The sequence below is a fragment of the Tiliqua scincoides genome, chromosome 3, assembly GCF_035046505.1.
Source record: "Tiliqua scincoides isolate rTilSci1 chromosome 3, rTilSci1.hap2, whole genome shotgun sequence".
Classification (NCBI taxonomy): Eukaryota; Metazoa; Chordata; class Lepidosauria; order Squamata; family Scincidae; genus Tiliqua; species Tiliqua scincoides.
This window is the reverse complement of record NC_089823.1, coordinates 241,126,101-241,410,428: the sequence shown is the minus strand read 5'-3', so window position 1 is coordinate 241,410,428 and position 284,328 is coordinate 241,126,101. Positions and strand designations below refer to the sequence as shown.

General features: G+C 50.4%; 3 protein-coding genes across 9 annotated transcripts; 2 read left to right on the top strand and 1 right to left on the bottom strand.

Moving 5' to 3' along the window:
- Positions 1-76,836: 76,836 nt before the first annotated feature.
- OPA1 (OPA1 mitochondrial dynamin like GTPase) lies at positions 76,837-157,641 on the bottom strand. 7 transcript variants are annotated; one of them, XR_010794074.1, is made up of 32 exons: positions 157,511-157,641; positions 155,358-155,673; positions 146,407-146,503; positions 140,500-140,607; positions 138,810-138,863; positions 137,260-137,327; positions 127,361-127,471; positions 120,334-120,387; positions 118,290-118,394; positions 117,712-117,798; positions 116,557-116,670; positions 116,349-116,429; positions 115,682-115,756; positions 115,437-115,508; positions 113,798-113,897; positions 113,262-113,392; positions 110,838-110,910; positions 110,675-110,747; positions 106,605-106,720; positions 106,312-106,376; positions 102,486-102,562; positions 99,549-99,714; positions 98,530-98,682; positions 97,889-97,997; positions 96,540-96,619; positions 95,243-95,383; positions 94,619-94,735; positions 92,958-93,051; positions 92,234-92,344; positions 79,926-80,006; positions 79,699-79,821; positions 76,837-78,854 (listed from the first exon to the last, which is right to left on the bottom strand). XR_010794074.1 is itself a non-coding variant. In XM_066619581.1 (31 exons), exons 1-30 carry the CDS (start codon positions 157,537-157,539, stop codon positions 79,939-79,941), a joined length of 3,045 nt encoding a protein of 1,014 aa, XP_066475678.1. In that variant the 5' UTR covers positions 157,540-157,641; the 3' UTR covers positions 76,837-78,854; positions 79,926-79,938. The 7 variants fall into 7 exon arrangements, 5 of the variants coding, with proteins under 5 accessions (XP_066475678.1, XP_066475679.1, XP_066475681.1 ...); XR_010794075.1 differs by having other exon boundaries at positions 76,837-78,851; XM_066619581.1 differs by lacking the exon at positions 79,699-79,821.
- A 3,195-nt stretch (positions 157,642-160,836) lies between these two features.
- ATP13A4 (ATPase 13A4) lies at positions 160,837-220,383 on the top strand. The gene is made up of 30 exons (XM_066621589.1): positions 160,837-160,941; positions 173,668-173,841; positions 174,469-174,591; positions 176,443-176,513; positions 176,611-176,691; positions 177,168-177,237; positions 185,313-185,447; positions 191,244-191,316; positions 192,663-192,794; positions 193,319-193,492; positions 196,720-196,877; positions 197,770-197,958; positions 200,502-200,563; positions 202,768-202,918; positions 203,186-203,263; positions 205,579-205,732; positions 205,969-206,080; positions 206,512-206,636; positions 207,236-207,378; positions 208,082-208,204; positions 208,453-208,532; positions 208,815-208,857; positions 209,965-210,074; positions 212,773-212,869; positions 213,508-213,580; positions 214,312-214,486; positions 215,747-215,973; positions 216,713-216,801; positions 218,925-219,005; positions 219,933-220,383. Exons 1-30 carry the CDS (start codon positions 160,837-160,839, stop codon positions 220,167-220,169), a joined length of 3,645 nt encoding a protein of 1,214 aa, XP_066477686.1. The 3' UTR covers positions 220,170-220,383.
- Positions 220,384-243,632: 23,249 nt separating this feature from the next.
- On the top strand, positions 243,633-284,075 carry LOC136645361 (probable cation-transporting ATPase 13A5). The gene is made up of 30 exons (XM_066621587.1): positions 243,633-243,920; positions 248,293-248,466; positions 249,348-249,485; positions 250,237-250,307; positions 250,467-250,547; positions 252,099-252,168; positions 252,377-252,511; positions 253,335-253,407; positions 253,767-253,898; positions 254,568-254,738; positions 255,970-256,127; positions 256,638-256,826; positions 257,694-257,755; positions 258,311-258,461; positions 264,734-264,820; positions 266,007-266,163; positions 267,119-267,236; positions 269,976-270,100; positions 271,333-271,496; positions 272,419-272,541; positions 272,699-272,778; positions 273,580-273,622; positions 276,661-276,770; positions 277,654-277,750; positions 278,960-279,032; positions 280,534-280,708; positions 281,095-281,279; positions 282,540-282,628; positions 282,880-282,960; positions 283,884-284,075. The coding sequence occupies exons 1-30, from the start codon at positions 243,633-243,635 to the stop codon at positions 284,073-284,075; spliced, it is 3,792 nt and encodes a 1,263-aa protein (XP_066477684.1).
- Positions 284,076-284,328: the final 253 nt, after the last annotated feature.

Below are 284,328 nucleotides of genomic sequence, written 5' to 3'. Positions count from 1 at the left end.
CAGATCAGCCCCTTCCAATGTGCGTGTGGCAGAACCAAGGGCTGGAACCAAGAGGAAGAGGAGACAAGTCATGTGCACATCCTCCCTTGAAGTTTGGGCAAGGGCTAAACAAGGATCGGGCTGTTCGGTTTCATTCTTTGAGGTTTTCTGCACACAAGTTAATGTGTGAAAATACCAGCAGAGTCGTTAGTCTATGGAATTTTTAAGAAAGTGAAGGCAACTTTTGCCCAGCAAAGCCTTGAAGCCCTTAAGACTCAACCGTGGCCCTGGGGTGGTTGTCCCAGTTCTGTGCTTCGCTGTGCGATGGTTCAGACCCTGAGGCTGGGAGGAGGGTCCAAGTTTCCAGTCCTGTACCTACCAGTACCTGTCATTTCACTGGGAGGCCTATTCCCACATCTCCCCATCAAAAGCGCAACCAGTCAGTGGGTTGAGTTTACCTCGCCTTTCTCCCCAAGTTGCGCCTCTCACTCTGTCTGCTGCCAGCTGAGCCATGGGGGAGGTGGGTGTGAGGAGAAGGAACCTGTTTTGATATTCATTAAGGTGGGGAGAGACAGAGGGGTGGGGGACAGGCCTGCCTGACGAGCCCTGCCAGGACGAGCCCTGCCAGGAAGCAAAGGCTCCGCAGAGGCCTGGTGGAGCACTGGTCAGTAGCCCACACCCGTCCAGGGCAGAGCCGGCTGAATGCTGGTGGTGTTAGGAGAAAGTGCCCACTGTGCCAGCGAGGGGAGGTGGCTTGGGCTTGGCGCTCCTGCAGTGTTGGTGTCGCTGCTGGCCCTCGTAGCAAACGGCCAAAGTTGCAAACCCTCCCACAGAATAAGCAGAGGCCAGCAGACCACATGGCTGCAGCAGGAGCTACTCCTGGAGATTCCTCTCCTCCTGGCATCCTGTCATCAGGCCTCAGATCCTGTCCAGGACTGCTTTGCCTTCAGGAATCCCTGGGAAGCTGAATCTCATTCCAGGAGCCTCCAGGCCAGTCTTGGGGGGGGGCAGGGAGCAGTTAGCAACTGAGGAGCTCCTTTCCAGGTCGAGGGTGTCCAGGGCAGCTGCATGAGTTACTTCCTGGCAGCTTGTTTGTTCGCTTCTACTTTGGGGAGGAACATGGGGTGGTGTTGCAAGCATGACAAGCTCATTGTGCACAGAAGGGTCGAGAAGGACGATCCCATTTTGAGTTCTTTGGTTTGGTGTCTCCTGTGAGCCTCTCTGGGGCCTTGGAGACAACGCGGGATTAAAGCATTTCAAGTGCATATGAGATTCAACCCCCCTTCTGGGCCCTCCCCTCCAAGCCTCCTTCTGGACCTCAGGAGCGATGAGTTCTGGCAGAGCCTCTCAGGGGCTGCTGCCCAAAGGGGCACACAGAGGGCTGCTCTGGTGTGCAGAGGAATCTGCCTGTGTCTCATTTCGGGGTCTGTTTCGCTCTGCTGGCAGGAAAGGCCAAGCAGGAGCTTGAACGGGCTCTTTGGCACTGCTGCCCGAGTGACCTGAAGCAGGCGGCTTCTCTGGCCTCCTGAGGACTGGCCCTGGAGAGTGGCTCACTCTGGCGCGAAGCCGCCTGCTCAAGGCCGCCTGCGAGGAAGCCTGTCCGGCACGTCCCCTGCCCTCCTTGCATCCCCAGTCTGACAATTCCCTGGCCAAGGCGGGGAGGAGACAGCAGCTGCCCTAGGAGAGGACACCTGGGCCTTCTCGCTGGAGAGACGGTGGATCTGAATGGCTCCCCTCAGAAGGAGGTGGCTGCACTTTTCTGCAAAGGGCTTGATGAAGACCAGGGGAGTGGGAAGGGGTGCAGGGAACAGAACGAGGGCCACTTTGTTCAGCAGCTGTGGAAAGTCTGAGGCGGCAAATGCACCAGACAGAAAATTAAAAAACTAATAAGGTCCTCAGTGTGGGGGCCTTGGCATCAGGTCAGCTTCCCTCCCCAGCACACCTAATAAAGAGACATTCCAGGACAGCCACTCATAAGGGAAGCCAGCAGGGGTCAGGGAGGAACAGCCCGGCCTTAACCATGGCAACCTGTCAGGCGCTCATTGGCAGAGGCTGGAAGCCAGAGGAGAAAAACATCCAGCTGGGCTGGGGGGCTGGGGGGCTCTTTCTTCTCCATCAGTCTTCAGAAGAAAGGACATGAGTGTCGCGAACTTAGGGGCGTTGGGGTGCTCAGAGTTCTTGGTTCTCGAACCCTAAAGCCCTCAAGGCCCCCCCCCGTCCAGTAGTACTGCCACCACCCTGTATGTGCCAGTGCCTCAGTCCAGGGACACTGAGACCCTCTAGGCTTAACTCTATCCCTTGCAGGCACTGAGCTCTTTCTCCAATTAAAGCCTCAGTCCTCAAGTTACTAGACCTCAATGAGCACTTGGTAGCTTGCTGAATGGCCAGGCAGGATTCTGAAACTTTGTCCCCAACAGACAATGCAACAACTTGGTAAAAGAGATTTTAGTTTATTAAGTACATAAGGTTACATAAGGCAGCAAATGCTAGAGGCATAAACATCTAGGAAACATATCAGCAATAAAATAATAAAGCTAGCTGGTTATCTCTATTAATCTCTATCTCTCGCCTGGGTCAGTTACTCTTGCAGATCTCTTAGCTCCAGGCTACCTGTGAGGCCAGGTGCCCATGGCGGACAATGGAGCTCACACGCATGCAGGATGTTGCACCCAAAAACTCTGCTCAAGAAGAACTGGACACACTCCTTGGGGCACTCATTATTCTTATGCTAATAGTACTGAGGTGACTTCATCCTTATTTAGGCTGTCCAGTCAGAAACTTTTGAGGACAGAACCTTCTCGGAGTGGGTCTGGTTGCCAGCCCTCCTCGTTCTTACCCCTCCCAACTGGAGATCCACAGCTGCATTCCATTCCACTTGATCAGGCACCCTCAGTCTACTGAGGTGTTAAACATTCCAATGGGTTGTAATTCTTGTTGTCTGTCCTTTCTGGCCAGCAAAGGAGAGACAACAATCTTTGTGTTTGTTTACTCACATTCTTGCAGCTAGGAACTGCGAGCCACTTCTCCGTTACTGACTTAGTTTGGTTCAGGCTTCACATGCTACCCTAGGCCTAAACTGTACATATTCATGACAATGAGCCCCACATGTAGGATGTCCCTGAAGTAGTATCTGCCAAAAGAACAAGGTTGGCTTTCAAGTGGCTGGCCTGAGCCCTCCTGGTGCCTGAGGCGACATGCCACCTGATTAAGTGTCAGCCCTAAAGGACGAGAGGGATGGAGAAGGAGATGCAGAGGAGGCAGGAGAGGGGGGCTGGAGCTGCTGGGAGTGTATAGGAGGAACCCTGGATGTGAGTGGGTTGACAGAAATACTGCTTTACCCAGCACATGATTAATCTGTGGAACTCCTTGCCACATGTTGCAAGATGATGGCATCTTGCCTAGATGCCTTTAAAAGAGGATTAGACAGATTTCTGGAGGAAAAGTCCATCACAGGTTACTAGCCTCAATGATTATGTGCAAACCCCTGGTTTTTCTTATGCTAAGTGGGTGCCCCCCCCCCGTAATCTGCTGCCAGGTGCAGCAGTTGGTACATCAGTTGGCCTCATGGATGGGCGAGCCCTGAATGGCACTGTCCAGTGTGGGCCAAGGGAAGGAGTTCTGGGTGGGCCTGTTGGAGGAATCTTAAAAAGTGGTTTCCTCTTTGGGGGGGGGGGAAGCAGAGTAGCTTCAGCAGCAGACCCTCCCCCCCTCTTATTGGGTACCAACCCAGGGAAGCTCCCACACCTGGCTGACTGCTAATCAAGAAAGACAAACAACAATGGCTGGTTGAAGTTGCAAAGAAGTCATTTACACATTGTTCCATAGAAGCATGTTTACAGCATCTGATTATGATCAGAGGTTTCACTAACTTGGGATAGCAAGGCCCTAGAGCTGCCTCGCCCTGTGTGCCATGTGGTCAAGATGGCGGTGCCAGCAGAGTCCTGCTGTGTCCCATCTTGTCAGGTAAGTGGTCAGTGAGGAAGAGAGGAAGAGAGAGGGCGTGCTCGGAGCAGAAGGGAAGGTGTGTCTGGGCCACACCCCCACATAGGTCACAAAGGGGACAGGTAAAGTGTAGGGTCACTGAGCCATGGCTTAACCCTTTCAGGACAGTATCCTGCCACCTCTGGACAGCAGACGGAGTTACTCCAAACTCCAACAGGGCCATCGTGGAGTTACTGGGGGCCCTTCGGCAACCCAGTCTCTTCAGCTCAGTTCCTAGTCTGAAAGTAGGAAGAAGAGCAGCCTCCTCATGGCATTGTTATCCAGCCCAGCTGCACACCTCTTGGTTTGCTTGCTCTGCTATTTCCTTGCCTGAGAATATTGGCTGCTGGCCTCCCCACCCAAAGGGCTGCCTAGACTGCTTGTGGAGTGCATGTGGCCCTACACTCAGAACCAGTGAAGAGCCTTCCTCAAGATAACTGTGAGCCTCTTGCCCAGTGGCCTCCTGGACCTCACAGTAGCCTGAGGGGGGGCTTCAAGAAACCCATGCCAATCCAGGCAATGCCCCTTCCCCCTTGCAGTTGTCCTGAATCTGGTCCTCAAAAGCCCTGTGACTCTGGACAGGTAGGCGATAGTGAGCTGTCATATCTGCCAGTCATTGATCACTTCATGAATTTGTCCAATCCTTCTTTAAAGCCATCTAACCATCACTAAATCATGTGGCTCAAAACACATAGACGAACAGGCCTTGCTGAGGGAGAATCAGCCTGGCTTCTGTAAGGGTAAGTCTTGCCTCATGAACCTTATAGAATTCTTTGAAAAGGTCAACAGGCATGTGGATGCGGGAGAACCCGTGGACATTATATATCTGGACTTTCAGAAGGCGTTTGACACGGTCCCTCACCAAAGGCTACTGAAAAAACTCCACAGTCAGGGAATTAGAGGACAGGTCCTCTTGTGGTTTGAGAACTGGTTGGAGGCCAGGAAGCAGAGAGTGGGTGTCAATGGGCAATTTTCACAATGGAGAGATGTGAAAAGCGTTGTGCCCCAAGGATCTGTCCTGGGACTGGTGCTCTTCAACCTCTTCATAAATGACCTGGAGACAGGGGTGAGCAGTGAGGTGGCAAAGTTTGCAGACGACACCAAACTTTTCCGAGTGGTGAAGACCAGAAGTGATTGTGAGGAGCTCCAGAAGGATCTCTCCAGACTGGCAGAATGGGCAGCAAAATGGCAGATGCGCTTCAATGTCAGTTAGTGTAAGGTCATGCACATTGGGGCAAAAAATCAAAACTTCATATATAGGCTGATGGGTTCAGAGCTGTCTGTGACAGATCAGGAGAGAGATCTTGGGGTGGTGGTGGACAGGTCGATGAAAGTGTCGACCCAATGTGCAGCGGCAGTGAAGAAGGCCAATTCTATGCTTGGGATCATTAGAAAAGGTATTGAGAACAAAACGGCTAATATTATAATGCCGTTGTACAAATCGATGGTAAGGCCACACCTCGAGTATTGTGTCCAGTTCTGGTCGCCGCATCTCAAAAAGGATATAGTGGAAATGGAAAAGGTGCAAAAGAGAGCGACTAAGATGATTACGGGGCTGGGGCATCTTCCTTATGAGGAAAGGCTACGGCGTTTGGGCCTCTTCAGCCTAGAAAAGAGGCGCCTGAGGGGGGACATGATTGAAACATACAAAATTATGCAGGGGATGGACAGAGTGGATAGGGAGATGCTCTTTACACTCTCACATAACACCAGAACCGGGGGACATCCACTAAAATTGAGGGTTGGGAGAGTTAGGACAGATAAAAGAAAATATTTCTTTACTCAGCATGTGGTTTGTCTGTGGAACTCCTTGCCACAGGATGTGGTGCTGGCGTCTAGCCTAGATGCCTTTAAAAGGGGATTGGACAAGTTTCTGGAGGAAAAATCCATTCCGGGTTACAAGCCATGATGTGTATGTGCAACCTCCTGATTTTAGTAATGGGCTATGTCAGATGCAAGGGAGGGCACCAGGATGAGGTCTCTTGCTGTCTTGTGTGCTCCCTGGGGCATTTGGTGGGCTGCTGTGAGATACAGGAAGCTGGACTAGATGGGCCTATGGCCTGATCCAGTGGGGCTGTTCTTATGTCCTTATGTTCTTGTGGCCGTGTATTCCACAGATGCCTGACATGTGTGGCCTGTGATGAAAGCCTTCCTTTCTCTTTGGACTGACCCCACAGTGGCACAGGAAGTGTGAGTTGGAGGAGAAAGCCTCTGCTTGCGCCACGTATACACTGGCTTACTGGATAAGAGGCACTTTTTCAAGTGGGTGCTCCTCTTTTTAGCAGGGGGAGAGTAACTGGCCTGCCTCACCCCAGCAGTGTCTTTCTAGTGGCTGCCTGCTGGTGTTCTTTTGCATCTTTTAGAATGTGAGCCCTTTTGGGTCAGGGAGCCAGTAGTTGTTTGATTTTTCTCTGTAAACCGCTTTGTGAACCTTCTGTTGAAAAGCGGTATCATCATCATCATCATCATCTCGCAACCCTGTGTATCACTCTCCATCACAAGCCAAACTCTGGAAGGACCGACTCAGCTTGCACTCACAGGTGTGTGGACCGACCCCGTGTGGGATCTGCTGGGGGCACTGCTGCTTCCACAACTGCAGGGACAGGCGTGCTGCTGCTGTCTCCCTGCTGAAGCTGTCTGGTTGGGCTGAGTTTCTGCTAGGCCACAGGACAGTAAAGAATGGTGGGTCACTCCCTCCACTGAGCACTGCCCGGGGAGCTCCTCCTGCATGGAAGAGAAGATGGTGCCACTTGCCTCATTAGGAGAGTGAGGAGGCAGCACTTGTGACAGGGGTCTGGAAATGTTAATGCTCTGGTGAGGTTACTGAGACTTCTTGAAGTCTGGAGAGGAACAGTCCCAAGAACACCACCAAGGGGTGGCGGTGGCAGGGGAGGGGGCCCGGGTGAAGGCGGGCTTGCTGCCAGGCCGACACAAGCAGGACAAGCTGGTGTCCTACGCTGAGCCAGAAGGAAGGGGCAGGGGTGCCAGGGAAGGGTTTCTCAGGCCCCAGGAGGACAGGGGCTCTTTCCACCCCCTCCAGTCTGAACCTGGGCATTGATCTGAAGGCTGGACCGCGCCACTGCTTTGTGCAGTCAGGGTCAGAGCCTGGTGTAAGTGTTCAGCAGCAGGTCGCCTCTCACCCCTGCTGGCCTGTACAAGAGGCAGCCGTGACTTAGAGCAGGGGTCTCCAAACCCCGGCCAGGGGCCAGATGGGGCCTGCGGCGAGCCTCTATCCGGCTCGCGGCCAGCCTCTGATTCCCTGAGAGCCTCTGACCCAGTTGACCACAACCAGAGTTCTGCTTGTGGGGTGGGGGAAGGGGGTCCATTTAAGTGTGTGCTTTATTTCTTGGGCTGTGTTCGTTCTTGGAGAAGTCCTGGACATTTGAGCCCATTCATTCATTCATTCATTCATTCATTCATTCATTCATTCATTCATTCATTCATTTAAGTTCCATCTCTAATGTGTTTATTTAAATTTTATATTTAATTTTTCCCCCCAGCCCTTGACACTGTCCCAGGTACTTGATGCGGCCCTTTGGCCAAAAAGTTTAGAGACCCCTGCCTTAGGGAGTGGCTCCAGCTTCCAGGCGCCTCCTGAGGGAGTCCTGGGAGAGCAGGGCAGGTACAGGGAAAGGTGCTGCACAGCCCACCCTCACTGCACAAACTGTGGCCGGAGTGCCTGCAGCCTACTGCAGACCAAGACCTCCCTGCCAAAGCCCCCCTTCCTGGTCTGCACCAGCCTCTGCTTCTCCACCTTCCTGGACTGGAAAAGGGGGAGAAGTGGAGGGAGAAGCACCTTTACTTTGGATGTGGGGGGAGGGAAGGGGGCATGTTGGGGAGGAGGGGCATATCCTGGCACTGTGCTGGATCCGTTATCCTCTGGCGCCTCCCAACACTCTCCTTCTGGCTCCTTAGATTTGCATCAGCTGGTGCAGATCCAAGGAGCCCCCTTGGCAATCCTTGCTCTTACGGAGAGTAAGGGAAAAGGCTTTCCCCAGACCTCTCCCAAGCCTGCCTATCAGCCTCCCCCACAGCATGCAGTGCATCCTGTGGCAGCAAAAGGATAGGACTGGGCTGTGACTCACCTAATTCCGTGACTTTACATCCCCCCCCCCCAAGTTCCCACATCCAGCAGTACCCAGAAGTGGGAATGTTGTGGGGTTTTTTTTTATTTAGTTTTGAAAGCCAATTTGGTTTATGAGAATTTGAGCTGGCCTCCCCTGCCCCTGAAGAAAGACCAGAGGAGGCTGGTCTTCATTTGCATGTTGTGATGAGAGCAGGAAGGGAGACCCTTTCCTGGAGTCCAGCTGTGAGTCCTGGAGTCCAGTTTCCTGGAAAGAAAAATTCTCTCTATCTCTCTCTGTCTCTCTCTCTCTCTCTCTCTCTCTCTCACACACACACACACACACAGAGAGAGGGGGGGCTTAATTAGATAGTTCAAGGGAATAAAAATGAATACAAGAAAAACAGTTCCATTGGGGAACCCATGTTTAGCCTGGAGCACATTTTTAATGAAGTAAGTTACAAACCCAGGGAAATAGAAGTATATAATGGAAAAACTGAAATAACTGGTAATTGGGGCGGGGGGGGGGGCAGAACATTGAATGAGCAGCCCTCAGGGCCATTTGGTTGTGACCCCAAAGTGTCGGCCTGTCTTTCAGAAAAAAGGTTTCTGTGTGGCCACTGTGGCTTTCCCAGGTCAGTGGCGGGATACCAGGGACAGGAAAGGAACTGGTGGAAGTGGGGCTGCTCATCTCTGGCCCCTTGTCAGGCTGAGAAGCATGCAGGGGCCTGGTGGCCGCAAGCAAATGGAGCCGCACCAGAAGGAATCTGGCTGCAAATCTGCCCCTCACCAGAAGCCGCACTGCTCCAGCGGTTGCCAGTTGTCAGCAGAAGGAAAAGGGGCCGAGTGGCGGAGCCAGCTGTAAAAGTCAATGAGTTCAGATACAGACTTGCCCTATTCCAGTTCAGCTGTGTAACCAGGGCGATGATATGGTCTGGCACTCTAGACAGTGACATCAGCTCCATGCCGCTGTACTACAAAGTGCCTCTGTGTTTGATCTCCAACATCAGATATGGCTCTGCAGGTTTGCACACTCTGCTTCACACCTCCAGCTGCAAAGGCATTTTCCTGATGAGCAGGAGAAGTCCCTGGATGGCATGACCCTTGCCGGGCAGCCCCCAGCGCAGGTGACAACAATGGCAGCCAGCTCTGTGCTTGAGTGCCAGAAAGAGGCCTTAGTCTTGCCTGCAAGCAGCCCAGCAGGAACCTAAGAACACAAGAACAGCCCCGCTGGATCAGGCCATAGGCCCATCTAGTCCAGCTTCCTGTATCTCACAGCGGCCCACCAAATGCCCCAGGGAGCACACCAGGTAACAAGAGACCTCATCCTGGTGCCCTCCCTTGCATCAGATGTAGCCCATTTCTAAAATCAGGAGGTTGCACATACACATCATGGCTTGTACCCCGTAATGGATTTTTCCTCCAGAAACTTGTCCAATCCCCTTTTAAAGGTGTCCAGGCCAGATGCTGTCACCACATCCTGTGGCAAGGAGTTCCACAGACCAACCACACGCTGAGTAAAGAAATATTTTCTTTTGTCTGTTCTAACTCGCCCAACACTCAATTTTAGTGGATGTCCCCTGGTGCTGGTGTTATGCAAGAGGAAAAAGAGCATCTCCCTGTCCACTCTGTCCATCCCCTGCATAATTTTGTACGTCTCAATCATGTCCCCCCTCAGGTGCCTCTTTTCTAGGCTGAAGAGGCCCAAACACAGTAGCCTTTCCTCATAAGGAAGGTGCCCCAGCCCCGTAATCAGCTTAGTCGCTCTCTTTTGCACCTTTTCCATTTCCACTATATCCTTTTTGAGATGTGGCGACCAGAACTGGACACAATACTCCAGGTGTGGCCTTACCATAGATTTGTACAACGGCATTATAATACTAGCCGTTTTGTTCTCAATACCTTTTCTAATGATCCCAAGCATAGAATTGTCCTTCTTTACTGCCGCTGCACATTGAGTCGACACTTTCATCGACCTGTCCACCACCACCCCAAGATCTCTCTCCTGATCTGTCACAGACAGCTCAGAACCCATCAGTCTGTATGTGAAGTTTTGATTTTTTGCCCCAATGTGCATGACTTTACACTTACTTACATTGAAATGCCTCTGCCATTTTGCTACTCAGTCTCTCAGTTTGGACAGATTCTTCTGGAGCTCCTCACAATCACTTCTGGTCTTCACCGCTCTGAAAAGTTTGGTGTTGTCTGCAAACGTAGCCACCTCACCTCGCTGCTCAACTCTGTCTCCAGGTCATTTATGAAGAGGTTGAAAAGCACGGGTCCCAGGACAGATCCTTGGGGCACTCTGCTTTTCACCTCTCTCCATTGTGAAAATTGTCCATTGACACCAACTCTCTGCTTCCTAGACCTCAACCAGTTCCTAATCCATGAGAGGACCTGCCCTCTAATTGCCTGACTGTGGAGTTTCCAAAGTCCTCTTTGTTTCCAAAATCCATGAGAGGACCTGCCCTCTAATTGCCTGACTGTGGAGTTTCCAAAGTCCTCCAAAGTTTCTCTTCCATCTAAGAGAAGGAAAACTCTGATTCCAAACCTCCACTGCCTTGTGGCTACATCCAGTTGTGGAAAAGGCTTCAGAAGTCAACCTCGAGGCAAAATCAGGAGCCAGAGTCCCTCAGGCAGTTCGTGGCTGCACACAGTCATGTTCTGGCAACTCCTGCGACGCTGCTGGAACCAACCGTATTGGTTTCTGCCTTTCCATTGGATCATTCCAGCGACGTGGAGAGGGGGGATTTGCTGCATGGGTAACAGCCTATCCTCCATACCTTCTTTACCCAGGCTTCGCGCACTGGAGAGGACACTCCAACTTCGCCATACGGCGTCAGCACAACACGGGAAGCAGCAGTTACCGGTTATAAGTCTTTGCTCGATTGGCATAGGGCATGATGCCAGGGGCTGTTTCCGACGGTGGGAGAGATCATTGCATCTCATTGGGCAGCTACCGCCCGCCTTAAGCTGGGCAGTCCCCAGCCAGTAAGGTGTTGCCTCGCCACGGTCCGTTAACCTCACGGGGTGCATGGGGTTTAGGGAGGCTAAGAGGCAAAGAAGGAAGGCCCATAGCCAGGGAGACAGGCCAGGGACAGACTGCACTTGCTCCCAGTGTGGAAGGGATTGTCACTCCTGAATCGGCCTTTTCAGCCACACTAGACGCTGTTCCAGAACCACCTTTCAGAGCGCGATACCATAGTCTTTCGAGACTGAAGGTTGCCAACTGGAGTTTCCAAAACAGCCTTTGGTGAGAGACAGTGTGGAATGCCTTCTGAAAAACCAGATATACAATATTCACAGGTTTTCACATGCCTGTTGACCTTTTCAAAGAATTCTAAAAAGTTTGTGAGGCAAGACTTACCCTTACAGAAGCCAGGCTGATTCTCCCTCAGCAAGGCCATCCCTCAGCAAGATGTGTTTTGAGATTCTATCTTTGATGAGGCGTTCCACCATCTTACCCGGAGTAGATGTTAGGCTGACTGGCCTATAGTTTCCCAGGTCCCCCCTCCTTCCCTTTTTAAAGATCGGTGTGACATTTGCTATCTTCTGGCACTGTGGCTGTTTCAAGGGACAAGTAGCATATTTTAGTCAAGAGATCAGCAACTTCATTCTTCAATTCCTTCACAGCAAGACAAAGGAAAAATGTAGTCAGGATATGATTTGCTTGTGAGGTTTATTATGTGGATGAATCTTAAGAGCAGTTCAGGGTTGGAACCTGGGCTGTTGGGGCATCTACTTTTTAGCTAGGCAAGCACCACTCGGAATGTTAAAGGTGTGTATCTGGCAGGGATGAGAAAACTCGGCACAGCACGACTCATTGAGTCAAGAGTCACCACCCCCTGTGACTCGATTCAAAAATGAGTCATAATGGGGGCACTTTCCAAGTTGCTGAGTCACCCTTTCGTGACTCGACAGGACTTGAGTCGAGTCGCCCCGCCCCCTTTAAAAAGCTCGTTGCGGCTCTTTGGAGAAAAATGGGACTGTTGCTGGGCTGTGTGCGTGCCTCAGGGTTCCCTTTCAACTCTTCCCTGCTGTCCCTGCCCACCCCAATGTCCAGCAGTAGCACAGAATGCACTGGCCCCAAGTGATCCCACCCTGGCCATGACAAAGGAAACCCCCACTTTCACTTCACAGGCATGGCAGGGAGTGAGGGTGATGGAGGGAGCGAGAAAAAGCCTGCCGCTGCTCTGTGGACGGAAACGGGGCTGCGCCGGGCAGTATGCCTGTCTCGGCATTCCCTGTAAACATTCCCCACTGCCCCCCCTCCATCTAATCTGTCAGGCAGCAGTGTGGAGCGTGCCCGCCCCTTCTGCAACAGAAAATGCAGCTGAAAAACCAGCAGGAGGATGACCAGGAAACTCTGCCGAGAGAGACTTGGACAAGAGTGTAGGTGGTAGAAGTCGTTTACCCGCTGTGCCCACCTCTGTGCCACCTGTCAGGCACAGGTGGGTAATGCCCCCCCTTCCCTTCCCCTGTGCTGCAACCCCAGCCCAGCCGCAACAAAACCCACCCCTGGGCATGGCAGGGAGGGAGGGTGCGAGGAGGCATCCCAGCTCATCAATTTCTAACATTGTAAGAACATAAGAACAGCCCCACTGGATCAGGCCATAGGCCCATCTAGTCCAGCTTCCAGTATCTCACAGCGGCCCACCAAATGCCCCAGGGAGCGCGCCAGATAGCAAGAGACCTCATCCTGGTGCCCTCCCTTGCATCTGACATAGCCCATTTCTAAAATCAGGAGGTTGCGCATACACATCATGGCTTGTACCCCATAATGGATTTTTCCTCCAGGAACTTGTCCAATCCCCTTTTAAAGGCGTCTAGGCTAGACGCCAGCACCACATCCTGTGGCAAGGAGTTCCACAGACCGACCACACGCTGAGTAAAGAAATATTTTCTTTTGTCTGTCCTAACCCGCCCAACACTCAATTTGAGTGGATGTCCCCTGGTTCTGGTATTATGTGAGAGTGTAAAGAGCATCTCCCTATCCACTCTGTCCATCCCCTGCATAATTTTGTATATCTCAATCATGTCCCCCCTCAGGCGTCTCTTTTCTAGGCTGAAGAGGCCCAAACACCGCAGCCTTTCCTCATAAGGAAGGTGCCCCAGCCCCGTAATCATCTTAGTCGCTCTCTTTTGCACCTTTTCCATTTCCACTATGTCTTTTTTGAGATGCGGCGACCAGAACTGGACACAATACTCCAGGTGTGGCCTTACCATAGATTTGTACAACGGCATTATAATACTAGCCGTTTTGTTCTCAATACCCTTCCTAATGATCCCAAGCATAGAATTGGCCTTCTTCACTGCCGCCGCACATTGGGTCGACACTTTCATCGACCTGTCCACCACCACCCCAGGATCTCTCTCCTGATCTGTCACCGACAGCTCAGAACCCATCAGCCTATATCTAAAGTTTTGATTTTTTGCCCCAATGTGCATGACCTTACACTTACTGACATTGAAGCGCATCTGCCATTTTGCTGCCCATTCTGCCAGTCTGGAGAGATCCTTCTGGAGCTCCTCACAATCACTTCGGGTCTTCACCACTCGGAAAAGTTTGGTGTCATCTGCAAACTTAGCCACTTCACTGCTCAACCCTGTCTCCAGGTCATTTATGAAGAGGTTGAAAAGCACCGGTCCCAGGACAGATCCTTGGGGCACACCACTTTTCACCTCTCTCCATTGTGAAAATTGCCCATTGACACCCACTCTCTGCTTCCTGGCCTCCAACCAGTTCTCAATCCACGAGAGGACCTGTCCTCTAATTCCCTGACTGTGGAGTTTTTTCAGTAGCCTTTGGTGAGGGACCGTGTCAAACGCCTTCTGAAAGTCCAGATATATAATGTCGACGGGTTCTCCCGCATCCACATGCCTGTTGACCTTTTCAAAGAATTCTATAAGGTTAGTGAGGCAAGACTTACCCTTACAGAAGCCATGCTGACTCTCCCTCAGCAAGGCCTGTTCGTCTATGTGTTTTGAGATCCTATCTTTGATGAGGCATTCCACCATCTTACCCAGTATGAATGTTAGGCTGACCGGCCTAGTTTCCCGGGTCACCCCTCTTTCCCTTTTTAAAAATAGGCGTGACATTTGCTATCCTCCAATCTTCTGGCACCATGGCCGTTTTGAGGGACAAGTTGCATACCTTAGTCAAGAGATCTGCAACTTCATTCTTCAATTCCTTAATAACCCTTGGGTGGATGCCATCAGGGCCCGGTGACTTACTGATCTTTAATTTATCAATGAGGTCTGAAACATCTTCTCTTTTAACCTCTGACTTAACTCCTCAGTTAGGAGGGGCCGTTCAGGCAGCAGTATCTGCCCGAGGTCTTCTGCCGTGAAGACAGATGCAAAGAACTCATTTAATTTCTCTGCCATCTCTAAGTCTCCTTTTATCTCCCCTTTCCCTCCCTCACCATCCAGAGGGCCAACCGCTTCTCTGGCGGGTTTCCTGCTTCTAACATATTTGAAGAAGCTTTTATTATTCCCCTTAATGTTGCCAGCCATGCGTTCCTCATAGTCTCGCTTGGCCTCCAGTATCACCTTCTTACATTTCTTTTGCCACAGTTTATGTTCCTTTTTATTCTCCTCATTAGGACAAGACTTCCTTCCAGGCCCGGCCGACGCAAACGCATCCAACAGATGGGAACATTTCAAGAATACCGTTTACAACACCGCCTTGTCCATATTCGGCAAGAAGACCAACAAGGCGGCAGACTGGTTTGAAGCCCACTCTGAGGAGTTGACGCCAGTCATTGAGGAAAAGAGGAGAGCTCAAGCAGCATACAAGGCCTGTCCCAGTGAGCGCAACCTGCAGGTCCTCCGAACTGCTCGCAGCAAAGTCCAACAGACTGCCAGGAGATGTGCTAACGACTACTGGCTCCAGCTCTGTTCCGAGATACAGATAGCAGCTGACACGGGCAACATCAAGGGGATGTATGATGGTATCAAGCAGGCCCTAGGTCCAACACAGAAGAAAATTGCCCCTCTGAAGTCTGCCACAGGCGAGGTCATCCAGGATCGGGCGCAGCAGATGGAACGCTGGGTGCAGCACTACTCTGAGCTATATTCCAGAGAAAATGTAGTCACCGAAGAAGCACTGAACAACATTGAGTGCCTGCCTGTGCTGGAAGAGCTTGACAGTGAACCAACCCTAGAAGAACTTCACGTGGCCCTGGACTCCCTTGCCTTTGGCAAGGCACCTGGAAAAGACAGCATCCCTGCTGAAGTCCTAAAATGCTGCAAAGAGATCATCGTCACTGAGCTGCATGAAATCCTCTGTCTCTGCTGGAGAGAAGGTGGAGTACCTCAAGACATGAGGGATGCAAACATCATCACGCTGTACAAGAACAAAGGTGACAGGGGTGACTGCAACAATTACCGCGGCATCTCTCTCCTTAGCGTTGTAGGAAAGCTGTTTGCCCGAGTTGTACTAAAGAGGCTCCAGGTACTTGCAGAGAGCGTCTATCCAGAATCGCAGTGTGGATTCCGAGCCAACAGGTCCACCACTGATATGGTATTCTCCCTTAGACAACTGCAGGAGAAATGCAGGGAACAACGACAGCCACTCTTTATAGCCTTCATAGATCTCACAAAGGCTTTCGACCTGGTCAGCAGAGACGGCCTCTTCAAGATTCTCCCCAAGATTGGATGTCCACCCAGGCTCCTCAGCATCATCAGATCTTTCCACAAGGACATGAAGGGCACTGTTGTCTTCGATGGCTCCACATCAGACCCTTTTGACATCCGAAGCGGAGTGAAGCAGGGCTGTGTTCTTGCACCAACCTTGTTTGGGATTTTCTTCGCTGTCCTGCTGAAGCAGGCCTTTGGAACTGCAACAGAAGGCATCTATCTCCGGACCAGATCAGAAGGAAAGCTCTTCAACCTCTCCAGACTGAGAGCAAAATCCAAAGTCCAGCTGAAATGTCTGCGTGACTTCCTCTTTGCCGACGATGCAGCTGTCACTACCCACTCTGCCAAAGATCTCCAGCAGCTCATGGATCGTTTTAGCAAGGCCTGCCAAGATTTTGGACTGACAATCAGCCTGAAGAAAACACAGGTCATGGTTCAGGATGTGGACTCACCTCCCTGCATTACAATCTCTGAGCATGAACTGGAGGTTGTCCATGACTTTGTGTACCTTGGCTCAACGATCTCCGACACTCATTCTCTCGATACCGAGCTAAACAAGCGCATCGGTAAAGCAGCTACCACGTTTTCCAGACTCACAAAGAGAGTCTGGTCCAACAAGAAGCTGACGGAACATACCAAGATCCAGGTCTACAGAGCTTGCGTCCTGAGTACACTTCTGTACTGCAGCGAGTCATGGACTCTTTGCTCACAACAGGAGAGGAAACTGAGCGCTTTCCACATGCGCTGCCTCCGACGCATCCTCGGCATCACCTGGCAGGACAAAGTTCCAAACAACACAGTCCTGGAACGTGCTGGAATCCCTAGCATGTATTCACTGCTGAAACAGAGACGCCTGCGTTGGCTTGGTCATGTCGTGAGAATGGATGATGGCCGGATCCCAAAGGATCTCCTCTATGGAGAACTTGTGCAAGGAAAGCGTCCTACAGGTAGACCACAGCTGCGATACAAGGACATCTGCAAGAGGGATCTGAAGGCCTTAGGGATGGACCTCAACAAGTGGGAAACCCTGGCCTCTGAGCGGCCCGCTTGGAGGCAGGCTGTGCAGCATGGCCTTTCCCAGTTTGAAGAGACACTTTGCCAACAGTCTGAGGCAAAGAGGCAAAGAAGGAAGGCCCATAGCCAGGGAGACAGACCAGGGACAGACTGCACTTGCTCCCAGTGTGGAAGGGATTGTCACTCCCGGATTGGCCTTTTCAGCCACACTAGACGCTGTGCCAGAACCACCTTTCAGAGCGCGATACCAGAGTCTTTCGAGACTGAAGGTTGCCAATACAAAAGGACAAGACTTCCATTTATGGAAGGAAGCTTCCTTGCCCTTCACAGCCTCTCTAACTTGGCTGGTTAGCCATGCGGGCACCCTCCTGGATTTAGTGGAACCCTTCTTTCTTTGCGGTATACACCTCTGCTGGGCCTCTATTACTGTTGTTTTAAGCAGCCTCCATGCACTCTGGAGAGATTGGACTCTTTTTACCCTCCCTTTCAACCTCCTTCCAACCAGCCTCCTCATTTGAGGGAAATCCACTCGCCGGAAGTCAAGGGATTTTGTGAGAGATTTGCCTGGTATCCTTCCCCTGACGTGCATGTCGAAACGGATCGCAGCATGATCACTGTTCCCCAACAGCTTAGTAACACTGACATCTCTAACCAGGTCCTGTGTACTGCACAATATTAAATCCAGAGTCACCTGTCCTCTGGTGGGCTCCGTGACTAGCTGCTCTAAGCACAGTCATTTAGCATGTCAAGGAATCCGGTCTCCTTTTCGTGACCAGAACACAAATTGACCCAGTCAATATGAGGATAATTGAAGTCCCCCATGATTACAACCCTGTCCCTCCTTGTCACCTCCCTGATCTGTTTCCTCATTTCAAGGTCCCCATCCGATTTCTGGTCTGGAGGACGATAGTACGCCCCCTGTATTACATCGCTCCACAGGCCTGGTAATTTAACCCACAGAGATTCTACGGTGGAGTCGGACCCACCTTCAATCTCTACTTTGCTGGATTCTGCCCCTTCCTTAACATAAACGGCCACCCCACCTCCAACATGCCCCTGCCTGTCCCTCCTGTAGAGTTTATAGCCCGGGATTGTGGTATCCCACTGATTCTCCGTATTCCACCAGATTTCCATTATGCACACTATGTCGATGTTTTCCTTTGTCACCAGACATTACGGTTCTCCCAACTTTGCTCGGAGACTTCGGGCATTCACATAAAAGCATTTGTACACGGAATGCCCCAGGATGGGCTGCTTATTCGCTCCTTTGTCCCCGCATCCTCTCAGTGTGCCAAACCGTCTATCACATCCCATCACGCTACCATTCCCAATTTCTTCTCCTGCTCTGCCTTTGTCTTGTTGTTCTCTAACCTCCCCATCCTCATCCCATAGGGATGAGGAGTCCCGAACCGGATGCCCCTCGGCTCCTGTCGGCCTTCCCCCAGGGATCAGTTTAAAAGCTGCTCTGCCACCTTTTTAATGTTATGCGCCAGCAGTCTGGTTCCATTCTGGTTCAAGTGGAGCCCGTCCCTCTTGTACAGGCCCCGCTTGTCCCAAAAAGTTCCCCAGTGCCTAACGAATCTAAACCCCTCCTCCCTACACCACCGTCTCATCCACGCATTGAGACCCCTGATCTCCGCCTGCCTAGCTGGCCCTGCGCGTGGAACAGGTAGCACTTCAGAGAATGCTACCTTTGAGGTCCTGGCTTTCAGCTTCCTGCCTAAAAGCCTAAATTTGGCCTCCAGGACCTCCCAGCTACACTTGCCCACGTCGTTGGTGCCGACATGCACCACAGCTGCTACCTCTCCCCAGCACTGTCTACTAGCCTGTCTAGATGAGAAGTGATGTCCGCAACCTTCGCACCAGGCAGGCAAGTCACCATGCAGTCCTCACATCCGTCGCAAACCCCCCTCTCTATGTTTCTAATAATCGAATCCCCCACTACAAGAAGCCCCCGACCCCCCTCCCACCATGGAGCATCCCGAGTGCATTCGGATATGGGCCCATCCCCTGGAGAAGGGGTCCCCCCAGGGGATTGTTTCCCTCCTCTCCTGGACGACGTCCTCTAGTCCCGAGACTTCCATTGTACATTATATTTACGTGAGTGTAGGGATTGGGAAAGTTGGTCTGGAAAACTAAGGCTGTTGCCTGTCTGGATGGACATGATGCTGGGAGAGAGTGCAGGAGAGAACTTCTTCGAGCAGACGCAAAACATGGAATGAGGATGTGAGCTGGCATGTGCATCTTGCAAGACTTCACAGGAAGAGGGTTAGCCAGGGTGGCCGTCTTTCTGTGCTCCGAGAACAGCCTGCCCCCCGCTTGTCCCCGCCTCTCCTTCTCCTTGCAAAACCTGCTTATTCCTATGGGGAAAAATGGCTGCTCTTGTCCCCTTACCTCCTCCTTCTTCCAGAGACGCATCCTTCGGCCAATGGATGCAGCGGAGGACCAGCGGACCAACAATAAAGTTAATCCTTCCACTCCACCCCACAGCCCATCTCTGAGCATATCCTGCTAGCTGCTGGTGCTGGAGCTCACGCACACAAAAAATGGCTTCCTAGATGAACGCAAGAGGTTTTCGTGCGAGAGGGGGGTGGTGTGTTGGCACGTGGCTTGAGTCATCAGAGTGGAATGCGAGTCATGAGTCAGGAGGCCCCTGACTTGAGTGTTTTTCTGAGTCTTTCAAGTGCATGACTCATGAGCACGAGTCAGCAAAAAATGCACATTGTCACAACTCAAGTCCAAGTCACCTGACCCACGTGCCCAGCCCTGGTATCTGGTCCCAGAGAAGGGGACTGGACCTAGTTGTCTGTGGGTTGTGGGTTCTGGCACATGGGTTTCATGCCGATCGGCAGCCATCCCAGGAGGTCCATGCAGCAAGATCTGAGGCAAGAGGACAGGTCTTAGGAGTCAGCCTCCGCCACCCCTGCCCTTGAGATCTAGAGATCTGTCCTCAAGTCCTTGAGATCTAGAGAGATAGTGAGCTGTGCTTCCCTAGACCAAGCAACAGCCTCCAAGGCCTTAGGGCAGTGGTATTCAAACTGGGGTGTCACGACGCCCCAGCCTGTGGGTCCTGGCCTCTGCCCCCTTAAGGGGCGGGGGCAGCCAGGAGACAGGGGGAAGGCAAGCCTTGCCCAAGCCTCCTGCAGCCTCCCGGAGGTGCGGGGAGCCCTGCACAACCTTCGGCAGGGCTCCCCAGGTCAGAAAAGTGAAAGCAGAGCGATCGCGCCCTGCTCTGCAAAACCGGAAGTGGCGCACGATCGCTCCGCTTTCCCTTCTGACGGGGTGCAGGGACTGGGGTGCACCCTCCAGTCCCTGCGGCAGCTGTCCCTGTGCTTCTGCGGAGGCAGAGCAGATCGCTCCACTCTCCCTTTCCCTGACCTGGGGCGCCCTGCGGGCACTTGTGCAGGGCTCCCCACACACAGGGAAGGCTGCTGCAGGGACTGGAGGGTGCGATCCTGGGGATCATGTCGCTGCCTCCCCCCTGCTGCCTCCCCCCCCCCCGCCCCTGCAAAGACTTACTGCGGGTTTCAAACTCCTGGAGAGTTTGAAAACCACAGCCTTAGGGGATGGCATGCTTCACTGGAAGGAAGTGCGTGCTTTTGGGGGGGTGGCCTGAACACCCCGTCACATTTTCCAGGCCAAAGTCATGATAAATTTCAAAGAGCTGAGGATGGCACAACCAGCTTGCTTGCTGCAGTGGAAAACACTTTTTGTCCCAGAAACAATGCAGGGATTATTCCAGGCTGCTTTGCTGTGCCAAGAAGTGACCCTCCCCTCCAGCCACTATGCACTCCCCCCAGTGACAGGAATAACTCTTTGAACAAGAGCCAGTCCTACCAGGTAGGAGCAGACTTCGGGGGGGGGGGCATAGCAGGAAATCCCTCCAAGGTGCCCCTCCTCTCTTTAGCTCTGCTTGAGGGTGGACCACTGCCCACTTCCAGGGGCGAAGAGGCCTTCATGCATGTACTGATGTGTGTCTCTTTAGAATGTTAAATTCTGTCCTCCTTCCTAACATCATAAGAGATGCCACCCACTCAATGATACCTAAGAAAAACAGCAGGGCACAGTCCAGGGACTGCTGGTGGCTGGAGGCTGTTGAATCTTCTGCTCCATAGAATGATGAGCCAGTTGGCCAGGCAGGTCCAGTTCAGGGCTTAGCCCCAGCAGTTCCTATTATGAATACAGTGCCCTCTACATACAGGTCAATTATTTAAGAAAATTTGTGTCCTGCCTTTCCAGCTGCACACCAGCTTTGATTTTAAAAGATTCAACGAATTAAATACAGAATGACTAATAAAGGTCTACTGGGGAAAACCAGCCCTTCAATCAAAGGCAGAAGATCAGTGGATGGGTGCCAAAGAAGTCCCATGGTGCAAGGAGTTCCACACCTCTGGGACCATGACAGAGAAGTCTCATTTGTGTTCCCTGTAACTCCCTCTAGGATTGCGGAGATCTACACTGGCTGTATGGGGGCAGATCTGGAGCGCCTGGCACCAACGCATAGCTCCAGAGTACCGAGGAAAGCTGTGCTGGACCTCAGTTGTAGCTGCCTGGCCATGTGGCAGTACAGCTTACAGGGAACAGTGGTCCTTAGGAAACCTGGGCCCACATCCTGTTGGGCTTTAAAAGTTGATATCCGTGTCTTGAATTGGGCCTGCAATGAACTGGTAAACAATGAAAGCTTTGCAGGATTGCTGTTCAGCTCTCATGCTGCCCAGCATATCTGAGTGGCAGTGTTTGGAGCCTGTTGAACTTTAAGACCATCTGGGTCTGACTCTCCAAGTAGGACAACAGCCACTGCCAAACAGTGGCCCAGAAGCCTGTGAGATGTCCAGGACGATCAAGCGGCTGTGAATGTCTCCATGGGAATAACCCCAAAGGCAGAAGTGGTGTCCAAGAGGGAAAGTGAGCCTGGTAGATTTGCATTCACTCCTAAAGGCTGACCTGCTGTTCCTCTCTCAAGAGCTCTTTGGGATTTATAGAAAGTTATTCCACCCTTGGGCCTTCCGGTGAGTGTTTCTGAGGCTGGCCACAACGCACATTCATACACAGCAGGTCAGGAATGCAGGAGGTGTGATGTCACACACACATCTGCCAGCCATTGATATGAGGCCTCCCAGATGTGCCATAGCAGCAAGCAAACTTCATGGTGAGTTAACCATTCCTGGCCACTGAGGAGTTCAAGGCCTCTGCAAAGACTGTAACCCAATCCGGATGGCTTCCCAGTCATTTCCTCAGCTTGACAACTGGAAATGGCAAGATGTTTGGAGCAGTGTGTTAGAAGGAGGGGGAGAGGGAGACAGTCTGCGGGAGCCCCCAACGCAGATCTGAGAGCAGCAGCCAAAGAGACTGTTCTCTGCAGACAGGTGGAATCCATGGGAGGCTAGAGGAGCTCCTCCCACTCCAGCACTGGGGTCCTTTGCACCCCCATTCCCTAACACCATCGTCCGTGTTAGTCCAGATCCAGTTGTGCACCAGAACCACTCTTCCACTGTCTGGCCACACGAGAGCCGGACACGGGAAGCCGTCTTCCTGAGGCGGACCTTTGACTGCTCTGCTCCTCTACAGGCAGTGGGCCTCCAGGGTCTCAGGAAGCCAGAGGGGTTGTTTTCCCACCAGGTGTTTCTTCAGAGGCTTTCAGCTGACAGTCCACCTGGGCAAACAGGTCTTGCAGCCTTGGCAGCCCACTGCTAGTGAACATCCGGTAAGTAAGTTCTGGCTGTCTGCGTCCTTCCTGTGGACCAGCCTTGCTAGAAAATTGCATCCCAAAACACTCCTCAGCCCAATCACCCTGGGGGGGACGACTTCATAGTTTTTCCTTCCCCCCCTTTTAGAAGAGAGAGTGCTAGGCCAGCAGATTCCCATGGGAGGGGGGCTGAGCTTGTGACTCCTCTGCTCCCCGCCTACCTTAAATGCACTCCTGTTTAAAGTGCCATAAAGCCATTTGGAGGGGGAAAGGCCCCTGTGCCCACCCTTGCCCCAGGCTCATTAGCGAAGGGAGAGACCCTTTTCATCCCAGGGCTGACAATGTCCTTTTGTCTCCTCTTAGGCAGCCTCTCCTCCCAGCCAGAAGCTGGCCTGCTCAGGGGCTTCTACACATTTAGGGCTGTGTTGGGCCACAGAGGGACTCCTGGTGTTTTATGCAGGCCATTTCATTTAAGCCTCTATAAAATCATTAACAAGTTGTTCACTCTTAATTGCCCCCAGCATTTATCTGGTCCTCGGGCCTGGGGAGTTTGGGGGAGCAGATGGTGCTCTGGAGCCAGATGCCGAAGGGGGAGAAGGTCTGTGGGCACCAGAAGGACCGCCTTGTTCTCAGGGGCAAGGCTTAGCAGGGCTGCGAGAGTGTGGCCCAGTGGCCCGGTTCTTCAGGACAGGAAACAACCAAGCGGAGACAACCAAGAGACTCGTGGATAATGATGGGTGCCCCATCCTGCCCCCTGCCATGTTACAGCACGCAGCGGAGGCTGCGCCACACACTAGGGCGGTGGGGTGACCAGACAGCCTGCAGGAGGTGAGGAGAAATACCGCCCAACAGGCAGCCCAATCACCTGTGGGTCTGCTCACCCCTATACCAGTTATTTTGCTGACATACGTCCAAGGAGAACCAAGGGAGTGTTCTGGGGTGCAGCAACTTGCACCCAGCGGGAGATCCCCAGTTGCTGCACTCCAACATCCTCCAGTTCCTCCGCCAAAATGCCCCATTACTCCCCCTCCCCAGTCGTGACGCACCCTTGCCATTGACTTACCGACGCCTCTGACCCCTTCTGGGGCCACTGCGGTGCATGCCGCACCTCTCACCATGAACAGCAGTTGCCTGGCTCTCACCCCATCATGGTGAAGGCCCTTGCTCTGCCAGAAGGCTGCTGCCAACAGGACTGGGGCTTCTCTGTAGCAGTGGCTTTCATGGGCCACTGTCCTTGCCAGCACATGCATGGAGGAGAGCTGGCTGGCTAGATTCCGAGAGAAGACAAGCAGGATGACAGTTCACAGTTGGTGACAGCAGCAGCACCTGTTGCCTCACAACAGCCAAACAAACAAGCAGAACACACCCGAAACAGCCTTGCCCTGTGGGTGTTTCCCACCAGCCAGCATTCAGAGGTAGGCTGACTCTGAATGTGGAGGTTCAACATAGTGATCCTGACTAACAGGTGACAGATCTGCCTGCCTGCCTGCCTGCCTGCCTGCGCTCCCTGAATTGGTCTCACCCACTATCACAGCGATCAAAGCCATGAGAGGCCATGGCCTCCTCTTGTGGCAGAAAATCCCCAACATCCATCAACTGCCAGCAAAGGAGTTTTGACTCTCTTTTGACTGCCAATCGGTTTCCTGGAGTTCTTGCATTTTCGCCCGTCTCTCCGCTCTTTCTGGCCAGCAGGCAGCAGCTCTGTCGTGCTTCCCCCTCAGTCGCCTTTCCTGTACATTAAACTGCCCCACCAAGCGCTTGAGGCTCCTGGGGGGGGGGGCAAACTGACCAGTTGGCTTCTTCTGCACCTTCCCCAGCTCAGTGAGGATTATCTGTTTCGAGAGGGGGAACCAGAAAGGCGATGACACTTGTCACCCCCTGACTTGTCCCTCCCTCCTGCCCTAGATCCAAACAAGCCCAGTCCACATTTGCCTCCCGCAGCAAGGAACAGGGGACTGGAGGGAGGGGCAGCAGCATCCCTGGCAGCTCTAGGAGGGAGAGGTGACCAGGCGGGACCGGACGTGGCAACCCCACGCTGGGGGGAGGTGCAAACAGGGCCGGTCTGTCCATGGGACCAGTTGAGAAGGTGGCCTCCGGCAGCAGATGAACGGGGGTGCTCTCCTCATCAGTGCTGCTGCTCCTTGCCCCACCTGACCCATCTTGGAACAGGAGAAGGGGGTGGAGCAGGAGAGGAGAGGTGTCTTTCCGCACCTGGGCTTGCCCTCCTGCTGCTGCTGCTCCTCCCTCATCTCTCTTTCCTAGTCCAAGGATCAGAGCCTGGCACCCCGCTGGAGAGAGGGGCACACAGTTCCAGGTGCCGCCAGCCAGGAGGGCACAGTCAGCTCTGATTGGGGTGGTGCCTGCTGCCCCTCATTAGCAGCATAGCAGGGAATCCTGGGACCCCTCCTCAGCCCCCTTCAGACTACTTCTTAGGGCAGGTCACAGTCAGTGCCCAAACCAATGTGAGAAAAGGAAAGAGACCTTCTCCCCGAATGGGGCTTGGCCAGCCAAGCTGGGGCCCTCGGTGTGTGTGGGGAGTGACCCTTTGCAGGCCTCTTGGCAGGCCCCAGCACTCTCTCCACTCTGGGTTGAGGGGTCAGAGCCTGGCTCTGCGCAGCCCAGCTGGGCCGAGAGATTCCTCTGCCTTCTTGTCACCAGGGGAGTCTCTACCAGTAAAGTCTCCAGTTAGTAACTGCTTAATATTTTAGACCAGTGGGTTTGACAGGTGCTGCTTGTTGCTGGTTGGTTTTTAAATATTGTGTTATATTTGTATTTTATATCTTTATGTGATTTATAGTTTATGTCTGTATTTTAATGTTTTTGTGAACTGCCCTGGTGCCCTTTGGGGAGAAAGGCGGGATATCAACCAAATGAATGAATGAATCCCATCCTCGGGTATCACAGTAAGAGCAGCATTATTTACCATGTAATTAGCTGAGATTTTGACTTGATTTTCTGGAGGCCAAGGGGAGGTGGGCGTTCAGGGAGTGCTGAGATGGTCTCTGCTGCTCTTTCATTGTCCCTGAGAGCCTTTAACAGTCTCGGTTCCAGTGCCTGCACCACTGCAAAAGCACCCTTGGGATCAGTGGTACTCAAAACACATAGACGAACAGGCCTTGCTGAGGGAGAATCAGCCTGGCTTCTGTAAGGGTAAGTCTTGCCTCACGAACCTTATAGAATTCTTTGAAAAGGTCAACAGGCATGTGGATGCAGGAGAACCCATGGACATTATATATCTGGACTTTCAGAAGGCGTTTGACACGGTCCCTCACCAAAGGCTACTGAAGAAACTCCACAGTCAGGGAATTAGAGGACAGGTCCTCTCGTGGATTGAGAACTGGTTGGAGGCCAGGAAGCAGAGAGTGGGTGTCAATGGGCAATTTTCACAATGGAGAGAGGTGAAAAGCGGTGTGCCCCAAGGATCTGTCCTGGGACCGGTGCTTTTCAACCTCTTCATAAATGACCTGGAGACAGGGTTGAGCAGTGAAGTGGCTAAGTTTGCAGATGACACCAAACTTTTCCGAGTGGTGAAGACCCGAAGTGATTGTGAGGAGCTCCAGAAGGATCTCTCCAGACTGGCAGAATGGGCAGCAAAATGGCAGATGCGCTTCAATGTCAGTAAGTGTAAGGTCATGCACATTGGGGCAAAAAATCAAAACTTTAGATATAGGCTGATGGGTTCTGAGCTGTCGGTGACAGATCAGGAGAGAGATCTTGGGGTGGTGGTGGACAGGTCGATGAAAGTGTCGACCCAATGTGCGGCGGCAGTGAAGAAGGCCAATTCTATGCTTGGGATCATTAGGAAGGGTATTGAGAACAAAACGGCTAGTATTATAATGCCGTTGTACAAATCTATGGTAAGGCCACACCTGGAGTATTGTGTCCAGTTCTGGTCGCCGCATCTCAAAAAAGACATAGTGGAAATGGAAAAGGTGCAAAAGAGAGCGACTAAGATGATTACGGGGCTGGGGCACCTTCCTTATGAGGAAAGGCTGCGGTGTTTGGGCCTCTTCAGCCTAGAAAAGAGACGCCTGAGGGGGGACATGATTGAGATATACAAAATTATGCAGGGGATGGACAGAGTGGATAGGGAGATGCTCTTTACACTCTCACATAATACCAGAACCAGGGGACATCCACTCAAATTGAGTGTTGGGCGGGTTAGGACAGACAAAAGAAAATATTTCTTTACTCAGCGTGTGGTCGGTCTGTGGAACTCCTTGCCACAGGATGTGGTGATGGCGTCTAGCCTAGACGCCTTTAAAAGGGGATTGGACAAGTTTCTGGAGGAAAAATCCATTATGGGGTACAAGCCATGATGTGTATGCGCAACCTCCTGATTTTAGAAATGGGTTATATCAGAATGCCAGATGCAAGGGAGGGCACCAGGATGAGGTCTCTTGTTATTTGGTGTGCTCCCTGGGGCATTTGGTGGGCCGCTGTGAGATACAGGAAGCTGGACTAGATGGGCCTATGGCCTGATCCAGTGGGGCTGTTCTTATGTTCTTAACTACAATTCCCAGGAGGCCTTGCAGGTCTCTTGTTGTCTTGCGTGCTCCCTGGGGCATTTGGTGGGCCGCTGTGAGATACAGGAAGCTGGACTAGATGGGCTTATGGCCTGATCCAGTGGGGCTGTTCTTATGTTCTTAACTACAATTCCCAGGAGGCCTTGCAGGTCTCTTGTTATCTGGTGTGCTCCCTGGGGCATTTGGTGGGCCGCTGTGAGATACAGGAAGCTGGACTAGATGGGCCTATGGCCTGATCCAGTGGGGCTGTTCTTATGTTCTTATGTTCTTAGTGTTTGTGCACTCATGTGCATATGTCGTGTCTCCCATTCCTGGTCCCAGAGGTGCGGTTTCTCACACACCATCCAGGAAGTCCCAGTGCAGACCACACTGGTGCAGTCTTGCCATTCACCCCTTCCCTCCACTCCAGGGGCAGGCCTTCCCAGTGGAGCTCGGCCCTGCGCCTCTCCCAGGTGCCCCTGATTGTCTGCAGAGATTTGCAGGCAGTGAATGGGATCAGAGCTTGTAATCTGTGGGGGAATCCCCCATTATCCACTGCACTAATTAACTGCAGGCTTCTTCAGGGCAGAAGCATTGTGTGGCTTCAGGAATGCCACCCCTACAGGGAAGCAAACAGCTTCCCCAGCCTGGCCTGGTCTGGCTGCTGCATTCTCTGGATGGGAGGCCTGCAAACAAGCCCCCTCCATCCCCCTCCCACGGCCAGCTCCAGGCTTAGCAATATTGGAGCCAATTCTTCCCTGTGCTAATCTGAAAGATCAATGCGGACAAAAGGCCCCACAGTGGGCTCTGTTTGCCAAGCATGCAGCTGTGTCAATTTGCAAAGACAAAGGAGCGCCCACTCTGTCAACAGGCCACACAGCTCAGGTAGCCATGGACTGACCAGAAGGGGCCAAGAAGCCAAAGGCCACCTTCCAGTGCCCTACTGGCCAACAGACAGGGGAGTGCTGAGGCTGGGCCAGAGAGAACAGGCTGCCTAGCCAAGCCTGGGAGATCAGCAATCCAAGCAAGCGGAGCAGGCAACGAGGTCACCCTCGTGACCACCAAGGCCAGGAGCACTTTGAGGGACTTGTGCAAGGCAGATGTCGCGCTCTGAGATCCTGCATAGCCCCCCCCGAGGGCTACTGATGCTGATGAAGTGGGGGGCAATTACTCTCCAGCCCCCCAGATTTCATGCCACCTGCACACACGACATGCCACCACGGATTCACTTCACCCCTGGGCATGCCATCACACGTTTTCACAAAGCAGGTTGAGTGATCCCAGCCATCAACTGAGCCTCCCTGACCAGAGACGGAACTACCGTAGAGCAGGGGGAGGTGGCAGAGTATGGCCAACAGTCCTGCCGCAGGCAGCAGCAACTCTGCATGTCGGCAGGGCTTGGCCAAAGGCCCTCTCAGGGGGTTCGGTGGTTGAGGGCCAACGTCAGGGTCCCCCTGCAGCATCTGTGCTTCAGAGAGCCGGAAGAGACCAGCCTCTGCCTGGGCCAGAGAGGCCGACTGTTGCTCACCTGTCCATCCTGGTCCTGCCTGTAGGAAGACGGTCTGGCCACTTCCTCTGGCCCAGCAGCAACCTTATGAGGCAGTGTTTCTCAAACTGTGGGTCAGGACCCACTAGCTGGGTTGTGAGCCAAGTTCAGGTGGGTCCTCATTCAGTTCAATGTTTTATTTTTAGTATATTAGACTTGATGCTACCATAGTATGTCACTGCATTTTGGGAAATGTTACAGACCTGTAGTTTTAGCAAGCTAATAAGTATATTCTTTTAACAATGCTAGGCAATGGAACTTACTCCTGGGTAAGTGTGGGTAGGATTGCAGCCCAGGATCGATAAAAAAAAATTTCCTCCTTGATGATGTCACTTCCTGTCATGACATCACTTCCGGTGGCTCCTGACAGATTCTCATCCTAAAAAGTGGGTCCCAGTGCTAAATGTGTGAGAATCACTGCTCTGAGGAATGGAGGCTCCATCTGCCAGGATGCCCAAGGCTGAACCTGAGCACTGAAAGCCCAGCAAGGTGAGCAACTGCACCTTTTAAGGTAAGAATTTGATCCATGATATATGGCCTGATTGAGAGACAGTAAATCACATGCCTAAAGCTTAGTAATGACTTCAGCAGGCCTTGTAAAGATGCCGCAGGGAAGACTTTCCGGCTCAAGCCCTATTAAAGACACAGTGACGTCGTGTCTCTTGAGTGGGTGTTGCACAAGGACGGGTGCCAAAGGTCCTCCTGGCCCTGCCTTCTCCCATGAAGCTGGGTAACAGGTTTGAGAGCAGAGAAGGTCTGCCCACAACGGCTGCCCCTGCCACTCTCCCTGGTCTGGAGCAACCAGAAAAGTCCATCGCAGGTTAAAAGCTATGATGGGTATGTGCAGCCACCTGGTTTTAGAAATAGGGTACCTCAGAATGCAAGGGAGTGGCCGCAGGATGCAGGTACCTTGTTATCTTGTGTGCACCCCGAGGCATCTGGTGAGCTGCTGTGAGATGCAGGAAGCTGCACCCGATGGGCCTTTGGCCTGATCCACGGGGCTCTTCTGATGTTCTTATGTTTTGGGCCCTTCCCACAGCCTGCCCTGCCCAGAGCACACAAGCACAGCACCAGCAGTGCAGCCCTGGGGTGACTTTGCTACCACCTCCAGCACGATGACTTACAAGGAAGCATTTCTGGAGAGGTGCCCACACCATACCCCAAAGGCTTGATGCAGTGGAATGACAAACAAGGAAGAGGAGGCGAGGATGAAGGGGTCACAATACAGAACGCTTCTTGTAGAGTTGAGAGCACAACAGTGGGGAGCAGGAATCAACATGAACATGCAGCACAGTGTATTCTGCACTCAGCGGCATCACTAGGGGGTTGTGGCAGGTGTGGACCCTGCTGGGTGTTTTCCCCTTACCCTGACCTCTGCATAGGCCCTCTGATGGTCTCCATGGACTTGCGTGTAGGGGCAGGGAAGAGGCTACAGAGAACCCGTCTCCAGCTGCAGCCAGCCTTCTGTTGTGGCCTGAACCCCAGAAACCCCTCCTTCCCCTCTTCCTTCCTTCTCTGGCCACCCTCCTTTTTCTTTCCTGCACCCTAAACCCCCCCCCCCCCGCCTAGCTCACTTGGGATATGACACACATTGACTCCCCCTCATTCCCACTGTCTGCCAGTAGAAATTGTATCAGTGCCCAGGGCTTGCCTCCTGGCAGGCTGGCTGGCTGGCTGGTGCGTGAAAGGGGCTATTGTTCTGGCACCAACAGAATTGCGCCCTGGCACATGCCACTCAGACGGGCATGCGGTCAGTTCAGAATTGTGAGTCCTCCTCTCCTGGCACTCTCTCCTCATCCATTGATAATGCCACCACTGGCTGCAATTCTTTGCATGCTTTCCTGGGAGTAAGCCCCATTGAATGCAATGGGCCTTACTTCTGAGTAGTCACACCTAGGGGCACACCTAGAGTAATATAAACAGCAGGAAGAGGATCGAAGTGCTGTTGGCTTCCCTACCCCCCAACTTCAAGCAGACAGATCAAAAGACCAAGCAATAGCTGCATTTGCTGCTGTCTCTGCTCCTCACCACAAGCCCAGGGGTGAGGCAGAGACAGCTGCTCTTTAAGGCCAGGAACCAGAGAAGCAGGCGCTGTGGTGAAGGAGAGCTCCCCAGGAGGACATCTAGGCTGTCACCAAATCCCTGGATGTTTGGAACTACAGGGGCTTTGCAATCACACGTTCAAAAACCAATGTAGAAGGCTGCGATTTCATGATTCGAGAGGGGACAAGTAGGAGGGGGTTCCTTGATAGTCCCACAGCCGTCTTGCGTCCTGTTGCAGGCTTATTCCAGGGGAACTGCCACTGTCACGTGGGTTTCCACATATGTGGTTTGGGCCTCAGAGAACCCACTGCCCTCTATTTCCATGCTTGTTGGTTAGGCCCCCCCCCCCATGCGATGCTCAGCTTGTTTGTGCAGATGCTGTTCCAAGCTGCCTTAAAGACTTGAAGGGAAGGAGCCCCCCCCCCCCCAGCTTCCCTGGGAACCTGCTTCATTTCTCAGCTTTGTCTTCCTGGGTGTTTTTCTACATGAGGCTTAAATGAACTTTTTCCTCAGAGCAGAGCCTGTCAAGAATGTTGCATCTGCAGGAGAGAGAAGGTGCCTTCAGTGGATCTTCTGCTGTCTGCCCGACACCATCAATGCCGATGGGTGGCCCATTCAGCCAAAGAGAGAAGCAGAGGAGGGGGACGGGCTGAATGCCCACAATGTGGTTGCAACAGTCCTGATACCCCCAACGTGGCAATTCACAGGATGGACAGACATGCTTGCAAATCCAGCACTGGACTGGAGCTGGCTTGTCATGCTGAAGAAGAGGGTCAACCTCTGTCTCTTCAAACCTGTCTTTTTAAAGCTGCCCTGTCTTTTAAAAAAAATGTTTTAAAGCACAGATTAGTTTTGCTCTTTATGCATATTGGGAAAACGCGCAAGTGTTTTAAAAGCAGTTGTTAAACTAACCTGGGGATTGGGGCAAGAAGAGTTGCGTTTGTTATTTCATGGACCGGTGGTTCTCACACATTTAGCACCGGGACCCACTTTTTAGAATGAGAATTTGTCAAGACCCACCAGAAGTGATGTCATGACCAGAAGTGACATCATCAAGCAGGAAAATTTTTAACAAGCCTAGGCTGCAATCCTACCACACTTACCCAGAAGTAAGTCCCATTGACTATCATTGTTGAAAGAATATTTATAGTACGTAGTTTGTTAAAAGTACAGGTCTGTCACATTTCCCCAAATGCAGTCAAGTACCATGGTAGCATCAACTCTAAGATATTAAAAATATTGAAATGAATGGGGACCCACCTGAAATTGGCTTGCGACCCACAGTTTGAGAACATTGGGCTAGACAATAGATGGCCAAACCACTATAATAATTTTTCACAGTTCAAACTAAGCCATGCTGTAAACTTGCAAAACCATTTTTTTCAGAGCTTATCCCAGGCCAGAGGAAAGGTCTGAGTTGGGTGAGAGTGGCCAAGCTCTCAGTGCACCTCCAGCAGCACTCTTCGGATACGTCTCTCCACACAAAGGCACTTTTCAGAGTCTTGTGTGAAAATCCTTTCAGTGACATCACCTTTCCAGTAATGTCAAGCATCACTTCTTGTATTCTCCACGGACAGGCTGTTCACAGCTCTTTCTCCCATTGTTCCCTCTTCCAAGATCCTCCTAAATGCCTGAAAACCGACAACATGTCCCCAGCTGGCCAAGTGTCCCAGCTCTGTCTGACAGCCAAAGTTGCATGACAGTAATTGTCCAGGGGAGTATACATCACGGCAGAGCCCTGTGCGCTACCAAAACACAATTAGCACACCTTGTGAAGAAGTGGCAGGCTTGGAGCACAGCTCAGCAGGGTCCTGTCACCACAGACCTCGGCCGTAATCAAGTTATCCCCTCAGACAGGGCCTGGAACGCCAGGCCTGGCTGCTCTTGTCAGGAGGAAAAATGGGCTGACAAATTCCTAGCAGCAGGAAGTGGGCACTCTCCTGCAGGGCGGGGTGAAAAGTACCTGCAACCTCTGCCTGGCCTTGATGCTCACTCACGCTGGGAGTTCCCCGCCGGTTTTCGAGAAAGGGAAGCGGCCGAGCCAGCTGTGAGGAGGCTGGTGGCTGAGCGTGAACCGAGAGCCTCTTTGCCCTGATTGCAGAGGCACTGCCAGGACACTGTGAGAGCCCTTCTGCCTCCACTGCTGCAGTCCCTTCAGGTGTGCAGCTCCCTCCTGAATTATTTGGAGCCGGCCAAATGGCCACTGACCAGAGCACAAGTGCTGGGTTCAGTGAGCCACAGGCCACGGCAGCCTTGGGCCGTTCATGTCCCAGAAAACTGCTGCCCTGTTCCAACAGCCCAAGTTTGGTCATATGAACTAGACCGTATTCCCTCAATGCCCCCCTAAACAACTAGCTAATGGGGGCGCGCGCTCATAGCTACACATTCAGCCTGCAATTGCACTAAAGTGCATGTTATGTATGTGCATGTAATGTATGTGCATGTGTTGCACCATGAATGTGCTTGGCACTTTACATCATGTCAGCGGGAAGACTGTTCCGGGGAGTTTGCCATTTAAAGTCCAAGGCAGGGCCGGCCTCGGAAAAAAGAGGAGGTGAATGTTGGTGTAAGAGATGGAGGGCACATTAGGGGGTCTGCACTTAGACTCCATCACCACATGACATTGGAACTATCAGCTGCCCAGGCAAAGAAGGGCATTTGTTCAAGACCCACGTCTTTTGCCCTGAGGTGTGAGAAGACGCAAGATCTCCGGGATGGAACAGCAGTGGTGCTGTTGGGTTACTTCTGCTGCTGAGAGAAGGGCCTGTGCCTGGTGTGCAGTGTGCCAGCTGAAGGCTATCACGGAGCTTGGGCAGCCAGGCCCTGGATACAGTAGCAGGGCATGCTTTGGCTTCAGGTGTGTGTGTGGGGGGGGGGGGGGTGAAGGGTGTGCAGGTTTCTTTCCAGAACTGAAGTGTCAGGAGTCCACCCTTCCAGGACAGAGGGCCGACTTCCAGGCTGGGGCTTCCTGCAATTGCACAGAGAAACACCTTCTGATGGGGGGGGGCATGTTGGTGATGGCATCCAAGCCCACAGGGCCATCTCCTTGCCTTTAAAAAGTTCCATAGCAACAACAGGATTTGGTCAAAGAAAATGGTGTGGTTTTTTTAGAGGGGGGGAGAGGTTTGGGGGAAAGGCTCCTGGTCCTGAGCCATTTAATGCCATAAATCTGGTTCATTTTCCTGGTGACAAGCAGCAGAAGAGAAGGGCTGAAGGGTCACCCTTTCGCCTGGAAAGTGAAAAGGGTCTTGTGCTGGCCGATGAGGCAGCCCCCTTCCTTTCATGCTACCTGCTGCTCAGGACAATGTGATTGGACACACTTTTCAACATGATGGAGCACACTTGCAGACCAGAGGGGCCTTTATTTGGGGGACCTCAGCAAGCAAGGGGAAAAAGAGTTCTCTGGCGAGGGAGGGAGGGTGGCTGTGCACCCTGCTCTGAACCAAAATGATTTTTCTTTGGCATCTTCCCACAGTGCTTGGGGGGGGGGAATCGGGGGAGGCCAACCTCCCATGCTACACATGAGTGGTGTGCCGCAGTCTGCACTGGTTCTTGCAAAAGGTGTTCAATTGGGGTTCCTGCAGAAAATGTTCATAGCCTTTTTTTGGAGCAGGCCATCCCAGGAGTGAGTTCACGTCACTCTGCTGGTGTACTTGGGCTGAGAGGGCCACTGGCCTGGCCACATGGCCTAAGGAAATGGATCTTGCTCCCTGGTAATGAGCATCTCAGGTGAGGCTGGGAGTGGGAGTATGTCCCAAAGGCCAGAACAAGCCGCCAAGCACAGATTACAGGGCAATTGGGAGAGTCCCAGGAAGTGGGGGGGGGGGGAAAGGGTTCAAACTGAGCCCAGTCTGTCTCCTTGGAATGACAGGCAGTGAAGCAGGCAGCTTCAGGATCTGCTAGTCCCAATTGGAGCATTGTGTGTGTCATGCCAGGTGCATGATCCTGCTGCCGCCGCTCACTTGAGGCTTGTTGGCACTCTGTGGAAAACTTGCAAGATTCTTTGCTTCCAGCTTTCATGCTTTGACCATCAGCTGCAAGGTTTTATTTTTTTTTGGGGGGGGGGGGGGTTCACTTGGTGGGCCACTGTGAGAAACAGGAAGCTGGACTAGATGGGCCTTTGGCCTGATCTAGCAGGGCTGTTCTTATGTTCTTATTTGCATGGCAGGACTGCCACTAATTGGTGTTAAGCAGAGTCCCTTCTTGACCCCAGTGGGTAATCACTGAGGGCCAAATTAGTTAGAAGTTTAAACTTGTCTTTGAATTGGAATTCTCATGGCATCTGATACAACAAAAAGCTGATCAACAAAAAGGAGCTGATCTGAATGGGGACCACTGTGTGGAAGTGCATGCACACATGTGCATGGGGGGTGTATTGCCCCTTTCACTTTCATGCTTCTTGCAGAGGGTTTCTTCCTAAAGACCAGACCATGAAAGATCCATCTGAAATGTTGAAAGATGGAACCTTTCTGTTATTGTAAAAATCCCCTGGGTGGGTCTCAAGATAGCCTGCCTATGTGAACCGCCTTGGATAAAGTCAGAGGAGTAATCAAAATATATAAATACCAGTATTATTATTATTATTATTATTATTATTATTATTATTATTATTATTATTATTATTATTATTATTATTATTAAAGCCAATTGCCCTCAAATATGCTACACACACCCAAATAAGAGTGTCAGGATATGCAGCTTGAAGTGCTCTACCTTCCTCTGTTTTCTCATGGCATTATTTGCACCTAAAACGTATTCTAGAATGGGGAGATTCCTGGAAACAAGGGGCTTTTCCTGCAGCCTGTCTAGAGACCTGGCATAGCCAGACAGTCCCAGCGCATGTCCATAGAGAAGGCAGGACGAGGACGAAGCAGGAATCCAGCCATCCTCCTCTCTACCACTGAGCAGTGAGTGTGCTGCAGCGGCATCCTCCAAAGACAAGTCATTTCCAACCCTCACAAAGAAAAGAAATAAGCAGCAACTGTGGTGCGGACTGATGGCGCCTGGCTAGGCTTGTTCCGAGGAAGGGCCGGGGGCCTTGTGCTCTGCCTCGTGTGTGAGTATCCATCCCTTGGTGTTCCTTGCCCCCTCTCTCCTGTGAGGTGTTTCAAGAGCCTTTTCTTTTCACAGAGCAGGTGCAAGTTGTTTGCAAGAGATATAAATCATTTATAATGAGAGTTCAGGAACCTCATAACTTATCTGGTTTTTATCAACTTAAAAGGACCCCTCAAAGAAACAGGCTGGAGACCAAACAGAATCATTTTCTAGTTAAGGAGTAACTTACGTATTTTTCTCCCCAGCTTTGCAGGCTTCCCAAATGGGTTGCTAACTGTTTCAATAACTGCTCTGTTCCGACCTTTGGATGTTGCAGGGAAGAAGCCTCTGGGGGACAGAGATGGAGCAGGTCACCAGGACATGTGGAGCAAAACCCCACTCCCTATCCCTGAGGCACAGCGTCCAGTGGGCTTTCCCTGGGAGAAAGGAGACGTTTTCAGGCATTGCCCCAGCAAGGGAGAGAAAACGTTAAAAAGCGTTATTATTATGTTTTTTTTACATTCCTTTTTTTTACTTCTCTACCTCCCTCCTCCCAAACCAAATAATTTTAAAAGCCCAGCAGACATTCAGCCTGTTTGATCTCCAGCCTGAATAGAAACAAAGGAGTTTGAAGTCCCTGATTATGGAAAATCAGTTGAAGAGAGAAAGAGAAAAAAGAAGAAAGAAAAATATTCGGGCAGGAAAGTCATGAAGGAGCACTTCCGACTTTGATCTCCCCATTGAGCACACTGAATGTGGGGCTGTTCCCCCTCCCCCTTGCTTTGTAGGGTCTTGGGAGCAGCAGGCTACATTGTCTGCTCCAAAAAAAAGTCACTTGAGCTGAGAGCTTCGTCCTTTTAGCGGAAGAAAATATGATCTCGGTTTGCCTTTGATGAGGCCCATGTCAAGCCAAGGAGGCCCTTCCTGATTCTGGTCGGCTCCAGCTGCTGTGCAGGGTCTTGAGCCTCGATGGGGAAGTTGGCTTGCTCAGGCCGCATCCTGCCTAGCACACTTCCGACCTGCACCAGCCCTGCGCAGGTGGCAGCCAGTCTTTCCAGCACTCCCCACCACCTGCTCCTTGCATCCCTCACTGCTTCTGCATGAATCCTATGAGAAGAGCCTCAAAGTTGTCACTGGGGTTTGCATCTCATTGCGTCACCCCATGACTGACCTCCTCCTGTACCAGACCATACAGAATAAATGACAGTAGCACATGATCAGCCTCAATGCAGTGCCTTCACTAGGGTTGGTGGCGCTCTGTTTATTTTAACATCTAACAGTCCAGGTCACCCAATAAATCAGAAGCTGACAAAAACCAGTGGCCAATTTGATGATACACACAACTGAATAAGAGCTCTAGTTATTAGCTCTGATCCAAGGGAATGAGAGCTGACTCATACTCACGCCTGATTGGTTACTGCTTTGTCACAATAACACTTGATTGGCTCTTGCAACAATCAGTCTCATTGGTCAGTTTTAAGTTATGAAATCCACTTTTTGTTGCATGAGGCAGTTGTGTTTTGCTTTTCTGGATACTTGAACATAATGTTTGATAGACTATAGCTACTTCAATGCAGTTTGTTTCATTGTATTCTGAATGAAATTACACAACAAAGATATATAACATGATGGTATTATTCCAAAATATCAAGATTTTCACAATTTTGACCAGCAGTAGTGTCACCCTCCCCCTAGTGTGCCACCCGGGTCTGGCTGCTGGGGGTGGGGGGTGGGGAGAGAGTGTCACCTGGTTAATATTGTGGCACCCCCCCCCCCAACGTGATGATGTTTGCATCCCTCATGTCTTGAGGTACTCCACCTTCTCTCCAGCAGAGACAGAGGATTTCATGCAGCTCAGTAGTGATGATCTCTTTGCAGCACTTTAGGACTTCAGCAGGGATGCTGTCTTTTCCAGGTGCCTTGCCAAAGGCAAGGGAGTCCAGGGCCACGTGAAGTTCTTCTAGGGTTGGTTCACTGTCAAGCTCCTCCAGCACAGGCAGGCACTCAATGTTGTTCAGCGCTTCTTCGGTGACTACATTTTCTCTGGAATATAGCTCAGAGTAGTGCTGCACCCAGCGTTCCATCTGCTGCGCCCGATCCTGGATGACCTCGCCTGTGGCAGACTTCAGAGGGGCAATTTTCTTCTGTGTTGGACCTAGGGCCTGCTTGATACATCCCCTTGATGTTGCCTGTGTCAGCTGCTACCTGTATCTGGGAGCAGAGCTGAAGCCAGTAGTCGTTAGCACATCTCCTGGTAGTCTGCTGGACTTTGCTGCGAGCAGCTTGGAGGAACTGCAGGTTGCGCTCACTGGGACAGGCCTTGTGTGCTGCTTGAGCTCTCCTCTTTTCCTCAATGACTCACGCTGTACAAGAACAAAGGTGACAGGGGTGACTGCAACAACTACCGTGGCATCTCTCTCCTTAGCGTTGTAGGAAAGTTGTTTGCCCGAGTTGCGCTAAAGAGGCTCCAGGTACTTGCAGAGAGCGTTTATCCAGAATCACAGTGCGGATTCCGAGCCAACAGGTCCACCACTGATATGGTATTCTCCCTTAGACAACTGCAGGAGAAATGCAGGGAACAACGACAGCCACTCTTTATAGCCTTCATAGATCTCACGAAGGCTTTCGACCTGGTCAGCAGGGACGGCCTCTTCAAGATTCTCCCCAAGATTGGATGTCCACTCAGGCTCCTCAGCATCATCAGATCCTTCCACAAGGACATTAAGGGCACTGTTGTCTTCGATGACTCCACATCAGACCCCTTTGACATCCGAAGCAGCATGAAGCAGGGCTGTGTTCTTGCGCCAACCTTGTTTGGGATTTTCTTCGCTGTTCTGCTGAAGCATGCCTTTGGAACTGCAACAGAAGGCATCTATCTCTGGATCAGATCAGATGGAAAGCTCTTCAACCTCTCCAGACTGAGAGCAAAGTCCAAAGTCCAGCTGAAATGTCTGCGTGACTTCCTCTTTGCCGATGATGCAGCTGTCACTACCCACTCTGCCAAAGATCTCCAGCAGCTCATGGATCATTTTAGCAAGGCCTGCCAAGATTTTGGACTGACAATCAGCCTGAAGAAAACACAGGTCATGGTTCAGGATGTGGACTCACCTCCTTGCATCACAATCTCTGAGCATGAACTGGAGGTTGTCCATGACTTTGTGTACCTTGGCTCAATGATCTCTGACACTCTTTCTCTTGATACCGAGCTAAACAAGCACATCGGTAAAGCAGCTACCACGTTTTCCAGACTCCCAAAGAGAATCTGGTCCAACAAGAAGCTGACGGAACATACCAAGATCCAGGTCTACAGAGCTTGCGTCCTGAGTACACTTCTGTACTGCAGCGAATCATGGACTCTCCGCTCACAACAGGAGAGGAAACTGAGCGCTTTCCACATGCGCTGCCTCCGACGCATTCTCGGCATCACCTGGCAGGACAAAGTTCCAAACAACACAGTCCTGGAACATGCTGGAATCCCTAGCATGTATGTACTGCTGATACAGAGACGCCTGCGTTGGCTCGGTCATGTTGTGAGAATGGATGATGGCCGGATCCCAAAGGATCTCCTCTATGGAGAACTTGTGCAAGGAAAGCGCCCTACAGGTAGACCACAGCTGCGATACAAGGACATCTGCAAGAGGGATCTGAAGGCCTTAGGAGTGGACCTCAACAGGTGGAAAACCCTGGCCTCTGAGCGGCCCGCTTGGAGGCAGGCTGTGCAGCATGGCCTCTCCCAGTTTGAAGAGACACTTGCCCAACAGACTGAGGCAAAGAGGCAAAGAAGGAAGGCCCATAACCAGGGAGACAGACCAAGGACAGACTACATTTGCTCCCAGTGTGGAAGGGATTGGCACTCCCGAATCGGCCTTTTCAGCCACACTAGACGCTGTTCCAGAACCACCTTTCAGAGCGCGATACCAGAGTCTTTCGAGACTGAAGGTTGCCAATACAATACAAATACCCCCCCATTTGAAAGAAGGTTGGTCCTCTTCATTCTCTCTCCCCCCTCGGCATTAGGTTCCACCCCTGCCGGAAGTTTACTGCTGGCCTCAAAGGCTCCTTGTTCTTGCACACACATCTCTGGCTGGGGTACCAGATAATCCCTCACCCGCCTCAACTCAGAAGGGCCTTTGGCAGAGTCAATATTGACAGAACACCCCCCCCCCAATCCAGGGGGGCTGGACTGGGCCTCTCCTAGCAAATTGGGAGATATTCTCCAGGAACTTCTCAAGGTGGGGGAAGGAAGAGGGTAAACAGGTATTGGGGCACGTTAAACTTCAACTAGCAACAGCCACCCCTTACCCCCAAAAGTTGCAGCTTCTCAAAACCACGCGTAGATCAAGTGAGGCTGGACCTTCAGAGACTTGGACTTTATAACTTGTCACAGGCAGATGGGGGGGGGGGGTCTGGGCCTCATCCAGTCTCCGATGACAAAAAGAAGCAGGGTCTGCTCACTGCTGCAGGCCAGGGAAGTGGGTGAGGCTACTTCTCTTCACCTTTCTCTAATACTTCCAAGAGTCCAGAGCACATTGCACAGTCTCACAACAACCCTGTGAGGTCAGGCAGGTGGCAGGCAGATGCCTACGGCTGCTTGGTCAGCCATCGTGACAGAGGATGGAACTGATCCCTGAGTTTAGGCATGCACATGGCCCCATCTCAGGAATCACCAAGGCAGCTTACAAAAATAAAGTTGCAACATCTAAAAACAATTTAAATTAATAAATCAAGCAGTCAGCAAATCAAGTGGAACAGGAATCAAGGAGACAGAGCAGCTGAAACGCAAAGCTACTCCATAGAACCAACTCAGGAAAAGAACAAATGCAGCTTGCTTAAAAAGCAGCAGGGAAGGGGACAGTCAGGCCTCTTCAGGGAGGGGGTGCCGCAGTCGGGAATGGCCACACCCTGCCAGGTGGGAACAGGAAACTGAGCAGAGCTTCTGGTGATAAATGCAGAGCACACCCTGTGAGCAGAGGCAGCTTTCAGGGATTCTGAATGGAGCAACACCAGGCTCTGCAGGTGAGAAGACACACCTTGAATTGGACTGGGAAGCATCCTGGGAGCTGTGCAACTCACAGAGCACTCTGACCGCCATGTTCTGCACGACTGAGGCTTCTGAACAGTGTTCAAGTGCAGCCTCAAGTGCAGCACCTTGCAGTAGTGCAGAGAAGGGGTGACTACAGCAGGGATCATTGGAGCCAGGCTGGCTCTCTTCAGGAAAGACTGTGGTTGACCACACAAAGCACTGGGCAAGGCTACTGCCACAGGAGCAAGCGCTCCCAGGAGTGCAATCCTGGACAGAACAGGGTGAAAACGCTGGATGTGGAGAAGGGTGCGGTGACCCTGCACAAGCACCCCTGGGGGGGGGGGGTCTAACCAGCCAGCCAGGTGGGAGGGGAGGGGAGGCTTCAGGACACTTCCCCTCTTGGCCTGCCAGTAGAGCTTTCTAGGCATGTGCATTGCTAATCTCAGGTTATCCTTCTTTCCTCCCTTCTTCCCAAAATCTAGGCATGTGTAGATCTCTCTCTCCCCCCCCCCAACATAAAGCATTTCCTTCCTTTATGACACATGCCTTGAGTGATCTTCCCAAAAGAAGTCTCCCCAACTCTGCTATGTCAACCAGCAACGCAAGCAGCAGACCCTTCCAGGCTCCGGGTCCCCACCCAGAGGTGTTCTGCTCCACTCTCTTTTGTGTCAAGGCTTGCACATGCCCAGGTGAGGCTGGGGGGTGGGCAGCTGACCCAGGTGAGTGGCAGTCACTGGGCAGAGCGCACCTCTGCCACTGGCAGCTGCTCTTGACTCAGCGCTCCAAAGCCAGGGATCCTCTTGCTGCTGCAGCGCTGCAGTCTCAATAGCCAGAGGCCCTCCGAGACACAGGTTCTGAGCAGATGCAGAGGTGTTGCTTGGGGCACATCACTGAGCTAGGGAGCTAGCTAGGCAGCTCACTGGCCACCCCATCCAGACCCCAGATATGTCCCAGGGGTCAAGGCTTTCCATTCCCACAGCAAACGGGTTGGGCCCTCTTTTCTTTGGCTGTTCTTCTGCGAATCCTCCTCTCAGGCTGCATTGCCTTTGTCAGAATGTGGCCATTTCCAGCTGTTTAAGGCCCAGCACTTTGTGCTCCTGGAAAAAGAGGCTTCCTGTGGATCCATATTTTTTGTGTGTGTCAAGGAACACTGCACAGTCTCGCATTTGTGCATCACCACAGGCTTTTGTTGTCCACACGCCTGCCTGATCTTCCAGCATGGTGGGTGAGGCACCATAGAGATTTGGGGGGGGGGGGTTGATCCAGAAGCATCTTTGTGTGCTCCATCCAGTGCCCCTTTGCTCATCAACACAGGGCTCTGGATGAAGAAGCGCTGCAGGCCTGATGCATGGACTGGCTAGCTAATGCCCACGATGGTCCCAGAAAATATCTCCCACTGCCGGGGAGTGCAAGGGTCAGTTTCTCAGTCGCATCCTGCCACTTCCTGATGGCTGCATGGGGGAGGATTGTTCAGCAGTGTGTGGCCTGATTGACCCCCGATGCTGGCCCTGCCTGCGCGGGAGATTCGAGGTTGGTAGGCTCTGCCTGTGCAACGCACACACTTGACACCATTACCCCTTCACATTTCCGAGCAGTTCCTGGCAAGGACAGCGAAGCCCTTTAGGCTCACCAGGAAGACAGCCAGGGCTCAGCGTGCAAAGAGCCTCCAGAGACGTTGCAGAGCAGGCCGTGGTTGTCTTAGAGACATCACACAAACACTGGACAAGCAAGCGCTTTTTCTGGGAGTCCAGGATTCCTGGTGTTGTGCTTCAGGCCTGTGCGAGGCTGCTGGCGATGGAGATGGACCTGAGAAGAAGTTGATTTAGGCTTTCCTGAGTCAGTGTGGATGGAGAACTGATTGGGAGAGGCAAAAAGGCTGCTAGGTTGCTGAAACTCATGGGTCAACCAGGCTGATGAATGACTGCCAGAAGAAGGAAGCAGCAGACAAGCTGAACAGAGAAGAAAAATATCTCTCCAGCAGGCTGAAGGGTGAAAGGGGAGCTGGGACGGTGCTTACTCTTGATCTGGTCTGGTGCATTTAAGGAGGGCAGCAGCCAACAGCCTGATCCTAACCAGTGTCATAAACCAGTGATTTATGACAGTGGGACGCAGAGTGCTGCTGGCAGCCATATTTGAACTGCTGCCCCAGGTGGTGGGGGTGCTGGAGGCTTGCCCTGGGGTCCAGCTGTCTCTGCCACCAAAGATAAGCCAGTGGTGGGGTGGGGTGGGGGCGAGATTGGGGCCTTCAGGCATGTGGCGGAGGCAGGCAGAGAGAGGATATCAGCTGCAACGGTTTCACCAACGTTCTCCACACCTACCTGGCCTTGACATGGCTCCTTGGCTCTACTCAAACTCTTGCCAGTCAAAGAGCTGGCACAGATTCGAGTAGACCCAAGGGGGCTGGTAAAGTTAGGTAAAGGAAACCTTATTTACTTACCCCTCAACCTCAACATGGTCCCTGCCCACCTGGAGAACACAACCCACGTCAACATGCTTGCTAGGACTGGGCTGCTAGTGAGACCAAGGCTGAGGGCTGGCCCTGCCTCAGCGGGCTGTGGGTTCCTTTCGAGCCCCCCCCCTTCTGAATCAGAGATGCCTCTGGAGTCCCCTGAATGGGCGGAGCCTTGGGAGACAATTCACCACCAGAGCCTGCCTGCTAAAAGGAGTCATGTCTGCCACCTCATAACCTTGTTGGCCCTTGAATGAAGTTGTGCTTTAAGCATAAGATCAAGGACTTCGAAGGGCCCAACAGTCTCTGTTGTGAGACCAGACTCTGCACCCAGACACACCAGCCTCCCCCTCCAATCCATCCCCATCTGCCTCATGGGCCCCACACAGTCCAGGTGCCATGAGCCAAAGTCAGGGTGCTTGACGAGCAAAGAACTGGAAGGTTGGGTGGGATGCTGGGGTGGGGGGGTGTCTCTTTGGATCAAGATTGGCCTTGGCATGTGGAGGGCTCTACCCACATGGTCATTCTTGGTCATTCTTAGCTGGCTGTAGAGATTGTGTTTGGGGCACGAGAGACATCAGGCGAGAGCCTTTAATCCAGATGCCAGATAAAAAGACCAATATCATTATGCCATCCATTGTACAAATGATGGTGGGGGCCACACCTGGGCTGTTGCGTCCAGTTCGGGTTGCCACATCTTAAAAAGAGCATCATGGGAGTGGAGAAGGTGCAGAAGAGAGCAACCAAAATGATGACTGGACTGGGGCACCCCTTTATGAGGAAAGGATACAGCGTTTGGGGCTCCGCAGCCTAGAAAAGAGGCACGGGGGGGGGGCATGATTGAGACTTACCAAATCATGCAGGGGATGGATAGAGTGGAGAGAGGAATGCTCTTTTCCCTCTCACACAACTCCAGAACCAGGGACAGCCACAGGAACAGCTGGGGGGGCACTTCTCTGTAGTGGTGGAACACCCTTCTTGGAGAATGAGAACTACTCCCTCCCTCATGGCCCTTCAGCAAAGGCTCTTAACATCCTTGTTTGGTGGACAGGTGGCTGTTTCTCTGGAATACTGTTGGGGCTCGACTGCTTCCCTGGACTAACTTGCCCCCCCCCAATGCCTCAACAATGTGTGTGGGTTTCACTTCATTTTCAAATGTTTTAATGCTTAACAGTTAGAATAATGTTTTAATGGCTTGTTTTGATACTATTTTTCCCTACTTGTGGTGCTGCATTGTACATTTATTATGGAGCTTTGTAAGCCACCTTGGGCATGTGCTATGGCATGGGAAAGGCTGGATACAAATTTTTCAAACAAACAAATAAAATTGACTAGCAGTAGGGTCAGAACCGACAAAATATTTCTTTACCCAGCATGCAATTAGTCTGTGGAACTCCTTGCCACAGGAAGTAGTGATGGAAAGTCCGTCATGGGTTACAAGCCATGATGTGTATGTGCAACCTCCTCATTTCAGAAGTAGGCTACCTCAGAATGACAGATGCAAGGGAGGGCACCAGGATGAAGGTATCTTGTTGTCTTGTGTGCTCCCAGAGGCATCTGGCGGGATACAGGAAGCTGGACTAGATGGCCTTTGGCCTGATCCAGCGGGGCTCTTCTTATGTTCTGCTGGACGGGATGGTGGAAGTGTTTCTGCTCCCCTGACCATTTCCCAGAGGTGTGTGTGGGGGGGGGAAGAAGCAACAGCTTGGTGACAGAGCCTTCTTTGCCTGCAGACGATCCCAGGAGGCTCACTCCAGGCAGAGCCGTGAATGACCCTCCTCTGCAGGAAGCCCTGGGGAGCCACTGCTTGCAATGCTGTGCTGTTGTCGACACTGCACGAGGCTGACCCATGGCAAGCTGGCTGAGGTGAAGGCAGGTGGCCTCCTCCTGTGCAGGGACCCCTCACCTGCACGTTTCACTTGGGGTGAATTCTAGCTGGGCTGCTGCTTCACAGCAGGATGGGGGAAGGACTGTCCCTCCACTGTTTCAGTTCCAGAATGGGGGGAGGAGGGTGGAGCGAAGCAAAGAGAGCTTCCAGTGGTAGAGCCTTCTGAGGCCAGTGCCCTCGGAATGCTTCCTCTCTAAGAACATAAGTATTGGAGTTGGTGCAACTCCATCTGCTGTCCAGAGGGGGCAGGATGCTGTCCAGAAGGGGTCAAGCTATGGCCCAGTGACTCTGACCTCTGACTCTGTTCTCTCTGTGATCCTTGTGGGGTGTGGCCCTAACCCTTTATCCGTCCCTTCTCCTCTGAGCACTTCCTCATGTCCTCTGACCACCAACCTGTTAAGATGGGCACACCAGGGCTCTGATGCCCAGGCCATCTTGAGCACAAGGCATGCAGGGCGAGGCAGCTCCAGGGCCTTGCTATCTCTAAGTGTTAGCTGAACCTCTGATCCTAATCAGACACTGTAAATATACACTCAGTGGAACTGAAAGTAAAAAAAACTCCCTTTTTTGCAACTTTAACAAGCCATTGCCTCTTTGTCTTTTTCATTGATTAGCAGTCAGCCGGGTGAGGGAGGTTCCCTGGCGTGATACCCAAAGGGGGGTCCGCTGCTTAAGCTACTCTGCTTCCCCCTTAAAGAGGAAACTATTTTTAATTTCCTCCAACAATAAGAACATAAGAACAGCCCCACTGGATCAGGCCATGGCCCATCTAGTCCAGCTTCCTGTATCTCACAGTGGCCCACCAAATGCCCCAGGGAGCACACCAGATAACAAGAGACCTCATCCTGGTGCCCTCCCTTGCATCTGGCATTCTGACATAGCCCATTTCTAGAATCAGGAGGTTGCGCATACACATCATGTCTTGTACCCCATAATGGATTTTTCCTCCAGAAACTTGTCCAATCCCCTTTTAAAGGCGTCCAGGCCAGATGCTGTCACCATATTCCGTGGCAAGGAGTTCCACAGACCAACCACATGCTGAGTAAAGAAATATTTTCTTTTGTCTGTCCTAACTCTCCCAACACTCAACTTTCGTGGATGTCCCCTGGTTCTGGTGTTATGTGAGAGTGTAAAGAGCATCTCTCTATCCACTTTATCCTTCCCATGCATAATTTTGTATGTCTCAATCATGTCCCCCCTCAGGTGTCTCTTTTCTAGGCTGAAGAGGCCCAAACGCCATAGCTTTCCTCATAAGGAAGGTGCCCCAGCCCAGTAATCATCTTAGTCGCTCTCTTTTGCACCTTTTCCATTTCCACTACGTCTTTTTTGAGATGCGGCGACCAGAACTGGACACAATACTCCAGGTGTGGCCTTACCATTTGTACGATTTGTACAACGGCATTATAATATTAGCCATTTTGTTCTCAATACCTTTCCTAATGATCCCAAGCACAGAATTGGCCTTCTTCACTGCCGCCGCACATTGGGTCAACACTTTCATCGACCTGTCCACCACCACCCCAAGATCTCTCACTTGATCGGTCACGGACTGCTCAGAACCCATCAGCCTGTATGCGAAGTTTTGATTTTTTGCCCCGATGTGCATGACTTTACACTTACTGACATTGAAGAGCATCTGCCATTTTGCTGCCCATTCTGCCAGTCTGGAGAGATCCTTCTGGAGCTCCTCACAATCACTTCTGGTCTTCACCACTCGGAAAAGTTTGGTGTCGTCTGCAAACTTAGCCACCTCACTGCTCAACCCTGTCTCCAGGTCATTTATGAAGAGGTTGAAAAGCACCGGTCCCAGGACAGATCCTTGGGGCACACCGCTTTTCACCTCTCTCCATTGTGAAAATTGCCCATTGACACCCACTCTCTGCTTCCTGGCCTCCAACCAGTTCTCAATCCTTGAGAGGACCTGTCCTCTAATTCCCTGACTGTGGAGTTTTTTAGTAGCCTTTGGTGAGGGACCATGGTGAACGCCTTTTGAAAGTCCAGATATATAATGTCCACAGGTTCTCCCGCATCCACCTGCCTGTTGACCTTTTCAAAGAATTGCTCTTGCCATACACACACAGCAGCACTTCCCATAAGACTGGACCCAGCACCAGCAGTACAGGGCCACCTCCACTGACATGTGGAGCAACAGATCTCTGCCATGGAGGTGGAAGAGGCGGAACCTGGAACATCTGCCACGCCAATGGCTCTCCCACTGCCCCGGCCTCCATCCCCTAAACGAGGGAGGGGCTCCTGGACTGTCTAAGGAAGCCAGCAGTTCTGCACTAGAAGGGGGGATTTCACACACATTCCCTCCTCTGACGTTGCACACTGGTTTGCAGGTGACCAGGCAGCTGCAGTGGGTCTGCTCTGGTTCTCAGCGAAGCACCCTTTCCACTGGCCAGGGACTGGTGCTCACTTGATGAGAGGGTCCATGACCCTCACAACATGTGCCAAGTCATCCTGAGTGACGTTGCAGCCCTTGAGGTTTCTTCACCCACCTACCTTGATGCCAACAGAAAAGTTACAGAGTTGGCCCACAGAATCCATGGTGAACATATCAGGAGTCCTGCTGATCTAGAGGGTCTGTTCAGGCTGAGAGTGGGGACCGGAGCCGGTCAAGAGCGGCAAGGGAGGTTTCTGGTTTCTCAGCCCCTTCTCAGTTTGTATCTCCATTACCGCTGGCTTTGCAGCCGGCTGGAGAATGTCATTGGAGCCGCCAGGAGGCTCAGCGTCCAGCTGAGGGGAGGAGCAGCTCCTTGACAGCTGCTGGGGAGGCAGGAGGGGACGGAAGCACCAGGGGGGCCTGGCATACCACTTTCCAGAGCAGGGATCTCTTTGCTCCCTGATGCTGGTGCCAAAATCAGGTGAGATCCAGAGCAGAGTTTAGGGAACAGTCCCTGTTGTGGGGGGATGGGACGGGACGACTGGTGCTAATGCTCTTGTTCTGCTCCAGAGGCTTGTGATTTAAAGCCAGGGTCACCTACCCCACACACGCACCTGCCAGGACTTGGAGAAATCCTCCACTCCCTCTCACAGGAATGCAAGCAGGGCTACCAGTCAAGCGAGGACCAGAGCTGCTGCTTGTGGCTTGGGAACTCCCGAGCCCATCCCTGGACTTCAGGGAATGGCAAAGCTGGGCCAGTCACACTTCTCACCAACACCATCCAGTGAGGAGGGGAGCACTTTCCATGCAGAACCCGCAACCTCCTCTTGCCCCTTTGTTGCTGCAAGATTGCTGCAGTGCCCTGACTCAGGGCTGTGCCAGGAGGGTGCTTGGAGGCCTCAGCTGGCAGACAACCATGGCCAGCATCCTGAGGGGCTCAAGTTGCTGGTAGCAAATGACAGCAGTGCCCCAGTGTCAGCACTCAGCAGAGTAGATCAGAAGAGCCCTGCTGGATCAGGCCAGAGGCCCATCTAGTCCAGCTTCCTGAATCTCACCTGAAGGGCCCTGGAGGGACGACTCAGGGCTCCTGCTGCAAACAGCAAAGGCTGCTGGGGAGCACAGGAGGAAGCTGAGCTGCTGGCCAAGTGCGCTCCTCCATTCTGTCTCCTGCAGCGCAGCGAACAGCCGAAGACAGGAGTGGAGCTGGCCGACCTTGGCCCTTTGTGCCATTCAGCGGCTCCAGGGGAGGCCAGGGCAGTCTCTGCCCACCTGCCTGCTTGGGGGGCCCAGCTGGGAGGTCGCCTGCCCACAGATCTGGGCCCGGCTTCTCCAAGCACACCTCCCTCCCCTGCAGCCAACACACGCCTTCCCAGAAGTCTCACCAGTGCCTGGAAAGGGCTCTGGGGAGCTGCCAGGCTCGACAGGGCTGCAGGGCTCGGTCCAGGGTGGTGGGTCCACCTGCCGCGGCTCCCCTGCGGGTCTCTCCAGGTGGCGGTGAGCCTCACAGCAGGCTGGCAGTCTGAGTTTGCCCAGATGCGGCACCGCCAGCTGCGTCCCAGAGAGGCTGCCTCTCTTGCTGGACCATCTTGCTGGACCAGACCATGGCCTGCCTGCCTGCCCGCCAAGAGCAGGAGAGTGGCGGCTCCCTGTGCTCCAGGGCCTCTCAGAGGAATTTTATCAGGGGGTAGAAAGTTTCTTCTGGGCCCCTTCCCAAAGAGGGAAGGGGTGAACCAGAGTGAGGAAAGGCTGGTGATGGGGATTGGCAGAACAGGAGCAGGGAGAGGACAGAGCAGTGTAGAGGGAGGGTGGCAGCAACTGGAATGGTCTTTGGAGCCCAAGTGTGCAAGCCGAACCCCTTACGCCAGTGCTTTCCATAGCGGTGCCAATGGGGCACGTGCTGCATCCTGCAGTTGGGTGTCACTCAGTCAGGGAATGTTCGCACCCTTACCTCAGAGCTGCATTGCCTTAAGTCAGTGCCGGGACGCACTGACATCAGGGGTTAGATTGCGCCCCAAGTCCACCAGTCTTCCCAAGAGCTCAGGTTCACCTGCCTGCCCGGTATTGCAGCCACAGACAACCAAACACACTCCTAAGCCTCTTAAAAACCTTTCAAACCTAGAAAATCCCTGCAGGAGAGGAGCATCTCTGCACGTAGGGTCACACTCGAACGGAGAGTGTCCTGAGCACACCAGACCCCAGTTCTGCAGCAGCTGCAGCCCTGCGCCTGGTCCCTGAGCTCAGGGAAGCGGAGCCACAAGCCCAAGCGCTCCTGCAGCAGGCCAGCTTCCTCCCAGATGCGGCTCTTCAGGAAGGGAGGGGTGCCTGGGCTCGTGCCACGTGCATCCCGGGCGGGAGGGAGTCTGGTGAGGCTGGGAAAAGGACCCTCCTTCGGCTCCTGGGCCGGGTGCAAATACCCCTCCTAGGCCCTGGCCAGGCCGGAGAGCCGGACGCCAGCCGGGCACGGGCCAGCACGGGTCGGCTCCCACTCACTTCTGGGGCGCCCCGCTCGGCACCCTGCGGAACAGCACCGAGGAGCGGCCGCGCTCCCCCCGCTTGCCGCGCGCGGCTGGGCGGCCGCTCCCTGCTCGCCCGCGCCGGCCCGGAGGCCGAGAGCCCAGCCCGCCCCCGCCGGGGGACTCCGCGGGCCTCGCCGCGCGCCGGACCCCCCCGCCCTGGAAGGCCCGGGAGCGCCGACCTCTCGCCCCCGGGCGCTCCTGCGGCTCAAGGGCGCCCCCTGCCGGCCACGGCCAGCGCCGACTCCGCGCGGCCCGGCCGGAGGTTCTGCCCGCCCCCTCGGGGCTCGCCTGGCGGCTCCCTCGGGCTGCGCAGCGCCCCAGCCGGCCCGGGCGCGGGGCGCTCTGGTGGGGGGGACGATGCGCTCGGAGCCAGCCCCACTCGCCCGCTCGTGTCACGCCGAGATTCTCCGCGGACGGAAGGGCGGCCCGGAGCGGTCCGGAGCAGAGCGCCGCCCTCCGGCGCTGTGCCATGAGACGCCTTCGGGATGCCGGGCATCGCCCCGCCAGATTCGCCCGCGCTGCGCAGCGCCGAGGAGTGGATGCCCAGGGAGGCGCGGTGCGAAGGTCCCGAACGGGCCGACGAAAAAGCATCGCTCTGGGTTTGTTGAAACGGAGAAACACTTTCTCCAGGACCGAGATTTGTGCCTTTGGAGACCGAGGTGGCATCAGCGCATCGTCTGCACAGAACAATGAAGGTGTTCCCAGCTGGGGTGGGTGTCCCCCGACCTCCCCTGAACCAGAGGCGCTCTTGGGCCAGCGCAAGTTCCTCCTCAGGAGGAAGCCGGCCGGCGCACCTCCGTTCAAGCATTTAAGCCAATTCTGCCCAATGTTGCACATGTGCGACAGGAACCAAATGTGTACACCTGGGGGTCAGGCAAAAACGGGGGAATTGCCTTTGCTCTTATCACCTTGTCCTTCTCGCCCCCCACGTTGTCAGCCTGGAGATGTAGACTCCTTTGAGCAAGGACCTGCATTTTTGTTTTTGTTTTTGCCTAGGTGGAGATGGCAGGAACAGCAGAGGCGTCACATTGATGAGCAGCTGGACAAGAATGTCACCCAGCCCGGAACTTCCACTGGAATGCGGCCGGCCAGCTGCAGGCAAACAGAGCCCCCTTCAGACGAGAGGAGTGCCCAGCTGGCCAGGGGAAACTCCTGCCTCCTTTGCACACTTGCATATCCCTTTGGCTGAGTCAGGGGCAGGGCAACCCCATTCCCACAAGACCCAGCTACTCCTGTCTGTTGACTAAAAGCATTCCAGCCACACAACTCACCACCACAAAAGACACCACACTGTCCAGCCACGCCTTGCACTTTCATCTGGGTGGGACCAGAGCACTGGTGAGGGTCGGGACAAAAGGATGCCAAAGCACTTTGACTTCAATAGCAGATTTATTTTGGCTAGAGAAGAACATCAGTAAGGACCTCTGTAACACATGTGAATGCAGGAGAAACCTAAACAAACAGGAACAAAAGAAAAGAGACATCAGAACTTTGACGAATGTCATGGAAGGTTGGAAGTAATCAGATAAAAGAGGGAGGCGGACAAAATTTGAATTGTGGTTATAAGGAAAACGATTGAAGGAGTAAAGCAATGAAAGTCAAGTGGATGAAAGTCAAGGGATTGCTGTATCTGAGAGACAGAGCCACCCAATGCAACCATCAGAGTGGCAGAGCCGCGACTGGGGGGGGGCAGGGTCTGATCCTGTACCTCCTGGGGCCAGGACAAAAAGGTCTTCAGGTGATGTCAGAAGGTCACCACGCAGGGGCAGATGGAGCTCCCTGGACTGAGTTTCTGAGCCCAGGTGCAACCGGAAAGACACCCACCTGTGCAAAGAAGAAGGTGGGCCACAGCCCAGCCGGCCCAGATTACAGCCATCACAGGGCTGCAAGTCGGTCAGCCGGAACTGAGGCTCTGTGACCAAGAGAGACAGGCCTAGATTCTCATAGAACTCAGAGCAGGATCTCGTCCCCAAATCTGAATGAGCAGGATCCCCGACCTTTAGTGGCTTGATTCCCTAGTGAGGTTGGCAGGAGGGTGGGCTGTGAAGGAGTCTGATCCAATCGGTTGATGAGTATTGGTAACACCTCCAATTGAGCATGAACACAAAGAGGAGGAGCAGTTGTGGGGACACTCCCATAGAGCTCCTTAGGTCTGTGCAGGAGGATCTGGCTGGACTGGGGCTCCAGTTTCAGGACTGGATACGACAGGAAAGGGGCAGGCCCATCACTCCCTTGGGCACCAGTGGAGCTTTGTTTTGCCTCTCTGCCCATTTCCACTCCAGAAGAGGCAGCCGCTCATTCTTTGGGGGCAAGACAGGCTCCCCATCATGAGGTGGCTGCTGTGATCAGGCCTGGCTCCATTTCCAGGGGATCAGTTTGGACAGTTTAAGAGCTTTGCTTGGCACAGGACACCAGCTCCACCTCCTGGGGTCTACAGTGACATTGTGCTCCTTTGCAGTAGTGCACAGGTGGACAATGTGGGTCCATGCTGCTGACTTGACAGCACTGAGCACCACACAGTGGCTACAAGCTGGCCCCCTTTCACGTCAGCCTATGTGACTGGTTCCCACAGTGCCTAAGAGGCCTGGGCACCAAGCGGCTCCTCCAGGTTGGCTTCGAAAATCCCATCAGTCGGTGCTCTGGCTGTGCCGCAGCTCCTTGGATCAGCTTCAAAAGTCCCCTTGAGATGTGCTGACCTCCGACCCCTTGTGAGGAGCTGCCCCTGCTGCTCAGGAAGCTCCGTCAGGACAAGTCAGTGTGGCTGGAGGTGTCCTTAACAGTGTTGCTATACCGCTTTTCAACAAAAAAGTTCACAAAGTGGTTTACAGAGAAAAATCAAATAACAAATGACTCCCTGTCCCAAAAGGGCTCACAATCTAAAAAGATACAAAAAGTTGCTATTGGCAAGCGAGCACTGCAAACTCTCCGGTCCCCCCAACCAATCTCCATGGCTTTGTCCCTCTGGCACTGCACATCGGGCAGGGGGGAGCAGCCTCCCAGGTGGGGTTCCATAAAGAGGATCCTTGGCTCTCCTCTGGTTGGGTGAGAGCCCTGGATCCCTACCCCTTCCTGCCTTTCCTGGAAGGGGCCTGAGCCAGAGCCCTGCTCACATCAGATCCCTCCCAGGGCATCAGGGGACTTCTTCTTTGGAGGGCCCAGAACAGGCTTCCCCAGGGAGAGGCAACTGCAGAAGGGCCGACCTAGTCCATCAGCTGCCTCGCCTGTAGTCTTGACTAGTTCCAAGAGTCATCCAGCATGGGAACAGTTGCCTTCTGTCCCTCTTGGGACGTCTGCAGCAAGAGGCTGGATGGCCGCCTGTCAGAGATGCTGTAGTCACATCCTGCGCTAAGCAGGGGGTTGGACTAGATGACCTCCAAAGCACCTTCCCACCCTTGCATTCTACAATCCAATGATTTCCTTGACAAGAGGGTGCTGGGCTTGCCTGGGCTCCTGACAGCAGCATCCAGAGGACCCTGGGGCTTTCCGTGTCACGTCTGCCTTGGGCCCTCCCTCTTGCTTGCTGCAGCATGAAGCCAACTCTATGAACTCGCTGAGAATCATCACGTTGTTGCTAGCCTTTCTTCCTGCTTCCTATTAGCATTTTCAGACAGTGACAGGAGGACTGCAGTCAGAGACCAGGTAAGTCATCTCAACTAGGAGGACGGGGGTTTGCGGATCGCTTCTTGTAGGCAGGGCCGGATCAGCATAGCAGCAAAAGAAGCACCTGCTGTGGGCCCTGGATTTTTGAGGAGCCTGCACTAAATGCGCGCAAGTCATATCTGATGAAATTGGCATCCCACAATCTGGCGACCCTTTTGTTTACATGTTGGGGGAGCTGCAGCCTGCAGGGTACATAATCATTACAGGCATCATTAATTACATGACACAAATGAAAAATTTCTTCAACCTAACATCATGGAAGGCACAATCCTGTTGCCCCTCAGCGCCAGCAGAGTGCAAGAGCCACAGTACTGGCTTTCACAAACATTGCTGAAAGCACATGGCGACAGCAGAAGAGTTGGAGGTGCTGGTGCTAAGGCCTATGCTGGCCTACCGGCACCAGTGGCATCGCTAAGGGGGTGCAGTTGCACTGGGCATCAACCTTTAGGGGGGCAGCAAGCTCAGCTTGACACTAGTGACCAAAACTGTGAAAATCTTGGTATGTATGAATAATACCATCACGTTTATACCATTGGAAAGGTAATTTAATGCAGAATGCAATGAAACAAGCTGCACTGGAATATCTGTATTCTATCAAAAGTTATGGGCAATGAACCAGAAAATGAAAACACAACTGCCTTATGGAACAAAAAGTGGATTTGCCTAACTCAAAACTAACCTATGAGATGCGTATGTGCAATCTCCTGCTTTTAGAACTGGGCTACGCCAGTTATCTGGTGTGCTCCCCTGGGCATTTGGTGGGCTGCTGTGAGATACAGGAAGCTGGACTAGATGGGCCTATGGTATGATTCAGTGGGGCTCTTCTTATGTTCTCAACCTTGGAGTTGAAATGCGCTTGCCGAGGGAAGAGAGGAAGGACGTTTTTGTGGCCACCGCCATGCCTCTGGAGCAGGAGTGCCCAAACCCCGGCCCTGGGGCCACTTGCAGCCCTCAAGGCCTCTCAATGTGGCCCTCAGGGAGCCCCCAGTCTCCAATGAGCCTCTGGCCCTCCATAGATTTGATGGAGCCCACACTGGCCCAACACAACTGCTCTCAGCGTGAGGGCGACTGTTTGACCTCTCGTTAGCTGTGGGATGAGGGCTGCCTCCACTGCTTGTTGTTTCACGTCTGTGTTGCAGTAGCAGCAGCAAAGGAAAAGCCAGCCTTGCTTTGTGCAAGGCCTTTTATAGACCTTCATTCATTCATATAAGTTCATCTTTAATATAGTCATTTATGTAAACTTATGTAAATTTATTCAAATTTTAAATGTAAATTAATTCTTTTTTTTTTTGCCGGGCCCCCGACAATATTTCTTTACTCAGCATGTGGTTGGTCTGTGGAACTCCTTGCCACAGGATGTGGTGATGGCATCTGGCCTGGACGCCTTTAAAAGGGGATTGGACAAGTTTCTGGAGGAAAAACCCATTATGGGTTACAAGCCATGATGTGCATGTGCAACCTCCTGATTTTAGAACTGGGCTATGTCAGAATGCCAGATGCAGGGGAAGGCACCAGGATGAGGTCTCTTGTTATCAGGTGTGCTCCCTGGGGCATTTGGTGGGCCGCTGTGAGATACAGGAAGCTGGACTAGGTGGGCTTATGGCTTGATCCAGTGGGGCTGTTCTGATGTTCTTAAACTACAATTCCCAGGAGGCCTTGCAGGTCTCTTGTTATCTGGTGTGCTCCCTGGGGCATTTGGTGGGCCGCTGTGCGATACAGGAAGCGGGACTAGATGGGCCTATGGCCTGATCCAGTGGGGCTGTTCTTATGTTCTTAAACTACAATTCCCAGGAAGCCTTGCAGGTCTCTTGTTATCTGGTGTGCTCCCTGGGGCATTTGGTGGGCCACTGTGAGATGCAGGAAGCTGGACTAGATGGGCCTATGGCCTGATCCAGTGGGGCTGTTCTTATGTTCTTAAACTACAATTCCCAGGAGGCTTTGCAGGTCCCTTGTTGTCTGGTGTGCTCCCTGGGGCATTTGGTGGGCCGCTGTGAGATACAGGAAGCTGGACTAGATGGGCCTATGGCCTGATCCAGTGGGGCTGTTCTTATGTTCTTAACTACAATTCCCAGGAAGCCTTGCAGGTCTCTTGTTATCTGGTGTGCTCCCTGGGGCATTTGGTGGGCTGCTGTGAGATACAGGAAGCTGGACTAGATGGGCCTATGGCCTGATCCAGTGGGGCTGTTCTTATGTTCTTAACTACAATTCCCAGGAGGCTTTGCAGGTCCCTTGTTGTCTGGTGTGCTCCCTGGGGCATTTGGTGGGCTGCTGTGAGATACAGGAAGCTGGACTAGATGGGCCTATGGCCTGATCCAGTGGGGCTGTTCTTATGTTCTTAACTACAATTCCCAGGAAGCCTTGCAGGTCTCTTGTTATCTGGTGTGCTCCCTGGGGCATTTGGTGGGCTGCTGTGAGATACAGGAAGCTGGACTAGATGGGCCTATGGCCTGATCCAGTGGGGCTGTTCTTATGTTCTTAAACTACAATTCCCAGGAGGCTTTGCAGGTCCCTTGTTGTCTGGTGTGCTCCCTGGGGCATTTGGTGGGCTGCTGTGAGATACAGGAAGCTGGACTAGATGGGCCTGTGGCCTGATCCAGTGGGGCTGTTCTTATGTTCTTAACTACAATTCCCAGGAAGCCTTGCAGGTCTCTTGTTATCTGGTGTGCCCCCTGGGGCATTTGGTGGGCCGCTGTGAGATACAGGAAGCTGGACTAGATGGGCCTATGGCCTGATCCAGTGGGGCTGTTCTTATGTTTTTAACTACAATTCCCAGGAGGCCTTGCAGGTCTCTTGTTGCCTGGTGTGCTCCCTGGGGCATTTGGTGGGCCGCTGTGAGATACAGGAGGCTGGACTAGATGGGCCTTTGGCCTGATCCAGTGGGGCCGTTCTTATGTTCTTAACTACAATTCCCAGGAGGCCTTGCAGGTCTCTTGTTATCTGGTGTGCTCCCTGGGGCATTTGGTGGGCCGCTGTGAGATACAGGAAGCTGGACTAGATGGGCCTATGGCCTGATCCAGTGGGGCTGTTCTTCTGAGACTGATGGTTCTGAGAGCCAATTAGATGTTATTATGATACAGCATGGAACCAATGAGGTGTTAATGTGAGCCAGCTCCCTTTTCCATTTCCAATTACCCTGCTAACTGGGTAAAGAGGCACTTTTCCAAGTGGTGCTCTTCTTCTATTTAGCAGGGGGAGAATAAGCGTCCCTCTTCGCCCCAGCACCGTGTCTCAAACCAATCGGCAGCACACTTTTTATTTATTTACTTAATTAAATTTGATTTTGACTTGGAGGGGGGGTTACAAACCTTCTTTGCCCCCAGGTAGCAGACAGATGCCTTAGCTGTGCCACTGGCTGGGGGGAGGTGCCAGAGTAAGTGGCTGGTGATCTGCTGGGGGATGAAGCAGGTTCCCTCCCCACAGTTTTCACTGTTTAAAAAGCCTGGCCATGATGTCACTTCCGGCTGTGACATCACTTCGGGCGCATCATTTTGAGCTTGGCACCGGGCTACGTGATCGTTAGCTATGCCACTGACCAGCACCCATGGAAAACCAGCATGTACCACAAAAGTAAGCACCAGGTGGGCTGGCAGAGGGGTAGGGGGAGGTTGGGACAGGGATGCAATGGGCAGGGGGAGGATGGCTACAGGGGCCCCTTTATAACATAAGCTGTAGCTTAATCCGGCCCTGCTTGTAGGGTTAGCTGTTATCCAGTTTCCAGGATCCAGCTGGAACCGATCCCCCTAAAGACAAGGGGGTGGAGAGAGACACCTGTATTCAAATGGTCCTGCCTGGAATCAAATCTGCCCCACTTTCCACCTGAAGGCTCTCAGATGTTTGCAGCAGGCATCATGTTGCCTCTTGGCCATTTCTTCTCCATCCCTGCGGCCTGCCTTTGCAGGACATGGTCTACAGCCCCCTCCCTTTCCTGGTTGCCCTCTTCTGGACCTGCTCCAGTTTGCCAAGATCCTTCTTAGTCTGAGGATGTGGCCCAGAACTGAGCACTACATCCCAGCAGGCTGGCAAGCAGCTCCATCTCTCACATGGAGGGCAGCCAAGACGCTTCTTGCTCACACCAAGAGCAGGTGGAATCACTTGTCAGCTGCTTCAAGGTCTCGCCACTCTCAGCTGTTCAGGGAGCTGCCGGTGTCCTCGAACTGGCAACCTTCTGATGTTATCTTCGGGCTAACGGAGGCTCTGCCCTCTAGACCAGACTTCCTGCCCAACTTGTCCCCCACAAACCCCTGCAGTGGGAAAATGGTGAGAATGGGGTCAGAGTTGGCCAGGGAATGGGAAGAAAGCACATGGGTGAGCAGCAGCCGTGGCCTAGCACCTATGGGATCGGTAGTGCCACCTGGTTGTTGGCCACTGCCGTTAGTCATGCACAGGCCCTCGCTTGTTGCCTGGCTTGTCCACAGTCCTGCAGGCATCTTGCAGGGCACCCACCAGCTCTTTGGCCCTTGCAGCTGGAAGCCAGCGATCCAAGAGCTGCCCCTTCACCAGCACCGAAAGCCCAAGCTTGGCCCTCTTTGTTGGAGGAATCTTAAAAAATTGGTTTCCTCTTTAGGGGGGAAGCAGAGTAGCTTCAGCAGCAGACCTCCCCTCTTGCTGGGAATCAACCCCAGGGAAGCTTCCACACCTGGCTGACTGCTAATCAAGAAAGACAAACGACAATGGCTGGTTGAAGTTGCAAAAGAAAGTCATTTACTCACGGTTCCGTAGAAGCATATGTTACAGCATCTGATTATGATCAGAGGTTACACTAAACTTGAGACAAGGCCCTGGAGCTGCCTCGTCCTGCATGCCATGTGGTCAAGATGGCGTCGTCAGCAGAGCCCTGCTGTGACCCATCTTGTCAGGTCAGTGTTCAGTGAGGAAGAGAGGAAGAAGAGGGCGTGCACGGAGCAGAAGGGAAGGTTATAGTGTCTGGGCCACACCCCCACATAGGTCATCCAAAGGGGACAGGTAAAGTGTAGGGTCACTGGGCCATAGCTTAACCCTTTCAGGACAGTATCCTGCCACCTCTGGACAGCAGATGGAGTTGCACCAACTCCAACACTCCTCACCAGGCGGTACGAGAGAAGCCTGCTGCCAGACCCAGAGATGCGGGAAGTGGGAGGCCTGGGCCTCGGCAGCAGGTACAGGTTCTGTTACATGAAAATCTCCTTTTCCCTTCCAAGTTGTGATTTTGTATGTATTATGGACTAAAAACTCATGCAGGTCAAACCTCAGAATACAGGGCACCCTTCCCCCAGTCCAAGGCCCTGGTAGAAGTCACAAGTTTGCAAAGCTCATGGTGATTACATCCCCTCCTCCAGTCAAGGAATGTCTCCTGATTCAATCACTGTTATGCAAAACAAGCATGCACCTCCGGAGGAAGAAGTCTATTGTTCTATTGTTGTAGCTTTATCACTCTTAAGCTCCTTATGCAAACTGCCTCCCTCCCCCAGAAGGCCAGTCATGGCAGATACCCAGTCTGCATGTTCTTGCATGCTCCACGTGTCCTGCTGTGTGTACTGAGCATGCGCATCTAGACCAGCACTAGGACACATCCGGGTCATTCTAGGTCAGCCACAACCCTTTAAGAGAAAGCTCCGAGCACATGGCTCTCTCTCTGGCTGCCCTCCCAAGGGAGTGGTCCTTCCTAGGACTCTCTCCCATCCAACTGCTCCCCGGGACAGGTAAATATATCTTGCGTCTATAACTCTCTCCTTTCCAGCCTACCTATTTCTCCCCTTCTTCCCCCATCTTTAGTTAGCAAACGGGGTTAGGCAGACCAGGGACCCCTAAAATCCTTCCCTACAACCTATCCTTTTTGGATTCCTTATTGGATACACCAAATACATAGCACATGCAGCCATCATAAAGCTAGGTGCACTGTATCCAAGTACTAGGATTCAAGTAGACATATACTTACCATTTTCCATGTGTATTATGTTTACCTTTGTGTGTTTTTGCAATAAAAATATAATCCTTTGATTGAAAGTTACCTTCCTCCCAGTCTCCTCTTTAAGCTAAACAAGGGATTTCTTTGCTTTACGCTGTCTTGCTATTCAGCCTATGGTCCTAAGGTTTCCAAAAGGGTAATATAATAACTCCCTTAAACACAACAGCCCTTTTTGGTAACAGTTCTCCCTGCTCTGTAGCTACAGGCGCCCCCATCCTCTGCAGGCACTTTTTGTGACTGCAGCAAGCTCCGTTTCTGCCCCAATCCTCCTTGCTCCTTCGGCTGATGTCCTTGAAGGAGCCTAAGCTGTGTGCAAATCTGCCGCGAAAGAAGAACGCTGTCACTACAGTAATTCTGGAAGTCGGTTCCCCTGCCCAATGTGAAGAGGCTGCACACCTTGACTCAGGGACTGCCCACTGATATGCACCTGTCGTGGAATCTGTGCTGATCTGGCCCAGGCACTTCTCCCCTGAGCCGAGATGCCCCCCTGGCCTCGATCCTTCAGGCCCTGTAGTCTGCAGCTGGCACAGAGACCTGCGCCATGCGTGGGACCAACATATGCCACAGGGGTGGCATATGGGGTCTTGGGCACACAGGTAGACCAGAAGAAGAGCCCTGCTGGATCAGGCCAAAGGCCCATCTAGTCCAGCTTCCCACCAAAAGCTCCAGGGAGCACACAAGACACAATCTGCATCCTGGCGCCCTCCCTGCACCTGGAAATCAGAGGCAACCTGCCCCTAAAACCAAGAGCTTGCGCATTCCTACTATGACTTGTAACCCGCAATGAACTTTCCAGGGAGGACTTTGTCCAAGCTGCACAACCTTACTAAGACTGTCACTGGTTTGTGGTGGCACTTAGCGGGTGCCCAGGAGGGCTGAAGCTCAACTCAGCAGAGTCCACTGCAGTGGGATGGATGAAGAGGAAGTTTCTTCCCTGCCCACCCTTGGTGTGGGTCCTTCATTCACAGCAGTGAGGAACACAGTGCCTGAAATGCTTTGGAAGGGATGGGCTGTCTGCATGTTAATGCACCTCATTAAGATCAATGGATGTTTTTATACATTTCCACAGGGAAGGATGGGGGAGATAGCCCATCTATCGATTCCCAGGCACTGGAGAGATGAATGATGGGGTGAGATGGCCTCCACCAGTTCTTTGTGGGTCTGGGGAGAGCTGCCAGCCAAGGAAATGTAGCTGCATACAGAGCCCATGTTTATGCTAATGAGGCACTAAATTAGTGCATTACACGCCCCATTAAGCAGGACTGTGCCAGTTCTGAAAGTACTGATAAATTTCGCTTCTGGGGTCAGGAATAATTAAATGATGTATTCTCTGCCATCACTTAGCTGGGAAATGAGAGCTTGACAGCTGCTTGTCTGGACCCTTCTGCGGAAAGGGCCTCCTTCCTGCCACCTGAAGGCTGAGCAGAGGTGCTGAACTGCTGCTGGTTGTCATGAGAGACCAGCATTTCATCCAGCAGCTCCCTGAGTCCAAAGAGTCATTTGCGGAGGTCTGAGAAGGGCCACCAACATGGTTGCCTTGTTCTCCTGGAGCTCACCCTTCTGTGGGCTGGACAGCCAGTCAAGTGCAGCCCCTTCTGTGGGTGATTCTGGGAGCCCAACATTAAGGCTGAAGTCACCACACTAGGTTCATTCTTGTGCAAACGCTGTCCAAACTCCTGTCATGTGCAAACGCTGAACACACTCTTGCTCCACGGGCTCAAGCAGGATCATCCACTTCTGCAAGTGAATAACTGAGGGTGAGACAGCCAGTGTGCTGTGATTTTCCCTGGTGAACCATGGACTTATAATAGTCGGTCTCCCGTGTGCAAATGCATCACTCATGGATGGATGGGATGGGGCCATCACTCCACAGTGGCTGCACCTGCTGGAGACACACAGAGAAGCCCTGGGTTCTACCCTGCCCGCTGCAATCTCAACTAACAAACCCCCATGCTGGCACTGAGGTGGGGAAAGATGCCTTTCTGCACCACATTGGCCACGCAGGAACTGTTGCTGGGTAAGACACTCCTGGCAAGCAAGCCAAGCTGTGGCAGATTCTGTCCATGAGATTTCAGCCTTAGCTGCTGCATGAAAAAGGGCTCTGTTGTGACATGCGAGAATTGTGAGGCTCTTGCACTGCAAGAATAGATGGGAATCAGTGGAAGCAAGTTGTGGAGCAGTGCACACTGCAAATTGTACTGGGCCTGGCTGGAGAACTGCCCTCAGTCAGAACTGCAGACCGTATTGGGCAATGGTCTGTCTGGCTCAGCAGAAAACCACTTCTGCATTTAAGTCCCAGTTAAAAGGGGATTGGACAGCTGCATGGAGGAGGAAGCCATCACAGGTTGCAACTCATGATGGCTGTATGCAGGCAGCTTCCAGGTTTTATGTTCTTATACACACGAACATCTGCTGGATCAGGCCCGGGGCCAATCTTGTCCAGCTTCCTCACAGTGGCCCACAAGAGGCCTCAGAGTGCACACATTACAAGATACCTACATCCTGTTGTCACTTCCTGGCATCCGGCATTCAGGAATGGGCTACCTCCAGAACCAGGAAGTTGTATCAAGTCATCATAGCTTATAACCTGTGATGGAGATGCCTCCATCAGTCTGTCCAGTCTCCTTTAATTTGCCTGGACAAGCCGAGTTGTGTTGACACAATGAGGATTCTTCTTCCAGCCTATAGCTAGCTGGTGATAAGAGGTGCCCTTATGTCAATCACCCCAGTTCGAGGGGACAGTTGGGAAAATGACTCAAATATTTTGGTCTAGAGTAAAACATGTGAAGTAGTCAACTGAGTATTTATACGTATTTTAAAAATGGGCTGCACTCCACAGGAAGTGATACCTGCAGCAGCTCGGGAGCTTCTGCGAACCCAGGCAGTAACATGGTTGACAAATGTTGGCCACTGATGGTCGGACACAAACCAACCCCACTTGGTTTGCTCACTTTCCTTGGGGATCTCGGCACCCAGAACTGTCCAGGAAAGTGGTGAGGACACTCCCCTTGCGTGGTCAGCCAGTTGGTGTCCTAGTCTTGTGGGGCTCTCTGGGTTTTTGGAATGCAGCTCCTTTCCCAGCCATCTTCCTGCAGCCATCCGTGCTGCCATGGCGACGGGTGACAGACTCCCCTCCCCATTGACATTCCCCTCCCTGAATAGGCGCCGAGGTAGGTAAATGTATGCAGTGACACTGAGCGGATGATTCTGGCCCCCACCAGTTGTTTCCAGCCTTGTATGTGGGATGGACGCCACGCCGGCCTCTTTGTTGCACGTGCTGCCCTGCCAGGGCTGGAGTTAATGGGGGCCTTGTGTGGAGCTGCTGGGGCAGAAAGGGCTTTGTTGGGGGAGACAAAAGGCAGCCATGGCCACCTCTGAGGCCGCATTGGGAAGACATGGAGCCTCTCCCTCCGAGGCTCTCAAAGGGGAGAGGGAGCATGCAGGGGCACATCCTCTCCAGAGGGGCCCTCCCCTGCTCACACATCTGCCTCCTGCAACATCTTCACTGGGGCAGCACAAGACTTTTCTCTGTCAAGGGCATTAATTAGATTGTCCTTTTCTCAGCTTCCTCTTGCTGGGAACTCTGATCCACGACCTGGTGTGGGTACGGGGGGGGGGGGAGGAGAGGAGAAAGCCTGTGAAATTGTTCTGGACTGTAGTGACTGAACTCCCCCTGGCACCCTTCTGTCCTCCCCCAACTTCCTCCTTTAAGAGGCTTCCCTGCAACACTTTGAACTCTGCAGCATCACTGCAAAATGACCACATCGAGAAGAGTGTTCTTGTTTTCGTCGCCTGGTTTCCCCAAGAACAGTCCGTCTTAGTCAGCCCACTTGGTGCACCAGCCAATCGGGCCTTTGAACCCACTTGACCAGGGCAGAGGGCAGGTGGAAATGCCCAAGCAGCGGCAAACCCCCCAGCCAGCCAGACTTGGGAACTCCTGGAACTGAAGCCTCTGAAGGCTGGGTGTTGGGTGGGAAGGGGGTGGCGGCACACAAGGCAGGCTCCACTACAAAGCTGCGGCCAGTGCTAGCACTGAGGAGGCCACAGTGAGAGGGTCCGAAGAGAGGACTCTGTAGCCACAGCCGTGGCGGCGAGACTCAGCAGCCCAGGAAAGCTGTCCTGTGGAAAGGAGGGAGAGGAAGGGCAGTGGCGGCACCCGGTGTGGGAGGCCTGTGCGTCACCCGTGGGGGGGGCAACATGGTGATGTACGTACCATCGCCCACCCCCACCAGTTTTTTGGTTGTACTTTTTATTTATGTACACAGATATTTCGATGTGGTTTGTTTCAATGCATTCTGCATGAAATTACGCATTGATTGATATATAACATGATGGTCTTATTCCTCTAAACTCTGTTTTTTGTGATTTTCAAAACTTGTAGAGTCTCGCGCGCGCGCACACACACACACACACACACACACACACTCCGTGTCAACTTACCAACACCTTATTGTGGCAGTTCTCAAACTTTTAGCACCGGGACCCACTTTTTAGAATGACAGTCTGTCCAGGACCCATTGGAAGTGAAGTCATGGCCAGAAGTGACATCATCAAGCAAATTAAAATAAATAATTATAAATAATTAAATTAAAAGAAAAGAAATAATTAAATAAGGGGGAGCCAGTCCTGTTCCACCAAGTGAATGTTCTCTGAAGTAAGTCCTATAGTGGTCAGTGGGGCTTACTCTCAGGAAAGTGTGGGTAGGATTGCAGCCTGTGAGCCCAATCCTATGCTTGTCTACTCTGAAGTAAGTCCCATAGTGGTCAGTGGGGCTTACTCTCAGGAAAGTGAGGGCTCCATAGACTGGGAGGGAGGAACCTCCTTCTCTGGTGTTTTTGGGGGGAGAGCATGAAGCCCCACCGCATCCACCGCCTTCTCCTGCACCTGCCTTGGAGGCTCGAAGAGCATCGTCCGCAGTGCAGGTGCCTTCTGCAGCTGTGCACCCACGGAGGAGGCCAGGCCTGTGCAGCCCCCGCTGAAAAAGTCAGACCGCCTGCTCTAGGAGGATGCCCTGCTGCAGGCCAGGGTTGGACTGGATGGCCTTGCCGGGCCCTTCCAACTCCTCCCCCTCCTCACCAGAACCCTGCACAGTAGGGCTTGCTTAGGCTGGGCACTGGCGACTGGCACCAGGTCACCTGGGCGGCATCCTGGCTGAGCGGGGACTCGGCTTCAGGTCTTGCCAGCTTTCCTTCCGTTGTGCTGCTGCAGCCAAAGCCTGCTTGTTCTGTGGTTAAAAAAATGGGAGACCCCCATGCACGACAGAACTTGGGCCTGCTCAAGCCCCCATCTCTTCAGTGGCACTCCTAGCTCTGTCCTGGAGTGTGGCCCTGCTGGTGCGCATGCCCGAGAGGCTGGGCTTTCACACTGCTTTGCAAGCACTGCCAGGCCAGGCCAGGCCCGGCTCTCTTGCACACCAGACCTTTCCTGCCCAGTGGTAGACGCTGCAGTGCCTGCTGCCTGGTGGGGCTCCTCTCAGCAGTGCATGGACATCGTCCCCATGGCAGGCAGAGGGTGTTGGCACTTGGCTTCAGAGGAGGCTCCTGCGGCCGGCTTGCTAGAGGGAGAACAAACAGTTGGGACTCCGCAAGGCTCTCGCCTGCCTGTTTGCACAGAGAGGATTGTTCCAAGTTGCACTTCATGGACACAAAGGAAGACACGGCTATTAGTTGGCTCCAGGAAGGCAGTTTATCAAGCTCAAGATGTTAGTTCAATATTTGCCTGGAAGCCAAGTGAGTTTGGGACCACAAGGAGAGCCGACTCCGTCACGTAGAGATGTGAAGGCCCGGGACAAAACCAGAAAAATTCGGAAATCGGTCTTTTCCATTTTTTCCTGGTCTTTTTTGGGTTTTTTTCCCAAAAAAATTGAAAAAAGAAAAAAAATTGATGATGGAATGTTTTATTTTAACATGATGAATACAAATTTTAAGACAAGGTGTTCAAATATTTTCCAAATAATTTCTAAAAAATATGTATGGTATCAGATTATTTTAATTTCTGTGCACTGAGGACAAGCAAGTCCAAGGTTACAAAACTGAACTCTCCAATGCAAGAACAAGATGCATTTCTTCCTTTAGGAGGTGCTGCTATTGTCACAAGGAAAGAAAAAGGTTTCAGTTTTTGCATGTGGGTGGGTATGTTTGGTTCTGTTCTGTCCTCTTCACAAGGCCTCAGAGCGTTGGAAGAAAATACAGAGCAACAAAAAGGACCTGAAAGTATATACTTAATTTATAAAGGTAAGAGTTTACATTTATCTGATTCCAGAAAACTGAATCATTTAGCTACATTAGTTTATCTTTATAACCTTTGTGTAAATAATGATTTAATTACTCCTAGTCTGGTTCTTTACTTCCCCCACCCACAACCATAGATTAGTGTCTTCTTGCAAACTAGCCATTAAATTATTTTTCTTTCCTACTCACCTCAGGAAAATGGTCAGACCAACATTAGCATATGGAGGCATTTTCACATTGCAAGTTCTTCTGAGAAGAAAAATGTGATTTGCAAATATTGTCAGATGAAATATGCATTTCCAAATGCTACCAGGATGACAAAACACATTCTTGTATGTAACAAGTGTCCTGTAGATATTAAAAAATCCTTCATGGATTTAGATCACATTTAGATCACATGAAGAGGACCACAATGTTGAAAATGCACATAGTTTTTTTCAACATTCTCGTTCAAGAAGTCCTCTTTCTACTCCATCTGTGACATCAGCAGCAACACAAAGTGTTGTCCCATCAGCAGCATCTTCAAGTAAACAGATACTGAAGATAGCTGCATCCAAAAATTATTCAATAACTTCATTTGTAGACAAGATGACACCTGAAGATCAGGAAAAAATTGATCAAGCTCTTACCATACCAATATATTCTTCTGGAACACCATTTTCAAAAACCGAAAATACATACTGGCAGGAAGCTTTGAAATTACTACGACCATCATACCATTTGCCCAGCAGACATTCTTTGAGCAAGCCTCTTTTGGACGTGTAATGGAATCTGTGCAAGGAAAAATTAATGAAGCACTGTGTCTTGCACTACTTACAGATGGATAGACAAATGTGAGAGAAGGAATTATAAATTTGGTTATAACAACACCTCAACCAGTTTTTTTACAAAAGCATTGAAACAGGAGAGAACAGACATATTGCAGAGTATATCAGCTATGAAATATATGAAGTCCTACAGAAAATTGGGAGTGGTAAAGTATTTGCTTTGCTGATTGACAATGCCAGTAATATGAAAGCAGCATGGGAGATCATAATGGAGAAGTGTCCACATATTACTGCAATAGGATGTGCATCTCATGGGCTCAACTTGCTTCTGAATGATATTATGAAACTGGACACCCTTCAAATGATCTCTAGATGAGCAAAAGACAGTTATAAAACTTTTAAAAGGTTCTCATATTGTAGCTGCAGTCTTCAAGAAGATGTTGGCAACCTTCAGTCTCGAAAGACTATGGTATCGCGCTCTGAAAGGTGGTTCTGGAACAGCGTCTAGTGTGGCTGAAAAGGCCAATTCGGGAGTGACAATCCCTTCCACACTGGGAGCAAGTGCAGTCTGTCCCTGGTCTGTCTCCCTGGCTATGGGCCTTTCTTCTTTGCCTCTTTGCCTCAGACTGTTGGCCAAGTGTCTCTTCAAACTGGGAAAGGCCATGCTGCACAGCCTGCCTCCAAGCGGGCCGCTCAGAGGCCAGGGTTTCCCACTTGTTGAGGTCCACTCCTAAGGCCTTCAGATCCCTCTTGCAGATGTCCTTGTATCGCAGCTGTGGTCTACCTGTAGGGCGCTTTCCTTGCACGAGTTCTCCATAGAGGAGATCCTTTGGGATCCGGCCATCATCCATTCTCATGACAAGACCGAGCCAACGCTGGTCTTGCTGGTATCAATGCGAGGTCTTCCTTTTTCGTGTGGTACAGTCGCTTTGTTTGCAGTTTCACTCTGCTGAACACCAGGGAGTGGTCGGTGTCGCAGGCAGCACCCTGATAGCTGCGTGTGATCTTGATGCTGGGAAGGCTGGAGCATCTGGTGAGAATCAGGTTGAGCTGGTGCCAGTGCTTTGATCTTGGGTGTCTCCAAGAGACTCTGGGGCTTCGTAGTGCAGAACGTGTTGCTGACACAGAGACCATGATGACAGCAAAACTCTAGCAGGCGTTGGCCATTTTCGTTCATCTTCCCAGTGCCGAACTGACCTAAGCAAGTGGGCCACGAACTGTGATCAGCACCAACTCTAGCATTGAAATCGCCGAGGATGAACAATGGCTCTTTTACAGGGATCTTCTTGATAGTGGTGGCCAGGTCATCATAGAATTTGTCTTTGGCTTCTGCTGGAGACGACAGAGTCAGTGCATAAGCACTGATGAGAGTGACAGGTCCTGCTGATGACTGGAGCTGCAGGGACAAAATTCTTTCACTTCCCACAGTAGGTGGGATGATGGATTTCAGCAGGGTATTTCTGACCGCAAAGCCAATGCCATGTTCCCTGGTTTCGTTTGGTGGTTTTCCCTGCCAGAAAAATGAGAAATTTCTCTCCTTGACAGATCCTGAATCTGGCAACCTCGTCTCTTGGAGGGCGACGTTGTCCATCTGCAGTCTGCCCAGCTCCATGTCGATGACAGCTGTTTTGCGTGTGTCGTCTATTTCTTGCAGGTCATCAGAGAAGCCAGGTGTCATTGTCCTTACGTTCCAGGTGCCCAGCTTTAGGGCAGGAGTTTTCTGTTTTCTGTTGCATGGTGCAGAGTTGTCGATCCTCTTGTCGGTTTTCACCCTAAACCCCACACACCCCATGAGGTTAACGGACCGTGGCGAGGCAACACCTTACTGGCTGGGGACTGCCCAGCTTAAGGCGGGCGGTAGCTGCCCAATGAGATGCAATGATCTCTCCCACCGTCGGAAGCAGCCCCTGGTGTCACGCTCTACGCCAATCGAGTGAAGACTTATAACCGGTAAACTGTTGCTTCCCATGTGCCAACGCGTATGGTGAAGTTGAAGTGTCCTCTCCAGTGCACAAAGCCTGGGTAAAGAAGGTATGGAGGATAGGCTGTTACCCATGCAGCAAATCCCCCCTCTCCACATCGCTGGAATGGTCCAATGGAAAGGCAGAAGCCAATACAGTTGGTTCCAGCAGCGTCGCAGGAGTTGCCAGAGCGTGACTGTGTACAGCCACGAACTGCCTCAGTGACTCCGGCTTCTGATTTTTGGGTATCTGGAAATTGAAGAGGGAGCAGTGGAGAGACAAACAGGATGCAGGGGGGAGGGGCAAGAGAGGGGTTTTTGGGTATCAGGAAAAACCGTTTGTCTCAGCAGTGTCTGAACACTGCTCTCTCTCTCCAACGAGTAGATGAGCCTCATCAGCCTGGAAAGGCAGCTCATCTAAGAGAAGGAAAACTCTGATCCCAAACCTCCACTGCCTTGTGGCTACATCCAGTTGTGGAAAAGGCTTCAGGAGTCAACCTTTCAAGAAGAAGCAAGTAATTCTTGAAAAAGTAACAAGCTGAAATTAAATCCGGATAAGACAGAGGCTCTCCTGGTTCGGAAATCCTCGATGCAGGTGCTGGATTATCAGCTGGCTCTGAATGGGGTTGCACTCCCTCTGAAGGAGCAGGTCCGCAGCTTGGGGGTCCACCTGGACTCGCAGCTGCTCCTGGATTCCCAGGTGGCGGCTGTGGCTAGGGGGGCCTTTGCTCAGCTTCGGCTGGTGCGCCAGCTGCGTCCGTACTTGGATCGTGCAGACCTGGCCACGGTGATCCATGCTACGGTGACATCGAGGTTAGATTATTGTAACGCGCTTTATGTGGGGCTGCCCCTGAAGACGGTTCGGAAACTGCAATTAGTGCAGAATGCGGCGGCCCGTGTGGTCACTGGAGCTAGGCGGTTTGACTCTGTCAGCCCGCTTCTCCGGGGGCTACATTGGCTGCCCATTCGTTTCCGGGCCCAATTCAAGGTGCTGGTTTTGACCTTTAAAGCCCTATACTGCTCTGGGCCAGGTTATCTTAGAGATCGCCTACTCCCATACAATCCGGCTCGTCCTCTCAGGTCATCAGAGAAGGCCTTTTTACAAGTGCCGCCGCCTAAGGAGGTACGTGGGGCGGCGGCAAGAAATAGGGCCTTCTCAGTAGTGGCACCAACGTTGTGGAACTCCCTTCCCCTTGACTTGAGAATGGCTCCCTCTCTTGAGTCCTTTCGGCGAGGCCTGAAGACCTTGTTGTTTAACCAAGCCTTCTGACGTTCTGGCCTTTTTAACATCTTTTATATATCTTTTAGTTGCTTTTTTACAGGCCCGATTCCTCTAAGAACTGCTGTTTTATGCTCTTTTATTCTGACTCTTCTGACTACTGTTTTTATGGGTTCTGCTAATGTGTTTTTTAATATGTTTTTATCTGTGAAATTATGTTTTAATTTGTTTTATATGTTGTTAGCCGCCCTGGGTCCCTTTTTGGGAGAAGGGCGGGATAAAAATAAAGTTTTATTATTATTATTATTATTAAGTAGAAAAAAATGCAAAGAATAAAATAGTGACACTGAAGCTCTGTAGTCAAACTTGGTGGGCTGGAGTGGTGATCTCCTTTGAAAGTTTACTAAAAAACAAAGAAGCTCTTCAAGAAACAGTAATAGTTGAAGATCTTAAAGTACCCAGGAGTGTAAGAAACACTGTTCTTGATCAGGATGTCTTCTGGGTTCAGCTGCAAAATTCCCTGAAGATTCTAAAGCCAATTGCTGCAGCAATCACTGCTTCTGAATCAGATAGTGCACTTTTGTCAGAAATTCCTTATTTAATGACCAAGATAAAACAGCTGTTTTTGAAAATCTCATTGTATTTCCACTTACAACTACAGAAGAAAGCAAAGTGAAAGATTTTATTTTAAAAAGGGAATAATTTTGTTGCCATCCAATTCATGCTGCTGCAAATCTTCTGGATCCAAGATTCAAAGGTGGAAATAGAAGTGATGATAGCACTGTTCCTGCATTTGACTGGATTACAAAACAAGCATCACATTTAGGACTTGAGGTTGGTACTTTCAAATGTTGCAGAATATAGAACATCTTCAGGTATTTGGTCCAGGAATGCAATCTGGGATTCTGCCAAACATATTCCTCCTGCAACATGGCGGCAGAGTCTTTGCACAACACAGCCTCTGACTCCTCTTGCTTTTCGCCATTTTCAGATTCCTCCATCTTCTGCAGCATGTGAAAGAATATGTTTGGAAACACTCACACTAAATCAAGAAAAAAATTGACGTGAAAGGGTAGAGAAGCTTGTTTCAATCCAGGCAAATCTTCAGTTTTTAGAAGTCTATAATAACTGTGTTCCCCTGGGGGCTGGGGTTAAGAATAGGCCCTCAGTTTGGCTGCACTTGTCATAAGAGGCGACTAAACAGCTACCGGGTAGATGGGACTCGTCAGCCTGGGAAGGCAGCTCATCTGAGAGAAGGAAAACTCTGATCCCAAACCTCCACTGCCTTGTGGCTACATCCAGTTATGGAAAAGGCTTCAGGAGTCAACCTTGAGGCAAAATCTGGAGCTGGAGTTCCTGAGGCAGTTCATGGCTGAACACAGTCACATTCTGGCAACTCCTGCGATGCCACTGGAACCAACCGTATTGGCTTCTGCCTTTCCATTGGACCATTTCAGCGACGTGGAGAGGGGGGATTTGCTGCATGGGAAACAGTCTATCCTCCATATCTACTTCACCCAGGCTTCGCACACTGGAGAGGACACTCTGTTCCAGAACCACTATTCAGAGTGTGATACCACAGTCTTCCGAGACTGAAGGATGCCAACAACTGTGATAACGACAGACACAAGAGTAGCTGCAGAAGCAGAGACTGAAATGGATACTGATAATTACAACTCAGAAAATGATTCTGATTAAATTTCATGCCCAGTCATTGAAACTTAGTCCCACTCACTTCTATACACTTCCCCCCTCTTCAATTTTTTTATGAGAATGGGTTTTTTTTTAATTATTTAATACTGTGGAGAGGAAATATGAATAATTACTTCTGGATTTTTAAAAATAGTTTTGTGGAGGTTTTTTTTTGTCTGTTCCACATAAGTTAGTAAACAGTTCAGGAGATTTGTTACAATTACAAATAAATATTATTTAAAAAGTAAATTCTGTTCGTAATAATTGTTTGGATACGCTATATTTTTAATATGCTAGTTGTGACAATTTTATGCCAAGTCAAATTGTCCATAGTCATATTTTATGTTCCTAAAGTAATAGAATGACTTTCAATCTGGAATAGAAAAAAAAGTGCTAATGTAGCATTTTTCAATTTTTCCAAAAATTCCTTTTTTAAAAAAAAAAAAACCAAAAACAAAACCCTGGAAAAATACTGGAAAAAAACTGGGTTTTTTTCCGAGCTTCAAAATTTCTGGAAATTTTACATCTCTAACTCCATGGTGGTCAGTGGGGGTCTGCACAGGAAAGACCACGCTGGGGTAGCCTCTGGCAGTGAAGGAAAATTATTGGTCCTGCAGATCAGGACTTTGGAGGAAGCTTGTACCTGAGTTTTAGACCCTTTTGTGATTTTTCCAGTGCACCAAAACTCTCTTGGTTGGCTTGAACAAAAAACGGACATCCTGGACACAAAAGGGTGCACCAGTTGCGCGGTGCCAGGCCACAAAGTGGACCCATTGCTTGCCACTGTGCAGGGCATTTTTGTGATTTCTGATTTTTGTGTTGCTGGATTTTGGTTTTAAACTCCTTAAAAAAATTATGCAACCATATTTAACAAAAAAAACCCCCACAAATATCTTTCTCAAGCTAAGTAAAACAATTTTGAATTCTGCATAGATGAAACCCAGTGCAAAACCAGTTCAGAGTATCCAAACCAGTGAATGAGCCACCTTCCAAGTTAGTGCTTGAACCAGAGTTGAAAAAAACTGAGAAACCCACCCCCAGGTTGATGATTTGACCCCATGCTTTTGACTGCAGACCTATGTCCCCTCTGGGCTGCCTGGCCTTTGCACTAGCCCTGGCTGTGGTTTGAATAGCCAGAAGGAGGCAGGGAGCAATGCAGGTGGAGGTGCTTGAAGCAACAAGCTAAACATGAGCCAGTCGTGCAGTGTAGTGGCAAAGAAGGTAAATGCAACTCCCAAGTTGCATCAGCCGAAGTGCAGTATCCAGATTGTGAAAAGCAAGGCACAGTTGCGTTCTGCTGTAGGCAGACCCCACCTGGACTATTGGGTTCAGTTCTGGGTTCCACTGAGTGATCCTTGCCTCCTCCATCAATCTGCCTGCTTTCCCCTCTCTTGAAGCTGCCAAAGACAGTGGCCGCCACCACCCCATCTTGCAGCAGCAGTTTCCATGCACTAACAGTACTCTGAGTGAAGCATGTCCTGCTCTCTCTCTCTAATCTCCTGCCCATCAAATTTGTCTGGCCATCCCCTGTGCCCTAATGCAGTTTCTCAACTGGTAGTGTGCATAGTGTTTCACTGGTGGTGTTTCTCAACTGGTGGTATGTGTACCACCGGTGGTGTGTGAAGCACCCCCAGACCCCACCACCTGACAACAAGACCACGATGTTTTATAGGAGGCTCAGCTTGGTGGGTAGAGCTGCAGCTCAGTCTTTGTGCGCTTGAAAAAGTCCTCCCACCCGCCCTGAGCCTCTTACTGGTGTTCGTCACATTGCCACCGGCCTCCCAACCTGGAAGTAACTGGAAACAGTGTCATTGCCACTTGTTTCCTGTGTCCTTAGGCAGACCATGCAAAGCAGTATGGCAGGGAAAAGGATGAGAAATGCTGCTCTGGTGCTGTGAAAGAAGAAAAACTTCTCTTGGTCCACTTTCTCCAACCAGACATCATTTGATCAGCCTCCTGGACCACTTGGGTGGTCCCAGTTGATGATGCTGGGAGACCCCTGTTCAGCCCCCTGGCCCTTACAGTTTGGGGTGCCCAGGATTCTATCCTATTCTCCATGCTTTTTAACATCTACATGAAACTGCTGGGGGAGATCATCCGAGGATTTGGAGTAGAGTGTCATCAATGTGGATGGCACCCAACTCTCTCCTTGGCATCCTACTGAGGAAGCTGTGCAAGTCCTGGGCGCTGTCTTTATGCAGTTGGGAACTGGATGAAAGCCCAGAGGCAGCCGGGACGAGACCTGGCCGTTGTGGGACATTCAAGTTCCTGGGAAGAGTCCCACAGACACTTCCTTGAGCAGTGTGAGGGAAGAAAGGGGGGGCAGAGACCAGTGCTGCCAGAGCCTCTTGTGCCCCTTCTCTGCAGAAACCCCAGGATCTCAGCCCCCACCCCAGCACTCGTGAACTCACCAGTGCTAAAGATTCACCTCATACAGGAAAGCCCCGAAGCCCACTCATGTCACAAGCAGCACCAAGGCTGCGGAACAGGTGTGCAAGAGCTGTGCAGGCAGGCGCTCAGAGAGAGAGGGAGGGCTGCTGCCGCTGCCTCCCCCTTAATCAGGCCCTGAGTGCAACATGGCTTGTACCCAGAATTCTTTCTGCTTGGGTGGGTGCAGACAAGGTTTGCATTAACTCCCCAACCTGCAAGGAAATTATTTGAAACAAAAGGCCCAGGGGGGTTCCTCGCCCCCTGACAAGCCCTGAAACAAATGGTACAGGGACGGGGTCACAAAGGAACCAGCCGCCCACCGGCCCCTGAATTCATTTACCTACCTCAGAGTCTATTCAAGGGGGAGGCTGGGGGCGGGCTGCTCTGGGGGCAGGCGGGCTGCCACACTGCAAGCCTGGGCTGGCTTTTGCCTGCCTTCAGTCTCTTTGTGTCTGCCATACAATGGAGGTGCTGAGCAGGGCAGAAATAGGGCTGGGGGCAGGGCAAAGAAGCAACACGCTGCCCTGGCCCGGCACGGAGCAGGCCCTGCCAGTGCTCGTGATCTTGCCACATCCTGGAAGGCTGTGCCAGGGCTCACAGGAAGCAGGAAAGACAAGCCATTGCGCCAGGAGGCTGGCAGTCGACCTGCCAGCCGGGCAGAACAGGAGGGCTCTTCCCTCCCTGCAGCCTGGTCTCTTGGACTCTGCCCCACACTACAGAGGCAGAAGGGCTGCAAGAGTCCAGTGGACAATGGGGTCCCTCCTTCAACAGCCTGTGGGCCCTCTGTGTCCTGCTGCTGACCTAGACTCTGCTGCTCCCTGGAGTGACTGGCACCCCGCCGTTCCTGCAGTGCTTGCTCTGTGACTGTGAGCAGCGGCAGCATGGAAAGGCCATTGTCAGGAGCACCACATCTGCTTTGCATGCAAGGGGACCCAGGGTCAATTCCAGTGCGCGGCACACACACCCTGCAAAAAGGCACATGGGACAGAGCATAGACCCACGGATGCAGGCTGGTCTGCTGCACACCTGAATTGAGTCGCGCTCCTTCCGAGGCTGATGGGCGATGTGGCTGCAGATGCTCCAGGGCCTGCCCAAGTGGCCACTGGCAGAAGTAGCTGTCAGGCATGTGGTGTGGCTCCCATCCAGCTGGGAAGGTCCCACAAGCCCACTCTTACCTGGTGCTTCTTCAGGCTCTGCTTGCACCTGCAGCAGAAGGTGGTGGTGGAATCCAGATGGGGTGTAGGGCGGCACTCATGCTGTATGGCCACAGACCCCCTCCATGGGATTTGCTCCGCAGCGAGAAAGCAGGGAGGCCCCATAAGCCAGTCATTCTGATGCAGACTGTTCTTGTTTAAAAGGCAGGAGAGTCTGACTTCCCCCCCCCCCCATCTTGTATCACACACACAAGATGAACGTGCTTTAGGACCACAATGAAATAATGAACACAGAAAGAAGCCAGCACAGCTGAGGAACTGCTCAGCACCAGAGTCAGGAGTTTTGGAAGTCTGAAGCGCATCTCAAGGCCCCATGGCTGGCTTCTATGGTGTCGCTCCTCCCTGCCACACCTGCTTGCTTTGGGATCTGCTGCCACTTCACTGCTGCTGTTTTTATCAAGAGCACCAATGGCTGGGCAAACAAGGACAAGTGATTCAGGCTGTCTCCTGCTGCGCACAGCCCAGTAACACTCTTCTGGATGCTGCAGAACAGGAGCACCTGCACGCCCACAGCTAAGTGTCCACAGAGGTGCAGGAAGAACCTGTTCAGAAAGGTGGCCCTATTTGGACAGGATGACCCCCCTTCCTGTCTTCTCCCTTCCTCAACAGGTCCATTAAGATTTCCAGTTAGCCAGCCTGGAAATAGCAAGTCCATGGGATGGATCATTAATGGATGGGCAGTTGCATAATGCACTATAATTTCTGTGTTCAAACAAATCATAAGATAATTAGGGTAATTTTGTTTTAATATAGTTTCAAGTAAAATGTAGCTGGACAATCACCCCTCAAATAGGTTGCCTTGAGATAATTAAAAGGTGAAAAATCCACTCTTTCTTCATGCGCTCAGATAATACCCAGCACCCCGTGCTACAGCAAATACCATTTGTCTTGGCTAAGTGGCTGAACGGTGAGCATCCTAAGAAAGGGCTAAATGTTCTGTGCTTCAGGGACAGACTGCACCTGCTCCCAGTGTGGAAGGGATTGTCACTCCCGAATCGGCCTTTTCAGCCACACTAGACGCTGTGCCAGAACCACCAGAGTCTTTCGAGACTGAAGGTTGCCAACAATCTGTGCTTTATAAAGGCCTCTTAGCCTTTCTCCAAAAAAATCAGCCACCTAAATGATGCGAAGAGGGAGGGGACCCAGAGCTCAACTGGAGTCTGGAGGCAGCTTTCCGTTCCGTCATCATTGGCATCCTTCAGTCTCAGAAGACTTGGGTATCTCGCGCTGAATGGTGGTTCTGGAACAGCGTCTAGTGTGGCTGAAAAGGTCGATTCACTGTTCATTTTCCTGTGAGCCCAGGGGCCACACGGCAAGCAAGACATTAGCGGAAGGGCAGTTAAAATATGCCTCCTTAACATGTCTGTCAGAGACGTATTTGGGTTTCAGTGTCCTGGGTTCAAATCCCACTTCAGCTGTGCACTGCAGTGGGTGGCCTTGCACAAAGGGTCTCTCGGCTGTGGCTCCTCCAGTAAGTCAGCGGCAACAAATGCAGGCTGCCAGAGCCGCCTTGGGCTTGAGAGAAAGGCCAGGTGAGAATCACAAGGATGCAGTCGTTGCTGGGAAGGACTAAGGGGTCCCTTGAGAAGCAGGCCCACTTGCAGAGCACACTTCTCTCCAAACAAAGCTTTTGGGAGAGAGGTGCAGGCAGAGCATCAACGCAAGTCAGGTGGTTGTCCTGTCAGTCCCCACCACCATCAAATTCTTCATCCCCTCTCCAGCTGAGTCCAGGAGAGTCAGTCTCAAATCTGGACACATTTGCCTTATCAGCTTTCCAAAAGCCATCAGCAGGCAGCAGTTGTATACCTGCTAAGAGGAACCACATAGCGCTTCTCCTCTATTATTATCTAGATCTGATTGCTTTTGACAAAAGCTGCCACAAAACTCCATTTCCCCTTTGAGAAGGGAAGAAGTAGTACTGAACGCCAACTGGCCTTCCAACTTCCAAAGCACACAAACACCCAACTAAGTGTTCAAAATCTGCATTTATTTCGTTCTCCTTCAGTGACATCAGCGTTCAATAAATAGCTTTCACAAGATACACCATGCCAAGTTTCTGATCAGCAGCTGACAGTTCAACACCAAATGGTGTACCAGACAGCAACAACAGCAAGCATGTGGGACAAACACTGGCCTGCCAGAGGGGCAAGACAGGCAAAATTTTAGGTGGCCGATGTATAGCAGAGACCCCTTATGCTACTGCCAGGCAAGGGAGCTGGTTCAGAACACCCCATTTCTTACCTTTTATTCTCAAGGGCACAAGATCCTAAGACTCAGCTCCACAGAAGGTCAAGCTGGTTCTGAGCAGGATTGTTTTATGCTGTCAATTTTATCCTGAGGCAACCCAGAACTCCCCGTCTTCATGACTGTCAGAGGGCCCAAAGTGGGGGGATCATCAAGGAACCAGAGTGACCCTGTGACCTACTCACCCGACCAAGCACTGTAGTAATGGCCAACTTTGCCAAGACACTGGAGGAAAAAGAGGAAACAAACAGCATGCAAGGGGAGGCTCCTCAGTCCAGAGACTTCTCAATGATGCTGGAGGGGGCACGCATGGGGAGGGACTACCACATACACATGGAAACACCTTCTGCTTGCCGGAGGTGCTCTGTCCATTCCAGCAGCAGATGCCAGTCTCCCGTGCATTCATTGCAATGTCCTCCCCACTGAGAGGAGGAGGCAGGATGTGCATGCAAAGCTTTTGGATGCATATGGGGCAAGAGGTCATGGAAAGTAGCGCCTCTGGAAAACAGGAGGAATTGACCAATCAATGCACTGCAAACACAGCAGGGGAAGATCTGAGTTACGGTCTCCTGCTGGAGTTCACTTGGAGCCAAGGCAAGTGACATGGCAACCCCTCTGATGGCCACTTCAGAGTCTGCCACACGTGGGAGGGTAGTTTGTGCCAGGCCTCTCTGCCACGCCAGGCCCACTCTGACCGCCCAACCTACCAATGTCTGTGGTGATGTGGAGAAAACAACCAGTCTGAATGGCCAGGAGTTCTGGGGAGCCCCACAAGCACTGCTCTGGTATCATCCAGGTATCCTGAGGACCCTTGCAGCAAAGAACAGGGCAGCAAAATGGAGGAGTTCCAACCAAACATATTCTTAGCTCCCCCCCTCCCCCCAGAAACAAATCTCTAAAAATATTCTGTCCCCCTGTCAAGATGCTTATGGGAAGGTACACAAAACTGCTGCTGTATTTCTGGAGCCCACCATCAGTACCACTCCAGACAGAAAGATTTTCTTCTTGGCATAGAGTCAGCAAGGAAGCCCGAGGAGTACCCCCTCCCCCACAAAATGAGCTGTGGCTGGCTCCTTCCTCCGCCTGATGAAGGAACCAAATGACGTGGTTCTCTTGGACACATGCTCAGCACAGAAGCCTGGGAATTTCCTGGAAGAATTCGGCCGGACATCAGTTGCTCTCTCTGAAGTGCTTCAGTCTACTTCAGAATGAGGCTGAAGACCCAACTGCTCAACCAAGTTTTTAAAAGCAAAGTCTGTCACTTTGAGGATGCCTCAACAAACACACTGCACGTACACCAAAGGATTCTTTGACAGGGGCCACCAATATATTTACACAAGCTAAGATGGCCTCTTGAGCTCCCAAAGGTTTCATCCCAAAGGATCCCAGGATCGACTGAAACCACCCAGAGCCAAAGAGTGCTCTGCTGCCACCCAAGGCAGGAAACGCCCTCCTCCTCTTGCCTCCCCCCCCAAAAGAGCACCACTCTGGGCCCCACCCCCAACTCTCCGCCTCAAAGTCATCTTCAACCAGGTGCCCGTCAGAGTCCTTTCACTCTCATCATTCCAAGAGCAGGTGGCATCCACATCACCTCCGGCTACAGAGAAGTAGCTGGAGACATTCTAGGACCCCCCTAAAAAGTAGCCAGCAGGGAGGAGACAAGGGTCCAAAGGGTTTCGCTTGGCCCTTCTTTGGGCAGCGCATCCCAGGATGGGGCTTTGTCTTGCTGTTGAGGTCCTACTGAAAAACAGACAAGAGGAACATGGGTGAGGCCCCCAGCCCAACAGACCCAGACTGACAGCTGAGATGTGGGAGTTGGCAACCATGAGGAAGTGCTACCATAAAACAGAGGCCACGAGGGGCACATTTGCTTGCCCCCAATGGAAATGCCCCAGCCACCAGCTCCTGTGTGTGCTACACATCAGGGCTACCTGATCTCGAAACCGAAAGGTCTTAGGCCCTGCTTAGGCATGATGTGGCACAGAATTTTTCAGGCAGAAACAGCAGCCCACAAAAGGAAAGGAAAACAGCAGGAGGAAGGAATCTGCCCAAAGTCCAGGTGTCAGAAAAGTCTGGTTGCTGGGCCAGGCCCAAGGAGGCCCACCTGATCCAGCAACACCCAATTTCCTACAGGGGCCTGCCAGCTACCCCAATGGCTCCCACCGCTTCTCCCCTATAGCTGATTTTCAGAGGCAGATTGTTGCTGAACCTGGAGGAAACAGGAAGCTGAAATGACCAGTAGCCGCCAACAGAGATGCCCTCCATGAATCTGTCCAATCTGCTTTGAAAACCACCCAAGTTAGCAGCCATCACCTCACCTCGTGGCAATGAACCCCACTGAATGAAACCCCCTTCCCTGGTTCTAGTACTGAGAGAGGAACAAAAACTTGTCCTTCTCCACACCATGCATCATTTTACACATTGCAATCACAAACCCCCTTTTCATGTAAAAAACCCCTAAACCTTGCCATGTTTCCTGGCAAGGAAGGTGCACAAGCCCCGTTTTGTTCACAGGAGTGCCACACTCTGGAATGTTGTGATGGGTCTCGGAAGGGCAGCCCCTCCCTCCCTCAGCCAAGCCCACCTTACAAGGAAGTTGTGAGGGCACAGAAGGCAAGACCGATCAACATGGAAGAATTGCTGGACTGCCTCTCAGGATCACTTCCATCACTGGAGACAAGGGCCACATGCCTGCTGTGCAATTCAGCTAAGGAGTGCACCAGAAACCACACATTAGGTTGACTGGCCGGCCTGCCTATTTGAGCAGTCTAAAGTATCGCCATTTCCCATCAGCTGCTGAAAGCCACTCACCTCTGTGAACAACCTATTTCTCTTCTTGGTGGAGGGCTTCAATGAAGACTTCAAGTTTCTCCTGGATCTCCCGAACTTTCTCTGGAAAAGTTAAGATACTTCCATTAGAAAGGCAATCTTGCCTGCACAACTGAGGCCCAGGCAGGAAGGCTGCAGAGCTGGTTCTCAGCCTCCTCTGCAGCTTGGCCAGGGTCCAGCCAGGATCCCCGCAGAGGAGTGAAGCCAGGTTTCATGGCCAAAAGCCCAGGTCATGGTCCTGCCCCAGCCCCAAGTAGGATTCTCCTCCTCTTTATGCCAGAGAAACACTGGTGGCTGTGACACTCGCATTCGTCAACTCTGTGGATTAGGAACACATTTTCACAACGCATTAAACTGGCGGTTCCCAAACTGTGGCTTGAGACCCACTGGTAGGTTGCAATCTGATTTTTGGTGGGTCACCAAAGGATGATGGAAAGATAACTAATTAGATAATTGGGTAACTAACTGCCTTCAGCTCTGAGGCTATTCAAAAAATCAGATACTGTAGTGCTAATTACCCTGCAAAGAGCTCACTCAGCTCCTGCAGTTTGCCAGCATGATTAAACACAGGGAAATGAACGTCTGAGAGCTTTTTTCTAGCTCTTATTACTTATAAACAAACCAACAAAATATTATTTTTTCTAGCTATCCTTTTAAGAAGTCTGGTAAACCTAGGTGAGTCCTGATACAGTATTGTTTTAAAAAAATGGGTCCCAGTGTAAAAAGTTTGGAAACCATTGAATTAACCTGCTCTGTTGTTTGAAAAAGGCTGAGCCTTTGCTGTTGCATAGGGTTCTGTGGAATTGGTCCCGTGAGTTTATTTAGTCATTAAAAAACATATGAATACTAATGACATATATAAAATATCTGCCATCAACGAAATAATAAGTAAACATCTTTGACTGCTTGGATTAGAAGCCAAGTAATTGTCTCCCATAAAATTATATGCAATACAGCACAGTCGTGTGCCACTTAACGACGGGGATGGGGACTGCGATCCCATAGTCAAGCGGTGCTTGACGCAATCTGAACCTTCTGCAGGGAAGGAGATGCTCAGCTCAGCTTCCATCCGGAGGGCTGCCTGAGCTTCCCAGACGCAGCGCATGTCTAAGCCCTTCTGCAAGGCTCAGACTGAGGGATAATCGCATGAGAAACACGATTATCCCTCAATCCGAGCCTTGCAGAGGCCGTACTTGGATGTGCGCTGTCTCTGGGAGCTCAGACAACCCTCCGGAGGCGAGGGGAGCAGAGCTCCCTTCGCATTTGGAGGGTCAGAGTGTGTGCCCCCAACAACCACATGACCACACATGGTCATCACATATGCGATCCCGGTGTTAGCTGGAACATCACTAAGGGATGCACACCTGTATAAGCAGTATTAATCTTAATCTCATTTACACCCTTCATCTACACAAGAATTCAGAACTGGCTCTCCAGCCTTGGCAAGGCTTCCTACAAATAACTGTTGGGCATCTTAGCCTGGGAAAGGGGTCCATGTTCATAGGTGCTTCAGTTGCGAGGCTCAGTGGGCAAGAAGATGCTCTTCTATGGTGTGTGCAGAGTTTACCATTCTGAGTCATGTTGGGTTAAAACTGCCTGCCTCTGCACTGTCACGACTGGGAAGGCCTTTGCACACACGCTGATGTTCTAAGCCCAGCACACAGGGCCCATACAGTGCTTGGCTGGGGTTCTCCTCTGTTTCATGCAGAGTGCAAGGATTGTAGTCTGTTGGAAAGCCACTCCTCCATCCCAGCTCCTGGCACACTGGTGGAAGGCAACCCTGGATGATCTTGGATCCTGCAAGTCCTGCGTCTGCCTGGAAGGGCTGGGATCCAACAGACACCTGGTGCTCCAGGCTGGCAGGGGCAGCTGGCCCCACTTGCTCCATGTGGAGAACATGCAACAGACATGCAACATTTTTCCAAGTGTGGCAACTGCTACCCCCAAACCAGGCCATCATTCAGGGCTCTGACAGATTTGCCCCAGATGGGCTGCTCTGCACTGTGCAAGCAGCTCGCTTGGCTACAACACAACAGGATAGAAAGCAGACGTGTACATTTTGCTGGCTCACAACATATTCCAGAGAATTTTGGAGTCTACCCTTTCAGAAGAGGTGGCAGCACTCAATCCAACCTGCAGCTTTAAAATCAGAGCTCATGATGGGGAGTGGGGGAGAACACAGTAAGGGCACAGAGGTGCTCCAGCCGTATTCACAAAGGATGCAGCAGTCATGCTGCCCAAGTGTGGCATATTCTTGGAGTCCAACTATTTATCTAGCAGTCAGTAACAGGCACATAGGCTGCCCTGCAGAGAGAGACGGCCATTGCTCCAACATGAGATCCAGAGTGCAGCGAGATACAATGCTGAGAGGGCAGCTCAGGTACATACAAGCTTCATGAATTACACAAAATTCACCACCAGACAGAAGGAAGTTTGCATCAACAGGGGAAACAAAAGCAGTTCTGTACGATCTAAAGCAGAAAAGACTTGCACTGAGTTGCAGATCCAATGAATCAAGCACAGGCACACACCAAGACCCCCAAAGACCCCATTTTCTATTCACCCATTCAGCCTAGCCTATTGACTGCAAGCGACGGAAGAAACTCATTTAGAGTGTTAAGGATTTTGACTTGGGAGTTTGGGGCATTTCGCAGTCAGTGAAAGAACAGCAGCTTTAACACATCTGTGCTCCAAGAGGATCCAGAATTCTCGAGGAGCAGCATGCTGAACTCCATCAGTGCTGCTGCACTGGCAGCCAGTCCTGCTCCCAAGCCCCACATACTTTCTGGGCTACAGAGAAGGGCTGGGTCAACACAGACAACTGGCAACCTAAGAATGCCTGCAAATGGCAATCACTGATTTAAACCCTAAGCATCTTGCCCAGTGCTGAAGCTGAACACAAGTCCCTGCACGAGCAGAGGCCTGACAAGACAGGAAACTCGCTCTGCACTGCTCTGGTCAGACCTTGCCTGAAGTCCTGCCTCCACTTTTGAAGGAGGAGGAGGACACCGATCAGCTGGAGCAAGTTTGGAGGAGGGCAACAGGGATGGTGAGGGGTCCGGAAACTAAGCGTCATGACAAAGGGTTCAGAGAACCCAGTGTGTTTTGCCTGGAGAGTTTAGCCGCTAGACCAGTGGTTTTCAACGACTGGGCCACGGCACACTAGTGTGCCGCAAGGCAGCCTCAGGTGTGCTGCGGGGCCGGAGGAGGCAGGCAGCAGCCGCGGGTGGAAGAAGTAGCTGCTTTGACCCTCACACGGCTGCTTTGCATCTCCTGCTGCTAAATAAGAGGAAGGCTGCAACCCGATCCTCATTTACCTGGAAGTAAGCCCCATAGACTATTATGGGGCTTACTTCTGAGTAGACACACCTAGGATTGGTTATCAAAACCGTTGTCTGCCCTGCCTGCTGCCTGGGCAACCAGAAAAGCCTGAAGGAGGTCTGGGTGGAGTGAGAATGAGGGAGCCAGGGGCAGGCAAGCAGGTGGGAAGCCAGGGAGTCTGCTGAGGCCACTAGCCTAAGAGTGGGCTGGCTGAGGGTTCTTCTCAGTCCCTTCTCCTTGCCACAGTTGCCTGCAGCTCCCCAAGGCGACCCTCCCTGCCTTGGCTTTGCCTTTCAAAGGAGGGGCCACAATCCTATCCACACTTTCCTGGGAGTAAGCCCCATTGACTATAATGGGACTTACGTCTGAGTGGACATGCCTGGGCTGGGCTCTCAGGATCCTCTCCTAGCCCCACTTTCCTGCACTGAGCAGGGGGTTGGACCAGATGACCTCCAAGATCCCTTCCAACTCTATGCTTCTGTGACTCAAGAGGGCAAGACCTCCTGTTAGCTCTTGCAGGTGACAGAGGCTGCATGGGCTGCCACAGCCAGTAAGAGCTCATACTCTCAGGCAAATGCAGAACTGCAAGTGGTACCCAGGATGCAAGAAGCAGCAAGGACACTTGAAAGTGCCCCTGGCTGGCGGCCCACCCTCAAGAAGTTGGCAAGGGCAAAGTCCCACAGAGGCGCAAAGGGGGGCAGTAAGCTGATTTGCCGCTTACTTCATTCCTGGCACTTCCTACAGGCTCCAATGGCCCCACCCCACTTCCCCTCCCCTCTCCCGCCGTGAGCTACTCACACTTCATAGAGTCTTGGCCATTCTGCCTCTCTCCTCCTGACCTCCTTGCCCCCAAAGCTGCTCTGGATGGCTTCTGCACAAACAACGGTCCCTGTGATGGTTTTCAGCACAGAATGGAAGCCCCAAATGAACGCCTGATTCTTGCAACACCTGTTAAACAGTGATCCACACACCAGAGGATCCAAAGGCACAAAGCCCCTGCTTCCCGCTTTGCGACAATGAAGCATGCTGGGTCAGCCGCGGTGAATGCCCATTCTCCTCTCCATTTACTCAGTGTTTACTCAAAAGATGAGCTGTTCCACGCATCAATTCATGCGGGCCCCTGATCTGGTCATGAATATTCCCATAATCCCTGCTCCCAATATCCCATAAGCCCTGGCTGACAGAGAATGAAGAAATCCTCTATTCAGCAGCCTCCAGGGACCCATTCATGCCTGCAGGCTCTTTATCGCCACATGAAACAACCCCCACGGCCCACTCATTTTCTTTTTGTTAATCCTCTGATACCAGCTCTACCGGGCTCAAAAACAGACTAATTGATCTGTAATTAGGATCTGAATACACACTATGAACACAGAAAACAAAGCTGCAGGGACAAGGTTTGCTTTTGCTGCTGCTAACACCGGATCAGGAGGAGAAAAGCCCGGGCTTGTCTCGCGTGACACCTTCAAGTCGCATGTTCAAAGCTCCTTTGCCCATTCATGAAGAGTAACACGACACAGACAGGCATACAGTCAGTCTCACAACGCTGGTGAATTGGGCAAAGGGAGGAGGAAATGGGAGAGAAGAAGCTGGACTAGCACAATTTGCAGAGACGGCATCACCCAGAGACTCGTTACACAAAGCTCTGAGCAAGGCAAGGCTTCTTGTCCTAGGAACCCATTTTGGGTGGCCTCTAACTACTGCCCAGCTCTGCCAGAATCCCATCTTGCAACACCTTGTCCTCAGAAAAGTGCCATTTGATGGCGGCCACCGCTGCTGCTATTTGAGGGCAGAGCAGGCACTGACGCCAGGATCCCTGGGCCTACTGCAGGGCCACATTGTGGGCTCAGGCTGGAAGGAAGGAAGCCCCCCCAGGGGTCAGGACCAGCACCAAGGGTCTCCCCCTCATATGCGAGGCTCCTTGCTCCAGACGCAGCTGGGCAACACATTGAGCAGGGAAGGGCGCAGGACGCTACATGAGAGCATGCTGGGCAGCTGGGATCTGGGCTCTCTCTGCGCACGACATGGTCTCAAAGGAGGTCATTCGGTTATACCTGGAACTGCATCCACCACCACCACTACTATCATCGAGCACTTACACAACCCTGCCCCCCCCACAAACACATTCACAAAGCAGTCTGCATAGAAGGCAGCCAACAATTGGCTCCTCAACCCCAAAAAGCTCGCACGAAGACATGAGATGCAAGACGCTGCTGCCGCTGGGATAGGCGCTCTACCGAATGGACAGTGGTCTTCAAGAGGCACACCCACTTAACCAGCACCTCTCCCCCAGGCAGCAGGGGGTTCCTGGCACTGGCTGGGCTTCCATCATCCTAATCAGCTCCCTGAAGGCGGCTGCACTGTCTGCCTTCAGACCACTCCTGGGATGGCCAATTGTGTTTTTCCGAGGAGAGCTCCCTCTGCATAACATCATCACTCAAAGATACTCAGCGCTCCCTCCCACTGCCCTGTTTCATAATCCAACCATAGGCCAGGGTACACTCGCCATCCAGCTCTTGCTGCTTGCAGGTCAGCCCCTCCCCAACACTACAGGTCCTCACAAATGCCCTGCCCTTTCAATAATTCATCCCACAGGGACAGAAAAAAATGGCTGGCTCCTTAGAAGTACTCCCAGTCCCTGCAGGAGAGGAAGGGCCTTGGCTGGGAGTGCTGGAAATGCTGGCTCAGGAGGACTCATTGGGCTCTGCGACTTGCAAGTGAGCGCACCCAGAGAATCCTCCTTTGTTGCGCTACTAACTGGCCACAACACAACTAAGGCAGAAGTGATAGAAGGCCCCTCCCAGCACATGGCTTTGTAGTCCTGGCAAGGGTTAAAGCCAATCACTGGGGTTCTGGAAATCTCATCAAACTAATGCTTCCCATTTGGGGCCAGTTTCAGCTTGTCCACAGACCATGTTCGTTCGCCAACAGGAAAAGGCGGAACTTTCCGGAGAAAGCCACCCAGGCTGCCCTGAAAAAGGCAGGTTGTCATCGATCACAGACAGGGACAGATTTATAATAAGAGGCCCTCCACCATTTCTTTAAGGCAGCAAAACCAGATGGGAAGTGAATGGACAGTCAGTGGTCAAGAAAACATGGGGGAGGTTCCACTTGTCTGTCACATTTGCGTTCCCAGCAGAAAAAAAGGGGTCAGGACAGGAACGGCCCGGCTGGCTGCTGGAAAGGCCCTTTCTTTGCATGGCGACAAAGAGCGATGCTGTTCCTCACCCCACTGTCAAAAGGGAGAAAGGCGGCTTGTCAGAGGCCTTCCCAAAGAAGCAGAGGCAGGGAAGTGAATCCGAGGAGAGCCTTAAACAATTAGCTCATTAGTGCAAGGAAGCCCTGAGACAAAGAACTGCCAGGCAAGAGCCTTGCATGGAATTTATAGCAGTTCCGAGAGAATCGCCCCATGAATCAAGACAAAGGTGATTACAGACTTAGAGTGAAAGCTTGCAAAAAAGCTGAAATGGTCGCATAAGATGCATCGCCTGGTGCTAAGAAAAAACGCACTCAAACTGCACTGCAAGTCAGCTGGGCTGAAGCCAAATCTTGTCTGGCTGAAGCAAATGCTTCCCAATTGCCAAAGAGTAAAATCACCACCTCGGGCTTTGCCTGTACAAACACTGCCTGCCTCACAATCCTGTCAATGAATTTTAGCTTTGTCAGGTTTTCAGCACCTGGCCTAACAACACAAAATTACAGAAATGCCCTCAACAAGGTATTTGGCATGAGGGAAGACCTTTCCACACCTCAGCAAAGCCAGACAGTTCTGTGCAAGGATTCCAAGGACTGCCTGATCCTGACAGTCAACCAGGCTGCCTGCTCTGCCTGGGTGTCAGGCAGAGAGAAGCCTTTCCCAGCCCTTTCACAGGAAATGCCAAGGCAACTACACTGAAGCAGAGTCAGAGGGGGTCTGCAAGGTCATCTAGGCCAATCCTGCTTGAAACCTCTCAAGAACATCTGTTCCAGGTAAGATGGTGGAATGCCTCATCAAAGATAGAATCTCAAAACACATAGAAGAACAGGCCTTGCTGAGGGAGAATCAGCCTGGCTTCTGTAAGGGGAAGTCTTGCCTCACAAACCTTTTAGAATTCTTTGAATAGGTCAACAGGCATGTAGATGCGGGAGAACCCGTGGACATTATATATCTGGACTTTCAGAAGGCGTTCAACATGGTTCTTCACCAAAGGCTGCTGAGAAAACTCCACAGTCGGAATTAGAGGGCAGGGTCTCTCCTGGATTAGGAATTGGTTGAGGTCCAGGAAGCAGAGAGTGGGTGTCAATGGGCAATTTTCACACAGGGGAGAGGTGGAAAGTGGAATGCCCCAAGGATCTATCCTGGGACCTGTACTTTTCAACCTGTTCCTAAATTACCTGGAGGCAGGGCTAAGCAGCAATGTGGCCAAGTTTGCAGTTGACACCATACTTTTCCGAGTGGTGAAGACCAGAAGTGATTGTGAGGAGCTCCAGAAGGATCTCTCCAAACTGGCAGAATGGGCAGCAAAATGGCAGATGCATTTCAATGTAAGTAAGTGTAAAGTCATGCACATTGGGACAAAGAATCAAAACTTTAGATATAGGCTAGTGGGTTCTGAGCTGTCTGGGACAGATCAGGAGAGAGATCTTGGGGTGCTAGTAGACAGATTGATGAAAGTGTCAACCCAATGTGCGGCAGCAGTGAAGAGGGTTAATTCCATGCTTGGGATCATTATAAAAGGCATTCAGAATAAGACAGTTAATATGCCATTGTACAAATCGATGGTAAAGCCACACCTGGAGTACTGCGTCCAGTTCTGGTTGCCACATCTCAAAAAAGATATAGTGGAGATGGAAAAGGTGCAGAAGAGAGCAACCAAAATGATTACTGGGCTGGGGCACCTTCCTTATGAGGAAAGGCTACAGCATTTGGGCCTCTTCAGTCTAGAAAAGGGGCGCCTGAGGGGGGGCATGATTGAGACATACAAAATTATGCAGGGAAAGGATAAAGTGGATAGAGAGATGCTCTTTTCCCTCTCACATCACACCAGAACCAGGGGACATCCACAAAAGTTGAGTGTTGGGAGAGTTAGGAAAGACAGAAGAAAATATTTCTTTACCCAGCATGTAATTAGTTTGTGGAACTCTTTGCCGCAAGAAGTAGTGATAACATCTTGCCTGGATGCCTTTAAGAGGAGACTGGACAAATTTCTGAAGGAAAAGTTCATTACAGGTTACAAGTCATAGTAGGTATGTGCAAGCTCTTGGTTTTAGAGGCAGGCTGCCTCTGATTCCCAAATGCAGGGGAGGGCACCAGTTCGCAGGTTGTGCCTGTTGTCTTGTGTGCTCCCTGGGGCATTTGGGGGCCACTGTGAGATACAGGAAGCTGGACTAGATGGGCCCTTGGCCTGATCCAGCAGGGCTCTTCTGATGTTCTTAAGAACAAAAGGTGCCTGTCAAGCCTCTGCTTGGAGGCTGCCAGAGAGGGAGGACTCCCCACTTCCTGCAGTCATCAGTTCTGTTGCTGAACTGCTTGCATCGTTACGAATTTCTTCTAGATACCCAACTGAACTCTCCATCTCCTGCAACACAGACCCACTGGATCTTGTCCTGGTTTTCCATCCCATACTTTATTAGCTTGCTAATGGATATGTTGTGGGGAATTCTGGCTGAACGCTTTGCTGAAATCCAGATAAATGACACTGAAATGCCTCCATCATTCACTAAGCTAGTAATGCAATTTTAAAAAAGCTAAGGAATTTGTCTGGCATGCTTTATTTTTGACAAATTTACATGCACAGTGTGTGCTCTGCCAGTGAACTGTACAGCCCTGAGGCCCAAAGCATCAGCCCCATTCACTGCTAGACACAGCCTGGATCTCCTCTTCCAGGAGGATTCAAACTGGGTCTTCTCAAAAAGTGGCTCACACAGGGGCCCAATGCCTTGAACACAAACTGGGACAGAACCTCTAAACACAAAATCCAGTAACCCGATCAATTAGCAGATCCTGAAGATGCATTTCCAAAGGTAGCAAGAGGGAGAGCTTATCTCCTCCACCCCTACAGAGTCTGACAGCTGTCTGGGCACATGCTTTGCAGCTGTTGCAGGTTTGGTCCACCACTGACCAGCCATGTTTTCCAGCCTGAAACACACACAGGCCTGCCTACTTACAAGTACTAAGCCATGTCACTTCCTTAAGTTTCAGGCTCATAACTACTCCATAATCCACCAGCTGCACACTGCACATCAGAGGTGCTTAGAAGGCTATCATCTGTTTGTAAGTAAAATGTCCTGCATGAGTTTAAATCTCAAAGAGTACCTAGTTACCCAGGGGACAGGCAGCTCACATTGGCTGCTGATCAGGTGCACAAAATACTACACTAAAAGCATGATTTGTGGCAATAAGGGACAATGCACTAAAAAGCACCTTGTAAAAATGATGCCACTAGATAATTATGAACATAACATCCCAGGAAGCTTAGACAGTTCAGGAAGGCTGGATGCTGTTCCAGCAACATGAATTCAGCAGCCTCCAATCATCAATTACAAGTGCCATGTCAGAATGTAAGCACATCGCCCCCAGCTAAGAGTTGCTCTGTCCCTCTGTCTCAATGGGCCTTTGTGCAGTACAAAGTCTCAACCTGCCTGCAAGACGCAGGTGTTAGCACTTCATGCACTGACACACCAACTACAGGGGCTGGCCCTGGCCCCACCCCACATCCACACAGTTCTCGGTTTTCCTGACAACGCCCCCTTCCCGCCATGGGGAACAACACGGGGATGTCCAGGTCTTGCAGATGACCTGGAATGAAAAGAAATCTGCCTCTAGGATGGAGTCTGGATTAAAAATGGTCCTCATACAGGTCTGTGTTCTGTGATTGCCGAGTCCCTCTCGCAGTTGCAATTCAAACGAAATTAGGCTCTGGATATTTGGCCATCATTTCAGTGGCAGGTGACCAAACATTTTTTGACCAGCCCAGTTTACGTTTTTATCTCTGTACCTGTAAACCATCTTGGGCATGATTTAGACTGGAAGAGGACACATAACATCAGCATCTGAAACAATCCCAGCATTGTGCCTGCAAACTTGTCTGCAGCATTTGCTGCTGCCCGAGCCAGTTAAAATGCTGGCTTGATTTGGTGTGACAATTTCATAGTTAAGAGACTTCATTCAGGCAGAGAGGGGCCTTCAGATATTTGGACTCCACTGCAGATGCTCTGCGCATGATGATCACTCTGCACAGCAGCATTTCTGAAACTTTTAAAAGCACACCCATTCGGTGACCAAACTTCACCAAAACAGTGGGACTGCAAATGATGCACGCACAAGCAGGCTGGTTTGGTTCTTTCACCCACCGTCAGTCTGGGGAATCCCCGGGTTATACTTGGGACAGGATTTCAAAACCGCTTCCCAGACAAGAAGAATTCAGAGACCTTTCTGGGGGAAAGCGCAATGAAACGTGCACGAGGCATTTGCGAAAAAGAGAGTGCCACTTCACAAGCCTTGAAAGGCTGCCCACAAAGTGGCGACCTGTCCACTGCATTGTGTGAGCACTGCTAGGTGGCAAGCAAGCCAAGACATGTGGCACAGCAGCTGCAAGGAAGGATCTGATCTGGTGACCAAGTCTGCAAACTGCCACAATGGAGAAGGCAGCAGGCCCAGGCAAGTTCCAAAGAAAACACACAAACTGTCCCTGACTGGGACGTCTCCCTGCCTGGGAGATGCTGAGGCATCAGACAGCAGAGAGCAGTCCACAGAGGCAGGAAGTCAGGGATGCAGCAAAAAACACTCCCTTCACTAAGCAGATCTTCCCAGGCAGCTGAAGTATTTTACACCCACCCCAGTTTCCCTGAGCCATAAAACACTGTTCTTGATTCTGACCCAACAATATTCATCCGGAAATGATTTACACCCCAAGAGGACCTCCCAAGACACTAGAGACAGACTTCATGATGTGCTGCTTCCATCACACACCTCCGAAACGGGGTTGTCGACTCTGCCTCTTGGGTGCTTTGCAGTTTGTGCCCACTTGTGTTTTTCTTCCCCGGGGAATGCCTTAACTAGCTGATAACATCACAGGAGATAAAACAAGAATTCTCATAGGAGGGAAATTAAGGCCTGGAAGAATCTGTCCCAGAGGTCACAGGGAAGAGGAAAACCAATGGCTTGCACCCTGACTGATCATCACAGCCTCTCGACAGCAGAAAACATCCCCTGGGGCACCTAAGTGGAAGCAAACGACCAAGCCCTTCGTAGACAATGTGAGCAATGCCTGTCCAGGTAGGGGCAAATCCAAGCAGATCAGAAGCGTTGCTGGCAAAGAAATGCACTCATTAGGGAATGGTGCTGCAGAATAATGCGCTAATGCAGAAGGGGAGGCACAGGGACAGCACCTATGTCACAAAGACCTGCATGGCCCAACTTTGCGCTCACCACTGGGGGGGTTGCAGCCACCCAGCCCGATCACAGAAGCCTGACACTGACAGGGGAGCGTCAAGAGACACCTGCCCATTGTGAGCGGTTGCACCCATCTGAGCCCAAGAATGGCCCCAAAGGCCTCTTCGCTCCTGCAGGCAGCCAGCTTGCAAGTTGCACAGGGTGCTTTCACTCACTCTCTTGCCTGCTGAAGAGTTCTGGGCAATGCAAAAATGTGCTGCAGTGGGTTCAATCAAAGGCCATAAAAACAGAAGCTCCTGCACTTTTTACTACACTTATAAAGGCAGAGTAAAAAAGACAAGCATGGTGTGTGTGTGTGTGTGTGTGTGCCTGAAACAGGCAGACTCTGACCACACCCAGCAGCTCCTTCAGTGGGTCACGGTTCTACACGGCTGGAAACATCTGTGAGGCAGAGGACTCAAACCCCAGAGTTCAGAAATGGGCGCCAACTTTTAAACAAAACAGAGAGGCGCCTCCCTCCAGAATGAGGCACTCAGCTTGTTGCGGGGGGGGGGGACTTCATCCCACTCCTTGTACCAGCCAACGCAATACTCACTGAGGTCCTCTGCCAGCTGGACTCTCTTCCCTGTGAGCAGCTTCACCTTCTTCTCGCAGTCCTCAGCAAAATCCTCCAGCACTTCTTTGACATTCTTCTCAAGGCGCCTCACTGTAAAAAGGGTGCACGGAGATATAAATAGAAACACACACTGGAGTTAAAAAAATAGGGCCAACCAGCACCTAGCAGGACACATTAGCTGTTCCATCATGGCAGAGGGTCTTGTTGCTGCACAGTCCTAAGCACAGCTGCAGGACAACCAACACAGCAGTCAGGGCAGTGGCCAGAGGTCACCCAGGAGTACCCGGTGCCCTGTCTGGGTTCAGTGGAAGAAAGGCAGGCCGTAATTATCCATGGCACCCTGTCAGCGTCACAACGGATTCCCTGGGAGCCACAGTTCAGCTACCCCAAGGTGCTGTGCTTTAACATCACCATACAGGTCATGGATATGCCCCTAAAGGGGGATCCCCAACTTTTTCTCTGTATCGTAAAGTATTTCCACCCTACCTCTCTCGCCTCTAAGGCAAACTACGGAGACCTCCAATAAAACACACACATCAATTAGAGGCGGCATTAAGCAAACCAAAAGCCACCCCCCGCACACACTGCAGATATGCAAGCAGTGAACTCAAGACTGCAACTAGAGCAACAAAGGACTGCCTGTACCTCACGACTCCCAACCAGAACAGCCCCCAGGCATGGCAGCATCAGCAGCCAGACACACCTTCTGTGTTGGTCAGCTGCTGCCTCAAGGTGTTGGCAGTGATGGCCAGCATCCGCTGTATCCGCCAGAAAAGGACCACATCGTTGCACTCGAGCTGAAACCGCCAGAGAAGCACATCAGCACTCAGGAAACAACAGGCCACTTCCCCAACATTCAAAGCCACATACAATACTCAAAACACCAGCGGGGGGGGGGGGGGGAGCAAGCATCACAAGTATGTGAGGAAAACGAGCCAGCTCTACTAAAGCCATGCAGGCTTTCCCTCAGAAAAGGCAACCAGAGGCTGCAGCACCTTCATCCGTCATAAGTGCAGCCAGCAGGTTCCACTGAGGGCAAGACAGGCACGATCCATATTCAGCTGGCAGTTCTCTGCTCATCTGGCCTTAAGGGCTGGCCTTGGAGGCTTCCTGAAGCCTGAAGGCGAGTTAAGCAAGTGGTGCAAGTTTCCTTGGTCCAGCAAAGGAGCCGTAAATATGCCACCTCTAATCAGGAGTCTTGGGTTGCTCCACTGGCATTCAGAGAGGCTGCAGGAAGAGGGTCCTTCCCATTCACTTCAAAAGAGAGGCTGTTACTGCACATGGACGGCAAGGACAAACTCTTGCACATGGGTGTTTCACATGCAGACAAGGGATGAGCGGGGTGGGTGCAATATTAAGCTGCCTTCTGTCCCTTACTGTGGTAGGCAAAGAGTTTCCATAAAAGACAATTCCAGCTTCAAGGGACCAGTGGATTTGGGGTCTTCCCCCAAACTGACTAACCGCCTTGCATGAAACCAGGCAATTGGCATGCACTGAACTATCACTGAGCAGAACGGAATGGCACCAAAACCAACACATCCCAGTTCCAGTCACCCGAACAGCCACATGGCCAAATAGGTAATTTTTATTTCCATTTTGGGAGGGGAAAACTAAGGTGGGGAAGCATCACATGCGCCAGGGTTGCGGCAGGGCACACATGATGGGAATGTTGGCAGCTTCGCTGGAGCTGCGCTGAGCTATGCAAGGTCAAGGCCAAAAAATGGGAGACTGGAAATTGTATGTTGGCAACCTTCAGTCTCGAGAGACTCTGGTATCGCGCTCTGAAAGGTGGTTCTGGCACAGCGTCTAGTGTGGCTGAAAAGGCCAATCCGGGAGTGAAAATCCCTTCCACACCGGGAGCAAGTGCAGTCTGTCCCTGGTCTGTCTCCCTGGCTATGGGCCTTCCTTCTTTGCCTCAGACTGTTGGCCAAGTGTCTCTTCAAACTGGGAAAGGCCATGCTGCACAGCCTGCCTCCAAGCGGGCCGCTCAGAGGCTGGAAATTACAATGGTGACAAAACAGTTATTAGTTGCTGCCGGGACAGAGCTGCTTCCTTCCAATCTGAGCTGGTGCACATAAAGCTGAACACTGGCTAGTGATACTCCACCTTCTGCCTGGAACAGTGACTGAGCCAAAGTGGCAGGGCCTTGCCTTGACTGCAGCCTTTGTCCCTAAAGCCGCCAACCTTAACTGGGGTGGGGGAGGGAAGGCAAGTGCTTGCTTACCCCAAGACTGCCCTCTGGTGGATAGTTCTGGCAAACAGTACCCAAAAGAGAGGTGAGCAGGAAGTTCCACACATCTGGCCAGACATCAGGAGAGAGCTGCCAGCCTCCCAGCAGGAAAAGCCACATGATTGTTTACTTACCTCAGAGTCCACAAAATGCCTCTGGTAGTAATAAAAGCCTCTCCGGCAGAGATTGCAGTGGCCCAGAGCCTTCTTCAGGAAGTGCCGCCTGTAGACTTGGTGCCAGGTGTCTTTAATCTGGGATCAGACAGAAACATTTGGCAATCATTGGCCTGATGCCAGATGCCATTGGAGCCTGGGCTGGCAGCCTCACGTGGAAAGCAGCTGGCCATCATCAAAGAGGCTGCTATTGCTACTACTGCCACCACTACCACCCAATGCCTCTGGATGCCACCCTCCAACACAGGCATACCCCCCCCAATCTCCAACAGCACCTGCTCTTTCTGGAAAAACTGCTCCAAGACAGGTGGAGAAAATAAGCCAAGACATCTGGTGCTCCTGCGGAGTCTCTAACCGGTGTGAGCAGGCAGAACATTAATCCAGATGCTCCTCCACAAGTTCTGACTCCTGGGTTCAGAATCCCGAAACTGCGCCAGCCCCTGGCCAGGCAAGCTGCAGGCAGACTACAGCACTCCCAGGGGCAGGACCCCCTGGCTGGCCTTACACGCCTAACCTCCCCAGAGGGCAACTGTTTGCTACAGCTGGAATCCAGTGCTCATACGCCTGCGGCAGGGGGTTTCTTACCAAGCATGGATCCACAGCCACCCCTCGGGCCTCAAGGTTTTTTCGCACGGTTGTGACCTCATCGCTGGCAAGATAGGCTGGGTGCTCCTCATTGCATTTTATCATCTTCTCCAGCTCATTTTTTGTTTCGCTGCGAATGGCCTTAGACAAGAGAGATGCCGTTGCTTATCTGAACTTTCACCCCCTCCCACCCAACCTCCTCTACATTGCATTAATTCAATATTAACATAAAAATTAAACAAAAAACCACTTGGTCAGATGTCCTGCCAGTTCTAACTCCAGCTGTCAAACCAGCTTCCCACACTCAGAGGCAACAAAGAACTGTGGCTTCTTCTAAGAGGGGAAGCAAAAACATTCATGGCCCAATCCTACTGAGGATCCAGCCTCTGCGTGGAGCCCTATGCGAAAACAGAAGGCACTTCCTTCCATTGTCGCAAATGGAAAGCACAGCGCTCCACTGAAGGCAGCATTCCAGGACTATCACCAGAGTTGCCTACATCTCCAGAACAGGCAAGGCAACAGTGGGGGCAGGGAGGGGCAAAATGGGGATGGGGAGGTTGCAGGTGGGGTGGTTGAATCCTATCACCTTCAGCAAAGGCACCAGCGCAGGGCCAAGGGAACTCACTGCAGGTCAGGAGGCTTATGCTAAGGGAATTTAAATCCCCTTTCCCTGATGAAACCTCCCAATTTGCCCCACCCCACTATATATAGTGCACCCATTTTTGGTGGGGGGAGGGAGAAATTAGGATGGGGCTCTCATTCTCCTGCTCTGGCATGCATGAGCACGAGCCCAAAGCTCCCAGAGGCTTCATCACAATCACCGGAGTGTTTTAGAGAACTGTCTAAGCAGGCCTGTAAAATCAAGAATTCTCTCATGGCCACATCACCCAACACACACACATTCTAATGTCTGATGGCATCAGGAGCACACGTCCTGGAATAGGAGCACACTGAAAGAAGGAAGATACAAGGAGTTGCCAACTGGGCCTTGGAGAACACTCCAGGGCAAAATGCAGGGAGGTCTGAGGGGTGGGCTGGGGCCATTTGAGCATCCAGAGGGCCGCTTTGAGCAGTGCACATCAAGTAACAAAGAGCCTGTGTGGACACAGCATTGAAGGGGCCAAGCTGGTCCTGCGTTTTAATGTGATCTTAAACTGAGGCATTTCCCCGAGCTGCCCTTTTGACAAGAGCACAGTGGGAAATGACAGAGAGAGCGAGCGCGCACACCAGAATGACGCTCAGCACAAGCAAGGCTTTGCTGCCCCACCTGACCCCCTAGACAGCAACTTCCTTTTACCTGTTCCTTGGTGCGTCTCACCCAGAAAAGCCACCTTTTTTTCCAATCTGGGCCCACCATGTCTTCAATCACCGACTCAGCTAGAGGAAGCAAAGCACAGGGACAACAAAACCTCTCTTGGATGCTGCAGGAGAACCTGGTGCTGTGCCTGGCAAGATACACACTAAGACAGGCTGCATGGACTGGCCCCAATACCACCCCCCCAGCTGCCAAGGGCTCAAGCAGGTTAATGAAACCCTGCACCCCCCCATCACCATGTCCACACTCTGTGGTTCCTGGGGCCCCCGAGCATGCTCAGCTTGGACCAGGGCCTTTTAAAACTTTATTCTTTATTTTCATTCCAGACTGATTCCTTCTGTCTACTGAGGCAGTCCCTCAACAATGCAGCAAACCACCCCAATCTTGAGGTGATTCCACTGCACTCGCAATCCGATGGACACGCCACATGCCAGGTGAAGAGGGAAGCTAGTGGAGCAGACAGTGGAGCACAGCACAGCAGGCAGGCCAGGAAGCCTGAGGCCTCAGCAAGGAAGCTTGTGGCCTGACACTGGGCCCTCACCCTGCATGAGCTGCCTGAAAAGGGGGGAGCAGTAGCCACCTTCTCAGTAATTGTTGTCAAGACCTGAGAAATGGCAGGAGGGATAACAACATGCAAGAACAAAGCAGTCCTGCTATTGCTGACATTTCACAGGTGCTCAGCAACTGTCTGCTGACTGGAAAAAGAGGCACTTTGTCAAGTGGGGCTCCTCTTGCGCTTAGCAGGGAGAGAGAGGAACTGTCCCACCACAGCTCTCTGCAGCATCTCTTCCAGTGGCCGTTTGCTGGTGTTAGTGGAGTTAGTGGGATGCTTCACAATAGAAAATGAAACAGCCATGGAACAAAGTGGGTGCTGCTGGAGCAGAGAGCAAGTCAGGGGCACCGAGGGCAGGAACAAGGGTTGCAGTGGGCGAAAGGCAACAGCAACTTAGAGGTGCAAAGGGAAGTGGAGTCCTGCTGTGCCTGCAAACTGTGCCACAGGAGACTCTCTGGGATGACCAGCCCTGCCAACAAGTCTTTACAAAGAGAAGGACGTAGAACTGAGCAGTAGGAGGGCCCACGAGATGGTGCAAGATGGAAAGAAAGGGAGCCCACCAGTGAAAGGGGAGAGTGCAGGCAGCCATGGAAGGAAGTACCTCCAGCCAGAGTCAGGCCACGTGAGACATGCAAGAAGAGCAGTGGAGAGGAGGTGGATTTTAACAGAAGCTTCCCAGGGATGGAGGGCAGGGGCTATGGTGACCTGACTAGAGACCACCGACAGGCAAGGGGCCCCCTCGGGCAGACAAGGAGGACTCACAGACGGGGGTACTTACTATCCTTCAAGCGACTTTGGAGCGTCTCTTCCATGAACTGGATAGCTGCATCCCACTGCTGCTTGTCGGATATGGAGCGGTCCTCTAAGGCATTGTGCTGGATGACCCTCTGTCAAAGCACAGCCCCACCATTAGTGCATGTTGCTCACTAGTCACTCGCCAGCCAACAACACTTGCTCAAGACAGAGAGAGGACAAGGGGACCAGGCCCAGAGTGCTTCTGCTCAGAAACTCCGAGGATTTGGCAAGGGGTACAGAATGAGTCCGAAAGAAAAAGCACCGGCCAGGTCAGCCAGGCAGGCGTGGGGAGGAACCGCAGCCAACCCCATCGCCTGCTCTGCGCTTCCGAGAACAGGACAGGCTGGCTGTGCCAGGACAGGTGACGGAATATCCTTTCCCATCTCACTGGGCAAACAGGCTGCTTCTTTGGACAATGGCATTAGCATTGTCAAACATAGCGATCCAAACCCAGATACTGGACTGAACACCTCCAACACATACACTTTTTAAAGAAGGGCTCATCTACATCCAGAAGTTACAGTTGTTAAGAGCGAGAGAGAGAGAATGAGCACAAGATGCCTGTTTGAGCATCATTCCTTTGCGTCCCCAAGGACAACCATCTCTATGTAAGGCTAGGCTTACCAAGCTGTCTTCCGCTTTCTCATTCCACTTGTGCCGTTTGATGCTCTCCTCCTTCACAGCCTGCTTCAGTTTGTCAAAGATATCGTCATGCTCTTTGCCCTTCTCCTCAGTCATGAAGCGAGAAAACTCCTCCTGCAGAGTCGCCCAGGCCACCTGGACATTTGGCAACGAGGTTCTGTCATCAGACACTGCCAAGCACAGGGAGGTCCCAACCTGCACTCTAAGGGGATACAGCCGGGGGACAGCGGGCATGGCACTGGGTGGTCAAAAGGTCTCTCTGGATCACACCACCTGCCTTCTATGTGTAACAATAAGGCAAAGCTGCCCATAGCCTGTCATAAGGACATAAGAACAGCCCCGCTGGATCAGGCCATAGGCCCATCTAGTTCATATACTCCTGAATATTCTTCAGTAGCCAAGGGGGAAAAGACCCGTCACTGGGTGTTAACCGACAGTGCCATTTGAAGAAAACAAAAGGCTGATTTGATTGAATGGAGCTGTGTCATACAGGACACAGTGGGGGCTGATATCTGCAAAGGGGGCATGGACAGCCGTGCTGGACAATCTTCTTCATTAGTGAATAAATGTGTCAGAAGCATGTGTGCATTCAGCAGACTGTGGACTAAGAGAGATAGTGAAGGCACAGAGCTGTGAGGGAAGCGAAGAAATCAAGGAGTAACCTCCCGTCAAACAGGGCCTGGGGGCAGGAGAGCTGCCTGTTACTGGAAGACACTGAGGGAACAAAGGCTCAAAGATGGTTGGCAAGGAGACCCAAGTTAGATGGAGGGGCTGAATGTTGGGAACTGGCTTGGATTCTTCTGCTGCAGCAGCATCTAGCACATGCCCTTTGGCACCCCTCCCCCCACCCTCGGAAAACCTCAGCATAAACCCCACTCTAAAGTTGCACAAGTGCACACAACAGAGCAGCCTGAAATGTCACCCTTCAGGGCCACCTTGCAAAGGCAGCAGGATGCCACAGAAGCAGCATTTGCCCTGTGCCCAGCTAGCAAGACTCTCACCTCCACTGCTTTGGTGGGCAGCTGCTTGTCAGTCCACTGTTTCAGTTTGATGTCCACGGTGGTGTTGAAGGTCCCCGAATTCATGGTCTGTGCTGCTGGAAGGTAGATGTTTTCTATCACATGCGTTGAGACCCTCTCCCACAGGGTCTTCTGAAGGATCTCCTCCCTGAAGAGGAGAAACAGCAAGAGCTTGCCTCACACAGGCAAGACAAAGGCCCCATGTAGTGATGTGAAAGGCTCATCTTGTGGTGAAAACAAAACTCTCTAGTCCACAAAATGGATGTGCAAATGTCAGGCAGTGCCATCTCTGCTATACTATGCAGAGGCAGTGGGGGAAGTCTTCCAAGAGACCCCCCCCCAGCCAGACACATAGCTGTGTAGCTTCAGCTAGACTTTGCTCTACCTCAGATACTCCAGCTGAGAGATAGCTGCCTCATTCAGGTCCCTGCCAGCCTCTCAAGCTCAACCTGGGAAGGATCAACCAAAAAGCATGAACATCCCTGTCGTCCTTCTGGTCGCTTCTTAGTGAGTCAGTTTGTTCCAGCCTTTGCTTTACTGCCAGAGAGCCTCTCCCTTCTCCCTCACATGGTGGTAAATTCCTAGCTGCCAAGTGAGCCCAGGTGGTTGCAAGCCAGCTATAACCCTTAAAAGCAAAGCGGGTACACAGGCTTGCAAACCTTATAAAAGTTACAAGCGTACAGATGCTTTCATGGCCGGAATGTACAATAGTCCAATTAAATTTACCCCTGCTAATTGGGTAAGAGGCACTTTTTCAAGTGGGTGCTCCTCTTTTTAGCAGGGGGGAGTAACTGGCCTACCTCACCCCAGCAGTGTCTTTTCTAGTGGCTGTCTGCTGGTGTTCTTTTGCATCTTTTTAGATTGTGAGCCCTTTCGGGACAGGGAGCGATTCGTTGCTTGATTGTTCTCTGTAAACCGCTTTGTGAATTTTTTGCTGAAAAGCGGTATAATAATAATAATAATAATAATAATAATAATAATAATAATAATAATAATAATAATAATAATAAGTGTCTGGGCTTGAAGACCATGGTCCAACAAAATATCTTTTCAAAAAGTTCCATGATCCAAAGATAGAAACACAAAAGCATTGACAAGTAGAAAGGAGGAAACACTAAGTATCAGTAATACCTGGCTCTTGACCCTTGAGATAGTAAAGATAGTAAACAAAGTTAATAAAGAAAGACCCAAAGTGAAGAGGTGCTGTCACTTTAATAGAGAACGAATAAGGAAAAGAACGCAGCACTACTACTTCTAGCAGGGGAGCCCAAACCCCAGCCTGCGGGACATTTGCTGCCTATGGGGACCTCCAATCAGGCTCGCAGGGAGCCCCCAGTCTCCAATAAGCCTCGGGCCCTCGGAAGACTTGCTGGAGTCTGCGCTGGTCTGACAGCTCTCCGCATGGGGGACTGTTCAACCTCTCGCATGAGCTGTGGGACGACGGCTCCCTCCACTGCTTGCTGTTTCACATCTGTAATGCATTAGCAGCAGCGAAGGAAAGGCCAGTGCAAGGCCTTTTACAGGCCAAGCTTGAGCTATTGCAAGACCTTCATTCATGCATGTAAGTTCCATCTCTAATATATTCATCTGTGTAAATTTATTCAAACTTTAAATGTAAATTAATTTTTTTTCCTGGCCCCTGACACAGTGTCAGAGAGATAATGTGGCCCTCCTGCTAAAAGTCTGAACACCCCTGACTTATAGGAGAGCAAGTGACTGCTTTTTTTGGCTGACAGACAACCTAATGCTTGGGTGCTGATTGAAAACACATGCCTAGCAATCAGTAGAACTTAAAACTCTGCTTTCTTCCAGGGACGGGGAATGGAATAGTGGTGATCTTTGGATCTTGGAACCTTTGAAAATGCCCTCCACAGATGGGGTGAAATGTCAGGTGAAAGGTGCTCTGTTGGACCACAGTCTTCAAGTCTGAACACTTTTAATTGGACTTAAAAAGCTGTTTATAAGACTTAAAGGGACTCGATCTTACAAGTACAGATAGAAAGACACAGAGAGAGAGAGAGAGAGAGAGAGAGAGAGAGAGAGAGAGAGAGAGAGAGAGAGAGAAAATTTGGGAAACCAGAAGCCACAATGGTCTTTACACATATGATGGTTTATTTCAAGCTCTGGCCCAGAGTAAATTAAACTGTTCAACAAAACTCCTACTGCTACCCAAAGATGAGCACTTCAACCAATGGCAAGAGATCTAACCTACAAGGGGTTACACTTCCCAGTAGAACACACCATGCCAGGGCCGAGAATGAACGTTCTGTGATTGCCGTGTTCCTAAATATCCGTTCTCAGAAGGCTTCTAGCACCTCTGCTTAGAAAGGTGGGCCTGGAAGTTTGCAGAAAATAACTCCTGGTGAAATGTCACATAGGCTGTGTATGTAGAGGTGAGGGAATAGCCATTTCCAGTGGTCAGTGCTCAGCCAGGTACTTGGCTCCTCCTCATGACCAGCAGACACACACATGCACAAACTGGCAGGCTGTATACAGACCACTAAAATCAGGCTTTCTAGATGCCAAAGTTCCCCCTCTCACTTTTTCTTCATTTAAGCAAAACGTGGAGCATTCATAGTCCTGCACATAATTGCACTCTACCTATATTTAGACTATCTGACACACTCTCCTTTCCCATTCCGTGTAATTTCTGGAATAAAAGAGTCAATATATGCTCCATCTTCTCTTAAGATGCTCTGCAAAACTGTCAGTTCCTCAAAGCGTGGCCAGGAGTCACTAAGCTGCTCACACAGAAGCAATAAATATTTTACAGGGAGAAAGGAGCTAATAGATTCCAGATGGATCATAAAGACACACAGCAACAGCACTGTCAAAGAGAATTTACAGCAGACTATTTTAACCTTAACAGATCTCATCACATCACCAAACAAAAATCAGAAGATCAACTAGTTACTGTACCAGTGCTTTGGCGTCACCTGGCTCAAACTTATGACTTCATCGAGGATTTCATTTTTAGCTTTTTCAAACAGTTCATCCTAGACCAAACAAAGAAAGAAATAAAAGTCCCAGGCATTGATCGAGGTGCTTCTGTCAAGCGTATACACACAGAGGTTGCATTATCCCAGATCAGGCTACTGGCCACCCAGTGGTCCCACATGTTCTGTCCTGGCTAGCAGCACTCTCCAAGAGAGAGGGTCTTGTTCACCCCTTACTATCTGAGGCCTTCCCCACACACAGCATGTGCTCTGCCAGGCAACTATGGTGGAAGCCAGGGGTGGGGCAGACTCTTTTTGTCTTTCAAAAAACAGCCCTGTCAAGAAAAACACTTCTCCATGAAGAATAGTTCAGCCCAGTTCACACGGCTCCAGAGCAGGGCATCCATTTTGTTTGAGGCCCTGCATAACACCCTTCCTTGGACATAAGTAAGTCCAAGACTGAACTCCTTGTCCCCCCAAGACCTTCCCTCTCCTTATCTATTGAATCATATGGGCCTAATAGGTCTAGTCCAACCCCTGCCTGAAGCAGGAAATCCTTCTAAAGGATTTCCAGTAGGTGCTTGTTGAGCCTCTGCTTGAAGATCTCCAGTGAAGGAGAGTCAACCACCTCCCTCAGCAGTGTGTGTCACAATCCGCCTTACTCAACACCTCAGTTTTACTCGTATCTGACTTTTCTCCCTTTCCATGTTCCTGTATGCAGTTTGTTCCTCAATCACCATTTCTCCCTCCGCAATACTGCAAGAATATGGCCCCTCCTCCATATTCGTCCTCCATGCACATCTCTAGTGCATGGCCTGGTCACTGCTTGCCTTGACTGCTGCAGCCTTCTGGCTTCTCTTCTAGACCAGTGGTTCTCAAAATTTTTTAGCACCAGGACCCAGTTTTAGAATGACAATCTGTCTGGGACCCCCTGGAAGTGATGTCATGACTGGAAGTGACATCATCAAACAAATTAAAATAATTTTAAATGATTAAATAAAAGTAAAACAAATAACAGGTGTGCACCACTTAACAAGGGGGATGTGTTCTCTGATCCCTGTTGTTATGCAACTGCATTGTTAAGCAAACATCCAGCCAATCTAGTGCTTTTGTTGTATAAACAGAACTCCCTGCCAGACAGGCACTGACTGCACAGGCTGCCAGACACAGGCTGCCTCTTCTTAAGAGCCTCTTTCTTATGTTAACACATTCTGCTGCAGGCTCTGGGAGACCTGATTGCCTCATTAAAAGCCTGCCTGCAGTAACCTCAACCCCCTCCCTAAAAAAAATTAGTAGGATTTTTAGCCCTACCCAGTTCAATTTAAGTTCTTATGTGATTTGGGATGAATTCAGTTTTAAATCCAACATGTTTTTTGTCTGGGCTAGACTGAGATACAAAGCATCCCTCTAAACAGCATTAAAACCCCAAAGTGATGAGGAGGGAAAAAGAGGTTTCACTTGGGCAGGGTGAGTCTGGAAAAGAAAACAACCTTTTCCAAAAAAGCAATTGTCCCCAAATCTATTAGCACCAGAACCCACTGTTTAAAATGACACACTATCAGGACAACCTCACTTTACAAGTCTAAAAAAGAAAAAAAAATCCACCTTACCAGCTCAAGCTGGTAAGTTTTTTATCAAGTTTTTTATCCTTTTGAGAGTGTGATTGGGAGGGCCCTGCATTTGTTGAGCTCCACTTTCATCAGATCGGGACCATTTCAGTGGCCTTGCATTCCCTTTGCCTGACCTTCAACACGAGCCAAGGCAAGTTTGCTTACTTGTGAGTCAACGCAAATGTGTAGCTTAGTTCTACTTTCTATAGGGCTCAATACAATTGTCAGGGTGGAGGGAGCGACTTCCTCCTCAAGTGTTTTTTGGGGGCTGCGTTCAGTGGATCAGGGCCATTCTGGTGATGTTGAATTCCTTTCTGCCTACGCTTTGCAATGGAACAAGGTACAGTTGCCTACTCATGATTAAACGCAAGATGTGGCTCCGTTTCCATAGAGGTCCATGTATTCTCTTTCTTGGCTATCAGCATATCCGTTTCAGCTTTACCACCCACCAAGTAGATTGTGATCTGCAATTTGAGAAGCTGTGTTCTAGAGGCTCAACTCCATTCACCTCTATCAGCACTCTGCCCCCAAAACAGATCACCCTCCCTGGCCACTTCAGCCACGTCCCCTCCTTCCTTAAATCTCTTCTCTGGCTTCCTGCCTAATACCACTTCCATCCAAGCCCTCTATCCTTACTATCAAAGCTCTCTGGCCCCATCCCTCCCTGCTTCTCAACTCTCATATCCTGACACACTCTCACCTCCGGACCCCACCACTGCCAGATACAGAATATGAGTGAACTCCACTTGTATATAAAAAGAGATTACTTTTCACCTTTAATATGATTCTGGAGTTGATCAATCTCTTTCCTTACTTCAGAATTGGGAATGGATCAGCTTCCCCCCTCCTCCCCACCGTCTGACCTCTGATATTGCCACACAGTGTGTAACAGTAAGACATAATGGCTCCAACAGGACATCAATACAGTTTTGTATGATACTCAGCTTACAGGAAACATTTAATTTATAAACTGCTTTCCCATGTAAAAAAAAATGCCCAAAACAGTTGATAGAAAAAGAACACTGTAATGAAAACAAACACAGGAGGTACAACCAGTAATAAAAAATAATGGAGTCGATCACATTTAGAAGGCTTTGATCAGCGGCTTGACCAGATCTGAAATCATATCTGCCTTGATCAGAAGCTGGAAATTAGACCACGGCATCAGCCAAGAGGCCTCTTTGGGGAAGTCATTCCCCTGCAGCTCTAACCTGTCCAATGGAGGGCACCCAGAGTGACCCTTCCCCAGTCAACTGCACGGAACATAAAGGGACCCCTAGGAGAAGATGCCTTCCGAAGGTGATGAACTGACTGAAGGTGGCTTTCCTGTCACTAAAAAAGAGCAGCAATTTTAAAACCTGAGTTGTCCTATGCACAAGATAAAGCGTTTCTTCATTAAATTTCATTAGCACAGTATTTGTAATAAGACGTTGTAGCATCTCAAATAAACTGGTTTACAAAGTGGTTTGTTGGCAAAAGTTATGGGTCTGCTAACAAGCCTTGTCTGTATGAGCAGCTGAGTTTCCTTCTTTTTCCAACACACAATACTGTATACAGCCAACAGGCTGCTTGGCTCTGAATGTCAAACTGGTGAAGCACTTCCTTCAGAGGGCCTAATTTGTTTCAAGCCAACCAGAAGAGCTGCTCCAAAAAGTACATTTCTCCTGCTAAGAGGGTCTGCACTCAAATGCCAAGTGCAAGCACAAGCCCTACCTCACTGCAAGGCGATTTCCATCATAGTTCCCACAAAACAACCATCTTGCGCACAGCTCAGCAACCTTTTTATTGTGTGTGCCCTTGCATCAGTCCTGCAGGGCAAATCTCTGTGCTTCTGCTCTGCAGACAGGCCCCCACGGATGAGATGATAACTCAGCTTGACAAAGGACACTTGCTGAGGCCATGTCAGAGCCTGAGGTCTCCCAGAGTGAATACACACTGGCCTGTCTCTTGCCGACATGGTGCTTTCTGAATGAAACACTGAACTATTCCATTTCTGTTTGAAGCTGCACCCACGAATACTAGGTGAGGCTGGACTGAACTGCTGCTCCTGTGCTGCTGCTGTTCCTGCCCTCATGGCAAGCAGTGTTTTCCTTATTTGACTCATCTGTATGTATGCACCGAGAGTCACTTTGAACATAAGTACTTTGTACAGAAGAAGATATAAATTAAACATGAATGTGAAAAAGTAACTGAACTTACCCTGTCAAGCTCTCGCAAGCGAGGATAATTGTTCTTCCATTCAGTCTCCAAATTAAACCGTGTTGCTACGGAAGAAAACATTGAGAGAGTAGCAGAATTCTGTGGAGCTGTAAACAGACTGCTTTTATCCACTGGCTGCAGCAAAAATGCAAGACTGAAACTAGCCATATAAAAGGAACTTACAGTAACTGGCAGTACAACATTGTTCAAACGTTATCAACTGCCCCAAGGGGTGCAGAAGCACAGCCATCCAGACCGCAGCTCTGAACGGAAGGAACAGACGCACCCGTTACCTTTAAAGGCATCTGCCTGCTGCTCCACAGACTCTCGCACCATCCTCCAGAAGCGGTCTGACACAGCAAGGCTGAGGTTCCGTGTGGTCACTTGGTGGGCCTTCAGCATGCACTTCCTGCAAGAGACAGGACAATGAGGAGGACACCAGGGGAGTTCAGCAGCCAGTGCATGTCCTCCTCCCACAAACAGAAGTCTGGCACACCCAGATAGTAAGGAAGGAGGAGCAGGAGCAGGGCAAGAGAGGGGAAAGGAGACCCTGGAAAAATGCTCACGTTGCTGTTTCTCTCATTCCGTTTTCCTCTAAAGTCGCATTGATTTATTCAGAAAAAGCATTTGGAAGATTTGGGAAGTCCTTCCCACCCCATTTCCCCTGGCCCTGGAGGAGCCCGAGGCTCTTCCCACCCATGAGCAGCGCAGGGTGCCCCCCACAGGCAACGTTTGTGCAGCAGGAGCTGCCTTCTCTCAGGGCAGAGCTCTGACCGGCAGCAGCTCTTCAGGAACCTTCCTCTGCCTCACCTGAGGACGTGGCCAGGGACTGAACTGGGCTTTCTCTTTTAATTTTTAAAATATTTTTCAAAGACTAATATAAACAAACACACATGACACATAACACAAAAAACATTACACACTTCACTACACAAAAAGGGTGCAGGAAATCATATATCATTATCATATATCACTAAAACTAATAAATCATTACATATCGTAATCAATTTATTCTTCTAAATTTACCTCTTAATATTTTTCATTCATCATTCATCTATCATATCATATCAAATTATATATGTAGTACAATAATCTAAATGCCCTATCATATATTTCTAAAACTTCATTTTCAACCAAGCATAAAAAGGTTTCCATTGCTCAATTTGTGTCGGTTTCCGTTGGTGATCCAAAATTTCTGAAAGTCTGTCCATTTCCGCCACATTCATTATTTTCTCTTTCTCTTCTTCCTCACTTATGGAACATGTCTCAAAATTCTGACTTTATTATCATCCACTAACCATTCCTTTTCCTGTGAGGCCTTCAGTAATTTATCTCTGTAAAAGGTTCTGATGAATTTCACATAAATTTCTCTTGGTAATTTGTGTTTTCTCAGATAAAAAGTGCTCACTCTTCTCACTGAATCCAATTCTTTAGATATCTCCTCCATCGTTGTATCAATCCATTCTGATATTAACCTGACAATCTGTTGCAACGTATCTTCTCCTTTCTCTTCTGGTATATTTTGTATCCTCACCACTCGAGCTGCACTATCCATCTGAATTTCCATTAACGTTGTCTCTGCATCATGCTGATTTTCTTCTATCTTCGATATTTTATCTTGATCTTTTCTTATCTTTTGTCCCAATTTCTCCATCTCTTGTTTATTTTCTTCTGATCTAATTTTCACATCCATCAGTTGTTCACTAAGTTCATCTAAGCGTTTAGTTAAAGCATCCACGATAGCTTGAGTCTGTACAGATTGGTTTGTATATTGCTGTACCATTGCCAACAGCTTTTCCATGTTGTCTTGCATAGTCTGTTTCCAGTCTTTCCCTTTTGATTCCTCTTGTACTAATTTTCCAAGTCCCGTCTCTGACGCTGGCGAGTTTTGAACTTTCACTGTTTTACCCGCCATCTTCGTTCTTCCTTCCTGTAATGCTCAAATATCTGTTATCAAACAAATCACTTTCACTTTCAGTTATCTATACATCACATCAACAATCAATCCTCTAGTCACTCATCAACAATAACAAAAACAAATTATAAAGTCGAGTAAAACCTTTTGCTCACAATGTTCTTTAAAACCATTAGATGTCCTCAGCGTATTATCTTCCTTGCTCCACTTATAAACACAAATCCAGTTCTTGCAATGTCTTTTTAAATCCACTAGATGTCACTGGTGCACTGTTCTTGTTTTATTTCTGTTTCTCTTATCTACTGTTTATACTTGTAGCCTTGGCAGCCGCATTCCTCAGTTCGCAAGAATGTCAAACATCCAGCCGCTCTTTCAGGCACTCCCAAACGATAGTAGCAAACCAAGGCAATAAACACTCCAATACACAAACTTTATCCCAGGACAGTTAATTTGTAATCCACCGAAATTCAGAGTTGTAAAGTTATAATTATATTTTCATATATCGATAACAAGCTTGGTAAATCTCTTCTACAATTTCTCCTCACACTGATAAACAGCTGAGGGGGGGAAACCTTCCCCACTCCTCTTATTCTCATGGCAGAAAAAAAAAACCAAATCAGGCAACCTATTACTCAGTCCATGCCAGGCATACACAAACAGAATAACACTTACTGAATAAAGTCTTTCAACGTCTTTCCCTGCTAGGGCCTTCAGCTTCATTCAGCATGAATTCTTCACCATTGCTGCCAAGAAGGCGGAATCTCCGGGGAAAGCCCCCCTGGCCGGGCCTTATCTCCTCAGGGATCATGCCATCACATGGAGGAGTTTGTCTCTACTGACAAACAATCCTCGGGTCTCCTCAGATTCACAGTTTTTGGGAAGAAACAGAGTGCCTTTCAAGAGCTCGAGAAAGGCACGTCTGCTCAGCTGCTGGTTGGCCCCTCCCCCCCACTAAACTGGGGGCTTCTGAAGACACAGCAGGGGTGCCTTCAGAAGCCGTACCCTCCAACACCTGCTCCAAACCACTCCACTGTACCCTCTGACATCTGCTCCAAGTCACTCGAGAGCACTGCGGAGTGCAGAACTACAGCGTGTAGTACTGGAAGGCTGCAAGTTTGCCAAAGGGGCAAAAAAAAAGCCTTTGCTGCTCTACAGACTCTGTGGATACTCCTGTGAATTATCTTCAAGCCCAAATCCCTGTGGAAATGCCCTGCGTGAATGCATAAACTGCTGCACCTCCCTGGATCAGAGGCTGGAGTTCATGGACTAACACAGAAGCCAAGTCCACATGGTTTTTCTGGCAGGATTAATCCTGCAGCTCTAACATCTGAAAGCTAGGGGTGCCCTTAAACCATGTTGGTGAGGGAGACAAGCACCACTCAAAGGAATGTCATGTGGTGTCAAGAAGCCTTTCAGATCAGGTGACACCAAAGTGCTCCTCAGGAGGTGGTCACACAAGTGCCTTATTGCTTGAGGGGCTGAAATGACCAACTGTCCACTAAAGGTTCTAAAGTCGACACTGGCCAAATGGCATGAATCCAAAATACACTAACACAAAATAAAATACAGGTGGAGCCTATTTATGTGCGTGAGTTCTGTTCCATGACCACAGCAATTAAGAAAAAACGTGTTGTGCTAAATTGCATAGAGTTATGCAAATACGCTGCAGCCTGACACTTGGGGCTGGAAGGAAACTAAGGCAGCTGTTCTCAATCATCTCTCCCTCCCCCCCTCCTGCTCCATACTCAGCCCTCTCTGTTGCCAGCTGTCCCCGCTTCTTTCACAGGTGGGATGCTGAGCTTTTAAGAGTCCAGTCCTATGCGTTTCTACTCAGAAGTAAGCCCCATTGTAGTCAATGGGGCTTACTCCCAGGAAAGTGTGGATCGGATTGTAGCGAAATCTCATGCTTTGCTTGCTGGGAAGACACTAGGCTGTTATTGTTTGTGTAGCTGGAGCACAGAGAGCCTGCACCATCTCAGTCTGGGGGGGGGGGAATTCGGCAAACACTCCCTGGGTTTTTTAAAGCAATCCTGTGTTATTACCACACCTGCCCCTGTGTGTGTGTGTGTGTGTGTGTGTGTGTGTGTGTGTGTGAGAGAGAGAGAGAGAGAGAGAGAGAGAGAGAGAGAGAGAGAGAGAGAGCGCTCCACCTTGCTGCACGTGTTCTGGCTACAGAGGTTTTTGGATCCCCCTACCCTCTTCAGCCTCTTTGCTGGCTCAGGGGCTCCAGGAGCCTTACTGTTCCTTCGAAAGGGGAACCTCTTCCATGGCTCTAGGGCTATTCCCTGCCTGTGCCAGGCAGAGCCTTTCTGCAGTGTTTTGGGCTGCCTTGAAGGGGAGCGAGACGCCAGCACAGGGCAAAGGTGTGTGCGACTCAATTCCCCCCACCCGATACGCCTTGAGACAAAAAAATCCTTGGATAAATAGGTTGCACCTGTATGGGCTTACTTTAGCAGTTTTGAGTTTTGGAAAAATTCCTCTTCATATTCTCTAATAGATTCAATACTTTCACAGCTATTTCCTAGAGATGAGAGGAAAAAAGGAGGAAAGGCTTAAGTCATCCATGTATACAAAGCACGTCTTCCAGAGTCCAAAAGTGAACTTGGTCTACCTTTTCCTGTAACCACTGCAAAATAGCCAAGAGCCTTCATTGGGAAGAGCTTGCCTTCAATGATTTGCTGGATCTGTGGAAACAGGAAAGAAGGAAAGCTGATTAGACAGAGACTTTCAACTGTCCTCTTTTCAAACTGCAAAATGGCATCATGTAAGTGTAAAGTGTAAGTGTAAAGTAAGTGTAAAGTCATGCACATTGGGGCAAAAAATAAAAACTTTAGATATAGGCTGATGGGTTCTGAGATGTCTGTGACAGATCAGGAGGGAGATCTTGGGGTGGTGGTGGACAGGTCGATGAAAGTGTCGACCCAATGTGCGGCGGCAGTAAAGAAGGCCAATTCTATGCTTGGGATCATTAGGAAGGGTATTGAGAACAAAACGGCTAATATTATAATACTGTTGTACAAATCTATGGTAAAGCCACACCTGGAGTATTGTGTCCAGTTCTGGTCGCTGCATCTCAAAAAAGACATAGTGGAAATGGAAAAGGTGCAAAAGAGAGCAACTAAGATGATTAGGGGGCTGGGGCACCTTCCTTATGAGGAAAGGCTACGGCGTTTGGGCCTCTTCAGCCTAGAAAAGAGACGCCTGAGGGGGGACATGATTGAGACATACAAAATTATGCAGGGGATGGACAGAGTGGATAGAGAGATGCTCTTTACACTCTCACATAACACCAGAACCAGGGAACATCCACTAAAATTGAGTGTTGGGAGAGTTAGAACAGACAAAAGAAAATATTTCTTTACTCAGCGTGTGGTCGGTCTGTGGAACTCCTTGCCACAGGATGTGGTGATGGCGTCTAGCCTGGACACCTTTAAAAGGGGATTGGACAAGTTTCTGGAGGAAAAATCCATTATGGGGTACAAGCCATGATGTGTATGCGCAACCTCCTGATTTTAGAAATGGGTTATGTCAGAATGCCAGATGCAGGGGAGGGCACCAGGATGAGGTCTCTTGTTATCTGGTGTGCTCCCTGGGGCACTTGGTGGGGCCACTGTGAGATACAGGAAGCTGGACTAGATGGGCCTATGGCCTGATCCAGTGGGGCTGTTCTTATGTTCTTATCATCCAGTGAAACAGGAAAGAGCCACTGAGAAGAGAATCTCTTGCAGAGAATCGCAGCAGAACACACAGCCTGGCTAAGTCACCTGAAATAAGCTGTGGGTTGGGACTTCAAAACATTCCATTTAAAAATCATAAAGCATGGTCCATGTCTGCTTTTGACAGCCTGTGGTGTACATTTAAAAAGCCTGTGCTGTACATTAATAGCCTCCCTCACACACTGAACTGGTTGTTAAACAATGGATGACATGTTGAATTTCGATGGAGGAACAGCATAAAAACGAAGGGGACAGAACCATCTTACTCAAAAGCTGAAGCCATAATTCAAGAGATCCTCAGTATGCACCAGGGAAAAGTCCTCTGTGTCAACCAAATCCTATGCATGTCTACTCAGAAGTCCCACTGTGTTCAGTGGGACTTACGCCCAGGTCAGTGTGCATAGGATTGCAGCCTGTGACCTTATAGTTAGAGGTGCTTTTTTTGGTAAATGCGAAACACGATATAATGCAAAATTCACATAAAAAATGAAATAAAACCATTTTTACTAACAACACAAAATAATCCCAGCTTAGAATACAAGGATGCTGCAGTTGGAAGGAACCAGGACATCACCTCATCCAATCTCTTGCTCAGCACTAGCAGCTCCAGTGTCCCTGACAGGCAGCCTCTGCTTGAAAACCCCCCAAAAGGAGGAGGCCACAGCAGCACAAGGCAGGCAGCTCCAGTGCCAGTTGGCACTGAAAGTAAAAAATCACTTCCTCAGGTCTGACCCAACTCTGCTTCACTGAAGGGTTTTGCCCACTGGTTCTAGTCCTGGCTGCAGGAAGCACAGGGTCCTCTGCTCCTCCTCCTGCAGGAGGGTCCTTCAGACACTTGAAGGTGGAGGTCCTCTCCCCTTAGTCTTCTGGCTCAAGGCCACGAGGACACCTGGACACCTAAAGGGGCACCTGCTGCTGCCAGGGCATGTCTCCTCCACCCTTTACTTGTGCCTCTGATTCTTTGTTCCTTGGCACCCTGGTTTGACCTTACACCAGTTCCCTGCAGCTGCTATTATCACACAAGCAAAAAGACAAATACATCTTTTTTTTTTGCACCTATACACACTCAAGAGAGTTTGGCTTGTCAATTTCTGCAAGTGAGGTGAGCAGAAACTGCTGCTGGAGATGCTTTAGATGATGTCTCAAGGAGCTGTCAGGATCTCTCTGGAGTGTGGATGCAAAAAACAGGCAAGAATCTGCACAACTTCTGTGAGACAAGTTACCCAAGGGCTCCTAATGGCTGCATAGATCAGGCTGTCAAAGGAAGACCTTCGCACAGAGCCTCAGAAGCACTGGCAGGAAGAATCTGCTCCTCTCACCCTGCTAGGGCTGGCCACGTTTTTCTCTGCGAGGTCCACTTTTGTCAGGACAAAGATTGTCCTCTTCCCCTGAGGATCCATCTGGCTAACCAAGTCAGTGACGATGCTGCGCTCTGCATCCACAGACCCATCTGGAAGCAAAGGGGAAACCAAACTTTGATCCAACCTTGCAGAACATGCAAAAAGACTTAAAAGAAAAGGCAGGAGCTGAAGCACAACCAGTTAAAGAACATAAGAGCTAAAATATACTGTGCTCAATTAGTCAACTTTTAAAACAATAATAATTGCCCACTCTACAACTGCAAACAAAACTGATTAACAGAGTAAGAAAGAAAAAAAGGCAAAGAAGTCCAACCCCAGCAGGAAGGCAAAATTCGTACATCCGGCCCTGTGCCTCCCCCACCCCACCCCAGGTCACAAAGGGCAGGTGTGGTTCACATTCCAAGCTCAGTCTTCTAAGCAAACAGATGTCTTGGGGCACAGTGCAGGGTGTCATCAATCAGGACCCAAGTAATAGGGTTGATCTCCTTGCTCACCTTGAATGCAAAGGATGATGGCATTTGGATTCTGCATATATGCTTTGCTCATGCTGAAGATGGCTTCCTTCGTGTCTGGAGCCATTCCTGATGTCACCGTCTGTGAAATGAGACCGGGGGGGGGGGGGGGAGGAGATAATTGTGAAGAACTGGAAAGAGATAGATCAAACACCTATATTAGTCCTGACAGTCTAATCTTACCTGGGTCCTCCTTTCAGTACGAGAGGTGGCCAGTGGATTTCAAAGGTTATTGGACACCTACCTTCCCTAGCAGGAGTTGAGGCTGACCTGCTCTTGCAATTAACAAGTTCTTTCTAAGGTATAACTGACACAGGCTCTCCCAAAGTTTAAGCACCACTGCTTCTTGTCTCTCATGAATGGAAAAGATAAGCTAATTTTTGCCTTTTAGGGCACAGTGCACCACAAACAGATCATTGTCCCCAAGGGGCTCACAATCCAAGTGGTGAATATAATTGCACACAGAAAACAAAGGAGGGCAAGCTACAAAACCATCAGAATGCAGGTTCTTTTCTATCTACTAAAACATCCTGACCATTAATTTGCCCCGGGCCTCCACCTATTTTGCTTAGCTTCCATTCACCTCTCTCCATCCTAAAAACACAAAGGAATGAGTTAGATCCACATTCCAAACAAAAAAAAAATGTTTCTATTGGCAGCTGCCATGCCTGGTACTCAAATGGACTGCTGTGAGAAGGCCAGGCCAGCACAAAGATGGCAGGAGTCAAACAGATTATTCACGTGTCAGCTTAAAAGGCACCCAAAGGTAAGGTACAACGGACCAAAAAACAAACCCTGAGTCACTGAACATTCACAAAAAAACAGCAATAAAAACAGGACAACCACCGGCAAGTTACCTGCCATGACTTTAAAATGTCAGTCAGTTTTCACTCTGGCCCTAAATTCCGTTCATGAGACAGCAATTGAGCTGGTGGGCCAATTCCACAGCCACAGGACCTCAAGGAAGGGAGAGTGTCTTGTGCCAGGTCCCACGTGGGAAGTTCTCCCTTCACCCCAGGAAAGAACTCAGAAAAAGCCATCTCCAGCCAGTCTCCAAAGAGAAGAGCCTTCCTAACATCCAGCTAAGTACCGTATCTGAGAATAAGCTCTCTCTCTCTCCTTTTTGTTACCATGAACCTTAAGTTGCCCCACAGCACTGCCATCTCTCATCCGTCCACGTCCTTCTCAAAGAGAGAGGCCTAGAAGGAAGCACTGGATGTCTGTTGGCATGCTCCCCCCCCCCCGAGAATTTGTGTGAGCCTTCTCCTCTCATCCACTCCCACAGCTGCCGTTTCACATAAAATCAGCAGCACTCCCACTTCACAGCAGTGAAACTGAGGCAGAGGGAGTGGTGCTCATGGTCAACTAGGGCGTCTACAGCTGAACAGGGAGTTGCATTGCATCTTTGAAGCCCCAGTGCAACATGTTACCTGTTGGAGAGGGTCACAGAGTGCCTGCTCTGCATGCAGCAGGTCCAGGCCCACTCTCTTAGCCTCAAGGCGAATGCAGTGTCACTGGCAGTTAGCATATTGCAGACAATGCAGAGCAAGACCAAGTGGCAAGTGGAAATCAGCTTCAGTGTTTGCTGGAAAAGCACTTGCTTAGAGCAAGGCATACTCACGCTAATGACACCTGGCAAATCCACCAGCACCATCCGCTGCAGGCCAGGACCTTTAACGCTCAGAGAAATCGTCTACAGAGGAAAGGAAAGAAGAGGGGTCTCCACACAAGGAAGTCACGGGAGCTTTAATACAAGCTTTCTTCCCAGAAAAAGGCAAGGCTTCTGAATGCCCATTCGAATGCACTCTGTGCCACACCATTTGGACACAGGAACATATCCCCGGGGACACTGACAGTGGGCCTCACCTCGGAGCTGACAGTGCAGCCCTCCCGCACACTCTTCTTCATTCGGATCTCAATCTCATTTCGTAAGGCTGCAAGCTGCTTGACACAAACAGAAACAGTGAAAGCAGGAGACGATGTGGCAATGTGAACACGTGTGTGTTTCATCCCTTTTACTGACTCAAGAGAGGACAAGGTTCACAGCCACCTGGGTCCCTCCACCACTGGTGGGCTGAACTCAGGTGCAGCCACAACTTCCCAATTCCTGGGGCTGAGCAACTGCTATTTGTTCAGGGAGAGCACATGAGAGCAGCTCAAACCTCCTCCCTGGTATGGAAGGAGCTGGCACAGCAGGAGGAGGGGCAGCATCCACATCTGCTGCAGACAGAGTTGGCACATATTTGTACCCTGCTCTTCCTCCAAAGAGCACAGGGGCAAGTGGGGGGTAAATTCTGGGAATCAAGCAAGGCGGACCAGTAACAGCATTCCACAATGGCTGGGAGGGGCAGGATTTGAACCCCAGACTCCTTAATCCATGCGCAATATTCCAGTCATGTGCATCTCTCTGTTTACACCATTAAAATTCATCTTTCGCTGATCAAGAAGCCTCCTCTCTCACGCCTGCTCACATGGTTCATTCAATTTCCCAGCAAAGTTAGTGCTTTTCAAGAAATCATTTATCATCACTTACGTCCTCCTCTTTAGTCAGATCAAACTCTCGAGAACTGTCCTTGAACACAGCCACGTGGTGAGGACCTTCACTCAGGGTGACCTAACAGCCAAAGGAGAAATGGTGCAGCTGATAAAGTAAATCTTCTAGGAATACTGAAGCACGGGGAACCTCCATTTCTAAAGGATGCACTTTCTAGTGGATCACTTTGACACTCCAATGTCCTTACCTTAACAGGTGAACGAGTCATCATTTCTCCAGAGCCACGAGGGAAAATCCGAGCCTGAGCTATCATTTCAAGGACGCTGGTTTTTCCAGCACTCTGATCTCCAACCACTACAACCTAAGTAGAAAATGTCAAAGTCACGGGTTTTAAAACTGACCATCCTTCTTTTTAGCAAAATACACATAGATTAAGCCAACGGCTGCAGAACTGCAGGGATTCTATGTGTCATCCTCATCGCAGGTCTTCTATATTCAGGTTCCCCAGCAGGGCATAATCTGGCTTGCAAGCACAAACCTTCCTGCAGAATAACTTCAGTCCAACTGCCCAGAGGCTAGACCAGTTGGACAGACTTTTCAAAACCCTCTCATGAACGTCCCTCCCACGCATGACCCCAGCGAGAGTGCTGCACACATGCTGCCATTCAGGAATCTCTTTGAGCAGGTGCCATTAGTCTTTTGTGCCCTCCTGGAAGGACACACATTAATGGGAAGTAAACACAGGAGTGCACACCCACAACCACCAAAGCTCCAAGCAACTGGTCTTATAAGTTAGGTTGCCTCCTTTTCCTTGTTTCTATTCAATAAAAAAGCTATATATTTTGAAAACTGTTCTATGGTTACTGGCAGCCTAACCAAAGACACCTTGTGGCTATTTGCTCCAGGATGCAGTGAACAGCCCCACAACAGCCCTTCACTGCACCCTTGTATATTGGTCTCTCTGGTCACTGTGCCCAAATCCCCCCAACTTGATCTGAAGCCTGGACCAAGCACACCTGGACCCAAGATAGCGTATTTGCCTGTGTGGCAGCAGATGTGTGTGCGGGCCACAACTGCCACTTTTTCTCCCCCTTTTAAATGCCACAAACCACACCAGAATTCATAACAGAAATGGTTTCCTACTTGGTAGAGAAAGCAAAGTTTTCCAAAAATATATCATTTTGTAGGCAATGATCCCACTGCATTTATCAAAACATACACACCCACAAAGCTAATCAGAAATTTTCTTAAGATGTCCCAAACCCTGATAACGTATGGCCTGTTCATGATTTAAAAACCAGTGCTGGACATTCATGAGCAGTTCCCCTTGCTCATGGCCAGACCTGAAGACATTAAGCTACACCAGCCTTCCCTGCAAATGCAAAGCTTGTTGCCCACTTACCCGAGGGAGATGATCTTGAGTATTATAGCTGGCATCATAATCTGACAGGATGTCCAGGACTTCAGAATACATGTCAATCAAAGATTTCTAAGGAACAAAAGCCAGTGTGAGCCTGAGTCACAGCCAAGCAGGGGAAAGGGGAGCACACAGAGGCCTGCTCTTAAGTCTGGCACTGCAGTCTCATCTCAGAGCTCCACTGCGGTGGAAGGTGCAGCCGCAGCAACTGGCCTGTTCATGAGGTGCAGGATGCTGCTTGCGGAGCACCAACAGTCTCATCCAGCCAGAGGATCCCAGGATTAAAAAAAAACTAGGGGGAATCTCATGTTGGGTCCAAGATATCCAGAATCCAAAACTGGTATCTTGGAAGTGACCAAGGACCTCATAAGGGAGATGCCAATTGCACAAGAATACACTTTCATTAACCAAAATAAAATCCAAAGGAATTCATGTGCAAGAGCCTTGACTGAAACCTGGAGAGCTGCTGCCAGTTAGCCTAGAGAGAACAGAGCAGGATGAACCAATAAGGATCTGACTCAAGCAATCGATCTGAGAAGCCATGCAAGTTTTGCCTGCTGTACCTTCAGCTTCCTCTGATGAATGCCTTTGTCATCCTTCTGAAGCACAATCTTCCTTAGCTCTTTATTCTCCTTCTCTAAACGCTCGAGCATTCGTTGATATTTCAGCTGCAAATATGAAATGGAGAGAAAGGAGAACAAATCAATGTACATTTGACTAGAGAGAGAGTGAGGGAGGAAAAGAAGTAATCACTGAAGAATCTGCCCACAGAAGAGAAGAAGCACAGAACTGCACACATCCAGAATTTTAACCAGAAATGACAACACCAGACGACAATATCACATTTCCTTAAGTGACCCAAAGCCTAAGCGACCACCAGAATAAAAATGCCACATTTACTTTAGCTAATACAAAATGTTAAGTGCTTCAGGACATTTTGCTTCCTTGAACATAAGAGCATAAGAAGAGCGCCACTAGATTAGGCCAAAGGCCCATCTAGTTCAGCTTCCTGTATCTCACAGTGGCCCACCAAATGCCCCAGGGAGCACACAAGACAACATGCACAACCTGGATCCTGGTGCCCTTCCCTGCATCTGGCAATCAGAAGCAGCCTGCCTCTAAAACCAAGAGCTTGCACATTCCTGCTATGATTTGTAAGCCGTAATGAACTTTTCCTCCACAAATTTGTCCAATTCCCTCTTAAAGGCATCCAGGCAAGATGCCATCACTCTTCCTGTGGCAAAGAGTTCCACAAACTAATCATAAGCTGGGAAAAGAAATATTTTCTTCCGTCTGTCCTAACTCTCCCAACACTCAACTTTCGTGGATGTCCCCTGGTTCTGGTGTTATGCGAGAGGGAAAAGAGCGTCCACTCTATCCATTCCCCTGCATGATTTTGTATGTCTCAATCATGTCCCCCCTCAGACGCTTCTTTTCTAGACTGAAGAGGCCCAAACGCTGTAGCCTTTCCTCATAAGAGAGGTGCCTTAGCCCAATAATCATTTTGGTTGCTCTCTTTTGCACCTTTTCCATCTCCACTATATCCTTTTTGAACACACTGGCCGTAGTTTCCTCTTCTCAGAGAAAGAGTCTCTTGCTTTCATTTTTCACATTTTATGCCACCCTCCCTCCCTCCAAGGAGCTCAGGTTCCTCCTCTCCCAATAACCCTGTGAGGTAGGATCAGCTGAGAGATTGTGACTGGCCCCAGATCACCCAGGAAGCTTCATGGCTGAGCGGTGATTTGAATCTGGATCTTCCAGATCTAACTCCATACCATCCTGGCTCTATATACACCTCTGTATTTTACAGAACCAGGATGATGTAGAGTTAGGGATCTGGAAGATCCAGATTCAAATCCCCGCTCAACCATGAAGAAACCCTTAAAAACATAATCTCTATAAATCACAATGAACCCAATCCTTCCTCAGGAAAGTCCATCTTGATTAAGTGAAAAATGCAGCTTTCAGCATTTCTGATTTCAGGAGTAGGAGGCACACACAAATATCAAGATCTAAACATTTTATTGCAAGCAACCAAAACACACCCTGTCAGGTGGTGTTCCAGAAACAGAGGTAAAGTCACAACTCCCTTTGGGTTTTTTCAAATATTTGAGATAGAAACACAAGTTAAAAAGTGAAATTGAGGGCATTTAATTTTTCCTTTAAGGCAGAAAAGCTTGTTTATTTCACGCTACATTCAAAGTGCATTTGCCAGAAATAATCTTCTTGTGCTTCGAACTCTGCAGTGTTATAAGACACAATTAGAACTGAATGAAAAAGATAATTAAAACTGGAGAATCGAGTTAGGATGTTCTTGCCAAAGTTAAACAATGGAATTACATTCAGATACGTAGTCCACTGATTAGAGAGAATGCATGGCCTCACATACATGGCCAGAACTACTTCCCCCACCCCACCAGCATGATCGCACATGAATGGCACACCCCAGGCAAGCATCCCTGGATGTTAAGTATCATGTGCTCCCAAGATCTTGGTTTCAAAGGGCTGGTAGATATTTGTCCTGTTGCAGACAGTGGACTCACAATGCACATACAATTCATTTGGTAACAAGGAACTTTAGCTTTACTGCCAACAAGACTCCCATACCTGAGTGCGCAGGAGTTCTTCCTGGAGCTGGTCAACCTTTTCTTTGTCAGAAACCTGCAACACCAAAGAACAGAATTGTGAATGGCTTGTCTTACATTCAAAACGCAACAGATCCCAAAGCAGGAGTTGAAAAATCACTGATTTCACAAGGACTGTCCAGTCAAATCCTCTTGTCAGATCAGTAGCTTGGGGCAGAAAGAAACCCAATGGAGGCGCATATTCACCATATTATTTTGAAACAGCATCTCGTACACTCATATGCCACATCTTGGAAAGAAGGGCAGCACTTTTTGCTATTATGTTAAGCCTTTGTGTATCTCTGTACATTTCCAGAACGTGATTTGCTCAGGTCTCGTCAAGAAACTTATTTATTTAATGAGGGAACATTTCCATCACAAAAGCAAAACTTTGGCTTAGTTCTGTGTGCTCTTAAGTAACTCCCTTTGAACTCACAGCAGGCCTTACGAGTGGACTGATGCAAGTCCTGAAATGGTAGGAACCAGCTTAAGCACAGAACAAAGGAGAGCCACTGCAAATGTCAATTCTGTATCATCCACTTTACACAGCACTTTTGCCTCAGTTTCAGCTGGCACAAAGCTACAAAGAGAAAAGGAATAGGAGAGTGAGTGACTACACTGGAACTAGCGCTAGCATCCAATCACAGCCCACTCGCCAATCCTGCTCCAAGCACACCAAGAAATTGGAGTCAACCTCCTCTGAAAGTTTCTAAAAAAATGTTTTTTTAAAAAACACCAAAAACATGGAACAAGAGTATCTCTTTCTACTTCGGAAAGGGTAGCTGAGACCACCCCTCACCAAGAGAGGCAAGGATCTTTTCCAAAGCAAGAAGTCTGTCAAAATGGAAAGATCCCCAATTCTGCAAAAACTGTTTTGCAATTTGGGGACGGAATGGGGCCTTCCATTTACGTTAAGGAAGGGATAGAATCCAGCAAAGTAGAGATTGAAGGCGGGTTTGACTCCACCATAGAATCTCTGCGGGTTAAATTACCAGGCCTCAGGAGCGATGTAATACTGGTGGGGTACTATTGTTCTCCAGATCAGAAATCGGACCTTGAAATGAGGAAACAAGGAGGGACAGGGTTGTAATCATGGGGGACTTCAATTATCCTCATATAGACTGGGTCAATTTGTGTTCTGGTCACAAAAAGGAGACCGGATTCCTTGACATGCTAAATGACTGTGCCTTAGAGCAGCTAGTCATGGAGCCCACCAGAGGACAGGTGACTCTGGATTTAATATTGTGTGGTACTCAAGACCTGGTTAGAGATGTCAATGTTACAGAGCCATTGGAGAACAGTGATCATGCTGTGATTCGTTTCTACATGCACGTTGAGGGAAGAATACCGGGCAAATCTCTCACAAAAACCCTTGACTTCCGACGAGCAGACTTCCCTCAAATGAGGAGGCTGGTTAGAAGGATTTTGAAAGGGAAGGTAAAAAGAGTCCAATCTCTCCAGAGTGCATGGAGGCTGCTTAAAACAACAGTTATAGAGGCCCAGCAGAAGTGTATACTACAAAGGAAGAAAGGCTCGACTAAGTCCATGAGGATGCCTGCATGGCTAACCAGCCAAGTTAGAGGGGCCGTAAAGGGCAAGGAAGCTTCCTTCTGTAAATGGAAGTCTTGCCCTAATGAGGAGAATAAAAAGGAACATAAACTGTGGCAAAAGAAATGTAAGAAGGTGATACAGGAGGCCAAGCGAGACTATGAGGAACGCATGGCCAGCAACATTAAGGGGAATAATAAAAGCTTCTTCAAATGTGTTAGAAGCAGGAAACCTGCCAGAGAAGCGGTTGGCCCTCTGGATGGTGAGGGAGGGAAAGGGGAGATAAAAGGAGACTTAGAGATGGCAGAGAAATTAAATGAGTTCTTTGCATCTGTCTTCACGGCAGAAGACCTTGGGCAAATACCGCTGCTCGAACGGCCCCTCCTGACCGAGGAATTAAGTCAGATAGAGGTTGAAAGAGACGATGTTTCAGACCTCATTGATAAATTAAAGATCAATAAGTCACCGGGCCTGGATGGCATCCACCCAAGAGTTATTAAGAAATTGAAGAATGAAGTTGCTGATCTCTTGACTAAAATATGCAACTTGTCTCTCAAAACGGCCATGGTGCCAGAGGATTGGAGGATAGCAGATGTCACATTGATCTTTAAAAAGGGAAGGAGGGGGGGACCCAGGAAACTATAGGCCGGTCATCTATACCGGGTAAGATGGTGGAATGCCTCATCAAAGATAGGATCTCAAAACACATAGACGAACAGGCCTTGCTGAGGGAGAATCAGCCTGGCTTCTGTAAGGGTAAGTCTTGCCTCACAAACCTTATAGAATTCTTTAGAATGTCAACAGGCATGTGGATGTGGGAGAACCCGTGGACATTATATATCTGAACTTTCAGAAGGCATTCGACACGGTCCCTCACCAAAGGCTACTGAAAAAAACTCCAATCAGGGAATTAGAGGGCAGGTCCTCTCTAGATTGAGAACTGGTTGAGGAACAGGAAGCAGAGAGTGGGTGTCAATGGGCAATTTTCACAATGGAGAGAGGTGAAAAGCAGAGTGCCCCAAGGACCTGTCCTGGGATTGGTGCTTTCCCACCTGTTCACAAAAGATGTGGAGTCAGGGTTAAGCAGTCAGCTGGCCAAGTTTGCAGATGATACCAAACTTTTCCGAGTGGTGAAGACCAGAAGAGATTGTGAAGAGCTCCAAAAGGATCTCTCCAAACTGGGAGAATGGGCAGAAAAATGGCAGATGCATTTCAATGTAAGGAAGTGTTCTGGGTTCAGATCAGGAGAGAGATCTTGGGGTACTGGTGGACAGCTTGATGCAAGTGTCAACTCAATGTGCAGCAGTGGTGAAGAAAGCTAATTCCATGCTTGGGATTATTAGAAAAGGTATTGAGAATAAGACGGCTAATATTTTAATGCCGTTGTACGAATCCATGGTAAGGCCACACCTTGTGTCCAGTTCTGGTTGCCACATCTCAAAAAGGATATAGTGGAGATGGATAAAGTGCAAAAGAGAGCAACCAAAATGATTACTGGGCTGGGGCACCTTCCCTATGAGGAAAGGCTACAGCGTTTACATAAGAACAGCCCCACTGGATCAGGCCATAGGCCCATCTAGTCCAGCTTCCTGGATCTCACAGCGGCCCACCAAATGCCCCAGGGAGCACACCAGATAACAAGAGACCTCATCCTGGTGCCCTCCCTTGCATCTGGCATTCTGACATAACCCATTTCTAAAATCAGGAGGTTGCGCATACACATCATGGCTTGTACCCCGTAATGGATTTTTCCTCCAGAAACTTGTCCAATCCCCTTTTAAAGGCGCCTAGGCTAGACGCCAGCACCACATCCTGTGGCAAGGAGTTCCACAGACCGACCACACGCTGAGTAAAGAAATATTTTCTTTTGTCTGTCCTAACCCGCCCAATACTCAATTTTAGTGGATGTCCCCTGGTTCTGGTATTATGTGAGAGTGTAAAGAGCATCTCCCTATCCACTCTGTCCATCCCCTGCATAATTTTGTATGTCTCAATCATGTCCCCCCTCAGGCGTCTCTTTTCTAGGCTGAAGAGGCCCAAACGCCGTAGCCTTTCCTCATAAGGAAGGTGTCCCAGCCCCGTAATCATCTTAGTCGCTCTCTTTTGCACCTTTTCCATTTCCACTTTGTCTTTTTTGAGATGCGGCGACCAGAACTGGACACAATACTCCAGGTGTGGCCTTACCATAGATTTGTACAACGGCATTATAATACTAGCCGTTTTGTTCTCAATACCCTTCCTAATGATCCCAAGCATAGAGTTTGGAGCTCTTCAGCCTAGAAAATAGGCACCTGAGGCAGGACATGATTGAAACATACAAAATTATGCAGGGGGTGGATAGAGAGACGTTCTTTTCCCTCTCACACTGCGTCCAGTTCACATAACAGCAGGACATCCACTAAAATTGAGTGTTGGCAGAGTTAGGACAAACAAAAGAAAATATTTCCTTACCCAGCGTGTAATTAGTCTGTGGAACTCCTTGCCACAGGAAGTAGTGATGGCACCTTGCCAAGATGCCTTTAAGAGGGGATTTGACAAATTTCTGGAGGAAAAGTTCATCACAGGTTACAAGTCATGGTAGGTATGTGCAAGCTTCTGGTTTTAGAGGTAGGCTACCTCAGATTGCCAGATTCAGGGGAGGGCACCAGGATGTAGGTCTCTTGTTGTCTTGTGTGCTCCCTGAAGCATTTGGTGGCCACTGTGAGCTACAGGAAGCTGGACTAGATGAGTCTTTGGCCTGATCCAGAGGGGCTCTTCTTATGTAGGTGGACTGGGGACTGGCAACAAATGTCAAAGGCAATAGTTGCCAGCCAGCAGGACACCAAATTTTCGGAACTCTCTCTCTCTCTCAAGAAGAACAATTCCTGAAGTGGGTACTCCTAAGAACTGCTTGAAGTAGATATGCACGCAGGAACTAAGACTCTTGACTTAGAAGGCTCAATATTTAACAACAAAAATAAAAATTATTATTAGCAGCTATGTTTTCTATTTAACAGTAATAAGGAATTTAACACCAACTGAATTTAGCAAGCATTATATGAACTTGCCTTCAGTCTCTCAAACAAACCTTTAACTCCTGCATTCCTGGATCCAGGACTTTCCTTTCATCTGTGGAGGTCAACTGGTTGTCCAAGTTGTCCATGTACTCTCACATCACTCCAGAATTTCAAGTAACCAAAAAGGGAGCATTTTTCAGCATGAGTGATTGGCCGGCAGCCCAATCCTATGCATGTCCACTCAGAAGTAAGTCCCATTAGAATCAATGGGGCTTACTTCCAGGAAAGTGCAGATAGGATTGAGCTGCTAATCAGCTGTGGCTGTTTCCATTCACACCACCTAGATGAAAAAAGGGATGCCATACCAGAAAGCTCCTGCTTGGCTCAGGCCAGCTCCACAGAGCCCTCAAGGGACACTGCTGGACAGCAGGCCTATCCTGTCCTCTTCTTGCGAATGGCTTGTCTGTTACACAGATGGCTGGAATGAGCACTGCCATGCAAATAGCCAAGAATGTGCTTGCCACACAGAGCAAAAGCACGAAATGTGGGACCCGAAAGAGCTGCCTCAGCCATGTCACTCCTGGACACAGACAGGGAGGGGACACGGCCTTTTTCTGTGTCAGACCACAGGTCCATGACTTGCAGTGAAGATCCAGGGGCTCTGGGAGGCAGAAAGACCTTCTTAGCACCTGCTACCTGGAGATAGTGGGGTCTGACGTGCCAAGCACATGCTCTGCCACAGAGCCAGGGTCACTCTGGCAAAAAGGCTGCACCACTATATCAAGAGGCTGGAGCTCCACATCTGGCACTGTGTAAGGACCAAGGATGGGAGGCACAGGCATGAAGGAGAGGCTGGGGCTTGGATCCTCCCAGGGAGAGACAAACAGCTGCATGCTCAATGGCGAGAGGAGGAGGGGGATGGGATCAGCACTGCTCTGAACCTCATACAAGTCCATTCTTGGTGTAAGCCTCCCTGGGCACCTTCTCAGTTAATAATGGAAGGCTAATATCAATGTCTATCACTTGTCAGGCTGCTTTCCTCTATGCCCAGTCTGGATTCACTCACCTTTCCACTTCCAAATGCCTTCCTTCAGGAGTTTAAAAGTCCATGGGACTGAAACATATTTTCAATTCCAAAACAATCAAATAATTATTTGCAGGATGCAACCCCCTATTTGCAGATACCAGACCTGACTTATGTGGCAAAAACTCTTTGATGCCAGCATAAAATCCACAGCTTTCAGGGACGGCTCCAGCCTGGCTACCAACAAGGAGAAATAAATTGCTTTTCTGACTGTTGCCTGAAGGTATTTCTATGCTGGCAGACATATCGCTCCCAGGGTGAGCCAGTGTGATGCAGCACCTTGGAACTGGGCCAGGATGACAAGGAGACCAGACTCTGATCCATGCTGAGCCACCATACAGCTCTGTGGTCGGCCCTTGACAAGCTCAGCACAGCAACTGGACAGGGTTGCTAAAATGCTGTGTGAGGTGGTGGTGGTGGTGGTTGGGATGCTACTGCATGAAGCTGGCTTCACTGAACACTGAACACAATTATCAGGATAATTACCACGTGTTGACTTACAACTGCAGCATTTGTATGGTGCTTTCGGTATCTGCGACGCAAACTGCTTCACAGAGACCGTCTTGATGCAGACCTTGCTATAACCACATACGGTTAACATTATTTTTCCCATACTGCAGATGGGAAAAACAGAAGCCAAGAGGGAGTGTTGCGAGAACTCATGGCAGAGGCGAGACGTGAGCCAGGGAAGTCCTGATTTGCCACTGAGTCTCTCTCACTGCACCAGCTCGCTCACAGCCGAGTGTGCAAGCTGCTTCCTGCACAGAAAAGCAGTGTCTGCAACAGCAGTTGTTTCACAAGAGGAACATGCATTTGTCCACACACCCACAGAGAGAAGTGTGCCATTTCATGCTAGTCATATGAACTAGCCAACCAGTCAGACTTTTTTTAAAAAGATGTCCAACTCTCAAACCCCTAACAGCAGCTCTGCTAGATCAGGTCAGGGGTCTCATCTGCAGCTAGCAGTGCTCACTCAGGTGCTTGCAGGAAGCTCATAAGCAGGGCCAGAGGTAAAACAGTCCCAGCCCTGTCTGAGCCTAACATCCAATACCAAGGAGCCAGCCTCTGGTTGCTCCAGGACAAGCAACTCAGCAGAAAGACTGATTAAGCAGTATTTCCCACTATGAACACCCTGTTGGAATCAAGCCACCACATTGGGACCCCCCCCCCCATCTCTATATTAAAAGACAGAGCTATGGGGAAGCTGAATCACACGTTTCCCTTCCAAGCCACGATTTGCCAGATCACCATCAGGGCCCGCAACCAGAGTTTGATCAGGGATTTATTGAAAGGGGTGAAATCAAAGCAACTGAATAGCCTGAAGTGTAGGTATATGCGCAGAGGAGAGGATTAGTGCATCCAGAGGACCCCCCCATCATCACCTTTCGCTTCTGCTGGGAGGAGCCTGGGCCATAGTGGTCGGTGGCTCTGCGCGCCTCCTCTTCATGCTGCTGAATTTGCTGCTGCAAGAGAATGAGTTCGCCAAGCAGGCCCTGCCACAAGTTTACAATGAAGGGGAGAAGGAAAAAAAATGGAAGTGAGGGAGAAACAAAGTTAAACCAAAGGGTACAACATAAAGATAGGAGCATGGGAAGGAATGAGTAGATCAGCTCTAACAGACAAGAAACCTAGAAAAACCTTCATACCAATGTTACTGCTGCCTGAGAACATTTAAGGACTGAAGGAGGCTTTAAATGCTGAAGTTGGGGGGTGGAGTGGGAAGAAATTTGTCTCACAAGAGAAATATGTTAAAAGCAGTGTTCCCAGATAGCTGACAGCTGTAGAACAAGGGGGCTTAAGAAGAATATGGGGCCAGAAAAGAGAGAGCGAGAAGCCCTGTGTTCCGGTTTCTAATATGAAGAAGACAACCTATCAATTCCCCAGACAATCCCCAGTTGGTTGTGAAAGCTTTAAAAATATGCAAGAACTAAAATTAGTTCTGTGTCACTGGAAAGGTTCACATCAACACAAGGCCTTCATATTTTAAGTGAGCAAATGCAACGGTTTTATGCCGTAGATGTGTACAGAACACTATACAACAGTGGTTTTCAAACTGGGGTGTCGCGACGCTCCAGCCTGAAGGCCCTGGCCTCTGCCTCTTAAGGGGCGGGGCAGTGAGGAGGAAGCGCATCTCTAACAGGGCTGCAGCAGCCATACTGGGGTGCGGAGAGTCCTGTGCGAGCAACTGCAAAGAGCTTCTAAAAGTGAAAGTGAAGCGATCACGCTCCACTTCCAGTTTTGCGGAGGTGGAGTGCGATCACTCCACTTTCACTTTTGACGACCTGGGGAGCCCAGCAGATGGTCACGCAGGACTCCCTGCACCCCAGGGAGTGCAACCCAGTGGATCCCAGTCCCTGCAGCCCCAATAGCAACGCAATCCTGGGGATCGAGTCGCTGCCTCCTCCCCACCCCACCAAGACTTACTGCGGTTCAAACTCTCCCTGAGAATTTGAAAACCGCTGCCATACAGTTAACCCAAGCTCTATGAAGATGCGGGACTTTCACTCACTTGAATGCTCTTCAATAACAACATGATTAGAAAACAACTCTAGAACCGCTGCACCTCAACAAAAACAAAACCAAACAAAGACAGAGCCTGACAAAACTAACTTCAGGCTGCTGGGAGATGCAGGAGGATGCATGACGACGGCAGAACACACACACCAGGATTGGGACTAGAGCCTTTGTAAAGGAAAGGATACACAACAGTCGGGCAAAAACATGTCCATTGCGTCTGTGACCACGAAGTTTCATTTGCCCAGGGGCTGCTCTGAACTGGGTGGCTGCCTTGGGGAAGGGCCAGACCTAGTGGGGGAGAGCATGTTGCACATACCAAAGGCCCCGAGTTCAGTCCCGGGAAGCACCTCCAGCAGGGTTCAGAAAAAAGCACCTGAGACCCTGGAGAGCCCCTGGCAGGCAGAGTAGGCCACAGAGAGCCACAGGGATCACTCGGAGCCTGACCTGGCAGAAGGCAGCTCCCTCCCTGTACAATTTTACACATGTAACCCAACCACAGGTCCCTGTTGCCTACAAGCAGAGTGTGCCACTTCTGCCCTGTGTAGATTCATATCCAGACCAGGCAGGCATCCCACTGACACCGATGCGCCCCCCCCCATTCTCATTTGTCCAGGCTTCTTCTGATATCCATTGTTTAGAATTGTTCTGGTTTTGCTTTTTAATGTTTTGTGGTTGCCTACTATATTTTAATGTCATGTAAGTTGCCTTGAAGACCGCTTTGGGAGCAGAAAAGCAGATTAAAAGTCCCTCCGTAAGTAGAAATGAATATGCATCAACAGGTACTCATTTCTGATACTGCAGATTTCTGATAATCTGGTCCCTTCCTGTCCTTGGTGGTGCCAGGATCTTTTAACCTGCTTTATTAGACACACCAGACACTCAGGCAGTATCAGCAGGGCAGGGCAAGAGCAAGAAACATATGGGGCCTGCGCTGGGCCAAAGTGCTGCTGACGTCACTTAGATCTGTAGCTCTCAAGGCAATCATCAGGCCCTGGTAGCCTCAACACAAGCTCTGCTGGGATGTACATCCAGAACTGAGCCAGCTGGGTCACCCCTGACCCTAAGCGCATCCAGGACCTCTGCAGCCTCACAGTGGCCAAGGGCAAAAGGCGAGCAAGAAGGCCAGAGTGCAAGGCAGGAAGGCTCAGCACTCACCATGATACCCTATAGGCTGGAGAAGGGAAAGAAAGGCCGTTCTGATGCTAGGCCAACAGGAGTGCTGCATAACTGGGATGCTGAACTATTCAAATTTTACTGCATTCTGCAGTGGAAGTGGAATGTCTCCATCTCACTGGCTAGCGAAAGTACCAAAGCACCAGGTGATGGGTAAGAAATGCAAGGGGGGGACGACTTCAGGGGCTGTTCAGAAGCCAAAGGCAGAAGCTGCAAAGGCTTCTCCCAAGGGCCCCAAAAGATTCATTTCCATACAAATGAAAGCATGCCTTTCTCAATGAACCAATGGGATTTGGAGTTAGCTCAAGAACCCAGAGTCCACTCTGCTAAGAAGGGAAGTCATTCCCTAGGAGTGGTGCCTTCTAGGAAGACAAACAGAAAAGTAACCATGTGGGGTGGGCAGAGGTGAGACACTGTGGGGCAAGACAGAGCCAGGGAGGCAGGCACTTAGTATACGTGCCATTCATGGAAAACCAAATATGGACAAATGCAGCCCAATGACTGCTCTCACCGACTGCCTCCCTAAGGCAGGCTTGAACTTTCAGAATCTCTGTTTCAACTGTGCTCATTTTTAAATCAGTGTCCTTCTTCCATGGATGCCGAGGTGCTTGGCTTTGTGATGGCGAGTGGATTTACAGTCTTCAGGCTCAATTGCCTCTGTCTCTGCTCTGAACCACCCCCCACAATGCTTAAGGTGCAGCCAACACACTGACAAGAAACTGCCCCAGGATCCCTCCTCTTGTGCCACCTCCTGTGCGAGCCTATGCATGTCTACTCAGAAGCAAGTTCCACTATGTTCCCTGGGACTTGTAATTGTATTTAGGATGGCATCCTAAGAATAGGAAATTAGCCCAGCGAACTGTACAAAGGCAGTGTCTACAGTTTCACACATTCACAGATGGCAGCTATTTATCTGTAGGATAGAAATAAAAGTGTGTCACTAGTTCAAGCCAAAAGGAAGCTGGGAGAATAGGACACTGCACAGAAGCAAGATGGAACGGAAACAGGTGCAGCTGTTGAGCGGCATGAGCCACTCTGCGTCCAGTCAAAGCTCAGCTGAGGTTGGTCTGCTTAACTCAGAGGAGAGGTAAATGTGCACCAGGAATGGGACTTACAGTGACCACAGCACACAGAAGCTCAAGCCAGAATGCAGCTGTCCACTCAGATTAAGAGCAGCTCAGAGAAAATTAAATATGTACTTATAATGCAAACTGATTTCTACTGCACTCAGGTAGGCTTAAGGTTCTCTGTAGAGCACTTAAAGGAGCCTTTGTGAGGTCCACGATATCTCAATAAACTTTTGTGGAGCAAACTCGACGGACACTGCTTGGCCCCTTCTCCAAGTTCTCCAAGGTCAGCTCCATCTTTATTATTTAGGCTGCTGTTCAGCAACAAGTAAGGTAGGCATGGAAGTGCCCATCTGAATGAGTCTGTCTTGCAGAATACTAAAAAATAGATGAGCAACGTTTGCATTCTATATGGAATCGCAGCCCTGTTACAACATTCAGATTCAAGCCCAACGTGTTCCTTTGAAGGACCAGTCGGCCAGGGCAATCTCTCTCATACAACCTGTCACAACACCACATACTGGTTGCTTCATCACCACTTCCAGGACCACTTGATTTCAGAGATGTGATTTTCTAAGATTCGCAATAAGTACAATTCTAAGACTCTCCATAAGTGATTTGGAGTAAGGAATCAGCAGTGAGGTGAACAAGTTTGCAGATAACACTAAACTTTCCAGGTGGCAAAGCTTAGAAGAGTTTGTGAAGAGATTCAAAATGTTCTCCCCAAACTGAGGGAATGGGTGGCAAAATGTCAGATATGTTTCAATGTAAGCAAGTGTAAAGTGATGCACGTAACCTAAAAGTGTTTCTCAAACCGTGCGTTGGGACCTACTAGGTGGGTTGCAAGCCAATTTCGGGTGGGTTCCCATTCATTTAATATTTTATTTTTAATATATTAGACTTGATGCTACTGTGGTACGTGACTGCATTTGAGGAAAAGTTACAGATCTGTACTTTTAACAGGCTGCTATATATATGATTTTAACAATGATAGTCAATGGGACTTACTCCTGGGTAAGTGTGGGTAGGATTTCAGCCTAGGACTGTTAAAAATGTTCCTGCTTGATGATGTCTCTTCCAGTCATGACATCACTTCTGGTGCGTCCTGACAGATTCTCATTCTAAAAAGTGGGTCCCGGTGCTAAATGTGTGAGAACCACTGACCTATAAGATTATGCATAGAACAGATAGAGATTTTCCCTCTCATACAACACAAGAACAGGGGACATCCACTAAAATTAACTGGCAGGAAAGTTACAACAGACAAAAGGAAATATTTCTTTACCCAGCAAGTAATTAATCTGTGGAACATCTTGCCAAATGGTGTGGTGATGGCACCTGACCTAGATGTCTTTAAAAGGGGGACTGGACAGATTTATGGAGGAAAGTTTATCACAGGTTACAACGGGTGTACGCAACCTCCTGGTTTTAGAAGTAGGCTAGCTCTGAATGACAGGTGCAAAGAAGTGGCACCAGGTTGTAGGTATCTTGTCTTGAGTGTTCCCAGAAGCATCTGTTGGGCCACTATGAGACGCAAGAAGCTGGACTAGATGGGCCCTGTGTTATTAAAATACCAATAAAGGATCATACAATATTTCCACACATATAGGTAGTATTTGCAAACTTGCCACCAAAAAGATTAAGCGGAAAATTGTGTTCTTTCTTAAAAACACAACTGTCTACACCAGGGGTGCCCAAACCCCAGCCCTGGGGCCACTTGCGACCCTCGAGGTCTCTCAATGTGGCCCTCGGAGTCCCCAGTGTCCAAGGAGCCTCTGGCCCTCCTGAAACTTGCTGGAGCCCACACTGGCCCGACGCAACTGCTCTCAGCATGAGGGCGACTGACCTCTTGCATTAGTTGTGGGATGAGGGCTCCCTCCACTGCTTGCTGTTTCACATCTGTGATGCAGTAGCAGTAGCAAAGAAAAGGCCAGCCTTGCTTTGTGCAAGGCCTTTTATAGGTCTTGAGCTATTGCAAGACCTTCATTCATTCTACTAGGCTAGTAGACAGTGCTGGGGGAGAGGTAGCGGCTGTGGTGCATGTCGGCACCAACGACGTGGGCAAGTGTAGCTGGGAGGTCCTGGAGGCCAAATTTAGGCTTTTAGGCAGGAAGCTGAAAGCCAGGACCTCAAAGGTAGCGTTCTCTGAAGTGCTACCTGTTCCACGCGCAGGGCCAGCTAGGCAGGCGGAGATCAGGGGTCTCAATGCGTGGATGAGACGGTGGTGTAGGGAGGAGGGGTTTAGATTCGTTAGGCACTGGGGAACGTTTTGGGACAAGCGGGGCCTGTACAAGAGGGACGGGCTCCATTTGAACCAGAATGGAACCAGACTGCTGGCGCATAACATTAAAAAGGTGGCAGACCAGCTTTTAAACTGATCCCTGGGGGAAGGCCGACAGGAGCCGAGGGGCATCCGGTTCGGGACTCCTCATCCCTATGGGATGAGGATGGGGAGGTTAGAGAACAACAAGACAAAGGCAGGGTAGGAGAAGAAATTGGGAAAGGTAGGGAGATGGGATGTGATAGACAGTTTGGCACACTGAGAGGATGCGGGGACAAAGGAGCGAATAAGCAGCCCATCCTGGGGCATTCCATGTATAAATGCTTTTATGCGAATGCCCGAAGTCTACGAGCAAAGGTGGGAGAACTGGAATGTCTGGTGACAAGGGAAAATATTGACATAGTGGGCATAACGGAAACCTGGTGGAATGCGGAGAATCAGTGGGATACCGCAATCCCGGGCTATAAACTCTACAGGAGGGACAGGCAGGGGCGTGTTGGAGGTGGGGTGGCCCTTTATGTTAAGGAAGGGATAGAATCCAGCAAAGTAGAGATTGAAGGTGGGTCCGACTCCACCGTAGAATCTCTGTGGGTTAAATTACCAGGCTTGAGCAGCGATGTAATACTGGGGGTGTGCTATCGTCCTCCAGACCAGAAATCTGATGGGGACCTTGAAATGAGGAAACAGATCAGGGAGGTGACAAGGAAGGACAGGGTTGTAATCATGGGGGACTTCAATTATCCTCATATTGACTGGGTCAATTTGTGTTCTGGTCACGATAAGGAAACCGGATTTCTTGACGTGCTAAATGACTGTGGCTTAGATCAGCTAGTCACGGAGCCCACCAGAGGACAGGTGACTCTGGATTTAATTTTGTGCGGTACGCAGGACCTGGTTAGAGATGTAAACGTTACTGAGCCATTGGGGAACAGTGATCATGCTGCGATCCATTTTGACGTGCACGTTGGGGGAAGAATACCAGGCAAATCTCTAACAAAAACCCTTGACTTCCGACGGGCGGACTTCCCTCAAATGAGGAGGCTGGTTAGAAGGAGGTTGAAAGGGAGGGTAAAAAGAGTCCAGTCTCTCCAGAGTGCATGGAGGCTGCTTAAAACAACAGTAATAGAGGCCCAGCAGAGGTGTATACCGCAAAGAAAGAAGGGTTCCACTAAATCCAGGAGAGTGCCCGCATGGCTAACCAGCCAAGTTAGAGAGGCTGTGAAGGGCAAGGAAGCTTCCTTCCGTAAATGGAAGTCTTGCCCTAATGAAGAGAATAAAAAGGAACATAAACTGTGGCAAAAGAAATGTAAGAAGGTGATAGGGGAGGCCAAGCGAGACTATGAGGAACGCATGGCCAGCAACATTAAGGGGAATAATAAAAGCTTCTTCAAATATGTTAGAAGCAGGAAACCCGCCAGAGAAGCGGTTGGCCCTCTGGATGGTGAGGGAGGGAAAGGGGAGATAAAAGGAGACTTAGAGATGGCAGAGAAATTAAATGAGTTCTTTGCATCTGTCTTCACGGCAGAAGACCTTGGGCAGATACCGCTGCCCGAACGGCCCCTCCTAACCGAGGAGTTAAGTCAGATAGAGGTTAAAAGAGAAGATGTTTCAGAACTCATTGATAAAGATCAGTAAGTCACCGGGCCCTGATGGCATACACCCAAGGGTTATTAAGGAATTGAAGAATGAAGTTGCAGATCTCTTGACTAAGGTATGCAACTTGTCCCTCAAAACGGCCACGGTACCAGAAGATTGGAGGATAGCAAATGTCACGCCTATTTTTAAAAAGGGAAAGAGGGGGAACCCGGGAAACTATAGGCCGGTCAGCCTAACATCCATAGCGGGTAAGATGGTGGAATGCCTCATCAAAGATAGGATCTCAAAACACATAGACGAACAGGCCTTGCTGAGGGAGAGTCAGCATGGCTTCTGTAAGGGTAAGTCTTGCCTCACAAACCTTATAGAATTCTTTGAAAAGGTCAACAGGCATGTGGATGCGGGAGAACCCGTCGACATTATATATCTGGACTTTCAGAAGGCGTTTGACACGGTCCCTCACCAAAGGCTACTGAAAAAACTCCACAGTCAGGGAATTAGAGGACAGGTCCTCTCCTGGATTGAGAACTGGTTGGAGGCCAGGAAGCAGAGAGTGGGTGTCAATGGGCAATTTTCACAATGGAGAGAGGTGAAAAGCGGTGTGCCCCAAGGATCTGTCCTGGGACCGGTGCTTTTCAACCTCTTCATAAATGACCTGGAGACAGGGTTGAGCAGTGAAGTGGCTAAGTTTGCAGATGACACCAAACTTTTCCGAGTGGTAAAGACCAGAAGTGATTGTGAGGAGCTCCAGAAGGATCTCTCCAGACTGGCAGAATGGGCAGCAAAATGGCAGATGCGCTTCAATGTCAGTAAGTGTAAAGTCATGCACATTGGGGCAAAAAATCAAAACTTTAGATATAGGCTGATGGGTTCTGAGCTGTCTGTGACAGATCAGGAGAGAGATCTTGGGGTGGTGGTGGACAGGTCGATGAAAGTGTCGACCCAATGTGCGGCGGCAGTGAAGAAGGCCAATTCTATGCTTGGGATCATTAGGAAGGGTATTGAGAACAAAACGGCTAGTATTATAATGCCGTTGTACAAATCGATGGTAAGGCCACACCTGGAGTATTGTGTCCAGTTCTGGTCGCCGCATCTCAAAAAAGACATAGTGGAAATGGAAAAGGTGCAAAAGAGAGCGACTAAGATGATTACGGGGCTGGGGCACCTTCCTTATGAGGAAAGGCTACGGCGTTTGGGCCTCTTCAGCCTAGAAAAGAGACGCTTGAGGGGGGACATGATTGAGACATACAAAATTATGCAGGGAATGGAGAGTGGATAGGGAGATGCTCTTTACACTCTCACATAATACCAGAACCAGGGGACATCCACTAAAATTGAGTGTTGGGCGGGTTAGGACAGACAAAAGAAAATATTTCTTCACTCAGCGCGTGGTCGGTCTGTGGAACTCCTTGCCACAGGATGTGGTGCTGGCGTCTAGCCTAGACGCCTTTAAAAGGGGATTGGACGAGTTTCTGGAGGAAAAATCCATTATGGGGTACAAGCCATGATGTGTATGCGCAACCTCCTGATTTTAGGAATGGGTTAAGTCAGAATGCCAGATGTAGGGGAGAGCACCAGGATGAGGTCTCTTGTTATCTGGTGTGTTCCCTGGGGCATTTGGTGGGCCGCTGTGAGATACAGGAAGCTGGACTAGATGGGCCTATGGCCTGATCCAGTGGGGCTGTTCTTATGTTCTTATGTTCTTATGTTCTTATTCATATAAGTTCCACCTCTAGTATAATAATTTATGTAAATTTATTCAAATTTTAAATGTAAATTCTTTTTTCCCCTGTGACACAGTGACACAGTGTCAGAGAGATGATGTGGCCCTCCTGCCAAAAACCTTGGACAGCCCTGGTCTACACAAAAGCACACAATACCAGCAACTGCTGAAAGGGCAGCTCATGTGACAATTGGGCTCTCTCATATCTTGAAAATATGATCAAGATTTGCACATTTTCTCTTTTGTCATTGCAGCTAATGAGCTTCTATGTGAGAACAAACAGCTCATTTCTAGCTTCATCTGCATCACTTACTGCTTAATGATGTCTCCTCTGGCCCTCAGCAGGTGCCATGAATACTATTTGGTTCACTATATATGACACCCCTGCTCTTGACTCTAGCAACATCCAAAGCAAAGGAACCCTGAGAGATCCTACTATCACTGCAATGCAACTGTAGAAGCCACTCCCCAAAATTCACCAAAGGTCTGAGCGTCAATGTTTTCTGAGAGTGCAAGGCACCTAGTCTGGTTGGTTGGCTGGCTGGCATCTAAACAACCTGGGTTAAGCAGGTTGGAACGAATTTTTGCCTGTAACTAGATAACCTTGTTAACTCTGCACTGTGTTTCCAAATGCAAACTTTCTCACCTGAGAATGGAGCATATTAAAAAACTGAAATAAGTTAATGTCTTCATGACTGGGAAGTACACACACAAGTATGTGACACACTCTGGAAATGCAGACATATTTGGCTCAGCTTAGCAAGGCTCTTTTTGACAGCACAAGAACCCTTTTGGGATTCTGAAGGCTACTGAAGACAGTGAAGCCTAGAAGCCTAGAAAAAGGACACCCCCCCTAAAACCCTCCAAGTATAGACTTCTATCTACCTGTCTCACATAACTGAGCATATCTTTTCCAAGGTTTACCTTTTTGTATTGCTTCTCATTTTCAAATCCTGGGTCTGTGGCTCTGAATGCCGTATCCCCTGGAGAACCTGGAAAAGAAGAGGAAGGACTTGAGTCTGTGATACTCATTTTGAACCACCACAACACTGTAAGCTGTAGACATTTTGATAAGACTTCCCCCTCCCCAGCATCCCATAATCTGTCCAGAAGGACCTCTGACCTACATGCAGAAAGACCTCTAGAGGCAATCCAAATCTTGCTTGCTTACAGGGGCAACCAACATACAGGGCTATGAAACTCAGAAATACCAAGCCACTTGTAATCATTTAAAGCCACTTCAGGAAGAAGGTGCAAAAGAGAGCGACTAAGATGATTACGGGGCTGGGGCACCTTCCTTATGAGGAAAGGCTATGGCGTTTGGGCCTCTTCAGCCTAGAAAAGAGACGCTTGAGGGGGGACATGATTGAGACATACAAAATTATGCAGGGAATGGAGAGTGGATAGGGAGATGCTCTTTACACTCTCACATAATACCAGAACCAGGGGACATCCACTAAAATTGAGTGTTGGGCGGGTTAGGACAGACAAAAGAAAATATTTCTTTACTCAGCATGTGGTCGGTCTGTGGAACTCCTTGCCACAGGATGTGGTGATGGCGTCTAGCCTAGACGCCTTTAAAAGGGGATTGGACAAGTTTCTGGAGGAAAAATCCATTATGGGGTACAAGCCATGATGTGTATGCGCAACCTCCTGATTTTAGGAATGGGTTAAGTCAGAATGCCAGATGTAGGGGAGGGCACCAGGATGAGGTCTCTTGTTATCTGGTGTGCTCCCTGGGGCATTTGGTGGGCCGCTGTGAGATACAGGAAGCTGGACTAGATGGGCCTATGGCCTGATCCAGTGGGGCTGTTCTTATGTTCTTATGTTGAAGCAAAGTGAGAGACTTTGTTGCCAGACTAACAAAAGGCCCACCATTAAGATGGATGAGAATGTTTGGAGGGAGGGCCTGCATGCTGCAGGGAAGCTGGCGCATGTGTGAGCATTGCAACAAGCTGGCTCACTTTGTTCTGCCCCATAGAACTCAGTGGGAATCGCTGATAAAATGATGGGACATTGTCCCAGCAAAGACGCAATTTGTAAAAACTCTTTAGCGTGGAATTTCCTTTGCATAAGCCACCAGAATTCTTAAAATGAAGACTGCACACACAAGAATTCTCTTGGGAATTCTGTTTACTTAAAGCTAAGAAACAGAATACAGAATTTATAAACCTGACTTAGCAGAACTGAAGAACAGCTCCAAACCATGCATGTTAAGGACAATGCGAGAAGCTGGGCTGCCCTGCATCAAGTTAGGCCTGCGTTCCTCTTCCACTCCTGTCCACTCTGACCAGCAGGGTTCTCCAGAGTCCCAGGCTGGCAGGCAGACAATCCCTGTCACCTGCTACCTGACAAGGGCTACATTTCTGCCTAATCAAGTAACTCCCTCCTACCTTAGCCAGCATTAAAAAAAAATCTACAGTTTTCAAGAAGGGGATGAAATTAAGGGGCAGTAGAAAGTGCTTTTTACACACCTAACAACAGAAGTAGGTCAGAAGCTCCTATGACTTCACTAACCAAATTGTAACCTGTGGAAAACCAGCAAAAAAAGGGGAAATAAAAATTATAAATACAAACAAATGGTGAAGCGAATGCGAGACATCTTGATCTCATAACACTGCAAAGGCCCAAAGACAATGGCAACCTTACAAAAGGGGGGATGCCAACAAATTCAGACAGATGGATTGCAAACAAGTTCACAATGAAGTATAAAAATGTTCAGTAAGAAAAAAACCAAAAACCTAAAGTACATAGAGAGGGCTCAGACACTTGTTATTTGTGTCCTAGCACAGTGTTTCTGTGGGTCAGGACCCACTAGGTGGGTCGCAAGTTAATTTCAAGTAGGCCGAGTAGCACCTAGCTCAGCCGCCATTGAAAATACAGAAAATACAGGGTACAGAGCTACTAGGTCGAGAGGGCACCTGGTGGGAGAGAGGCCCGGTGCTTTGCCCCAAACAGGTGGAAAGATGGGGACTGGAAAGGGGAAGAGTGGTGTGGCTGGAGACAGATCCAAGTCTGCCTTCTGCTTTGACTCCTCAGTTGGAATGTTTGAATTCCAAGTTATGCAAAATAATGGCACGAGCCTGCTTTGTAATCATACCTTTGGCTGATTGCAGCTTAGATTTGAAGCCTAAACTGATGAGGTCACTTCAGGCCATGACGTCATTTCCAGGTTAATGACATCACATCTGGTGAGTCCCAACAGACTGTCATTTTAAAAAGTGGGTCCTGGTGCTAAAACGTTTGAGAACCACTGTCCTAGCAGATCCCTTCCAATCATAGCTAACTGCTCCATCTCACCCTACTATGCAAAAAGCAATATGTAAATACCAATAGCCCTAAAAGATTATTGGGAGAAGCTCCAACAGGTAGATGCTCTGAGAACCTCAGAGCCAGAAAGGCCCTGGCACCATAACCAGAGGCCCACAACCCTGAAAAGTTTCAGTATCACAATAACTGCTTTGGACGGATACCTGGAGAACTCTAATGGCCTGGAAGCATCCAGCAGCCTGCAGTAAACCAGAGGAGCCCTCTGCCCATCTGTTTACATTCCACGGCTGCACTGACAGAAGCAACATAATGGTTCAGGATAGAACTGACATGTTGTTATTCTGGGCTAACTTACTGTATATTTTAGTGTTTAAACTATCAGAAAATTGTTATTGTTCCCAGTATCAGAACGCTATCCCAGTAACTGTTCCCAGTATCACAATTTTCTGATGCTGGATGACTTAAAAACCTCTAGAAACTCAATGAAGAGGAAAGCAGGTAGGTTTGTGGGCAAAGACGTGCACAGTAAGGGAAACCAAGACATATCAACAAAATGTGGCCCTGAAGCAAGTGTGGAACCAAGGGCCAAAAAGGGCCACTCCTGAGAGGGGGGGGGGAGTCCATCCTAGGGACCTTCCACAAGCACAAGGTGCAGAGCCCCTTCAGTCACATCCTTGGAAGAACAGGCCAAGGGAGAGCCCAGGTTTGAACGACTTTCCTTTAAACTACTCTGTGGTGCCCTGTGAAGTCCTGTGATGAACTCTTGTGGTTCACTTACCTGTTACAAAAAGCAACTCAAGATTAAGAGGGCTGGAAACGCCACAAAATCTCTCTCAGATTTTCCAGATCTCATGCATTTCATGTAAGTAAAGCACAGATGAAAAATTTCCTCACCAGGTGTGAAGAGACCCTTCAGTGAACTGAGGCTCTCGCCAATCTTGTCAAAGTCGGGCAACAGTTTAACAAGGTCTTCTGAATCAGGTAGGGCTTTAGTAAGTTTCTCTAGAGAAAGGAAACAAATAATCACCACTGGATATTTAAGGAACAACAGACCTTCAGTTTCCCAGCCAGAAAGTTGTGATTTTTGGTCACGAGTTAAATGGTATTACTACGGAAAATTTTAATTTTACATTATATACCAAACTTCTAAGGCAAGGGTGTCAAACATTAGACTTGGGGGCTGGATGCAGCCCGCAGAAGCTTTTTATCCAGCCCTCAGGCTCTCAGCTGCTGAGCAGTGCTAAGGAGTTACTGCTGAAAGGGAAGCCCACTTGAAAATTGAGCTCTTCCACATCTTGAATATGATCAAGATAGGTATATTTTCTCTTCTATCATTTGCAGCTAATGAATTCCCAAGTGAGAAAAAGTGCTTATTTTTGGTCATGACCTGTTTAATGACATCACTTCCTGCCTAATGACATCACTTTTGGCCCTCAGCAGGCAACAGCTATTCGACCCTCTGTATGAAATGAGTTTGACACCCCTGTTCTGAGGCATGTGGAAAACTCTCAAATCACGCAGAAGTTAGAATAATATTTAAAGAGGCACTGACAGCCCCCTGACAATATCTCACAGTGGCCCACCAAATGCCCCAGGGAGCACACCAGACTTGTATCCTGGTGCCCTCCCTTGCATCTGACAGTCCATTTCTAAAATCAGGAGGTTGCACATACACATCATGTCTCGTAACACGTAATGGATTTTTCCTCCAGAAATTTGTCCAATCCCCTTTTAAAGGCATCTAGGCCAGATGCTGTCACCACATCCTGTGGCAAGGAGTTCGACAGACCAACCACATGCTGAGTAAAGAAATACTTTCTTATGTCTGTCCTAACTCTCCCAACACTCAATTTTAGTGGCTGTCCTCTGGTTCTGGTGTTATGTGAGAGTCTAAAGAGCATCCCTCTATCCACTCAATCCTTCTCGTGCGTAATTTTGTAGGTCTCATTCATGACCCTTCAGGTGCCTCCAGCCACAACCCCTTCAACTGCCATCTCTACCAGCTGCAGCTTCTGTACAGTCTTCAAAGGCAGCCCCAATGTAGTAGAGCATGTTACAATAATCCAAACAGTACACGACCAAGGCACCTATGACCAAGGTCTAACTGATCCAGAGAACACCACAGCTGGGGAACTAGCCTAAGCGGTGAAAGGCACTCGGGGCCACAGCTGCCACCCAAATATCCAGCTTAAGGCCAAGTCCAGAAGCACCTCTAACAGTGAACCTGATCCTTGAAAAGGGAGCACAGGCTCCATCCAGAATAGCCTGACAATCTAATTCCTGGTTCACAGATCAACAGCACCTCATTCTTGTCCTTATCCACTCTACTACCAATTCCAGAGGGTGGTCTGAGACTTTTTAGGAGAGAAAGGCTTTAGGACTTCACTGGCTGATGTGTGAAATGTGAGGGTGTTGCCCAGCTCTCTTTCTTGCTCACTGGTGACACACAACACATATCCTTGAATGACCTCTCTCAGAGGTTTCATGTAGAAATGACAGAGCATGGGGGCAGAATAGAAATCTGTTGGACACCATAAGCCAAAGGTCCCAACTTGAATGCCTCAGCACCACCTTCTAGAACCTGTCTGCCAGGAAAAATTGGAGTCACCATAAAATGACCTCATCAATTTCCATATCGGACAGATTCTGGAAGAACACCATGGTTGGTAGTACTGACAGTCACAGAGGCCCAGCAGAACCAACAGAGATGTGATCTCCTGTCCAGTTTTTGGTACAGGTAATCCACCAAGGTGAGCAAGGCTGTTTCAGTGCCAAACCCGAGCCTGAGGTGAGACTGGAAAGGCTCCAACAATTGGTTTCCTCCAGGCACCCCTGGAGCTTGGTCACCACTGCACACTTGAGCACCTTGGCCAGGCATGGCAGATTGGACAATGGATGATAGCTGCCGAGTACAGTGGTAGGATGCAGGCAGAAACTTTTCTGCACCAGAGAAGGGATGCTCTTTTCCCTCTCACAAAACACCAGAACCAGGGGGCATCCACGAAGGCTGAGTGTTGGGAGAGTTAGGACAGACAGAAGAAAATATTTCTTTACCCAGCATGTAATTAGTTTGTGGAACTCTTTGCCACAAGAAACAGTTATGGCATCTTGCCTGGATATCTTTAAGAGGGGATTGGACAAATTTCTGGAGGAGAAGTTCATTACGGGTTACAAGTCATAGTAGGTATGTGCAAGCTCCTGGTTTTAGAGGCAGGCTGCTTGATTGCCAGATGCAGGGGAGGGTACCAGGCCACAGGTTGTGTCTGTTGTCTTGTGTGCTCCTTGGGCATTTGGTGGCCACTGTGAGATACAGGAAGCTGGACTAGATGGGCCTTTGGCCTGATCCAGCAGGGCTATTCTTATGTTTTTTTTTTTAATGTAAGTACAGGTGGGACCTCGGTAGTCACTGATTTGACTTACCACTGATACCAAGGTCCACCTTTAAATGCCTTGTAACAAGGGAAAAAAACACCAAAATCCCATTTCTTATTTTTGCGCTGTTAAGCAATTATAATTTCATTCCATTAGATTTCATGATTCACCCCATCTAGAGGCTGAATGTGGCACAGCGTCTATTCCAATGCATTTTGGGGTAACAATGGAGGAGCAAGAAACCTTGAAGTGGGTCTTTAAAGCTATTTTCCCACTGATTTGGAATCCACTGATTTTTTTATTCCACTGAGGGACATGGAATGGAACCCCAGTGGATAACGAGGTATGATCTGAATTTCTAAATGCTGACACCAACAGCATACAAGTTTTCAAAAAATCCTAAGAGGTAGGTTGGTACAGCTCACATTTGTTATTGTAGGTACCCACAAAAACTATGTCGGTCAATCAGCACAGAAAACATCTGGTGCCATTTATCATTTTTATTCATCCAAAGGCGCCAAATTTCTCCCTGCGGCTTTAAGGCTGCACACTGCTAAAACTAGGGTTCAATTGCTCTATGGCTCTGAGATCGCCCCATATTTAAATACCAGGTCTTTGGAGGTGATCCAGACCAAATTTTTGTGCCAATTGATGTATGTTCCCCGATGTGTGCCAAACACTGTGGTCAGGTTGGAATCCGGTACCCCAAGTATAGAGATGTCGATGTGGCTAAATGCCTTACATTATTTTTTGAAGATTCTCTCGTGACAGGATAACTTTACTTATTTGATCTTTTCGGATCCTTTTGTAGGCACCTGGGAAAAAAGGTGCTTGGATCATTTCAAACTCTGCAATCTCTCCCCAGAGTCTTTAATGATGATGAGCCCGGGAGATGCAAAAGAAATTTTGCGTCAGAGGTTGGTAGACCTTGAATTGAGATCTGCGAGAGCCAGACTTTCTGTGTATGTTTTTCTTGGGGATCAAGCTCTTGCATTTTCTCCTGCCAGATATTTTTATAATATTGTTATACCTAAATTTAGGATTGCTTTTACTAAAGCTAGGTGTAATGCACTTTTATCAGCAGTTCTTTTGGGGCGTTATGAAAGGCGTCCCTATTCAGAGAGACTGTGCCCCTGCCCTCAAAATGTGGTGGAGACAACTGCCCACATTGTTTTGCAATGTCCATACTATGACGATTTGAGATCTAAATTTATCTCCCCGATCTTCGGTATTGAAACGGGGATGCAGGTGGAGGAGCAGCTTGCTTTTCTGCTTTCTGATGTTTACTCGGATATATCACTCAGGGTTGCCCGCTTCTGTTATGCTGCACAGTTGGTAAGGAAGAAAATTGAGAGTGTAAATCTCTGATTTTATGATTTTACATATGTGTAACGGGGTGTTGGTTTTAATTCTGTGTATTTTGTTTTGTTGTTTGTGATGAGCTGGTCGGATGACCGTAAATAAAGTATCTATCTGTTACTGTAGGTATGTCAGAGTCCTCAGTGGAACCCACAATTCCTGGGGTGAATCCAAACTACTACATTGCATTGAGTCACATCAGTTCCAACTTGGCCAGGCACACGCACCAGCAAGTCTAGGCTCATTTGCTTCTAAGAAGACTACCATTCCAATTCTTTATGCTACCTGTGTAAACTGCAAACATGTCTGTCTGTGGTAAGGATGCACTCTGGAAATCCCCAGGGGGTAGTTATGGGGGCAACTGAATCCTCAGACCCCTTGCTTAAGGGTAATTGGCCTCCCCAGAGTCCTGCAGGAGGCTGGTTGAAACCAGCAAGGCTATCAGAGGGCAATATCCATGACAAGGGAAGCCAAAGCACTCCAGGCCAGAAGCACAAAGACAGATGAGGAGACACTACAGGGTTGTTCTGAGCATGTGCCAAACCCCTCCTTGGCTGTTCCATGCAGAGATTAGTGTGGTGGACCCACCCCTATTTTCCAGACTGACTCCACTTACGTAAAAGTCTAGAGAGGAACAGCACACTTCTTACACTTGCCCAGAATGCCCTGTCAAACTGCTTATTTATTTCAGACTTCTAAATTGCCTCCCCACCCCCGGCCCCTCCCCACAATAGGGCACTGGGGGCAGCTAACAACAGGCATAAGTACAAAATAATTACGATTAAAAGTAAGACAAAGCAGCACATGCAGAATAATAATATTCATAAAATGACAATGGCATAAGCAACAATAAGAAACAGAGACCAGTGTCTGAAAAAGAGGACAGTGACACTAGAACAGAGAAACCAAACGGAAAACAAATGTTTTCAGCCTCTGCCAAAAGGGAGAACACAGATTTAAACTCAAAAAGGAGAGAATTCCATAACTGTGGTGCCACCACAGAGAAAACTCTGCCCCTCATTGCCACCAACCTGGCCTAAGGATAGTTTCTTTGGGGATATCATTGGTAATCATTGATGGGTTTTTGTCTGTTTTTAAACGAGATCACTGGTGGTTTTTCATTTGCTGCTTTGGTCAATGGCTTTTATTATTTTAGTGCTGTATCATGTCCTTTAATGTTTCTGTTAATCTGAGCCATTCTGCGCTTACAAAAGGTGAGATAAAAACATGAACACCTCTTTAACGTGTATGCTACAAACATAGGTGCAGAAGAGAGCAAAGGTGCAGAAGAGAGCAACCAAAATGATTACTGGGCTGGGGCACCTTCCTTATGAGGAAAGGCTACAGCTTTTGGGGCTCTTCAGTCTAGAAAAAAGGCGCCTGAGGGGGGACATGATTGAGACATACAAACTTATGCAGGGGATGGGTAGAGTGGATAGAGAGACACTCTTTTCCCACTCACATAACACCAGAACCAGGGGACATCCACTAAAATTGAGTGTTGGGAGAGTTAGGGCAGACAGAAGAAAATATTTCTTGACCCAGCATATGGTTAGTCTGAATAACTCCTTGCCATAGGAAGTAGTGATGGCATCTTGCCTAGATGCCTTTAAGAGGGAATTGGACAAATTTCTGGAGGAAAAGTTCATCACTTTTACAAGTGATGGTAGGTATGTGCAAGCTCCTGGTTTTAGAGGTAGGCTACCTAAGATTACCAGTTGCGGGGGAGAGCACCAGGATGCAGGTTGTGTCTTGTCTTGGGTGTTCTCTGAAGCATTTGGTGGGCCATTGTGAGATACAGGAAACTGGACTAGATGACCAGATCCAGCAAGGCCCTTCTTATGTTATTATAAGAGATTTCTCACAGGTCTACTGGATGTCAAAGGCCTATTTTTATCCAGGAATACAGTCAGGTTGGCGATAAGTTACTAGAAAAAAACTCTGCTTTCTGAAAAGAATGACTTTCCAGAAAAAATAATTGCAGCCAACGATGGATATTACATATATGGGTGGACATAAACGCTCTGTGTCAATGCAGCACTAGAAGCCAACTGAAAATCTGGTACCAACCAAAGTCAACATATTGATCCAATTCCCACACAAAGTCAGGTACAATCCACTTGTATTCGCTGAGGTCAGGCACCAGGTCCTTCCATTGGTCAAACGTCTAAGATAAAAAACAGAAAAGCATCAGCACGCTTTCATATTACTTATTCTAACAACAAAGATCATGAGCCAACAACTCTCTTCTCCACTGCTTGCTATGGAACCCCATGAAAATTCAGCCTTCTGATTAGAGTTATATGATGGTGGCCAAAGGTGCGTTTGCTCAGCTCTGGCTGTTTCACCAGCTGTGGTCATGCTGGAGTTGATCAGAACTGACCACAGTGGTCCATGCCCTAGTGATTTCAAGATTGGATTACTGTAATGCACTCTCGACTCCTGAAGCCTTTTCCATAACTGGATGTAGCCACAAGGCAGTGGAGGTTTGGGACCAGAGTTTTCTTTCTCTCAGATGAGCTGCCTTCCCAGGCTGACGAGTCCCATCTACCAGGTGGCTGTTTAGTTGCCTCTTACAACAAGTACAGCCAAACTGAGGGCCTATTCTTATCCCCAGCCCCCAGGGGATTTTGCATGATATAATGATACAAAGGCTGCAATTTTCCTGCACCACAGGCCTACTGAAATTGTGGTGCAATTTTACTGCACCACAGTAAAACTTCAAAGTACTCAACTATGGCTGTATCATGTCTAAAATTTCAACACAAAGACAACAGGCAAAATCTGGAGTTGGAGTCCCTGAGGCAGTTCATGGCTGAACACAGTCACGTTCTGGCAACTCCTGCGATGCCACTTGAACCAACCGTATTGGTCTCTGCCTTTCCATTGGACCATTTCAGCGACGTGGAGAAGGGGGGATTTGCTGCACGGGTAACAGCCTATCCTCCATACCTACTTTACCCAAGCTTCGCACACTGGAGAGGACACTCTGTTCCAGAACCACCATTCAGAGTGTGACACCATAGTCTTCCGAGACTGAAGGATGCCAACAAGAAGAATGCACTCTACGTGGGGCTGCCCTTGAAGATGGTTTGGAAGCTGCAACTAGTGCAGAATGTGGTGACCAGGGTGGTTACTGGAGCTAGGCAGTTTGATTCTGTCCAACTGCCGCTTCAGTGACTGTATTGGCTGCCCATTCGTTTCCAATTCAGGGTGCTGGTTTTGACCTTTAAAGCACCTCACGGTTTGGGGCCAGCCAGCCCTCTTAGTCATCTGAGGGGGCTTTCCTGCAAGTGCTGTCCTTCTCCCAAGTTAGGGGGAAGGTGGCACAGGCGCAAGTCTTCTCAGTAGTGGCACTACCGTTAGGGAACTCCCTACCGGGGGAATTAAAATCTTCCCCCTTCCTCATGGCATGGGCTTAAAACATTTTTGTTTTGTTTTGCATTTGGGATGTCTGCCTCCTGTGCCTCTACAGCAGTTCGTTGAGTATTGTTGCCCTCCTGCAATTGGTGTTTTCTCCCCCCCAATGTATTTTCAATTTATTTTCTATTGTTATAATGTGTTTTCTAATTTTTATTCTATTGTATATTGCATTTTTTTAAATGTATAAATTGTAAGCCGCCTTCGGCACTGCTTACAGCAAAGGCGGAATAGAAAGCTTAGATACGTACATACATACATACATACATATATATGCATATATATATACACGTGCATATATATATACACGCTCTGCAGACGCGTGTGGCCTCTGGGAACCAAGTGCCTCTGGGAACTAAGTGCCAGGTAAGGCACAAGAGTTTAGCATCTGGGCGAGGAGAAGGCAAGGAGACCTCTGAGTTTTGGAGAAGGAGAGGAGGAGGAGCAGGAGGAGGAGGTAAGTGTACTCATTCTAACGCTTTGTCTTTCTAACTCCCTGTCTTCTAACCTTAATCTTACCTTTAAAGCAACCTTAAATCAAAATTGAAAGTTAGCACCTAAGGGAGGTACATAGGGCTACTCGTGAGCAGGAGCAGAGTCCTACTCGTGAGTAAGAGCAGAGTCCTACTCGTGAGTAAGAGCCCAAGGGTCAGGCATTTAAATCAAAGTTGAAAGTTAGCTGCACCTAAGGTAGCACTTAATCGAAGGAAGGGAGGAGGATAAAGTGGAAAGCAGGTTTTTCTACTTGTTTAAATTAAACCTATACTTAACCCAGGTTAAACCTAATCTAAGTTAGAACATAACCTAAACAGGTCAGTAAATTGGGACACAGGATCTAGAGAGCAATAAATAATTAAACAAACCCAAATAAAAACTAGCTTGAGGTTACAAAAACAGTCCAGCCTAAGAGAACAGAACTAGGAGGGAAAGGACCTAGGAAGGGCCAATTCCCAACCCATTAAGAGCCCCATTAGGCTAATCCAAGCAGTCCATTCAGGAGCCTGCAGAGTAGGTCACGCCCATCAGCAGCCATTTGCCTTCCTGAGCTTTTGTAAACTCACCTGGGAAGGCCAGCCCCCTTTCAATCAGGAAGGAAGGAGGGGGGAGGAGCCAGCCAGGAGTATAAGGCTAGGCGGGCCATCGCGTGAGGCTCTCTGCAGACGCGTGTGGCCTCTGGGAACCCAGTGCCTCTGGGAACTAAGTGCCAGGTAAGGCACAAGAGTTTAGCATCTGGGCGAGTTCAGCAGCAGGGCGAGGAGGCCAGGGCCCCAGACACTGCCCTTCCTCTTCCCTTGAGAAGAGGGCTGCTATCCAGTGTACGGTTTTTAAAAGGACCCATAAATAAAACAACAACAACAACAAAAAAGCTATGCAGTCAGACAGCCAGCAGCAGGGTGGGGGCTATCCAGTGTTCTGCATAGAGTGCCACATGTATGATTATATGCCTCTGGGGCATAAGTCATGGGTGTGTCCTCGGTGCAAGGAGCTCCAGGCTCTCAGGGAACGCGTCCGCTCCCTTGAAGCCTTGGTGGCCGACCTGGAGAAGCGCAGGCAGCCAGAGGAGGACCGTGGGGAGACTTCCGGGGGCGATCAGGCTTCGTCCCAACCTCAGGCGTGCAGCTCCTCGGCTGCCCGGGTGGGAAGTCTCGGGACTGGAGGACGTCATCCTGGAGAGGAGGGAAACAATCCCCTAGGGGGGATCCCTTCTCCAGGGGATGGGCCCGTATCCGAGCGCACTCGGGATACTCCTCGGCGGGAGGGGGGTCGGGGGCTTCTTGTAGTGGGGGATTCGATTATTAGAAACATAGAGAGGGGGGTTTGCGATGGATGTGAGGACCGCATGGTGACTTGCCTGCCTGGTGCGAAGGTTGCGGACATCACTTCTCGTCTAGACAGGCTGGTAGACAGTGCTGGGGGAGAGGTAGCGGCTGTGGTGCATGTCGGCACCAACGACGTGGGCAAGTGTAGCTGGGAGGTCCTGGAGGCCAAATTTAGGCTTTTAGGCAGGAAGCTGAAAGCCAGGACCTCAAAGGTAGCGTTCTCTGAAGTGCTACCTGTTCCACGCGCAAGGCCAGCTAGGCAGGCGGAGATCAGGGGTCTCAATGCGTGGATGAGACGGTGGTGTAGGGAGGAGGGGTTTAGATTCGTTAGGCACTGGGGAACGTTTTGGGACAAGCGGGGCCTGTACAAGAGGGACGGGCTCCATTTGAACCAGAATGGAACCAGACTGCTGGCGCATAACATTAAAAAGGTGGCAGACCAGCTTTTAAACTGATCCCTGGGGGAAGGCCGACAGGAGCCAAGGGGCATCCGGTTCGGGACTCCTCATCCCTATGGGATGAGGATGGGGAGGTTAGAGAACAACAAGACAAAGGCAGGGTAGGAGAAGAAATTGGGAAAGGTAGGGTGATGGGATGTGATAGACGGTTTGGCACAATGAGAGGATGCGGGGACAAAGGAGCAAATAAGCAGCCCATCCTGGGGCATTCCGTGTATAAATGCTTTTATGCGAATGCCCGAAGTCTACGAGCAAAGGTGGGAGAACTGGAATGTCTGGTGACAAGGGAAAATATTGACATAGTGGGCATAACGGAAACCTGGTGGAATGCGGAGAATCAGTGGGATACCGCAATCCCGGGCTATAAACTCTACAGGAGGGACAGGCAGGGGCGTGTTGGAGGTGGGGTGGCCCTTTATGTTAAGGAAGGGATAGAATCCAGCAAAGTAGAGATTGAAGGTGGGTCCGACTCCACCGTAGAATCTCTGTGGGTTAAATTACCAGGCTTGTGCAGCAATGTAATACTGGAGGCGTGCTATCGTCCTCCAGAACAGAAATCGGATGGGGACCTTGAAATGAGGAAACAGATCAGGGAGGTGACAAGGAAGGACAGGGTTGTAATCATGGGGGACTTCAATTATCCTCATATTGACTGGGTCAATTTGTGTTCTGGTCACGATAAGGAAACCGGATTTCTTGACGTGCTAAATGACTGTGGCTTAGATCAGCTAGTCAAGGAGCCCACCAGAGGACAGGTGACTCTGAATTTAATTTTGTGCGGTACGCAGGACCTGGTTAGAGATGTAAACGTTACTGAGCCATTGGGGAACAGTGATCATGCTGCGATCCGTTTTGACGTGCACGTTGGGGGAAGAATACCAGGCAAATCTCTAACAAAAACCCTTGACTTCCGACGGGCGGACTTCCCTCAAATGAGGAGGCTGGTTAGAAGGAGGTTGAAAGGGAGGGTAAAAAGAGTCCAGTCTCTCCAGAGTGCATGGAGGCTGCTTAAAACAACAGTAATAGAGGCCCAGCAGAGGTGTATACCGCAAAGAAAGAAGGGTTCCACTAAATCCAGGAGAGTGCCCGCATGGCTAACCAGCCAAGTTAGAGAGGCTGTGAAGGGCAAGGAAGCTTCCTTCCGTAAATGGAAGTCTTGCCCTAATGAAGAGAATAAAAAGGAACATAAACTGTGGCAAAAGAAATGTAAGAAGGTGATAGGGGAGGCCAAGCGAGACTATGAGGAACGCATGGCCAGCAACATTAAGGGGAATAATAAAAGCTTCTTCAAATATGTTAGAAGCAGGAAACCCGCCAGAGAAGCGGTTGGCCCTCTGGATGGTGAGGGAGGGAAAGGGGAGATAAAAGGAGACTTAGAGATGGCAGAGAAATTAAATGAGTTCTTTGCATCTGTCTTCACGGCAGAAGACCTCGGGCAGATACCGCTGCCCGAACGGCCCCTCCTAACCGAGGAGTTAAGTCAGATAGAGGTTAAAAGAGAAGATGTTTCAGACCTCATTGATAAATTAAAGATCAATAAGTCACCGGGCCCTGATGGCATACACCCAAGGGTTATTAAGGAATTGAAGAATGAAGTAGCAGATCTCTTGACTAAGGTATGCAACTTGTCCCTCAAAACAGCCATGGTACCAGAAGATTGGAGGATAGCAAATGTCACGCCTATTTTTAAAAAGGGAAAGAGGGGGGACCCGGGAAACTATAGGCCGGTCAGCCTAACATCCATACCGGGTAAGATGGTGGAATGCCTCATCAAAGATAGGATCTCAAAACACATAGACGAACAGGCCTTGCTGAGGGAGAGTCAGCATGGCTTCTGTAAGGGTAAGTCTTGCCTCACAAACCTTATAGAATTCTTTGAAAAGGTCAACAGGCATGTGGATGCGGGAGAACCCGTGGACATTATATATCTGGACTTTCAGAAGGCGTTTGACACGGTCCCTCACCAAAGGCTACTGAAAAAACTCCACAGTCAGGGAATTAGAGGACAGGTCCTCTCGTGGATTGAGAACTGGTTGGAGACCAGGAAGCAGAGAGTGGGTGTCAATGGGCAATTTTCACAATGGAGAGAGGTGAAAAGCGGTGTGCCCCAAGGATCTGTCCTGGGACCGGTGCTTTTCAACCTCTTCATAAATGACCTGGAGACAGGGTTGAGCAGTGAAGTGGCTAAGTTTGCAGACGAAACCAAACTTTTCCGAGTGGTAAAGACCAGAAGTGATTGTGAGGAGCTCCAGAAGGATCTCTCCAGACTGGCAGAATGGGCAGCAAAATGGCAGATGCGCTTCAATGTCAGTAAGTGTAAAGTCATGCACATTGGGGCAAAAAATCAAAACTTTAGATATAGGCTGATGGGTTCTGAGCTGTCTGTGACAGATCAGGAGAGAGATCTTGGGGTGGTGGTGGACAGGTCGATGAAAGTGTCGACCCAATGTGCGGCGGCAGTGAAGAAGGCCAATTCTATGCTTGGGATCATTAGGAAGGGTATTGAGAACAAAACGGCTAATATTATAATGCCGTTGTACAAATCGATGGTAAGGCCACACCTGGAGTATTGTGTCCAGTTCTGGTCGCCGCATCTCAAAAAAGACATAGTGGAAATGGAAAAGGTGCAAAAGAGAGCGACTAAGCTGATTACGGGGCTGGGGCACCTTCCTTATGAGGAAAGGCTACGGCGTTTGGGCCTCTTCAGCCTAGAAAAGAGACGCTTGAGGGGGGACATGATTGAGACATACAAAATTATGCAGGGGATGGACAGAGTGGATAGGGAGATGCTCTTTACACTCTCACATAATACCAGAACCAGGGGACATCCACTCAAATTGAGTGTTGGGCGGGTTAGGACAGACAAAAGAAAATATTTCTTTACTCAGCGCGTGGTCGGTCTGTGGAACTCCTTGCCACAGGATGTGGTGCTGGCGTCTAGCCTAGACGCCTTTAAAAGGGGATTGGACGAGTTTCTGGAGGAAAAATCCATTATGGGGTACAAGCCATGATGTGTATGCGCAACCTCCTGATTTTAGGAATGGGTTAAGTCAGAATGCCAGATGTAGGGGAGAGCACCAGGACGAGGTCTCTTGTTATCTGGTGTGCTCCCTGGGGCATTTGGTGGGCCGCTGTGAGATACAGGAAGCTGGACTAGATGGGCCTATGGCCTGATCCAGTGGGGCTGTTCTTATGTTCTTATAATATATGCACGCACACACACACACACATATATACACACACACAGATATACACACACACAGATATACACACACACACATGAGTATGTATGTGCGTATGTGTGTGTATTCATAAAATTATTTAAATAAATATTAAGAAGTCAGTTGTTGCCAATCTTGCTTTGAAGTCTTCCTTAAGAAGACTAGTAACCTCACACACAAAATTGAAGAGAGGAGGTGCAAACTATCAAGGTCAAGTCAGCCGCTGTTTGGGATTCAAGTGTTTTCCATACTTAGGGTCCAGATGAATTAACTCAACTGATCTGGACCCTTAGTGTGGGAAATGCCTGGACTCCAAACAAAGGCTGACAAGATGGTCAACTGTTCTCTACTGAACTCAGAATCATTGATTTGGTGCACCTAATTTCATGGGAATTCCAACACTGGGCAGCTCTGATGGTCCACTCAGTACTACCCTATGCTCACTAATTGTTGCCAGGAATATCACCAGGATATCATACAGAGGTTATATTTTTGACCATCACTGCTTGTCCTCCTTTGATAGAAGCCCAGCTTCATGAGGAACCCCAGCTTCATGAGGAAGCTCTTGTAGTTCTGCCATCATGCCAAGTGTAATCAAAAAACAGAAGTCAGGTTTTACAGTGCATGTCATCAGGAAATCACCCTCCCCTTATGAAAATAACAGTAGCACTTCAGAGGTGTTCCCTCTTTCATATCCACACTTGGCAAGGAGCAGAGTTAGGGACACACACACCTTCCTGTCATTACTTCTAGGTACCTTCTGTCTCTTTAGCTTCTTTAGAACCGTGCTCCCTGAAACAAGATGGTGCCATGAACTGGATGCTCTAGACATCCATTTTCTACATAAATGTCTCTTTCTTCAAATGACTAAGAGATGACGACACAGAGGGCTGGAACTAGGAAAAGGGAATCACATGAGAAAGGATGTAGGCAGAATGCTCTTTTCCCTCTCACACAACACCAGAACCAGGAGACATCCACTAAAATTGAGTATTGGAAGTTAGGACACACAAAATAAAATATTTCTTTACTCAGTGTGTAGTTGGTCTGTGGAACTCCTTGCCACAGCATCTGGTGATGGCATCTGGCCTAGATGCCTTTAAAAAGGGATTGGAGAAGTTTCCGGAGGAAAAATCCATTACAGGTTACAAGCCATGATGTGTATGTGCAACCTCCTGATTTTAGAAATGGGCTATGTCAGATGCAAGGGAGTGCACCAGGATGCAGGTCCCTTGTTATCTGGTGTGCTCCCTGGGGCATTTGGTGGGCTGCTGTGAGATACAGGAAGTTGGACTAGATGGGCCTATGGCCTGATCCAGCAGGGCTGTTCTTATGCTCTTAAGGAAAGGCTGAAGCCCTTTTTTATCAATCCTCACCCTTGGGTTGATGGGGCTTTTGCTAGTAATTTTATGGATATGTCATTTCTCCCAGCCCTTGCATTTTGTTTTTTACATAAGACTTCCTCTAGATGGTGACCCTAGATCAGAGGTGCCAATCTCTCTTCACATTCATTGAGCCTGCTGAGGGGCGGAAGCGACATTAGTAAGCAGGAAGTGGTGTCATTAGGCACATGTTGGTCAGAAACAAGCACTCAGTTTTCACATAGCAGTTCATTAGCTGCAAATGACAAAAGAAAAAATATGCAAATCTTAATCATATTCTCAAGATATGGGACAGCCCGATTATCAAGTGGGCTGCCTGTTCTTCTGAGGCAACACTTTGCAGCTCAGCAACTGAGAGCCCAAGTGATAACTGGGCTTTCCAAGTGTCTTGGCAGCATCCCCCTCTCTCACCCCTCTTGGTCCATCCCTTCTCCCACAGTATTCATTGCCTACTGGGGCCTTCTCTTGTCTCCCCCTCCCAAGGCCTTGGCAGAAGCAGCGCTGCTGAAAAGTCAGTGCTAGGAGACCCCAAATATCACAGGGGTTGGATAAAGAGCTTCTATGGTTGTACCTGGCTTGTAGGCCTTATGTCGGACACCCCTGCGTTCAACATCTCTACACCTTCCGTCCTTAAATCTCTAGTCCTTGAAATGACGAAAGTGTGCCTATTTCAGAAAGGACAACACACAGGACAAATAATGCTACTTCAGACTGAAGTACCTTTTTGGCTGTGTAGCCACCACCCACGGCAGATCCTAGGATGATATAGCGAAGTCGCAGAAGCCTTGAAGCCGCTCTAGCTAGCCAAAAGTTTCTATGGGGCTGGAACCCATACTTTACAAGAAGCTTGGTGCTGCGCAACGGAAGATGATTAAGAGTGGAGAACTGCTGCACTGAGGTCCATAATGGAAGTCTCTGAAACCTGGACCATGGATAGTGGGAATGATGAATGCTTTGGGACACGAGATGCAGTTTCTGCAGCGGTGATCTTCCCCTTGCTCCATGGGTCCCATTGATTAAGTTTCGACAGACAGTTCTGCAAGAGAAGAAACAAGGCTTCTTGACACAATCCAGCACTGCGTTGTTCTGGCCTTATTCAGGGTTCCACTCTTTGCACTAGCTTAAACACACCCCCGAGCTACAGGATGACCTGCTACAGACATCCTGCACTGCCACTTTACAGTGTTTCCGTGGCAGCCTATGCCAGCAGAATATGTGTTCTGCCAGTGCAGGCCTTAGACAGGATTGGGCTGTGAATCAGTGCCAGCATTGTCACCTGCTTCCATATAATTGCGGATAACAGGCCACGGAGGCCTTATAAACATTGCTGAGGGCAAAATCCTATCCACCTTCCCAGTGCTGATGCAGCTGCAATGCAGCCCTGAGGTCAGTGAACAAACATTCACTTTACCTTGATGAGGCCTCCGTGATTGCACCCTCTGACTGCAGAATGCAGCACGTGCACTGTTAGTATCTCTGCATCAGCGATGGAAAGTTGGATAAGATTGGGCCCTGAGTGAGTACTGGGTGATTAACCACTTGTGGGGCCACCAGCGTACACAGTGATAAAATGAGTGCAAACTTAAAGACAGCCAAAACACACATTCTAGCATAAGATGCCAACACATTTGTGGGAAGAAATTAGCCTTAAGTAGTCAGCCATGGGGGAAATCACTGTTTTCATGCATGCATTGCTACATTGAGTTCTCTGAGGCTGGTATGAGAAGGGAACCAAACAGAAACCCAACTCACTTCTTTTGGTGTTTTACACTGTTTACATGCACATTAGGTGCATGAGGACCACCAAGGCAAAAGTGGGCATTTTTGTGGAGCACATGCAGCTGTGTCTGTGGGCAGCCTGTTCTCTGCCCTCTGGTGGTCTGTGGGGAGGCACCTCTGGAGCAAGCACTAAGAACCTACGAACAGCCGCACTGGATCAGGCCATAGGCCCATCTAGTCCAGCTTCCTGTATCTCACAGCGGCCACCAAATGCCCCAGGGAGCGCACCAGATAACAAGAGATCTGCATGCTGGTGCCCTCCCTTGCATCTGATATAGCCCATTTCTAAGATCAGGAGGCTGCACATACGCATCATGGCTTGTAACCCGTGATGGACTTTCCCTCCAGAAACTTGTCCAATCCCCTCTTAAAGGCGTCCAGGCCAGACGCCGTCACCACATCCTGTGGCAAGGAGTTCCACAGACCAGCCACACGCTGAGTGAAGAAATATTTTCTCTTCTGTCCTAACCCTCCCCACACTCAATCTGAGTGGATGCCGCAAGCCACAGACTACCAGCAAGGGTGGTGAGTGGACCACCCACACCTGCAACACGCTTCCGTGCTGGACGCGGGAGGTTCGTTCTCCAGCCTCCCTGGGGTCTGCGGCGAGAGCTCTGGAGGCGCTCAGAGGCCGCTCATTCCCTTCTCAGGGTCTCCCGGACCACCGGCCCGGAGCTGCTGGTTCACATCCTCGCTCGTCACGGGACACTCGAGCCGGGAAGGACCTCAGAGAGGGGCCAGTCCCACCACGGCGGGGACGTGTGCTGGGTCGGGAGGCGGAGTGTGCTGGGTCGGGACCCTCTTCGAAGAGGGTCGAGTGTGCCTGAGCGCCTCACGCGCCGGCAGCGGCCCCCTCCGAAGAGCTCCGGGCCTCCGCCTCGCCCGACCTGGTGTGGCGCTTCTGAGGAGCTCCGCCTCGCCGGAGGCGCTGCCGGGGCTCTTCGAAGGGCTCCGCGTGCCCAGCCGGGGCTCCAAGGACCCCAGCGGGGCTCTGTCCCCGCCCCTCGCAGCGTGGGCGCCCGGGCCTGGAAGGCCCTGCGCGGCCTCCCACGGGGCGCCCCGCCCCCGCCCCGCCCGCTGCCCCCGGGTCTGACCGGCCGCCCGCCGCTCGCGCCCGCCACATCCTGCCGCCGGCCGGGAGCTGTCCGCGGAGGGCGCCCTGCTCGGCACACCAGGCGGCGGCGCTTCCGCCCGGTCTGGCAGCCAAGGCGGTCCGGCGGGCCACGAGCGCACCGCGGCTGCGCGGGGGCGGGGCGGGGCGGGTCGCGGCGAGGCGGGCGGCGCCGCCCTTCGGAGCCCTTCCCGGTGCGCGTCTGCTCGGCAGCGTCCCCGTCGGTGGAGGCCCGGAGGTCGCGCTCCGCCCCCCGCCTGCAGCCGGGCACCGCCTCTGCCGAGCCTCTCCGGTCCTCCGGGCCGCGCTTCTCCGCGTGCAGCGCCGGGACCCTCTTAGGAAGAGAACCCGTCGGGCCCCCCCGGGAGGAGCAGCCCCGCGGCAGCAGTCCCCGCCCGCACCCCGCCCAGGAGCAGCTCCCGCGGGCTGGCCTGGCCTATGCAGCTCCGCCACGCCAGATCCCCGGCCTCCAGGCCCTGGCCCACCGCCCCGCAGGAGGCTCATGGCTGCCGGGCTGCGGCACCTTCACACCAGGAAAGGCTGCGGGCCTCAGCCTGGAAAAGAGGCGCCTGAGGGGGACATGATTGAGACACACAAAATTATGCATGAGAAAGATTAAGTGGATGGAGAGGTGCTCTTTACACTCTCACACAACACCAGAACCAGCGGACAGCCACTGAAATTGAGTGTTGGGAGAGTTAGGACAGACAAAAGAAATATTTCTTTACTCAGCACGTGGCTGGTCTGTGGAACTCCTTGCCACAGGATGTGGTGATGGCATCTGGCCTAGATGCCTTTAAAAGGGGATTGGACAAGTTTCTGGAGGAAAAATCCATTACGGGGTACAAGCCATGACGTGTATGCGCAACCTCCTGATTTTAGAAATGGGCTATGTCAGAATGCCAGATGCAAGGGAGGGCACCAGGATGAGGTCTCTTGCTATCTGGTGTGCTCCCTGGGGCATTTGGTGGGCCACTGTGAGATACAGGAAGCTGGACTAGATGGGCCATGGCCTGATCCAGCAGGGCTGTTCTTATGTTCTTAACTACAATTCCCAGGAAGCCTTGCAGGTCTCTTGTTATCTGGTGTGCTCCCTGGGGCATTTGGTGGGCCGCTGTGAGATACAGGAAGCTGGACTAGATGGGCCTATGGCCTGATCCAGTGGGGCTGTTCTTATGTTCTTAAGGCAACTCAAGGGTTGCTGTAGAATCAAATAGCCCCATTGCAGGGCTACTTGCCTTACTGGGGGGAAGAGAAGGAAAACCCACTTCTCCCAAGGTGCCTCCAGCACTACCCAGTTAGTGTTCAGGATGCCCGGGAAGCCTCACACTTCAGGCAGTATTGGACTGGACTGAGAGTCTTCCCACTTCTCAGAAACCTCTGAACCTCTGCAAGGAAGCTCCAAATTCCCCTTCAGGAAAACTCGGAAACCTTGTACTATTCCTCTTTGCCACCCTCATTTTCCCGTTCTCTCTCCCTGTCTTTAGTGTCTGGCAGCTGGGTGAAACAGCAAAGACCTTTAAAAAACCTTCCCTTTTAAAATGACCCTCTCCCCCTTTCTTCTGCTGCACCAAATACATAATGCATTTCATGCAACCACTGCCACAGAATAGGAACAAAATACACTGTTTTAGGACATAGAAACATATCTTTAGCAATCTTTATTCTTTTATAATAAAGAACCACCTTTCAGAGCGCGATACCATAGTCTTTCGAGACTGAAGGTTGCCAACAAAATTTGTGATCTCTGAGTAAAGGTGTCTCTCCATCTCTTTGGAGGGAGGGAAATTACCCTGATTTGTTATCCAGTCTAAAGATCTCATGTTCCAGTAGAGCTCACCAGCAGGGCACAACATTTATCCCTAGCGCCAGAGGTAGACTTCTCTCTAAGGTGGAGGTTCTGTTTAGCCCATAGTCATTGATAGGTACTTCCTCTATGTGAACATGTCAAATTCTCTGTATAACTACTTCAGGGCACCGACATAAGGGCAATGCAGCTCTGAGATAAGGGAACAAACATTCCCTTACTTTGAGGAGGCCTCCATGAGTGACACCCAACTGCAGGATGCAGCACATGTCCCATTGGCACTGCTATGCCAGTGCTAGAAATGTCAGTAAGTGTAAGGTCATGCACATTGGGGCAAAAAATCAAAACTTTAGATATAGTCTGATGGGTTCTGAGCTGTCTGTGACAGATCAGGAGAGAGATCTTGGGGTGCTGGTAGACAGGTCGATGAAAGTGTTGACCCAATGTGCGGCGGCAGTGAAGAAGGCCAATTCTATGCTTGGGATCATTAGGAAAGGTATTGAGAACAAAACGGCTAATATTATAATGCCGTTGTACAAATCTATGGTAAGGCCACACCTGGAGTATTGTGTCCAGTTCTGGTCGCTGCATCTCAAAAAAGACATAGTGGAAATGGAAAAGGTGCAAAAGAGAGCGACTAAGATGATTACTGGGCTGCGGCACCTTCCTTACGAGGAAAAGCTACAGCGTTTGGGCCTCTTCAGCCTAGAAAAGAGGCGCCTGAGGGGGGACATGATTGAGACATACAAAATTATGCAGGGGATGGACAGAGTGGATAGAGAGATGCTCTTTACACTCTCACATAACACCAGAACCAGGGGACATCAGCTAAAATTGAGTGTTGGGAGAGTTAGAACAGACAAAAGAAAATATTTCTTTACTCAGCGTGTGGTTGGTCTGTGGAACTCTTTGCCGCAGGATGTGGTGACGGCATCTGGCCTGGACGCCTTTAAAAGGGGATTGGACAAGTTTCTGGAGGAAAAATCCATTACGGGGTACAAGCCGTGATGTGTATGCTCAACCTCCTGATTTTAGAAATGGGCTATGTCAGAATGCCAATGCAAGGGAGGGCACCAGGATGAGGTCTCTTGTTATCTGGTGTGCTCCCTGGGGCATTTGGTGGGCTGCTGTGAGATACAGGAAGCTGGACTAGATGGGCCTATGGCCTGATCCAGTGGGGCTGTTCTTATGTTCTTATGAAAGCACTGACATAAGGGGTTAGGATTGCGCCCTAAGTAAGTTGTCATCACTACATTTTACTAGGTAAGGAAATCCCTCAGTTAATTATACAATGTGTGAAGTAATTCCTTTTTTCCCCCCTAATCTGTTTTCCCACAGATTTCATTTCATTGGGTGAGAGCTCAGGTTCCCATGTTTTGAGGAATGAGCTTGGCTAATCTTCCTTCTTCTGCAGTGTTATTGATTGGACTGTGCCAATGATAGCAAGTCCATTTTTCCTTGCAGGATGTTGCACTCAGAGAGGAAAAGTCTACAAGTCCTATATGCTACATCAAGGAACAAAGTCTGCATGGACCAAAGGTGATGCCATTGGCGTGGTTGCCAATCATCCAGTGAACCCAGAGGTTGCTGCTTTCAGGAGATCTAAGGTGTGTCATTCCCCTCCCCCCATGTGATATCTATCCATTCTTGAAAGCTTGGGTGGGAATTCTGCAAGCAGCAGATGGAGAAAGAAGCTACTTGAGGCTACAATCCTATCCACACTTACCAGACAATAAGCCCCATCGACTATAATGAGGCTTACTTCTGAGTAGACAGGCATAGGATTGGGCTCTGATTCCTTTGCAGTTCAGTTGCATAGAGCAACTGGGCTTGCCCTGAACTGTGGGCTGTTGAACTCTGGAACTCACTTTAGTGCTGGGCTCTGTGGCCAGAGGGAGGCTGAAGTGGGGCAAGATATGCCTGGGAGTGGGGATACAGGGAGCACTCCTCCAAAGGAAATGTCTGCGGTCTGTTTTCTCCAATCCAACTCAGGAGAGTTTTCGTTTGACTACTTCTGTGCCCTTTTCCCAGCAGTTCAAAGCGGTTTACCTAAAATATGACAGTACATTTAAACAAAACTGCAATACCATCATTATAATGAAAAATCCAATTTCTTAATCAACCACTAGATGGAAAGGGAAACCTTGCAGTCTCTTTGCAGAAGAGGTTGGTAGCCCTCAGGAAGGAGGTTCCACAGTGTTGGGGCAGGAAAGCCTACTGTATGGCTCACATGCTCCACCCAGGGCACACTTGCCCATCAAGCAGATGGATTGCACAATGTCGGTGTGGGAGTTCCTGAAATCTGAGAGACAGACCACAGTGTGAGAAGTTTCCTAGAACTGAAGCTAGCCTGGAAGGCTCATGGTTCGGAGACACAACCGGGCAGGTTCACAAAGCTGTGGTCAGTGTGGAGAGGAGGGTGAGACTCTTATTCCCTGCATTTTCTAAATGCTACTGGGTTTTGTAGCATGTGGCAAGACTCCTGAGCATACACACACCAAGACAGGGATCAAGCTGCACCTGCTTTTTGGCTCTTGCTAGGAACACAGCCATAATCCATAATCTCTCCAGGCAGAGATTGCCCCCCTTTGGCCTGTCCCCAGACTGCCTTGCCAGCAAAAAACTCAGTGGAGCTCACCACTGCACTCTTGGAGCAGGTCAGATATGCTTCATCACTCCCACGAAAGGAGGTGCCTTTTACCTGAAGCCATGGGGAGGAGCTGCCTTTCTTCAGCCTCAGATGGCAAGAAGGGTGTGGACTAGCAGCCTTGCTGTGCATATAAGGTGATGCATCCCTGCCACCCTGCAAAGGACAGTGGCACTGCCTGACCCTGAAAAGTCCTTAGAGGAGCTCAGGCTGCCTTCCATGGGGGGGAAACATGAAGGGAACCACCAGACCTTGCTCAACAAGGGAGAGGAGACGGAAATGGTGAGTCCCTTTCAGCTGCAAACCACTCTCTTCTCATTGGTTTCCAGGTATAGAATTTCCAGTCCTGTACACATTTACCTAGGAGTAAGTCCCATTAAAGTAAATGAAACTTACTTCTGAGTAAACACTTCAGCATAGGATTGTGTGGTAGGAGACATTGTCCTTTGGTTTTTTCTGGTGATCATTTCGGCCATAGGTTTTGAAATGAGGGAAAGGAATGCTGATCGAAAGCCCGTCCGTTCAGAAATGAGCTCAGTGGGCCTGCCTTGCTAGAAAAATAGTTGGTTTTAAATATGTGGAACTCTTTTTGTTGAAACCTTTTCTGTGTCAATTGCTGGACCAAATTGAAATAATTGTTAAAATCGGACCTTTCTAGCTTAGCAGTCTTCCCTCTGCAATCACGCACTGTCTGCTTTGCTTCAGGTGTGTCCCAACACACTCTACCGCGCACACAAAGCCTGTAGCAACACCTGCTGTGCAGTGCTGAATCTGCTTCCTGCTGTCCTACATCACTCCCACATGCAGCAGGCCTAGGAGAGCAAGTGACAAAGAATCCATGTCTTCTTGGTGTCGGGAGCCCTCAGCAGCTCAGTGTCTTGCTCAGCAGGGCCCCTGAACACCAGGAATTTGGTGACCAAACTGATTCAGAGCCGAATCCTATGCATGTCTATTCAGAAGTAAGTCCCATTATAGACAATGGGGCTTACTCATAGGTAAGTGTGGATAGGATTGCGGCCTCAGTGACCAAACTCATCTGAAGAATGGCAAGACATTCATGCAATCACATTCCACTCTGTACATAAATACAAAATGAGCAGAGATCTGTAACATCTCTTGCAGAATGTGATTGCATGAATGGCTTTAGGTGACTTTGGTTTCTGACTTTGGTAGTTCCTTCATGCCTTCAAGTGACCCTGGATCCTAGAGGCTTATTGTGTTGTAGTTGTGCCTCTGGAGTTTCTTGAATGCTGCTTCCATGCTGCTTGAATTACCCTTTCTGCATCTTCTGGGGCCCACACATTGACCACCTCTTGGAGGGTTGAGTGTACAGAGAGATTCTTGCAGAGAGGAGCATGCAGCCCCCTGTGGCACACAAGAATCTGTTGCCTGGGTCAAGGGATGTTGGGAACTTCAGCCTGCTTGTTCTGTTGGTGGGTGTGGCATGGTTCAGTGCCCTTCTGCAGAATATTGATACTGATGCGAGGAGGAGAACAGAAGGGCTCTGGGGAATGTGCAGACCCCTCAGGATCATTCCTTTTTCTGGCCACCGCACTGACCTATGCAGTGCCTGTGAAGCAGGTCCTAATCAGAAACTCCAGTTCAACACTGTAGTAGCTCTCGTGTCCCCCAGTGAGGTTGGTACCTGGGGAGAAGTGCCTCACCCATCCAGTGGATGAGCTGTCCTCTTGGCTGGGACTTCTGATCTTTTGAGCTTGGTAGCTTCTGATGCAGGAGGGAGTGGCTTTGGCTGCAAATTTGGCTGCAAATGCTGCTATATGGATGTCGCTGCTTCAAGGTTGACTTTCATGGCACACTTTTGGTGTAGAAAGAAACATGGCGGTCATCTAATGAAATGGATTGGTGGTTCAGATTCTGGACAGCGCATGTATCAGGGTGACTACCCTTTTGCCTCAGTCAGTTTATTTCATGGTCAGCTCAACTGAATGATCTGGGCAGCAGCAGACTGGCCCCAAAGAGTGCCAAGCCACCTTGGGTCCCTTTGGGGAGAAAGGTGGGAAATAAATAAATAATAAATAAGAGGTGGCAGCCTGTGTTGCAGAGGTCAAGGGCTGCAGTCGCTGCCATGTCAGAGGATGGCAAAGAAGGAACGTTGGCTGTGATTTGCAGAACCAGCACCTCTGCCACTCTGTGTTGGGACTGTTAGCTGGGTGACTTCCTGTGACACGCTCTCTGATCCTGGAAGGAGGAGACATGTTCTTTCATTGGCAAGAAAGGGAGCTCCTGCGCGATGCCACTGCTGTGTCATGTGACTGCCAAAGCAGAAGTGGGTCCTCTGCTTCTCAGTTTCTTATGGACAGCACTGCTTTGTGGCAGGAAGCCCAGCACCCCAGAGAGCCTTGTCAGCTGTGGTGGCTCCTCTTGGACAGAGAGAGCCCAGCAGCTTTTGCTGTCTATGCTCTGGCTACTTCCAGGACTGAGGACCAGACTGAGGCTGCCCTTGAAGGCTGCTCAGAAACTGCTGATCCATTCAAGTCTGATTGGCAGGCTACTCCTGGCAGTGGTGTCGGCATGAGAGCACTTCCTGAGCTCCCGTTCAGTTTCTGGGCAAGGTTTAAAGTGACCAAAGTGCTCCCCTGAAAGTCCTGCACTGCTGAGTCCCCCTCCCCAGTGCTTGAAGGAATGCCTCCTTCCATATGATCCAGCCCATGCCTTGTGGTGTCTTTCAGCCTCCTTGGGGTGTCTTAGCAGCACCAGCTGAAGAACTCTGAGGTCTTTTCTAAGGTCTTTTTAACAACGGGATTTTGACATTTGGTGGTGAGATTTTCCATGCTGCTAATTTATTCTAACATAAGAACAGCCCCACTGGATCAGGCCATAGGCCCATCTAGTCCAGCTTCCTGTATCTCACAGCGGCCCACCAAATGCCCCAGGGAGCACACCAGATAACAAGAGACCTCATCTTGGTGCCTTCCCTTGCATCTGGCATTCTGACATAACCCATTTCTAAAATCAGGAGGTTGCGCATACACATCATGGCTTGTACCCCATAATGGATTTTTCCTCCAGAAACTCGTCCAACCCCCTTTTAAAGGCGTCCAGGCTAGACACCATCACCACATCCTGTGGCAAGGAGTTCCACAGACCAACCACACGCTGAGTAAAGAAATATTTTCTCTTGTCTGTTCTTACCCGCCCAACACTCAATTTGAGTGGATGTCCCCTGGTTCTGGTGTTATGTGAGAGTGTAAAGAGCATCTCCCTATCCACTCTGTCCATCCCCTGCATAATTTTGTATGTCTCAATCATGTCCCCCCTCAGGCGTCTCTTTTCTAGGCTGAAGAGGCCCAAACGCCGTAGCCTTTCCTCATAAGGAAGGTGCCCCAGCCCCGTCATCATCTTAGTTGCTCTCTTTTGCACCTTTTCCATTTCCACTATGTCTTTTTTGAGATGCGGTGACCAGAACTGGACACAGTACTCCAGGTGAGGCCTTACCATCGATTTGTTTTACTGATTGATGCTCCTTGACTGAATAGTTTTCTGATCTTGTTTTAATATATCTTTCTTTTGTGTGAACTTCTCCAGAAATATGTCTTGAAATACAAATGTAGAGAATAAACTACATTTTAAAACTGCTTCTCCCCAGTTTTTTGCACAGGCCGATTTAATTGCAGTGCCCCAAGTGAGGCAGGGAGATGAGGAACGGGTTGTGGCTCTGGCATGGCTGCAGGTGCACAGAGCATGAGGCTCCCTGTTGTGCCAGGGCCTGGATGTCCACCCCACATTGTCTGAGGGCATGGATGGGGTGCCTCGGGCAGGTCCAGGATGGCTCAGGTGTTTCCATAGAACACCACAGTTCATGAACTCTGTTGGGTGGGAGCCATGATGTTGCCAGTCTGCTGCCAACGCCATGAAATAATGGCTCCTGGCTGCAAGGTGCAGCTCTGCCAGCCTGTTGAGCAGGACTGCATGCAAATATTGTTTTGCTTTCAAAAGGGGTTTGAAATTGCCCGGAAATCCAGCAAGTGTGTTTGCCCCATGATCTCTGTATGCCCAATAAATGATTCAACTGCATAGCTATATTCAAGCTTTTGGAATGATACTTACAGTTTGATAGCCTGCAGAATAGACTGGAAACAGCCAAGTGGAGGAAGTCAGGCAGTGGTGTGTATGTGAAAAATGCCAAGCTAGACTTGCCAACTGGCAGATCAAAGCAAAGGCTCCTTGTGAGGCTGCCTTGTTGTGCTTTACTCAGCTGACCTCATGGTCCCTTGGGGATGAGTGGCAGGATACAAATATTTTATTAAATTACATGGAATTAGACCACTGATCCATGTAGCCTGGGGTGACAAACATTTGTACCTCAGAAGCTCTCCCTGATCTAGCTGTGGAACTCTGCACAGCCAAGCTTCAGAGGCCTCCAGGATTGTTCTGAGGTCTTGAGGAATCTTGTGAGATCTTGGGTGGCCAAAGATGGTGGCTGCCAGACCACAGCAGAGGAAGGAAGGAAGATGAAGGGAGGGCAAGAAAAGCGCATGTGCTGGATTGGGACTAGTGGTGCTTGGCTGCAGCCACAGATCCTCAAACCAGTAGGGAGCTCTTTGAGGGGGGTACAGTTTCACCAAGTGCAGGCTACCAATAAGTTCCCCCGAGTTCAGTGGGATTGGCTCACAAGTGAGTGGGTATGATTTGAGACACAGCAGCTTGTGAGCTTGTGCCTGTGAATTCAGGGATTCTGCCAGGGGACCTTCCACATGCCAGTCAGGGTCTCCACCACCCAGCTCCAAACCCTCCCCCGGCTCTAGAATCTACCACCCCAGTGCAAGTTTTGTTTCAGCCAAGATGATCTAGAGCACTGGAGCCAATAAGTACAGCTATAAGTACTGTGGATTCCCATTACAACAAAGATTCACGCAGCTATATTCCAGAATAATGAATCCCACAGTTGGTTTAACCCATTCTTGCCCGGCCCACAGGTGCACACATTTGGTTCCTGTTGTGTACATGCAAAGCTGGGCAGAAATGGCTTAAGCGTGAAAAAAATAAGCTTGGCTCTCACCTTTTTGGGCCACAACATGCACCATGTCTACAAGTCTGGCCTTTCCATTCTGCATGGAGTGCAAAGCACTACGGAATGCACCGCTGTGTGGCTGCCAGCCTCTCCTCTTGTTTCCTGCCCTCCTTGCTCTGCTTCTGAACTTTGGATCCTGGCCAGCAGATTTGCATTGCAAAGGTCTGCAGTGCAGACCTCCACATCCCCCAGTGTGCAGCCAAATCCCTCCTCTCAGCAGGCTTTCCAAACAGCCACTTGTCTCCTGCAGCAGCCTGCAGTCCTTGTCCTCCTGAGCACTCTTCTCTTGGGGGGGGGTCTTGCTAGCTCTAGGTTCTCCGAGACTGCTAACCAGTCTGGCAACATTTTTTCCTGCCTCCTCCGCATTTCGTACTGCCACCTCATTCTTAAGGCCAGACCATGCTTTGCATAGAACGATGAGACCTTCCCTCCCAGGAGAAATCGAAGCCCTGATGACTGGAACTGTGGTTTAGCCCAGATAGGTGCTCAAAGCCCCCTCTCTTCTTGCTGGGGCCTTGATCCAGATTTGCCCCCCTCTCCCCCAGTGACTGTTGGTTGAGCCTGAAAAAACCGAGCATGTCCAGCCAAGCGGATCGGTTCAATGCAACATGTTCAGTGCATCTGGTTCAATGCAGCCAGTTCAATGCAACATGTCTTCTGGCCTTTGGAGGTCTTGTCTCAAACAGGCCTGCCTCTCAGCTTGACCACATGGGCGCTGCTGGCCATGAAGGAGGGAGGTTGCTTTCCTCTGAGCCAGGCCCTTGGACCTCCCAGCTGGCTGAAAAAAGTTCTCCAAGTTTTGGGATGGGGGCTTTTCTCAGTCTTTCATTGGAGATGGTCCCAGGCACCAAAGCTGGTTGGTGGAGCATACAAGGCTGCTGGCCTCCCACAGAGCCATGGCCTCACCCCCAGCCTGCCACGCACCCAGGCTTCAGCCTTCCTCAGTTTCAGGACTGCTTCAGCTTGGCGTTTAAAAATGCCAAGAATGAGAAAATGCTGCAAAGGCTACTGGATCCCTTCCACCTGGTAATCTCACCAGATGGTTTTGGCTTAGTTTGGTCTCAGACGCGAGTGACTGAGTGTGTCTGGGTAGCCAAAGGAGTGACTGACTAGTGGACACAGAGGCAGCGGCCATTTCCACTGAACACCCAGTGCTGGGGACCATGAAAGCCTTTTTTTCCCTAAGGAACCCTCAGATTTTCCACACATCTAAATTGGGGTTAGACTGTTTGGAACTGGATGCAGAATCAGAGCCATGGGCTGCCCCAGATGGACATGCAAGGAGAGCATCCAGCTAGCCTGGGCAGAGGTGGGAATGCAGCCCACTGGCAAAGTCTCCAAGGAGGGGAGTGGCCATCTCCAAGGGGGGGGGCAGCCATGGGGTTGCTTGAGTTCAAGGACCATGGCAGAAACATTGCTCCACAACCTGGCAGAGTGTCACTCCTCAGTCACTGGCTGCTTTTTTGCCAGGCCGGAATTGCAGCTGTGGGAGCCTTGTGCTTTGCTGCCTTTAATAGCTGTTTCCTGGGGAGTTTGGGGTGTGACATCAAAGCCCTTTGAATCTGCAAGGTGGAGTGGTTGTTCACAGAGGAGGAGGAGGAATGAGGGCTCTTTGGTGGCTCTTCCTGTATCCCCTGGGGATGGTGAGCTGGCAGGGGTTATGCTGGAACCTGAGAGGATAGCCCAACCTCTGGGCTCAGGAGCCCCATCCCAGGGCCCCTGGAAGCTGCAGGTGTGTCTCCTGCCAAACTCTTCCACATGCACAAACATGCCTGGCAAGACTTGGGGAAGAAGGGAAGCTGAGGCTGTCATAGCCTCTCTCCAGTCCTGTGTCTTTTCAATACCTGTTCACAAATAGTGCTGAGGGGACTTCTGGGACTGGGGTCTCCGAGAGTGCAGTTCTGCTGTTTCTTCAGGGGGAGAGGGGAGCTCCATATATCATTCAGCTCTTCTACTCTGCACAGGGTGACCAGATGTCATAACCGCAAAAGAGGACAAGGCACCCCAAAATGTAGGACATCCAAGAAAAATGTAGGACATGCAAAACAAAAACTAAAAACACTCGTATATTGATTTCATGTGGTTAAATACTGCGTTACTTGTTACTGAATTTGAAACTATTACATATAATTTATTTATAATTTACATATAATTTGGGATGGGGGCCTTTCTCAGTCTTTTGTTGGAGATGGCCCTAGTCACTGAAACTGGTTCATGGAGCATAGGTAAAGGTAAAGGTTCCCCCCAGTGTTAAGCCTAGTCGTGTTTGACTCTAGGGGCAGTGCTCATCTCTATTTCTAAGCCAAAGAGCCAGCGTTTGTCTGTAGACAGTTTCCATGGTCATGTGGCTGGCATAACTAGATGCCTATGCGCATGGAACATGTTACGTTTCCAATGAGGTGGTACCTATTTATCTACTCACATTTTTACGTGCTTTCGAAGGTAAAGCATGGGAGCTGGGACAAGCAACAGGAGCTCACCCCTGACCAACCTTGCAGTCAACAGACTCATTGACTCAGTGGTTTAACCCACTGCACCACCACGCCCATATAAAGTGGAGTATACAAGGCATTAATTAATTACAAGAAGGCTATGCACTGTCTGCAGGAGTTCACTCACAAGGAAAATGAGGACTTTTAAGTTCTTTTCCAGGACACAAGACTAAAAAAGAGGACATGACCTGGAAAAAGAGGGTGTTTGGTAACCCTGACTGAAAGTCTGAGTCAGTTTCATTTTCTTGTCTCCCTCCCAGCCAAGTAACCATTTGGAAACCATTGCTCTGGGAAAGGTGCAGGGGACTCTCCTTCTCAGTGCCCTCCCGAAACTGCAGCTCCCAGGCTCCCTTGAAAATTAAGCTAGTTTCTTCCTGGATTAAACTGGGAATGGAGAAATGCCCCAAGTCCTTGTCAATGATCACCCATTCTCAGCTGCAGTGGGCAGGCAGTGTGAGGAGGGGAGCCACCAGTTCTGTCTGACTTCTCCTTGCAAAGCCCCAACAGACCTGCTCTCTACCTGTCACAGGAAGTTGTACAATGTTGATGGGCTCTGCAGGTGGCAACTTCTGGCCTTTACAAAGGTGATGTGTCCGTGCCCTGTCAGCAACACCTGAATTTGTCACTACAGCATTGTATGCAGCAGAGCTCCAAGGCCTTCTGGGGTCAGGGTGATCTCCTAGCTCCCTCATACCATCCCCTCCATTCCTTGTTTTGCAAGAGTCATACTCAAGATAGCAACTGATAATTTCCTTTGTGGTTGCAGTTAGAACTGGTCACCTAAGCAAGGTGTCTCCTTGTCCTTTAAACATGCAAACATGTGCAGGTGCTTCTGATACTGGAAAGTGTTTTTGTTTTGACATTTTCTGTGGCACCTGACAAGATATGTTATACATGATAAATTATGGTACTGGTCACAATATGGTATATATAAGTAAAGGAATGCTTGGGGTGTTTTTCAGCTTTCTAGCCTACAGGCTGTCTGTGACATAAGAACATAAGAACATAAGAACAGCCCCACTGGATCAGGCCATAGGCCCATCTAGTCCAGCTTCCTGTATCTCACAGCGGCCCACCAAATGCCCCAGGGAGCACACCAGATAACAAGAGACCTCATCCTGGTGCTCTCCCCTACATCTGGCATTCTGACTTAACCCATTCCTAAAATCAGGAGGTTGCGCATACACATCATGGCTTGTACCCCATAATGGATTTTTCCTCCAGAAACTCGTCCAATCCCCTTTTAAAGGCGTCTAGGCTAGACGCCAGCACCACATCCTGTGGCAAGGAGTTCCACAGACCGACCACACGCTGAGTAAAGAAATATTTTCTTTTGTCTGTCCTAACCCGCCCAACACTCAATTTTAGTGGATGTCCCCTGGTTCTGGTATTATGTGAGAGTGTAAAGAGCATCTCCCTATCCACTCTGTCCATCCCCTGCATAATTTTGTATGTCTCAATCATGTCCCCCCTCAAGCGTCTCTTTTCTAGGCTGAAGAGGCCCAAACGCCGTAGCCTTTCCTCATAAGGAAGGTGCCCCAGCCCCGTAATCATCTTAGTTGCTCTCTTTTGCACCTTTTCCATTTCCACTATGTCTTTTTTGAGATGCGGCGACCAGAACTGGACACAATACTCCAGGTGTGGCCTTACCATAGATTTGTACAACGGCATTATAATACTAACCGTTTTGTTCTCAATACCCTTCCTAATGATCCCAAGCATAGAATTGGCCTTCTTCACTGCCGCCGCACATTGGGTCGACACTTTCATCGACCTGTCCACCACCACCCCAAGATCTCTCTCCTGATCTGTCACAGACAGCTCAGAACCCATCAGCCTATATCTAAAGTTTTGATTTTTTGCCCCAATGTGCATGACTTTACACTTACCGACATTGAAGCGCATCTGCCATTTTGCTGCCCATTCTGCCAGTCTGGAGAGATCCTTCTGGAGCTCCTCACAATCACTTCTGGTCTTAACCACTCGGAAAAGTTTGGTGTCATCTGCAAACTTAGCCACTTCACTGCTCAACCCTGTCTCCAGGTCATTTATGAAGAGGTTGAAAAGCACCGGTCCCAGGACAGATCCTTGGGGCACACCGCTTTTCACCTCTCTCCATTGTGAAAATTGCCCATTGACACCCACTCTCTGCTTCCTGGCCTCCAACCAGTTCTCAATCCACGAGAGGACCTGTCCTCTAATTCCCTGACTCTGGAGTTTTTTCAGTAGCCTTTGGTGAGGGACCGTGTCAAACGCCTTCTGAAAGTCCAGATATATAATGTCCACGGGTTCTCCCGCATCCACATGCCTGTTGACCTTTTCAAAGAATTCTATAAGGTTCGTGAGGCAAGACTTACCCTTACAGAAGCCATGCTGACTCTCCCTCAGCAAGGCCTGTTCGTCTATGTGTTTTGAGATCCTATCTTTGATGAGGCATTCCACCATCTTACCCGGTATAGATGTTAGGCTGACCGGCCTATAGTTTCCCGGGTCCCCCCTCTTTCCCTTTTTAAAAATAGGCGTGACATTTGCTATCCTCCAATCTTCTGGTACCGTGGCCGTTTTGAGGGACAAGTTGCATACCTTAGTCAAGAGATCTGCAACTTCATTCTTCAATTCCTTAATAACCCTTGGGTGTATGCCATCAGGGCCCGGTGACTTATTGATCTTTAATTTATCAATGAGGTCTGAAACATCTTCTCTTTTAACCTCTATCTGACTTAACTCCTCGGTCAGGAGGGGCCGTTCGGGCAGCGGTATCTGCCCGAGGTCTTCTGCCGTGAAGACAGATGCAAAGAACTCATTTAATTTCTCTGCCATCTCTAAGTCTCCTTTTATCTCCCCTTTCCCTCCCTCACCATCCAGAGGGCCAACCGCTTCTCTGGCGGGTTTCCTGCTTCTAACATATTTGAAGAAGCTTTTATTATTCCCCTTAATGTTGCTGGCCATGCGTTCCTCATAGTCTCGCTTGGCCTCCCCTATCACCTTCTTACATTTCTTTTGCCACAGTTTATGTTCCTTTTTATTCTCTTCATTAGGGCAAGACTTCCATTTATGGAAGGAAGCTTCCTTGCCCTTCACAGCCTCTCTAACTTGGCTGGTTAGCCATGCGGGCACTCTCTTGGATTTAGTGGAACCCTTCTTTCTTTGCGGTATACACCTCTGCTGGGCCTCTATTACTGTTGTTTTAAGCAGCCTCCATGCACTTTGGAGAGATTGGACTCTTTTTACCCTCCCTTTCAACCTCCTCCTAACCAGCCTCCTCATTTGAGGGAAGTCCGCCCGTCGGAAGTCAAGGGTTTTTGTTAGAGATTTGCCTGGTATTCTTCCCCCAACGTGCACGTCAAAACGGATCGCAGCATGATCACTATTCCCCAATGGCTCAGTAACGTTTACATCTCTAACCAGGTCCTGCGTACCGCACAAAATTAAATCCAGAGTCACCTGTCCTCTGGTGGGCTCCGTGACTAGCTGATCTAAGCCACAGTCATTTAGCACGTCAAGAAATCCGGTTTCCTTATCGTGACCAGAACACAAATTGACCCAGTCAATATGAGGATAATTGAAGTGACATTAATTGAAGTGACAATATGACATTAATTGAAGTGACAATATGAGTGACATTTGACTACCTGACATTTGAAATGGCATATAAAATCAGAAAGAAATGTCCAGTTCAGTGGGTCTAGAAGGCAACTGGCCAGACTTCCTGTCATTTCTGCTTCCCCTTTTTCTCAAGATGCTTAAAGATGCAGGTCTTGGATGTAGCGACTGGGAATGTGTCTTGTTGTGCCGACAACATTTCCTTCCCTAAGAGCTTCCTCGCTTCACAAAATGTCCAGAATAGTTTGTAAAGAAACTTGGCGCATCCACGTCTCTGTCTTCTGAGTGCCTGTCCACGCCTGCCTCAGTATCCAACAAGGCATGGTTTCCAGTGCAGGGAATGCGTCCTCCAGAAATGCTGCATGCTGCTAACTTCCTTTCGTTTAGGCAAATATTATCCAAGCCCTAAAGAACATCTTGCAGAGAAATGTACAGTCTTGCAGTTCAAGCTGGTCAGGTTTTTGTGAAGACTGGGATTTCACTGTGGTTGGGAAGATGATGATGTCTAACTGCAGGCATTTCTCAAAGGATCTTACTTTTCATTATCTTCTCTTTGCAGGAGATCTTTGGCTACAAAACACAAACCTTCCGGAAGGCCCTGTGCATCGCTGGGCACATCCTGTCCTGTGGTGCCCTCCTGCTTGTCTTTTACTGGAAGCCGGCGTGGGACGTGTGGGCAAACTGTGTGCCCTGCGACTTGCAGGAGGCAGACATCATATTGCTCAGAACCACAGTAGGGGGACCTTTCATTTTCTTAACAGCTTCCTAAAAAGAGCATGCCATGGAGCTGGGTCTCCCACAACACAAGACCTTTATTTGGTGTTGCAAAGTTAACAACAAGCTATTTTCACCTGTCAGATGCATCCCATCATGGTGAGGACTGAGATGTTCCAGATCCTGGAATTGCACTGAAACTCTCAGCCAAGAGCTGGTAAATCTCAGCCCTAGCATGTGTAGATCTTGACTTTGGAAGGCCTGTTCCACTTGCAGAATAAAGGGATGATTGCAGAGACACACCACTTGGGCTTCTTGTGTTCAGATCCCCACTGTCTGCCTTTTGAACTTTTCCTTTTATTTTTTAAGTTCAGGTTTAATTTTAAGTTCCATTTTGAGAAGAGGCTGAGACTAAATCTGGAAATTATCAGTAGATTAGCTTGGGGGGAGTGGCGGCTGCAGCAGTAGCAGTGCAGTCGGAGACATGCAAGGCCTGTCTTGGAAAAGGCTGTGCCCCAGTCAGATATGAGGCAAGGTGCTCCAGGGCCAGTGCTGGACTTCTTGATCCGCTGGGACCTTGCCCCTGCTGGGGCTCCATGGCAATCCTTTTGCACTCCTGCAGTAGCTTTTGCTTTTCTTTCTCCAGGATGAATTTAACATCTTTTCCTGGAAGAAGGTGATCTGGATCTCTCTGTCTGCGCTGGATCATTCTGTCACTGCTGAGGAGGGCTCCCTCCTGAACAAAGTGATAATGAAACCAGAGTTAAAAGTAAGTGGCGATGCAGATGCCCTGGACTTCGTTCCTAGTGTGTGTGACACACACGCGCTGGGAGGTTGCCAGGAATCCCCAGTGTCCAACAGGTGCAGCTGCTGCTGCTTCTGTGGCTTGAGCACCTTGACTTGCTCCCTGCTAGTGGCGAGGTGGTCCTGTACTGTGACCAGGAGTCAGACCGATGACTTTCAGGCACTTCAAGGAGGCTGTGGCCAGTCCAGACTCCCCTGCAAATGGAGGCAGGACAAAAGGTCAAGCACATCACGGTATCCAGCCTTTATGAGCTTGTCCAGGTTCACAGACAGTCCACTTGTGTTGGGGGAGGGGGGTGGCAGATGGAGCAACTGTGGCCTTCATGCTTGATGCTTGATGAAGTTTTCCAGAGGCATCTGCTTGGCAGCTTGGTGGATTAGGTGGGCCCTTTGTGGCCTGATCCAGCAGCTGGAGGGGCTCTTCCAATGTCCTTACAGAATACAAGTGGATTGTCCAAGGTCGCAAACAGAGGAGAAGCAGTCTGAGCCCCAAACCTCAAGCCCTTCACATTAATTCCTCTTCAGCTGAATTTACCCAAAAGCATTCCAGCTCCTCGCAGCCCCTTCAAATCAATTCCTCATGCATGCAGATGCCGGCCAATGAATCCTCCTTAGGTAAATCGAGCCCTGAACATTTGTTGGTCATGTGGAAAAGGAAGACCAGTTCCCCTGATTGTCCTCTGACCTCCAACCCAGCTGCTGCACCCCAGTCCTCTCTTCTCCAGCAACAGGGACAGGAAAGGCACTGGCACTCTCAGAGCCCCACCTTCCTCCACCTTGCCCCAGATCAGTCTGCTCTTCTTGTAGACTCTTCTGCTGTACTGGCACACTGTCCTGACCACCTTCACAGGGCTAAACGCCTCCAGAAGTAACCATGCTGGGATTGTTTTTAAATCCAAAAGTAATTCAAACAAGTAGGCTTGGGTCTTTCTTCTCCCCCCCTCCCCCAACCATAGCTTGGTGGTTCAGTGCCCCTCAAAAGGAGCTGCTGCCATTCCTACAGCAATGCCTGGCCCGGGTCAGGGCCAGGCCTCTGTGCTTTCAGCTGGTTGGTGTGAACTGGAGGAGGGACGTGATTGAGAACATTCTTCAAGGGATGTATTGGAGGGGAGCTCAAATAATAGATCCTTTGAGCAAATCTTGTATATTACTCATGACTTACCATATAAGCAGAGGGAAAAGGCAGTTTGCAGCCAGGAACAAGCAGCCTAATCCTCTCATATGAGGGCACCATCAAAGCCACATCCAAAAGGCAGTTAGAAAAATTGGCTTCTGCTAGAAAGCAGCTCTAGCAGCAGAGCTCAGAGGGTGACCTGCCCGAATGCCTCGGCATTTTATGGCGGCCAGCACTAGCAAGGCAGCCTGCAACTCCTAGTGATTCCCCCCCCCCCCAGAATACTGTTCTACCGTGCAGAGTTGTTGTTTCCAGGTTCCTGGAGACAATGAGGTCACCTCTCCTCCTTCATGAATTTGTCCACTCCAATTTTTAGGCCGTCACCACATTCTGATGTAGGGAGTTCCACCGACAAATTCTGCACCACTTGAAGACCGTCCTGACCTTCCTGTCTGGAAGCTTCATTGAGTGACCTGAGTTTTAGTATGAGGGAGGGAGATAAGCGTCTTCTCTCCAGGACTGTCCTGCACACGACTTCCTGAGCCTCTGCTGATGTAGCCATGATGTCTGACCCCAGCCTGTAGTCGCGAGGGCCGAACTGCCTGTGGTGCCGAATGCTTTTTTCCCTGCCGTCCATGCGTTTGCAGGGCTGCTCATGGCTGGCGGGCAGCAGCGCAGACAGGCATTCTCTTTGGTTTGCAGGTGAGGTGCTTCCAAGTGCAGAAAATCCGCTATGCCTGGGATGGTCCTGGCAAACAGTTCCGGAAAGTTGGGTGAGTCTCCTGCTCTGCTGCCTGTTGCAAAGGAGGTCCTGTGTGCACGCAAAGCCTCTCTCATGGCGCACCATCCTGGTTCTCCTTCTTCCTTTAGAGTCCTGGAGGACGGCCACAGCTGCGCAGAGATGCACTCCAGGTTCGGATCTGGGCTGACAAGCAAAGAGCAGGATATCCGGTATGCTCTTGTGCCCACCTGGTGGGCCTGGCAATGCCAGCCCCAGACTGCTGGGGATCGTGGGGCCTGTCCCCAGTCCCCATGGGCCATGGCGCCTCCACCCACCCCAGTGGTATACTGGGAACTGCCACTGGTGCTGAGATTCCGGGATCAGCCTGAACAGGTGGGAGGGATAACATGAAAAAGATGTCAGTGGGTCATTCTGGGCAGCCTCTTGCCCGGAAGAAAGAGAGCATGTCCTCTGTCACAGGGACCTGGAAAGATTCCTTCCAAGAAGGAGAAGGTAGCTGCTCCCTCTTGCTGAATGATTCTTGGGGCAAAGGAAACCTTTCTGGAGCTCAGAGCTCCTCCTTTCAGCCTGAACTTGGCCCGCATGCGTCCTCTTCCTCTGAGCAGGAAGTAGTGAGGGGCAAATCTTGAGGGCTAGGGAAGTGCCCTCATCTCTTGACTGCTGTCTCCCTCTGGTTGATTTGCAGGAGGGCAATCTGTGGGCCAAACACCATCAATGTTGAGATAAGGCCTGTCTGGAAGCTGCTTGTCAAAGAGGTACCTGCTTGCCTGTGTCTTTTTCAGCTTTGCACTACTTTGGATCAGAGCAGTGCTAAGACTTGCTACTGGTCTGGTTCTGCCTTTTTGAATGTGCCACACACTTCAGGGGACTATTGATGTAGTTGTTAACAACCCTGCAAGGTAGGTCAGTATTATCATCCTTGTGTTGGCGGCCACCACCACAGAGCACCCACTCAACACCAGCACCAGGGGTCATCCACTAAAATTGAGTGGTGGGAGAGTCAAAACAGACCAACAGAAATATTTCCTAATAATTAATCTGTGGAACTCCTTGCCACAGGATGTGGTGATGGAACCTGGCCAAGATACCTTTAAAAGGGGATTGGACAGATTATTGGAGGAAAATCCATTACAGATTACAAGCCGTGATGACTGGTTGCAACCTCTGGGTTTCAGAGGTATGAATGCCAGTTGCAAAGGAATGGCAACAGGATGTCTGTGCCTTGCCTTGTGAGCTCCCTGAGGCATCTGTTGGGCCACTGTAAGCTGGACAGATCAACTAGGGCTCTTATGTGTGGCATCGTATCTTGTGCTTCGATGATGTCGTCATGCAAAGGTGGTGCCTGGTATATAATCTGAGCATCTCCTCTTTTTTATTTTTATGGGGGGGGGGGATTAAACAAGTTTCTAGTCCTTATGTGAGAAATGCCTGAGAATGTGCAGCCAGTGCTTGTGAAATTTTTGCAGACGGGGCTTTGTTCAGCAGAACCGAAGGGGCCCAGTCCTCGCTGCCGTGTGGCTCATTGAGCCTCTCCCTAAAAGGCTGTTCCCTCTGCCCCGGCACTTCAGCATTCTTTGGACGCAGAACTATCTTGGGGACTCATTTGTCTGGCGTATTCATTTAGTTTTAAATGTTGTGTGGAGTTTTTTGGTTTCTTTTTAACCTGTAAGGTGTCTTGAGAGTTTTAGGCTGTGAATCAGGATCAAAGCCTGGCAGTAAATCCATGCATGCAGCCCACTGCCCCTGACTTCCCTCTGTGCAGGGTATGTGTGGCAGGTGGCACAGTACTGAGTGGAGCTGGGAGGGGGCTGGGGCTTCTGTGAATACAGATTTGGCAAAGTTGCCTGGGAATGGACTGTTGCAGAGTGCCAGAGGGTGTGGTTCCTCCACCAAGCTCTTTTGCAAATGTGCCTGCGCGTCTTTGCCTTCTGCTGCTTCCTTTGTTCTTGAGCTGCTTTGAAAGCCAGGAAGGTGGCCTGCACAAACCCCATTGCAGTGAGCCAGCAGGGCACCAGATGCAGTCATGGCAGTGGGGGTTGTGTAGGAGAGCTTCCCAGTGGGTTGGGCTCCTGGATCCTTTGTTTTCAGAAACTCAGCTCTGACCCTACCTGAAAGCCTTGTTTTTGGAAGCCAGATTAACAGTTTAATCAAGGGCGATTTAGCCTGTGCCTGAGAGAACATTCTGTCTGTTCTTGAAGGGCCAGTCCAGCCACCACCAGTCATTGTTGAAGTTGCTTATGAAGATTTTCTGAACTGATTAAGGTCCGTACGTATGTCTGTTAATTAAATTAAGTTCTACTTGTAAAGAGGCCACAAAATCTCGCAGTCTTTTTATGAAGCCATCAAAGCAAAAAATCCTAGGCTTGAGGAAAAGGAGTTCTCTTGTGTTGGGCCGGGGACCTTGTGGCTTTTTGAAATAGCACTCAGATCCAAGAGCGAGAAAAATGAGGCCAAGCAGCACTGACTCTGTTTTCTTGATTTCCATACTTCTGCTGTACCGTCCATGTGACCAGTGTAAGATGACAAGTCCCTGCTCTGGGGGAGTTTGTAGTATAAAACCAGCCCGGGAAGCCCCAGAGCAAAGGGAAGGGGTGGAGAAGACCCAGAGAATACACATGGGATGAATTTTAGCTCTATGTTTTTGGTTCCAGTCAAGCGTGAGGCTTTTCTGCCCAGCAGCTCCCTAAGGTGGCTTCAGTTTCTGAAAGTACAGAGACATTACCTCAATGAAACATGCTTGTTACATGCTGTTCGTCTCATACAGAAGATCACTGCCTGTCCCCCTCCCCAACTGCAGTGCTGAGATCTCCATTTTACCTGTTGCGTTCACTGTCTCTGCGTGACTTGAAAAGCCATGCAGGGGCCTGTCCTGAACGTGCTGGAGAAAGCCAGGGTGTCCTCCACAGCAATGACTCCAGAATGAGAGTTGCCAATACTTTCCCAGAGATCTTGGGGAGGGAACCGAACACGGGAGAATGACACTTCAGGCCGCTTGCACTAACAATAAGAACATAAGAACAGCCCCACTGGATCAGGCCATAGGCCCATCTAGTCCAGCTTCCTGTATCTCACAGCGACCCACCAATGCCCCAGGGAGCACACCAGATAACAAGAGACCTCATCCTGGTGCTCTCCCCTACATCTGGCATTCTGACTTAACCCATTCCTAAAATCAGGAGGTTGCGCATACACATCATGGCTTGTACCCCATAATGGATTTTTCCTCCAGAAACTCATCCAATCCCCTTTTAAAGGCGTCTAGGCTAGACGCCAGCACCACATCCTGTGGCAAGGAATTCCACAGACCGACCACGCGCTGAGTAAAGAAATATTTTCTTTTGTCTGTCCTAACCCGCCCAACACTCAATTTTAGTGGATGTCCCCTGGTTCTGGTATTATGTGAGAGTGTAAAGAGCATCTCCCTATCCACTCTGTCCATCCCCTGCATAATTTTGTATGTCTCAATCATGTCCCCCCTCAGGCGTCTCTTTTCTAGGCTGAAGAGGCCCAAACGCCGTAGCCTTTCCTCATAAGGAAGGTGCCCCAGCCCCGTAATCATCTTAGTCGCTCTCTTTTGCACCTTTTCCATTTCCACTATATCTTTTTTGAGATGCGGCGACCAGAACTGGACACAATACTCCAGGTGTGGCCTTACCATAGATTTGTACAACGGCATTATAATACTAACCGTTTTGTTCTCAATACCCTTCCTAATGATCCCAAGCATAGAATTGGCCTTCTTCACTGCCGCCGCACATTGGGTCGACACTTTCATCGACCTGTCCACCACCACCCCAAGATCTCTCTCCTGATCTGTCACAGACAGCTCAGAACCCATCAGCCTATATCTAAAGTTTTGATTTTTTGCCCCAATGTGCATGACTTTACACTTACTGACATTGAAGCGCATCTGCCATTTTGCTGCCCATTCTGCCAGTCTGGAGAGATCCTTCTGGAGCTCCTCACAATCACTTCTGGTCTTTACCACTCGGAAAAGTTTGGTGTCGTCTGCAAACTTAGCCACTTCACTGCTCAACCCTGTCTCCAGGTCATTTATGAAGAGGTTGAAAAGCACCGGTCCCAGGACAGATCCTTGGGGCACACCGCTTTTCACCTCTCTCCATTGTGAAAATTGCCCATTGACACCCACTCTCTGCTTCCTGGCCTCCAACCAGTTCTCAATCCAGGAGAGGACCTGTCCTCTAATTCCCTGACTGTGGAGTTTTTTCAGTAGCCTTTGGTGAGGGACCGTGTCAAACGCCTTCTGAAAGTCCAGATATATAATGTCCACGGGTTCTCCTGCATCCACATGCCTGTTGACCTTTTCAAAGAATTCTATAAGGTTGGTGAGGCAAGACTTACCCTTACAGAAGCCATGCTGACTCTCCCTCAGCAAGGCCTGTTCGTCTATGTGTTTTGAGATCCTATCTTTGATGAGGCATTCCACCATCTTACCCGGTATGGATGTTAGGCTGACCGGCCTATAGTTTCCCGGGTCCCCCCTCTTTCCCTTTTTAAAAATAGGCATGACATTTGCTATCCTCCAATCTTCTGGTACCGTGGCCTTTTTGAGGGACAAGTTGCATACCTTAGTCAAGAGATCTGCAACTTCATTCTTCAATTCCTTAATAACCCTTGGGTGTATGCCATCAGGGCCCGGTGACTTATTGATCTTTAATTTATCAATGAGGTCTGAAACATCTTCTCTTTTAACCTCTATCTGACTTAACTCCTCGGTCAGGAGGGGCCGTTCGGGCAGCGGTATCTGCCCGAGGTCTTCTGCCGTGAAGACAGATGCAAAGAACTCATTTAATTTCTCTGCCATCTCTAAGTCTCCTTTTATCTCCCCTTTCCCTCCCTCACCATCCAGAGGGCCAACTGCTTCTCTGGCGGGTTTCCTGCTTCTAACATATTTGAAGAAGCTTTTATTATTCCCCTTAATGTTGCTGGCCATGCGTTCCTCATAGTCTCGCTTGGCCTCCCCTATCACCTTCTTACATTTCTTTTGCCACAGTTTATGTTCCTTTTTATTCTCTTCATTAGGGCAAGACTTCCATTTACGGAAGGAAGCTTCCTTGCCCTTCACAGCCTCTCTAACTTGGCTGGTTAGCCATGCGGGCACTCTCCTGGATTTAGTGGAACCCTTCTTTCTTTGCGGTATACACCTCTGCTGGGCCTCTATTACTGTTGTTTTAAGCAGCCTCCATGCACTCTGGAGAGACTGGACTCTTTTTACCCTCCCTTTCAACCTCCTTCTAACCAGCCTCCTCATTTGAGGGAAGTCCGCCCGTCGGAAGTCAAGGGTTTTTGTTAGAGATTTGCCTGGTATTCTTCCCCCAACGTGCACATCAAAACAGATCGCAGCATGATCACTGTTCCCCAATGGCTCAGTAACATTTACATCTCTAACCAGGTCCTGCGTACCGCACAAAATTAAATCCAGAGCCACCTGTCCTCTGGTGGGCTCCATGACTAGCTGATCTAAGCCACAGTCATTTAGCACGTCAAGAAATCCGGTTTCCTTATCGTGACCAGAACACAAATTGACCCAGTCAATATGAGGATAATTGAAGTCCCCCATGATTACAACCCTGTCCTTCCTTGTCACCTCCCTGATCTGTTTCCTCATTTCAAGGTCCCCATCAGATTTCTGGTCTGGAGGACGATAGCACACCCCCAGTATTACATCGCTGCACAAGCCTGGTAATTTAACCCACAGAGATTCTACGGTGGAGTCGGTCCCACCTTCAATCTCTACTTTGCTGGATTCTATCCCTTCCTTAACATAAAGGGCCACCCCACCTCCAACACGCCCCTGCCTGTCCCTCCTGTAGAGTTTATATCCCGGGATTGCGGTATCCCACTGATTCTCCGCATTCCACCAGGTTTCCGTTATGCCCACTATGTCAATATTTTCCCTTGTCACCAGACATTCCAGTTCTCCCACCTTTGCTCGTAGACTTCGGGCATTCGCATAAAAGCATTTATACACGGAATGCCCCAGGATGGGCTGCTTATTCGCTCCTTTGTCCCCGCATCCTCTCATTGTGCCAAACCGTCTATCACATCCCATCTCCCTACCTTTCCCAATTTCTTCTCCTACCCTGCCTTTGTCTTGTTGTTCTCTAACCTCCCCATCCTCATCCCATAGGGATGAGGAGTCCCGAACCGGATGCCCCTCGGCTCCTGTCGGCCTTCCCCCAGGGATCAGTTTAAAAGCTGCTCTGCCACCTTTTTAATGTTATGCGCCAGCAGTCTGGTTCCATTCTGGTTCAAATGGAGCCCGTCCCTCTTGTACAGGCCCCGCTTGTCCCAAAACGTTCCCCAGTGCCTAACGAATCTAAACCCCTCCTCCCTACACCACCGTCTCATCCACGCATTGAGACCCCTGATCTCCGCCTGCCTAGCTGGCCCTGCGCGTGGAACAGGTAGCACTTCAGAGAACGCTACCTTTGAGGTCCTGGCTTTCAGCTTCCTGCCTAAAAGCCTAAATTTGGCCTCCAGGACCTCCCAGCTACACTTGCCCACGTCGTTGGTGCCGACATGCACCACAGCCGCTACCTCTCCCCCAGCACTGTCTACTAGCCTGTCTAGACGAGAAGTGATGTCCGCAACCTTCGCACCAGGCAGGCAAGTCACCATGCGGTCCTCACATCCGTCGCAAACCCCCCTCTCTATGTTTCTAATAATTGAATCCCCCACTACAAGAAGCCCCCGACCCCCCTCCCGCCGAGGAGTATCCCGAGTGCGCTCGGATACGGGCCCATCCCCTGGAGAAGGGATCCCCCCTAGGGGATTGTTTCCCTCCTCTCCAGGATGACGTCCTCCAGTCCCGAGACTTCCCACCCGGGCAGCCGAGGAGCTGCACACCTGAGGTTGGGACGAAGCCTGATCGTCCCCAGAAGTCTCCCCACGGTCCTCCTCTGGCTGCCTGCGCTTCTCCAGGTCGGCCACCAAGGCTTCAAGGGAGCAGACGCGTTCCCTGAGAGCCTGGAGCTCCTTGCAATGTTGTGCAAGGTCTTCCCCAGTGGCAAACATAGGGATGAAATGAGGACAGAGGTTACCAGGGACAAGTAGCAGAAAGCAGGGAGTGACCCTCTTGCATCTTGGGCAATGTGGAGTACATGTTAGGGCATCTGGGGAGATCCAGCAGCCAACAAACTAATTTGGTGGCCTTCAGCCAATCTCCATCTCTCAGTCTTGCCTCCCCCCCCCCCACAGGCTGAGATTATGTCTGCTGCCCTTAGTTCTGTGGAGGAGGGGTGGCGTGTCAAATACCACCTATCAGAATGCTTTCCTTTTCCACAGTGACCCAGCCCGTGATCAGGTAAGGTGCTGGTAGGGAACTCTTCAGATTTCAGACCTTGTTGAATAAGCGAACGCTTCTTGCCAGGGTGTTGTAGCTTCCAAGAAATGCACACCCTTCCCCAGTCAATTCCTCCAGACATTTAGTGGTAAAATACCAGGACCGCAAATTCTTTGCACCCCCCCCCCCGGGTAAGAATGCAGTTTTTGTTTGAGACCTGTGAATTCTGTCCCAAGAGCTACCGTTTGTCTGAACCAGCACCATGTCATTTGGAATGCTTTGCAGTGCGTGCAGTGAGTAGACTGTGTCTGGCACTCTGGGGGCTTCTAGGGTTGGAGTTGGTTATGACTATTACTACTGCATGGAATATTGACGTGCCTGTTTTCAGCTGAGGTCAGAGGGCAGTTGACGTATCCAAACCAAGGACACCAGCAACGCTGGCAGCCCCTTTCCTGAACTGAGTCTTGCCAGTTGTCACTGGGGCCAGTGCTGCAGAGGTCTGTATGCTGGCAGGAATCCAGCCCTTCCTGAGAGGCTGAGGAAGCCTGGAGGCGCTGAAATCCAGGACCATCCCTTGGCCCCTTGTCTGTGGAACAGGCGCTTCTGGCCCCCTTTCCCCTTTATGCTGCTCCACCCGCCAGCATCTTTCTTTTTGTTGATGTTGTTGCTGAGCATGTGTACTTGAATTTGCAGAAACATAACATGCATTATGCACAACTTGCCTGTATTTGAACTACTGACTGGCCTATACTTGAGCCCAGTCTTTCATTCAGGACTCTTTTCTTGTTGTTTTCTTTTTTTATTTAAGTATCACTTTTCATTTTTTGCTGATTCTGCTGGCTGCTGTGTGTAAGACTGGGTGGCTCACAGCTTAATCTTACCTGCAGTTACTACTGCATCCTGGAGCCACCTCCACTTCCATCTAAGGTTGAACCAGACAGAGCAGAACTGCTTGATCCCTCTAGCAGTGGTAGAAGCAGGGCTTCACAATCATGCAGAATACTCTACAAGGCCATGCACCACTGCCTTACCTAGAAATGCACTACCCTAGATATACAAGCCACAGCCACAAATCATTATTGGCATTCCTTATTCTGCTATGTCTTTAGTCAATCCCTTGCCCCTGTGTGTTGATTTCATGGGCTTGCTCTTTTATTTTGTGGATCTAATTGATAGCATGTAATCCAAGTTGGAGATCCCTTATGATACCAAAAAGCACAGCATACGAATATAAATAAATAAGAGCTCAGTTCTATCCAACTTTCTCTTTTGGGCTGTAGTTCTGCATGCATCGGGCCAGGCTGTCAGTCTTCTGCCGTGGAGAACTTTCGCCCTCAGCCCAGTCCTCAGTAGAAGCTCTTCCCCAGACTTGCTACACTCGTTTGTGTTTGTGTGTGTGTGTGCGCGCGCGCACAGTCAGCCTCTTTAGGCAAGCAGGTGGCATTTATGGGGGAGGATCGTGCGAGGAAGCGACATCTGACTTTCTGACTGTGCATGACGTCCTGTCCTTCTCTGCCCCAACAGGTCCTCAGCCCCTTCTACATCTTTCAGGTCTTCAGTGTCTGCCTGTGGCTTGCTGAGAATTACGTGGAGTACTCCGTGGCCATCATCCTCATGTCTCTCACTTCCATCTCTCTTGCGGTTTATGACCTCAGGAAGGTGAGGAGCCTGGGAGGGAGAGATCTCTTTGCAGCATCAGCCTCAGGCACTGTGCAGAGTTTGTTGATTTGATTTATATGCCACCTTTCTCCCCGAAGGCCCCCCAAAGTGGCTTACAGCAATATTAACAAACATATCTCAATATAAAACACATAAAGACATAAAACACATATAAGCACAATATTTAAAAACCAACCAGTGACAAGCAGCAACTGTAAAGGTCTTAAAATATCAAATAATTAATAAAAGCCACCAAACACCACCCTGCAACCAGTAGACATGCCCCTAAAAGTACCCTGCTGGGTTCAGAAGGCTTTTTGAAAGAGGACCGTCTCCAGGCCTTTCCAGAAGCTTTCTAAAGAAGGAGCTGCTCTCAGTGTGTGGGGTGGGTGGGGGGAAATTCCATAGGACAGGCCCAATTTCTCTCTCAGTAGAGTCACATATAGAAGGGAACTGGCTGGGTCAGTGTTCCAATAGTTGTTGCATCTGTTTCTTGATCTCTTGCTTTCCTTAACTTTCCTTACCTGATCCTGGGGCTGCAGGCAGGTTACTGTGAAAACTGGCCCAAAACAGATGGGTCCAAAATTCCACACGCCCCTCCATGCCTGCAGCCTGACGCCAGCCCTTCTGAAACATCCTTGCACTGATGCACCAGTTGTGATTCTGGAAAGTTTAAAGAATCTTACGATACTAGAGTGGCCATTCAGAATGCCAGGTGGCCATCCCTGAAAGGTGTGTGTATGTGTGTGTGAGTTCTTCAGGAAGCCTCTGAGCTGAGCATCTGCTGCATTTCTCTTGCAATTCACTGGCATTTTGGTTTATGCAAGTTGCATAAGAGGCCTAATTAGCATCAATAAAAGTAACAATTGCACTTTGGAACATTCAAAATACTTCTGTCTGTCTGTCTTTCTCTCTCTCTCTCTCAAACACACACACACAAACATACTTTGAAGAGAGAGAGTACGTACATAAGAACATAAGAACATAAGAACAGCCCCACTAGATCAGGCCATAGGCCCATCTAGTCCAGCTTCCTGTATCTCACAGCGGCCCACCAAATGCCCCAGGGAGCACACCAGATAACAAGAGACCTCATCCTGGTGCCCTCCCTTGCATCTGGCATTCTGACATAGCCCATTTCTAAAATCAGGAGGTTGTACATACACATCATGGCTTGTAACCCATAATGGATTTTTCCTCCAGAAACTTGTCCAATCCCCTTTTAAAGGCATCTAGGCTAGACGCCAGCACCACATCCTGTGGCAAGGAGTTCCACAGACTGACCACATGCTGAGTAAAGAAATATTTTCTTTTGTCTGTCCTAACCCGCCCAACACTCAATTTTAGTGGATGTCCCCTGGTTCTGGTATTATGTGAGAGTGTAAAGAGCATCTCCCTATCCACTCTGTCCATTCCCTGCATAATTTTGTATGTCTCAATCATGTCCCCCCTCAGGCGTCTCTTTTCTAGGCTGAAGAGGCCCAAACGCCGTAGCCTTTCCTCATAAGGAAGGTGCCCCAGCCCCGTAATCTTCTTAGTCACTCTCTTTTGCACCTTTTCCATTTCCACTATGTCTTTTTTGAGATGCGGCGACCAGAACTGGACACAATACTCCAGGTGTGGCCTTACCATAGATTTGTACAACGGCATTATAATACTAACCGTTTTGTTCTCAATACCTTTTCTAATGATCCCAAGCATAGAATTGGCCTTCTTCACTGCCGCCGCACATTGGGTCGACACTTTCATCGACCTGTCCACCACCACCCCAAGATCTCTCTCCTGATCTGTCACAGACAGCTCAGAACCCATCAGCCTATATCTAAAGTTTTGATTTTTTGCCCCAATGTGCACGACTTTACACTTACTGACATTGAAGCGCATCTGCCATTTTGCTGCCCATTCTGCCAGTCTGGAGAGATCCTTCTGGAGCTCCTCACAATCACTTCTGGTCTTTACCACTTGGAAAAGTTTGGTGTCATCTGCAAACTTAGCCACTTCACTGCTCAACCCTGTCTCCAGGTCATTTATGAAGAGGTTGAAAAGCACCGGTCCCAGGACAGTTCCTTGGGGCACACCGCTTTTCACCTCTCTCCATTGTGAAAATTGCCCATTGATACCCACTCTCTGCTTCCTGGCCTCCAACCAGTTCTCAATCCAGGAGAGGACCTGTCCTCTAATTCCCTGACTGTGGAGTTTTTTCAGTAGCCTTTGGTGAGGGACCGTGTCAAACGCCTTCTGAAAGTCCAGATATATAATGTCCATGGGTTCTCCCGCATCCACATGCCTGTTGACCTTTTCAAAGAATTCTATAAGGTTTGTGAGGCAAGACTTATCCTTACAGAAGCCATGCTGACTCTCCCTCAGCAAGGACTGTTTGTCTATGTGTTTTGAGATCCTATCTTTGATGAGGCATTCCACCATCTTACTCGGTATGGATGTTAGGCTGACCGGCCTATAGTTTCTCGGGTCCCCCCTCTTTCCCTTTTTAAAAATAAGCGTGACATTTGCTATCCTCCAATCTTCTGGCACCATGGCCGTTTTGAGGGACAAGTTGCATACCTTAGTCAAGAGGTCTGCAACTTCATTCTTCAATTCCTTAATAACTCTTGGGTGGATGCCATCAGGGCCCGGTGACTTATTGATCTTAAATTTATCCATGAGGTCTGAAACATCTTCTCTTTTAACCTCTATCTGACTTAACTCCTCGGTTAGGAGGGACCGTTCGGGCAGAACGTACATACAGAGAGATGCTCTTTTCCCTCTCACTTAACACCAGAACCAGAGGACATCCACTAAAACTGAATGTTGGGAGGGTTAGGACAGACAGAAGAAAATAATTTCTTTACCCAGCGTGTAGTTAGTCTGTGGAACTCCTTGCCACAGGATGTGGTGATGGCATCTGGCCTAGATGCCTTTAAGAGGAGACAGGACAAATTACTGGAGGAAAAGTCCATCACAGGTTACAGGCCATGATAGGTATGTGCAAGCTCCTGATCTTAGAAGTGGGTTACCTCAGAATGCCGGATGCAGGGGAGGGCACCAGGATGCAGTTTGTGTCTTGTTGTCTTGAGTGTTCCCTGCAGCCTTTGCTGGATTAGATGGGCTTTTCTTATGTTCTGAGAGAGAGAGAGAGAGAGAGGGAGGGAGAGACTTGTTCTATTGTAGTTGTAGTTATAGGAATCCTAGAACATAATAAGAACATAAGAACAGCCCCACTGGATCAGGCCATAGGCCCATCTAGTCCAGCTTCCTGTATCTCACAGCGGCCCACCAAATGCCCCAGGGAGCACACCAGATAACAAGAGACCTCATCCTGGTGCTCTCCCCTACATCTGGCATTCTGACTTAACCCATTCCTAAAATCAGGAGGTTGCGCATACACATCATGGCTTGTACCCCATAATGGATTTTTCCTCCAGAAACTCGTCCAATCCCCTTTTAAAGGCGTCTAGGCTAGACGCCAGCACCACATCCTGTGGCAAGGAGTTCCACAGACCGACCACGCGCTGAGTAAAGAAATATTTTCTTTTGTCTGTCCTAACCCGCCCAACACTCAATTTGAGTGGATGTCCCCTGGTTCTGGTATTATGTGAGAGTGTAAAGAGCATCTCCCTATCCACTCTGTCCATCCCCTGCATAATTTTGTGTCTCAATCATGTCCCCCCTCAAGCGTCTCTTTTCTAGGCTGAAGAGGCCCAAACGCCGTAGCCTTTCCTCATAAGGAAGGTGCCCCAGCCCCGTAATCATCTTAGTCGCTCTCTTTTGCACCTTTTCCATTTCCACTATGTCTTTTTTGAGATGCGGCGACCAGAACTGGACACAATACTCCAGGTGTGACCTTACCATAGATTTGTACAACGGCATTATAATACTAACCGTTTTGTTCTCAATACCCTTCCTAATGATCCCAAGCATAGAATTGGCCTTCTTCACTGCTGCCGCACATTGGGTCGACACTTTCATCGACCTGTCCACCACCACCCCAAGATCTCTCTCCTGATCTGTCACAGACAGCTCAGAACCCATCAGCCTATATCTAAAGTTTTGATTTTTTGCCCCAATGTGCATGACTTTACACTTACTGACATTGAAGCGCATCTGCCATTTTGCTGCCCATTCTGCCAGTCTGGAGAGATCCTTCTGGAGCTCCTCACAATCACTTCTGGTCTTTACCACTCGGAAAAGTTTGGTGCCGAATGCAAACTTAGCCACTTCACTGCTCAACCCTGTCTCCAGGTCATTTATGAAGAGGTTGAAAAGCACCGGTCCCAGGACAGATCCTTGGGGCACACCGCTTTTCACCTCTCTCCATTGTGAAAATTGCCCACTGACACCCACTCTCTGCTTCCTGGCCTTCAACCAGTTCTCAATCCCTGAGAGGACCTGTCCTCTAATTCCCTGACTGTGGAGTTTTTGCAGTAGCCTTTGGTGAGGGACCGTGTCAAACGCCTTCTGAAAGTCCAGATATATAATGTCCACGGGTTCTCCCGCATCCACATGCCTGTTGACCTTTTCAAAGAATTCTATAAGGTTCGTGAGGCAAGACTTACCCTTACAGAAGCCATGCTGACTCTCCCTCAGCAAGGCCTGTTCGTCTATGTGTTTTGAGATCCTATCTTTGATGAGGCATTCCACCATCTTACCCGGTATGGATGTTAGGCTGACCGGCCTATAGTTTCCCGGGTCCCCCCTCTTTCCCTTTTTAAAAATAGGCGTGACATTTGCTATCCTCCAATCTTCTGGCACCGTGGCCGTTTTGAGGGACAAGTTGCATACCTTAGTCAAGAGATCAGCAACTTCATTCTTCAATTCCTTAATAACTCTTGGGTGGATGCCATCAGGGCCCGGTGACTTATTGATCTTTAATCCTGTAAAGTAAGTCAGTTTTGTGTCAATTATTAAAAGAATTTCTCTCTGTCTTCCTCCTTGCAGAACTCAGAGTGGCTCTTGTTAACAACGTGCTTAATACAATAGAACGCAGTAGCAATTAAAATGCAATCAAATAAAGAAACAGCAGTGTCAGAGGTGCTCAAAAAGTCCTCAGCCTCCGGGAGACGAGGGAGGGAGCACCCAGTGTCAGGCAGGAGGTTCCCTGTTGCTGCTCTTGTTTCCACACTGCAGCTGGGGAAGGTCGTGGCTGAGAGGGACCAGGGTTGCCTCAGGGCTCCTTAGGAAGATTCACGGCAGAGGAGAAATCTGAGCCGGGGATTTTCCTGGCGGTCTGCACATGCCTGATCTTGCCTGATCTCGGAAGCTAAGCAGGGTCAGGCCTGGTTAGTACTTGGATGGGAGACCGCCTGGGAATATCGGGTGCTGTAGGCTTATACCATAGTCTTTCGAGACTGAAGGTTGCCAACCTGCTGCACCTCTGTGAAGCACCTTCTTCCCAGCAGCAGCATTGGCAGCCATCCAGTCTGTTAGCCACTGCCTCGCCCTTCCCCTGCTCCCAGTCACTCCTGTGTCACCATCCCTTTGGCACCCATTCCATGTGGTCAGTGCCAAAGCAGCCGTGGATTCATTCCTATTCCACCTATTCTGCCGTAATGACTGTGCCAATCCTGCAGGGTTGGTTGTGGTGTTGTCAGTTTAATTCTGGCTCGCTGCCCCGTGAGTTGGTCATGTAAACCAGTGGGCTGGGATCCAGATCTGCTCTGTGATCTAGACAAAGGACACTCCCTGAGCTCCTGATGTTGTATGTCTGGTGGCAGAAATCTGGCCAACAGCTGTCAGTTGAAGGTGCCAGTTGCTCCCCAGGGCACTCACCTGGCTCTCTGCCTTCTTCCCTGTTCACAGCAATCAGTGAAGCTGCACCATCTGGTGGAATCCCAGAACAATGTCCTGGTCAAGATTTGCAGGAAGCAGGCAGGTGAGCCCCGGGCACGGCCCGTTTTCCAGCACCCGGAATCACTATGCAGAGGAAAGTTGTGAGGTGCCCCTTCCCCTCCGGCATGCCTTTGCTGCAGCCAATGCCTGTGCTGTGGGGATGAGTGGGTGAGGAGGTTTGCAGCAGTTTCCCTGGCTGCAGTCTGCATCTCCTGGTTGAGGACTTGTAGACAGGCCAAGACCTTCCAGTGCCTGAGGTAGCCTGCCCAGTGCTGGTGATGCCCCAGCGCCTGTTCCTCCACTCCCTGACCTGGAACAGAAGGGGGAGAACTGCGTGGAAGAGAGTGTGATAGAGAGGAACCTTCTAGCCTGCCACTCGCCTGTCCCTCTGGCATAAGCAGAGCTTAAAGTGTTTCTCTTTCTGTTTCCAGACCAGGGAGGCAGATACTGTGCAATCCTCATCAGTCAATGTGTGTGAGATTGTCACCACTGCTATTTTTATTCCTGCTTGTTCTTAATGAACGTTTATGTTCCACTTTTCAACAAAAATTTCACAGAGCGGTTGACAGATCAAATAACGGAATGGCTCCCTGTTCCAAAAGGGCTCACAGTCTGGAGAAGAAACACCAGCAGCAGCCACTAGAAGAGACACTGTGTAGAAGAGGGACAGTTCCCCCCTCCCACTGCAAAATGCAAGAGGGGCATGACTTGGAAAAGGGTGTCTCTGCCCAGCTGGGGTGGGGTGGGGGGTGGTCCAGGAGGAGGCAGCATTGACGCCAGTGGGGGATAGGGTTGGGCAGAAAGTCTGTGAATTGAATTGCTCTCCTGGGTTGTGGGGATCATGTGGTATAAGTCGTTGAGGAGATGTCCAGTAAGCGCTTCTTGGTCTTGAGTCTGGTCATGGCAGGGACGTGGCAAATGGTCCCGTTCCTTGGTTTGGTGTCTTTGTGCAGCAGCTTGCTTTCCTTCTTCTGCTCTTAGCAGATTCTTGTTTTGGGATGGCTTTGCTTGTCAACCCATCAATTTGACTGAGTTTAACAGAAAACAGAAATATGATGTAAGATTTTTGCCTCTGAACATGTTCTCGCAGTCCCTTTGGGAATGACAAAATATGTGGAGGCCTGCAAAGTCAGATAAAATGACAGAGGGAACGTGGCGAAGGTGTTCTGCTGTCATGGATTCACAGGTTCTCCAGCCACACAAAGTGAGTCTCTTGTAAGGCGAGCGTAAGGCCTCCCGACACCAGGAGCTTCCTGGGAAAAAGTAGGAGTGAGCAAGTTCCAGATTGACACCTTTGTGCATGAAACATAGAGGCCCAAACTTACCATTTGGAGGGGGGGGGGCTTTAAGATTCCGCCTGGATCCCACACTCTTTTTGCACACCAGCAGGTTTCCAAGAGCTGGAGTCACGTCACCTGGTGCCAGGAGACACACTGGTCCTGGAAGGTGGCAAAACCGTCTTGCCTTGTGACGCCCTCCTGATCAGTGGCCAGTGCGTGGTGAATGAAGGCATGCTGACAGGTGAGGAGCAGGTGCCCAGACCAGACTGCTCTGTATCTTTAGGCCTTTATAGCCCCTCCTCCTCAGGAAGAAGTCAGAGCAGCAGCAGAGCAACAAAACCGTTTTCCAGCCAATGCAGAACAAGCCAAACGGACAAAAATACAGACAATCCAGACAAGAGAGAACTTTTTTTGAAGAAGGCCAAATGATCAGAAAACTGTGAAGGCAGAAAACGTGGTGACAAGAGAGAGAGCGCAAAGGGGCCAGCTGCACGTCCAGAACGTTCCTCTGTGCAGGTCCACCCCAAACAGGCCCTTACCTGAGTCCCACAAAAGGCTTCCTTTGCAATGGCCGCTAGGGCCCTGGACTGGGTTGCTGCTGCTTATGGGCTCTGCCTTGCACAGCAAACAGGGCAGGCCAGAGGTGTCTGCCAGGAGCCCCTTTTAGCAACCGACAAGCAGGCATTGATTGTGACACAGGAACGTTTGACCCTGAGATCTGGGGACAAAGAACCGCTGTCTTTAACGTAGCCTGGTCTCTTCCAGGGGAAAGCATTCCTGTTGTAAAGAACTGCCTGCCGCAAGATGGTGGTGACACTCAGCCTTGGCATAGAAGCTGCGCAGAGGACCCCAAGAGGCACCTCCTGTTCTGTGGCACAGAGATCATCCAGGCCAAGGGAGACAGTGAGGGGCCAGCGAAGGCTGTTGTTCTGCAGACTGGTGGGTGACTGAACCCTGTGGGGAGCTGGGTGCCTGGTGGAGGGAGGCACACAGTGGGAGGGGGAGGACCCATACATACCTTTCCTGATTTCTTGCCCCACCACATGCTTCCCAAATGCCTGTACCAAGAAGGACCTTGAAGATGGCCTCTTTGCTGGGGTCCCTTCACAGCCTCTGCCATCCACTGAGGTGGGGGGTGGGGCTCCGTGCAGTGCTTTCATGGTGCCAGCCTTGAACTGGGAGGGAACTTGGCATGTTCAGCCTGGAGAAGGGAAGGCTGAGAGGGGATATGAGGGCTCTCTTCAAATACCTGAAGGGCTGTCACACGGAAGAAGGCTCAGCTGTCTCCGAAAGCAGTACTAGAACCAGTGGGTACAAACCAAGAGGGGAGATTTCGATTAGACAGCAGGAAAAAAATTCCTGATGGTTGGGGCAGTTCAGCAGTGGCACAGATTGCCAGGAGAGGTGCTGGACTGTCCCTCACTGGAGATATACAAGCAGAGGCTCAACAAGCACCTGTTGGAGAAGCTCTAAGAGGATTTCCTGCCTCAGGCAGGGGGTTGGACTAGATGACCTATTAGGCCCTTTCCAACTCTATGATTATCTGATTCTTTATAGGGGGTGACTTGGTGGCCATTCCCCGCCTTGGAAAGCCCTGGCCAAGAGACTGACCAGGGGACTGTGGCACCCTGGTTGCAAGATGGAGCTGTGCAGTGTTGACCCTGCCATGAGCTCCACTGAGGCAGCCTTAGGCAAGCTGCTCCTCAGTCTGGGGGCCCCCAACCACAGTGTTTCTGTCATGAAGGAGAGCTGTGTGTTCTTGGAGAAACATGGAGATCCTTTGCTTGTCTGTCAGCATTGTATGGATTGCAACAAGATAAAAGGTGCGCAGTGCTTTGTGCAAAAGTGCTCTGCAGAGGCTAAGTGTGAAGTATGTGCTTTGTGACCAGGGAGGAGAGCTGGGGAGCTGTAGTGGCAGCCTCTATTCAAACAAGAACAGGGCACTGATGGTGCATTTCTCCTAGCAATGCACTCAGAACTTGCAGAGAGAAGACCTAAGAACATAAAAAGAGCCTGGTTGGATCAGACCCAGGACCCACCTAGTCCAGTTTCATGTATCTCACAGCGGCCCACCAGATGATGCCTCAGGGAGCACACATGACCACAAGATACTTGCATTTCACTCTGCACACCTGGCATTGTATTTACCCCCCATGGAAGACACCAGACTGCACTTGGGTCACTTTAGTAAACACAAGCAACCAATTTTTAATGCATGAAACCCACTGAACTCCCCATCTCTCCTTTGCCAGTCTGGGGTAGGTGAAAAAACTGCCATCCACAGCCAATTGGATCATGATGAGCAACCAGCTAATCTCAGACAGTACATGCCCATCATGGCTTGTAACCTGTGGTGGAGTTTTCCTCTGGGACTCCTTACAAGGACTACAGCGATGAATCCAGAAAAGAGCCACCTCTGGGCAACTCCTGCCCAAAGGTGGAAGCAAGGATAAGCACGGAAGCATATGTAGGTGGCATACCCCCATCCACAGCTGTAGGGCGAAGATGGAGAGGGGGCGTCAGTCCTCATGATACCCCAAAGTGGATGCCTCAAAGGAGTGATCCCCCTTGGGTTTCAGCCCATCACTGGCAACCCACTGCTCACATTGGGCCCTGGGGATATGCCCCACCCAGGAACTGGCTTCATGACTCAGTATTTCCAGTCCTGGTGTTACCAAAAGGGCTGTTTTGTTTAGGGGGAATTATTACACTACCCTTTTTGGAACCTCAGGATCGCAGGCTGGATAACAAGACGGTGTAATGCAGAGAAGTTCCCTTTAGCTTACAAAGGAGACTGGGAGAAAGATAACTTTTAATAAAAGATTATAGCTTTATTACAAAAGCACAAAGGTAAACATAATGCACATGGAAAATTGAGTAAGTATATGTTCCTTGGTCCTAGCACTTGAATTCAGTGTACCTAGCTTTCATGGTGGTTGCATGTAAAAAGTATTTGGTGCATCCGAGGAAATTAGAAAAAAGGAAAGGTTGTAGGGAAGGATTTTAGGGGTCCCTGATCTGCCAAACTCAGTTGCTAACTAAAGATGAGGAGAGAAGGGGAGAAAGGGGGGGAAGAAGGAAAGAGTTTCAGGCGCCAGGTAGTTACCTGTCCTGTAGAGCAGTGGGGGGGGGGGAGAGTCCTGTGTTGAGGACCCTCTGACATAACACAGATGTGTTGTGTCCTTGGAGGGGGGGCGGAGAGAGTGAGCATGTGGGGCAGCCCTCTCTTAAAAAGGGTTTTTCTGGCTGTCTGAGCTGGATGGTAGCTTGCATCATCCACACAGTGGGGTACTTGGAATATGTAAAACATTGAAAGGATTATCAGCAAAATTCAATGGGGTCAAATGACTGTCTTCCTAGCTGGGGGAACTTACACAATACAGTAAATACAGTAACCCAGGAAGGCAGTTCAAATTTGCATAGAGTACTTAAACGGTGATTGAGTTAAAACAATACAATGAATAGGAGACACTCAAACAATGATTTACTATGCCAGACTTCCTCCTAGAGAGGTGGAGGTTGTATCTTCCTAGAGAGGTGGAGGTTGTACCAGCTTGTGACTTGACCAGAGTTTTGGGAAACGTGTGCTGGGAGAAGTGTGGCCTGCATGATGTTTTAGTAACATAACCAGATATAGAGAAAAAATTACAACTAAAAGGAAAAAGGGGATTTTCACGTAACACCGGGGGGACGGGGGACGGACAGAGCTGCCTCATCCAGGCCTGGATGGATGTGGCTGATTCAGAGGATGCTTTGCTGACTACGTGATCAAGGCCCATGCCTCTCCTGCCTCCCTCCTGGAGTGACAGAATGTGGAAGTGACTGGCTGGCATAAGACTGAGTGGAGATCAGCAACAAAGATATCAGGCAGCCTTGCAGAACGGTAAGCTCCATTCATGCAGGAGAAGGATCTTCACAAGTGCCGAAACCAGCCTGCAGGCATGGGTTTGGCACCCACTGCTCTAAGCCATGCAGAGCGAATATGCAGGCAGCAAGCCAGAGTTCTTCTGCCTCTAAAATCAGTGAAACACTCATCTGCCCCCCAAACCAAACTACCTCTGAACCCCAAATGTCCCTGACCTAGCAGCCACGTTCAGGCCTTTCTGCTCAGATGGGGCAGTCATTGTTTGCTGCTCACATCCTATGGGGCTGCTTTGCCTTGACAGGTTTCAACACAGCAAAGGGGGCTCTGGTGAGATCCATTCTCTACCCAAAGCCCATGAATTTCCGGCTCTACAGAGATGCCATCCGATTCCTCATGTGCCTCGTAGGAATAGCTGCTCTTGGAATGGTCTATGCTGTCTGTGTCTTTGTACTCAAAGGGGTGAGTGGCTGCAAGTGCCGAACCCTCTCTGGGCCCTCCATGGGGAGCAGATGTGTTTCAACCAAGGGTTTAGAGTCGTCTTTTGACCAAAGAGTCTTCAAAGCCCTCATAACGAATGGCAGTCATAACAATTTAACAGCCTCCACCCCCCCCCCCCTGTGTGCACGTCCACTGTCCCTACACAACTGACAGTCAGAGCTTTTGGCATAGAGAAAACTTCAGAAGTTAGGAGGAGGGTGTGGGGTCTCCTTAGAGCCTTCTCACCTGACCAGCCCAGGGATGAGCCCCCCAAGCATGGGGCCCTCTACCAGCCTGATGTTCTCCTAGCACTCCAGGGAGGGATGCCACGAGGGGTGGAGAGACAGAGTGCTCCCTACCTCCCCCCTGTGCTTTTCTTCCAAGCCATGACAGGGACTGCTCTTATTGGGCTCAGAGGGTCAATATGATAAGCCACGCTCATGCATACCCCTGAGTCCAAGGCACTCTAGCCCTCTGCAAAGGGAGGGGCTGAGGGGGGGCTCAGGAGAGCTGGCAACCAAGAGCAGGGGCAGGGTGGAGGTGGCACTAGGAGCAAGTTCTCCATGTTTGCTCCCATCTGACCACATTGGCTGGTCAGGTAGGGATGATCCTGCCATCTGAGACTCTCTCTAGCAGGCAGACCTTGGACTCCTTTCAAGGAAGGAGAGTTTGAAAACCGCCCTCAGGCCTCTGCTGTAGCTCTCGCATCTGCAATGACCATTTTCCGCCTTAGGAGTCATCCTGGAGAACCCTCTTGCCCAGACCTTTCTTGGGGTGGAATGACGGAGGCTGAGCACCAAACCCCTGACCGGAGCAGACCTCCCCCTGGGGGCACCTGTCCTCCTCCTGCTGACAGGCTCCTTCCTTCCATTAGGGAAAGCCTGGTGAAGTGGTCAAGAAGACCCTGGACGTGATCACCATTGCGGTGCCTCCGGCCCTGCCTGCTGCGCTAACCACGGGCATCATCTATACCCAGAGGCGCCTGAAGAGAAGAGGAATCTTCTGCATCAGCCCTCAGAGGATCAATGTGTGTGGCCAGTTAAACCTCATCTGTTTTGACAAGGTACGGACTCCCTCCCCCCCCTCTCTCAGGGAAGACTCTGTCCTGTGCTCTTCAGTGTTTTTATAAGTGACCTGTGTGAGCCTATCAGTGGGGATGCTTTGTTGGAAAGAGGGGGCAGCAGAGCAATCAACAAAAGGACCCCTTTTCTGTAATGAAATCCACCCCCCCTCCCGCCTAGGCTGTTGCTATCCGTTGACATCCACAGGAGCAGAGGCTGGTTAAGATATCAGGAGAACTCCTTTCCTAACAGTTTCCAAGACTGCATGTCTTCTGAGTGGTCAAAGGTTCCTTCTGCTCATGGAACAGAGAACCCTAGAGCTGCTGTCCATGTTGGGGTGTCTGTGGGAAACAGGAGCTCGGGCAGTGTACATTCTTCTGCTCCAATGGTGTGGATGAGAGAGCGGGGTGTGAGAAATGGAGCAGGACTGCACCTTCTGTGAGAATCAAAGAGGGCAAGGAAAGGATCTCAGGTGCCTGTCCAGTCCTTGACCCTCCAGAGCCCTGCAGGTGGTGCGCCATCCAGATTTCAACATGCTTTTCAAATCTGCAGAAGAAACCAAACTGGGAGAGGGGGTAGCTAGTGCACTGGGAGGCTGAATCAGGGTTCATAACCAGTCCTAGTTCTGCACTGGTCAGAACCCACTTGGATGCTGCATCCAGCTTTGGGCACCGCAGCTTAAAAAGGCACTGACAAGCTCGAACAGGTTCCAGGTGTGCAACAAGGACGGTAAGTGGTCTGGAAACCAAGTCCTCTGAGGAAGGGTTGAAAGGGCTTGGTCTGTTTAACCTGGAGCAGAGCAGGCTATGGAGAGGCAGGAGGGCAGCAGCTTCAAGGACCTGAAGGGCTGTCCCGCAGAAGGAGGGGAGGGCTTGCCTTTGGTGGCTGCTGAGGGCAAGGCTAGAACCAAAGGGTTGAAACTCCAGGGAAATAGGGGGCCTGCCTCGTGCAATTGCGGGCTCTCCGCCTTCCGAGGCTTTCAAGCAGGGGTTGGACAGCCGCCTGTCAGAGATGCAGTTGCCAGCACTGAGCAGGTCTGGACTGGATGGTCCCCAAGGTCCCTTCCATCTCCAACATTCTGTGCAGCAGGGATCTGGGCCTTCTAGTCAGGCATGAATAGCGTGAGAACATAAAATGGTTTCGGTCAAGTGGCAGGGAACCAGCCAAACACTGGCTGTGACCACGAGTTCAGCTGCGGTGGTGTTACAGAACATTCAGCGACATTCTTCGCTGCTGAGGAGGAAGAGTCAGTTACAGAACTCGGAGAGGTAGACCAGGGAGAGGGTGAAGTGGCTTGAGTGTCACGTAAGGATCTGGAGCACTGGCAATCTTCGGTTGCAAGTGTCTTGTTTTCTATTTTACTTTCTTATTGTGACTTAGAATCCACCTTCCCTGAAGAGTCCACATTGCTTCCAAGACTCTGACGCAGTCTGCTGGCTGTAGGACCTGGCAGGTTGTAAGCAAATGCATTTATTTTAACCCCTGCATATTCTGCCTCTGCACTTGTGTTGAAGACACCCCATGTAGCAGTGCCTCCCTCTTGACACGTCCGCTGGATGGGCACCAGAGAGTTGCAGGCTCAGCCTTCATGCGTGCTGCCCAGTGCACGCCTTCCTTCCGACTGGGCTTGCCTGCTCCTAACCTAGAGGCACGTGCACGAGGTGAGGCTTGTGGAGTCAGGTCATCTGTCTGGTCCAGCACCCCATTTGCTGTGGTGGCCAGTCTGGTAAACCACCAGATTGGCTGCTGCAGGAAATCGGGTGCTGGAATAGACAGATGGGCCCCTCTGGACCTGATTTCGCAAGCCTCATAGAAGCTCACCAGCGGGGTGGGAGGCAGCGGCCCTGCCCTCTGGCCTGACTCCAGCACCTGCTGTTCAGAGGTTGACTGTCTCCAAATGTCCAGTTCTCCTGTCATGGCTGTTAAGACAAGATGGGGATCTGCTGGGTCAGGCTGGGGGAGGGCATCCAATGATGGCCTCTGCTTTTGATGGTGACTGACCAGGATCCTTCAGGAAGCCTCCCCTGGAAACAGATTCATAGGCAGGGGCGCTCCCAGCACTCCAGTGCCAGCACCCTCTTTGCCCACCCGTTCTGGGACACAATTAGGGTCCTGCTTGTCTGAGAGGAGAGGAGAGCGGGCAAAGAGACAGCTTGCGGCAGCCGGGGGGGCAGCCATGACAGTGCCTTACCTGAAGGCAGCCCTGCACTCGTATGGTCTCCATAGCTCTTGCACGGACCCAGTCAAGTGGACCAATAGGGTTTATTCCCAGGTTACAGGCTGAGGCAGGTTGACTTTCCTTCAGCCATCTGGGGAGTTCGCGGAGCAGTTGAGGCCTGCGGTGGGGGTGTTCTGCTCACAGGTCTTAACCTCCTCATCGCAGGACAGAAAGGACCAGATGTGCCTATTCCTTCTGTGGGTGAGGAAGGGGGTTACATATTGGGAGAGGCTTGCCCAGTGTGCTTGGCAGACATTCCTTCCTCGACTCTTCCATTCTTGCTGGCATGCTGATCTCTTGGCGTAACTTGCACATACTTTTCAACAGACCGGCACACTCACCGAAGATGGCCTTGATCTCAAGGGGATTGTCCTGGTCAAAGGAAAGAGGTATCTCTCCAGCTATCTGCATCATTAAACTTCTCATCTCTCAAACCTGCAGGGAGAGGGATTTATGAGATAAGACAGGAGGAGTTGCCAATAAGACCATTGGCCCATCTGGCACAGAGCCCCGTAATTCCCAAGCATTGGTCATGTTTTACCAGGCCTATCATCTGCATAAAAATCCTGCACAGAGATAGTCTGTGCAAAGTTATCTGTGCCCAGTGAATGTCCAGATTGGACTACTGCAATCACTGTGCTTGGGGCTTTCCCATGGAGGCTACTCGACACTTCAGTTCCAGATTGAATATGGCTGCTCTGCTGCTGATGGGGGCTAGTTGGGTGGAATGCATCTTGCTGGTCCTAAACCATCTTTCCTCTCTCCTGGCCCACTCCTGAGCACAATTTGGAATGCTGTTCCCTCACCTGCTTCCCAGATGGGCTTGGCCCTCTGCAGAGGTGCTTCTCGGGCCACCTCTACTAGCAGAGACTAGGCGGGCGGCAGCAGGGGAAAGAGCTGTTTTGTTGTGGCTTCCTCAGCTGTGGAATGTTCTCACCACAGACACGCCTGGCGCCACGCTTAATGGTGCTTAATGGTGCTTCCGTGCCAAGCAGAAACCTCGCGGCTCACCTTGACGCCTTTTCAGCTCTCTTTCTGTCTCTTAAATTTGATAATGCCTGCTAATTGCTTTTTAAAATTAAAACTGCTTTGCTGTTTTTACATTGTTTTGCAGTATAATGTTAAGAATATTCGTATACCGCCTAACAACAAAGAAAGGTCTAGACTAGATGACCTAAGGCCCCTTCCAACTCTATGATTCTGTGCGAGGTCACAAAGTTATTAACCGCTTTAAGGCTGATTTTCCACCTTGCTGAATGGTCAGCTGCCTGGGAATTTGTAAATTGAAGCCTAGTGAATTACCAACATTTTTATAAATAGAGAATTCTGACACTGGTGGAATGGAATGGGATTTTTAGACCTTGCCCCACATGTCAAGACTTCGTTCCTGGCCCCCAAGTTCAGTCCAAGCCAGTCTTCCAGAAGCTTCCAGTCTCCCCCTGACTTTGTGGGCTCGCTGCTTCTGCAACACAGCCCCCACGCCCCTCTGCAGGTTCAGTTGCAACCCCCTCCTTAATTAAAGGTAATAATAAGCAACACACACACAGTACCTCAGCACCTTCCACAGGTCCTGAAGACCGTAGGGCGTCTAGAAGGAGGCTGCTGCTCACCCTTCCTGCTTCCTGCAGCCTCTTTCACCACTGATCCCTAAGAGCTTCTCAAGCTGGATCAGGCCCACTGAGTCCAGCACCTGCTTCCCACAGTGCCCAAGCAGTCGCTCCAGTGGGAAATGAAGCAATAGCCCATCCAGTGCTTCCACCCCCATCAACTGACAAGGAGGGATAGGCTGGGCTTGGAGAGTCCTTGAAATCACTGGGACAAAGAACTGTGCATAGAGCTCTCCTCCTCCTCCTCCACAAAACTGTCGAATCCTCTTTTTACAGCCAGCTAAGCTGGTGGTCATCTCCACTTCCTGTGGCAGCAAAACCTGCAAGTTATTGACTCACCCTATGAAGAAGGATTTTCTCCTGAACCTCTCACCAGCCAGTTCTGTTGAATGACCCCAGGCTGGGACCCCAGATCCTAGTATTGCAAGAGGGAGGGAGGGAGGAATTACAAACACTTTTATAAATAGAGAATTCTGACACGGGGGTGGGGGGGGGTGGGATGGAATTTTTAGACCTTGCCCCACACATCAAGGCTTCGTTCCTGGCCCCCAAATCCAGCCCAAGCCAGTACTGCAGAAATGGCTCAGCAGTGCTCCCACTGAGCCCCCTCAGCTCTGCCCACATTTCCACACCAAACTTCCTTTTATAAACCTCTGTCACATGGTCCCCCCTTCTGCCTAGTTAAAGAAGCCTGGGACACTCCTGCCTCTCCTCGGCAGGCAAGAGGTGCTCCAGCACTCAGAGCAGTGCTGCCCTTTCCGCACACCACCCCTGCGCATAGGGGCTCTGCACTGCAATAGGAGGCCTTGTCTGGGTGGCCAAAAGGACCTTGGCAGAGGTGTGGCAGCAAAGCCTGTTGTGGCATTAGATACGCGGTTGCCTGAGGAAGGTCCTTGGTGGGCTCCGCATGTGCTGCTTTGCTGCTACTGAGCTGGAGCAGCTTTTGCCACAGTGTGGCCCTGCTTGTCTTGGTCTCTCTCAACCAGCTTCCAGGCACTCCACAGCTTCTCCTCTGGCCACCCTCTGCCCTGGGGTCCAGCATTCGGAGCCATGGTCAGCTGCCACTCCTTGCTGCTGCTGGAGGGGAAGACGCAGGGGGACCCCCTGGACCTGAAGATGTTTGAGGCGACTCACTGGGTAAAGCCCTCATCTTGATTCAGTCTGGGGCCCGTTGTGGCGATCCCTTGAATGGGTGCTGGCACTGGTGGGGTGGTGGGGCAGGGCAGGGCAGGCTGTGCTTTGCCGTGGGCCTGCAGAAGGCTGCAGGAAGGTCTTTGTTGTTGCTGCAGCAAAATGGATTTCCGTTCTTGTGAGCTGCACATCAGTTCCTGCTGTAAGAGAGGACAGGGAGCAAAAGTCCTTCCTGGATCTAAAAGAACTGCAATTCTCCTTTTATGCCAACAGGAAATAGAGGATTCTGAGGGGAAAGGAGGTGAATGGGCAGACGTCACAGTTGTGAAACCAGGACCCCAAGCGGAGCCCGTAAGTTCGGCTGCCTGTTGCTTGTTACTGTCTGCAGTGCTGCTAGCAAGAGGCAGCACCAGCTCTGTGCCACTGTAAGACAGGAGGGCTGCCTCCTGCCAGGGCTGGACCCCTGAGCAAAGCTGCCTGTACCCCACCTGCCCTTGGGTGCTGCCACTATCCCTGAGGGTTCATGGGAAGCCCAGCTGGGCAAGGCCCTGGCTCATGCCTGCCCTGCCCAGCTCCTCCTGCCACCACTGCCTGTAGCCTCCCTGAGCTAAGCAGACTCCCAGGGATGCTACTCCAACCGAGCCAGGGCTGTGGGAGGGGGCAGAACAGCTGTGTCAAAAAGCAGGGGAGAGGCATGCCCCAGAGAGAGGCAGCTTCCTGTGACCTGGAGCAGGTTCTGCAGACCCCTGCGCCCTTTCCACAGGCACAAATGCCACGCAAGAATTTTGAAACATGGTCTTAACACTGACTCAGCGGTCAGCAGCTCTCCCGGATCTCAGGCAGGGATCTTTAATGGGAGAGGTGGTGGGACTGGAACCTGGGACCTCTTGCCTGCAAACAGATGTTGCTGTGGGGATGGGCGGAGCTCCATGCTTCTCCTACAGCAGGAACACTTGGGGGCTGCTTGTGAGATGTTTGGCAAAGGACCTGAGGCAGGAGGAAGTCTCAGACTCAGCAGGAGGCAGGCTGAGACACTGATCATTGATGGTCACAATGATCTTAGGCCAGCAGTTCCCAAACTGCATTGCAACACCCTGGGGCATCACGAGACACTTGCTGGGGCATTGTGGGACATCTGCCACACAGCAGGGAGACTGTGCCGCCTGCTCCGTGCAGTGGTTGGAGGCTCAGCGCTACGAGAAAAGATCCAGCCTTCGAAAACTGTGCTGGGAAAAAGTCCTCTCACCTGCCCTGTCGCCCTCACCCTGCATTTGTAGTGGCGTTTCGGACTTCCAGACATGGACACAACTGCCAAGGACATTATTGCAAGTCACTTCCTGGAGACTGTGCTGCACCTTCAGCTTGAAGGGGGGACGTGGCGGTCCTGGGAGTTTGGGAACTGTTGGTCTACTCTAGGCTACAGCCTCCCTTGGGGACAGCATGCCACTTAGGTGACATTAGGCTGTAATCCCACGCAAGTTTACCTGGGCACAGTTCCCACTGAACACCGTGGGCCTTACTTGTCAGTAGACACACATGGGCTTGCCGTCAAATATATCTGGCATATTTGTTAAGTCCTAGATTGTTAAATTATTATTTAATTTATAATTAAAATGTTATTCACAGATTTCAGCCCATTTTGCTTTTCACTTTGTAACCATTGCAACCCACTCCCAGAAATCTGGGATAAAACGAGCTACATCTTAAAATGTACTCTAGTCAGTGTCCAGGAGAAGGGACTGGCAGGAGGAGAGAAATCTCCGCGGAAGGCGTCCTGCATCGGTTCGTGTTCCCCTGGCCGGCTGGTCGCCAGAGGACTCCTGAGTGGCTCCTTCCGCGGCTGGGTGTGCACTCAGTCAGTGGCTGTTTAGGGCTGAATAGTTGGGGGGGAAGCTGTTGCTAAGCGTTTCTTGCCCACCCCTCGTGCCCCAGCAGTTAGTCCGGAAGCAGAGCGTGGCTCCTTCAGCATGGCAGGCCTTGAGCAGAAAGCCCTTTCCAAAGCTCCCCCCTTTTGCTCAGTGCTGGTGATTCTCAGAGAGCTGCACAGCAGGGTGTTCAGTCACATAACACACTTGCACCCAAAGTTGCTCGAGGGACTGCTGTGGTCACTGTGAGAGGAAGCCGTTGCTGTAGGAAGCAAGTCAGAGAAGCCCAGAGGAAGGCAAGGAAAAGGTCCCCTGCACAGGAGTGCTGCTCACCTGCATCTTGGCATCCCATTGTCCACCCAGGGGATTGCCCCCCCCCACTGAACGGCCCATTTTGAGGGCATGCAGGTGACCCTCAAGGCTTTTTTCCCCAGCAATGTGTTGGGACCCCGTTTGCCTGCTGACTCTTAGAGACAGGGTATTGTCCTCAGGCGGGATCTCTGGGGCTGGGGGTGGGGGCACAAGTGTCATTAGCAAATGTGAAGAGGAATTTGGACTGGGCTGCAGTACTGAGGCAGGAGGAGGGAGACTAGCACTCCTCCCATGCCCAGTTGCAGTTGCCACAACCCCCCCCCCCCCGTTGGGTGTTTGCTCCACCCCAGTCAGACCCTGCACTTGCCACTAACATTTTTCTTCCTGAGAAAGCCATGCAGAAGACGCGGCTCGTGGATCTCTCACTCCACGCTGAGGTCGCCTCAGCAGCCTGGCTGCCGGTCTCCAGCTCTTGCCCTTCTCTCCTAGGGTGCCGGGAGAGGCATGGCCATCCTGCAGCAGTTCCCGTTTTCTTCAGCCCTGCAGAGGATGTCTGTTGTTGCCCGGGAGTTGGGCAGGGGCCGCCACGTCTTCCTAAAGGGAGCTCCAGAGAAGGTGGCTGACCTCTGCAGGCCAGAAACAGGTGCCTGGCGCATTGCACTCCACGTGTCCTGCTCTCCAGCCTGCTGCAGCCTTTGTGCAGATTCTTCTGGAGGTGCTCCCTGGCCTCTGTCCTTGTTGCCTGGGGGTTCCACTCCAGTCCCACCCCACAGTGCATGGGAGGTGTGGAGCTGTCCCAAAGGCCACTGCCTGCCTGCGAGTGCTGCTCTCCAGCAGTGGCAGCCTGGTCCTGAGCCCCAACCTTTTCCCCCCACACAGTGCCCAGCAGTTTCACCCAGGAACTTCAGCTCCACACGTCCCAGGGCTTCAGAGTCATTGGGCTGGCCCACAAGACCCTGCAGGCTGGGATGCAGGTGGCACCCTTGACCAGGTAAGAAGGAAGGTGAAGCTGGGCCAGGCAGAGAGTGTGAGCAGCAGCAGTACCTGCCTGATGCGGAAGGCAGCCAAAGGACCCTGGCTGTGGGGTGCCTCAGAAGAAGCTTGACCTTGAATGCCCACCCTCAGGAAGGCTGGAAGGAGCCTGGAAATGAGGAGAAGAGCCTGCTCTGCAGGTGTTCCTTTTGGTGTGTGATTCATGTAACCTTTGCAACCCCCAAGCCAAGCTGTGAACCTGGGCAGGGGAAGGTGAAGGTGGCCGTGAGGGCTGGATCTGGGCCACATCCCTGGTGGGGAAACCCCTGGCTTGGGGCAGGCCTGGCTGACTGCACTTGGCCCTTGTGCTCCCTGACAGCTTGGTTGGTTCAGGACAAAGACTAGGGCTGGCTTTCAAGCCATTTGATGCGTCTGGTTCTTCTGCCCCAGGGAAGAGGCAGAGTCCGGTCTGACCTTCTTGGGACTCTTGATTATGGAAAACCCCCTGAAACCTGAAACCAGGCCCATTCTGGAGGAGCTCAGCACTGCCCGCATCCGGAGTGTGATGGTCACAGGTAGGTGAGATTTCCTGCCTGAATCTGGGTGTTCTCGCAGTTGCACCACAGCTCTTGGAGGAAGCCTGGCAGTTCCTCGGCTGGGCTCTTGTGGATTTCAAGGCCCTCTGTTCTGGAGCCACAGCCCCCCAAAGGGCTTGGGAGGTCAAGGTGGCCTCAGAGCTCAGCCAGGGCAGACACTGACTAGACTGACCCCTGATCCTAGATGAGCACGCATACTGCAAAGTGTGCAGGTTACATGTGCTCTCTGGGCTACATTATTCAGACCAGTTCAGCTACATCCCACCCACAATCTGGCCCAGCACTTCTCCAACACACCTTCCCCTTCTTGCCATGAGATCAACACAGCAGCTTGTGAAAGTCTCCCCAGAACAGAAGGAAGAATCTTGCAGTCCCCAAACGGTTTTTCAAGTGTGTCCAAGCCCCAGCCTCACATGGTTCTCACCCCACCCCTAAAAGGCATCTTGGCAATGGGCTTGCACATAGCCAAGGCTTCTGACAGAATCCAGGAGGCCGTGCAGGAATTCGGCCCCAGGGTGAGTTAGGAAGTGTGCTTTCCAGGGTGCAGCTGCAGGTGACGGCCTCTCTCACTCCTGCAGGTGACAATGTTCAGACGGCCGTGACCGTGGCCAGGAGTGCTGGCCTGATTCCACCGGCTAGCAGAGTGATTCTCGTTGAGGCAGGCGCCCGGGCAGGGCCGCCCTCGGCATGCGTCACCTGGAGCCTCCTGGAAGAGTGCCAAGTGAATGACTCCAAAAGCCCAGAGGTGAGGCTTCCAGGCAGGCAGCAGGAGCCTGTGCCCTGTGGCAGGGCTGGCTCACCTTTGACCCTCCTCAGCTGGTTGGGGGCTGGTTTCTTTTCCCCCTCCTGACTGGATGAATGAGGAGCACAGACCTTTTGTGACTGACTCATAAGAGACCAGGGCAGCAATGAAAGGTTGCAGCTCTCCTCTGTCCATGATCCTCAAATAGTTGCACAAGAGCTCCCAGGGACATCAGCGTGCCAGAACACAGGACAGGTTCCAGGAGGCAGCCATTTCTCAGCGGCCTGAGCCTGTGTCCAGGGTGCTGGTGCCACCTCTACACACAGTGTCCAGAGGGCCCTGCTGTTCAAGAGTATCCTGCCCTGAAGAGATGGGGGTGCTTCCTCCGTCACCTCCCCTGGGCAAGCAGGCAGGCTGGGTGTGTTTGATTTCTCCAGGGGTGGCACTCTGTGCAATGGAGCACAGTCCTGGGATTCGTTTTGGCCTTGCCCTTCCTTCGGTGGTTTGCCTGAGTCACACATTTGCTCTGGAGGCCCCTCCACACTTCTGGGGCAGGGCCGTGCATGGAGGGCTTCCTCTTGCAGAAAGAAGCTGGACTAGAAAACCTCTTGTTTACTTCTGTCTCCATCGCCAGAGGGAACTTCCAAAGCAGGAGATGATACTGCCCCCTCCTCTTTTTCAGGAGACTTCTGTTAATATGGAAGGAGGTTCCCAGAATGGTGCTGGAAGAGGCCAGTACCACTTCTGCATGAGTGGGAGTTCTTATGAGGTCATAACGCGGTCCTTCAGCCATTTGCTCCCAAAGGTGGGTTTGGAGGGTTGGGTCGGCTGAGTTGGAGACAGAGTGAGCAGCTCACTCCCTATTCCCAGAGGGCTGCTCTAGCCTGGCCAGTTTGGGGGCAAGCTCCCCACTCAAGGGGTGCAAGCTGGCTGTGCTTGTGGCTCTCCTGCAGGTCTTGATTCTTTTCAGCCTGCTGGCCCCAAAGTTGAGCTCGTGGGACCTGAATGTTCTGGCAGAGCCAGCCTGCGACTAAAAGCCGCCTCTCCCTGCAGCTTCTCCTGAACGGGACGGTCTTTGCCCGAATGTCTCCTGCTCAGAAAGCCAGCCTGGTCCAGGAGCTGCAGAAACTGGAGTGAGTGAGACTGCCTGTAAGAGGCCATTCAGTCTGTCCATTAAAGCTGCCCAAGAGGACTGTGAGCAGAATCGGAATAGCACCGCTTCCCTCACAAGAGGAGCAGTTCCAGTTCTCCAGGTGCTGGGAAGTGGCCGGCCATCCCAAAGGGGTTGAGAGAACATGTCCCAAACTCCCAGGGTAGCTTTTGGGGCTGCTCTGTTCGCACATCGTCTTGTTGCTGCTGCTGTCCAGGAGCTGCCATTTGCCACTCACCTGGCTGTGCTTGCTTTTCTTTTCCAGCTACTTTGTGGGCATGTGCGGAGACGGTGCCAATGACTGTGGGGTGAGTGACTGAACCAGTGGGGAGGCTACTAGACCCAAGCCACCCAGCTGATGCCCCTGATTTTCATCTCCGCCAAGGGGGACAGTGCAGACCTTGAACTGGTGCTCGGGCTCAGGGATGGAGCAGGTGTGGGTTGGTGGGGATGCTGATCTGGAGGGGAGGAGGTCTCTCAAAGGAGCTGCCTCTCGGTTTAGGGGGTGTGCCTGGACCCGGTTGGCCGTGGCTAGTTACCATTTTTGTACCACCACCACCATTTTTGCTTTTATGACAGTGTTGTTTTAGTGGATTGTTAATGTTACCCCTTCCTCTCCCAACCTGCACAGCTGTGGTGCCAGCTGTGATCCCAGCAGCACACAGGGGTCTGAGAAGGCCCAGTTCTAAATGGGGAAGGTTGGAGTAAGCAGGGGCAGCCAAACAGAGGTCCTGCCCAGTGCTCCTCCCAGAGCGGAAAGGAAGAAGGGAGCTCCTGGCCTCACTCCCTCCCACTCAGGTCTCTCGACAAATAGAATGGGCGAGGGATGCTGGAGTCTCCTGGCAAGCCTGGCACTTCCTGTTTTGTTTAAAGGACTGTGAGGAAGGAGCCCAGGAAGTGGCCCCTCCCCCGGCACATCACTCATTCCTCACAAGGTGTCTCTAAGACTGTGCAGGGAAGGAGAGGTGTGAGGGGGCCGGGCAGCTAACCTTCTGCTTCCTGCTTGCTTTTAGTGGACAGGGAACAGATCTCTATGGCCCCGTCCGTGGCGGGTGGAGGGAGGTGGTGGCAGCAGGCATGGGAAGACAGGAACCCTGAAGCTGCCGCTGCCCCGTCACTCGCCACTGCTGTGAGCCTCATGGCTGCTTCGTGTCTGGGCCAGTCCTGGGAGAGGAGAAGCTTGGGTGAGGGCTGTGCCGCGGTGAGCTGCTTTGCTGCAGGGCCATCCCTGCCCACACTGTGCCCCTGTGCTGAGCATGAGTGGATGCCGAGGAATTCTGGGGGACGCTGGCATGGGGCGCCCTTAGTTGAGCAAGCCCCATAACGGCAGGTGGGTTGAGTGGTGCTGTGTCTTCTGCGCAGCAGCCCTGACTCTCTTTCCATTGTGTCCTGATTTGGGGCTGCTGCCTCTGCAGGCTCTGAAAGTGGCCCACGCTGGAATCTCCCTGTCCGAGCAGGAGGCCTCCATGGCTGCCCCCTTCACTTCCAAGGTGCCCAACATAAGCTGCGTTCCAGAGGTGATCAGGTGAGCTGGGGAGTTTTTCTCTGGGCAGGGGTCTCTTCTCCTCCCAAAGAAGGCAGGGAGGGCAGGAAGCGGCCTGGAGCAAAGCCCTCCTTCTGTGGAATGCATTGGAGCAGGTGGTCCCGCTTGTGGGAATGTTGACCTGCCAAAGCCATGCAGGAGAATCAATCTCGTCTGTCATTTGCAGCTAATGAGTTTCTATGTGAGCACAAAGTACTTATTTCTGGCCATCACCTGCTTGATGATGTCACTTCCTGCATAATGATATCCAGTGCTTTTATTGTAAAAAAAAAAAAAAAGTGCAGGAACTCACAACTTGTTGATCTTTTATTTATTTATTTATTTATTTATTTATTTATTTATTTATTTATTTATTTATTTTTAAACCATTTTTTATTGGAAAAATAAAATATTTATTATGTGCTTCCCCCCTAAAGATGTACTTACTTCTGAGTAGACATGCATAGGATTGGGCTGTCAATCTCCACATCCCCTTCCCCCTAGCTACTTTTTCTACACATGGGGAAAAATACTGTACAGGTGCACTTGTAGCATGTAGTATGTAGTGTGGCACTACTTCGAGGAGAGGAAACAGTGAATGGATTCTGAAAAATGGCTTACATGAGTTCCATGTAGAAAAATTACTCTAAGCAACTGTGGGAATAAGAACAAAAAAGGAATTCTTACACAAGAGGGGCCCTTAGGTGCACATAGAAACAGTTACGTTTGCAAACAAGCAATTAAATATGGTTTAATTCAGGTATCAGAATACTCTGTGTCTTTGGGAAGGCGCTTGGCATGCAATTGCATGTTCTCTGCTGCCCTGAGCAGCTGCTGTGCATTGCTGGAGAGGAGCTGCAAACGCTGGCTGGCGGAGGGCATGCTTGTGGGGGAAGGATGAGGAGGATCTCTGGCAAGGCTGGACAGCATGTTGTACACACGTAGAATCCCTTTTCACCTGCCCTTAGCATGTGAAAACGGGTGCAGATATATATCTCTGCCAGCATTAAGAGCCCAATCCTATGCATGTCTACTCAGAAGTCCACTTTAGTGAATGGAGCTTACTGTGGATAGGATGGCAGCCTCAGGGCCCAATCCTGTGCCTGTCTCCTCAGAAGTCAGTCCCAGAAGAGGCAGTGGGGCTTCCTCCCAGGAAAGTGTGGAGAGGACTGCAGCCTCAGAGCCCTTCCTCTGCCTGTCTACTCAGAAGTCAGTCCCAGTAGAGGCAGTGGGGCTTCCTCCCAGGAAGGTATGGAGAGGACTGCAGCCTCAGAGCCCTTCCTCTGCCTGTCTACTCAGGCTGCAAGGCTATGACACTTTCCCGGGAGTAAGCCCCATTGAACACAATGGAACTTACTTCTGAGTAGACATGCATAGGCTAGGGCTCTCAGGCTGCAAGGCTATGACACTTTCCACAATTGAACACAATGGAACTTACTTCTGAGTAGGCATGCATAGGCTTGGGCTCTCAGGCTGCAAGGCTATGTACCCTTTCCCAGGAGCAAGACCCATTGATCACAATGAGACTTACTTCTGAGTAGACACGCCTAGGCTTGTGCTGCAGATTGGCACGGGGGCTGCACCAGCCAGCTTCCTTCCCCTCCTCCTCTGCCAAGCCAGTACCTGGGCATTCCATGGGTGCCACAGCCTGTCTCCCTGGCTGGCTGGCTGGCTGTCCGTCCTCCTCCTCGGCGTCAGCGCGTGTCCCCCGTGCCCTCCACCAGCTTGGAAGCTATGTGGGGAAGCAGAGCGCGGCGGGAGGGAAGGCAGGCTGGGCTCAGGCAAGAGCTTGGAGATGGGGGCAGGAGGGGGTCATTGTGCGGTCAGACAGGGGCCAGGTGCCCGCCCACTCTGCACCCCCCACCCTCCACCCCCACCCAGCGAATGCCTCTGTTTTGCTCCCCCCTCCTGGAATGCCTCTGAAGGGGAGGGGCCCCTGCAAAAAGGTGCCGGAACTCCGTCCCCCCGCGTTCCATTAGAAAAAAAGCCCTGATGATAACACTTCAGGCCCTCAGTAGGTGCCGTGAATGCTATTTAACCTACTACATGAAATGAGTTTGACACCCCTGGAGTAGACTAAGCAAGGAGCCTGTTCACCTTGCGGGTTTTGCCTTCACCATCCCTGCATGTTCATGCATGGTGGTGCACACTAGGCTGATCTCTGCACATAAAATCCAACGTCAGCCATGGAGGAGGGGAAGGAAATGCCCCCATTCTGCTCCAAATGTTGACCAGATTACCCCCAAAGTGTGGTCCAACCAGCCCCGTAATTGCTTACAGGGCTGCAGTGAGGGACAATGTGGAAATGGGGGGAAAACTTGTCACCCCTCCCCCTTGAGGCCAGAATCAGCAGGTTCTGGAATATTCAGGAGGCCAGGCCCTGCAGGGGTGTCCCTGATCAGAGCCCCAGAAGCGCTTTGCCAGGTGATAGTCACAGGCTGCAGTGCTGCAGTGTAAGGCATTGATGGGAGCGGGTGGGCAGCTCGGCCCTGCCCCAGTGCGGTCAGAGAGGCACAAACAGCACAGCAGGTCTTGCTCCCTTGCCGGGGTTTCCTGCCTCAAAGTTCTGGGCCCGGGTTCCCTCCTTTGTCCTGTACAAAGTTCTTCTCCCTGCCCCCAGCCTGGCTCCTGGGACACTCCGGGGTGGGGGGGTAAGCATGCCTTCTCATGTTGAGTCTTCTGCTCTGGCTTCCTCACACAGGCAAGGCCGGGCTGCCCTGGTAACCTCTTTCTGCATGTTCAAGTACATGGCAGTCTACAGTGTCCTCCAGTACACGGGAGTCCTGCTGCTCTATTGGGTATGGTAGGGAACATCAGGGGGCTCAGAGATGGGTCTGTCAGGCAACAGTGGGCCATGTCCTTGGCCTTCCTTGCAGGGACACGGAAAGCTCTTCCGGGGGTGGTGGAGAGAGCTGCATGAGTCTACGTTCAGACTGTTCGATAGGAAGGAGCCTCTCCTGGAGGCCTGCAACTCCTCCTCGCCCAAACCTCCAGTCATGCTGTGGTGTGACAGTCAAGCAGCTGTTTGACAGTCAAGCAGCTGTTTCCTGGCAGAAGGTCCCAGATCCAAAGACTGATTGAAAGGCCCTTGAGTACCAATGAGGCTTCCTTGCCCTGAGTCAGGCACCTGGTCCATCTCGCACACTCTTGACAACAGGGCACTGACTGGCAGCACTCCAGAGTGCTGTGCAGCTGAAAATGCTGCCAGAGATTGAACCCGGGAGATCCCCAGCTGAGCTGTGGCTCCTCCACCAAGCAGTGGCTGCTCCACCTTGCCACGGCCAGCCACGTCGTCAGTGATGGGCTGGGTGGACCAATGTCTGCCTAGGAATCACTCTGCACCACAAATGTCCCTGGGCAGATGTCCAGCTGCACATGAGTGGCTGTGGGAGTGGAGCCAGGAGCTGCAGAACAACATGCCCCCCCTCTCTTCCAGCAACTGAACTCCTTTGGCAACTACCAGTTTTTGTTCCAGGACCTGGCCATCAACACACTCATTGGAATGACGAGTAAGTTTGTATTGTCTTGATGACTGTTTTGCTTGTGCAGGGTGTGGTCTTGCCCACAACCATGAAGAGGAAAGAGGCAGCTCCAGAGCCTCCAGCAAGGGCCACCAGTCCAACCCATGACAAAAAGGCCCCTGCCTCAAACAGGGATTCTTCTTCCATTGCCTGCCTGTCCCATCTTCCTCCCAGGGTCATACTTAACCATTTAAGAAATAGTAAAACCCAGTCACTTGGCCAGAACCACAGATATAAAATATGGGGGAGACCAGTTCCTTTTAGACCAGACCGAGAACAAAACATGAACAGAAAAGGGTTTACTCACAGCAAACAAAAAACAAGCATGAATCACTTCTGTTCCTCCAGTCCTCCTCCAAGGAGCTCAGGGCTTTCCTCATCCACCTTCTATCCTCATAAGAATTGATCAGCCTGTTTCTGGGCTTTCGCATCAAGTCATTCTTCCCACATACACCAAAACGTCCCTGCTGCTGGAAAATTAGCACGTCAGGGAGAAAGCTAGCCTAAAAGTCCTCTCCCTGACATTCCATTCCTGCAGTTGGAAATGGCATGATATGGGCACAAGCAGGCCACCTCCCTGAGGGCCAGAGCAGGTCCCGGTGAGGTCCAGGAGGGTACTTTGTGCCCTGGCAGCCTTTGTAGATGCTGCCCTCAGCTCCGTCCTGACCAACGTCTTCTGAGTGCCAGTAGAAACCTGCCTCTGGGGCTTCTCTTTGCAGTGAGCTTGAATGGCGCTTCCCGGAAGCTGGTCCCCTACAGACCCCCAGCACATCTCACCTCTCCGCCGTTGCTGCTGTCCGTGGTCCTGAACCTCGTCTTCGGCCTGGCCGTGCAGGTCTGTGGCTTTATCTTGGTGCAGAAGCAACCCTGGTACAACCCTGACAGCATCCTCAGGTAGAGACACTGACCCTCCACAGGTTTCAGTGGATCCAGGTAGAATGCACTCCTGGCCTAGATGATCATGGGGGACTGGGTTGGAAGGGGGAGAAGGAGAAGTCCTTTATTTACTGCTCTGTGAAATGGGGTGTTTTTATCTAAGGATCACCTGCCTGCCTAGACTTGTTCTTTAGGAGTGTCGCTCCCACTTCCCTACCCGTTCTTCCTTCTGCTTCTCAAAGGTATGCTGCAGACAGGGGAAGATGTGCTGTGTCAGCAGCTCCCTACAGCACACCTGCTCTTGTGAGATGCTCTGCAGCCTGGCCATGTAATAAGGTTGGGGACAAGCCTTTCCGGGAATGAGGGAGGGGTTGATTCTCAGGGGCCCTCCCAACACCAGGAACCCCTTAAGGCCCTAACAGATCAGAACCAGGCTGGCTTCTGGGCTGCATCCGCTTCTTTGAACATAGTTAGAGCCCCTCCCTGGGACCTCCCAACATTGGAAGTGTGCCAGGTAGGTATTTGGAGTCTGGCCTTTTCTGCCACAGCCCCACAGTGCTGGGACAGCCACCTGGGGGAATCCCATTCTACCCCTCTCTGAAAAGACTGGGCTCTTTCATAGAAGCTTTTCATTTTAAGATTTTTAACCACCTTTCTAAAGACAGACAAGTGAGAGAGACTATTTTAGAAATGATGTGGATCAATCCTCTTCTTTGTCCGTGCTGTCCTCTGAGAACAGGACACAGAGGGACTGGTGCACATTCTCAGGGACAACCTTTTAAGTAAAAGCTTTACTGCAATAGTTGGACCAGCTGCCAAGAGAGGCGGTGGAAGGGCCGCCACAAGACCTGTCGGTGATGTTGGACGCTGGAGTGGTTAGTTCTTAAACCCTTCAATCCATGGGGGATCTGATAGCCTTGTCACCTGTTTGAGCTAAATGGCACTCCAATGTGTGGAGCAGAATACCTTGAATCCTGGACAAAAGGTAGTCAAAGGCAGGTGTGTCTTCATGTCCTCCTCCTGAGCTTCCCAGACACACCTGGCTGGTGCCACGACAGACTCTGCCCTCAAAAGTTGTCTGGCAGGGGGGAAGCAGCCTCTTCCTGGATGTCTCCTCTCTCCACCCCCATCCTTAGATGCACAACTCCAAGATTGCAATCCTAAAGACACTTACCTGTGAGTAAGCTCCACTGAACACAATGGGCCTTGCTTCCTAGTAGCTATGCATAGGATTATGCTGTGGTGCTGGAACTCAACTCAGGCTTGGTTCCTTTTCAGTGCTTGCACTCTGGGGAACGCAAGTCATGCCGTGGAGCTTCTGGAACCTGCTGGCAGTACCCTGGGAGCTGGTGGGGCCAGAAACGGCAGTGCTGGGGAGGAAGTGGCCAAGAGCTTCCGGAGCTACGAGAACACCAGCGTCTGGCTCCTGTGCACCATCAGCTGCCTCATGGTAGCTCTGGTCTTCTCCAAGGGGAGGCCGTTCAGGCAGCCTGTGTACAAAAACTGTAAGCGCCAAGGTGGATTTGCTCCCCCACCCCATCAAGGAGTCACCTTCTCCACCCCAATTGGCTTGAGTGGGGGTGCCTCCCTGTTCCTGGCCAAGCAGCCAGTTGCCCTCCCCTACTGTGCAGAGGGCACGTGCTCCAGTCCTGAGCCCTTCCCCAGTGCAGTGCAGTGGGCGAGTCCGACTCACATGTAGACCTCACACGAAGGGACAGCAGCGAAGCTTGGGGAGAGCAGATGCTGTGCATGAAGTGCGACCCCAAACTGAGAGGCTTGAGAGGGCGTGGGGTGGGAGACCCTTCTGCCCGTAGCCAGTCGGAGGACACCTGCAGGACTGAACAGCTGCTTCCATTTGGGGTGGATGGTGTTTGGGGCAGAACCTGGTCTACCTAGGAGTATGCTGTGGTCTATCCTGCCAGGGCCCCAGGCAGCTGCTCACTGTGCCTTTAAGTTCCTAACTAGACAAAGCTGCATTTCATACCCCACCTGTTTTGCCCCTGTTATCCCCCATCATCCTGCCTTCTGCCCCAGACCTTTTCCTCAGACCCTGGAGAGAAGGATCCCCAGAGCCTGCTTTCCTCTTCAGCCTGCTCACCCTACTGAGAAGCCCCTACTGGCCCCATTAGACCGTTGCATACCCCTCCCCCTTACCAAGGCTAGTCCCCAGTCATGCCCCTCCCTGTGTTTTCCCCATTGGAGGGTTTGGCCCGCCCCGTTCACTTCAGTGTCCTATCCCCCCAGATGTCTTTGTCCTTGTCCTGCTGGCACAGCTGGGCACCTGCCTCTTCCTCCTGTTTGCCAACATTGAAGGCCTCTACGCCTGGATGGACGTGAGTATCTCTGCCCTGGGTCAAAGCAGGCCGTACCTTGCAGCCTGCTGGCACTCACCCGACCCCAGCCCAGGCCTCCTGGGCTTGCCAGGGAAGTCTAGGCAGCCACCCTGGGTTGCTTGGAGAGACAGGCTTGGACGTTCTTTGCCCTTTCTCACTAGGTGGCAAGTCTAGCCCATTAGTCAGAGGCTGTTGTGGCAGCAAACCGTCTGTGGAGGGGGGGGCACTTTTTTTGTAGAGGGGGTTCCAGATGGTTTGGTATTGTGCCGCATCAGTTAATGCAAAGCTACAGGGGTGCAACTTGTCTCACTTGCTGGACTCATCGAGAACTGGAAATGGAAAAGGTGCAAAAGAGAGCGACTAAGTTGATTACGGGGCTGGGGCACCTTCCTTATGAGGAAAGGCTACATGCGTTTGGGCCTCTTCAGCCTAGAAAAGAGACGCCTCAGGGGGGATGTGATTGAGACATACAAAATTATGCAGGGGATGGACAGAGTGGATAGGGAGATGCTCTTTACACTCTCACATAATACCAGAACCAGGGGACATCCACTCAAATTGAGTGTTGGGCGGGTTAGGACAGACAAAAGAAAATATTTCTTTACTCAGCGTGTGGTTGGTCTGTGGAACTCCTTGCCACAGGATGTGGTGATGGCGTCTAGCCTAGACGCCTTTAAAAGGGGATTTGAATGGAGGAAAAATCCATTATGGGGTACAAGCCATGATGTGTATGCGCAACCTCCTGATTTTAGAAATGGGCTACGTCAGAAGGCCAGATGCAAGGGAGGGCACCAGGATGAGGTCTCTTGTTATCTGGTGTGCTCCCTGGGGCATTTGGTGGGCTGCTGTGAGATACAGGAAGCTGGACTAGATGGGCATATGGCCTGATCCAGTGGGGCTGTTCTTATGTTCTTAACTGTGGTGGTTGTTTTATTATGATGCCACCCTTCCTCTAAGGAGCTTGTGTCTGGTCCCCCCCTTTACCTCCCCCCCCCAAACCCTGTGAGGTAGGTTAGGCTGAGAAAGAACAACGGAGCCGAGGTCAGCCGTAAGCATTCGGGCCGAATGAAGCTTTGATCTCAGGCTCTTCCTTCTGACTGCGGTGGCTGGAGAGCCCTCGGCCCCTTCTGACTCCCACGCCTGGGTGTTTTGACTTTGGGCAGAAAAGGCTCATGCTCCATTTCCCCCATTTCCATGTGTCCTGAAATCCCAGGAACTGGATTCAGCTGGAAGTTTCATTTGTGTTTCTGGTTTTCAGTTCTGGAAGCAAATCTCAAGAATGGCTCAGAACAGCCTGGAGATCAAACTCATGTTTCAGTACTGAAATAAAAATGCTTTTAGCATCAAGCACCAAATTTACCCCACATCTGGTCAGGAAATACAATGGGGTCCAGTTTCTACTCTGCTGGTGTTTGTTTTTTTAAAAGAGTTTTCCGTTCCCTCTCCTTGAATCCGCACTTCCTCTGTTTATGCACCATTTCTAGGGCATGTTTCATTTCTGGACAGGAAGGCCGAAGGGGGCTTGTTTGCAGCCACCTGTTCAAGTCCACCCTGAGCTGGGATTTGGAGATTCCCTGCTGCATGTCAGCGACAGCCTCTCCCCCGTTCCCAAGGCTTCTACCGGGCTGGGCATTTGCTCCACCATTCAGCTCACAGAAAGATGCCTTCAGGGGTCACGTATCTTTGCTCACCCATTGGCTAGCAGTGCAGGCCAGAGACATCCATTCCTGTTCAGGGAATAATCAGTAATCCAGCATCCCCCATGAGGGCAGGCCGACACTCCTCTGCTAGAGGAGGTTGAGCCCCCCCCCCACTCCAGGCAGTTGCTTCTCTGTTCTGGAGAAGGTGCCAGTTTGGAACTTGGCAGGAAGCAAAGATGGCCCCTGTAAGGACAGTCCTGGAAGCAGCTCCACCAGGGAGCTTGTCGCCCTAATTCACAGAACGTGCTAGAATGCAGGCCAGGCAAATGCGGACCTTTCAGGGAAGCAGCGCAGCCTCCACACAGGCTGTGGCAGGGCAGGGGTGAGAGAGGCGGGGCTGTGCTGAACTCTGATGCCTGCAGGGGCCCCACAGGCAGGGCCCCGTGCCTGTTTCTCTGAGCAGCCTCTGCCTTTCCCCCTCAGCTCGTATGCACCCCTGCCTCCTGGAGGATCACCCTGCTCGCCATGCTGTCGGTCACCTTTGCCATTTCCTTCGCTGTGGAGGTGAGTGGACTGCCTGGCTCCCGCCTTAGAGTTCACTGCAGCAGAGGGACTTGAGGGCAGGGCAGCAGCCTCTCCCTCTGGGGTGCTGCCTGCTGCTTGCCTTGAGCAGCAGAAGAGTCCCCTTCCCAGCTCCAGAGGCAAACCGCGGCAGCTTGTTCTGCATGCATGTCGTCCACTAAAGTTTGTTGCTCCCTCTCTGCCTGGAGACACAATGTCAGCCTCGTTGGCAGCCTGGTGAATCACGGAATTGTTCTGATCTCTGCTCGGCTCCCTCCCCCAACACTTCCAGCACAGGGGCTGAGTCACCCTGCCTCCTGTTCTGACCTCCCTCTCCCTCCCTCCCCATTTTTTTTCCAGTTCCCACTCAAGAAATGACTGCTAAGCCTGCAAATTCTAGTTGACCTAATTGGCAGATGAATCAACGACAGCTTTAGTTGATTAATCCATAAGGCCTGATGTTAATGGGTTTTCTGAGCCAGCCATGTTGTTGGTGTTGTTGGGGGGGGGGGAGCAGCATCTCAGTGGCAGTATCTGTCACTTAGGAGCAAACTGTGCACAGGCAGCAGGTTCTGGGCTCAGGCCCTGCCCCTTGGGCCAAGGGCTCTCAGCAGTGTTGTGAAGAAGGCCAACAGCGGACAGAGCTTGGCTGGGTGGACCCCGGTCTAGTCCCCGGTAAGGCAATGTCGGCAGTCCAGAGGGGACGTCAGCAGCATCCTTCCCCTTGACCATGACAAGCAGGTGTTTTTGCCTGTGTTGATGTTTCGCTGTGACGGGTCCTTCCGAGGACCTTCTGCATCCCACAGACTGCTTAAGCCACAGTGAGGTCTTGTGTCATCACTAATCAGGTCACTCCTGCATCTGTGGCTCCAGGCAGTGCTGGCAACATCCTTGCCTGCCTGAGCCCCTGCCCCACCCCCTCTCTTGCAGGAGGCTGTCATCGAGAACAGAGCCCTGTGGAGCCTGCTGCAGAAAGGCCTCGGCCACCAGCCTACAAGCCGTTACAAGTTGCTGAGAACGGCCCTGGAGAAGGACCCCACCTGGCCCCCCCTGAACCAGACAGACTTCTCGGGGCCTGTGCAGATCTGGGCCAGGGGCTCCAGGGAGGTCTACAGCAACCCTGCGTTTGAGGATCACGAGAAGCAGACCGGGGGCCTGGAGGACTGAGGGCTCTGCTCCCAGCTGGACTGTCTCCTCCCCATTCTGCCACCGGTTCCCACCAGCACCACAGTCTGAATGGCTGTGGGCACTGCTGTTTTGGGGACCCTTTGCCCTGGATGCACCTGGGAGTCAGTCCTCTGTTAACACAGTCAGTTCTGTGCACTTCCAGGCGGGTGGCAAAGCACTGTGGTCAGCGTAAGAGCAGCTCTGCACAATCAGGCCGAAGGGGGGTCCTGTGGAGGGAACATCTCAGAGGACCCAGACACTGACTCTGGGCAGCTTTTAGTTTCTCTCTGCGCCCTTAGCCCACCAAGGCTTTCCTTTGCCATCCATAGTACATAGCTTGGTTCTTCTTGAGAAGCACACAGGTAGACCACGCGTGGCTCTGGTGTTAGGCTTGGCAATACTTGCTGATCCTGAAAACCTGCAGCTGCAAGGAGCCCAATTCTACGGTGGATTTGCCTGCCAGGTTCTGATGGAGAACACTTGGGTTCACATCCTGTTCAAGCATGAACTTGGAGCAGTTACTATCATGCAGTCTAATCTACCTCACAGGGTTTTTGTGAGGACAGAATGGGGGAGAGAACTTTGTATGCCATCCTGAGCAACTCAGAGAAAGGGTGCCAATGAATAAATTTGGTATCTTCTGAATCCCAGGCAATGTATATCTAAACAGAAAGACTGGTGGTAGGCTTTTGGCGCCAGAGGCAGGCAGATGCTCGCAGCCGCTGAACCAATCAGGCACACATGAAGAACATGTGGGAAGAGGAACAACACCAGGCCTTTCCGACTGCACCATCCACAACTCTGCTTAGTAGCAGCTGCCTGTTGAGACACACCCAGACTGTACAATGAACGGCAGCAGAGGCTGGCAATGTGCCTGTGTGCCATTAAGCCATTTCTGCCCAATGTTGCATATACGCAACAGGGATCAAATGTTGTGGGCTGGGCAGAAATGGTTTAAGTTGGATGATGTGCCAAGATTGTGGAGTCAGGGACAGCCCAGTCACCCCAATGAGGTGCCTCTCCTGATTCTAGATGTGCAGGTTGTGCCTCATTATCCACTGGTTTGCCTCACCACTGGCAGGTTGCAAGCCATGATGTGCAACCTCCTGATTTTAGAAATGAGCTATGTCAGAATGCCAATGCAAGGGAGGGCACCAGGATGCATGGCTCTTGCTGTCTTGTGTGCAACCTGGGGCATTTGGTGGGCCGCTGTGGGATACAGGAAGCTGGACTAGATGGGCCTTTGGCCTGATCCAGTGGGGCTGTTCTTATGGTACTGAGGATCACCTTCAAATGCCTCCTAACAAGGAAAAAAAGCACCAAAATCCGATTTCCCATCTTCGTGCTGTTAAATCATTTTAATTTCATTCCACTAGATTCCGTTATTTGCCCCATCTAGTGGCTGCATGCGATATCGCGTCTATATCAATGCATTCTGGGGTGACAATGGAGGGGCAAGAAACCCAGAAGTGGGTCTTTAAAGCTATTTCCCCACTGATTCAGTATCTGCTGGGTTTTTTAAATCCTGGAACAGAACTCCAGTGGATAAGGAGGCATGACCTGTACAGCAGCTGCAGTTGGGGGGAGGGGTCCAGGTCCTTCCAGGCTGCTTCATGGATTCTTTGAGTTTCTTGAAAAGAGATCATTGCTGTTTCCCCCTGATGGAGATGGAAGAGGAAACTGTTCAGGCTGAGCCTCCCATCCAGTTGCTCAGTCAGAAGGTGGACCTGCTCCCACAGTTGAAGATAACATCTGCAGCTGGGGAGAGGCTTTTGGGGTCAGAGAGAGGCAGAACAGTGACTGGGGTGGCATTGCCTTCTTCCTTTCAAGGGAAAAATGCTTCTTTACCAGTTCCAGAGCGCTGATTGCAGTATCTGTGTGATCACTTGAATGAGCATGGAAGGGGCAGCCTGGTGATCGCTCCAAGGGCCTCAAATACTCAGCAGCCTTGCTTGAAACACTTCAAGAAGAATGTCTGAGAGTTACTCTATGCTGAGCCCGTTTTGTACTCATGAGTGTGAATGCCCAGTTAGTGCCAAATGATTCACCAGCCCTCTCTCTCCCCCCCCCCCATGTGTGACTGGAAAATACCTGGAAATTGCAGGGTGGGTCTGTTATTGCGAAGCGTATGACAGTGTCGGAAACTACCTTTGTATAGCCCTTGCACAACACAAGCAGCAAGCCTTGGCCCGCTTTGCACACCTGGGCGTGAGTCGTTTGGGCAGTTTGCATAGGTGTGGGTGTGGCCTCCCTCGAGAGTTGCAGCACCAGATCAAAAGTAAGAGTCACTCTGGGGATTTCCCTGCTTCTTCTTGCTTGTCCCATTTGCATGTGATGCTGATTGCCCAGCAGTTTATAAGAAATTCGGTCTGCCTGCCTGGCATTTTCCTTTCCACCATGGGATGCACCTGGAGCACAAGCAGGGGAGTGGGCTGGGCATCCTCTCTCAGCCCATCACCAGGCTGTCCACAAGGCCCTTCTGCCACTCCACGCCTGCTGTTCTTGCGGTCTCCGTCCTTTGAGGCTGCTGTTTGGGGCCCCTGTGACTTGTGCTGCCCCATCTGCCCCGGAGCTCCCTCTTTCTTCCCCAAGTGAGCTTGAGCCACGGCCAAGCAGCTTCGCTCTCCACCATCACTGCTCCCACCAGTCCTCAAGATCTGCTTTGTGCAGATTTCCAACTTCTTAACTGTGAATCTGCAGCCCTGGAACTTCTGTGTCCGAGCCATTCACCCCAGGAGAGGCCAACGGGGCTATGTGAGGAGGGGGCCAGGCCGCCAGGCAGATGCTGGATAGAGAGCTCCTTTATACACACCTGCTGCTGACAAAATCAGGCAGGTGACTCTCCCCTTTTTTATTAACGTCGCAAGCATTTGTTGTCAAGAATGTGGTGGTGGGTCTGAGCAAAAGTGGCTGAAACCTTAGGTGGCCCATTTCCTCAATGCAACAAAATCTTTCGTTGGCTCTCAATGGCAGAAGGCTCCATGATCAAGATCTGAAACTTAGCAGGAGCTAAGCTCCCCCTCACCTCCCTGAGCTATTTACTTAAAAAAAGTCACCCCCAAGAACAAAACTGACAGTGGAGCTCAACTCTTTGTGGACACAGCACCACCTACAGTTTGTGTAGCAGCACAACAGCTGAAGCTTTCCCTTACAGCAGGAAAGTCCACCCCCACTCACACCTAAGCACAGAGGTGTGCGGCTCAAGCCCCCCTCTCCATTTGGACCCACAAATATTGCCCCATTCCCTGACACAAGGGCCTCTTCGGCCTGTCTTTTCAACTGTCCTTTGACAATGTTTCAGGGCTGAGCCCTGGGAAAGAAGGTACTTCTGAGTCAGAGACCTGTTCAGGTTAATTTCCATGTGCACCTCTGCAGGGGATGCGATGAGCACGTCTTTGGATTGTGTCTCCTGTCTGCCCCAGAAATGCCCCTTGGCCCTCTAATCCCAGCAGCTCTTTCCTTGGAGAGGGTAATATCTCATAGAATCAGAGAATCATAGAGTTGGAAGGGGCCTAATAGGTCATCTAGTCCAACCCCTGCCTCAGGCAGGAAATCCTCTTAGAGCATCTCCAACAGGTGCTTGTCGAGCCTCTGCTTGAATATCCCCAGTGAGGGAGAGTCCAGCACCTCTCCCGGCAATCTGTGCCACTGCCGAACCGCCGTGTTCCCTGACCCTCAGGAATTTTTTCCTGCTGTTTAATCGAAATTTCCTCTCTTGCCGTTTGTACCCACTGGTTCTAGTTCTGCTTTCGGACACAGCTGAGAATAAACCATTCTCTTCTTCCACGTGACAGCCCTTTAGGTATTTGAAGGGAGCTATAACATCCCCTCTCAGCCTGCTCTTCTCCAGGCTGAACATGCCAAGTTGCCTCCACCTTTCCTCGTAGGGCTTGTCCTCCAGCCCCCTGATCATCCTCTTCACTTGATGATGATGATGATCAACACTAATACTAGAATTCCTATTCAGTTGTGTGAGTGTCATCAAGTTGGCCACTGGTTTTTTGTTGGTTACTGATTGGTTGGGTGGCCTGTACTGTTATACAGTAAAATAAATGTAGCCAAATGGAGCAGGTTCAGAGGAGAGCGACGAGGATGATCAGGGGGCTGGAGGACAAGCCCTACGAGGAAAGGTTGAGGGAACTTGGCGTGTTCAGCCTGGAGAACGGAATCATTTATTCTCAGACAGGGGCCAAACGGGCTTCTCACCAGGGTGAGCTTTGTGCCACCAGTGCTACTGGTGTGCCAGCTCTTACAGCACCTCCAGCTCATGAACCTGATCCCCAGAGAGGAATGCACACATCCAAGACAGGTTGGATTCATTAGAACGAAAGAACAGCCCCACTGGATCAGGCCATAGGCCCATCTAGTCCAGCTTCCTGTATCTCACAGCGGCCCAACAAATGCCCCAGGGAGCACACCAGCTAACAAGAGACCTGCAAGGCTTCCTGGGAATTGTAGTTTAAGAACATAAGAACAGCCCCACTGGATCAGGCCATAGGCCCATCTGGTCCAGCTTCCTGTATCTCACAGCAGCCCAACAAATGCCCCAGGGAGCACACCAGATAACAAGAGACCTGCAAAGCTTCCTGGGAATTGTAGTTAAGAACATAAGAACAGCCCCACAGGATCAGGCCATAGGCCCATCTGGTCCAGCTTCCTGTATCTCACAGCGGCCAACCAAATGCCCCAGGGAGCACACCAGATAACAAGAGACCTGCAAGGCTTCCTGGGAATTGTAGTTTAAGAACATAAGAACAACCCCACTGGATCAGGCCATAGGCCCATCTAGTCTGGCTTCCTGTATCTCACAGCGGCCCACCCAATGCCCCAGGGAGCACACCAGATCACAAGAGACCTACAAGGCCTCCTGGGAATTGTAGTTAAGAACATAAGAACAGCCCGACTGGATCAGGCCATAGGCCGATCTAGTCCAGCTTCCTGTATCTCACAGCGGCCCACCAAATGTCCCAGGGAGCACACCAGACAACAAGAAGACCTGCAAGGCTTCCTGGGAATTGTAGTTTAAGAACATAAGAGCAGCCCCACCGGATCAGGCCATAGGCCCATCTGGTCCAGCTTCCTGTATCTCACAGCGGCCCACCCAATGCCCCAGGGAGCACACCAGATCACAAGAGACCTACAAGGCCTCCTGGGAATTGTAGTTAAGAACATAAGAACAGCCCGACTGGATCAGGCCATAGGCCCATCTAGTCCAGCTTCCTGTATCTCACAGCGGCCCACCAAATGTCCCAGGGAGCACACCAGATAACAAGAGACCTGCATCCTGGTGCCCTCCCTTGCATCTGGCATTCTGACATAACCCATTTCTAAAATCAGGAGGTTGCGCATACACATCATGGCTTGCAACCCGTAATGGATTTTTCCTCCAGAAACTTGTCCAATCCCCTTTTAAAGGCGTCTAGGCTAGACGCCAGCACCACATCCTGTGGCAAGGAGTTCCACAGACCGACCACACGCTGAGTAAAGAAATATTTTCTTTTGTCTGTTCTAACTCTCCCAACACTCAATTTTAGTGGATGTCCCCTGGTTCTGGTGTTATGTGAGAGTGTAAAGAGCATCTCCCTATCCACTCTGTCCATCCCCTGCATAATTTTGTGTGTCTCAATCATGTCCCCCCCCCTCAGGCGCCTCTTTTCTAGGCTGAAGAGGGCCAAACGCTGTAGCCTTTCCTTATAAGGAAGGTGCCCCAGCCCCGTAATCATCTTAGTCACTCTCTTTTGCACCTTTTCCATTTCCACTATGTCTTTTTTGAGATTCCACCTCCTCAGTTAAGACGGACCTCCTATCAAACGAACATCTGTCTTTCCTGGACTAAGTTTCAGTTAGTGCTGCTGTTTATTTGTCATTCTTGCTAATAACTGGGTGGTGTTAACTGTCCTTGATCTAGAACTGGGGTGCCCAAACCCCGGCCCTGGGGCCACTTGTGACCCTTGAGGCCTCTCAATGCGGCCCTCAGGGAGGCCCCAGTCTCCAATGAGCCTCTGGCCCTCTGGAGATTTGTTGGAGTCTGCACTGGCCCGACGCAACTGCTCTCAGCATGAGGGCGACTGTTTGACCTCTCGCATGAGCTGTGGGATGAGAGCTCCCTCCACTGCTTGCTGTTTCACATCTGTAATGCATTAGCAGCAGCGAAGGAAAGGCCAACCTTGTTTTGTGCAAGGCCCTTTATAGACCATTCATTCATTCATTCATATAAGTTCATCTTTAATATATTCATTTATGTAAACTTAAGTAAATTTATTCAAATTTTAAATGTAAATTAATTTTTTTTGCCCGGCCCCCAACACAGTGTCAGAGAGACGATGTGGCCCTCTTGCCAAAAACTTTGGCACCCCTGATCTAGAAGGTGAAGATGGTTTCTGCTCACCCTCTTCAGAGTGCCACCCACCTGCCTCTCATCTTGGGAGCCTCCCAGAAACCAGTGCAGAGGAGACACTTCTCCGCCTTTGGCCAGGATGCCACGTGTTTTTTCAGCCTCCTTCCCTCTCCCTTTGCAGAGGCAGTGAATAGGCAGTGCCCCACAGGACTTTCCAGCCCCTCCAGGTTGACTGCTAAGTCCCTCAAGGTCTTTCCTGCTCAAATGGCCAGGCCACCCCCAGCCTGTGGCCTTGGGACTTGCTGGGTGACTGGAGCAATTAAATGGACCTTTCATGGTCACCAGGGGAAGTCCCTGGGGCTTGGCAGCAGGACAAGCCTGGGGAGGAGGTGGAGGAGACACGGAATTTTCCAAGGCATGGCAGGCAGCAGAGGCTTTGGGTGTGGAAATGTCCACTAAGTATTGGCGTATTCTGCTGCACAATTCTGCCCTGGGTCTAGCATCCCCATGCCTGTCTGTTGGGTCTCTACCGTTCCTCCTCCTGTGGAATGGTGCATGGCCATGGTCTGTCGTGATGGCATTCCCCTTACTGGGTACCCTGCCCAACAGTTTGCTGACTGGGTGAAACAGGGCTGCTGTGCCACCCGCCTGCTGCCCAACTGCCTTCCTGTCTGAGCTAATGGGGTGATCTGGGCAGTAGTCTTGATGTGCCCTGGCTAAGGGAGCTGGGGGGAGGGTTACAGCATCCACACCAAAGCCCTGGTGGTGGAGTGGCTCAGGACTTCTTGGCCACCATGGTAACAAGGGGCCTGTCTCAGTTGGTTTCTGCCCTGACACTTGTGGTGGGGCACATCGGCGGCCTGGCACTCCCTGCTGGGACGATGATCTGGTGTGCTGGAGATTGGAGATCACTCCTTCTGGAGTGGCTTAGGCTGTTTGCTCCCCTTACCCCTGCAGGGCTGGAGGCTCAGAGCTAGTGGGGACTCTGACTGGACACAACACACACAGGGACTGACAGTTTGGTGGTCCACCAGTATTGAAGGGGCTCTGGAGTCTTCTCTATTGGTGTGTTAAGGTGTAAAGCGATTGCGAAGGGATTCGGAGCAGAGACAGATGTGGCTCTTCCTGGCACACAATCAAAGGAATCATTTCTGATCTCAACGCAGATGTGCAGGACATATCCCACCCTGGCACATTCAGAATGCAGCCACATTCAGAACATAGATGGGACAAGAGGATTTTGAACAGATGCTGTCATAAGGTGCAAATCACACAGCAGATTGAGAGAGGACGGGGAAGCATCCCGCTGTGGCTTGAGATGCCCAGAAAGGTACTTTATCTGCGGTGGTCACTGAGTGATGATGTCGTAACTGGGTACCAACAGAGGCAAGGCAGGGAAGCCCTGCTGGCTTCCAGAGCTGGGGTGGGCAAGGAGGGAGAAGGAAGGGGGAGCGTGCGAGTGAGGGTGGGAAACCAAGGAAGGTCAGAGGATGAAGCGTGGCTGGGGGGGGGGGGCTCAAGCTGAGCAGCAACAGTGGCAGAGGTGAAGGGCCAGGCAGGGGCAGTGGAAGGAGAATGGAGAGGCCAGGAGCAAGCGAAAGCAGAGCTCGGAAGAAGCGGCAGGTCACCCAGAAAGGGCAAAGAGAGGGACAAAGGCGGGCTTCTGTGTGGAAGGCAGAGAGGGTGGGACCAGGAGCGAAGGAGGCACCCTGACTGCAGCTGGTCCCAAGGCAGGAGCTGCACAGCTGTGGCACCTCCTCACCCCGCCATCAGAAGACCTGACTTCCTTCTGGGTCTGTTTGGCCCCATAATGGAGCCGGTGCCTCAGACCCCTAAATCTGATTCCAGCCAGCTGGAATGGAGGAGCTGCACTTAAACAGAGCTATGGGGAGGAAGCCCAGGAAAAGGGGGGGGGGGGCTGAAGAAGCGTTTGGGAGCACAAGAGACTGTAAACACTTAAGGAAGCCCCTCCCGAGCAGCAGGTCTTTGGAAGCCAGGGCACTCGTCCTTCCCTCACCACTGCAATGTTGAGTTGCCCTGTGGGAAGAGGCAGGGGGCACAATGAAGACACAAGCAAGATGTAGAGATCGGAAACACTGATGGGATGACTAGCCAGGGAGTGCACTGAAGGGCTGTGTAATTACATCCTGGACCCACAGCATGTAGCCTCTGCTGTGATGCTGGATTGGCACACACAGTTGTTGATGTGGGCAAGCAGGTTTGCCTTGTGTGGTGCTACTTGTGTGCCAAGTAGACAGAGTATACACTACCCCTGATTTCACAGGAGGGGATAATCCCATGGAAAAACAACCCTGGAGGAACATCACGTGGACGTCTCTGCCTTGCTGCCTCCCCGCCCTCCCCAGACTTGGGGCCTCCCTCCAAAAGAAGAGCTCGCCTAGTGCTGATGGCCCTGCATTTTGGTCGCCAGGCAAAGACGCTTGTCGAGTGGACTGCACAGCTCAAATCTTCACTCACTGGGCATTTCCGCTGCTGCCGCTCTGCTTCTGCCACGACCAGTTTCCATTCTTTTTCTTTTCCAAACATTGCACGCCATACTGGTGGGCCGGTCTGAGGGGCACCTGCATTCCTGGGGTAAACCCGAAGTCCTGCACAGGAAGCCCCCTTACCTCAGTCCGCTGCCCCCCACCTCACTCCTACTGCCAGCTGTGCCTGTTGGATGCTCTGCCTGGAAGTTCTCAGGCTCTCACACAGGGAGGCGTTTCTCAACTTTGCTCCCTGGGGGTGGAGGTAAGAACATAAGAACAGCCCCGCTGGATCAGGCCACAGGCCCATCTAGTCCAGCTTCCTGTATATCGCAGCGGTCCACCAAATGCCCCATCGATGCTGGGACCCTTCTGAGCAAGGACACTTCTGTGAGGAAAGCAGGTGCCTGGTGGACATCTAGAGGTCCTGGGGGGGGGCCTCCAGAGGGACCTCTAAGACACCTGAGAAGGGCTGGGCCAAACCAAGCCCAGTTCCACCTGTTTCATGTGCTTCCCCATCTTCTGGAGGCCGCAGCCCCTCTAGAAATACTGTGAGTAGACTCAGACCTCTCCTGGGATAAGCAGGACTCTGGTTCCTCTGAGCTCCTGGCCTCCCCTGCAATGCACAAAGACCATGCACCTGCATCACAGGCAGGCTGCCTTCATGGGAGAACTGCTCAGCATCTCTGTGCTGTGAATGGTGTCCATGAAGAACCCAACCAAGAGCCGCTGGATCCTTGCAGGGGCTGGGGCCAGCGACTCTGTCTGCTCACCTGGGCTTCATGGGCAGCTCTGAGGGGACAAACAGCACAATCGAACCTCAATCCCCGCATGGCAATGCAGCAGTGCCAGCGCAGCTTCTGCTGCATCCTGTGGGGGAATTTTGGTTCCTGGAGGTCTCCTCGGGGTAAGGGGCATTTGTAAGCTCCAGCAGATGCAATGGGTCAACTTGGACTTGCTCCAGCAATATTGGTGTTGGTGAATCAGGCCTGAGAAGAGGGAGAGGATACAGCATGTGGGTGTATCCTGAGTTGCCTGAGTTGTCCACCCTGCCCCTGTTGTTGCCCTCCCGCTGCCCTGTTTGTCCCCTTCCCACACTACCCCTGCCCCTGTGCCAGACATACCTGCTCCAGTGGGCCTCCAGACGACCACCAGTACTGCTGGAACTAACACTGTCACCAAGCGCTTTATGGCGCTTTTGTGATAGCGCATGCAGGTCTAGTGCATGCTCTGCCAGTGCTACTCCAGCCTAGGCTTGGGCCACGAGGCAGGCAGCCCTGATGAGGAGGAGATCACAAAGGAGGGACTTTCCTCAGAGACCGGCTGCCTACCCGAACAGGTTTTCTCAGCTCTGGGACTTACATAAAGAGGCGTGTGCTCCTCAGTCCTGCAAAGCAGCCAGCAAGCCCTGGGAAACCTTATTCCAGCCCTGACCTCGGTTTCAGCCGCAGCAGTTCTTAGTCCTGCGAGGCAGAAGGATTCTCGGGGGACGTGACAGCTGCCAAGCGTGATGGGGGGGAAGCTCCCAGCAGACCACCAGGCCCTGCTCAGTCAGGGCAAAGAGGATGAAATGGTAAGTGATGGCACCTCCCAAAGCGGGCAAGGGTCCCGGGGTTCTCTGTCAATGTGTCTGTCTGTGCTCGGCTAGTTCCAGAGTCAGATCTTAGCCAGCCCACCTGCCACCTGATTTCCTAAGGAGGTTGTGGTTAAAACAGCACCAAGAAAGGAACGCTATTAAAGTTTATAGGCAACTCCTTTTACTGACTGTGGAATCCAACGTGTTGGCGGCAACTTGTGGAATTTGATGCCACAAGATTAGGGGGTGGTTTAGGTGTCCTTCTTTAAAGGGCTAGACAAATTCACAGCTAGACAAATTGACAGCCAAGTGGAACTCCATGCTCTGAGGCAGTTGACTTCTGAGCTGCAGCTGCCAGGGAAACATGGCCCTCAGCTCCAGGTTCTGCTTGTGGACTTCCAAAAGAATCTGGGTGGCCAGGCCTGGAGGCAGGACTTGGGTCTTTGATGAGATGTGGCCCAATGGTTCACAAGGGGCCAGGCTCATCCCTAAGAACATAAAAACAGCCCTGCTGGATCAAGCCAAAGGCCCATCTAGTCCAGCTTCCTGTATCTCACAGTGGCCCACCAAATGCCCACCAAATGCCTCAGGGAGCACACCAGAGAGACCTCATCCTGGTGCCTGCCCCTGCATCTGGCATTCTGACATAGCCCATTTCTAAAATCAGGAGGTTGCACATACACGTCATGGCTTGTAACCCATAATGGATTTTTCCTCCAGAAACTTGTCCAATCCCCTTTTAAAGGCATCCAGGCCAGATGCCATCACCACATCCTGTGGCAAGGAGTTCCACAGACCAACTACATGCTGAGTAAAGAAGGCATGTGAGAAGCTGTGCCATTTCTGCTTGGGGTAGGGCGGTGGGAGCTGCTCCTCCTGTGACCTGAGCTTGAGGGGTTGGGTCTCCACTTCTCCACACATGGGTCCTGTTTTTCTCCCTTCCACAGGTGGAATGAAGGGAGGGAGGTGGGAAAGGAGCATTCAGAAGTGGGCTCCTTAAACCTTTATGGATTATGCAATTGATTCAGGATCAAGAAGGACAAGCTGAGTGAGTGAGCAAGACTGACAGCCAGTGGGAACATCCTCTTTTGAGTAATAGGGAGATCCAACATGTATATTGTGCTTGACATGCATTGTCCATGGCATCATCATAGAATCCTGGAAGAGACCTAGAAGGTCATCTAGTCCAACCCCTGCATGTAGTAGGAAATTCTCCAGAGTGTCCCTACATCCAGCCCATAAGGTGGTGGGGATTGCGCAGGTGGAGGAAGAGGGGCTTGCCTGGGGTGAGCCAGTGAAAATTGGTGACTGAGGGGAGCTTGGAGCTGGGGGGAGAGGGGTCCTGCCAATGGCTCAGGCCTTGGCTGCCACGCCATGCCAGCTGCCAGGCAGCTGCAAGCCCCTTCCCTTGGGGAACTCAGACCCAGCTCCAGGCTCTACTTTTTGGCAAAGGGAAGGGGAGGTGCAGTGGCTTAGCAGCTCCAGGGGCTGTGGGCTGATGTGGGTGCTCAGTATCTCCTTCCCTCCAGGTTCTGGCAGAGGTTTGGGATAACAACTGCCTGGACCTCCCTTGGTGGGTGATCTCAGTAGCTTATGGTGCCATATATTGCAGTGCCTGTCTCCTGATGGGCAGATTTGGGTGGGGAATGAAGATCCTCGCATTGCGGCCACTCCAATCCTGCATTGAAGGGAGGCTCTGGATGTTCTTCTGTGAGGTTCCACGGGGCTCTGTCTATCTGGCTTCACCTGTGCCTTAACAGCTAACCAACGCTCCAGGATGGGCTTATCTGGGACCGTGGGAACTGGTGCTGAGGACGCCCTCTGCAGTGTAGGTTCATCCTCTGCATCCTGGGTGTGGAGGAGACCTTCCTGAACAACTCCTTGAGCTCACCAATTGACCTGATGAGGAGAGAGAGGAAACTGTAGCTCAAGCCAGGCAAGGTGGATGTGAGTGAGTCCAGTAACTGAGATTGACTCCTGATGGGGCAATTGCACCTCCCTCGGGGTGCAGGTTTGCCACATGGGAGTTCTCCTGAACCCAGCAGTGCTTGGATGCTCCAGGGATAGCAGTGCACGCGACCTGCTCTGCCTTGGCTGCTGGCTCAGCCTTTCCTTGCTGTTGGCCCAAGAGGCCGGTGTGAAGTGCCCAGGCCACACTTCCCTGAGCAGTGGGCGTGCTGGGGCTGCAGCACCTCCTGGGTTCTGGCTTGCTTTGGAAGATGCTGCCCGGGTGACTTGGCATCCATGCCTGGATGGAATTTGCTTTGCCCGGACCGTGCGATGTGAGCCGCCCAGCTCCATTCTCTGCTGAATGGGCCTGAGGCACAGCCTGCTGCTGCCGCTGCCATCAGGATGGCTGCCTGTGTGCTTTCGTTTTGCTCCACCACCTCGCTTCTCTTAGGTAAGCAGGCGACTCAGGTTGTCAGTATTAAGGACACAGAGTGGTTCAGGCAGCAGAATAGCAACGCTGTGACAGAGGACACTGTCCTGTCCCTTGACATGCCCCTGTGAGCAGTTAACTCTGAAACTGCTGGTGCTCTCAGCAACACTCCTTTTTTATGGGCTGGAAGCTGAGAATTGGGCCTCTCTTTGCTTTCACTGCCCAGCTCAGAGGCAAGAGCATCTGGTCCATCCTGTGGTCAGTAGGGAGCTGCAAGCAAGTGGGGCCCATCCATGAGACTGGAGGAAACAGCCACTTCTAGAAGTGGGCCAGGGGGCAGCAAGCAGGTGGGAGGTACCCTGCACTTTGTGCCGCTTGCCTGGACTCCCACCTGGCCTCTGGCTGCCCTCGCTCATGCCACATAGTGCTCTCCTTGGCGAGCGCATGAGAAGAGGGTGGGGTGGGCTGGCTGGTCTCCTCCTCCTCCTCCAGCACCACTGCTGAAAAGTACAGCACAGAGGTGTGTGGGTGGGTGGGGGGAGGCAAGGGCTGCTCTGCTCCTGGTAGCTCCCCTCAACATTGCTGCCAGGCCAGAAGCGGAGGACCTTCCACTCCCAAAACCCTCCGTGAAGTATCACTAAGCCAGCCATTTCCAACCACTGTGCCGTGGCACTCTGGTGTTCCGTGAATGGTCTCCAGGTGTGCTGTGGGAATTTGGGAGAGGGTCAAATATCAATAAGATCTTTGGGGGGTGTGAGCCCCCCAATGACAGCACAGTGTGCCTTGTCAATTGGCCAAAAACCGACGGTGTGCCTTGACCATTTTCGTGCCTTGCCAGGGTGCCATGAGATGGGAAAGGTTGAAAATCACTGCACTCAGCAGTAAGGTAGTAGTGAGGAGGAGAGGAGCTCCTGCTTCAGGCAGCCCTGGGTATGACCATCTCCCAGCAGGGGGAGGGTCCCTGGTGTCATCCTGGCCCTTGATGGGGAGGGGCACTGGTGCCAGGCACCAGCCATGCTGTCTCACAGCTCCTTGCTAAGGCAGGGCAATCCAGGCAGGATCTGAGCTTCACGGGCTTTCGCTGGAGGTGAGCAGGTCTGAGGAATGCCTTGTCTGGCCCTGTTTTTTGCCTGCTTTCCATATTCTTGGACACTTAGAATCCCCCAGAGGCTTCTGTGGTCTCAGCAGAAAAGCTGCTGCAACATCCTATTGCATGAGTTTTATTTAAAAATGCCATTTGGTCCACCTCTGAGAGATGCTCGTGAGCACCTGCTCACCTATTGTTGCAAGTGAGGTGAGGACAATCAAGGCGCTTTCTGAGCAAGGAAAAGCCAGCTGGAGGTGGGTGAGGTGGGGAAGGCTCAGCCATCCCATGATCCCAACAGTTGTGGTCTTCCTGGAGGCCTCTGTGATCTGAGGCCTCCTGTCATTCTCAGCCCAATTCAGACATCCCCAGACTGGCCGGGGCCACGCTCTGACATGCACCCAGCTCCATATATATGCACAAACCAATTCAATGTATTAAATGAAAGCTTGTTAGGCAACATGTTTTGGGTGGAAAAGGCTGTTTTACATGCTAGTAGGGCCAAACTATGTGATGCTCAGTAGTGTGTAGGATTCCCCCAGTGCCATTGTCATGCTCCTCCTCCTCTGGCACAAGGGAGCGTTTGTGTGTGGGGCAGAGGCTTCTTAACCCTGTCTCCTCTATTTTTTAACATCCATAAAACTTGCTCACCAGCTCCCTCTGCATCTTAGGAGAACATCTTTTCCTCTGGGGGGAAAAGATATCTGGTGAAACAGAAGAAAATTCCTGCCAGTTTCATCAGATTTTTTATTCTTTTTCTTTTAGGGCAGGAACCGCAGACACTCGCCCATAAGTTGATCTCACAGATAAGCCGAGGGCAGGTTTTGAGCAAAAATCATGAAATTTTCTATGACCCTTGGATAAGTCGGGGGTTAAACTTAGGGGGGTCTGACTATGATTTTGTCTGATTTTACCTGAGGCCAGATCCTGAAAAATAACCTACCACACTCAACAGGACCTTAAGGGGTACTTGAAAAAGAATGGAATAATGGCAGAAAAAGGCAGTTCGTACTCCAGAATGCCTTGCAAGGCAGGAAGCCTTGCAAAGACCAGCAAGGCAGGAAGGGAGGTAGCTAGTTGGCTGTGAAAGCCCCACCAATAGCTAGTTTTTGGTCATCATTTCATGTATGAACCAGTGATTGAAAACCAGCACAGTAAAAAAGCTGAAACATAATATGGAAAGTGATCAATCAGCCAGAATTTCTCAGCACACTTCTGGTGCAAAACAGTGCAAAGGCAGAGTCTTCTTTTCTTCAGACAGATGAAAAGAGAAAATATGTGATGAATACATGAAGTCTGGGCTTTCATATAGAGGAGATGAGCGCTTGTATTACAAACATTTAGCTAATATGAAGGGTACAATTTATGGAAATGGGCTGCCTGCCAAGGGAAATGCAAGTGAAAAAGGTTGGGAACTACTGCAGGAGTTCCTTGAATCAAATCCACCTTTAAGGTGTCTGGTGTGTTAAGCCAGAAGCTCTACGTACAACATACAACCCATAACTGAGAGTGTGCAATTCAATACACAGCAGAGAGATGCAGCTGCATATATTTGCAACCCTTTTTACTCAGAAGTAGACCCACTGCTTTCCATGGGAGTTATTCTTAAATAATGGTGCACTGAATTGTAGCCTGGGACTTTGCTTCAAATGGAAAGGAGGATCCCATCCTGGTGTGGAAAAAAAAAAAAAAAAGACTTCTGCCAAATGCATTTGCAAAAAGGAACCAGGTTGCAGCAGCAAAAGGGAACGAAGAGAATAAAAGGTTAACTTTGGCTGGAATTTCCCAGGAAAGTTACTATAGAAACTAATCTCTGCATTGCTTCTAATGAGCCTCTTTAGCAAGAAAGGAAACTTTTTCAGAGTTGAAAAGCTCTGCTCTCTGATTGACTTTGGAGACAAGGCGAAGTGATAATTGGAGCTGGATTACTTGGCAAAATTTTTACTTGAGTATCTACGGTATATATATGGTGCACACACTAATAATTTAATTCAGTATTTCTCAAACTGTGGGTTGGGACCCACTAGGTGGGTCACGAGCCAATTTCAGATGGGTCCCCATTCATTTGAATATTTTATTTTTAATATATTAGACTTGATGCTACCATGGTATGCGAGCGCGCCTTTGGACTTGGAGAAATGTTTCAGAGAAATGGACTTTGCAATTGGAGAAATGTTTCAGAGCTGTACTTTTAACAGGCTACTATTCTATTTGCTTTTAATAATGATAGTCAATGAGACTTACTCCAGTGTAAGTGTGGGTAGGATTGCAGCCTAGGATTGTTAAAAATTTTCCTGCTTGATGATGTCATTTCTGGTTATGACATCACTTCTGGTGGGTCCTGACAGATTATCATTCTAAAAAGTGGGTCCTAAAAGTTTGAGAACCACTGCTTTAATTTTTTAAAAAGGGCATTTCTTCTGCAGGGAAAACCAGGTTTTGGTGAGACAATTTTGAATTCATATTTTTGCCAGTATTAAAAATGTAGAACTTGGTATTGGAGAGGGATGTGTCATTCATGAAGTTCAGTTAATTTTGAATTAATTTGTGAAAGAGGAGGAATCTCAGAGGGGTGTGTGTGTTTGTGTATGCACATGTGTATTGAATGTACATACATGTGCATACACAAAGTTTGGTGACAAGGCTACAATTGCCTTACAAAAACATACTACTGTATTTGAAACTTGAGCATCCCATTTCTTTGCTCTTCAAAACCAGCATCCTGTTCCCAGCCAGAATGTATGAGGTACTTTCCTCAGATGTAATCTGAGCATGACTCTGTCTCAGAATCTGCTTTCAGCCTTGAAATGTGTTTAGCCATTTCTGCCCAGTGTTGCATATACGCCTCAGGGATCAAATGTGTGCACCTGTGAGCTGGGCAGAAATAGGTTTTAACAGAGAAGGGTGTGTGAGCTTGTGCAGAGTGCCATTTCCTCATTCTAGAGCCAGTTCTCACCCATCAGGGAGTGGGAGGGAGGCTTTTGGTCAGGGAGGGGGCTTTTCAAGTCATTCTCCGGAGAAGGACAAGACATGATATTCTTCTGGGCTATCAAAATATATGGATCATGCTGTGTATGTTGGAAGGTATCAAGGACTGTTAGTTATGGTATAGAATGCTTACCTGAAATGTAAACAGCATGGTTTTTGATCTCTCTCTCCAAGCAAGTTCAACTTGAGTCTCACAAGCTTTTGGCTGGGATTGGGCAGTCTGCCACAAGATGTTCTCTTAGAACAATGTTGATACATTTGAATGAAGTCTTTGTCTTCAGAGCACAGAAAAAAAAATCTAGCAGTTTGAATTCGGCTTGAAGTTTTAACATTGCTTTAAGGTCTAGTTTGAATACTTTTAGAGCACTAAGCTGTGCACACACATGCTGGAAAGCAAATATTCACACCAGCTCTCATAGAAGAACACTAGTAAGCTTAGTTTCCTCATATTCCTTGTTTTTCATTTTGAAATCAGTTTTGGGGTACACATAAGTGTGACTAACAAATAGTAATATTTTAACTGAGTTTTAGTAGACTAACTTTATTCTAGAGTTTAAAGAGACATGATATCAAAGCACTTCCGGATTAACACATTGCAAAGGTCAACTTCCTACAGAAAATGCAGAAGATAGCAGTTTTGTTGTTTTAGCAGAGCTCGCAACCTTTTAGCAACAATTTTGTTGCATTTCACGGGCTGCACATAAAGGCCACAGTGGATCATGCGATGGTTATAGGTGAGGTCATTTTAAGTGAAATTGAAGTGCAGTGCCATTGGCTAACTGCTGGGGGTATATTGTATATGATGGATGAATGAGATGGCCTATTATAAAACAACGGATGTTTTGAACCCACCAATGAATTGTCTCCAAATGTGTTTCAAGGAGGGAACCCCAGATTGTAATAAAAGTCAGCTAAAGGAGGCGTTACACGCTTCTCTTTTTCCCACTTCTGGTGCAAGCAGTCTCCTTTGGAGACGTGGATGGATTTACAATCTTTTGCTGATGGATTTACAATAAAAGCCTGGATTTGATCACTGTTGTCTACTGAGTTTGCTTTGGTACCTGGGAATACAGTGCAACATCTGAGATCTCTTGTAACATCTAGGATCCCTTGCAACATCTTGGTTTTTGCACCTTGCAACATGTAAGTGATGCTTGTCTTTGCTTTTGCATTTTTATTTATTTTTATTTTTTTATTGAAAATATTTATATCCTGCCCTTCCCTTCCAATGTGGGACATTCCCAAGGCATTTCACAGCAAAAGTTTAAAAAAAACAACAACTAATAATTTTAAAAAGTCAGAAAACAATAGACAATTTCTGAATAAGTGCTTCATGAGCCTGTTGCATGAGTGACCATTTCCAGGCGCAGCTCAAGGTGCTGGTCTTGACCTTTAAAACCCTAAACAGCTTGGCTCCAGCATATCTGAGAGACTGCCTTCTTCTGTATAATTCAGTCTGTTCTCTTACGTCATTGGAGGGGCCCTGTTGGTTGTGCTGCCATGGAGAGAGGTTTGGGTTTGGCGGCCAGAAATGGGGCCTTCTTGGTGGTGGCACCTGTGTTATGGAATTCCCTGCCCTTTGAGCTGAGGACAGCATCCTCTTTATTAACCTTCCAGTGAGGCTTGAAGACATTTTTATTCAGGAAGGCCTTCGAAGCCCTTTAATGGCTGTTTTTAGAAATTTATTTTAATGTTTTTAATTGGCCTTTTACCACTGACTATTACTGTTTTATGCTGTTTTTATTGTTGTATTTGTCTGTTTTTATTGTTTTTATAGTTTTACCTGCATTTTAGTACTTTTTGTATTTTTATCTATTTGTTGTTAGCCACCTTGGGTGCCCTTCAGGGAGAAAGGTGGAGTATAAATCAAGTATGTATAAATAAATAAATAAATAAATAAATAAATAAGGGGACCACCACTTTAAGAGGTGTGTCAGGAGTAAGATGTAGGGAGTGCTATGCATACTGGGCATGTTCAGCAGGATTGGCTCCCCCTCTGTCTTCAAACCTTTCCGAAAGGGGTGGTGATGAGTTTCAAGTCTTGTGTGGTTTGGAACCCAAGTATTGCAGAGGCAGAGGCTGCCACATCCCACCGAGGGGATCATCAAAGTCTGTGTGCTGTGCTCCATCACCACCAGTACATGGTCGAGGTGGAGGATGTGTGAGAGGGGGGCCTTTGCACTGAGGGCATCCAGGTTTTGGAATACCCTTGCCAGAGATACCTGTGTGACCCCCCCCTTTGTATGCCGTTTGATGTTCAGAGAAAACTTTTATTCATAGGCTTACATGCATAAACAGAGACACCTGCATTGGCTCGGTCATGTCGTGAGAATGGGCGATGGCCGGATCCCAAAGGATCTCCCCTATGGAGAACTCGTGCAAGGAAAGTGCCCTACAGGTAGACCACAGCTGCGAAACAAGGATATCTGGACCTCAACAGGCGGAAAACCTTGGTCTCTGAGTGTCCTGCTTGGAGGCAGGCTGTGCAGCATGGCCTCTCCCAGTTTGAAGAGACACTTGCCCAACAGACTGAGGCAAAGAGGCAAAGAAGGAAGGCCCATAACCAGGGAGACAGACCAAGGACAGACTATATTTGCTTCCGGTGTGGAAGGGATTGGCACTCCCGAATTGGCCTTTTCAGCCACACTAGACGCTGTTCCAGAACCACCATTCAGAGCGCAATACCAGAGTCTTCCGAGACTGAAGGTTGCCAACAACAACAAGTTTATTAGAAGTTTAGTAGGTGGTATATAAATATTGTAAGTAAAATATGTTACCAAATGAGGGCTGTTTAGGGGAATTAGTACACTGCCCTTATTGGAAACTTCAGGACCATAGGCTGGATAACAAAACAGCGTAATGCAGAGAAATTCCCTTTTAGCTTAAGGAGGAGACTGGGAGAAAGATAACTTTCAATAGGATTATATTTTTATTGCAAAAACACACAGGTATACATAATGCACATGAAAAAATGGTAAATATATGTCTACTTGAATCCTAGTACTTGGATCCAGTGTACCTAACTTTCATGGTGGTTGCATGTGGAGTGTGTTTGGTGCATCTGAGGAAATCAGAAAAGGATAGGTTGTAGGGAAGTATTTTAGGGGTCCCTGATCTGCCAACCCAGTTGCTGACTAAAGATGGGGAGAGAAGGGGAGAAAAAAAGGGGAGGGGAGAAGGGAAAAGGTTCCAGACGCAGATATAGTTACCTGTCCTGAAAAGCAGTTGGATGGGGGGGTGGAGAGTCCTATGGAGGAGGACCTCTGCCTTGGAGGGGCAGCCAGAGAGAGAGAGCACATGGCGAAGCCCTCTCTTAAAAAGGATTTTTGTGTGTGGCTGAAATGGGCTGGGCACTGTGCTGAGGGAGAACTGCCACCCACCAGGGTGTTCGGGGTCAGGATGTCCCTTATCAGCATATCAGCAAAATTCAATGGGTCTAATGGCTGGCTTCCCTGGCTGGGGAAACTTACAATACGCAGTGATTGATTTAAACAATACAACCATAGGAGACACTTAAGCAACGATTTACTCTTTAGACTTTGTTGCTAAAGTCTTTGTTGCTGTGTGCATGGAGAGGTGGAGGTTGTGTAAACTTGTGACTTTTACCAGGGTTTTTGGAAATTGGGCCTGTGAGAAGTTTGGCCTATAACCAGATATAAAATCACAACTTAAAAGGAAAAAGGGGATGTTCACGTAACAAATATTTATGTGCAGTAAATATTTTTAAATTATTTTAAATAATATGATAATATAATAACTAAGTAAAATATGATAGTGCAGGACCTGGGGCTTGCAAAGGGGTTTAAGAACAGTTATAAGCAGCTTTCCCTGCAAGCTGCATGGCTGGAATTCAAGCCCTGCACATCTTCCCTCTCAGCACTCTGGAGCTGTCTCCACACAGCCTCATCATACAATTCTGCAAGCTCTCCTCAAAAATTTGAGGGACCTTCGGTTGTAAGCAGGAGCTCCTGTTTTAGTCTGTGAAATTGTGAGGGGATCATCAGAGTTGGAGATTAAAGCATTTACACCGCACGGCACATAGCAAGGAATCTAGTAAAGAATTCCCACAATTCTAGTAACGAATTGTCAAGAAGAGGAAGAACAGATTAAAACGCATACTGCAGCCTATGCCATGAGTGAAAGCCTAAGGTTAACTTCCAGAACAATCTACTGCATGTTTACGCAGAAGTAAGCTCCATTAAATTGTCTCCGAGAGAAGCATGTATAGGATTACAACCTTGCTAGACTTACAGCACAAGAGTTCAAAGTGTGTAATGGGGCTTACTCTCAGACAAGTGTGCTAAGGATTGCCTTAGGTTGCAATCCTCTACATGCTTACCTGAGAGTAGGCCTACTGAACACAGTGAAACTTACTGCTGAATAGGCATGCACAGAATTATGCTGTCAGATGACTTTCTTTAGTTTTTATTTAACCACTGAGAATTCAGCTACACTTTCTTTTTATAAACTGCCTTGAGACCATTTTATGTCAAAAGGCAGAGTAAAAATATACAAATGTTATATGAAAAACAGTACGCAATTAAAGACTTATGGACCATTACCTTGATAAAAGGCAGCATGAGGCAATTTGGGATGAAAATGCAGTCGTGATGCTTAACTCCCTCCCCACCAGTTATTAAACAGAATTAGCAAATGATTTACATAACATGCAAAGTAGATTGCCCAGATTTGATATCCTGGAATATGGCATATGAGCCCACCCCATCTTCCAACCAGATCAGATGGGTTTGAATGCCCAACATATGCCAATGCCAGCAGGTGGACCAGCCAGGAGCTGTTGTTTTTGCTGGACCTATATGATAAAGACAAGCAATCCACCAAGTGCCTTGCCAACCTGTCTGGTTGTGCTGTCTTTTTTGCACTGGCAGTGATTTTAAAGTGTCACAGTGAAGCCTTAGATGGGAAAAAGAAGGAGCTCAAGTTTCACACTCCCCTCTACCTCCTAGGTTTGCCAGTCCTCTGGGATTGACCTGGAGTCCCCAGGAATCAGCATCAGGCTCCAGGAGGTTCCTGAATGCAATCCCTGGTGACCTCCCTGGCTACATGAGATCATGCTGGCAACAAACCTCCTGGACTCATTGCAATAGGAGATGACAACTACGGCCTTCTCAGATTTTATTTGATAGCAGTTCAAATTGCAGTCCTCTCCTGTGATCAGTAGTTTCTTGTAACACAGGTGTGTACCTGAGGGCTTAATTCATAAGAGATTTTGCAGGCTTGGCCACCATACCTGCTTCTAAGTAGTGCTTAAGCCCCATTTTCTCTCAAGTGAGGAATGCGGTATTATACTAGCAGTACCTAGAAGAGGTTCAGCAAGGGGTGGAAAGCTGGCACTCTTTGAATGTTGTTTGCTTGATTGCTTATTCTGGCCTGCAAGACAGACCCTTCAAGGGCTCGGTTCATTTTGCCCATGCCCTGTGAATGTGCACTCAGACCGAGTTCTGTGCTGCTGGCTCCCAGGTAACTCCAACCTTCAGTTTTATGCAAGTGTAAAGAAGTAAGGGAAGGAGAGGATAGGAGTCTAGTGAGGATCAGAAAAATGCATATTCTCTAACTCTCCCTAGATCTTTTTTTCTGGTATCTGTTTTTGAAAAAGGCATACCAGAAATTTTTCCTTTGGGAGAGTGCTTGGCCTTTGAATGTGCTTCCAGTTCAACAGTTGTTGGAAACCTTCAGTCTCCAAAGACTCTGGTATCGCGCTCTGAATGGTGGTTCTGGAACAGCGTCTAGTGTGGCTGAAAAGGCCGATTCGGGAGTGAACTGTGACCTGTTCACTGTTCAGTGAACTGTGAACAGTGCCAGTTCAACTGTGCCAGTTCAACAGTAAATGTTACATAACAGCCCCACTGGAGCAGGCCATAGGCCCATCTAGTCCAGCTTCCTGTATCTCACAGCGGCCCACCAAATGCCCCAGGGAGCACACGAGATAATGTTGCAGAGTTGCAGCTGTTTCATAAGAACCAGGGACGTGCAGTGAGGTGAGGCAGAGCCTCCCCACTGGAGTCCTTCAGAAAGCACCACCGCCATGTAAGTCGAGGCAGAGGCTCCCCACCAGCCCTTCAAAAGCGTGGGTTGAATGTGCTTGAGCACCTCACACGGCAGCCGCAGTGCTTTTCGAAGGACTGCGGTGGGGAGACCCTGCCTCCCCACCCACCTGCTGGGAGGGCTGCGGCCTTGTCTGCTCCAAGGGCAGATCTGTGTGCAGCAGGTGAAGTGAGAGATTCAGCACTTAATCCCCAGCCAGCCAAGATGTTGAAGGCAGAGGAGCAGGAGGAGGCAGCCAAGTGCAGGCACAGAATGCTGTGTCTGGTGGGGTTCCTAACGGGCCTTCCAGGGCCTGGAGTTTGCTGAGCTGTGAATGCAGCTGTGCCGGCCCCCCTCAATGGCGGAGGGGAGGCCTGGGAAAGAACTGGGGAGCGCTCGGCGTGGCCCAGGACAGGCCGGCAGGGCAAGGCGTGAGGCCCAGGAAAGGCCCTGGGCCGCTGCGCTCAGGCCAGGACCAGAATCCTCTTCCTTTCCTCCTCCCTGCTCTGGGGCCTTCCTGGCTGGGCCAGAGTTTCTCCTCCTCCTCTCCCCACCGAGGCTGCAAAGATGGCCAGGTTGGGCAAGGCAGGCCAGGCCTCTGCCCACGGTGAGGCCTGGCCCAGCCTGGCCAGCCACCCAGGCCTGCTCGTGTCTGCCAGCAGCAGCGGCGGTGGCGGCAGTTCTCAGGAACGTGCCGGGCTGCAAGGCCGTCGCCCCAGGCGGGTGGCCTGGGCCAGCAGGCGATGGTCCTCATCTGTCAGCAGCGCCAACTCTTTCGGCCGCCTCCTGAGCATCACCCCCAGCAACAGCGGCTCTGCCCCGTCCGTTCCTGAGAGGGAGCCATGCCTGCCACATGTGCGTGGAGGGGGCTTGGGCCTGGCCTCCGCAGGGGCCATGGCTAAGAGGAGGGGAAGTGGGGCCTACTGGTAGTGGGGGGGGGAAGAGGTCTGCTGGACAAGCAGGAAGGGGGGAAGAGCCTGGCCTTGTCCAGAAACCGGGGTGCTGGGTGGGGCTGGCCGGCCTGCAGCCTTGCGCAGGGGGATGTGGGGCTCGCGTAGACTCCAGCGCTCCCTCTCTTCCGGCATGTTTTCCTGGGGAACGACTGGCCCCTTTTTGTCCCCACTTTGCTCTTGGAGCCCACCCCACACCCTCCCAGGAAGTGCTCTTGCTTCCCTCCTGGCCTGCTAGTAACTGCCAACTGCCCGTCCCAGTGGCAGCTATTGCCAGATGTGGCTGAACTGCAGTGACTCTATAACAAGCACAGCCTGGTACATGGTGAGGTTGTCAAGCTGTGTGTGTGTGTGTGTGTGTGTTAGTGGAACAGCTGCAGGCCACTCCAGCCTGACTCCAGGGCTACTGCAGAGCTCAGGAATACAGTGCAAGGCTGATGGGAAGAGGCTCCAGCAACATGTCATAGTGAGAGGCTGGAGGGAGATGAGAAGTGCTCAGTGCACATGTTTCTGCTGTGAAATGTCGGAGGGTTAAACTTAAATTGGTCCATTTACATTTGCAGTAGAAAGGGGGGCACATTTGTGGTTTCCCACTTAAGCTGGTGAAGCTCCTAGGATCCACCTTTTGATTTCACAAGATCACACACTATTGCTCCAGGCTAAGGAATCCAGAGCAACTCTCTTTAACCTACTGATTTCTTACAGTAGTTAATTTGGTTTAAACACTCCTCCCCTCATTTTTACGTGTCTTATGTATTTGTACCTTGCCTTTAGTTAAAAACAACAAAGTGGCTTATGATCTAAAAATTATGTAAAAGCAATGATCAAATTGGCAATGATAAAACAGCAGGATCAAAAGGAGATTTCTAGAATAAAAATGCCTTGACTTGCCATCTTAAAGTGGCAAAACAGGGTGCCAGGTGGATCTCCACAAAGAAGGTGCCACCACAGAGAAGGCCCCATCTCCAATGGCTTCCCAAACATGTGTCTGCTTGGGCAGGTTTGTATTGGTGAAAGGGGTTCTTAGAATCCTATACAAGTGTCAGTGTACCTGCTTAAAAACACTCTTCTTTTAACAAAGTTTACCTGTCCTTTGGCATGCCCAAGTGGTTAAACAGAGTTGTTTAAACAGGGTGGTTAAAGAGCAGATACTCAGACTCCTGATTGAGTCTTTCAGTGCACATGATAGATGTGTGGGAGACACAACAGAAAAATTAAGAGGGTCAGAGTCCAATCCCACCCAACTTTCCAGCACCGATGCAGCTGCAATACAGCCCTGAGATAAGGGAACAAATATTCCCTTACCTTGAGGAGGCCTCTGTGACTGCTCCCACACTACAGGATGCACCACATATCCCATTGGCACAGCTGCATTAGTGCTGGAAAGTTGGTTAGCATTGGGCCCTCAGATACTGTGTATGCAGGGTCAACCAAAGACCTCTCGGTGCCTGAGGTGGTATGCCAAATGGCAAATGCTTCTCCCACTTAACTGGTGATGTGCCAGCCTTAAATAAGCCTCCTGCTTATTTAAATAAGAGCGCAATCCAAAGTTGCAGTTGGGCTGGTGCAAGTCCCTTGCACCAGCCCAACGTTGTCGCAAAACTGCAGTAAAGCACTTTCATGCTGAAGTAACTGCACTTCAGCCGGTGAAAGGGACTTGCAAAGGCCTATCGATGTTGCTCCTGTTGCATCGGAGGGTGAGTTTGTGCCAGCTGAGCTTGGCCAACATGGGCATCTGGAGGAGGCAGGGGGAGGAGGCGGGACGGAGGTGTGGGCAGGCGGGCTGCGGGTGTTCCTGGGAGCAGGTGGGCGGGGAGCGGGAGGTGGGGCCAGGACCCGGAAGTTATGCCGCATCCTAGCCCCATTCCCAGGTAGCCCGTGGCAGTCCCGGGCTGCTTGGATTTGCGCCACCAATTGAGGTGGTGCAGATCTGAGTAACCCCATTAGGACTGCAGTGGCTCTCTCCGGGATAAGGGGAAGTTTCCCCTTGCCTCAGGGTGAGTCTCTGGCGGCCTGAAACTTGTGCTGGATACAGTGTAGGTTCACTGACTTTCCTGCTCCAGTGCAAGTTAGGATGATGCTGCATAACATTTAAATGTACACAACTTTAAAATGGTCAATTTTGCCACTGAAGTAGAAAGTAAAGAAGTCAAGTGCCAGAAGTGTCTACCAGGCTTTGATGGCAACATTGACTGTAGGAGCTGGAGAGAAAAGTACACAACTTGTCTAGGGATGGAGGGGGCCTTTTCACGTTTGCTGAAAGCTCAACAAGTAAGGCTAAAACAGGGCTTGGCAACCTTCTTTCACACAGGAGGCTGGACATCAGGCTCATTGATAGTAAGAACACATGTACATTTGATACACATGCATGAACCTCCCAATTAGTCCACAGAGCTAAGAACATAAGAACAGCCCCACTGGATCAGGCCATAGGCCCATCTAGTCAGCTTCCTGTATCTCACAGCGGCCCACCAAATGCCCCAGGGAGCACACCAGATAACAAGAGACCTCATCCTGGTGCCCTCCCTTGCATCTGGCATTCTGACATAGCCCATTTCTAAAATCAGGAGGTTGCACATACACATCATGGCTTGTACCCCGTAATGGATTTTTCCTCCAGAAACTTGTCCAATCCCCTTTTAAAGGCATCCAGGCCAGATGCCAGCACCACATCCTGCGGCAAGGAGTTCCACAGACCGACCACACGCTGAGTAAAGAAATATTTTCTTTTGTCTGTTCTAACTCGCCCAACACTCAATTTTAGTGGATGTCCCCTGGTTCTGGTGTTATGTGAGAGTCTAAAGAGCATCTCCCTATCCACTCTGTCCATCCCCTGCATAATTTTGTATGTCTCAATCATGTCCCCCCTCAGACGTCTCTTTTCTAGGCTGAAGAGGCCCAAACGCCATAGCCTTTCCTCATAAGGAAGGTGCCCCAGCCCCGTAATCATCTTAGTCGCTCTCTTTTGCACCTTTTCCATTTCCACTATGTCTTTTTTGAGATGCAGCGACCAGAACTGGACACAATACTCCAGGTGTGGCCTTACCATCGATTTGTATAACGGCATTATAATATGAGCCTTTTTGTTCTCAATACCCTTCCTAATGATCCCAAGCATAGAATTGGCCTTCTTCACTGCCGCCGCACATTGGGTCGACACTTTCATCGACCTGTCCACCACCACCCCAAGATCTCTCTCCTGATCTGTCACAGACAGCTCAGAATCCATCAGCCTATATGTGAAGTTTTGATTTTTTGCCCCAATGTGCATGACTTTACACTTACTGACATTGAAGCGCATCTGCCATTTTGCTGCCCATTCTGCCAGTCTGGAGAGATCCTTCTGGAGCTCCTCACAATCACTTCTGGTCTTCACCAAGAAAAAAGAAATGGTCATGGCACAGAGAGACCTCTGGGCTAAAAGATCATTTCAGAGCCACTACTGAGACAGCCCTGTCTCTTTGCCCAATGGACAGCATCTTGATGTTTCATATCAGAACTCTCTGGCCTGAAATGGATCTGTGAATGTGTGCGTGTGACTTAGGGCCCAATCCAATCCAACCTTCCAGCACCAGTGCAGCTGCAATACAGCCCCGAGGTAAGGGAACAAATGTTTCCTTATCTTGAGGAGGCCTCTGTGACTGCCTTCCCACCACAGGATGCAGCGCATGCCCGCTTGGCATGGTTGCACTGGCACTTGAAAATTGGGTAGGATTGGGCCCTTAATGCAGAGCTATTCAAACTGGGGCATTGCAACACCCCAGCCTGACAGCCCTGGCCTCAGCCCCCTTAAGGGGTTGCAGGCTCCCCGATGTCCCAAAAGTGAAAGTGGAGCAATCACACTCCACCTCTGCAAAACTGGAAGTGTCTGCGGGATCAGGCCAAGGGGGAGAGACGTGGGACTGGGCCTTTTTTTACTGAGGTGGTTGCTGGCTGAGGCATCTGACGGAGGGGCCAGATAGAATTGTGGGTCAGAGAAAAACGCTGAAGTGATTCCAGAAAGTCTGCCCAAGCACAATACTCAGCGAGGCTGGTGGGAAGAAGGACATGCGGAGGGCGGGGGACAGGAAGGGGACATTTGCAGGACATGAAAAATCAGTGACCAGCTGGATGGAAGAAGTCACCGGGCCAGGAAAATTACTTGGGTAATTACTCACGTTCTGGACATCTTTGCCTCCAGGCAGGCAGTGCAGAGATCCTGCTCACTAGATCACCACAGCAGTTCTGCTCCTGAGGAAAACCTTTGTGATGTCACCTTGCGTGGTTTCTCTTTGCAGGAGATCTTTGGCTACAAAACACAAACCTTCCGGAAGGCCCTGTGTATCGCTGGGTACATCCTGTCCTGTGGCGTCCTCCTGCTTGTCTTTTACTGGAAGCCGGCGTGGGACGTGTGGGCAAACTGTGTGCCCTGCGACTTGCAGGAGGCAGATGTTGTGTTGCTCAGAACCACAGCAAGTGACTTCTTTTGCTTCTTCTTGGCAGCTTCTCCAGTTTTGCATCCTTGGGGGTTCTAACCAGGCCTCAGTTTATTCTGTGTGTTCTTGATCACTCCTCACAAGGAAGGAATTGAGTTATTTGAGAATTAGCAGTTTTCTTGTTGTATTTAAGCTTACTGGCTACAGAGGTAACTGAAATTGTGGGCATGTTGTGATTGAAATCTCAGTAATAGTGAGCCTCATTTGCACATTATAATCCACTTTCTTCATGCAAAATTATGATCACTGCAGCACAGAATCTTACCAGAGTTTTTAAAAGAAAAACATTTCATGGAATGTTATTATTTATTTAAGGGTACCCACTGCTTTTGCTCTCACTTTTGTGGAGAAAATAGCAGGACCTACCTAACCTTCAAAAATTTGAGTTATATTGAAATATTATGTCTGAGATTTGGCTGCTTAGAATGGACACCCGAGCAACTTATATTTATTTGACCTCTGAGCTCACCACATTGCAAAGGCTGTGGGTGGGAAACAATATACCACATGTTCTAATTTAATCCTGGCCACCAAAATGAAATCCCATTTGATGAAAGTGTAGAGAGGCTGTATAAAACTTTGAAATTTGATTTGCATTTGGGCTAGTTTTATACAGAGGTTTTCAGTTGTTGTTCTCATATGACAGGACGTCCTATGTCTGAGCTCTCTGCCATTCATAAATTCTTAGCAATATAGCAAGTCCAATTTGAAGGACTAGTTATCTGGCACTTCGCCACAAGGAACAAAACCACTGACAGGCTTGGCTCCTACTCAAGATAGAGTGATATAATTCCTTATCTAAGAGGAGTATGAATCTGTTTGGGTGAATTTATTAACTGTTTCTGTATTTTTCCTAGGATGAGTTTCAAAGATACTTTAGGAAGAAGGTGACCTGGATTGACTTGTTGAATCTTTTGGACATTAAAGAATCAGATGTCCTCGAGAAAGACAAGGAGTCAGTCATCAGCAAAGCTATAATGAAACCTCACTTGAAAGTAAGAATGAATCAAGGGGCTTAACTGTAGGCAAGGAGGTGAAGGGCTCTGAAAGGGCTCTTTTTTTTTTTCTTCTGTGCTATCCTGAACAAGAACTGACAAGTCTGGATTATGGATAGGGACAGCTTCTCTGAGAAGTCTTCAGTTTTTTTCAGAATGCCACCTGCTTACCTTGGGGAAGTCCAGGAGGTCCTGGATCTCCAAGCCGTGGGACACACCAGTGACATTGTCAGCACATGTCAGGGCATGTGGACCTCAGCAAAGAGTACAGGGGACATGTTTGGGCTTGGACCATCTTCACCCCTCTGAGTAGTTGTCCTGGGGCAGTAGAGAGAGCACTAAGAAAGGATCTTTCCTACATGTGGGCCTAAATGCTCCTGTATGTAAGTGGTATGTGCTGAGAACTGGCTGAAGTCTGAGTGGTTGGGATTTGGAGTGCCTGGAGCCACATCTGTATGAGTACATTGGAGCACGGGAGTCTGATTCCTAGAACTGAGGTCACAGCTGAGGCCTGTAGGACCTGTGGCCCAGTATGGTAGCTGGTGACCATTCAGAACCCATAGAGCCCTTCACAGATTCTGGCTTAATGATTCTGGCAAGTCCTTTCTCAGCCATAAAGCGCTCTTTCCCTGCCAGATCCCAGCCGGCTCACCCCTCCAGTCTTCTGCAACTTGAATTCAGTTGGGGAGGATTTCAGCAGTAATCTTTACCTGGCTATTTCTTGTGACTTTGTTGCATCTTGCTTGTGTAGGTGAGATACATCCAGGTACAAAAAGTCCGCTTCGTCTGGGACTTTTCTGCCAAACAGTTCCACAGAGTTGGGTAAGTTTTAACCACTTGCTAGCAGAAGACTGTGTGGAATCAAAGGTCTCTGCCTACAGTACATCTTGCAGCACAAGCCTGGGCGGATCTCAGTAGTGCATCACACTGGTTTCAATGGGACTTACTCCCATGTAAGTGTCTCTGTTGCCTCTTTTCCAGTTCCCTAGATGACAACAACACTTGTTATGAGATCCATCACAAGTTTGGAGCTGGATTAACAAGGAAAGAGCAAGGTCTTAGGTAAGGTTCACAGGGCTGGCTACCTAAACATTCTGTGCCTCAGATCTGAGCAGACCCAGAGCTGTCTTCCGCCTAGCTGGTGTTGCAAAAGGAACTGAGAGTGCAAAGTTCCCAGTTGAGATGCTGTCTCAGCCCACGGCCAGCTTCCCATCCATGATGCTGACAGTATGGCTTGTATTTGAGTGGCAGTGGAGTGGTAAACAGACCTGGGTGCCCTCACCCCAAGCCTGCTGCCATCCCCCTCCAACCTACCATGGACAGAGCCACATCAATACACTTCCCTGCTCACTCCCCTTGCTCCTTCCTCATACAGTCCCAGACAGATCAGAAAGCATAGTACACATTGAGAGTTCCCAGTGTGTCCTGCGCTTCCCTTGTGCCTGCCAATTTGATCTCAGCAGGCCTCTGATACAGATCTCAGGGGCCAGGCAGGCTGTTATGAGAAGAGGTGATCCTTCAGGTCATTTGGTTCCAGATCATTAAAGCCTTTGGAAGCGAAAGCCAGCACTTTGAACTGAGCTCAGAAGCAAATTGGAAACCAATGGACAGGTACAAAAGAGGTGTGCCATGTACTGTTTGTGCTCTCTTTTGTCCCTACCTCTTCATCATCATCATCACCATCATCATTCTGGACTCTTTGAAGCTTCTGGACCATTGTCGAAGGCAGCCCCACTTTTGCAGTGCATTCTCTCAGGCCCATCAGGATGTGGTTGGTCCATGGGTGACAGCAGCTCGGTTTGGCTTCTCTGGGTAGGGCTGGAGCTGGGGATCCAGCCAGAGCATTAAGAAACATTCCTGGTGTGACAGGAGTTCCCTGGGCTTCCAGGGTCTAGGAGCACTCCCAAGTTGCAGAGGCTGAATCCTGCCACTCAGAGCACCAGCATTTCCAACCCCCAACACCTCCATCGTGTCTGGATTCAGCTTCTGTTTGTTAGCCTTTGTCCACCCCAAAATGCCCCCAAGCACCCTGGAATGAGAGGCAGAACTGGGTGTTAATCAGCAGACCGTTGGTGCTTCAGCCCAAACACCTGAACGTCTCGCTCCACAGTTCCATGTGATTGCATGAGGAACCAGATGCAGCTGCAGGTTTGGCCACTCAACAGGTTTCAAAGCCACTAGGGTGTTCTCCACACCCCACTGCTTCTTTGGCAGAGGCTGGTTTAGGCATTTAGCCATGGTCTCCAGTAAGAGTCTGCTGACCTCCATCTGCAAACTGGGAAATATCATAAGGGTCTAGTTACCTGGGACTAGGATGAACACAGTTTCTAATAGTGCCCCCCACAAGCAAAATGTGCAAGTCTCCCACTTTATGAGCTTTTTATTTCAAAAAGAGTGAGTAGCATCCGAGCCTCAACTTGCCCTTCTGTGTCTTCTGTGCCTTCTTGCCTTTTATGTCTCGTCTTCTATGGATCCCCCCGGCCCCACCTTTTTTCTCCCCTACTGCCTGGTCTGGCAAGCTCTGCTGCCCCCACATCTCCTCCTTGCCCCATAGGACTAGGCTGCTTGTGGTATAGACACCCATGGGCTCGCCTCTGTCTCTCTCTTCCTTAGGAGGCTGATTTGCGGGCCCAACACCATCAGTGTGGAGATTCGTCCGGTCTGGAAACTGCTTTTTAAGGAGGTAACATGTGTGCCTTTTATTCCTTTCCTTTTGAACCCGTGTCCTATTTCTAGAAGTGTTTTATGCCAGGCTCTTCAAAGCACCTTGTGCCCTGTTGTGTGTGGCTCAGAAGACTGAGAAGGGGCCTGGATGACTTGAGATGCTTTGCTAAAACGAGCACCAGGCTCCTGGGTTATTGGTGGCCATGTAACCTTCCCTCTTTCCATAGATCCTGAACCCATTTTATGTGTTCCAAGCCTTCACTCTGATTCTCTGGCTGTCACAAGGATACATTGAGTATTCTGTAGCCATCATAATCCTGTCCATCATCTCCATCGGTCTCACTGTGTATGACCTTCGGCAGGTAAGGCTGGTCTTTAATTCACCATTCTTAGTCTCATTCTCTGGGAGCCACTTCTAAAGAGGTAGTCCTGTTGGTCTGTGGCCACAAAAGACACATGAGGTCTTGCAGCAGCCTAAAGATGAGCCTGTTCCTTCCCTTAGAAGGGCTGCAGTCCTCTCCATTAGGTGTGCAGAGTTAGGTGTGCAGTTCTCTCCATCAGGTGTGCAAACCAGGGAGCCCCCTTAATTGTGCAGCAAGGCAGAGGCCATGTAGGAGCAATCTGAGCCAGAGCTCTGGTCATTTCCTCATTCTAGAGGTCAGCCAGGACTTCAGATGAGTTGCTGGTGCAGGCAATGAGCAAATCCCCCAGGGCCATCGGGAATCCTGTGAGGGCAGATCGTATAATGCAGTCCTCTGCTTCTGCAAAGAAAAGGGATCACAAGTAGCCTAAACCCTGCCAGAGAGTCATCTGAGAAAATGAGCGATCTTAATCTCCCTCATATCCCTACACCTGCCCAGTGGTAAACCCCATGTCCAGCATGCGTCCCACCTCTTGCATTGCGGCTGCAGTCAACTGAGACTAGCCCGTGTTTGGCATGGCGACCATGAAATCTTGTGCTGGCCCTCTTCCAGGGGCCTCAGCACAAACGCTTAAATCTCCCAGAACCAGGGACTTCTAAGACTGTGCCTGAGATCCGCCCTAGCCAGCTCAATCCAGGAGTCCACTGAACAGTGAGTCAGGTGGGACTTTGCCAGAACCCCAGCCCTCTCTCACCCACTCAGCACCACCCAGAAATCACCAGGTGAGGCGATCAGGACTTTTGCTTCTCTTTACCTCTCGCAGCAATCTATCAAGTTGCACCAGCTGGTGGAAGAGCACAACCGCGTCCAAGTCACTGCCTGGACAAGACCTGAAGGTTCGTATCCTGGTCTGGATGCTGTCTGCCTCTGCCCTGCCCCCACTCCGGCTCTTCCCACCCCAGTCCCCCATTCTGCCCCCTCTCCCGGTGCAGCTACAGTTCAGGAGGCTCTGTGCACCGGTATTTCTTGGTAACCTATAAAGCTGTGCTGGGCCATCCTAAGACTGTTGCAGGATTAGGGCCCACCCTCCAGGCAGTGCCCACAGCAGGCCTTTCTAGGCAGTTGCACCCTGGAGGCTGGTAGAACCTGTGGCAGCACACGCATTGTTTGCCTGACCTTGTCAGAAGTGGGGCCCAAAATCCCAAATGGCTCACTTTGAACCTCCTCCTCTTTTTTTTTTTTTTTCCTTCTGTAGGTTGCTGCAAGCTGGAGTCTTGCTATTTAGTCCCAGGAGACGTCCTTGTCTTAGAAGGGCAGAAGCACTCTCTGCCATGCGATGCCATTCTTCTCGACGGGAGCTGTGTTGTCAACGAGGGCATGTTGACAGGTGTGGCGTGTGGGCCCCTCTTGGCCTCTCCCCTTAGCCCTCCTTTTGCCTCTTCTAACACCCCACCTGCAGCATTTTTGCAGATAGAGAGGAGGAAAACCTTGACATAACCGAGGGTTGAGTTCCCAGAAAGGAAAAGAAAGAGAGCTTCAAACTGCTGTAGAAAAAAGTGCATTGCAAGTTCTGGTTGAAAGCCCAACACATTGAGGCGCACTGCCTTCCTCAGGGGCTCTAGTGAAACAACCAGACGGAAGCAAGTGACCACTGCACATGCCCACATGGAAATGTGCAGTGGATACAAACAAGATTAGAAGGATCTTAGCAGGATATTTGGCCAAAGTTCTACCACAATAATCTTCTAAGTTAAGACTCATGTGGACAATTATAATACTGAGGCGCAGATACATTCCAGTGCAGACCCAAACCACTTAAACCTCAAGAAATAATATGTATTTTACTGAGACTTTAGAATGCCTTGGGGGAGGGGGGGCTCCACCGGTCTTGAGCACCAACCCTTATTAGAAGCCGGAGGGGTTGTGCCTGCAAATTCCATTTAACACATCTATAAAAGCACACCGCTGCTTCGGAGGAACCGTCAGATACGGTAGCTGGAGCATGGGCAGTTGGGGGCCTGGAAGGCAGCCAGTGGACATGGAAGTGTCTTTGCAGGTGAAAGTGTTCCTGTGATGAAGACCCCCTTGCCTCGCATGGACAACACCATGCCCTGGAAGACTCACAGCGTCGAGGATTATCGACGGCACGTCCTCTTCTGTGGCACGGAGATCATCCAGACCAAGCGCTCAGACCAAGGGCCAGCAAGAGCTGTGGTGCTGCAAACAGGTGGGTCAGACCTGGGGCTACTCAGGTGTGCATGTGAGAACTGAAGTGTATGAAAAGAGGTGGGGGGTCCTGATCTCTGATGCAGAGACATCTTTGTTTGGGCTCCACTGCAGGAACAGATTCAGTGAATTCAATTTTTTCCAATGCAAGATGTGGATCACATTCATGGGGGGGGGGGAGGAATATCAAGCATGTTCACCTGGAACTGCTTGCAGAGACCTGTTCTTCTGCTTGGCATTTTTACAGCATCGTCAGTTATGAATGCAGCTCAAGGGAGAGAAAAACCTGGCTTGCTTTACATGTGGCTTTAGGAACCTTGCACATCAGAGTGTCTTGTTTTAGTAGGGTTGCTTGTTGTGAGTAACTGAAAGCCCTCCTCAGTGAATTTTAGAGATTACTTAAAGGGACAGAAAAATTGGGAGAGGGCTGTTCTGAGGTCAGAGCATTTGTCCCCACAAATTGCTGTCAGAGAATGAACACTGAACCAATGTTCAGAAGGTGGAGCAAACTGGAGGAAAAGCAGATGGGGACTCTGCTTCTTGGCGGGAGTTGGCCCTGGGAGGTCTCCAGCAACAAGTGGAATTGTGATCATTCAGATATCCCCGTCCACCACACGCCTGGCTAGATCCAGACAGAGCAGGGAGAAAAAAGCCTCCACAAAGAAAGCAGTCAGGTAAATTGTGCGTATGCAGAAATCTGCTGGAGGCCTCCCAACAGTGGGAGGTATGATCCATGGTAGATCCTGTCATGATTTATATTTAAATGAACAATGTCATGTCAGCTGAAGAAAAAATATAAATTAGAAAGTGCTAACCAGAACAGTTTTGATCCGTCTGGTGCCTAAAATATGTTTTTCACTGTCACACTTTACAAATGTCCACTCTGCGAAAAGGCTGTGGAGTGAGAGACTTGCTTCAAAGTACAGAAAGAGCCATTTCAGTGTCTGATTTCACAGGGGACTCCCTGCTGTGAGGATATACAGTGAGAAGGGTTGTTGTGTCCCAGAGTCCTCATATATCCCTTGCTGGGCCAGGCACAGCTATAGATGTTCTCCGCTCTGTTCCGTGTCAGCTCTGCTTGGGACCCAGGAGCTTGGAGTGTCTTTCATGGCGCTCCCCAAGCTGGGAGGTCCTGATCATCCAGCAGTTCCTGCTGCTGACCTTTGGGCTCTCCCCAGACCACCTACCTGCCCACAGCCCCAATCATGAGGCCCTCTGGGTGTTTGTTGCAGGTTTCAACACAGCCAAAGGAGACCTGGTGCGCTCCATTCTCTACCCCAAGCCTCTGAATTTCAAGCTCTACAGAGACGTCTTCAAGTTCATTGTGTGCCTGGCCCTGATTGGCGTCCTGGGGTTGGTCTACACAACTTGTGTGTATGTGAGCCGCAAGGTAAGCGTTAGGGACAGAACTCTGCTGCCACTGGGGTGGGTCTGAACCCCCAGAGCCTCAAAAGACTCACCCCCTCAAAAAGCCTTACATGAGGGAAGGGCCTTGGGGTTTTGCTGCACCATCAGTGCCTTGTGAAGTAGAAGAGGGCAGGTCCCTGCCCAGGGAGCTCACACTCTAAAACCGAACATCTAGATCTAAAATTTGTCCCAGGACTGATGATGGAGGGTGAGGAAGAAAAGGGGGTGGGATAAAGAGCATTTGTGTTGTTAGAAATTTCAGGAGAAATTAAGTTGGTTGGTTAATTTGGCTGGTCCTGTCAGAAGTTTGGCCAGATTGCTCTGGCACCTGTTCACATGGCACGTACGTTAACCTGGCTACAGTCAAGCATGAGTCTGACGTGGTGGGCATTGGTGTCATGCCACACCCAGCCCAAGGAATATGACCACTTTTCTCCTGCCCTCGGGTCCACTCATGCTCTGTCCGGCATGTATGTGTTTGCGCCTTTCTTAGCAACCTGTAGCAGACACCGTGGCGATGGCTCTCCTCCTCTTGACGGTTGCTGTCCCCCCAGCCATCCCGGCCGCTTTGACAACCTGCACTGTTTATGCCCAGAGGAGGCTGAAGAACAGGAAGATTTTCTGCATCAGTCCCCAAAGGATCAATATCTGTGGGCAGCTAAACCTGGTGTGCTTTGACAAGGTACAGGGAAGGAGCTGCTCCTTGGGGTGGGAAGAGCCACAGTTGGGGCAAGTAGGAGACCTTTGACCTTTGCCTTCTAGGATGGAATGTGATGGGGGAAGCCATCAGTCTGGGCAAGCAGCTCTCTCCCAACCTCGGCCCCCCACCCTCTCAGTTACAACATGGCCTTCCCTGCAGGGCCGTTACTGTGATAGTGTGATGGGAACTAGTGAACACTCAACAGCACTACATGGGTGCTAAGGACTTTAATACCTTGGATGTTTTTGTTTTCAGAATATTTCTGGTCCTCAAGGTGACTGTGTTTGATGAACATCCAGAAGTGAGACTTTCCCTGAAGGACTTGCAAGAGGATGGAAGCTCTGGGCCTCACAGAGTTTTCCGTTTCCTCCAGTGTCCATTCTGCCTTCTGCAGGCACATGTCCCTTTGACCTAGCTCATTACTGGCCCATTTCTCAGTTCCATTAACTAAGGCAGGGGTCTCCAGACCCCGGCCCGGGGGCCAGATGTGGCCCACAGCAAGCCTCTTTCTGGCCTGCGGCCAACCTCTTGTCCCCTGAAAGCCCCTGGCCCACTCAACTGAACATGACCAGAACTGTGCTCTGATTGTGTCTGGAGGGTGTTCTGAGGGCCAGAGAGGTGGACTGAACAAGCCCATTCATTCATCTGTTCACTCATCTAAGTTCCATCTCTAATTTATTTATTTAAATTTTATATTTAAATTTTTTTCCGGCCCTCCACACCACGCCAGATATTTGATGCGGCCCTCTGGCCAAAAGGTTTGGAGACGCCTGAACTAAGAGAATACTGTGCCTGAGTCACTTTGAGTTTAGTGACCCTGAAGTAACCTTGATGCTTTCCTGAACCTAGACTGGCACCCTGACGGAGGACGGACTGGATCTCTGGGGCGTCACACCTTGTCAATCAAACAGGTAACCTGTTTCCTGAGGTTGGAGGAAGCTGTAGCAGATTCCTGTAGAACCTGGTAGATTCTGGCCTCAGAGTTTCTACCACCTGCTCAGGAGTGTCCACAAGGAAGCTCTTGCCTGGGCTGGCCTTGAGCATTCACTTCCTGCACCATCTGTGTGTCAAACTCTGCCTGCCCAAGATGCTTAGCGGTGCCAAGCAGCTTCCCCACACAAGGGCTCCTGGAGGTGCCGCAGAGGAGGGTGGGGTTTGGGCACAGCTCTTGTACTGCACAAATGACTTTCTTGTCAGGTTCCTCAGTGCCAGGAGGGCCTAGATTGTAAGTGCTCCTCAGCTGGCTTGAACTGGGCCCAGCTGGGACGAGACTTGTGCAGGCTGAGCAAGTAACATGGAGTGGCGCATGCAGGAGCATTTTGAAGGAAATGGGAGTTGATCTAAACCTTCCCTGTGGCATTAGTGCCTTGACTAATCTGGGCCTGAGCTGAGAGCAGAGACGGGTGTGTGTGAGTGTCCATCCTCAGCCGAGTGATCTCCTGCTCCTTTTGCCTGCTTTGTTTCAGGTCCCAGAATTTTCACAGCTTCTCCTCAGGCAGTCCCTTGCCCTGGGGGCCGATATGCAGAGCCATGGCAACGTGCCACTCCCTGCTGGTTCTGGATGGGAAGATTCAGGGAGATCCACTGGATGTGAAAATGTTTGAGGGCACCAACTGGGTGAGCGTCTCATTGTTATAAATGCACAGCTGAAACAGCTGGGTCCCTTAAAGCAGGGACTGTGAGCAGGACTTGGGTCTATTGTGTGTTTTTCCATCATTGAACTGCAAGCCTTGAATTGGCTGCCTGATGCAGAATTTAGCATCCTGGGAAATTTCACTTTTTACAAGGTTACAAAGGTGGGTCAAGCTCCCAGACCTCATGGCTGTGTTAAGAAATGCTCAAAAACGTTTTGAATTCTTGAAATAGAAGAATTGCTCAGTTGGTACAAAGGCAGAACTGTACACACAAACCTGCCTGGCTGTCAACATTGATCTCAGAATCTGGCTTTTCCAGCAGTTTCTTAAATAGTTTCATTCTGCAGTTGCAAGCAACCTTGCCTGATGATCAAGCCAGATCTAAACCCACACCTGAAAACCGCTTCAAGAGAGGCTTTTAGTTAAGAGGAACTGAACTTGAGCCCAAACATTCTTGGCTGCCCCAAACCAGAAAGGGGACAAAACTCATTAACTGCAGGAAGTGGTGCCACTTCAGTACCGAAGAAACCATAATGGACCCTCGGGAAATTCTCTGGAGGGGCGGTGAGGACTGCTCTGTTACCAGAAGAGCTGGCAAGGGGAGGGTGTCATTTATATATCTCTCTCCTTAAGGAAGTGTGTGTGGAGGGGAGCCCTTGACTGTAATGCTCAAAGAGAGAAGACACCAGTACACAGCAGAACTCCATTGGACAGAGGGGTTTTAGACTGGATAACAGAGCAGTGCAATGTAGAGAATCTCAATCCAAAGGTGTTGTGAGTTCCTGTTGGTGGTGGGAGCTTGTAGCGCTGTGTATTTAGTGCATCCAAGGGGAAGAAGAGAAAGGGGCACTGTTTATGGAATGGTTTTCAGAAGTCTGTGCTCTTCTATCCCAACTTCTAGCAACTAGAGACAGGGAGAGAAAGGAGAGAGAGAGAGAGAGAGAGAGAGAGTTTCCAAGGCAAGCATGTCTGCCTGTCTCCCTGAAGAGGATTTCCTTGCCAGGGTCTTCAGGTCTTTGAGCAGCTTGTGGAAACCTTGTCCTGACACAGCACACAGAGAGTGTTGCACCAGGGTACAGAGACACCTTGTTGGTCAAAACCCCTGACTGCTTAAGGATTTGGGGTTGCTGCTAAGTGCAGAACTTCAGGGAAGCACTGCAGTTGGTGAGGATATCGGGGTGATAAGAAAGGCTTGAGGTGTTCTGCTTTAATGTGTAAATAGGAAACCTGGAGTGTGAATGGGAAGCGAATTCTTTCTAATCAGGTTGCAGGTAAGCAGGGTTAAGAACATAAGAACAGCCCCACTGGATCAGGCCATAGGCCCATCTAGTCCAGCTTCCTGCATCTCACAATGGCCCACCAAATGCCCCAAGGAGCACACCAAATAACACAAGACCTGCATCCTGGTGCCCTCCCTTACATCTGGCATTCTGACATAACCCATTTCTAAAATCAGGAGGTTGTGCATACACATCATGGCTTGTACCCCGTAATGGATTTTTCCTCCAGAAACTTGTCCAATCGCCTTTTAAAGGCGTCCAGGCCAGTTGCCATCACCACATCCTGTGGCAAAGAGTTCCACAGACCAACCTGATGGCAACCTTCAGTCTCGGAAGACTATGGTATCGCGCTCTGGATGGTGGTTCTGGCACAGCGTCTAGTGTGGCTGAAAAGGCCGATTCGGGAGTGACAATCCCTTCCACACTGGGAGCAAGTGCAGTCTGTCCCTGGTCTGTCTCCCTGGCTGTGGGCCTTCCTTCTTTGCCTCTTTGCCTTAGATTGTTGGCCAAGTGTCTCTTCAAACAGGGAAAGGCCATGCTGCACAGCCTGCCTCCAAGCAGGCCGCTCAGAGGCCAGGGTTTCCCACCTGTTGAGGTCCACTCCTAAGGCCTTCAGATCCCTCTTGCAGATGTCCTTGTATCGCAGCTGTGGTCTACCTGTAGGGCACTTTCCTTGCACGAGTTCACCATAGAGGAGATCCTTTGGGATCCGGCCATCATCCATTCTCACAACATGACCAAGCCAACGTAGGCGTCTCTGTTTCAGCAGTGCATACATGCTAGGGATTCCAGCTCGTTCCAGGACTGTTGTTTGGGACTTTGTCCTGCCAGGTGATGCCGAGGATGTGTCGGAGGCAGCGCATGTGGTATGCGTTCAGTTTCCTCTCCTGTTGTGAGCGAAGAGTCCATGACTCGCTGCAGTACAGAAGTGTACTCAGGACGCAAGCTCTGTAGACCTGGATCTTGGTATGTTCCGTCAGCTTCTTGTTGGACCAGACTCTCTTTGTGAGTCTGGAAAACGTGGTAGCTGCTTTACTGATGCATTTGTTTAGCTCGGTATCGAGAAAAAGAGTGTCGGAGATCGTTGAGCCAAGGTACACAAAGTCATGGACAACCTCCAGTTCATGCGCAGAGATTGTAATGCAGGGAGGTGAGTCCACATCCTGAACCATGACCTGTGTTTTCTTCAGGCTGATTGTCAGTCCAAAATCTTGGCAGGCCTTGCTAAAACGATCCATGAGCTGCTGGAGATCTTTGTCAGAGTGGGTAGTGACAGCTGCATCGTCGGCAAAGAGGAAGTCATGCAGACATTTCAGCTGAACTTTGGACTTTGCTCTCAGTCTGGAGAGGTTGAAGAGCTTTCCGTCTGATCTGGTCCGGAGATAGATGCCTTCTGTTGCAGTTCCAAAGGCATGCTTCAGCAGGACAGTGAAGCAAATCCCAAACAAGGTTGGCGCAAGAACACAGCCCTGCTTCACTCCGCTTCGGATGTCAAAGGGTCTGATGTGGAGCCATCGAAGACAACAGTGCCCTTCATGTCCTTGTGGAAAGATCTGATGATGCTGAGGAGCCTGGGTGGACATCCAAACTTGGGGAGAATCTTGAAGAGGCCGTCCCTGCTGACCAGGTCGAAAGCCTTCGTGAGATCTATGAAGGCTATAAAGAGTGGCTGTCGTTGTTCCCTGCATTTCTCCTGCAGTTGTCTAAGGGAGAATACCATATAAGTGGTGGACCTGTTGGCTCGGAATCCGCACTGCGATTCTGGATAAACGCTCTCTGCAAGTACCTGGAGCCTCTTTAGTGCAACTTGGGCAAACAGCTTTCCTACTACGCTAAGGAGAGAGATGCCGCGGTAGTTGTTGCAGTCACCCCTGTCACCTTTGTTCTTGTACAGCGTGATGATGTTTGCATCCCTCATGTCTTGAGGTACTCCACCTTCTCTCCAGCAAAGACAGAGGATTTCATGCAGCTCAGTGACGATGATCTCTTCGCAGCACTTTAGGACTTCAGCAGGGATGCTGTCTTTTCCAAGTGCCTTGCCAAAGGCAAGGGAGTCCAGGGCCACGTGAAGTTCTTCTAGGCTTGGTTCACTGTCAAGCTCTTCCAGCACAGGCAGGCACTCAATGTTGTTCAGCGCTTCTTCAGTGACTACATTTTCTCTGGAATATAGCTCAGAGTAGTGCTGCACCCAGCGTTCCATCTGCTGCGCCCGATCCTGGATGACCTCGCCTGCTGCAGACTTCAGAGGGGCAATTTTCCTCTGTGTTGGACCTAGGGCCTGCTTGATACCATCATACATCCCCTTGATGTTGCCCGTGTCAGCTGCTATCTGTATCTGGGAACAGAGCTGGAGCCAGTAGTCGTTAGCACATCTCCTGGCAGCCTGCTAGACTTTGCTGCGAGCAGCTCGGAGGACCTGCAGGTTGCGCTCACTGGAACAGGCCTTGTATGCTGCTTGAGCTCTCCTCTTTTCCTCAATGACTGGTGTGAACTCCTCAGAGTGGGCTTCAAACCAGTCTGCCGTCTTGTTGGTCTTCTTGCCAAATATGGACAAGGCGGTGTTGTAAATGGTATTCTTGAAATGTTCCCATCTATTGGATGCGTTTGCATCAGCCGGGCCTGGAAGAGATTCCTCAAGTGCTTGTGCAAATTCCTCCACTTTCCTCTGATCCCGGATCTTGCTGGTATCAATGCGAGGTCTTCCTTCCTTTTTCGTGTGATACAGTCGCTTTGCTTGCAGTTTCACTCTGCTGCACACCAGGGAGTGGTCAGTGTCGCAGGCAGCACCCTGATAACTGCGTGTGATCTTGATGCTGGGAAGGCTGGAGCATCTGGAGAGAATCAGGTCGAGCTGGTGCCAGTGCTTTGATCTTGAGTGTCTCCAAGAGACTCTATGTTGGGGCTTCGTGTTGAAGAACGTGTTGCTGACACAGAGACCGTGATGACAGCAAAACTCTAGCAGGAGTTGGCCATTTTCATTCATCTTCCCAGTGCCAAACTGACCTAAGCAAGTGGGCCACGAACTGTGATCAGCACCAACTCTAGCATTGAAATCGCCGAGGATGAACAATGGCTCTTTTACAGGGATCTTCTTGATAGTGGTGGCCAGGTCATCGTAGAATTTGTCTTTGGCTTCTGCTGGAGACGACAGAGTTGGTGCATAAGCACTGATGAGAGTGACAGGTCCTGCTGATGACTGGAGCTGCAGGGACAAAATTCTTTCACTTCCCACAGTAGGTGGGATGATGGATTCCAGCAGGGTATTTCTGACCGCAAAGCCAATGCCATGTTCCCTGGTTTCATTTGCTGGTTTTCCCTGCCAGAACTGTAGAGAACTACAGGTTCTACAGAACTACAGGTTGGTCTACTAAAGACCAACCACATGCTGAGTAAAGAAATATTTTCTTTTGTCTGTTCTAACTCTCTCAACACTCAATTTTAGTGGATGTCCCCTGGTTCTGGTGTTATGTGAGAGTCTAAAGAGCATCTCCCTATCCACTCTGTCCATCCCCTGCATAATTTTGTATGTCTCAATCATGTCCCCCCTCAGGCGTCTCTTTTCTAGGCTGAAGAGGCCCAAACACTGTAGCCTTTCCTCATAAGGAAGGTGCCCCAGCCCCGTAATCATCTTAGTCACTCTCTTTTGCACCTTTTCCATTTCCACTATGTCTTTTTTGAGATGCAGCGACCAGAACTGGACACAATACTCCAGGTGTGGCCTTACCATAGATTTGTTGTGGTTGGCATCTTTCAGTCTCGGAAGACTATGATGTCACACTCTGAATGGTGGTTCTGGAACAGAGTGTCCTCTCCAGTGCGCGAAGCCTGGGTAAAGTAGGTATGGAGGATAGGCTGTTACCCATGCAGCAAATCCCCCCTCTCCACGTCGCTGAAATGGTCCAATGGAAAGGCAGAGGCCAAAACGGTTGGTTCCAGCGGTGTCGCAGGAGTTGCCAGAACGTGACTGTGTTCAGCCATGAACTGTCTCAGGGACTCCAGCTCCAGATTTTGCCTCAAGGTTGACTCCTGAAGCCTTTTCCATAACTGGATGTAGCCACAAGGCAGTGGAGGTTTGGGATCAGAGTTTTCCTTCTCTCAGATGAGCTGCCTTCCCAGGCTGACGAGTCCCATCTACCCGGTGGCTGTTTAGATTTGTACAACGGCATTATGATATTAGCCGTTTTGTTCTCAATACCCTTCCTAATGATCCCAAGCATAGAATTGGCCTTCTTCACTGCCGCCGCACATTGGGTCAACACTTTCATCGACCTGTCCACCACCACCCCAAGATCTCTCTCCTGATCTGTCACAGACAGCTCAGAACCCATCAGCCTATATCTAAAGTTTTGATTTTTTGCCCCAATGTGCATGACTTTACACTTACTGACATTGAAGCGCATCTGCCATTTTGCTGCCCATTCTGCCAGTCTGGAGAGATCCTTCTGGAGCTCCTCACAATCACTTCTGGTCTTCACCACTCGGAAAAGTTTGGTGTCGTCTGCAAACTTTGCAACCTCACTGCTCACCCCTGTCTCCAAGTCATTTATGAAGAGGTTGAAAAGCACCGGTCCCAGGACAGATCCTTGTGGCACACTGCTTTTCACTTCTCTCCATTGTGAAAATTGCCCATTAACACCCACTTTCTGTTTCCTGGCCTTCAACCAGTTCTCAATCCATGAGAGGACCTGTCCTCTAATTCCCTGACTGTGGAGTTTTTTCAGTAGCCTTTGGTGAGGTACCGTGTCGAATGCCTTCCGAAAGTCCAGATATATAATGTCCATGGGTTCTCCCACATCCACATGCCTCCCACATGTCAAGAAAACTGGTTTCTCTTTCATGACCAGAGCACGAATTTACCCAATCGATGTGAGGATAATTGAAGTCCCCCATGATTACAACCCTATGATTACAACCCTATCCCTCCTAGGTATCTAGAAATGTCTCTGATAATTCACAGATCATTACTTTCATACAGGAAATAGAAGACTCCAGTTTGAAGCGGAGCAAACCCAGCACATCGGACACCTGCATGGTTGTCAAGCCAGGCCTTGGTGCCTCCCAGGTGGGTGCTCTGACCTCTGACCTCTGCCACTGAACGATCAGTAGCCTGGCAGAGTTTTCTGCCCCCTCCCTCCCTGACCAATGGGAAGCCAAAATTGGGTGCTGGGTTTGCATCTCTGCTTGGAAAACTGAACCAGGCTTAAAGCAGAAACGGCACTCAGAGAGTCCACAGCCAGTCTTCTGGATTGAACAGGCAGTAAGGAAACTGCTGGAAGTCGTGTCACAATTGCAGGGGTGGTTCCATCCATGAAGCGAGGGGCACCATTCATATCAGGTGGTGGGTGGGGGAGGAGCAGGGGGGTGGAGAAAAGGTCTCTGCTGCTGCCCCCCTTACCAGCCTCTTCCTCCCTGCAAGCTCTTTCTGCAAAGCAGGAAGTGCAGGGCAAGTTCCCAGCTTGCTTCTCCACACTTCCTGCTTTGATTAAGGAAGAAGGAGCACAAGGACCAGGCTCCTTCACCTCTCTCCATCCTCTGCTGGGCTCCTTCAAGGAGGCTGTTGGCAGATAGAGCAGTGAGAGAAGCAGGCAGGGGGAGGACCAGTGCGCACAGTGATCCTGCCTACTTCCCCGCCCCCTTCCTCCATGGCTCTTTAAGCAAAGGGAAATGCAGGTTGGGATCTCTCATGCTGGGATCTCTCCCAATGAGCTCTGCTTTCCTGTGTTGTTGGAAGGCACAGGATCCTCTGTGTGGTGTCTTTGAACAAACAGGAAATGTGCAGTGCATTCCTCGTGTCCCCCCAATTCCTGCTTTGATTCAAAAGCCCACGTGGAGGAAGGAGCTGGGGGAGGGTCTCAGGCGCAGTTGGCTGCCTCAGGCAGCCCAATAGTCTCCGCCGGCTCCACAGGATCAATCCAGAAGCCATTCAGGCAAAGAGAGTCAGAGACGGAAATGTTGGGGGGTGAGTTGGTGCAGGAGACTGACAACATTGGAGAACCTTCCGCAGACAAAGCAGGGGCATGAGTGGGGGCTGCTGCTCTTCTGGGATGGAGCAGAGCTCCCAATGCAGCCTGGCTTTTTGATGATTTAGCAGTCAGCTTTGCACGAAGGAGCTCCGGGAGCTGCGGTCTTCTCGTGCTCCCCAGCCCACCCTCTCAGAACAGAAATTCCACCAATCCCTTTGTAGGTTTTGTGGTTCTTAAGCAAACTCAACACCCAACCAAGAGCCTCCTGTTTCTGCCCACTCACAGGCTCCTGTGGAAGGAATTAAGATTCTGCACCAGTTTCCTTTTTGCTCCACTCTCCAGCGGATGTCTGTCATCGCGCAGGAACTGGGGAAGGACTCCTATGATCTCTACATGAAGGGAGCACCTGAGATGGTGGCCAGCTTCTGCAAAGCAAGCACCAGTACGTGTGTGGTCAGGGCAGAGACCCAGAATGCCAACATGGCCAAAGGTGGGGGCGGGAGGACCAGCCTGGGGGAGCTTGCTCCTACTCAGTATTTGGGCAGCTGCACACCTGACATTTGCTGCAGAGAAGACGGTTGTGTGCTTGTCACATGTGGAAGTGGCGGCACCAGAGGTTGACCCAGTGGGACAGAGGCCAGAGGTCCACCTGGCCCTTAGGATCAGGGACAGTGTCCACTGTGCCATTAGGAGGCAGACAGGGAGGTAGCACACAGGGGCCTGAGCAAGATTGGGCACCCAGGCCCCAGCACTGCACTGGTCCAGTGGTCTGGTCCAGCCAGGTTTCCCAGGCACATGTATATAGTGGTACTACAGAGGTGTTTCTTGCAGCCGCCATAGTGGCCTCTCCTGTGAGTGCTGCCACAAATGTCATTATGCTGCCTGCCTTGCTGACAAAGATCATATCATTTTAATTTAAAAGAGTTGTGTCCCTCCTTTTTCCCAAAGGTGGCAAATAGAGGGTTTTGAAAAATGCACAAAAACCACAATATAAATGGATATAAAAAGTGACACAGAGCCCCCAGTGGCCATTTGTGGTACAGCCAAATTCTTTCATTGGGACTTGGACTCAAGGGGGTGTGGCACCCTCTATTGGTCCAAGTCCAGCACAGGGCAAGACTGCAGTTCTCACCTTTATACGGGGGGGGGGGGGGCACTGGTTTGCCCAAGCAGCAATGGTGGTGGTGAATGCCTTTCTTTCTGTCATTTCCTCAGACTCAGTCCTGCAGCCCCAGAGTTGCCCTGAGTCCTGCCAGGGAGAGTATGACTGGCCTGGTGCTTGGGTTTGTATTCCCAGTCCTGGCTGCTCCTCAACCGCCTCACGGCCCACTCTGCCGACGGGACTCCAGGGGTGCTCCCTTTCTGACTGGGGCTTCTTTCTGCTCCTCCCGCTGTAGTTCCGCCGAACTTTCTCAAGGGGCTGAAGTTCTACACCTCGCAAGGCTTCCGAGTCATCGCGCTGGCACAGAAGACGTTGGCCCTGAGTGAAGACACAGACCTGCAGGGCTTGGAGAGGTCAGCCTCAGAAACAGGGACTTGCGAGTACTGCAGGACCCACCTGGCCCCCTAGGTTGCCGCTGCAAGTGCCTGCAGGTGTCACTGGCCAGGGCAGGGGGGCAGCGGGGGGGGGGAGTTCTCTTCCAAGCATCTTGCGTGTTTCACTGGTGACACGCTGGTTTTTGATCAAAAAAAGGCTTCCAGACGGGAGGAGGGATACTGATTGTCACCAGCACTGGCCAATGTGCATTGTGTGGAGCTGGAAGCAGGGAGCGTGGCTGCCATGTGGGTGTGGAGTGTGTTTCCACCTCAGCCCTGCTGCTCAGTCAGTGTGCCTGGACCCGTCTTGCCAGACACCGCATCGGTGGGTCTCCCCACCGTGTCTCTGCGATTCAGCCAGCAGCAGGTGGTGCTCCTTGGAGGGAGCAGCTCTTGCCGGACCTTCATATGATGGCGGAGGGGGAGGGGAAGCCTCTGAGCACATAGGCCAGCTATTGAAGCCCTTGCGGCGAGGGAGGGAGCTTTTCTCCCCCACTGAACAAAATTTTTTGACTGAGAGCACTTTACGTTGTGTCCAATTTGATGCAGTGCATTTGAAGGTTCAGTCAAGAGGATGTGTCTGGGCATGGAGGTCAAACGATTCCGAAAACAGAAGCACCCGCCTGACACACTCCCAGCCACTGTGGCAGTCTCTGGTCGGGGATGTGTGCTGGCACTGCTGTTTCAGGCCCTCCCTGGCGACAGGCAACCCCTTCGAGGAAGGTTTAAGCCTTGAACTTGCAGTTACTGGGGAGAGCAGCACTCATCCCAGTGAACAGTGTCTTCCCAGTGAGGAATCTTGGCTGGTTTCATTTATAGGAACATCTGGAGTGTCCCAGGACACTGTCCCAGGACAGAGGTTTTCATTGGAAACAATAATTTTAAAAAATCAACAAAAAATTGTGGCCTTTTTTGGGGGGAGAGTGCCGTTTCACTAAGGAGCCCCTCTTCCTTGCTCTTGTTGCACCCCCAGAAATTGCAGTGGGGATAAGGCAGAGGCACATTGGACCTGCCCGGAGTATTGCATCCAGTTCTGGTCACCACATCTCAAAAAGGACATAGTGAAAATGGGAAGGGTGCAGAAGAGGGCGACTAAGATGATTACGGGGCTGGGGCACCTTCCTTATGAGGAAAGGCTACAGCGTTTGGGCCTCTTCAGCCTAGAAAAGAGACGCCTGAGGGGGGACATGATTGAGACATACAAAATTATGCAGGGGATGGACAGAGTGGATAGGGAGATGCTCTTTACACTCTCACGTAACACCAGAACCAGAGGACACCCACTAAAATTGAGTGTTGGGAGAGTTAGGACAGAGGAAAGAATTTCTTTACTCAGCGTGTGGTAGGTCTGTGGAACTCCTTGCCACAGTTTGTGGTGATGGTATCTGGCCTAAATGCCTTTAAAACAGGATAGGACCAATTTCTGGAGGAAAAATCCATTATAGATTACAAGACATGATGTGTATGTGCAACCTCCTGATTCTAGAAACGGGCTATGTTGGAAGCAAGGGAGGGCACCAGGATGGAGGTCTCTTGTTATCTGGTGTGCTCCCTGGGGCATTTGGTGGGTCACTGTGAGATACAGGAAGCTGGACTAGATGGGCCTATGGCCTGATCCAGCAGGGCTGTTCTTATGTTCTTATGCCTGCATTGGGAACAGATGAACTATGCTGGGGTGATTGATTGAATTTTCAGGGGATTCCCAAAAGCTCCCTTCCCTGGTTCTGAACTGAAAGGTTGCCCTGGGCAAGTGCCAATCAGTACCAGCCCCTCAAAATGAACTTTAATTCTGGGGGAGACTTCCTGTTTGGAAGCAGGGAGGGGAGCCCATTTTTTCCTAGAAGAGTGGCCTTGAAGTTTTCGGAATTGTTATGCATACTTTAAAATAAATAAGAAAACTCAACTCTGGACGGAAAAGTTGACAGCTGCTCAGTTAACTGGCCACAGAATCCCTCAGTTTCTCAGATGCCTTATTATTTGGAATGGAGCCTCTGTCCAGTATCACAGAAGAGAAATGGCTTTCTGCTGAGCCAGCAGTACAGGATTGCAGAGTAGCCGGGGGGGGGGTGGTGGAATGCAACCAGAGCAGGCTTCAGAGGGTCTTGGCCTCTTTGAATTGTGACCCTCCTTCTGTAAGCGGCTCTTCTTTTTTCTGGAAAAAGAAAAAGCAGCTCTTTTTCTTTTTTCCTTCCCCTGAGGGCTGGGGATAAGAATAGGCCCTCAGTTTGGCTGTACTTGTCGTAAGAGGCGACTAAACAGCCACTGGGTAGATGGGACTCGTCAGCCTGGGAAGGCAGCTCATCTGAGAGAAGGAAAACTCTGATCCCAAACCTCCACTGCCTTGTGGCTACATCCAGTTATGGAGAAGGCTTCAGGAGTCAACCTTGAGGCAAAATCCGGAGCCGGAGTCCCTGAGGCAGTTCATGGCTGAACACAGTCATGTTCTGGCTACTCCTGCGACGCCGCTGGAACCAACCGTATTGGCCTCTGCCTTTCCATTGGACCATTTCAGCCACGTGGAGAGGGGGGATTTGCTGCATGGGTAACAGCCTATCCTCCATACCTACTTTACCCAGGCTTCACGCACTGGAGAGGACACTGTTCCTGAACCACCATTCAGAGTGCGATACCATAGTCTTCCGAGACTGAAGGATGCCAACATCTTCTTTTTTCCCCAAGTGGAAGTAATTCTGGCTTTTGTCTTGTGAACTTTCAAAGGGAAGATGTGGAGCGTAATCTGACTTTCTTGGGTCTCTTGATCATGGAGAATCGCCTGAAGGCTGAGACGAAGCCAGTCCTGGAGGAACTCAGTGCCGCCCGCATCCGGAGCGTGATGGTCACAGGTACCCCTTTCCCTGGGGAGTAGCTCATTCTGGCTCACTGAAGCAAAGTCTTTGTTCTGCACCTACTAGGATCATGAACCCCTTTCCTTCCCCCACCTTAGTGAGGAAGGGAGCTTCAGCAGTCACATCTCATCTGGGGCCTCCCATGTGAGTCTAATGCCTTCCCCGGGTTGGTTCCCCAACAGGGACACTCAGTGCATGAGCAACAGTCTGCTCCAATCCTGCCTCTTCCACCCATCTCTCCCATCCCTGCAGTGGGGAAGGCTTGGTGGAGCTGAAATGCCCAGCAAGGCGCCTGAAGCTCCAGCCTCAGCACGGCTATGGGTCTAAATCCAGCAGAGTTGAGCAGCAGAGGACCCTTCTTCCGACTGCTCCCCACTAGTGCCCGTTGCTTTGCTGCAAACAACCTATCAGGAGCAGAGGCAATAAAAGAGTTTTTCAAAAACCGCTTTACTTACAGTTCTTGAGCACGTACATCTCTGTTGGTAGCACAGGTCCTAGAGTTTGAACAGGAAATCCTAAAGCTATCGCTTGCTTGCCTGAGTGTGTGCCAGCTCCTGCATGGCTCACTCCAGGAGGCTGGCAGAGCTGATGAGGAAGCTCGCATTTGTTGGAATCCGAGGGAGAGGGAGAGAGAGGAGACTGGAGCAGGGACACACCTCCACAGTCACAGAGAACGAGTAAAACTCTGAGACAGGCAGCCTGGGAGTCATCTGCCTCCAGGACTGGAAGACCTGCCCCTCACTGTCCTACAGATGGGGCAGGATGGGGCTCATTTTCCAATAAGTAATACTTGGAGGCTACAGCAGGGACCGGGCCACTTCTGGCCTGTGGGGCTCCTGCATGACTGGGCACTCTTCTCCTCTGTCCTCCCCCACAGTGATGGGGAGCAGTGCCTGGGAGCAATATCCACCCACCACTGCTTCACCTCCTCTCTGGCAAGAGCAGCATCTTCCCCAGGGCCCTTTGAATGGGGAATGGGACCTGAGTCCTGCCACTGAGCACGACCTTCCACTCTGGATCAAGAACCAGCCCCTTTGGTGTTCCCAGCTTTCCCAGCACCTTTGGTGTCAGGTTTTCTGGAGATTTTGCACATCTGACTCCGGTGCCACTGGTTTAGGCCACCGTCGATTTGAGAGACCCTGATTGTTGTTTGCTTAAAAAAAAGATTTATTTAAAAAAGAGGGGCTGCCCTTGCTGTGGGGCAGAGACTCATCACCAACCCTTCTCAGGTGACAACCTTCAGACAGCCATCACAGTTGCCAAGAACTCCAGGATGATTTCTGACAGCAGCAAAGTGATCCTCGTGGAAGCCAGTGCCCCAAAGGGGCCTAGTTCGGCATCCGTTACCTGGAGACTGATGGAGAAAGTGCACCAGGACTCCGATGAAGGCCACGTAAGATCCCAGTATCGGTATTTGATCTGGGTAGCACAAGTATATATGGGGGGGGGGGAACATTGTGGTTGTAGGCTGTGCCCCCAACCTTATATGTGATTGTGTTCAGATGTCAGAGGAGATCCCATGTGTGGAAGCAATCCTCTCCCTACTCCTGTGTGTTCATTCTGTTGTAAAAGGGGGTTGTGGGTTTTCTAGCAATCAGTAACCAGCAGCAGAACCCTTTTCCTCTGGGAAATTCCACCACCCATTGGTTTGCTCTCAGTAAATGGCAGGAGGCTGTTCAGGTTCCAAAAGAAATGCTTCACTCACAGCAGGCCTCAGTCTCTTCCAGGCAGCCTGAATCCCCTCTTGGAGGGGAACCTCAGAAGTCAGACCACCCCTGCTCCATCTTGAGGAAGCTGCTCTGTCCCCTCTTCAGATCTTGAGGACTCCCTTGAGAACCCTGTGGGGGGCCAACACCCCCTCTTGCCACTGGAGTCAGGACTGACAAAGTCAGCCAAGAACTCTTTAAGACAAAGGACTTCGGGGGGGGGGGGGAGCAGTGGAGCCAAGCTCTCTAAGGGACTGATCCTGCCAGCTTTCCAGCACTGATGCAGCTATGCCAACGGGGCATATGCTGCATCCCGCGGGGGGGGGGGCAGTCCCAGGCCTCCTTAAGGTAAGGGAACATTAGGCTGCATTGTGGCTGCATCAGCACTGGAAAGCTGGATAGGACTGGGGCCTAAGTCACGGACGCACAGAGAGATTCACTGAGCTCTGGATTCCTGTTTCCTCTTTCCCCTTTCACTTTGCTTCAATGACACTTGATGTGCCATTAGTTCAAACTGTACACGGTCCTGGCAAAAGCACAGGCTAGCCAGGTAATCCATGACAGCCGGGCAGGGATCAAGCCTAGAAATAATTCTCAGTTGGTTTCCAGGACACGTCTGTGACCATTGAGGACGCCACAGGTCCTGGCAGCCCAATCAGGGATTTCCATTTTGCCTTGGATGGAAAATCTTTCCAGGTCCTTGTGAAGCACTTCAGCAATTTGCTGCCCAAAGTAAGTTGCAAGGAAAGGGCTGGGGAGTCCTCACTGTGCTGCAGCTGCAGCGGCTCTCGGAGTCCAGAGTGGGGTTTTCCTACTGGGGAAGGAACCTTTCTGCTTCTTTCTGTTTCGTAAGCTGTTGGGCGTTCAACCTGCATATGTTTTTCGGCAGATTCTCCTGAATGGAACAGTGTTTGCCAGGATGTCTCCGGGGCAGAAGTCCAGCCTTGTTGAAGAATTTCAGAAGCTAGAGTAGGTTCCTGGTCAGGGAGGGTTGTGCGCTTTCTCTAAGAGCTGCAGTTGGGCCTGTTTGAGCCCCACCAGGATGAGATGCACACATCTTAGCGCCACTTACTGCTGCTTCTGTGCTAGTGAGAACTTTTCCTCCATCCAGCTCATGCCATGGAGGCTGGATGCTCTTTCTCTGCAAGTGGGCCTGATGGTGAGGAGGGTGGTCCCCCAGCCAGGGGTCTTCTATCAGCATCCCTTAAGGCTGCTTCAGACAGGGAGGGATTCTTACCCCATTTGCATACAGCCAGCAACTCTGCATGCATTGCCACAGTGATCAGCGCTCATGCCTGCATATGCAGATGCGCTTGGCCCTCGTTCCTCCATGCACTTGACCATGTGCGTGATTGTCATGTATGGGAGTGAGTGTGCATGCAGGCTGTATGGTATTTCCTTCATGGTTATTCCATTCATATAAGGGATTTTTTTGCATTTGAATCAATGCTTGAAATCCATCAACGATCCCCCTGCTTTGTTTACTACAAGGAGAAATGAGCACTTTGGGCTGCTCTCCCAGGAGAGTCGCACTCCAGTTGCAACGTCTCTCTGAGATTCTTCCAGTCAGCAACCAGGTGCCTACCAGACATTGGTCACTTGTGCACCAGAGCTGGGGATTTCATCCCACAAGGCATTGTTGGCAGCTCATGCCAGGATCTCTCCGTACAGTCGGTGGGGCTGGCACACGTGTGTACCCGAAATGGCGTGCACAAATCATAGTGCAGGAAAGAAACAAACTGTTAATTTGTGTTCTCTCCTGTCTTCCAGCTACTATGTGGGGATGTGTGGAGATGGAGCCAATGACTGTGGGGTAGGTTCTTGTGAGGACGCATGCCATCCTTTTGTATGTCATGGTTGTTGCCTATCCGGTTCCCTTCCCTTATGGACAGAGTGGGTCATACATTCAAATAGAATTCACAACAGCCTGTAGTGGGGCAGGGAGACCATGCTGGGGAGGCATCGGGTTTTTGGTTAGCTAATGTATGTAGCGCACTTCATGTGACCTGTTAGCCTATCAGTTGACTAATAATCATTTGCTACAACTGAAGCCCAGGGAAGTCAGTGTGTGAAGCTGAGGGAGCTGGAGGGGGGACAATGCTACAGGTTGCTCCTGATTCCCTTGTGGAGTGATAGTGGGGATGTGCAAATTCTGCTCTTAACATTGTGAAGTGAGAGGGTCCCTGCCAAGACATGCTGGCCAAAGGAGTCTGCAGAGGAGAAGCTCTTTGTGCTGCTCCCTCCTCACTCTGTTTGCTTCTCTGCAGTATTCAGGTCCTGCCCTGGCAAAGGCCTTCCTGTTGGCTCACAATAACAAAGCAAACTGTCACAGAAGATGCAGGAGGCTGAGCTGCCTCCTGGATGGCCCTAGATGGCTTCTCCAGAGCTGGTGCCATAGCCCTGTGGCCTGGGGTCCCCTTCCTCCCACCTTCCCAGGCCAGAAGATCTTTCAGAAGCCTCTGGGAAGGCGAGAGGGGGACTGACTCACCAGGATGGTACAGATGCAGTGCTCTTTCTGTGTGTCCATTTGGAGGCCAGAAGGGGGCCACTGCTCCCCTTTGCCTTCCCCTTCGCCTACTGGGGCAGCTTTGTTTTGGGGCATCCGCAGAAAGTGTGCTCAGGACTGGAGCCTGTCAGCAAAGGTTTGCACTTTGGTCCACAGTAGCTCATGAGCTCTTTACTCATCCTTTCTGGAAATGGTTTCTGCCAGTAGTATAATAATAACTGGTATTTATATACCGCCTTTCTGGTCATCGGATTACTCTCTGACTCTATTCAAGGCGGTTTACATAGGCAGGCATTTCTAAACCCCTCAAGGAGATTTTTACAATCATAGAGAGAGGTTCTGTCTTTCAAGAACCAACAACATTTCAGGTGGATCTTCCTGGTTTGGTCTCACTTCTGGCCCCCAGTTCTCCCAGCAGGCTGACAAGCAGCTCCATCTCTCACATGGAGGGCAGCCAAGATGCTTCTTGCTCACACCAAGAGCAGGTGGAATCACTTGTCAGCTGCTTCAAGGTCTCGCCATTCTCAGCCGTTCAGGGAGCTGCTGGTGGCCTCGAACTGGCAACCTTCTGATGTTATCTTCGGGCTAACGGAGGCTCTACCCTCTAGACCAGACCTCCTGCCCAGACCAGACTTCCTGCCTCCTGACCAGTATCCCCTCCCCCCATCAGTTCCCCGATCTCACCATTTCTGTATTCTTTTTGATGTGCCTTTTGGTTAGCGTAGAGTCATCCCAGCTGCCTTCTCCAGAGTCAGGCTAAGACTGTCCACACTGACCGGCAGCAGCGGCTCTCCACTGTTCTCGCCCCTCCCTGGAGATGCTGCCAGGGATTGAGCCTGTGAAAAGCACACTGTCAGAAAGCACAGTTGCACTTTTTTGCTATAAATCAGCTGTTTTCAACCACTGTGCTGTGGCACACTGGTGTGCCGTGAATGGTCTGCAGGTCATTTATTAATAGAGCCATTGGGGGATGTGAGCCCTCTGCTCACAGTACAGTGTGCCTTGACAATGTTAGTGCCTTGACCGTGTGCCATGAGATGAAAAAGGTTGAAAATCACTGCTATAAATAATAAACAAATTTTTTTTTAAAAAAAAATGTCAGTGGAAAAAATACCAGTGCTTCATGGTACCTGTTTTCTAGTAAGAAAGGGTTTCTTCTTCCACTGAAAGCCAAGGGAGGCTTTTTCACTATTGGCAAGTGTGCATGAGGAGTAGGGGGAGGGGACAGGGTAGTAGTGTAACTAGAGGGGGTGCAAAGCACTAAGTTGTGCAGGGAGCCTCACTGCGGGGTGCAAGCGACTTCTCCCTTTCAAAGCCATTCTGGGAGGTGAGAGCAAAATGGAGGCATTCGCTAGAGCAGGGGTCTGCAAATTTTTTGACCAGAGGGCCGCATCAAATATCTGGCATGGTGTTGGGGGCCAGAAAAAAAATTTAAATATAAAATTTACATAAATAAATTAGAGATGGAACTTAGATGAGTGAATCAATGAATGAATGGACTCATTCATTCAACCTCTCTGGCCCTCCAGACTCAACCAGAGCATAGTTCCATTCATGTTCGGCCAAGTGGGCCAGAGGCTTTCAGGGGTCAAGAGGCTGGCCACGGGCTGGACAGAAGCTCACCACAGGCCGCATCTGGCCCCTGGGCCAGGGCTTGGAGACCCCTGTGCTAGAGCATTTGCTTCCATTTTGCTCCCACTGCCCGCAATGAATCCGAGACTCCCTGCAAAACTTAGTGCTTTGTGCCCCTTCTGGCTAAACTACTTGCACAGGCACAGTTTGAATATTAATTCCCCCCCCCCCCAGGTCTCCATTGCTTCAGATTGCAGCTGCCCCTCTGGGAATGTGTCATTGTTACTGAAAGCATTTAAAAGGCCCAAATAGGCATTGCTCATTCCATGAAATTTGGCCCTGAGAGCGGTTGTCTCTGAACAACAAAAGGAAAGCTCAGGCAACAGCCTTCTGGGCACTTGTGCGCAGAATCATGGCCCACTTTGTTGCATATTCCTGGGATGAAGTACGGAGTTTGGGGGAATCCAGGGTCATACTTTATATGAACTACAGAGCTTGATTTTTCTAGTTGAGACCCACATTCTGTGGCTAGGAACTCATTTGTATATTTACACACATTTCTTAATAAGGTAAAGATATATGCGGTCAAATATGTGCATGTTTCCCATTCTTGGTTTCCTCTCCACGTGTCACCCTTTGCTAGCCCCAGGCAGAGAGATGTGACGGACTGCCACTTTCCCAAAACCTGCCAATGTCATTCCTAGAAGCCGAGGAGACTAAACAGGAGGCCTGTTTTTCCTCCTCCAGTGACGGTGTGTGTGGTGTTTTTGCAGGCTTTGAAAATGGCCCATGCTGGGATCTCCCTTTCGGAGCAAGAGGCCTCGGTGGCATCGCCCTTCACCTCCCAAATTGCCAACATTCAGTGTGTACCACAATTAATAAGGTACTCTTGAAAGTTCGTCCTAAAATTCTTTACGATCAGGGTCTGAGATGTGACTAACCAGGTCTACTCAGAAGTAAGTCCTATTGTGTTCAATGGGACTTACTCCCAGGAAAGTGAGTGAAGCCTATACACACTTTCCTGGGAGTAAACCCCATTGACTCAATGGGACTTACTTCTGAGAAGCTAGGCATAGGATTGTGCCCAAAAGAATATTAATGTTCAGTTGAGGTTTCTTTGTGAGAGTTCCTGGTTAGGATGATGTCTTGGGACGGAGATCCTTGGAATGTGGAAAGCCAGGGGAGGTGGGCGGTTGTCTTATCCACACCCTCTCAAGAGAATGGGATGGTGTATGTCTGCGCAGGAACAAAAGAAGTTGTTTAGAGCAGGGCAAGGGAGCTCAAGCTAGTAGAGGCACCCTGGGGGGAGTCTCCATGTGGGTACCCAGTGTGAGGGAACAGGTCTGCTGCCTGCCTGGGAGAAACACTGATGCAGCTTTGAATGTGGCCATGGAAACAAAGCCAGTTCCACTGAAACACCCCCCCCCCCCGCATCTCCAGCATCCTCTTTCCTCCCAGGAAGTGCTGTGCATGCTGCAGCTCAAGATTCTGTCAGGTTCTTCAAGGTTCCTACAAAGGCGGCCTATGGAAACCAGCCCACTCTGATGCCTCTTACTGGCCTTGTGCAGCAGTGCCACAAGGGCACTTGGTGACCATGGTGCAAGCAGTGGTCAGGATGGTCAGTGGAGCTTCCATACTCTGGTCCTCTGAGTGAGGAGAGACCTGCAAGTGCCACAGGTTTTGCCGGCTCTTTCAGCATCTGAACCGGTTTGAGAAGGTTTCCTGCTACCCTTTAACAGACTGTCTGTTTCTCCTTTCTGGCACAGGGAAGGTCGCGCCTCTCTTGTGTCTTCCTTTGCAGTGTTCAAATATCTGACCATGTATGGCATGATTCAGTTCATTGGTACTGCTCTGCTTTATTGGGTATGTGTTGACATGTATCACTCAGGGTTGAAGTGTGGGTTGGCTGTGCTGTCATTTTCTGCTGCAGAAAGTGCTCTTAGAGCTGGGAAGTCTTCCTTTCACCTGGCAACCCAAATCCATGCTCAGTGTCACAGTTCTCCTTGGTAAAGGCATCTAGTTATATGAAGTAGTGGGGCAAATTTGTGAAGAGAAGGCAGGATCCCGTCATTGAAAAGCTTAACGCAGTGGTTCTCAAACGTTTAGCACTGGGACCCACTTTTTAAGAATGAGAATCTGTCAGGACCCACTGGAAGTGATGTCATGACCAGAATTGATATCGTCAAGCAGGAAAATGTTTAACAGTCCTAGACTGCAGTCCTACCCATGCTTTCCCAGAAGTAAGTCCCATGGACTATCACTGTTAAAAGTATAGATCTGTCACATTTCCCCAGTTGCAGTCACATACCATGATAGCATCGTTCTATATTAAAAATAAAATATTGAAATGAATGGGGATCCAGCTGAAATTGGCTCACGACCCACCTAGTGGGTCCCAACCCACAGTTTGAGAAACACTGGCTTAAGGTGAGAGTTCAGGCACTTAAACAACTTTATCTCGTGCTCCAAACAGCATGGAAATTATAATTTAAGGAACATGATTTATCCATGTTTTCTCCCACTCTGGGACTTAAAGCAACTCACAACAAGAACATTTAAACCATCCACACCAATCATATCATCAAAGCGAAAGTCAGACGGCAGCAGCAAAAGGCTTCATCCAAAGCTCCCGAATCGGAACCTGAGGAGAGGCCTGGAGAAGGCCTGCTGAGGGAGCCCGGTCTTTAGCCTCTGATGGGAAAGCAGCAGGGCTTCACCCCACACTCAGAGCAGGCAGGCTGGCATGGGCGGCTGTTTAGGGGTGGGGAAGGGGAGGAACCAGAGTGTGTGCCAAAGGTGAGAAGGGATGAATTCAGCATCAGTGACTTTAGCTGGATCCTACGCCCCATTTATCAACCCAACAGAGCCCCGGCTCTCCTCTCCAATGCAAAATGGCTGGCGCAGGTCTGGGTACACCTAGGAGGTGGCAAAGGGGGCAAATACTCCTTCAGGACTGTTCCCGTCACAGGATGCAGAATGTGTCACATTGGTGTGGCTGCTATCAGTGGGGGAGGGTGGTTCACAGGATTGGGCTGTAAGAAACTTGACATACAAATGATTTTCTCCTTTCAGCAACTACAGATTTTTGGCAATTACCAGTACCTCATGCAGGATGTCTGCATCACCCTTCTTGTGTGCCTGACAAGTAAGCAGCTCACCCTTTTGCTGACCATGGACAGAATCGTCTTATCCCAGATATGCTGCCAGGCCTCTTCTTCATTCAGATCCACCCCATGCTCGGGTGTGATCTGGTTTCTTCACCGAGATGAATGGCAGAGGAAGCTGATGGGGGGAGGGGTTCCTTGAGCAGGCGGAGCCTCCCACTTGTTCCAGTCAGCAGGGCTGTCCACATCAGACTGGTCTGGCAAACCACACCCAGGTCCAGCTCTGGGCATGTGTTTTTGGGCATGTGCTTCTTCAGAAAACAAACAGGTTGGGCATCCCTTATTCCAATGCTTGGGTGTCCTGGTTTTGGGATTTTTCCGTATTTTGGAATTCTGAATAAAGGAACTCAACCTGTAGATTCATGCAAACACAGGGGAACTCTCCAGACAGTCGCAGAGGCTCCAGCAGCAGAGTTGGAGCAGCGTCTCCAACGAGGGAACTCCCCAATTTCTGTGGACCTTGTGGTAACACCACTGTGTGCTTCATACCACCAGAAGCTCCACCAGTACTTCAAGTGTGTTGATGGGGAACAGTTGTCAGATTGGGACATAATGTCAGCATTCACAATGAGAGTCTCCACTGTGGAGAGGTTCTGGATTTCATGGCCTCCAGGACTACTGTGGGCCTGTAAGATTACGTCAAACCCACACATGTGGCAGAGCTCACACTTGATTTGGCGTTTGTGGCTGGACAGGATGCAACCTTTTCAGGGGCATGTGGCTAGGTGGAGATTGCCCTGCACCCTCAGACCTGCGAGGCATGATTCTGCTCGGTCCCACCTGGCTCACAGGCTGCCTTCTGTCCTTTAGAGCCCTGTGGCAGTAGAGCCCTTTTGTGTGCCACAAGAGGTGGGGTACCCTTGCCTCATCAGAAGCACTTCTGCAGGCAGATGCTTCTGAACAGAAGGCTTAAACGAGAAAGGCTTTCCCAGAATGAAGAACACTCCTGGCTTCCTGGTCAAGGGTCCTCTCCACCCTCAGAAAAAGAATGTTGACTGAGTGCCATGAGTTTGCTTTCTGCAATGGAAAAGTGTGTCCTGTCCGGTGCCCCCAAGATGCTCTCCTTCGTACAAGGGACTGGAGGGGGAGGTCCCTGAATGCCAAGATTTGGATTTGGAAAAGCCAGTCTTCTGGAGGTGGCCATCTTTTCTATTCTGCCTCCATTGTTCCCTGTGTTTGTCAGGGTTTGCTGAAGACCTTATACAGCTTCCGTTTCAGCCAGTTCTGCTTTTGGTGTTTTCTTGGACTGGTATTTCCCCTGTGAAGTACATTTTCTCCTGGGACAGGACGAGGCAGGCTCCCACAGGGGGACGTAGACACATCTGTGTTTCGTGGACCTGCTGCTGGAGCCAATGGGAGGCACCTCTGCTCAAGTGAACCCTCTCCATCCACTCTAGAACATGCGTTTGTTGTGTTCTTCTCCTGCGCTCTGTTCCTTGTTCACCCACGGCTCACCTGGAACTCTCTCTTTTTTCCTACTAGTGAGCTTGACCCACGCCTATCCCAAGCTGGCCCCCTACCGCCCCCCTGGACAACTCCTCTCGCCGCCACTGCTGCTTTCCGTCGTTCTGCATGTCTGCTTTGCCCTCATCCTACAGACCATTGCCTTCCTGCTTGTGAAACACCAGCCGTGGTACTCAGAGCTGCGCCATCACAGGTCAGCTTCCCCACCAGATCACTGCTTCCCATCAGGGGATGGTGGGCAAGGGGGGTCTTTTTCCTTAGCTTCAGCTGGTGGTAGTGTCTGTTTCCTAAGCTTGGGAGTGCTGGGGCACATAGCTCCCCTTCTCCAGAAGTTACTTTCTGACCCACAGAGTCCTGCCCCCTATTCCTGGCTGTGTGGACCTCTTTGGCACACCCCGTCATGGCAGACTCTCAGACAGTTCTCCAGGGCTGAGCCCTGCCTCAAACTAAGTCCCCCCCCCCCCCACATACTTGAGGAGGGCACACATTTTCGCAGTGAGGGCAGGCAGCAAAGGGAAGGACAGCAAAGGAGAAAGGCCAGTGGGATGGAAGAGATGATTCCCAAGGCTTCTCTTTCAGCGGGTGCCCCCTTGGAGACCAGCCCCTGTTCCCAGGCAACAGAACGGCCAACACCACAGCCCTAGCGCATAGGGTCTTGAGCTACGAGGACGCCACCCTCTGGCCTTTGGTCACCATCCACTGCATCATCCTGGCGTTCGTGTTCTCCAAGGGAAAGCCTTTCCGGAAGCCCATCTACACCAATTGTGAGTGAGCACTGGGGACCCCTGGCTTGTTTGATGGCTTGCTGGTGAATTTTTGGGCAAATTCTGCTCTTTGCCTCTGCTCCAAGCAGCTTGCAGCATGTAGATCACAGCATCAAACAATGTAAGCAAGTTCAATATTCAGGAAAGGCACAATGAAAACCAGAGAGACCAGCTTAAGAACTTCAGGCTGGCCGACTGTAGAGCCCTCTGGACTGCTGTCAAGGCACGGGCAGGATGTGTGTGCCATGGGATGTTCTCTGCCTGATGTTGCCCCATCAGCACCTTGGCCACGAGCCCATGGCCCTCACTGCCAACTCTGTTGCCTCCCGTCACCTTTACTCTTTGCTCTGTGAGCAACCCAGTGAAGTTGGGTAACCCACGCTTCAAGGCCTTCCTGGGTGGCGCTGAGCCGCTACAGCTGTGTTTGTCGAAGCAGGTGCAGGGCCAACATGTGGATGTGTTTCCAGGAATGGTTTCAGTGCATGCTTTAAGAAGAGCTGTTCAGTAGATCAGCACTTCCCAAACGTTTTGGCACCAAGACGTATTTGAACACGACAATCTACTGTGGCCCGCTAGACATAAAAAGAGATCTAGAAAGAAATATGTATTTATCCTTAATAATAAAATTATTAATTAATAATAATTGGGGTTCTGTGAGGCCGAGGCTGCTGGAGACCTTACGTATAGTATGTGTGTAGGTGTTTGCTAGACTCTCCCTCAAAATGGAGTTCACAGGACTGTTCCCTCAAATCCTTCCATTCCACAGTCATTCCAGGGTAAAAGATGTGCAGTTAGGGACTTCCAGGTCAGACAAAAGGATGAAACTGGTTTCATGCTAATTACTAGACACGCTTCCCGCTGTGTAGGTGCTGAAAGAATTGTACATGCATCATTTCAGTCACCCTTAAAGGGGCCCTGGGAGCGGGTCCATCAGTTCTCTCCCTGTTACAGTCCGAGAAGAGGCTGAGGCGGTGGAGCGTGGAATGCATCATTCTAAGTAGATCTTTGAGACAGGCTCACATGCTGTGTGTGGGTCACCCATGAAGGGCCTGCCTGTTGGCCTTTGCCTGCAGTGCTGTTTTCAGGAGGGCTCTGGCTGATGTTTGCAGGCAGCCAATGGAGAGGAAGGGCTTTTTCCTTCTCCACGGCTGCCCCAAGGATCAAAGGCTTGCCTTGAGTTCCAGTGTCACATGTGAACCTGCTTGCGAGAGAAACTCAGCCCTGTGGGAGTAGCTCAGGGTTGCTCTGTTGGCTTTCCAGACATCTTCTGCTGCCTGCTGAGTGTCCAGCTGGGCCTCTCCCTTTTCCTCTTCTTCACCAACATTGACGCTGTGTTCAAGGGGATGGAGGTAAGTCCTGGAGGTGCTCGCAGTTGTCTCTCCTACCTACCCTGGGAGCGCCCCTTGGCTCCCTGATCCTGACAGCCAGTGGCTAAAGAGGCGGTCCTTCCCTTGGAACAAGCCCAGAAAGGGCTCTGCTGGGCCCCCGGGGCCTGCTAATCTGCCTGGATTGGAGGGCTGCTACGTGAGAACCACATCTTGGGCCTGCTGTGCTGCAGAAGTACATGAAGACTCATGGCCTGGGCTCTCTTTCCTCACAGCTTCTCTGCACCCCGATCATCTGGAGGATTTATGTGCTGGTCATGCTGCTGGTCACGTTTGCAGTGTCGTTTGTGGTGGAGGTAAGCAGGGCAGCCATGCCTGTGGCCTTGTCCCACTGGAATGTACGTGTTGCTCTCCCTCTCACAAGGTCAGGACCCAGCGCTGGGCTTCCTTGGTGTACTGGATGCAGAGGGGAGGGGCCATCAGCACCTCCTCCTCCTCAGCTGTGGGCAGACAGGGGCCCCAAGCAGGCTGCAAAACAGGCTTGATGTCTTGTGCTGGCATTGCCCAACTGCAGCTTCTTTGTGCCCATCGTCAAGATGGACTTGGGCATCATTTGGAAACTGAGGTGGGCTCTTGGAGAGCTCCAAGAGGGTCCTTGCAAAGACCCTCCTTTCCCTTTGCAGCCTCCCAGGTATCAGGGAGGACAGGTGGCTATGGTGGGAGTTGTCCCTGAATACACGGAGTGCCCTGCGTTGGCCTTCCTGCCCCCTGTGGTTGGTGTCCCAAGCCAGCAAGCAGGGAGGAAGATGCCCTTCACCTCTGCGAAGCACTAGGTCTTGCTAGGCAGGGCTGGGCAGACTCTGCAGGGATGCTTTTCCTCTCCCCTCCACATTCCATCCAGCATCACACAGGCCCAAGTTGCCCAGTGTTCTGGTTTTCAAGGGACTTCAAACAGAGGGAGGTCGCAGCAACCTCTTCTGCAAGCACTAAGGGCTGGAAATCTCCTTCAGGATCCTGGACTGGAGATTTGGCGAAGGGACCTCAGCAAGCAGAGCCCAGCTCTGGCGATAGGAAGGGAAGGCCCAGAGCGTCTGGATTCAGGGAGGCAACATCCCTTCAGGTCTGGGCTGAGGCTCTGCAGTGCGGCTGGGCCTAAGTCATGCTCCTCCCCCTTGGCAGGCTTGGGTACCCTTGCTGGGCACACGGCCAGGAATCCTGAACCTCTGCTCTCCCCTCCCGCCAAAGAGGAAGCGCACAGCCTGTTTCTCTTTTCTTGCAGGACGTCATCCTGCAGAACCGGCATGTCTGGCAGCAGATCAAGGCTTGGTGTCGCTTCCGCTCCCAGAGCCAGTACCGCAAGTGGCAGAGGAGGCTGGAGCGGGAGGCGTCATGGCCGCCTGTGAATCAGAGAGACTTTGCACACGGCAGCGAGGCGTACACAAACCCCAGCTATGAACACGACGACAACTAGCCGGCAAGCCACGGCCAGTGGAGAGGAGGCCACCACCAAGCACGGTCTGACCAACCTACAGGTCTGGCGCGGACCAGGCCTGGGAGGTGTGTGGCCAGGACCCTGTGGGCACCATGTCGGGAAGGCCCACCCACCGACTGGAGTGGGCTGTTTTCGCTCAGTTACAAAATGGTTATAGTAAATTACAGGTTGACACCGCTGCCGGGGCAAGAGGGCCATTCCTCTTCAGGGGGGTGAAGCTGGTTCTGCAGCC

What these genes read in the sequence shown, in the direction of transcription:
- ATP13A4 (XM_066621589.1), top strand. Translation starts at nt 160,837, where the DNA reads ATGCTACATCAAGGAACAAAGTCTGCATGGACCAAAGGTGATGCCATT. An exon ending in GAATGAAGGCATGCTGACAG is followed by an intron (nt 192,795 to 193,318) that starts GTGAGGAGCAGG and finishes GGTCTCTTCCAG; the next exon opens with GGGAAAGCATTCCTGTTGTA. An exon ending in ACCTCATCTGTTTTGACAAG is followed by an intron (nt 197,959 to 200,501) that starts GTACGGACTCCC and finishes ACTTTTCAACAG; the next exon opens with ACCGGCACACTCACCGAAGA.
- OPA1 (XM_066619581.1), bottom strand. Translation starts at nt 157,539, where the DNA reads ATGTGGCGGGCGCGAGCGGCGGGCGGCCG. An exon ending in ATGAGAAGCAATACAAAAAG is followed by an intron (nt 127,472 to 137,259) that starts GTAAACCTTGGA and finishes AACTTGTGGCAG; the next exon opens with GGCCTGCTTGGCGAACTCAT. An exon ending in GCTGCACTGTCAGCTCCGAG is followed by an intron (nt 115,509 to 115,681) that starts GTGAGGCCCACT and finishes TTTCCTCTGTAG; the next exon opens with ACGATTTCTCTGAGCGTTAA.
- LOC136645361 (XM_066621587.1), top strand. Translation starts at nt 243,633, where the DNA reads ATGGCCAGGTTGGGCAAGGCAGGCCAGGCCTCTGCCCACGGTGAGGCC. An exon ending in GACCTGCAGGGCTTGGAGAG is followed by an intron (nt 267,237 to 269,975) that starts GTCAGCCTCAGA and finishes GAACTTTCAAAG; the next exon opens with GGAAGATGTGGAGCGTAATC. An exon ending in CTGTGTTCAAGGGGATGGAG is followed by an intron (nt 282,629 to 282,879) that starts GTAAGTCCTGGA and finishes CTTTCCTCACAG; the next exon opens with CTTCTCTGCACCCCGATCAT.